Source organism: Eschrichtius robustus, chromosome 11, assembly GCF_028021215.1.
Source record: "Eschrichtius robustus isolate mEscRob2 chromosome 11, mEscRob2.pri, whole genome shotgun sequence".
Taxonomy (NCBI): domain Eukaryota; kingdom Metazoa; phylum Chordata; class Mammalia; order Artiodactyla; family Eschrichtiidae; genus Eschrichtius; species Eschrichtius robustus.
In genome coordinates, this window is record NC_090834.1 from 102,038,445 (window position 1) to 102,322,657 (window position 284,213).

Below are 284,213 nucleotides of genomic sequence, written 5' to 3' on the forward strand. Positions count from 1 at the left end.
GGCGCTGTTGGATCTGTTCTCTTGCTTTGGGGTTTGGTAGACCCTTCAATCCTTTACTGGGTTTAATACTTAGTAAGTGCCTACTATATGTTAGATTTGGGAGACAGTTGGGGTGTTGAGAGCCCCAAGACGGACTTAAGGGGCCTGCCTTATTTTACCATCAATCCATTACAAACTGCAGGCCTACTGTGTGCCCCCAAACACAGCCCGGAGTCTCCACCCCTGTGCAAGAGCAGAGGGCCTTTCCCCCAGCACGAAGCTGAGGCCACTGTGGAGCAGCCCCAGAGCACGGAGCAGCAACTGGGGAAGAACCTTCTAGTAACGATGAGACTCTTTGGGAGGACTGAGCCCATCTTCCTCACCCCCATCCCCAGTCCAGAGGAGGAAGGAAATCAGAAAATATCTTGAGTACGTATTTTGAGTTCTGAGCTCACTACCTCGCTTACTTTTTTTTTTTTTTAAATAAATTTATTTATCTGGGCTGCGTTGGGTCTTCGTTGCTGTGCACGGGCTTTCTCTAGTTGCGGCGAGTGGGGGCTACTCTTCGTTGTGGTGTGTGGGCTTCTCATTGCGGTGGCTTCTCTTGTTGCAGAGCACGGGCTGTAGGCGCGCGGGCTTCAGTAGTTGTGGCTCGCGGGCTCTAGGCACGCGGGCTCAGTAGTTGTGGCGCACGGGCTTAGTTGCTCCGCGGCATGTGGGATCTTCCCGGACCAGGACTCGAACCCGTGTCCCCGACATTGGCAGGCAGCTTCTTAACCACTGCGCCACCAGGGAAGTCCCCTCACTTACTTTTTATCTAAGTGTGTTGGAACCAAGCAACTTCTCTGCTCAGATGTGGGATGTACTGTATTTGCAGACCGATTAATTCTGTTTAATTCAATTCAGGAAACTTTAACTGGGCTTCGGCTGCTGCTGCTGCTGCTGCTTCTGCTTCTTTTGGGCCCACGGCGGCTTGTGGGATCTTAGTTCCCCGACCAGGAATCAAACCCCGGGCCCACAGCAGTGAAAGCACCAAGTCCTAACCACTGGACCACCAGGCAAGTCCCAAACTGGGCATCTTCTATATGCCAGAAATGAATAGGACACTGTCCACAATCCCTTAACATAGGTAGCAATGAAGGAACTGAGGCGTTTGAACCCACCTCTGGTCAGTCATCTAGTTAATAAGCGTTTACTACAGAGTGCCAGGCACTGACCACAACGAGAAAGTGGGGTCCCTGCGCTTGAGAAGCTCTCTGACTATTGGGACAGAGAGAAAGAATGCAGCCCCTACATTTTTAATGCAGAGTGGTCAGCATTAAGCTATAGACAATCAACTGATGCTGTGGGAGCGGGAAGGAGGGTCACTGGATCCAGCCTCAGAGAGGGGCAGAGGTTTCCCAGAAGAGGTAAAGATCCAAGTGACTTGCAAGCACGATGAGTTAGCTAGAGTAGAATGTGGGATGAGGGCTGTTCCCGGAAGAGGGAACAGCATGAGCAAAGGTGCCTGGCTGTGAATATGGAAACTCAAAGTGGCTCCAAAATGTGGAGCAAAGTCTGTTCTCCACTCTGTGGTTCGCCTTCCTTTCTCTCACAGAAGCCCTGAGTCCCCAGAGTGAATTCAGAATCATGGACTTAGCCCAGCCTCCCCATCCTGGGGTGGATCCCAAACCCTCACCCAGCTGGGAGGCCCACAGGTGTGGCCTTCACATTCTCACGCAAGGCAGACCTTTGTGTGTCAGAATGAGCCCTATCAGACCTGGATTCTAGTTCCATACCTGCCCCCTAGTGCAGCATGGCCTTTGGTGGGCTGTGGAAACTTCCACCTGCTTCCCAGGACCACTGTGAGGCTAAGCTCACAGCATCGGAGGAACTTTGAAAACTGTAAGTCTGATGCTGAAATCTCAGCCTTTGTACACCGGTGCCAAATCGAATCTCAGAGTTTTGGGTGAAGTTAAAAGGAAGAGCTATATTGCTTTGCCAGGCAAAGGGGAACACAGCAGGCTCATGCCCGTCAAAATTGTGTGTCCCAACCTGGGAGGATTTGATGCGGGGATTTATAGCAATAGTTCAAGGGCGGGGTCTCTGACAAGGTTGGGGTGTGTGCAGGATGTGCACTCCCTTAATCTCAGCTCAGGTGGGCAGTCTCCTAATCCTGACGAGCTTCTCTGCTCCCTTTAATCTGGCCTCAGGTGGTTTCTTGGCTTCTCCTCCCTTAATTAGCAAGTGTTAGAATCTGCCCTTTGGAACTCAGGGAAGGTCATGGAGGCTGGAGTCTTGCGTACAAGAAGTGGGGGACAAAAAGACCTCTGCGGCTGGGAGCCCCACTGGGCCCCGCTCAGTTTCAAGCTCAAGATATAAATAGTCAGGATGGAATCCCAGCTCCACTATCGTTGGCTGAATAACCTTGGGTAAATTACTTCCCCTCTCTGTGTCTCCAATGCCTCATCTGTAAAATGGGGCTAGTAATAGTGGATGTGAGGAGTCATGTGCTTATATTTGGACAATAAGTGACAGTTATAACAGTAAAAATATTGTAATAACAATAATAATCAGTATTCAAATGATGTCCGGTACGTGCCCAGGAGTGAATGTGCTGGGTTGGAGGAACAGAGATGCCTGAGTTCGCTCCCTTAGAGCAATGGCAACACTATCTTCCTGAGTAGGAGAACTCTTTACTTCTCTCTGATCTAGTCAGCATTTATTCATTTATTCCACAAAAATTTTCAAGCGCCTGCTTCTGCAAGGCCCTCTGTTGAGCTCTCTGCGGGACACAGGGAAGGGTGAGGCCAGCCCTTTGTCTTTACCATCGAGTAGAAGGGACATATGTCTGTATAGACAACAAAAGTTGGAGGAGAAAGGCCTCTAAGTCACTTATATATGGAATCTAAACAAACAAACAAACAAACAACCAAGCTCATAGATACAGAGAACAGATTGCTTGCCAGAGGCAAGGGGAGGTGACGTGGGAGGAATAGGTGAAGGGGATCAAAAGGTACCAACTTCCAGTTATAAATAAGTCCTGGGGATGTAAAGTACAGCATGGTGACTATAGTTAATAATACGGCATTTTATATTTGAAAGTTGCTTAGAGAGTGCATCTTAAAAGTTCTCATCACAAGAAAGATAATTGGTAACTTGCCTTACTGATTGTGGTGATCATTTCCCAGTACATACAAACAGTGAGTCATTATGTTGTAGAGCTAAAACTAATATAATATGTCAATTATAGCTCAATAAAAATTTTTTTAATAAAGAAGATATACCCCCAAAAAACTCTAGGTTTGACTTATTGTCTGTTTACTGTAAGAATAAAATGAGATTAGGGAATTCCCTGGCGGGCCAGTGGTTAGGACTTGGCACTTTCACTGCTGAGGGCCTGGGTTCGATCCCTGGCCGGGGAGCTAAGATCCTGTAAACCGAGAGGTGTGGCGAAAAAAAAAAAAAAAAAAAAGAACAAAATGAGATTGTATACATGAGGGGCACCTTGTAGGTACCAAAGCACTTTACCTGTTTATAATGCAGAGTTCTGGGCCAAAGGTTCAAGTTGTTCAGAAGGGGCCAGGACCCTTCAGAGCATCTTTGAGGGGAAGATTGGGTTAGAAAGGAGCAGTTTTTGTCCTCCAGGCCTTCTCCCTGGGCTTGTTTCTGTCTGGGACAGGGAGGGTTAATCTCAGAATCACCCTAGCCCTCCCTTGTCTCCATACAGCCCAGAGAAGTTCTCAAGGAACCAAAGGCAGAAAGGAATTTCCTGCTTCTTTTGACTGAGGAAGGACTCCCTCTTCCGGTCCCCCTCACACATCTCCTTCTCCTGGGTAACTCTCACACACACGCACAGACACGCACACATGCAAACCTCTCTTGATAGGCTGCACCCCCCGTGAGTGAAGGCGAGCCCGGCCCTTGTGGGTGAGGTGGAGGGCGTGGAGCAGAGGTAGCCATGGAGACGAGGAGGCCCAGGAGAGGAGCTACGGGGGGTTTCTTCCCCCAGGAGCAGGAAGATGGCCTGCTGAGTCTAGGAACCCGCTTCCTCAGCCCGGCTCAGCCACTCACGCACTTGCTAGTGAGGCCGAAAGCTCAGCCTCTGTGCACCGGTGCTGAATCAAATCTCAGAGACAGAGTTTTGGGTGAAGTAGAAAAGAATAGCTTTATTGCTTTGCCAGGCAAAGGGGGACCCAGCAGGCTTGTGCCTCTCAGAATTGTGTGTTTCCACCTGGGAGGATTTAATGAGGAGCTTTATAGCAATAGTCCCAGGGTGGGGTGGCTGACTAGACTAGGGTGTGGGCAGGTCCGGTACTCCTTTCATCTCAGCTCAGGTGGTCAGTCTCGTCATCTTGATGAGCTTCTCTGGTCCCTTGAATCTTGCCTCAGGTGGTTTCTTGGCTTCTCCTCCCTCGATTAGCAGGTGTTAGTATCTGCCCTTTGGAACTCAGGGAAGGTCATGGAGGCTGGAGTCTTGCTTACAAACAAGAAACAGGGGACAGAAAGGCTTCCGTGCCCAGAAGCCCCACAGGGTCTTGCTCGGTTTCGCTAGTTGGGAGACTTTGGACAAGAGAGGTAACAATAATAACAATGGTGGCAATATAACTACTGTGTATTGAATGTGCCAGGCTGTATTGGTCTGCTTGGGCTGCCATAACAAAATACCACAGGCTGGATGATTTAAACAACAGAAATTTTTTTCTCACAGTTTTGGAGACTAGAAGCCCAAGATCAAGGTCCCAGCCTACTTGGTGTCTGGTGAGAGCTCTCTTCCTGGCTTGCAGATGGCCACCTTCTTGCTATGTCCTCATATGGCCTTTCTTTGGTTCTTGTACTCAAGGAGAGCTAGAGAACATTAGCTCTTTGTAAATTTATTTATTTATTTATTTATTTATTTATTTTTTGGCTGTATTGGGTCTTCATTGTTGTGTGCAGGCTTCTCATCGCGGTGGCTTCTCTTTGTTGCGGAACACGGGCTCTGGGCTCGCAGGCTTCAGTAGTTGTGATAGGTGGGCTCAATAGTTGTGACTCACGGGCTCTAGAGTGCAGGCATTGTAGCACATGGGTTTGGTTGGTCCTTGGCTCTTGGGATCTTCCCGGACCAGGGCTCGAACCCGTGTGCCCTGCATTGGGAGCAGATTCTTAACCAATGCACCACCAGGGAAGTCCCAGAACATTAGCTCTTTTGTGTCTCTTCTTATAAAGACACTAACCCTGTTGAATCAGGGCCCCACCCTTATGATCTCATTTAATCTTAATTACTTCCTTAGAGGCTGCATCTCCAAATACAGCCACATGTGGGGTGAGGGCTCCAACATATGAATTTTAGGGGAACATAAACATTCAGTCCATAACACAGGCATTGTACTAAGTGCTTGGTATGCGTTATTATAATTGATCTGTCCCATCATTCTCACTTAATTTTCCCTCTAACGGTATAAAATAAGATTTTTTTATTGTCTCCTTTTTTTTTTTTTTTTTTTTTTTGGCTGCACTGCACCCCTTATGGGATCTTACTTCCCCAATGAGGGATCGAACCCAGGCCCCTGGCAGTGGAAGCATGGAGTCCTAACCACTGGACCACCAGGGAATTCCCAATTGTCTCCATTTTATAGGTAAGAAAACTGAGGCTAGCTCATCGGCCCAATGTCACACATCTGTCCAGTGTCTAAGCTGGAACTTAAACACAGACTGCTGACTTCTCGCTTCTTAACCACTATGTCTACCTGGGCCTCAGTTTCTCATGTTAAAGATGGTGATGAAAATTTCTGTCCTGTCTGCTTCATTAGGTTATACTCAAAGGAATTTGATTCCTGGAAAGGGATGTGTACTTGTAAGTTGTCTTTCTTAACAGGGAACAGCCTCTAGAATGTGGCTGCCCCAGGACCTTCAAATTAGCCTCAGGTCCCCTTAAACCCAGAACTGGAAGGGAGTTTTGAGATTGTCTAGGGTTGTCTAACCACTCCACTCTCTGCAACGTCACACAGTGTGGATGAGAAAACAGGGGCCCAGACAGGGGAAATGGCTTACCCAAGCCATGGATCAGAACCCAGATATCCCTATGCGTGGTCTAGTGAGTTCTTTGCAGCCTTCCTCTAATTGTCTCAGCCTCAGCCTCAGTCCCTGACTTTTTCTGAATTGAACCTTTTGATGGGAGCAAAGGGGTCACACTTCACTGTTGGTTTGCCATCAGGGACAACTGGTATTTAGGAAGCATTCCCTGGTCCAGACCAGAATATGGTGAGTTCCATGCTCATGGCCACATGACTCTGGTCAATGCAATTTATAGCCTCCATACCTTGGTTTTCCCATTCATTTTCTTAAGATTAGCAAATGGAAGTGGCAACTGGTGGCTCAGAAACAAGGTCGATTTTGCAGGTATTGTTTGTTTGGCTTGTGCCAGTTTTTAACCATAATGCAACATTTTAAAAATGAGAGATATAAGCACCAAACTAGGAAACTTATTTGCAATGTATTCCAAACAAAGTATTAATTCCCCTAATATATAAAGAGCACCCACAAATAAAGAAAAATAAAAACAACTCTAGTAGAAAACAGATGAAAGATATGAAAAGATAATTCAATGAAAATCATGTAGAAATTATTCTTAAACATGTGGAAAGACCAGCAACTATGCTCACAATAGGAGAAATACATATGTACAATACTAAGTTACCATTTTTCACCTATCAGATTGATGAAAAATAAAAAAGATGGATAATACACATCTTTGGGAGAGTCTGGAAAAACAGGCACTCTCATATATTGCTAGTTGAAATGTAAATTTGTACATCTCTCTGATGAGAAAATTGTCAGTAACTATCAAAATCATAAATGTACATTTCTTTAATCAATCAGTTCTACTTCTAGGATTTTTGCCTATAGATGATATATTTATCAATGTGTGAAATAATATAAATAGAGGTTTACTTATGAGAGCAAAACTTTGGAAACAATCTATGATTATCAAGAGGGGTCTGATTAAGTTAATTATGGTACATACATGCAAAGAAATATTAGGCTGTAAGCAAGAATGAGGAAGCAGGGGCTTCCCTAGTAGTGCAGTGGTTAAGAATCTGCCTGCCAATGCAGGGGAAACGGGTTCGAGCCCTGGTCCGGGAAGATCCCACAGGCCGTGGAGCAACTAAGCCTGTGCGTCACAACTCCTGATCCTGTGCTCTAGAGCCTGCGAGCCACAACTACTGAAGCCCTCGTGCCTAGAGCCCGTGCTCTGCAACAAGAGAAGCCACGACAATGAGAAGCCCGCGCACCACAACGAAGAGTAGCCCCCGCTCACCACAACTAGAGAAAACCCGCGCACAGCAACAAAGACCCAATACAGTCAAAAATAAAAACAAATAAATTAATTAATTTTAAAAAAAAGAATGAGGAAGCTGCTTATGTATTGATAGAGAAGACTCTTAAAGATAAATTTTAAGGAAAAAAGCAAAATATAGTACAAAGTGAAAAGTATGTTATGATCTGTATAAGTAAAGGAAAAATAATATTTGCCTCTGCATGCCTGCAACATCTCTGGAAGGTTACAAGATATTCTGATTTTCTCTGGGGAAGGGAACTAGGTGACTGGGTATGGGAGGGGGAGGAAATCCTTTCATTGTAAACCCTACTGCCTTTTAAATTTTTGAACAATGTGAATGAACTACCTCTTCAAAAATAAATAACATTTAAATTTTGAAATATTCTCTCTTTAGGAAACCACAAACAAAATGAAAAGACAACCTACAGAATGGGAGAAAACATTTGCAAATGATGCAGCCAACAAGGGCTTAATTTCCAAAATATACAAACAGCTCATACAACTCAACAACAAAAAAACAAATAACCCAATCGAAAAATGGGAAGAAGACCTTAATAGACATTGCTCCAAAGAAGAAATACAGATGGCCAATAGACACATGAAAAGATGCTCAAAATTGCTAATTTTTAGAGAAATGCAAATCAAAACTACAATGAGGTACCACCTCACACCGGTCAGAATGGCCATCATCAAAAAGTCTACAAATGACAAATGCTAAAGAGGGTGTGGAAGAAAGGGGACCCTCCTACATTGTGGGTGGGACTGTAAACTGGTGCAGCCACTATGGAAAACAGTATGGAGATTCCTTAAAGAAAACTAAAAATAGAATTACCATATGATCCAGCAATCCCACTCCTGGGCATATATCCAGACAAAACTCTAATTCAAAAAGGTACATGCACCCCTATGTTCATAGCAGCACTATTCACAATAGTCAAGACATGGAAACAACCTAAATGTCCATCAAAAGATGAATGGACAAAGAAGATATGGTACATATATACAATGGAATAGTACTCAGCCATAAAAAAGAATGAACTAATGCCATTTGCAGCAACATAGATGCAACTAGAGATTATCACACTAAGTGAAGTAAACCAGAAAGAGAAAGACAAATACCATATGATATCACTTATATGGGGAACATAAAATATGACACAAATGACCCTATCTATGAAACAGAAACAGAATCACAGACATAGAGATCAGACTTGTGGTTGCCAAAGGGGAGGGGGTTGGGGAGGGATGGAGTGGGAGTTTGGGATTAGCAGATGTAAGCTATTATATACAGAATGGATAAAAAACAAAGTCCTACTGTATAGCACAGAGAACTATATTCAATATCCCTATGATAAATCATAATGGAAAAGAATAATTTAAAAAAAGAATATATATATGTATATAACCGAATCACTTTGCTGTACAGCAGAAATTAACACAACATTGTAAATCAACTATTCTTCAATTAAAAAAATACTAATTAAGAAAATAATAAAAAAATTAAAAATATTCTCTCTTTAAAAAGGAAATATTTTTACATTAAAGTTTTTATTTCTGACTTCTCTTGGAAAAGGAGGCTGTTGGCAATATGTAGGCCCACACCTGCTCATGGCAATGGTTGGCTGGAGCTGAGTAGGGGCTGCCCCTTTAGAGCAGGAAAACTTGCCCTCATTTACCGCAGTTCTCACCACTCCCCGTTGCTCCTGGCTGGGCCAGTTTCACTTGCTTTTTTAGCTGCCCAGCCCTGTAGGAGACCCCTGCTCTGGAGTCTCTTTGAATTTGCTACCTTCCTATTTTGCAGACCCTCTCCTTTCCTTTCTTCCCCAGGGTCAGAGACATAGATGTGTACCTGTCTGGGAGGTGTGACAGTGCCTGGTCCCTCCTCAGGACCCCTCCAGGCACTTCTTAGGGGAGAATTGTCATCTTCCACCCTTGGGAGAGCCGGGACCTTCCTTTCTGACAGTTCTGTCATTGACAGGGAGTCTCAGAGACCATCTGAAAAAAGAGTCAGGAAATACATTAATACATGAAAAAAAAACGAAAACAAAAACAAAAAAACCTTTTCAGGACTTCCCTGGTGGTGCAGTGGTTAAGAATCCGTCTGCCAATGCAGGGGACACAGGTTCGATCCCTGGTCCGGGAAGATCCCACGTGCCACAGAGCAGCTAAGCCCGTGTGCCACAACTACTGAGCCTGCGCTCTAGAGTCCACAAGCCACAACTACTGAGCCTGTGTGCCACAACTACTGAAGCCCGCACGCCTAGAGCCATGCTCTGCAACAAGAGAAGACACCACAATGAGAAGCCCGCGCACCGCAATGAAGAGTAGCCCCCGCTCGCTGCAACTAGAGAAAGCCCGAGCGCAGCAACGAAGACCCAACACAGCCAAAAATAAATAAATTAAAAAAAAAAAACCAAACCTTTTCAGACACCATAGACAGTATGACATCCTAGCTGTTTGCTTAAAGACTACAGTGTATACATTTATGTTTGCAAGTATACATTATGTTTGCAGGTTTGCATTTATGTTTGCAGAGACTCACCTGAAAGGATACTTAAGAACTTGATAGAATAGTTATCATTTTGGGAGGGAAAAAAAGTTTATCTACAAACAGCATACCCTTTTCAGACTGCCTGCCTTTCGTTGTCTTTGAAATTCTGTACTTTGTAGTAACTGATGCAAAATAATTCTTAGGGACATGCGAATTTTTTCTGTCCAGTAGAGGTTTAATTGACTTTCTCCCACCCCATGGAAAAATCAGTTTTGCCTTTATTTGCATGTTCATTTCAATACTCTTGATCTATAAATGTGTCTGTTTTCAGATTCTCTTTGAGTTTAGCATCTGCCTGTTTCCCTTGTTGATTAATGAGTAGAATGAAATCTTTAACATGTGTCCATTTTATATCTGTATGAAAGTCATGATTTTATCTTTTTCTGGAAATTATCTTTAAGCAGTTATAGACTAACCTGGAAGGATGCAACTGATGTGTGGTTTATCAGTCCGTGGAGAGAAACTGAGTGTCTTGGGGTGGGGTGGGGAGACAATTTCAATTATTTTGTATTTTAAAAATTTCCTACTATGTGAATAACTGTCCATTCAAAACTATAAACAAATACAATATGTTTTTTAAAGACAATTGAAAAGAGGGAAACAAGAATAGGAGGTATAACCTAGGAATTAAGAATATGGGATTTAGGGTCAATCGGACCTGGATTTAAAGCTCTGACATTTTCTCAATGACTTTGGGCAAGTTACTTAACCTCTCTACGCTTTAGTTTATCTGTAAAATAAAGGTAATAATACCTTGTTCCCAATGTGTCTGTGAACATTAAGTGAGATTTGAATATGAAAATTTTTAGGCAAGGACCTGACATATGGTAAGCATTCCTAACAAACCTGGACCACAATAATATGATGGTCGACATCATCATCATCATCACCATCATCATCAAAGCCAGTGTCTCGCATGTACAGGATGAACCCACTGAAGGGATGTCAAGCAATTTTAGGTGGTACTAAATAACAATAAATCATAAGCTGAGAAAGCATTTCCCTTTTCAACTTCTTTTGATCCTTCTTGATTTCTCCAGGACAAAGTATCAGTTTGGTGCTAATCAGTGTTTAATACCTAACACATGTTAATTTCCATTTTTAACAAGGAATGAGGAGGCACAGAAGGAAGGAAGTACAGAGACTTCAGCAGGCAGAATCTGCTAGAATTTAGGAACGTCATTTGTTTTCATTGCATTTCTCTTATAGGTACATTCATTCCATAGCTGCATTCTGACTTTCATGGAACCTAGGCACTTTTGCCTTGGTGAGCCCCTTCCTGCATTAAAAAAAAATTAAAAATTACATTTCAAGACTTTATTGGTATAAATAAGAATATAATCTAGACTGGTTTCGTTATTGCATTTATTTTTTCTTCTGATTTTAAAATAAATTAAAATTAAAGCATTTTCATAGGCCCCTAAAAGTACTCTGGGCTCAAGGCCCTGTGTCTGGTTGGCCCTGATTCATTCTATTTATGGTGAGGGCTACCGATTTTCCATTTACAGAGGAGAATTCAAGTTTCCTTTTTATATAAGTGTATTCAAGTAAACAAAATGAGTCCATTAGTCGGCTCAGGCTGCCATAAAAATACCCTAGACTAGGTGGCTTAAACAATAGAATTTCATTTTCTCACAGTTCTGGAGGCTGGAAGTCCGAGATCAGGGTGCCAGCACAGAAGAATGTTCAGGGAGGTCCCTCTTCTCTGTGTCTTCACATGGAGGAAGTGTAGGTGTTGCGGGAAGGGGGACCCCTTCCAGGGTCCAAGAGTGGGTTCTTGTCTAACACTCGAAAGTGAATTGTCCGAGGAGACACATGTGCTGACAAAGCAGGAGACTTTATTGAGAAGGGCAACCTGGGTGGGGTCCAGGAGGGTAAGGGAACCCAGGAGGGCTGCTCTGCCATGTGGCTCACAGTCTCGGGTTTTATGGGAATGGGCTTAGTTTCCAGGTTGTCTCTGGCCTATGACTCTGGCTCAGGGTCCGTCCTGGTGGCGCACGCATCGTTCAGCCAAGATGGATTCCAGCGAGAAGCCTTCTGGAGGTTGGTAGGACACATAGACTGCAGTCTCCTCTCTCCTTTTGACCTTTCCCGAATTCTTCTGGTTGGTGGTAGCTTGTTAGTTCAGCCTTCCTTACCAGGACCTCCTGTTTAAGATAACTCATGCAAGTGGCTACTACCTTGCCTGACCAGGGCAGGCAGTTTCAGTCAGTGTTTGCCCTAACATATGTGTGTGTCTATTCCTCTTCTTAGAAGGCCACCGTCCTATTGGATTAGGACCCCATCCTTATGACCTCACTGAACTTTAATTACCTCCTAAAGACTATCTCCAGATAAAATCACATTGGGGGTTAGGGCTTCCACATAGGAATTTGGAGGAGGTCTGGGAGACACAATTCAGTCCACAGCAAATATGAAAGTACATACTAGTACAGCGGTGCGAGAATATGGCAAAAATAAAAGTCCACTGTTTTAGGGGCTTCCCTGGCGGCGCAGTGGTTAAGAATCCGCCTTCCAATGCAAGGGACATGGGTTCGACCCCTGGCCCGGGAAGATCCCACATGCTGCAGTGTAACTAAGCCCATGCGCCACAACTACTGAGCCTGCGCTCTAGAGCCCGCGAGCCACAACTACTGAGACCGCATGCCACAACTACTGAAGCCCGCGTGCATAGAGCCCGTGCTCCCAACAAGAGAAGCCACTGCAATGAGAAGCCCGCGCACCGCAACGAAGAGTAGCCCCCGCTCGTCATAACCAGAGAAAGCTCGTGCACAGCAGCAAAGACCCAACGCAGCCAAAAATAAAAATAAATAATAAAACAAGTAAATTTATTAAAAAAAAAAAAAAAAAGTCCACTGTTTTACAGATGAGGAGACTGAGGTCTGGGAATATAAAGCCTTGTGGAGCCAGGGCTGGAACTCCTAAGACTTGTCCACCCTTCAGGACAATTTGTGACGAGGCACTTCCCAGGAATAGGATGATCCCTTCCGCACTGGCTTAAATGGTCTGCACAGGGATGCAGGACTCACCCCACAGCCTGCTCTTGCCAAGCCCTGGGGCCTGGGGAGTCCACTGTCCAGAGGACCCTACCAGGAAATTACGTCAGAAATGGGTTTTGTTGGGACTTCCCTCGTGGCGCAGTGGATAAGACTCCGCGCTCCCAATGCAGGGGGCCTGGATTCGATCCCTGGTCAGGGAACTAGGTCGCACGTGCATGCCGCAACTAAGAGGTTGCATGCCACAACTAAGGAGCCCACCTGCCGCAACTAAGACCCGGCGCAACCAAATAAATAAATAAATAAGTATTTTTTAAAAAAAGAAATAGGTTTTGTTTCCATCAGAGCACTGCTTTAAAAACCATTCAGAGAGGCCAACACAGGACAAAGTCCCTTTAAATCCAGGCGGCGGCACCTTGTTAAAAAAACAGTAAAAAAGAAATGAAGGAGCTTTGAAGAAGAGTAAACCAGCATTCTGACCAGGGGGCTCTTCAAAGGCCTGAAACCCGACTCTGGTCACCCAGGTAGCCACTTCCTGATCAGAGCACACTTCCTGAGGCGGAAAGAAGGGCCCTGGCTACCCCATCCCCCCAGGGCTTTGTTCCCTCTTCCTTTTCCATTTTAGCCTAAAGGAGAAGAGGCTGAGGGGAAAGTCCAGAGACCTAGCAGGAGAGCCAGAATCCACCAATGGATCCAGCTTTCCGGGTCAGCTCTCTGGATGGCAAATTAGAATGGTGTTGCGGATGAAAGGGTAGTCTTTGAAAATGCAGACAGGACAAGAGTTCTTTGAGGCGGGAGCTTTTGCCACTTGTCTGAGCTGCACCGTGGCCGGAAGCATGGCCCAGAAAGGCCCTAGGGAGCTTCTGACTAAATGAAAAGGCAGTGGGGTTTGGATCCCCAGCGAATACCCTGGGATGAGGTGAAGCAATGATAGAATACGGTTAGGATGGATGGAAAGCATCAATCTAGCCCTATTTGTAATATTAAAGAAAATTTTACCAAAAGATCATTTTATTGTAGCACACAGGTAAATGAAGGCAATTAATGCTAATGTTTAAATTTCTATGTATTTAGTAAGGTATGAAAATGAGAGTAACTTGGGGCTAGCAGTCACAAGGAAAGCATGACTGATATATATTGGGGTGAGGGTGGGATCAAGAGCGTTGCCTCTGCAGCCTTGAATTGTTAATGTGCCCCTGGTGCAGCTGTTTCTCTGGAATTTGGGAGAGGGCTTGCTCTCCTCCGCTCCACCCCCACCTCCATGTAATATCTTTGTGTCTCTCCTCTCTTAGCCTTACCACTTCTTTAGAGGAGGTAATGGGCATCACCAGCCTCCTGGTCGCAGCTGCCAAAGGTGCCTACTTGGGTGGGTGTGCAGGAGGAAATAACTGCTAGAAGGCATGGTAGGACAATATCATCTGTGGCCTTTTTTTTTTTTTTTTTAAATATTTATTTATTTATTTGGTTGCACCAGGTCTTAGTTGTGTCACATGGGCTCCTTAGTTGCGGCATGCATGTGGGATCTAGTTCCCTGACCGGGGATCGAGCCCGGGCCCCCTGCATTGGGAGCGCAGAGTCTTATCCACTGCGCCACCAAGGAAGTCCCTCATCTGTGTCCTTGATGGCCCGTGTCAAAAGAGTCATCCAATCAGTCAACAAATATCTGTTGAGTTTCTGCTGTGTGCCGGGTGGCGGGCTGAAAGGAAGTTGCATGGACCAGAAATGGAATCTGAGCCTGTCACAAGGCAGGCAAGAGCTGTGATTGCAAACCATGAGGATGGGCCACATTAGCCCCCAGCCACAGCAGAAGCCAGCAGTTGATACCAGTGTGCCATTGGTGTGCTTCTTTTATTACCCGTTCTTCCTGTTTGTGGGTAGTTTTCGTCCTTTAACTCACTGAGATGAAGGATGGAAAGGGATCAGAAAGATGGAATTGTTAGGGGCCAACGGGTGGAATCCCCTTGATGATTGAAAAAAAAAAAATGCTTAATGTGAGTTAAGTTTTATTTGGGGTAAAATGAGGGCTATAGGGAATTCCCTGGCAGTCCAGTGGTTAGGACTCTGAGCTTCCAACCCGATCTGGTTCAATGCCTAGTTGGGGAACTAAGATCCACAAGCCACGCAGTGCAGCCAAAAAAAAAAAAAAAAATGAGGACTATAGCCCGGGAGCTAGCATTTCAGATAGCTCTGAGAAACTGCTCCAAAGAGGTAGAAGGTGTTGACTGAAAAAAATGCACAACCTAAAAGCTGAGAGTTATGTTTTATTTGGTGGACATTCTGAGGACTTCAAGCCCAGGAGACAGGACTCTCAGATCACCCTGAGGGACTGCTCTGAAGAGGCGAGGGGGTGAGGGAAGGATGCGTAGGAGTTTTTGCAACAAAAACCAGGTAGTCAGAACATCAAAAGATTACTGTTAATTAAAGAAAATCAGATATCTCAAGTTAAGGAATTTAGTGCTTTTCTTTGTAAGGGAAGATGCAAAATCTGGGCTCACTGAAATCATTCCTTTGGTGTGCACCTCGGCTATCTGGGGCCAGTGTCCTGTGTTTTCTCATCCTGAGTCTCCTCAGGGTGTACTGTTAGGGGGTGGCTGCATTAGCAGGCATTGTTTCCATCCTGAGTTCCCTCAGGGCTCACCATCCGGGGGCGGCTGTAATGTGATAGCTTGATGGCTGCAACATCCTTTGTTTACTGATATGGCAGGCAATATTTTGTTTTTATTCAAAGAGGGAAGGTCAGTGTTATATATGATTTTAGTGAAGGGGGCGCGTACAGTCAAGACACATGTTGGCAGAGGCTGGCTGCTAGTCATGAGGCGCAGGTGTCACATTTAATGATCTCAGTGCTTCTCTAGACATGAGGAGATGCAAGAATTGGGCTCATAAAATCTTCTCCTGAAAACATCTAACTTGCTGAAAGCCTGCTCTGCCAGTTGTTCCCAGAGCAGTGTGCCTCGTTCCTGATCTCCACCCTGAACTCCCTTCAGGGTGTGTTGAAGGTCAGCAGCTGCAGAGGCTAGTGACTTCATCCTTGAACAGGCAGGTGGCGAGTACCAATTTTTAGTTAGCACCGTCTCACTGGGTGAAGAACATTTATACTAGACTCGTTCACCCATCTCCTATCCCAGTCACACACACGGTTGTCACTGATCATTACACACAATCATTTGAGATTCTTCTAGATAATCATTTGAATATCTTCTAGATGGTGAGCACAGTTTGATGTATCAGGAATGGAATGGTGAACAAGACAGGTGGGGTCCCTGCCTTCAGGTGGTTCACAGTCTAGAGCGGAAGACAAATAACAATCAAGGGAACAACGAGCAAACAAAATGATAGCCCTCTTGTGATAAATGTAACGAGGAAAGCCAAAGGGCACTATGGCAGAGAGTAACAGTGAAGGTGGTCAGAAAGCCTGCTCTGAGAAGGAATATTTAAAGGCTCAAACCCACCTGAAGGATGAACCAGCCACGCAGAAAGTTGGTGAAAGAAAAGTCCTGGCACAGGAAGAGCAAGGAGAGAGGCAGGAAAGAGTATGCATATTCTAGAAACTGTCAGAAGGCTGGGGGCCAGGTGGAATAAGGGGGGTGTTGAGTAACACAAGAGGAGATTGGACAGGGAGATGGAGGTAAGCTGGGACCAGTCTCATAGGCCAGAGAGGCTAGAGAATTTAGACTTTATTAGAAGTGTTGAGAGAAAGCCTTTTAAATGGCTTCCCATCAGAATGGTCTCCCATGGAAAATCAACTCATATTCTTTACAGTTCTGGCTGTGGCATGCAGAAGCACGGAAGAGGCAGAGTGGAAGCATGGAAACCAGTTAGGAAGCTATTCAGTGGTCCAGGTAAGGTATGACTGTGGCTAGACTGGGGGTCATGCCTCAGAGAAGGAGACGAGTGGATTCAGGATACATTCTGGAGATGTTACTGAAAGGCTTGCTTAATGGGCTAGATATAAGGAAAGATCAATCTTCCCTAGACCCCCTGGTGAGAGGTTAATCAGTCTTCTACCACCTTTTAGTCTCACACACAGAACCTGACGTGGAGGTAGAGGGTTCAAATTAGGATCTAAGATTTTTTTTTTTAATATTTATTTGTTTATTTGGCTGTGCCAGGTCTTAGTTGCAGTGTGCGGGATCTAGTTCCCTGACCAGGGATCGAACCTGGGCCCCCTGCGTTGGGAGCACGGTGTCTGAATCACTGGACCACGAGGGAAGTCCCTAAGATTTTTTTTTAACTTTTTATTTTACATTGGAGTACAGTTGATTAACAATGTTGTGATAGTTTCGGGTATACAGCAAAGATGTATCTATTCTTTTTCAAATTCTTTTCGCATTTAGATTGTTACATAATATTGAGCAGAGTTCCCTGTGCTATACAGTAAGTCCTTGTTGGTTAGGATCTAAGATTGAAGACCCAAACCCAACCAAATTCAATGTAACTGGAGCTGTAAAGTAGATACAAAATCTAAGACTGCTAGTCAGTGATAAAACTAGGCCTTGCTACATAAACAGAAGAAAGGGGAAACTAGACACAAAAAAGATTTTTAGTGATATTGATCGAACTAAAATATAAACTATGTCTAATAACATAAAATGTATCAAGCATCTAGGAAAAACATGAACAAAAATAGGTGGGATACATCTACAGAAAAAACTAAACAACCGTACTGAGAGATATTAAAGAAGACCCAAATAACTGGAAAACTATAATATATTCATTAATTGGAAGAGTTGTCAATTCTCCTCCCAAATAATCTATAGATGTAAATTAATACCAGTCAAAAATCCCAACAGGTATTTTGTTTTTTTTGTGGAACATGATGAACTGATTCTAAATACATATAGAAATGCAGGGATCAAGAAAAACAATGACACTCTTTTTTTTTTTAATTTATTAATTTATTTTATTTATTTATTTTTGGCTGCATTGGGTCTTCGTTGCTGCATGCAGGCTTTCTCTAGTTGTGGTGAGCGGGGGTTACTCTTCGTTGAGGTGCGTGGGCTTCTCATTGCGGTGGCTTTTCTTGTTGAGGAGCATGGGCTCTAGGCACGCGGGCTACCGTAGCTGTGGCTTGTGGGCTCTAGAGCACAGCCTCAGGAGTTGTGGCGCATTAGTTGCTCCGCGGCATGTGGGAACTTCCCGGACCAGGGCTTGAACCCGTGTCCCCTGCATTGGCAGGTGGATTCTTAACCACTGCGCCACCAGGGAAGCCCTGCAATGATACTCTTGAAGGAGAAAAAAGTGGGGGAACTTGGTCTACCAGATACCAAAATTTATAAGTGATGTTGTCACAATTTGAGATCCACACAGGAGAACGAGCAAGTTGTACCCCTACTTCACATCATACCAAAAAAATCAATCCCAGGGCTTCCCTGGTGGCGCAGTGGTTGAGAATCTGCCTGCCAACGCAGGGGACACGGGTTTGAGCCCTGGTCTGGGAAGATCCCAGATGCCACAGAGCAACTAGGCCCGTGAGCCACAATTGCTGAGCCTGCGCGTCTGGAGCCTGTGCTCCGCCAAAAGAGAGGCCGCGACGGTGAGAGGCCCGCACACCGCAATGAAGAGTGGCCCCCACTTGCCGCAACTAGAGAAAGCCCTCGCACAGAAACGAAGACCCAACACAGCCATAGATGGATAAATAAATAAATAAATAATTGTTTTAAAAAAAAATGCATGGTCTCATTAGTGATCAAGGAAATAAAAATGAAGACCATAATGTGCAGCCGCTGTTGAAAACAGTATGGAGGTTCCTCAGAAAACTAAAAATAGAATTACCATGTGATCCAGCAATCCCACTCCTGGGCATATATCCAGATAAAACTATAATTCAAAAAAATACGTACACCCCTATGTTCATTGCAGCACTATTCACAATAGCCAAGACATGGAAGCAACCTAAATGTCCATTGACAAAGGAATGGACAAAGAAGATGTGGTATGTATATACAATGGAATACTACTCAGCCATAAAAAAGAATGAAATAATGCCATTTGCAGCAACATGGATGCAACTAGAGAGTATCATACTAAGTGAAATAAGTCAAAAAGAGAAAGACAAATACCATATGCTGCCACTTATATGTGAAATCTAAAATATGACACAAATGAACCTATCAATGAAACAAACAGAATCACGGACATAGAGAACAGACTAGTGGTTGCCAAGGGGGAGGGGGTTTGGGGATGGAATGGAGTGGGAGGTTGGGGTCAGCAGATGTAAGCTATTATATATAGGATGGATAAACAACAAGGTCCTACTGTATAACACAGAGAACTATATTCAATATCCTATGATAAACCATAATGGAAAAGAATATTAAAAAAAGAATGTATTAAAAAAAAAAAAAAAGAATGTATATATATATGTATAACTGAATCACTTTGCTGTACAGCATTGTAAATCAACTTTATTTCAATTAAAAAAATTGAAAAAAATTAAGACTATAATGAGATATTAATAGATTGACTAAAAGTTTAAATTATGGCTATACCAGGTGTTGGTGAGAATTTGATGGAATACTAGCTTTTTGTTTTGTTTTATTCTTTTTATTTTTTTTTTAAATTTTTGTTTTATTTTATTTTACTTTATTTATTTATTTTTGGCTGCGTTGGGTCTTCATCGCTGCGTGAGGGCTTTTTTCTAGTTGCGGCGAGCGGGGGCCACTCCTCACTGCGGTGCGCGGTTCTCTCATTGCGGTGGCTTCTCTTGTTGCAGAGCACAGGCTCTAGGCGCGTGGGCTTCAGTAGTTGTGGCATGCAGGCTCAGTAGCTGTGGCTCACGGGCTCTAGAGCACAGGCTCAGTAGTTGTGGCGCACGGGCCTAGTCGCTCCGTGGCATGTGGGATCCTCCCGGACCAAGACTCGAACCCGTGTCCCCTGCATTGGCAGGCAGACTCCCAACCACTGTGCCACCAGAGAAGCCCTAGCTTTTTGTTTTAAATGCCTCCCATTCCACTAGTGAGGGAGGGATTCCTGCTCTATAGTTAGGGGGATCACTAAACACACAACACTTGACACTTGGACAGATAAGATCAACAGCAGCTTACTGGTCACATATACTCACATCCTGAGGGATGAGGACATCCCATGCCATACAGGGCCACACAGAGCCTGCACTTAGGAACAGAGCAAACAACCAGGGGCTGTGGGAAGCAGGCGTTGCAGTATCAGGAAGATGGAGTGCCCTCTGGCTCCCATGGGAAGATATGATTGATTTGTTTGAATAATTCTACAGGCTGACAGGAAACCGAAACCCAGTACTCAGAGGTAATCAGGAACTGTGCCTGGTCCCCTGGATAAGGAGGGTTGTTTGGCTAGGGGACCTTTTCCAATGGAGCAGCGTGAGGAGGCGGACTTGCAGTTAGGCCATTAAAGGCCCTCTCTGTTTTGCCAGCTGTCAAGGCCGTGCGTAATAAGCCTTAATTTTAGGTCTGTATAAGTCAGGGTTATCCAGAGAAACAGAACCAACAGGATGTGTGTGTATGCGTATACTACATACATATACATATATAAATCAGTGGGCTTTGAGTAAAGCAGATTGCCCTCTATAATGTGGGTGGACCTCATCTAATCAGTTGTAGGCCTTAGTAGAACAAAGACTGGCTTCCTCTCTCTCTCTCTCTCTCTCTCCATATATATAAATATATATATATATAATATTCTCTATATATGTATGTATTCTAGATGTTGATTGATAGATAGATTAGATAGATAGATAGATAGATAGGGAGAGAGAGAGAGAGAAATTTATTTTAAGAAATTGGTTCACATGATTGTGGAGCCTTGGTGAGTCCCAAATCTGATGGGCTAGGCTGATGGGCTGGACTCAGGGAAGAACCGCAGTTAGAGCCCACAGGCTGTCTGCTGGAAGAATTTCTCCTTGTTTAGGGGTGGTCAGTCTATGTTCAGTTAAGACCTTCAACTGATGGGATGAGGCCCATCCACATTATGGGGGTGATCTGCTTTACTCAAAGTCCACTGACTTAAATGCTAATCTTTTCTGAAAAAAAGACAACCTCAACAGAAACATCCAAACATCCAGAATAATGTTTGACCAAATACCTGGGCACAATGGCCCAGCCAATCTGATACATAAAATTAACCATCACAAGGTCTAACACAACAGTTTTATAAACTGCTATGAAAGTTTAAATTGGTAAAATCACTTTGGATGTGGTAGAAAAACTGAAGGCGCTCACATCTTTTAACTCAGCAACGTCAGCCCTAGAGAAACAGGCCACATGCACAGGTATATTCATACATGCATTATACAGAAGAGCCTGAAACTAGAAACAAGTGTTCATCAATACTAGAAAAGATAAAATTGTGGTATATTAACATAAAGGAATTCTATAGAATACTGAAAATGAACAAACCACAGCTGCATGCACTGATACGGACAAATCGTAAAAGCGTAATGTTGAGTGAGAGGAGCCAGATGCTTAAGAATACACACTGCATGATTTCATTTATATAAACTTCCAAAATGGACAAAACTAATGATATTGTTTAGGAACGGTGACATAGGTGGCAAATGTATAAAGAAAGGTAAGGAAGTGATTACTATAACATTCAGACCATGGTTTCCTATAAGGAAACGGAATTGTGATTGAGAGGTGAACAGGGGATGCTTATGGCTTGACAATAATAATCTATTTTTTGAACAGGGTGGTGGTTACATGGATGTGAACTTTATAATATTTTGTTAAATTGTACATTTATTTTATGTAATTTTCTTTATGAATTACTCTTTATAGTTGTTTTTTTTTTTTTTTTAATGTTACAAAGACACTGGGCAGCCTTTGCAGATTCCTTGTGCATTATGTGTCTCATCAGAAAATGAAATTAAAAGTCTAGGTGGGCCTACAAGGATGATTTGCTCAAGAACGAACACCCGCCTTGATGTAAAATTCCATTCATGAACGCGCAATTTATGACCACTCTAATGGGAAACAAAAATGATTCCTTTTTCTGGAATTTATGAGAAATTAGTCATCACCACTCAAAAACTGCTACCTTTTCAAGCACATTTTATGTACTTTTCACCTGTGTTACTTAATCCTCAGAATGGCCCTGTAGGGGAGACAGCACAACCCCCATATTAGATTCTGAAACTATGACTCCTCAGAGACATTAAGTTCCCCCCTGACAGTTAATAAGTAGAAAAACAGGATTTGACTCCAAGTCAGTGTGACTCAGAGGCATATGTCCTTCCCCCTTTCTGCACTGCATCTAATCACACACGACCCTGGGTGGGGGGGAAATGTGCAGCCCTTCTTCCAGATGAAAAAAACTATCATTTGTGGCAGGTAAATAGTTGGATGATGAAAGATACTTACATGGTTTGTAGGGCAAGGGTAATTACATATTAGAGGGTGGAGCATAGAAAAGCCCTCAGTTGGGTAGGTGACCATGTGGGCTGCATGTCCAAATAGGGCAGTGTTAGGATGTTGGCTTCCTGTCCCCTTGTCAGGCACGGATGAATGAGGGATGGGGCAGGCGAGCTGGCTTTCCTGGGACTGGGGCAGGCACTTTTATCCTCAGGAGCAGTGCAGGGAAGCAGAAGCAGCAGGTCAAAACAAGAAATCATAATCTGAGGACTTCCCTGGCGGTGGCAGTCCAGTGGTTAAGGCTCGGCACTTCCAATGCAGAGGATGCAGGTTGGATCCCTGGTCAGGGAACTAAAATCCCACATGCTGCAAAAGAGAAGGGAAGAAAAGAAGAAAAGAAAGAAAGAAAGAAAAGAAAGAAAGAAAGGAAGGAAGAAAGAAAGGAAGGAAGGAAGGAAGGAAGGAAGAAAGAAAGAAAGAAAGAAAGAAAGAAAGAAAGAAAGAAAGAAAGAAAGAAAGAAAGAAAGAAAGAAAGAAAGAAAGAAAGAAAGAAAGAAATCATAATATGAAAGGAACCAAATTCACAGCTGAGTAAATCGTCCAAACCTGGGTTTTCTATCCAAAAAGGTGGCAACAGAGAGCTAGAGCCAAAAGTTACAGGCAGGATTGTGGCAGAGAAGCCAGGTAAGCTGCTGAGTAAGAGAGTAAAAGTGGGCAGGAAAGAGGGAGCCTTCTGGAACCAGAATGCAATTAGGGGCCTGGGAATCAACCCAAATGCCTCTCAGTGTGAGATCAAAGACATAGTTTGTGATACATCCACACAGTGGAATACTAGGCAGCTGTAAGGACGAATGAGGTACAGCTGCCTGCAACGACATGGAACCATGTCCGTGCCACTCAAGTGAGAAAAGAAATTATGGAAGAGTAATAATTACGTGTGCAGGAGAGGTGGATATAACTTCATAAATAGAGAGGAGGGTCTTGAAGAATACACTTGCAACTGTTACCAGCAGCTGTGTCTGGAATAACTCTTCATTTTATAAATGTCTGGATTGTTTGAAAATTTTTACAAAGTACACATGTGACATCGTAGTGATAACTTTGAAAGCATGATATAAAATTTCCTTAGAAAGAAGTAAACGAGGAACTTCCCTGGTGATCCAGTGAATGAGACTCCTTGCTCCCAATGCAGGGGGTCCGGGTTCGATCCCTGGTAGGAGAACTAGAATCCCGCACGCATGCCGCAACTAAAGATCCTGCATGCCTCAACTAAGACCTGGCGCAGCTAAAATAAATAAACAAATATTTTAAAAAGAAAGGAAGGAAGAAAGAAAGGAGCCCATTTAGAACACCCATTAGGAGTCATCATCTGTTTCTGTTCTACCCAGAAAAGCTTTGTATTCTTTGGTCTTACAGGGCCTTCAAATAGGTTGTGAGTCTGGGGTTTGGGTGTTTGTTTCTCAATAATTATTTGGATCTAATCCAGGTCTTTGTCTCTCACTCCCCACTACCTCCTACCAGTAGACTGACAGGAAGATGAAAATCGAGGGTTATTTTATTTTATTTTATTGTGATAACACTTAACATGAGGTCTATCCTCTTAAATTTTAAGTGTACATTGGTGTGGGCTATAGGTACAATGTTGTACAGAAGGTCTCTAGAGCTTGTTCATCTTACTTAACCAAAGCTTTTTTTTTTTTTTTTTTTTAAATATTTATTTATTTATTTATTTGGTTGCACCGGGTCTTAGTTGCGGCATGCATGTGGGATCTAGTCCCCTGGCCAGGGATCGAACCCAGGCCCCCTGCACTGGGAGCATGGAGTCTTAACCACTGTGCCACCAGGGAAGTTCCTAACCAAAGCTTTATGTATATTGATCAATAATTCCCTACCCCCATCCCCGACCCACCCTTAGTAACGACCATTCCGATCTTTGATGTTATGTTATGTGTGTGTGTGTGTGTGCGTGTGTGTGTGTGTGTGTGGAGTCGACTAGGTGGTGTGTTGCTGTGTGAAATGGTTGGCTCATGTCACACACATCCTAGGTAAAGTTGTGCACCTGGTCTACCTGGCAGGGCTAACACAGAAGAGGTGTTTCCACTTCACTCTCATCTCTCCCAGACAAAAAATATTTGCATCTTTTCCTTTTTGGCAGGTCAACATCTGACGTTACAGATTCTGGGCCCTGATCTATAGTAAATAAGAAATCAAAGAAAATTTTATTCTCCTCGAATGGTATTCCTCAGCCAGGGTTCTGAAGAGCGGATTGAGCCCTATTGCCCAAGACATTCTTTGTACGTAATCATTCAACCTCTCTCTGAGTCTATAGTGGTACTAGTTGTGTGCTATCTGTGAGAGAAATGAGGAAATAATCACCCCAATGATTCTCCGTCTTCTGAGAATCTGGTGACCCTAATTCTTCTGCCCGATTTCCAAGTTGGGGCAATTTTTTTCAGAGGAGAAACTACAGGTGTACAGATTTTGAGAAAGCGTTCACCCACAGCAATTTGTACCTTCTGTATCTGAGGACTTACCCAAGAGGAAAAAGCTGATAAAACTCTCTGAGTACAGAAAGAGCTTTAGCGAGAATTTGAACTCATCCACCACCAGGAACCCCGCAGCAGGGAAAAGTCATGTACACATATGACACGGAGAAAGAGCTTCCTGTGGGCTTATCCCTCCTCACCCATTGGAAGGGAAGGTTCTAATGGCAGAGAAACCCAGGACCTGCCCCCACTGGTGGGGCAAGGACTGAATTCACAACCCTAAGCTGATTGACTATCGGATCGCCCACACTAAGGAGAAATTGTGCAAACACCCTGATTAAGTCAACCTCAGGCCATTCACTTTGGGGAAGGGCTTCAGCTTCGCTCCAGTTTCATCAGGCAGGACAGTATCCACGAAGCAGAGACACCCTCTAAATGTCCAGAAGAGATGGCTGCGGCCAGAGAGCTGAGATGTCTAAAGGAGATCGGGAAGACCTCTCCACTGGTGCTCGTGCACCCTGAGACTCTGGCCCACAGAGCACCACAGTCTTGCAGCTGGACACAGGGTGTTCACTCTGCTGCTGGCTTTAGGCTAGCTCCTGGCACGTGCCAGTAATTCATAGGGGTTAATACAGGATTTCGGGCTCAGAGAGACATGGTCCACATCCTGGCTCTGTCACTTACTAGTTGTGTGATGTTGGATGAATCAAATAATTTCTGCTGAGTCTCATATTTTAAAAATTTGATTTCAGGTGGGATTAATATTAGCACCCACTTCACTGGTGTCATGAGAATTAATGAAAGGATGAATGAGGTTGATTGCCATCATCTTCATTTTGTTTGGCTGACCCACAAGTTCGAAGGCCCCAACTTGGGCCCTGGGGATGGAGAAGCGGCATTGTGTGCGCAGCTGTTTCAACCATGGCACTGATGTGAAGGAACTTCCCCATGACTTTGGAGGTTCCCCAGTGGTTGCAGGGAATGAAGTAGCTGCAAAGCTGGTGTCTTTGTGAGTCTTTTCCAAAGACACCCCTCCCCCCCCCCAAGGAGCCACACAAATATTCTCTCTCGTTTCTGTCCTTGGTCAACCCCTTAGAGTAGCAGTTCTGGCGCTAGCAGCCAACTTTCCAGAATGTGCCAAACAGGACAGGCCCAGCAGTGAGGTGATCATAGAACATCGGAGCTGTATCAGGTCGTCAGAGACCACCTTGTTTTGCAGAGGTAGTGTTGCCAGATTTAGCAAATAAGATACAGAATGTCCAGTTAAATCTGAATTTCAGATAAAAGACCAAAAACTACTTTGTTTAGTATAAGTAGGCCTCCATATTGCGGGGGGCACATTTCCAAATAAACTTTTTTTCGTTTACCTGAAATTCAAATTTAACTGGGCTTCCTGTATTTTATCTGGCAACCATGAGAGGGGAGCTAGGTGCTGAGAGGGAAAGCAACTTGCTAGGGTCACACAGCAAGCCAGGTCTCACAGCCAGGGCTGTTGGCTCCCAGGCCACTCTCTCCCACCCTCAACACATATAGCTCAGCTTTGTGTTTTTTACTTAAGGTGAATGCTCGCCGGACTGGGGCTTCAGATTCCTTGTCTGTTACAGAATGGAAGAACCACTAACTCCGGGTTTCCAAGAGGAGAAGCAGAACACCCATGGAGGAGAGCGGGGGTGAGGTTAGGACCTCAGGAGGTCCAGTCCAGGCTTATTTTCAAGTGAGGGCTCTCCAAGTGAGCCAGCCATTTAAGTGTTGTAAGGCTCTTAACTATCAAATGGGCACAATCGGGCCTATTTCCAAAGGGTTACTCTGAGGGTCCACTGAGATGAGCAATTCCGGGAAAGCTGGTTGCTTGCGAACTGTGGAGCACATTCTGTGTCTGTGCTGTTTCTATCATGACCCATAAAGATGCAGGAGGAGGCTTGGTTGTGTACAGCTGAGAGCTGCACCCAAGCTGCCCCACCCCCGGCTCCCAAGGGGCTTTGGGCTAAATTCCCGGCCTGGCTTACGAATCAGTATCCGTCCCATCCTGATTTACGGGAAATCACACCAGCGATCAATCAGCCTTAATTTGTAACTGGGCAATGTCCTGGGCCAGCCAATAGCTAAGACCGAACACCCGCCCCCCCCCCCCCCCCGCCCCGCACTCCCCCCCCACGCCCCGACGCTGTGGGACTACCCACTTAGTCTGCCCTGAAGCTGCCCAGTGACCAGGAGTTTGGAGCAGGTTTGGTGCTGGGGAGGGGGGTGTTGGGAGAAGGAGGTCTCCTCATCCTCGTCTCCTTCTTTTCCTCCCCAGTGCCCCGCCCCCCCCACCCCTTTATCTCTGCAGTCTCTGTTTGCTCGCTTCCTCTTAAGACCTTTGCCTCCCCCTCCTTCCCCTCCATCTCCTCCCCCAGGGCTGTCGTGCCCAGCCCCCTCTGGACCTCCCCTCCTACCAGGGCCCCTGGCCTCATTGTTTAGCTAAAGCAGGACCCTCTGGATGGAACAGATGGACGGAGACCCGGGCCTGGGGGGAAAGGAAGGGCCAGCCGGTGCCGGGAAAGGGAAGCGGTTTGGGGAAAACAAAACAGGGGGAGGAGCCAGGGAGAAGGTGGCCCCGGCACGGAGGAGGGAGGGGGCGGAATTCGCAGAGAGGGGTTAGGGCCGCGAATGGAATGGGGGCGGGCCCCGGGGTGGGGTGGGGCGGCGGGGGGAGGCCCCCTAGGCCCGAGGCTCGGAGCTGGCATCGACGACGGTGGCTGGCTCTGCAGGTCTGGGCTGACGTCGCCGCCCAGATGGCCTCCAGGCTGACCCCGCTGACCCTCCTGCTGCTGCTGCTGGCTGGGGTGAGTGACCCCTTCGGGAGGTGGGGGAGTGGAGGTGGGGGGTGCTGAGGATTAACCCTTCAGGCTCCGGAGAATGAGGAGAGCTCCTCTTGGGCTCAGCAAGTGTGATCCTAGCGCCGGAGTTCGTACAGAGCATGGGAAGAGCGGGGATTCAGACCCACGCAGGGTCTAATCCTGACTCGCTACGGTACCAACTGCGGTGGCCTTGAGCCAGTCACTTCTCCGAGGCTACCTGTCCTGATTTACGAAGTGGAGAATAAAGCAGAAGGATCAAAGAGGGCAAGGAGATGGGCAGCATTTTGCGATATTAAAAGCAAGGGGTTGTTGAGGAAAGCTGAGTTGCGGGATGGAGGTTGGGCTGGCGAGACCTAGGCTCTCCCCCGTGGTCTGGGAGGTCAGGGATAAGGGGATGAGCCCAGGACAAAGGTGGGTGCTTAACTTTGGCGTGTGCATTCAATGTACGTGTGTGAAGTTGACACTGGCAGTGCCCTTTGAGATGTATCAGATGATGTGGTAGTGATCAAGGATCTGGAATCAGAGACCGAAGTTTGACTCCTAGTTTTTCCTTCCGCTTCCCTTGAGACCCTGGGCTAGTTACTTAATTTGTCTCAGCATCAGTTTCTTTTATCAGTGAAATGGGATAATACACGCTTTCTCTGAAGGAATTACTGGTGGTGGCCCCAGGGCAGGCCCCTCTGCCACCAGGCTTTCCCGGGAATAATTCTCTGGTAGCCCACCTTCTCTTCCTGCTTTGAGTGTTTGAAGGGGACTGTACCTCATAATAAAAGAAAGAAAGAAAGTCTCTTGAACCACAGGATAGAGCCTCCTCAAATCTGATTGGTGTCAGCCCGGTGGATCCAGAGAGCTTACAAGGAGGGGAAAGTGAAGGAGATATCCCAAAAGGAGATATTCCCAACAATGTATCCATTCAAGACACGGAGGGCTCTTCCACCCTGCTGAAAACCAACTTGACCATCGTAACAGTCAATACCATCCAGCCCTTCAACCAGTCCACCACTCAACCCATCCAGCCAACTACCCAGGCCACTGCTAAGCCCTTCTGCCCAGCGTCTGTCACTTCCTGCTCTGACTTGGAGAGTCATTCAGCAGAGGCCGTGCTGGGGGAGGCTTTGACAGATTTCTCCCTGAATCTCTACCACACTTTCTCAGTAATAAAGAAGGAGGAGACCAACATTGTCTTTTCCCCGTTCAGCATCGCCAGTCTCCTCACTCAAGTCCTGCTCGGTAAGAACCTGACTGAGTTCTCTCCAGGTTATGTGTTAGATGTTCCCATGAGGGGGGTGCGTATCCAGATACATACACAGCTATCTATGCCTCTGGAGGGAAGCTGTAAAAATGGGCTACACTGGGGGTGAGGGAGGGGAATCTTTTTATTCTGGAACTTTCATTTATTCTTTCATTTAACAATGATGTAATAGACACTATTGCTTATAAAATCCTATGGACTATACAAGAACATATAAAATAAGGTCCCAGCCACCAACCATGGTTCAAGGTAAGGCCATAAGGAAGATCAATGATAAGAGAGAGATGTAGAGTAGAATCATGATAATGCTGCTTCTTAGCTGTGTGACCTTGGGCAGATCACTTAACTCCTCTGAGCCTGAGTCCTTCTGTGTAAAATGGAAATGGTTGTAGTGACCTAAAAAAAATTAAGCAGATAGCCCAGTGCCTGATGTGGTAAGAGGTCAAAAAATGTTAATTCCTCTGCTTTCCTGAGAGACCACAATCAAGTCCCCTGGGGTAATTACCCTAGGAATGGCACCAACAAAGTGCTCCAGCAGTGGAAACAGCTGTCACTCCAAGGGGGAATTCCAGGAAGGCTACTAGAGACAATACAGTGAGCACATAAGAACCTTTCTTCTGTAGTCCCAGAATCCTAACATCCCTAGCCTGTACCCACTGGATGCCAGTAGCACCCCACCCCCCAGTTATGACAACCAAAATGTCTCCACATGTGGCCAAATGTCCCCTGGGAGGCACATTTCAACTGATTGGTTTCAGTTAATTTTTTTATTGCCCAAAAGATACGGCTTGAATCTTTTCTCCATCCTCCACTTATTAACTCTGTGATCTTAAAATGAGTAGATTACTTACTCTCTTAAACCTCAGTTTCCTCATCTGTGTGACGGGGATAGGAACTGTCCTTACGTAAAAGGGTTATGGTGAAGATTCAATGAGATAATATGGGAGAAGCACTTATGATGCCTGGAATGAAGTAAGTGCTCGATACATTTTATCTATTACTGCACAGAAGATGTGTACTATAAGTATTCAGTAATGAAAAATGGAAAGGGCACTGAACATGCATCCTCTTTTATGATTTCCTGATGTCTCTTCTTAACCATGATCTAGTGTCCCTGCCTATAGGGCGAACCTTTGTAAACCTGAACCAACTAAATAATAGGTCATGTGGAACAGGCAGCGATTGGACCAGGCTTTGGATGATGAGTGGTATTAAAATTAGGTAGGAAAACAGAGGAAGAAAGTATTCAAAACCCTAGAAAATCCTGTGATTATTCATAATTCCCCCACCCTTCTCTTTCTGACATGTATTATCTTCCAAAACACTTCTGGCTCTGATGATATGGGATTCCCCCCATTGCAGCCTGGTCCCCAACGGTGGTTTCCCACTCCTCCTGCAGTTGCCCCTCATCTCTGCTGTTTGTTGTAGGGGCTAGAGGAGAAACCAAGGAAAGCCTGGAGCGACTCCTCTCTTACCCCAAAGACTTTACCTGTGTCCACCAGGCCCTGAAGGCCTTCACGTCCAAAGGCTTTACCACAGTCTCTCAAATCTTCCACAGCCCAGGTGAGTTCCCCGGGGAAGGATGGCAGGTGCTGAGCTGGGTCCTCAGGATTTTGATGGAGACCCAGCACTGGGGAAAGAGAGGACAGAGGGAATGTTAGAACTAGAACAGGGGGACGGAATGCAGAGCAGGTTGGGGCCTCAGAAATATCAGGTGGCTCCTGGGAGCTGGATAGGTCCCCTGGTGAGACCTTGGGCAAGTCATCTGCATTCATCAACTCCATCTAAAGTAAGAATAGCCTTCTGCATTCAGTAATAGAGAGGGCTGGAGAGCTTTGGACATAAAATAGACAAAAAATGCCTGTCAATCTGGAGGTTCCCTGGTGGTCCAGTGGTTAAGACTCTGGTCTTTCACTGCTGTGGGCCTGGGTTCAATCCCTGGTTGGGGAACTAAAATCCTGCAAGCTGCAAGGCTGGAAAGAAAAGTTTGTTAATCTGGGTCAGGGGGTCTTGGGACTCCTATTCTTTGTACTTTCATGTTATGTGACTTTGTTGTCATTTATGTATATTACATTATTAGGTAGGTAATCAGAGCAATGAGCTTCTAAAATGACCTAACGCAGTTCTTTCAAATTTTGCTCCCCAGAGCCCTAAGGTCTGCAGAGCTGCTGCAGGAGTCCTGGTGGGAGTGGGGAGTTAGGGAGGCTGAGTGGGAAGTGAGGTGTCACTTCCTGTGAGAGGGAGATGAAGCCAGGTGGGCTTTGAACTCCCACCAGCCTCAACCAGAGCCCTTTTGTATTGTGGGCTTCAGATATGACTATATTTGAAACCTCAGTTCTGCTGAGCTTAAAAATTACAGATTTAGTGTGATTTTCCTCTTTGAATACGGAAAAAAATTTCCCTGTCTTTTATTTTTTTTACTATAAAAGCAATACTCATTCACTGTAGAAAACTGAGAAAATATTGGAATTCCCTGGTGGTCCAGTGGTTAGGACTCTGTGCTTCCACTGCAGGGGGCATGGGTTCGATCCCTGGTCGGGGAACTAAGTTCCTGCATGCCACTCGGCATGGCCAGAAAAAACAAAAAACAAAACGAAAAAAACAAAACAAAAAACTGAGAACATATAGGAAAGAAAAAAGAAAGATAGAAAGAAAACTCACCTATCACACCATTATCTAAAAAAAAAACCAAAAACCCTCTTTTTAGAGATGGGAAAAATATGGCTTAGAGGGATTCAAGAAATGTTGCATTTACTTATTTGCTATAAATCAGATTTATCCTCTGTCTTGCTAGGTTGGTGGAAAATACAGCTGCATTCAATATTATCTATTTAGTCCAGGAAAAATTTCTCTTTCAAACACTTTTTTTCTTTATTGGACCTGGGCTTTGGAGAGCAAAACCCAGGAAGTCTTGTCACACACCTTCCAGGGAGGCTGAAAAGCAGAGTCTGTTCCCTGTTGAATTAAGGGAAGAAAAGAGGGAAAATACAGGCAAATGGAAGTTAAGATCTCAAAGAGTTACCTTGCCAAGCCGTGGTCCCATGGCAAATAGAGGCAGTTAAAGCCTAGGATGAGTTCTGCTCTTAGCTCAGGATTTGCCTTCTCTGGGTCTCACTGAGCACATCTGTAAGAGGGGTGGGCTGGACCCCTGCTCCGACATACTATGTTCATTGGAGCAGGAAGAGTGATGGGAAACAAGCTCCCTCTCCAAGCCTGCTCTTGGAAGGGGAGAGAGTGTTCCAGGATCTCATGCCTCCCTCTCTCAACCTGCTTCCGCTGCCAGACCTGGCTATAAGGGACACCTTTGCGAATGCCTCTCAGAGCCTGTATGGCAACAGCCCCAAAGCCCTGGCAAATGACGGTAAAGGCAACTTGGAGTTCATCAACGCCTGGGTAGCCAAGAAGACCAACCACAAGATCAGACAACTGCTAGACAGCCTGCCCAGCGACTCCCGCCTTGTCCTCCTCAACGCTATCTACCTGAGTGGTAAGGGGGCCCTGGACCAGGATGTCTTCCCGTCCTGAGTTCCTCCTTCTCCTCCTGGCTTAAAACCCACTCAACCCCAAGTTCCAAGACTGGATCCCATGGTACCTGCCCCACCCCTTGCTAACAGAACCTTTTAACTCCACTTCATCCTCTCCCCACGCGCATTAGAGTAACCCTTCCCCCACTCTTCCCTCTAGCCAAGTGGAAGACAACATTTAACCACAGCAGAACAAATATGAAGGCCTTTTACAGCGGATCCTCTGTGATAAAAGTGCCCATGATGACTAGCAAGAAGTACCCTGTGGCCCATTTCACAGACCCGACTTTGAAGGCCAAGGTAAGTTCTTGGCCCTTCGCACTCCTGTTTCAGAGCCTCTTGCATATCCTGACTTCTTTCCTGCTGTGGCTCCATCGGTGTGGGGCATAGCCTTACCCTTAATTCATCATTTCTACTGCTTCTGACTCTATTTCCACCCTATCTTTTCTCCTTCTCCCCCTCTCCAGCCTTGGCCGAGGCAGGCATTATATATTTGAGGTTGGAAAGCAGGATTCTAAAATTTCTTCATGCATCTCTACTGCATTGAATGCAAAAAGTGAGTCGTGTTCCTATTCTGTGCCTCTGTTTCTCTTTCCAGTCAACCCACCAGTAGGCCCTGCTGGCTTAGTAAGTCCTCTGGGTGTGTACCTGTGTACAGCATGCATCTGTATGTGTACACATGTCTAGGTATATCCATGCGTTCATGTATGTGGTAAGTGCATGTGTGTGCATGTGTTAAATGGCTTAAGTTCCTTAGCAGAAATTGAACAGTATGATTTCAGTGGATGAGGAGGGAGGGAAGAGAGAACATGGAGCCCAGAAGATTCTAGTTGGTAAACTCTCTCGTGCCCAATGACTTCTGCCTTGTTAGGGCAGCAAGACACAGAACTATGAGGCAGAAAACAATGGGAGATACCCAGTGACTTGGTACCAGGCTGAGAAATATAGGATCTGTTCTGGAACATGCCAGGCTTGTTTCCACCTGGGGAGCTTTCCCCAGCTTTTCCCTCTGCCTGGACCCTCTTCACTCAGATTTTCACATAACTTGTTGCTTCTGCTCATCTGGTATCAGCTAAAAGGCCACCTTGGTGGAGAGACCTTCCCCCTCCTTAAAGTAGCCTCCTCCTCACCCTGTAACATCATCCTGTTTTATTATATCCATGATACTTATCACTATCTGAATTATGTTGTTTACTTGCTTATTTGATTGCAGTATTATCTATCTCCCTGAGATACCGTCTCTTTCCTTGGGATCAGAGACCTTATCTCTTTTTTTTCCTACTATATCTGAGGGCCTAGAACAATACCACCTATAATAAGTGCTCATTATGTCTGCTGAATAAATGAATGAATTCAATGGAAGATGCTAAAGGGAGCAACTCCCTTAGTATGAATGGCTAGGAAGACGTCACAGAGGTGGTTACTTTTGACCACTCTTAACCATTCATGCACTTTTCTACCCTTCCGTCCATCCGTCCCTATCCAATGGCTTTGAACATTCCCAACTATTTAACAGAACCAGAATACATGCATAAGGCAGAGAAGAGTGAATATATATGGCCGATTCAGGGCATCACTCTAACTCAGAGTATATGGGGGAGAATATCAACGTGAGGGTTTTGTTTTGTTTTGTTTTTAAATTAATTAATTAATTAATTTATTTTTGGCCGTGTTGGGTCTTCGTCTCTGTGCGAGGGCTTTCTCTAGTTGCGGCGAGCGGGGGCCACTCTTCATCGCGGTGTGCGGGCCTCTCACTATCGCGGCCTCTCCCGTTGCGGAGCACAGGCTCCAGACGCGCAGGCTCAGTAATTGTGTCTCACGGGCCTAGTTGCTCCGCAGCATGTGGGATCTTCCCAGACCAGGGCTCGAACCCGTGTCCCCTGCATTGGCAGGCAGATTCTCAACCACTGCACCACCAGGGAAGCCCCAATGTGAGGGTTTTTTAATGGCAAAGAAGGAATTTTATGCAAAAAAACCCCAGTCTTTACAGTTTCGTGGGTTTTAAACAAATACTTGATTTAATATATTCATGTTATAAATTCAAAATCAGAGTTTTACTTAAGCCTTTAAATTTTTAGCTGAATTTGCTACATTATTAATCATATATTTATATAAAACACTAACTTTCATTTGTTCTTTCATTAAGCCATTTTGGACAGATTAAACTCCTTTAAACCATTTGTTTCATGTACCAATATGGTTAATTAATATTCCCCTAAGCATTTTGAGCTTATGTATATACTTTATAAATACTTCATACATTTGATATACTTGATTTTCTTTTTTAGCATGTCAGATACCTGACAGAACAGAATTACAGCCCTGCTTGGCCACATCTTGCTAGCACTAAAGCCCACTTGTGAATTGAAAATTCAATCTGAAGAGTAAATCAACTTTCAGTCAACATCTCAACATCATTCTCAAACCAGATGAAATTATCCCACACCTTTTTGTTCAAAAGCCTAGAACTAGCATGTCTGATTCTCTTAAAAATTATAAACGCTATTTTAAATAACAAACACAGATTGCTCTGAACTTATCACCTGGTGTTAATACTACAGAGTTGGCTTGTTTTGTTATTCCCATACTTCATTCTAAATTTTCCTGGGATTTAAAGAGTACTTACCCAATGAAGGGGGTTAGGTTTACCAACTCAGGTATGCTCAGGTTGTTGGCTTGAAAATTCAAGACCACAGTGTGGTAATTTTTTGGTCACAGAGGCAAGGTCTGTACACGGGACATGAAGGGTGTGTACTGCCAGATGGGTGTACCCTATCTAGAGCCTCTGTCAACAGGGATCCCCATGTCCATGCTCTTCAGATGATAAATCAGTGTACAACCTGCTTCTTCTGGACCATTTTTTCAAGTCCAACAATTGATTGTTTTCAGTTAATTTCTTCATTGCCCAATTGAATTCTGCATTCTAGATTATTCTTGTCCATCTCTCAACCTCAACCATAATGCCATGTCAGTAATAGTCTCTTATCTCCTATTAGTTTCTCAGTCCTGGCACTATTGACATTTTGGGTTCGACGATTCTTCGTTATAAGATGCTGTCCCTGACACTGTAGGATTTAGCAGCGTCCCTGGCTTCTACCCACTAGATGCCAGTAGCACTGTGAGCTCCTGTTTCTGCCAGCTCCAAACATTGCCAGATGTCCACTGGGGGCAAATTTGCCCTGAGTTGAGAACACCCCTGTATTGGACTTGTGGGTCCTGCATTTCTCTCATACTTTTATCTGGCCACCAGTTGTAAGTCCTTCTAGTGACAACCTAGCTGAAAAGGTAGGCTAGGATCAGCTTGTACACAGTCTTGAATGCCAGACCAAGAGTTTATACTTAATCTCGTAGGCAGTGAAAAGCCATCAGAAGTCTTTAAAAGGACGAACCTGATGACTGTGGTGGTGCATTATGTACGTTATATACTTTCTGCACAACATGCTTGAAAGGAACTGGGCTCAGAGAGATCAGATTGCTTGCCTGTAGTGCACAGTTAATCAGCAGTAGAGTCAGGACGTGATCCTCAGCCTGTGTGATCAGAACTTGTTCTCATTCCTCTGCCTCTCACCAGCACAGGGTTAGACCAGCACTGTTCACCCAGCTGGCATCCTCATCTCATGGCAAAGCCTGGGAGCCTAGCTCTGGCTGCTGCTTGTTGAAATAGTACAGACTGTAGCGGCGGACTGAAGACCAGCCTCGGGACACAGAGGGTAGGAGCCGGGAGAGAGCTGGGGTAGGAAGACTGACAATGTGCATGTCTTACTCTCCAGGTGGCCCGTCTGCAGCTGTCCCACAACCTGAGCTTTGTGATCCTGGTGCCCCAGACCTTGAAACACCGTCTCGAAGACTTGGAGCAGGCTCTTAGCCCCCCTGTCTTCAAGGCCGTCATGAGGAAGCTGGAGTCGGCCAAGTTCCATCCTACTCACCTGATGATGCCTCGCATCAAAGTAAAGGGCAACCAGGACATGCTGGGTAAGCGCTGGCAGGACTGATCCTAGGCCATCAGAGGAGAAGAGGTTGTGATGGTGGGCTGGGGGTGGAGGGCGGGCCTTGAAATTCCGTTAACCCTCTCATCCGTAATCTCAGGTTGCCCCTCAGTCCTCTGATTATCCCACTGGATCGTGGAGGAAGCTGAGATTCAGAAAGTTTGCATGACTTACTCAAGGTCCCTTAAGCTGGTTAGAAGTGAGCCGGAACCCCAATATAGGCCTACAGCCCTCCCAACTGTTTCCACTGCGGTCCCTTGTGACATAGACACTGGGAACAGGTCACCGAGGTGGGAGTGGATGCTTCTCCCTCAGAGACATGTCATAAAACTCAGCCACCCCACGGCATATGCAAGAAGCTCTCTACTAAAAGGGTCTGGAGGCTTCTGAGTTTAGGGAGGTCAACAGATAACTCCGTTTCCTAACCTTAGACCTCACTTCCTGATCTTTGATGTCATGTCCAAATATATCACTTCATTTTCTGTTATAGAACTTGACTTCCTAATAGATGATCTTGTTTCCTAGTATATGACATCACACCCTTGTATGTGACCTCATTTGAGAACATATGTCCTCTTTCCGATACATTACCTCACTTCCAAGGTCCTTGTTGATAAGGAAGCAATGGCATCACTTTTCAGGGTTTTGGGGGGTTGGGGGCAAGGCTTCTCACCACTTGAGAGAAAGTGGTGGTTGGAGTGAAGATGGGCCCACTGTTAGAGGATCCCATGAACTGGACCGGAAGGCACATTATAATGTGATTATAATTTGATAGACAAGGAGGAGGAGGAGAAAGAGGGTATTGGAACTTGGGACAAACCCAGAAAATTCAGGACAAACGTCTCCAACAGCTGAGGGTTTTGTGCTGTTTTTTTTTTTTTTAATTGCAGTATTTAAAAAAATATTTTAAATTATTATTTTTTAATTTAACTTTTAAAATTTTTATACAATTTTATTTTTTATTTTTTGGCTGCGTTGCGTCTTCGTTGCTGCACACAGGCTTTCTTTGGTTGCAGCGAGTGGGGGGCTACTCTTCATTGCGGTGTGCGGGCTTCTCATTGCAGTGGCTCCTCTTGTTGCGGAGCATGGGCTCTAGACGCGCGGACTCAGTAGTTGCGGCACGTGGGCCCTAGCGTGCGTGGGCTTCAGTAGTTGTGGCGTGTGGTCTCAGTAGTTGTGGCGCACGGGCTTAGTTGCTCTGCAGCATGTGGGATCTTCCCGGACCAGGGCTCAAACCCATGTCCCCTGCATTGGCAGGTGGATTCTTAACCACTGCGCCACCAAGGAAGTCCCTTTTATACAATTTTTAAAGGTTACTTTCCATTTACAGTCACTACGAAACATTGGCTATATTCCCCGTGTTGTACAATCGTGCTGGTCTCTGACTCATTGTTTTTCTCTGGTTATGCCCTAGAATTCTTTGACTTTACCTACGACATCAACCTGTGCGGGCTGACAGAGGACCCGGATCTGCAGCTTTCTGCGATGCAGCACCAGTCCATACTGGAGCTGACGGAGAGCGGGGTGGAGGCGGCTGCAGCCTCGGCTGTCTCTGTGGCCCGCAGTTTGCTGGTCTTTGAAGTGCAGCAGCCCTTCCTCTTTGTGCTCTGGGACCAGCAGCACAAGTTCCCGGTCTTCATGGGGCGGATATATGACCCCAGCACCTGAGACATGCAGGAGGCCAACCAGGGCAAGCCCGACCCCTCTGGCCTCAGCTCTTCTAGTTGCAGCCCTGCTGCTGCCTGCCTGGACTTGTCCCCAGCTGCCTCCCATCTCAGGTCTGCCCTCCACCTGAAGGGCTCCCGTGGGCTCTGGTGGGGGGACCTGCTTCTATCATCCCTTCCCTGTGACTCTCCAAAGCACTTTTCGCAGCTTTCTCTGGTACAGATATAGCAGACTCTACAAATAAAACCTGGCAGTCCATGACTTCCTCTCTCATTTGCCTTTCAATTTTAGAGGACTAGGGCTTCCGAGGCCCCTATATCGGCTAGCTATTGCTGTAACAAGTCACTCCAAACTTAGTGGCTTAAAATAGCAACCATTTATTATTTCACATAAGTCTGGGGGTTAGGGCTGAGTGGTCTTGCTGATCTGGGATGGACCTGGCTGACCTTCCCTGGGCTCGCTCATACATCTGTAATAGTTGGTGGGTTGGTTGGGGATGACTGATCTACGATGGCCTCAGCTGGAACACCTTGGCTGTCCTCTGCATGCCTCCGGCATCCTTCCAGCAGTGCTAGCCTGCAGTGGCAGAGTTCCAAGTGAGGAGTCAAAGATAGGCAGTCTTTCTCACACCCTGCACCTCTGCTTGCATCACATTTACCATTGTCCCATCAGCCAAAGCAAGCCACATGGCCAGACCCAGAGTTAGAGTGGAAAGGCACTGCAAAGTGGCAGGGCAGAGTCATTAACTGGGGGCTTTTCACACAATCCATTTATCACAGCCCCTATCTTGCTTATTTGTTTGCAACAACTGTGACAACAGTAATAACAGTAGCTAACATTGTTGGGAACTTAAACACAGGCTGTCTGCTAAGAGCTTTGCAGACATTTAATCCTCACAACAACTTTATATGGTAAACTCTAAACTCGGAAAGGCTGTCTTGCTCAAAGTCCTGCAGTTAGATGGCAGAACTGGGATTTGAAAGTACATCCTTATGACTCTGAAGTCTAAGCTCATACCCACTCTCTTCTATGTCTCTGCCCTTCTGTCTTCAAGTCCTGCCTTTTCTTCATATTTTATTTGTTCAACCAACTGACTGAGTACCTAGCATGTGTCTGGCATTATGCTAAGCACAGAGGATATAAAGATGACTTAAACCTAATGCCTGCCTTTAAAACCTATCGCTTGGCACTTCCTTGGTGGTCCAGTGGGTAAGACTCCATGCTCCCAATGCAGGGGGCCCAGGTTTGATCCCTGGTCGGGGAACTAGATCCCACATGCATGCTGCAACTAAGAGCCCACATGCTGCAACTAAGTAAGAGCCCGCCTGCTGCAACTAAAGAACCCACATGCCGCAACGAAGATCCCGTGTGCTGCAACTAAGACCTGACAACAGGCAAAATAAATAAATTTAAAAAGATAAAAAGCAAAACCTATAGCTTGATGGGGGAGACAGGAGGATAGATTTTTAACACAGAGCATTTTTTTTAGTCTCTGAAGATATTTCTTAATAAGTTTTCCTGGGGGACTTCCCCGGTGGTCCAGTGGTTAAGACTCCGTGCTTCCACTGCGGGGGCTGTGGGTTCGATCCCTGGTCAGGGAACTAAGATCCCACATGCCACGCAGCGTGGCTAAAAAAAAAGAAAAGCTTTCCTCATTTCCAGCTTCTACTCCGAGACTCACTGATGCTCCAGCTCTTAGCCCTTCTATTTCCCTCTTTCCTGTCTTCTTCCTTCTCATACTGTCCTTTTGTCTCAATCTCCTGTCTCTATTCCTTTCTTTGCCTCCGTTTCCCTCCCCCCCCCCCCCACCGCCCCGGCCACTGTGTCTCTCTCCTCTCCCATCCTTCCTCTCTCCTTGTTACAATGTTGTCAACCCAAACATGCTGACTGATTTCTGGCTTTAGCCCTTCAGCTGCAGGTCTGGTTGTCCTTGCCCCCTGCCCCTTACCCCCCGCTTGCCCCCTCACCTCCCAGCTCTCTCACACACTCAGACATTCAGGTTCCCAAGCACAAACAGCCCAGAGGTATGACTACTTTCCCAGGACGACACATGGGGATTCAGCCGTCAGTCCACAGACATTTATCAGGTATCTGATTTAATTTTCTAATAGTGTCTCAATTTAGGTCAAAGTCGCCCTGCCTGAAATGTTTCTATGCGGGGAGTGTCTTCCTTAAGGCCATCAGAGCCATTAGGATATATGCTTACATCACTGCAGCTCTCACCATAGGGACTTCTATAGAATCTGGCTTCTCTGTACCCCTCTCACGTACCCTGGTGATAAGGAGAAGCAGGCATGGGAGGGCAGTGCAGTAACTGACCTAGCTGGATACTGCAGCCACACTTGCAGCTCTCTGCCCTTTGGGCTGGTTTCCTTCTCTATGGCCTGGGAGGGGTGCCAAGATCAGGGCTGAAGTGCAGGATCAGTGGTGACCCAAGCTTCCCTTTATTTTTTTTTTTTTGGCCATGCCGCACAGCATGTGGGATCTTACTTCCCCGACCGGGGATCGAACCTGTGCCCCTGCGTTGGAAGCGCAGAGTCTTAACCACTGGACAGCCAGGGAAGTCAAGACCCAAGCTTCCTGTGTGCTCTTTCTAGTTTGTGCATGTTCTGGTTGAGGTCAGGGGTTTCTGAGAGGGGAAGAAAGAAGACATGGAGGAGGCTCATGGCTTATCCCCTGCCCTGTCGTTCGTCTACTCCTGCTTGCTTCCCGATCTTCAGACTGTGCTTCAGGACCTGGCTCCCCGTGTGGACTGTTTCTGGGGCAAAACCTTAGAATGGCAGGTCCCCAGCCAGAGGCCTTCCCTGCAGCTCAGTCTCCCAGCCAAGGCTGAGAGCCAAATAAGAATCACCCAAACTTGATTTGTAGTTTGGTGGACACGGAGAGACCGCTCACATCAGGCTTGATTTGCAGAGTGATCTCTGTATGTCCTTCCCTTCTCAGTCAGTTTCTCAGGCTGCTGGAGAGATGCCAAATTCCTGTCTGGGGGGCTGGACTTACACTGAGCCCTATGTGAGGAACTGTTGAAAGCAGTCACCTCTCAAATTTAGGAAGATTCCCCCCTCCTTGGGGGAGATCCTGATGTGATAAAGATGGTGCTCAGTGCCAACCCCAAATTTGAAGGAGAATGTGATCCTGACCCATGGGCATAGAGCTTTAAAAATTTTTTAACCCTCCCGACCATGCTGAGAGCCAGGTATTATTCCTGTTTGTGAGATAAGGAAGCGGAAACTCAGAAAGATTAAGTAACTATCCGATATCACGCATCTATAAATTGATCCCACATTGTCTGAATTCGAATGTACGAGGTGGCTTATTGGGCCAGGTTTATTTCCTTTCTACTCAAACTAGACTATAAATCAGATCTGGGACTTCCCTGGTGGTGCAGTGGTTAAGAATCCGCCTGCCAACACAGGAGACACGGGTTTGAGCCCTGGTCCTGGAAGATCCCATATGCCGCGGAGCAACTAAGCCCATGCGCCACAACTACTGAGCCTGCGCTCTAGAGCCCGTGAGCCACAACTACTAAGCCCGCATGCCACAACTACTGAAGCCCACGTGCCTAGAGCCCGTGCTCCCCAACAAGAGAAGCCACTGCAATGAGAAGCCCACGCACCACAACAAAGAGTAGCCCCTGCTCGCTGTAACTAGAGAAAGCCCGCGTGCAGCAACGAAGACACAATGCGGCCAAAAATAAATAAGTAAAATAAATAAATTTTAAAAAAAAAGAAAAAAAAGAATCGCCTGCCAATGCACAAGACACTGGTTTGATCCCTGGTCCGGGAAGATCCCACATGCCATGGAGCAACTAAGCCCGTGCGCCACAACTACTGAAGCCCACGCGCCCTAGAGCCTGCATTCCGCAACTACTGAGCCCGCGCCTAGAGCCCATGCTCTGCAACAACAGAAGCCACCGCGATGAGAAGCCCGCGCACCGCAACCAAGAGTAGCCCCCGCTCGCCACAACTAGAGAAAGCCCGCATGCAGCAACGAAGACCCAATGCAGCCAAAAATAAATAAAATTAAAAATGATAATAATACATCAGATCTGTGTTTTTTATGCCCTGCACCATGTGCCCCACCACGCCTATCAAAGTGCCTTACGTTAAAAAAAAAAAAAAAAAATCTATTGAGTGAATGAATGATTGAATGAATGAATCACCACATCCAGGTAGGAGGAAAGAGGAGATTCGTTTACATCTGGAAAGAGTAGAAGGTCTGAGAGTGAAGGGAATTTAAATATTTTCTGTTCTGAGGCTTCTCTTGTAAGAGGGCACGTGTCCCTTTTAGGGGGTTAGTTTGTTTAAAACGATAAACATTTATTTAGCTCATGAGTCACTGAGTCTGTGAGGGCCTGGCAGGTTTAGGGTGGCCTTGATTACGTGTCTGCTGCAGTCAGCTGGGGGGGTTAGCTGGAAGGTCTGATGAGGTTTGGCTTTGGGTTTGTACAGGCTCTTCCATATGGCTGGGACCTTGGCTGAAATGAATCAGCTCACCGGCTCTGCTCCATTTGGTCTCTCATTTTCCAGGAGGCTAGTCTGGTCTTATTCAAATGGAGGTTGCAGGGGTCTAAGAAAGTGGGCAGAAAGACACAAGGCCTCTTGAGTCTGAAGCTAGGAAGTAATATAACATCACTTCTGCCTCATTCTATTGACCAAAACAAATCATCAGGCCAGCTTAGATTCAAAGCGTCAGGGAAATGTGTCCACTTTTTTTTTTTTTTTTTGGCTGTACTGTGCAGCTTGCAGGATTTTAGTTCCCTGACCAGGGATTGAACCCAGGCCCTCAGCAGTGAAAGCACAGAGTCCTAACCACTGGACCGCCAGGGAATTCCAGAAACGTGTCCACTTTTAAAGAAAAGACCTGCAGAGTCATTTTGCAAAAGGCATGCCTATAAGGTAGCATGAATAACTGTGGCCATTTTTCTAATCTACCATAGTGGTCTTATGTATATGTAGAGAAAGTCAGCAACTCTCCCCAACAGCTTGCTACTCTGAGATTTTCCTTAAAGAATCAAGAACTTTTTGTCTGTATCATTATAATATTAGAAACAACTTATTACATGAAATGTCATGTTGCCTGCATGTAATTTTACCCTTCCTTTTCTGCTATCTCTGTGACTGGCATACTTAACAACCCCCAGCTCCTCCAGCTCCTCCACCCACAGGTGTCACTTATGAGGAAGACAGAGGGCCATACACTCATAAACACACACATCTAAGACGCCCACCTCCTCGTCCTGCCCTGCAGTCCCACTCTGGGATAGGCAAAGTTCCAGTCATCTGCTTCCCATCCCCAATGACACAATCCTCTACTGGTGGATTTAGTTGAGGGTGTTCAGAGAAAGAATCTTGAAGTGTGATTAGGGTTGCATTGCAGTTAGTCCTTGCTGCCACATGGTGTCACTGTTGAAACTTTGTCCTGTGTAGCCTCTTGGACACATAATCTGTTCCAGATTCTTTCTTTCTTTCTTCTTTCTTCCTTCCTTCCTTCCTTCCTTCCTTCCTTCCTTCCTTCCTTCCTTCCTTCCTTCCTTCCTTCCTTCCTTCCTTCCTTCCTTCCTTCCTTCCTTCCTTCCTTTCTGTGTTGGGTCTTCGTTTCCGTGCTAGGGCTTTCTCTAGTTGCGGCGAGCAGGGACCACTCTTCATCGCGGTGCGCGGGCCTCTCACTGTCGCGGCCTCTCTTGTTGCGGAGCACAGGCTCCAGATGCGCAGGCTCAGTAGTTGTGGCTCACGGGCCCAGTTGCTCCGCGGCACGTGGGATCCTCCCAGACCAGGGCTCGAACCCGTGTCCCCCGCATTGGCAGGCAGACTCTCAACCACTGCGCCACCAGGGAAGCCCCTGTTCCAGATTCTTAAACAGCTGCTGCAGAGATTTAAACTTTGATTCCAGAGTTAACAGTTTACACTCATTCAGCCACTGTTTTCAAAAGTTCAATAGCTTTAGGTTCTACCTGGATTCCAGAAGACTTCCTGACCTGAGCCACATGCTGTGTCAGAATCCACCTGGTCCCTAAAAACCCTTAGGGCTGGGATTAAGAATAACTGTAAAAACTACCTAATATGCATACGCATTTACCAAGCTGAGAAATTTTCATGGGTTTCATAATTTCATTTAAGAGGAGATCACACCTTATGAAAAAGATATGTTACCAAAGATGCTGGATAATTCAAGACTCACATAATTTGACACTATATTTCCCAGAAGAGTAATTGTAAAAAGTAGGGAAAGGAATCTTCAACTACTGTAGAATATTTTTGCCTTTGTGCTATTTTTTATTTACTAAACCCCAAAAGTCTCACGTTTCACAGAGTAGGCACTCCTAAACTAACTTCTTGGCATGTTATGACAGTTACTTGGGCTTTTTCATAATGTTTTATCATATCTAAATTCCATTACAAAGTTATTAATTTTGGAGAGTGTTTTTTGGCACTCATGCCACCACTTAATGAACTCTAAGATAACATCATTCTAGGATACAGAAAATATTTTAAATGATAATGTTGAATAATAGCACATTAGTCATTAAGGTCACTATCAGAAGTTATGACGCACGTAAACAGTTTGATTCACGATAGAAATACTGATGGTGGTTATTCACTTTCGCCAGCCCAAGTGATGCTATCATGGGGTAATAGTTGTAAACAGCCTACAAACCACTTGACACACCAATTTTGAAATCATGCAAACTTGATGACTTTTTTTTTTAATTTAGAGGGATTTGCAGTTTTTCAAATCTGCATAATTCAAATTTACATAATATATGATAGCACCATGCCAGTATTATCCCCTTTTTGTCAATGGACAATGAAGCCTTAGAGAGCAATTAATCTACTCCTTCAAGGTCTCATAGCTGATGAATAGTGGAGTTGGGAGTAGACCCTAGTGCTTAGCAACCTAGATTCCATTTTTCTCAAGGAAATTTTACTTTAGAGACCTTACTGTTATCCTCTGTCCTAAGCCTTGGTTGAAATTATACTCACTCATTCCCCAAATCTCTCCACAATCTGGACTCTTAAGAAGAAATGTTGGGGAAATGTGAATTCCGCTTACCCCAGAAAAACCCTTAAGCAAATTAGGACACCTCTTCCATCCTGACCTGCTTTGGCTACCAGGGACCTCAGGAAGGGGCATGGTCATATCTGTTATTTCCTCCCTCAGGACATGGGCTGCCTACCAGTCAAGTGACTTCTTCAAATTGAAAGTCCCCTTCAAGTGACCCCAACAAAAATCTAGCATTTTATGTATTCCTCTCATTGCATATTTAACCATGTCTTGACTAGCAACTTAGCACACATGCACACTCATATGGGTATGTGTAAGTACACACAAACATACATATGTGCACATGCATGCATACACTGATACCAGAGTCACAAATATACACATATACTTGCATTCACACCCATGTAGAAAAGCACACGCACACCAGCCGCTGGAAGTCTGTGCCAGAGTTTCAGGGCAAAGTTTACACCCAGCCCCAGCCCCGAGCCCTGAGGAGGGCCTCCCAAGCAGGAGGAGCAGGGAACACTCCCCCAAGGGAAGAATCTCAGAGCCAGTCGGCACTAATTACAAGCCATGGAATACGCTCGCTCATCCATCATCCCCGAGTGACAGTCTGGCCGCCCAGCCCCCTCCCCCATTCCATTCCATTTCTCCTTGAGTGACCGGGGAGATTGGCTCTACAGAGTTAAGGGCACACTCTGGCTCAGCTGTTGGCCTTCTGTTCTTCCCTCTCCACACTCCAAGGGCTCTTGTGAAGCTCCCCACTCCTCTCCCTCGCTTAAGCCCCTTTCAGTCGGGCTTTTATCATGTGCCCCACCCTGGGCTTCATTTTCAGTATTTCATTGAAACTTAGCAATAATCCTGTGACTTGGTATTGTTTTGCCAGATTTGCAAATGAAGGAAAGCAGCCTCTCAGAAATGATTTGCTCAGGGTCACCCAGCTGGGAAGGCTAGCAATGTTATTCAAACCAGATTCTGCTATTTGCACAGGATCCCAATGCATCTCCTACCCCACCCCACCTCCATGTGGGTGACTCCCTAGTTCACCGTCTCAGGTTTGAAGAGCCTGCTTAATGCTGAGCGTTTCCTCTTGGAAACCACACTAGCACTTCTTCCTTGTCTTCTGTCCTAAATCAACTAAAGAGCTAGAGTCTGAAGGAGTCCCACAGTGGGAGACCAAATACCAGTCCCACGGGGCCAAGGGTCAGGGGCTGAGCAGAAAATGCATGGCAGTAGCCAGGTGGGTGAGATGGGAGAGCAAGGTTCTGGAGGATGGCCTCACTGTGGACGCAAGGTACCTGACTGGTGGCCAGCTCCAGGGTACAGCGTCAGAGCCCAACTCCCCTTCTGCTGCCACAGCCAGACTGTCAGCCCTGTATCTCCAACCCCTGCTCATCTAGCTGTGCTTCATGGGGACGGGGTGTCCTGGAGGTGCCTCGGGGCCCCTTCAGAGGGTGAGGCCAGGGCAGTGTGGGCCTCATTAGAAAAATCTGCTCCCCTGATGAAATAGTTTTGAAAACCTCCTGGAAGGCAGTGACTATGTCTTTTTGTCATTATCCTCAGCTTCAAGCATGGAGCCTGGCACCTACCGAGTTGGCACTCAGTACATATTGGCTAAATCAAAACAAAAGAAAAAAAATGCCTTTCTGAATCCTGTCCACTTATTTAAATGCTGTCATTCTTCTAAGTCCCGTGCAGACCACATCCTCCCCTCCCCCCAGTAGTGTTCTCTGCTTTTCCCAGCCTATGTCACCATGTTCATGAGTGTTTGCCTTCTCACTCCAGCTACTCGGAAGCTCCTTGGGAAGCTGATTCAGTCCATGCTTCTCTGATACCATCTATGCCTATAAATGCGTAACAAATGCTTTTGATTCAAAGTGTGCAACATCCATATTTGGGTAAAGATTTTCTTTTATAATGATGACATTGATGTTATTCTTATTTTCTGTGTCTCCTAAGGAAACCACTGGAGGAAGGAATACCAAGGCACAGCTGCTCATAGTTACTATCAGCTAGGGTTTTGCCTGATAAGTTACTTCTCAATGAGAGAACCACACATTTGTGTTAGGTGGTCTTTCTTCCTTACTGCTGCTCGAGGCCTTTGATCCTTGGGGTCAAGATTTAGGATTCATGGGTGGATGGCTTCAGTCAGAACTGGACAATGGTTCTGCACCTTTCCTGGAAGTAAACATCTGGAGTCTAGAATTTTAGTGGCTCTAGGATTCAACAATGTGACAGCCCTGCAGCTCCTCTTATCTATGCAAATGGGCCGTCTAAAGAGAATCTGTACTCTGTAAATGTCCTGGGGCACCTTTTCCCTTTCCCTCTAATTGATATGCAGTATCTATAAAACTCCCAGATTCATCCACCTTGTTTCCACCTAAGATGTTTAACCTAACAATTATTTACACACAGCAAAAGAAAAAAACAAACAAACCATGAAACTGCCCACCAAAGGGTAATGAAAGAAAGGAGAGAACTAGTCTCTGATACTAACTAGTTTCTAATAAGAAGCACCATTCTTGCAGCATTAGCCACAATAGCTCAGAGATGGAAGCAACCTAAACATCCACTGGATGAAGAATATGTGGATCGGACTTCCCTGGTGGCGCAGTGGATAAGAATCCGCCTGCCAATGCAGGGGACGTGGGTTCGAGCCCTGGTCCAGAAAGATCCCACATGCCACAGAACAACTAAGCCCATGCACCACAACTACTGAGCCCGTGCGCCTAGAGTCCGTGCTCTGCAACGAGAGAAGCCACCGCAATGAGAAGCCCGCACACCACAACGAAGAGTAGCCCCCGCTCACCACAACTAGAGAAAGCCCGTGCGCAGCAACGAAGACCCAAACGCAGCCAAAAAAAAAAAAAAAAGAATATGTGGATAAAGAAAATATGGCATATCCATACAACGGAATATGATTCAGTTTAAAAAAAGGAAGGAAATTCTGCCATATGCTACAACATGGATGAACCTTGAGGACATTATGCTAAGTGAAATAAGCCAGTCACAAAAGACAAATGATGTACAAGTCTACTGATGTGAGGCATCTAAAGTAGTGGAACTCTTAGAGAGTAGAATGGTGGTTGCCAAGGGCTGGAGGGAGAGGGAGCAGGGGCCTTGCTGTTCAACAGGTGCAGTGTTTCAGTTTTGCAGGATGAAAAGGTCTTAGAAATCTGTTGCACGACAATGTGCATATAGTTAACACTATTGTGCTGTACACTACAAATGGTTAAAAAGGTAAATTGTACAGGTTTTTTTACCACAATTTTTTTAAAAAGCACCATTCATGGGCAACAAGTCTGTCCCAGGGATTTCCCAGGAAATCCCACCATAACTTTACACAATGGGCATTGTTTTCTTCGCTTCAGAAAGGGAAGAAAGGAGAGGTCCAGAGACATACTTGAACCTGTGGCCATCTGTCTCCAGCAGCCATGCTTTCTAACCACTGGGCAGACCCCTCCACTCTCACGTGGGACTGGGCTGGTGACCACCGCACCATAGATGAGAGCCGTGAGTGGGGTTGTGAGTAGAGAGAGGTTTCTCTGGTTTTGTAAGACTTTCCAGGTCAAACCACCTCCCCCACCGTGTTAACAGTCTCCCTCAATAGGTTCCCCACTTCTTCCTTTGTAATAGAACACCTGAGTTTTAGCTGGTTACCTGGTCACGTGAAATAAAGACTTCCTCCCCTGAAATTAGCTGTGGCCATGTGACTAAGTTCTGGCTAATGGGATGTAAGGAGAAGAATCATAGGTAACTTCTGGAAAGTCTCTTTATTTATTATTATTATTAGTAGTAGTAGTAGTATTTAAAATTTATTTTTGGCCATGCCGTGCGGCATATGAGATCTTAGTTCCCTGACCAGGGATTGAACCCGTGCCCCCTGCAGTGGAAGCTTGGCGTTTCAACCACTGGATGGGCCACCAGGGAAGTCCCTGGAAAGTCTCTTTAAAAGAGGGGCACACCCACACATTCATTGTAGGAAATTTATAAAATGTGGGCAAAAAAATGATAATGGTCCAAAAATAAATATTCTTAATAATTTAATGTAAAAAAAAAAAAAAAGAGGGACACACCCTTCTTCAGTCCTTCTTCCTGCCCTCTATTGGCTGGAACAAAACATGATGGCTGGCGCTTGAGCGGCCATAATGGGTCATGAGATAGAAACTAATATTAACTGATAAGCCCAACCATAGCACGTTGATACCATCGTGTGAGGCCCTTGCACACAACGAGGGCATCTGACTTATCGATGCTGCATATGTTACATATGAGAGAAATCTGAAGTCATCCCATTGATCCTGACAGGTCTAGTAGGACCTAGATCCTTCAGTGCTTATGGTTGGATGAAATCACAAGATCCATGTGCCCACAAAGAAATTATAGAGGTTCTGAAGACAAACATTTGTAAGTTAGAAGCCGAGATCATTGACTTCTCCCATTTTTCCATTCATTCATTCATTCAACAAGTATAATTTGAGTGCTCACTATGTGCTAGACACTGTTGTAGCCCTGGAAATATAGTGTCAAACAAGACCGACAGAGTCCTTGCCCCCCGAGATCATGCACTTTTATGGACTGATAATATCTTCCTTCTACTTCTCACCGTGTGGTATGAAATGTCCCATGTATGTGGGAGGTGGGGGCGGCGTGACTGGAACGCGGGAGGAGTTTTGAAATGTGGCCAAAGGGGAGCAATTTTCTCTCACCCCAGATTTCCTGAGAAAGTCCACTTTGGAGCCACAGAGGAGACATTCCTATGTCTTGTTCTGGCTTGTGCTGAGGGTGGGGATTGAGTCAGAGCTACAATATGAGATCAATAAACTCACGTAAGAATCCACCACCCGAACCAGTTCTTTAAGGTTCTCCAGGGTTGGGACTCCCTGGTGGCGCAGTGGTTAAGAATCTGCCTGCCAATGCAGGGGACACGGGTTCGAGCCCTGGTCTGGGAAGATCCCACATGCCACGGAGCAACTAAGCCCGTACTCCACAACTACTGAGCCTGCGTGCCACAACTACTGAAGCCCGCGCACCTAGAGCCCGTGCTCCGCAACAAGAGAAGCCACCGCAATGAGAAGCCCGCGCACCACAACAAAGAGTGGTCCCCGCTCGCCGCAACTAGAGAAAGCCCGCGCGCAGCAACAAAGACCCGATGCAGCCAAAAAATAAAAATAAAATAAAAATTAAATTAAATTAAAAAAAAAAAAAAAGTCTCTCCAGGGTCCCAAAGGGCTCCAGCTACCAAAAATGATTCCTGGCATTAGTACTGGCAAATGTGGTAAGAAGTTCACCAGTGGGGTGGTTTTCTAAACCAAAATCATGGCACAAGATCTGAGAAGTTCCCATCCCTGTGGGGTCCACTAAAACTGAAAACTTTTGAAATCAGAACTCTCCCCAAATATAGATTTGGAGCCTATGGCATTGTATCATACTAGCTAGGCCCATCACCCTAAAATCCTTTTGCTGCTAGAAATTAATAATTCTTAAATTAATAGTTTGCAACACTATTCACAATAGTCAAGATGTGGAAACAACTTAACTGTCCATCGACAATGAATGGATAAAGAAAATGTGGTAAAGGCGTACATGGAATATTATTCAGCCTTAAAAGAGAAGAATATTCTGCAATATGTGAAAACATGGGTGAACCTCGAAGATATTATGCTAAATGAAATAAGCCCGTCACAGAAAGACAAGTACTGCATGATTCCACTTACATGAGCTTTCCAAAATAGTCAAACTCTTAGAATCAAAGAATGGAACGGTGATTGGCAAGGGCTGGAGGGAGAGAGAAATGGAAAATTCCTAATCAACCAGCATAAAGTTTCAATTAGCAAGATGAATAAATCCTAGAGATCTGCTGTACACCATTGTACCTATTGTCAATAATACTGTATTGTACCCTTAAAAATCTGTTAAGAGGGTAGATCTCATGTTAAGTGTTTGTTAAGTATTCTCACCAAAATAAGATAAATTAAAAAAAAACAAAAAAAACTAACAGTGAACTAACAATTGATCCTGCACTAATCTAGGCATTCTGATTGTTGCTCCTGAGAAACTTTCATTCCATCTGGGGAGATATAACAGGGAAAAATAGAAAAGCAAAATCTCTGCTCTAAGGGAGGCTCTTGGCCTGGTGGGGAATCAGACAAACTAACCATAACTGCACGAGACAGAAGGTGCAGCTAGAAAGGCAGGTAGGGTTAAGTTTGGAAGGCATTGAATGCCGTGCGAAGAAGTTTGGAATGTAGTCTTTGTATGAAGGTCTCACCTGAGTTGATGAGAGGCTATGTCGTCACGAGAGAGGCTATGTCGTCACGATATTTAGGAAACAGACTCCAGAGGGTTCACACGATCCTCTTGAAATGTACACCAAAACACAAAATACAGATTTTTCCAGAAAGAGTTACCTTGCCCATAGATTTCATCAGCCTTTTAAAGAAGGGTCCAGGGCTTCCTTGGTGGCGCAGTGGTTGAGAATCTGCCTGCCAATGCAGGGGACACGGGTTCGAGCCCCGGTCTGGGAAGATCCCACATGCCACGGAGCAACTAGGCCCGTGAGCCACAACTACTGAGCCTGAGCGTCTGGAGCCTGTGCTCCGCAACAAGAGAGGCCGCGACAGCGAGAGGCCCGCGCACCGCGACGAAGAGTGGTCCCTGCTCGCCGCAACTAGAGAAAGCCCTCGCACAGAAACGAAGACCCAACACAGCCAAATAAATAAATAAATAAAATTTATAAAAAAGGGTCCAGAGACTTCCCTGGCGGTTCAGTAGTTAAGACTCTGTGTTTCCCCTGCAAGGGGCACAGGTTTGATCCCTGGTCGGGGAACTAGGATCCTGCAATTCTGCGCAATGAGGCCAAAAAAATTTTTTTAATAAAAAAAAATAAAAAAAGGGTCCATAACCCAATAAAGGTTAGAAAGCATTGTCTAGGCACTAGGGAGACATCACAGTTTGGGGCAGGTGATCTGAAGTCTGTGTTGTAGACTCACACTCTGATGGAGTGGAGATTGGAAAGAAAGTTTTTCAGAAGATGATCCAAAACCCCAAGGTGGATATTAAGTTGACAGGGTAATGGAGAAAATAGGACATGTCTGAGAGGTAGAATGCACAGGATTTAGGGCAATTCTGGATGAAGGTGGCATAGGGAAAGGAAGGTAAAGATTAGAATTCTGATTGGAATTCTAAGGAGAAAGATGTCAAAGAAATTATGACTGACTTCCAAATGACACAATTTCTTTTAGTCTGCCTTAGAGACAGAAGGAATATTTTCACAAAACCAGTCCGGAGTGCCTTCCAAAGGACAAGGTCACCAGGCAGTTTGCCAGAATTTCACTTTGTCTATGGTATGTTTTGATATGAGAGTCAGATACAGTATTCGCATCCTCTAAATCATGTGATTCACATCCAGAAATTCTGTAAGATTCTAATGACTTGGAGGAAAACCTAGTTACTTGTTTAGCTGTATAGTTAAGACTGTATTTCATTGGGTCACCTTAGAGCCTCCCCCATCTTTGCGAAGGAAAAAGGTATCTCCTACGGTTCTATAGAGCCCATGTTGCATGGGTTATTCCAACCTCCACAGCAAGTAAGGAAGGGCAAAAATGACTTCAAGGTTTTCACCCTAAGCAATTGTGTCATGCTTTTAACTGCAAAACAGAATCAAGGAAGAGAAGCAGTTTTGTGGGGAAGATGAAGGTAAGATAATTAAATTGGGTTTGGGCAAACTGAATCCGAGGTATTTCTGAGACATTTTATCCATTAGGAACCTTTTGGTTGTGGGTGGCAGAATCCATCTGAAACCAATGTAAGTAGAAGGAATGTCTGGGCTTACATAACTGAAAACTCGAGAGGTTCTGCTGTAGGCATGGCTGTATCAGGTTCTCAAATGATGTTATCAGGCATCTGTCTCTCCCCGTCTCTTGCCTTCTTGTTCCTTATTATGTTTCCAGTTTAGGCAGATTCTCCTCCACAAGGCAGTGGTTATGACCAACAGCAGTTTCAAGCTTATCCTCTTCTGCCAGCAAAACAATGCCAGCAATTCCACTCTCTCCAAAGTTCTGGCAAACATCTCAGGTCTAATTCTTTTTTTTTTTTTTTTTTTAACGCATGCACGTTGGGTTTTTTTAAAATTAATTAATTAATTTGGCTATGTTGGGTCTTTGTGTTGCTGCACACGGGTTTTCTCTAGTTGCAGCAAGCGGGGGCTACTCTTCATTGTGGTGCGCGGGCTTCTCATTGCGGTGGCTTCTCTTGTTGCGGAGCATGGGCTCTAGGCATGCGGGCTTCAGTAGTTGTCGCATGTGGGCTCAGTAGTTGTGGCTTGCGGGCTCTAGAGAGCAGGCTCAGTAGTTGTGGTGCACGAGCTTAGTTGCTCCGTGGCATGTGGGATCTTCCCGGACCAGGGCTCGAACCTGTGTCCCCTGCATTGGCAGGCAGATTCTTAACCACTGAGCCACCAGGGAAGCCCCTCAGGTCTAATTCTGATTGACTTTGATTAGATACCCATCCTTGAATCAATTATTGTTGTTTAATTGGCTAAATCTTCTGTGGTTGACAGCCTCAATTATGTCCCCCAGTGATCCTGCTTCCTAGATTCATACCCTTGTTTTATCTTCTCCTCTTGAGTAACTTACTTCTAACCAACAGAATATGGCAATGTTGAGGGGTTGTCACTTCTGTGATTAGGTTACAAAAGACTTTGACTTCCATCTTGCTAGCTGACTCTCTCTTTCTGGCTTTGTTGATGCAAGCTGCCATGTTGGAGACACCCACATTGCAAGGAACTGAGGGTGGCCAACAGCCACCATGGAACAGAGACCCTCAGTCCAACAGCCCTTGAGGAACTGAATCCTGCCAACAACTCTGAAAGTTAACGTGGAAGTAACTCCTTCCCCTTTGAGCCTTCAGATGAGACCCCAGCCCTGGGTGATACTTTGACTGCAGCCTCATGTGAGACCATGGTCGGAGGACCCAACCAAACTCTGCCCAGATACCTGACCCACAGAAACTGTGAGAAAATAAATGTGTGTTGTCTTAAGCCACTAAATTTTGGACTAATTTGTTATACAGCCACAGACCTAATACACGTGGGTTGTGGGACTGCCCCTGAAGGGACAGGTGAGGTCAGCCTCGTGTGAACCATGTGGAATGAAAGTAGAGAACAGCTGTCTCCCCGAAGGAAAGCTAAGGTGTAGTTACTAGAAGCAGGATGGAATTCAGGCAGGCAAAAGCACCTGATACCTGCCTCATATATCTACTTGGGAATGTAAGGAAGCAGCTGCAACCATGCCTGGAGATATATTGGGTTGGCCAAAAAGTTTGTTTGGGTTTTTTCATGTTATGGGAAAACCCGAACAAACTTTCTAGCCAACCCCAATAGACTTGGCAGTGATTCATGCACAGGTGATTGTTGAAACTGTAAAAATGGATGAAATTGCCCTCAAAGAGAGAAGGGCCAAGGGCAGATCTCTTAGGAAGAGCAACAATTAAGGGGTAGATGGAAGAAGAGGCAAAGGTGAGTAGGTGAGGGGCAGAGGTATAGGATGATGTGCTTGATATTGAACAAATTCAGCTTGTCTGGTCAGTAAGACAAGCATCTGAGGAGCTGCAGTATTCTGTTAGAAATCTGGGCTTTCAGTTCAGAAGTTGTACATTGGGAAGTCATCCACATAAATGAAAGTGTTAAAATCAGGTATGTGGATGATTTTGTCCAGTGAGAAGGCTTGAGGGGAGAAGAGGTCATGGACAAATCCTTGCAGAATGTGTATTTAAGCAGCAGGGGAGGGAAGAAGACCCATGGGAAGGGACTTGAGAAGGAATAGTTGGAGACATAAGAGGCAATTCAAGACTGGTCTAGCCTCCCAGAAACCATGAGCATTTCAAGACTGATACAGTCAAGAGAGGCAGAAGCTAAAGAGAGGTTGTGTGTGATGAGAACTGAGAAAAGAGTGATGGGCCAGGGATGCAGAGGTTCGTGGTGGTCCTAGTGGGAAACAGTCCAGGGGAAAGTAGGGGCCAAAGCCAGACTGCATAGGTTTAAGAGTGGGTGGGACATGAAGGGGAGACGTGGCAAACTGACCAGCGTTGTGAGAAGTTTCACGGTGGCTTATGGGAAGATTTGAGCATATGTGTAGGCTGAGGGGGAAAGTTTGGGCTGCGCCTTTCCACTCCCATCTCAGGGTAATTTCAGTTGACTTCCTTGAGTTCTGTTACAGCTTTCTGAGATGACAGGGTCCAAAACTGTCCACAAACCTTTTCTGTAAAGAGCCAGCTAGTAAATATACGAAGCTTTGCCAGCCGTAGGGTCTCTGTGGTGACCACTCAACTCTGCCGTTGTAGTGTGAAAGCAGCCATAGGCAATGTGTAACCAAGTGAGCAGGGCTGTGTTCCAGTGGACCTTATTCACCAAAAAAAAAAGAAAAGCCACACACACCAAAAACAAACAAAAAAACCCCAACAGGCAAAAGGCAGGATTTCGTCTGTGGGCTATAGTTTGCTGACCTTTGCTCTAGGCTCATGGAAGGGGATTGGAGATGCAATAAATGGGGCAACTGCTGAAGCAAGGATAGCATCAAGACCTCAGGGAAATGGGTTTGCCTCAGAAAGAAGGTTCTTGTGTCTATTTGGACACCTGTTGCTCTCTGACTTCCTCTTTATGTGTCTGCCTTGTAACCCTCAACTATGAGCACCTTGGGGCTAGGAATGTTTCCCAGCAATGATTCCAGAGGCTTCCACACAGGAAGCCCTCAGACACATAAGCAGTTGAGAGGAGACACAAAGGCGCCTTATTGTGGAAGAAGGGGAAAGGAGAGAGACACATATGGACAGGCCTGTGTCTCCTCAGTGAGTTAGCAGCCATGAAGCCAAGTTCCCTCCACTGATGTTTAAGCAGAGAGGTAACATGTCTCTAATGTTTCAGATTGAGTCCTTCCAAGAGGCAGAGGACTGGGGTAGAAGGTCTTGCTGTCTCACAAGTGGTATACTGGAATCTGGGGAGGACTCTGGAGATTAGGGAGGAAGGCAAAGGGCCACCTCCAGAATGATCCTGGACATACTGTGGGATGGCGAGGAAGAAAGGGTACTGCAAAGCCCAGGAGCATTCTGGAAGTCCCGAGGGGGGAAGGGGGAGAGAAGAGTGTAAGAGGGGCTGGAGCTAAATAGCTCCTGGGTACTTTTTTTTTTTTTTTTGGCCACACTGCGCATCATCTTAGTTCCCTGACCAGGGATCGAACCTGCGCACCCTGCTCTGGAAGCGCAGCGTCTTAACCACTGGACCACCAGGGAAGTCCCCTGGTCTCCATTTTAAACTCCTGAGATGGGATGGGGCTGTACAGAGGTTTAAAAGGTGATAAGTGAAAAAGGAAGCCTTCTTTATGCAGCTCACACCTGGGCACAGGGAATCCAGAGACTGGAGACTGAGCTGAGAGGGACCAAAGAGAGTCCATCCCCTCGTGGGGAACCAGAGTCCACTCTGCCTTGGGAAGAGTGTTTGTGGAACACAAATGGGGGCCTTCAGACTAAGGTAGAAGCTGCAGAAAGCTGAGGGTGGAGGCACTGGGGTAGCTTGATGAATAGGTAGGAGGCATCTCTTGGCAGGGGAAAAGGGTAAGGGCATCTTCAAGAAAAATGATGTCATTGGAGCTGAGCCGAGGCTAGAGGGAAGTGTTCAAGACCTCCACAACCTTTCTCAGCCTGACTTTCCATCCTTGCTATTCTCCTTCCTATATCCTAGGTTCCTATTGAATTTATAACCCATTCTAAGCACATCCCACCATCTCCCCACCTTCCAGCCTTTGTGTTGTTTCCTCTCCTTGTCATTTCCTGGTCTTCCTTCCTCCCATCTTCTTGTCTTTAAATCCTTTCTGGTCTTCAAATCTTAGATGCTACTTCCTCCAGGAAGCCTTCTTAGATTCCATTCCCAACTGGGAGCAATCCTTCCCTCCTCCGAACTCGTTATCTGTCTGTCACCAGAGAAGTCATTTAGCAATTTTCACCTGTAATAAAGAAGTGCTGAGGACAGAAGCCATTCTCCAGGCAGCTCTGTGTCTTCCCCTTACCCACAGCACATTACCCAGGCAGACGCCCTCCACAAGTGGGGACTGGACAAGGATCTGTACAAGGTGCTACAGTCCCTTTCACCAGCTCCTGGGGCTGTTCTGTCTGCTGGGCTAGGGCCCTGTACGCACCAAGCCTGTAACTACCAGAATCCTGGACGCCCTGCACCCCTCCTCCTACAGAAGCCCCAGCTGCTTGCTAATTCTGCTTCCTGCTTAACCTAAGGATAAACTCAGGTTCACTCTTCTGTCTCTCGGCTGGCTTTCTCTCCTCATGGTGGGGGATGCCACAATGGGGTCTCTTACACACATTGATTTAGGAAACAGGCTCTGAGCTACCTATGTTCTTACAACCCAGGAGCTCTGGGTATTCACGTGCTGGTTGGACAGCGTGTCTGCCTCTCCCATGGAGCTGGCTATCCCTTGCTATCAGCCATATTGGCTGATTTCAACCCCAGTTCACTTTTGACCTGGGCCAGAGAAGTGCATTTAGTGAATTAACTTAATGGTGTATGCGTGGTGGGCGTATAAGAGCCCCAAAGAGATGCACTAAGTTTATTGTGTTAAATTGCTGTGTGCCCTTGGGCAAGTGACATCCCCCACCCTAACTCCTGTCAATATCTTGCCTTCTATCTTTGAAAAAACAAGAAGGTTGGGCAAACTTGCAAATCCTGCTAGCCCTAATCTTCCATGTGTCGTGAGTGTGTGTATCTCAGCTCCCGCAGAGCAGATCGACAATCATAAGAAAAGGGTTCCTGACAAAGGTGACAGGGATTCGAACCTCATTTCCTAGGCATTGATGCCCTTGGTGATTTGCAATTTGGACCTGGGAGATTTTGCACCTGAAGACAAAGAGAAAGGATTTTTTTTTTTTTTTTTTCCCAGCAAGATTCCTAGAATGTTGTTCACCAGCAGGACCACTGGCGTTCTGGACCTGCACTGTCCTATATGGTAGCCACTGGCTACATGTGGCTATTTAAAAGTGATTAAAATTAAATAAAATTAGAAAGCCATTTCCTCAGTCATAGTAGCCACATTTCCAATGCTCAGTAGCCATATGTGGCTAGTGGCTACCATATTGGATGATGCAGTATAGAGCATTTCCATCTTCACACAGAAACTCCTATAGGAAGTTCTGGATCAAACTTTTGTAAATCAGGAAACTGAGGCCCAGAGAGGAGACATGACCTGGCGAAGCATGTTATGGCAGATCTGGGCCTAGAACAAAAGTACCCCATTCCCAGGCCGGACTCATTGCCCTACTCCCTGCTGCCTCCTTCCTCTATGCCCCTCTGGGCTCCCAGCTCAGAGCCCCTCGGGGGTCCAGCACAGGACCAGGCGGCTGGGTTGGTTGGTCCCAGGGGATGTTTGTGACTGAGCAGAGCTCCAGATGCTGCACATTCCTGGTAGGGTCAGACCTGCCCTGCGGCAATCAGGGAATTAGCCTCTCAGAAGAGCCTCAGATATTCTTTCCGGAGCTGCCCTCTTCCTGCCCGGCCCAGGAGGCCGGTTGGTTCGGGAGCGCTCTCGGATCGCCTTGGGTGAAGCTGAAAGGCAGTGTGGATTCCCCGTTGGAGAGGTACTTCTGCTCAAGGAAGGTTCGGAGACAGGCAGGAAATTGCACCTCTTGCATCTTCTAAGGTCTCCAGGTCCAGCACAAGGGGCATCTGGGAACAGGGTTTCTGCCGGTCCAACCTCGGGGCCGCATTTGGCGGGAACCGGATCTGCCCTCACCTGCAGCCCTGTGGCGGGTGTGACGTTAAGAGCAGGGAGACCGGCGTCCGGGGGTGGAGGTGTGGGGGGCCGAGAGGCCAGGGGAGGGGGCGCCCGGGAGCGCCCTGACCTCGCCGGCTGCTGGGAGGCGGAGGGGATGGGGGTTGGGGGAGAAGAGGGGAGCCTGGCAGCCAATGAGAGGGAGGATCTCGTTTCAAAAGGGTTAACCCACAGCCAATGGGAGCCTGGGGGAGCGGATCCTCCTCACTCCATTCAAGAATCCCAAGTATTCAAGATGGACGGCAGGGAGTGTGGAAGGAGAAAGGGGGCGAGGGGGGAAGAGCGAGATCGGCAGAGGACAGGGCGCGGCGGCCGGTTGTTCCCCGGACCTACCTTGGCCCCGGCCGGCGGGCGGAGGGGCGGCCGCCGGGGATCCGAGCCCGGCCCGGGAGAGGAGCCGGCGGGGTGCGAGAGGGCGTGAGAGAGGGGGAGCGAGGCCAGGGAGGGAAGCCAAGAGGGAGGGAAGGGCAGAGAAAGAGCCCGGGAAGAAGGAGGTGGCAGGCAGAGGAACGTAAGGAAGCGCGATGTGTAGGTATCTGAGCGCCCTGAGGGGTAACGCCCCCGGTTTTCGGTTTTATTCTCTCGGCGAGGGGCGGGGGGTGGTCTGGGCTCGTCCCCTCGTCTTCTTTCCCCCTCTCCATCCTCCTCCCCTCTTGGGCATCTCTTCCGTTTTTTCCTTTCGCAGCGCCCGTAGCTGGCGAGCAGCGGGCACGCCGTGCTGGGGCGGCTTCTCCCGGTCCTTCTCCAGCGGGAGGTGGTGCGCAGGGGAGGGCGGCTGCTGCCGGGCTGGGGCCGGGCCGTCTGGGGCCGGGCGTGCCGGGGACTTGGCGGGTGTGCTCAGAGGGGAGCGCCGTGGCTGAAGGGCTGGAGCCGGGCGGGGAGTTGTGCATCTTGAGAAGTTGTGCATGAGCCAAGGGGCTGTGTGTGCGTGTGAGGCCCGTTCTTGGGCTGAGAGTTGTGGGGTTTTAAGGGGTGTGTTCTGTGGAGCAGCCGTGGGCTCACACTCCGGGGCTTGCTGTTTGGGTAAGTGTGTAGTAAGGGCTGAGTTGTGCAGCGAGTGTGGCTGGGAGTTTGCGTGTGCGCGCGTGTGTGGTCCAGCCTCTAGGTGTGTGTGTCCTGGGGGACGGAGGTGGGGGGGGGGGCACCGTTGGGCGTTGAGGGCGAGCGCACCCCCATCCCCCCACCTCCCCCTGCCCCTTTCAGCCCATTCACGGAACGGGGCTTTCAGGACCCTCCTGGTCCCCTCCTCCTCCAGTCGCCATGGCTGCGGGGCGGGGGTGGGAGGAGACAGTTGGGGCCAGCCCCTGCCCCCGCTGCTCCAGCTAACCCTCCACCTGCCCTTTCTCTCCCTTCCGCAGGCTGGGCCCCATCCCCTGCGGCTCTGGGGAGCAGGGGCCGGAAGATGGTGGCCAATGAGGAGGGGGAGTGGAGAGAACTTGAGCCGGGGCCTCCCCTCCCCCATTTCCTCCTCGGTCTCCACACCCGCCTCTGGAAGGAGCTGGGGGATGGCTCCTGGGCCCACGCTGGGGGACGGGCCCTGCTGGCTGGTGAATCGCAGGGCCCGCTCTGCAGTGAGTTGGGTGTGAGAGCCGAAGGGACCTTGGTCCCAGCCCCCTCTCCCTTCTCTCCCCCCGGGAGAGATCTGGGAACTCCTTGGTGAGGAATCTTCCCCTCACCTCCAGGAACTTGCTGGGCAGTCCTGCCTTTGCCCCTCTGCCCCCTGTTGGCATGATCCAGTTCGCTGCTGGGACTGCTTCGCTCAACCCAAGAGCAGAGGCCTGGCGACTGGCCCTAGTGGGGCCTGGGTCCCCGTCCGTTAGAACGTTTTGCAGATCACAGGAACAAACTCTGCCTAGGAAGGCGGGAGAGAGGCTCTCTTGCTTCCTGAGGGGGTGGGAGGGGGCCGGAGGGGAAGCCCAGAGGAAGAGCTCCCAACTGGGAGTCTGTCCGCCATTCCTCCGGCCGGCTGTGGAAGGCGGAGGTTATCTCCTGGAGGCCTTCCCTGATCGCTGCACCGGGGAGTTACCCCGCAGCCCCTGACCCTCTGGGCTGCACACAGTTCACCGGGTCTGAACTGGAGCTGAGCTTCCGGGGCCACAGCTCTAGCCAGGAATGTGCCACCCTAGAGCTCTGCCTGGCTCTGAACCTTTGGCTGGTGTCAGGATTGTTTATCCAGGGTTTAAGCCCGTTAGACCAGGCAGGATGGGGAAGTTCTGGGTGAGCTGAGGGCTCCCTAACTGGAGTCCCTGGATAAATGAGAAACAACTCGGATTCGGATCCCACTGCCAATGAAAGCCTATCTCTAATGGTGAGGGAATCAACCGCACCATTTCGTTTAATGCTGAACCCATAAAGTGGATTTAATGACCTCCAAGAGGAGATGCAGAGGTGGGACTTTGCCCGCAGCTTCCACCTCCAGAAGCACCTCCCCTCCTGTGCAGCCTGGGGACCCTGTGCCTTTTCTCCACCATCCCTCTGGTCCTGAAGGTTCATCTGAGGCTGTCCCCTTGAGGCCTAGAACTTCCCTTTATCTAAACTAAAAAGGAGAGCGAGCTTTGGCGTAGGGAGGAAGAGAGGGTTCTCTGGTCCTGGTCTGCCAGCTCCTCTCTGGAGGGAAGCTGCCGGAGATACAAATCCAGATAAACACAGCTTCATGTCACCCCCAAATTTGGGGGGTTTCTACCGGTCATTTCCTGTGAAGATTGAGTGCCAAGCTGCCTCCTTGGACCCTGTTCCCCCAGCCCCAAAACCTCAGGGAAAGGGTGGTCTCGATGCTAGGAAGGGTGTGAGGAAGAAGGCCAAAGGACGAGTGGAGGGAAAATAGAGGATCTACGCCGAGGACGGAAGAGAAGGGAGGAAAGCTGTACTGAAGATGAGAAGGGGCAGAGGGAGGCCAGGAGAGCTGAGTGGCCCGGGGACTGGGAGAAGGGGCGAGGAGGCAGGGCCGGCATGCCTCTGCTGCGGGCCGGAGCTCTTTTCACATTGTGCTACTGTCTGCGCCTATCACTAGCAGTGCAATGTTAAAAGGGCATTGGCCGCGTAGTGCTACCCAGCGCCAGCTGCCTCCTCAGCGTTGAGACTTCCTCACCCAGAATCCTCCCTATGAGCAGTCCTACGAAGAGCTCACATTTATGGAAGTGCTTCCACGTGCTAGACACTAAATACATTATGGTGGACCTCTAATGACTTTGGCAAGTAACACCCCCATTTTACAGATGAAAAAACTGAGAGTCAGAAAGGTTTAAGCAGAGCTGCCGAAGTTTTAACAGCTCTTAAGTTGCAGAGCCTAGATCTAATCCTGTCCTAAGTCTGACAGCTCACCAGTCTCTTTGGAGAGGGTTGAGTAGATTCTCAACTGAGAGATTGCCGGAGCTGAGGGGTAGAGGGTTTTGATGCCACCTGCTGGTTGTATGAGAGTATCTTCCAAAGGTTCAAGCCTTTAAGGATACAAGTAGTGGCTTGTTGGCTTAGAAGGAGGAGTTCCCAGACTCAGTTTGGGGTTGGAGGGTGGGTGGATAAGATTGGGAGAGTCACTGTTAGGACCAGAATAGACCTCCATGAGGAAAAGGCGATGCCCAGGAAAGGAAAAAGGGCTAACCTGAAAGGACTGCTCCTTGGGGACAGGGACTCGTGTGCCCCTGGCCTTCCACACCTGCAGCTCCTTCCCTGGCTCTTGGGCAGAAAAAGGAGACCTCATCTCCACCTGCAGTTCCCAGCATGACCCCGCTTAGTCACAGGGTATTTGACAGTGGTGCTTCTCCAGGGCACACCTATCTGGGCATCCAAGACTCGGACAGCACTGCCCATGGCCTGATCTTGAAGATTAGATAGGGTCCCTTGAACCCAACTCGCAGAATGATTCTTCCAGGAGAGACTACAAAGAACTTGAGGGCAATGACTGCCAGTTACTTCCCTGTTTCCCACAGTGTCTAGTTGGCTTAATAAGTAAATTGAGAGAGGGGCAGATTTGGGGAGCTTTAAGAAGGTGGCTAGTTTGTGCCTGATACTCAGAGATTTTCAAGGACAAGCCTTTCCTGAACTTTGGTGCAGGAAGCGGGACTGAGAGGGACAGGGTTTCTGGGTCGCTTGCTGGAACCTGAGAGAAGGCTTTAGGCATCACCAGGCATGTGGGAACTGAATGATGGGACCGACCCCCATCAGGCCTCTCAGATGGGGGTGCTGGGCATCATTCCTTCATGGCTTGATTTGCCTTCTTCTAGCACCTGTGTCTTCCAGGTCTCTTCTGCCCTTCTGCCCAGACAGCCTCTCCATGCTGACGTTGACAACAGTATTTGAGACGGTACAGTTAGCTTCGTGTTCCTTTGTTTTCATTCTTAGTATTTCGATTTGAGCCTCTTCTCTGGGCACAAAACAGCCATTTGGTGATGTGACTCCACTTATTAAGAAACAAGAAAATTTCAGTGTTTCCTCAATGCCCTTGAGATGAAATTCCTAAGTGTATTATGGCCTCTGCCTATCTTTCCTGTGCTATCTCATCTCACCCACTTGCATCTGTGCTCCAGCTTTGGAAACTTTTATTTCATCTAAACTTGAGCCACTTAACACACAGTTCTCTCGGCCTGAGACATCCCCCTCCCCCCAATCTTCCTCTCTGCCCACCTAACTTCTTTTTTTTTTTTTTTTTAACTGTAAATTTATTTATTTATTTATTTTTGGCTGCGTTGGGTCTTCCTGGCTGCGCTCAGGCTGTCTCCAGTTGCGGCGAGCAGGGGCTACTCTTCGCTGCAGTGCGCGGGCTTCTCGTTGTGGAGCACGGGCTCTAGGTGCGCGGGCTTCAGTGGTTGTGGCACGTGGGCTCAGTAGCTGTGGCGCACGGGCTTAGCTGCTCCGTGGCATGTGGGATCTTCCTGCACCAGGGCTTGAACCCGTGTCCCCTGCATTGGCAGGTGGATTCTTAACCACTGCGCCACCAGGGAAGCCCTGCCCACCCAACTTCTCATCCTTCAAGTGCCGTCATAGTCATCACTTCTGCAAACCCTTCCTTGACTCCTTAAGTCTAGGCTAAGCCTCTCCTACAAGCTCCCGAGCTTGCTCCCCCAGCCCCGCTCAGAGCCGCTGTCACCTACTGGAATTGCCTCGTTCTTGTTTGTCCTCGCGCTAGACCGAAAGGTCCATGAAGTCAGGCCGTGGCTGCCTTGTTCTCCACTGCATCCCCAGTGCTGAACAAGGCCTGGCAAGTAGGAGGTGCTCTTACAAATAGCTGCAGTATCAATAAATGAATCTGTAAATAACAAGCTAGCTTACAAAAACAATGATTTTTATGATGCGTCCAATCCTCCCTGCAGATGTCGGTGACCTCACAAAAATAAGATTTCACATCACTGCCAAAAATTGCACTTGCGTCACGTGGTTGCATTGATGCTGCAGTTCTGAGCTATTTTGTTCCACTTTGTATCAGCTGCCAAGGCAGCACCTTGGCTGATCGATTTTCCTTTTAGCTTTAAGTGTGGCCATGAGCTGACCAAAACATTCCAGAACCGGGCTGAAAGGCAATGGGACCCAAGAAAACCCTTGTTCTGGAATAAACCTCTTCCAGGTGCCCAAACCAGGCAAAAGCAGATTCACTGTCAAGGGCTCCAAAAGACAGGAGCTGTTTTGGATGCTCCAGCTGGAAGACCACTCACAAAAGCCATCTCTTAACAAGCAAAACCTCACCTGAATCTCCATCCCCTGGTATCTTGCCATTGATGAAGCAACTGCTGCCCCCTAGTGGTGTGAAGGGACAGGCCTGGGATGGGGGGTGTATGTGACTGGTATGGTACTTGCATGAGGAAGAAAAGTCAGAGGACCGAGTGCCTCACAGTTGCTTTCCCCTTTTTATTAAAAATAGACCCAAACACTTTATGTATCATACAAAAGTTTCGTCCGCTGGTGGCAGCCACGAGGAAGCCTGGCCCCGTAGCACTGATTTCCCGCCTTCCCCCCAAGGGACTGGGTCCCAGGGAGCAGTGGCTGGGCCTCGGAGAGCGCCCACAAAGACTGCTTGCTCTGGAATGTGCCAGCTGGGGGTGAGGCTGTTCCAGGGCAACTCTCTCTACCGCGCCCAAAGGTCAGATGCTCGAAAGTGCCTCTTTAGTGCCAAGGTAAACAAGTGGAGTGAAATGGAAACCCCTGTGATTCTTTTATTAGTACCCAGGGCCTGGGATTTGGGATTTCCACCCCCAACGAATCCTTGCTTCTACAAACAGGGGTGGGAAACTTCACCCTTAGAGACTCCGGTATCTCCCGGTGTCTGAGGCCAAAATTTCACTCCATCTCGAGCCTTTTCCCATCTGCTATTCTGTGGCCTAGGATCTACCAGTCCCATGACTCAGAGTTGGTCCTCTGTTCATTCACAGAGGTGGAGCAAACACTGATTCTTCCCGTGGTCCTCTCTGCCTGAGTCTACGCCCCGCCATCCCCTCAATTTTCAGGACCTTGGGGCTAGAAGGCCCCACAGCCAGCCCTTTCCCCCAGTCTGTCTCCCTGGCTGCTGCCCACTCCTGAGCCTTCAGCACCCCTGGGGTACCCCAGACCCCTGTTCCAAAGGGGCCTGGGAGTGATGAGGTGGAGGCGGGGGAGGGGTTGGTGGGAGCCGGGATTCCCCCCAGGGGTGGGGCAGTACTCATGCTGGTATGGACGCTTGGCAGGGCCCGGGGACAGGGGTAGGGAGGGTGGGGCATGCGGAGGAAGGGCACAGCCTGCCGGAGCCCCTCAGTCCCAGCCGTTGTCCTTCACCATGTGTGACATTTCAATGATGTACTTCCCTTCCTTGTACTTCTGGCTCGTCTCAAAAGCTTGTTCCTGATGGAGGGGAAGCAGTGAACGCAGGACAGAGCAGTTCCCTTCCAGGCACTCCTGCCGCCACCTGTGTTACCCCTGACCCCAACCCGTCTACCCCCGACCCAGTCCAACCCACTACTAGCTCCCTCTCCCCTCTGGATCATGCAAAGACCTAACATGTGGGCACTGGGGCTTGGAGGGCCATGGAGACTCCGCTAGAGAGGGTGGCCCTCTCCCCCCGGTACTCACATATTTCCAGCCGAGGGTGGTTTTGCAGCTCTCGCAGAAAATATCAGCTACCGAGTGGAGCCCCGTGAGCAGGAGACGCTGTTCAGCGGGCCCACAGCCCACGTTGACCCTGTTTCAGGAAACAGGAGGGACCCAGGACCCAGTGGCGTCGCTCTGTCAGTCTAGACCCCAAACAAACAGCCCAAAGGACCTTCCATCTGGAGAGAGCTTAATCCTCCAAATGGAAGCCCCTGCCTTCAGCAATCCACCCTTTTCTGTCTAGTGCCTGGCCCTTTTTCTTCCGGTGCTGGGATTGCAGTTCTGCCCAGACTCCCCACAGAAGAACTGTAGACTGAATTTCTGAACCGCTTTGCAAAAGGAGAGGCAAAGGCAGCAGCTGCAAAACCACCTTCAGATGGCTCACCCTGTTTCTCCCAGGGGGAAATGATTCACAACACATGCACAAGGAGAGAGGTAGACTCACACGGAGTTAAACAGGTAGGCTCGGCCGTGGCTCCCTTGGAAGGACTGTGGAGACATAGGAGCGACAGTGACTACTGGGTAGCCCTTGACCCCAGGGTTACCCTTGCCCTGAGTCCCCCCCGGGACGCGGAGGAGGGAGGCTGGGCTTCGTTGCCTCACCCCTAGGTGATGTTTGGACTACCCTGGGAGGAGAGTGGAGGGGAGTGGCAGGCCCCCACTTGGCGTACCTTGGAAATAAGCTCATCGTGTTTGGCCAGGTGTGCACGGCAGTGGACGCAGCTGTAGGTGCGGTGGCAGCGGGGCAGGTAGCTGCGGAAAGTCTTGGTGGGGAGGCAGGCAGGGGCCGGGCCAGGGTCGCAGCTGGGCATGACGGGCTGGAGGACGATGCCCTGGCGGGCGGGAGGGGCTGGTGCCGTGCAGCTCCCACACAGACGGTCGCAGGTGAAGCAGCGGAGCAGGTTGGCTAGAGCCGTGTTTCAGGGCAGGAGAGATGTGGGGGGGCTGCCCGGCCAGGGCCCCCCCAGACGTGGACCAGATAGAAATGGAAGTCACCTGGGAAGAGGGGAAGGTGCATCAGGAGAGCCGAGACCGCTTGAGGAGCCCCTCCTGCGGGCATGGAGAAGATGGGGCTCCGCTCACCTCCACCCTTATTCCCCCCCCCCCCCCATCACCAGCAACCCTCCTTAGCGTCCAGTCGCGCTGTGTCTCCCTGTCCCCTGGATGACAGTCTGCTCTGGCAAGCCTGGCAGCGGATCCAGGCCTCTAGCCCAGGAGGTGGTGTCTCTCCCTCCTGGGGCGGGAGCTGCCTCCACCATTTTCCACCGAGAGCAGCCCGCTGGCACCAGCGCTGCCATGGGAGCAACGTCATTTGCAAGTGCTCTTTCCTTGATTTTCAGTTCTTTTGTGAGGATCTGCGTCCCACATGCTCTGGTAGGCTCTGCGTCTCTGGAGCTCAAAGCCTTTGCAAAGTTGGGGGAGTCTGGCAGTTCTTCTTTCTCATGGCCTCCGTTTGCAAGATAATTGGTCCATCACACGTTTCGTGGGGGAGGGAGGGGCGTGATGAGAAAGGGAAGGCGGGCCGGCAGGCAGGTGCACACACTGTGCTCCAGCCCTCTTCTGGGGCTGGAGTCCTGCATTCTGGGAACTAGAACTTGATGGATGTCTCAGCCGGTACCAAGGACCTCAGACTTGGCTGCTGCAGTCTTGCACCTTGGTCCACGCGTTCTGGCCCGGAAGCAACTCTGGGCTTGTCTCCTCAGCCTCTGAGGCCCTCGGTCTCTCTTTCCTGCCCTCTGGAATTGCTGCCTTAGCCCTCGGTTAAGGACTTGGGCACCCAGCCTAGGAGAGAAACTCTCTTTCCTTCGGGCGCATCTGACAGCTGGAACCAGTGGGAAATGGGGACTGTGTCTGGGACGCCAGCGCTCCTGGGCTGTGTCTGTAGGGTGGGAGCAGCGTCTAAGATGGGCAGCAAAAGTGGAGGCTCTTATTTTCAAAACCTGTGCTTTGGGGCCCAAGGCAGAGGATGTTTCTCTTCACCTTCTCCCAAGGGCAGGACAAACAGCAGTGACTCTGTGGGTGACATGAGATAAAATAATTGCTGGGTCCTGATTAAGAATTTTGAGGAAGAGGCCCAGACTCCAGCCCCAGAGTGGCTGAGGGTGCTGGATAAGGAGGGAGGTGTACCCTGTTGGCTCTGATAAGCGAGCTGCTGTCTTCTCCCTCCTTCACGGGGCCTTCAGGCCCGTTGTGGACGGTTTAGCCCAAGTCTGGCTCCGAGATGCCCGTTGGGTGCTCTGGCAATGCTGGGCCACTAGTCAGAGCAGAGGTGTTGTGACTCTGGGCTGCCAGGGCGATGGGCTCTCATCCTGTCCTCTGCGGTGGCCCCCAGCACCCCAGCTGTTCCAGTGTTTCCTGGGGCCACCAGGCACTCTCTCTACAAACCCCCCTGGCAGAGACCATCTTCAGATTCAGGTCTTCTCCCCCCGCTGGGGCGCAGGAAGACACCTTGGGCTGTGTTGAGGGTGACGTTGGGCTCTGGCTGCAGGAAACAGGCCCTCCTCACCAGCAGAGCACTCTTCAGCCTCCACTTCACAGGTCTGCCTTCAACTTTGCCTGCAGGTTCCCCTCTGACGCGCTCCATCTAACACACCTTCGAGGGGCCTGGGGAGGGGGCCGGGTCCTAGCTCTCAGACTCCTTCCCCAGCCTCCAGCACGCCTCCCTCCCTCTCTCTCCCGCTGCTTCCCCATCCAGCCCAGGAGAGGCTGCAAGGAAGGCCGGAGAGTCACTCACGGGAGGGGGAGGAGGGGAGGAGGGGTCACTTCTTTCCCCATCTCAGATTACCGGGAGAAGCAAGTTGAACAAATGACTGGGGAAAAAACAAAGGCAAGCTGAGTGCTGGGGAGAGGACGCTCCCCCAAGTGAAATGGGGCTGGACCGTGGGAGGTGGGGGAGGGCTGGGGGGAGGGGGGTGCTGAGCAACCAGCGCTGACGGCAGAGGCGCCGAGGCGGAGGCTCCAGGAAACAGGTGCGAATCCCGTGCCTCTTGGGTGGGGGGGGGAAAGGGAGGGGGACACCTGCTCACAAAGGATTTTCTCATCTGCTCTGAGGCTTCGGCCCCCTCCGGGCTGGCATTCCTTAGTAGGGTAAGGTCCAAATAATTAGCAGCGCAGCCGGCTCCCAGGGCGGGCTTTGGGGGTCTGCACCAGCCGCAAAACAATAAACAGCGATGCCTGATGCTGCAGCCAGAGTTGCCGGGAAATAAGTGCGGGAACCGTCAGAGCTTGGAGAGGGATGAAGGAGCTGAGAGAGGAGCGGAGGCAGCGGGGAGGGGGAAGGGAGGACAAAGGGTGGATGAATAATGCTTTTGCAAAGGGGAGAAAGCAACACGCAGCAGGAGGAGGAAATTTGCAAAGGGAAAAAGATTCATTTGGAGAAGGGCTGCCCCCTCACCTTGAGGTCGGCTCCAGAGATCTCCGTCTATCTCTCTCTCTCTCTCTCTCTCTCTCAATCTCTCTGCTCACTCTTCTCTCTTCTCCTTCCGCTCCTTCAATTGGGAAGGGGGTGGGGGCGGGGGGAGGGTAGTTAGGGGCTCAAGACTGGGGCTGCAAAGCTGGCCAGCTGCTAGGGGGCCAGAGGTTGTCTCTCGTCTGTACCTCGGGCTGTGGGTGAATGTAGCTGTATGTTGTGGAACTGCATCATAACACTGTGAGTCATCCATCCCCCCACCCCCCTCACCTCCCACGTCAGAGCAGGGCTGGGAGACACAGGAGGAGGGTTGGGAGGAAGGGAGCGGGCAGGCATTGAGGGATGGGGCTGGGGGAGTGATGCAGAGGGATGGGAGCAGAGGGGCGGGACGGGAGGGGCGGGTGCAAGAGGAGAGGCTGGTTGCTGAGGAGGAAGGCAGTGTGGCCAAGGAGACGGCAAGAACCTGGGGGAAGGACAGGGCTGGGCAAGGATGGAGTACAGTACGGGTGGCAGGACTGGAGGAAAGGAGGTGGCTAGGCGGGTGACAGTGAGAGATGGATGCAGAGTCAGGAGCGTGCACACACATTCAAGATGATACATTTCCCATTTCAGCTCTGGTAGCAGCCTTGACGCAGGGAAAAGAAAGACATAGTAATTGTCACATATGGCATAGAGTGCCCCCAAGCTTGTACCAGGCACTTCCAAGCCTCAAAGCCTCCAGCTGAATACCCCCGAAGGAGTCATAGACCAAATATGACATCTCACATGCAGGAACCTCTTATCACCTACCTCCAAATTACTTGTGCTTCGTGAACGGAGACACCCACGTTACATAAGATTCTCTACTGGGCTATAAACTTTCTGAGGCAGGTCCTCTGGGAAACTCCTCTCTGCATCCCAGGACTGCGACGCCTAGCGCAGAACTTTGCATACAGAAGATGCTCACAAAACAGCCATTGAGTTGCATCTTCAGATGTTGTCCAAGTGTCTGGCTTTGGTCTCACAGAGACCTGAGTTGGAATCCCGACTCTGCCAATACACTTACCAGACACCACTGGGTGAGTTACCAATAAACATCGTGCCCCTGTTTTGCTCTTCTGCTAAATGAAGCTAATAATGTTTACCCCATGGAGATGTGAAGTAAGGTGAGACAACATGTAAACACCTAAAAAATGCCTGGCACGTGATAGGCACTTAGTAAACCGTAGTTACTGTCGTTTCAAAACAGTATTCTCAACTTAACACCCCTAAACCCAGAGCAGATTTACTATTAAATTCTGCTAGCTCGAGAGACACATGCCAAATTTATGTCTGATGAAGAATTTAACATCTTTCTTGCTATTTTTGTATCGGTTTCCAGTTATACTTCAGTTGACCCAGAATATTTCTCATGGAGTGTTACCCTGTGCAAGCTGCTAAAGTAGGTGATCACAGAGCATAACCCTCTAAGATAAAAACTCCGATTTCTAACCAAGGCTAACATCCAGAAAACGAAGTACTTTTCACAAGCAAGGAGGGGGAAAAGTTAAGGTAGGGAAATAAGCTTAATGGGAGGCAGTGCTAGCTGGGTATGAAAAAGTGAAAGGAATTCTGAATATTTAATCAGGGAAGATTCTGGGGTTTAAGGTAAATTCTGAAAACACAGTGTGGGTATCTTGAGGGATGTTACCAGAGGTTTGGAATTGAGAGGTAGAACTGAGTAAAGAAAGAGGGACATATTCTTGCCTGGGCAACAGATGAGAAGGGAAATGTAAGTGGAGGAGGCATTTGTTGAGGAAAACAGTGGGAAGTGGGAAAAGGAAGGTGAGTAGTTTTTTAGGGCAACGTTTGAAAGTGTGGAAGCAAAAAAGGATGCCAGTTAATTTAAATGAACTCAGGAAGAAAATTATCAAGGATTTAGCTGGAGAGGAGAATGAACAAGACACGTGAGGACAGTATTATTTGGGGGTGGGGTGGAGATGACAGGAGTGCTTGGTGAAAGACTGAAAGTGAGGAAAGAGAGTGTAGGGAAGCACAGATGCTTTCAGTGTTCTGCCCTGACTCTTTCTGTGTTTAAGAAGCAAAATGGAGAGCAGTCCAAAGGAGGGGGAGGGGTTTCTTCTCCCTAAAGTCAGCTTGAGATGGCTATACAATACCCAAATTAAGATGACCTTCAGATAACTGGGAGAAATTGCCTTAGGGGAGAGGCAAAGAAACAAATCTGGGAGACAGACTGCATGGAAACAGGAGAGGATGAGCTCACTAAGGGAGAGAATTTTGCAAATGGAAGACTAGAACTAAATTTTTGAAGAATGGTGAAAGATTAGGGGATAGCTGGTAGTTCCCTGGAGAACTAATAGAGGTGTGGTGAATGAATTAAATAATTAAAGCAGATCACCAAAGAAAGCACTGTGAGAAGTGAGAGACTTCCCTGGTGGTCCAGTGGGTAGGGCTCTGTGCTCCCAAGTGCAGGGGGCCCTGGTTTGGTCCATGGTCGGGGAACTAGATCCTGCACGCATGCCCCAGCTAAGAGCCCGCATGTCTCAACGAAGATCCCGCGTGCTGCAACTGAGACCCGGTGCAGCCAAAATAATTAAATAAATAGAAGTGAGAAGTGAGGAAGGCACTCTTAGGAAGTGAATGGTAAAATGGGGCCAGCCGGAAAAAGGCAACCCAGAAAATCTTCCCAGGCTTTTCTACCCAGATTAACCCTGTGAGCTGGACTGAAAAAAGTACTCATCTCTAAAGCAGGGATGACAATTACAGTGTGTACTTCACAGGATTCTTGTGAGGATTAAATGGATTTATACCTGTAATGCCCATAGAACACTGTGTGGCATCTGGCACTATGCATTTGCTATTATTATAACGACACTCAAACTCCAAAATCTTGGGTTTGAGTACTAGCTTGGGCAAGTCGCTTCACCTACCTTAGTCTCCTACCTCACCTGAAACTGAAGATGATAAAGCTGACTTTACAGGTGGCTGTGAAAGAGAATACCTGAAAGGGCTTTGAAAAATGTAAACTACAAATAGATGGCATCGTTATAGCTTCCCCTCCTCAACTTACAATAACTTAAGAGCTAACATCAGATGCTTTCTATGTTACAGGCATTGGGCTTAGTACTTTACATACATCATCCTATGCAATCTTCAAAACAACTTGAAGAGGTTGGGTACTGTTATCGCTAGTTCACAGTCAAAAAACTGGGTCTCAGAGAGTTTAAGTCTGTGATTTGCCCAAAGTCACACAGCAAGCAAGTGGCATACATAGCAAAGAATACAAGATTCCAAAGTCCAAGCGCATCAGAAGCGTATAGACGTGGCCCAACCTGTTGCCTGTGGGGTTAAATGACCGACCTTGTATAACTGTCAGGGATTTAGGGCGGGAAACAGAGTCCCCAACAAAACTCCCCACCCAATAGGAGAGAGGTTGCTGGGTAACGATTGACTTGCAGAGTAACTGGAAAAAATTCTTGGACTTCTATTCGTTTATTTAAAAAAAAATTTTTTTTAATGCTCTCTAGGGGGCAAACATTGTGTCGGGTCGGGGATGACCGTCCAGGTTAGTCTCTGATAAGCTGTTTTCCTCCACTTTCCCTACCCCTTGGTTTCTTCGTATCCAAATGGTGTTCTGCTAATTTCCCCGTTTCCAGGCGATCGGGGGACCTAGACTAGTGAGTCCCCTTCCCTTCCCGCCGCCCTACCCCTTCCCGGACGGCAGGTGAGCGGGAGTACTGTGGCGAGAGGCCCCAGCCGCCGCGTCTCAGCGACCGTTGGCCCCCTCTGCTGGTCCCCGCCCCGCGCGGGGGCGTAACCGCCACTCCTCCTACTCCGCCCGCCCCCGGGCTTTGCGAACAATGACGGCCGCCGCCCCGCCCACCTTTGATGTCACAATCAAAAACAATCCTTTAACTACAAGTCCCAGAAAGCCGAGCGGCTGCGTGAACGCGATCGCTCGCGGCTGTTCTGGCACTACTACATATCCCAGGGGGCATCGCGCGGCCGCGGCTTCTCCACTGCGCAAGTGCGGAAACGCCTGAATTTCCGGCGTGGGTCTAGGCGAGCGTGGCGAGCCGTTGGGCTTAGGTCCTAGTTAGTGAGGGCTTTTTGGTTTACAAGTTTGGGCTCGTGGCTGTACAGGTAAGGTAATAAGCTCAGGAACGCAACCGTCGCTTCCTTGGAGCCTGGGCAGATTTCGGTGCCTGGGGAGGCTGGGACAGATGCTGGACCTAGAGCTGCGATCCCGGGATCGGAGATAATTCTTCGCTGTTCCTCGGCGTTTTCTAGTTTATGTAGTGATTTCCCCCCCCCCCCCCAGCAATCTCTGTTAATCCCCAGAACAACACTTTGTGTGAGGAAGTGTAAGTTCCTCCAGTTGACAACTGAGGAAAAGGTACAGAGAAGTTAAGTGATTTGTCTAAAGACACTACTAGTGGTTGCTGAGCTGTTTTCTTATTGCTGTTTTGAGTCCGAACCCGGTATTCTCTGCTTTGCATCCGGATTGCTGGCTCCCTTTCTTGTTGACTAAGAGGGTTAGGGATTGGGCATCTATTGCCTTTTTTTTTTTTTTTAATAAATTTATTTATTTATTTATTATTTATTTATTTTTGGCTGTGTTGGGTCTTCGTTTCTGTGCGAGGGCTTTCTCCAGTTGTGGCGAGTGGGGGCCACTCTTCATCACGGTGCGCGGGCCTCTCACTGTCGCGGCCTCTCCCGTTGCGGAGCACAGGCTCCAGACGCGCAGGCTCAGTAGTTGTGGCACACGGGCTTAGTTGCTCCGCGGCATGTGGGATCTTCCCAGACCAGGGCTCGAACCCGTGTCCCCCGCACTGGCAGGCGGACTCTCAACCACTGCGCCACCAGGGAAGCCCTCTATTGCCTTTTTAAGTCTGGAGTATCCCAGTAGGGCGATGAAGGTGATGTAATCAAGTCTTCGTTCAATCTGTAGATACCGTTTTCTTCTTACTCCGAGTCATGTATTCACTGGGTGCTTTTATAGAGGTGCCTTTGGGTTGTCAAGCTGTATTCTAGGTACTAGAGTTACAGCAGCAAACAAAAATACCCCCCCCCTTACGTTCTAGTGAGGGTAGACAGACAATAAACAAATATATAGTGAGACAGATGGTGATCAGAGGTAAGAAGAAGTATGAAGCAAGGTAAGGAGAAACGTCCACTGGCGGATTTTGAAGTGAGTCCTGACTTCTGTTTATATCTGATATTTGTGTTCTAGGCACAGCAGCCCCACAGAAAAGATGGGAGAGGAGGCCAATGATGACAAGAAGCCAACTACTAAATTTGAACTAGAGCGAGAAACAGAACTTCGCTTTGAGGTGGAGGCCTCTCAGTCAGTTCAGTTGGAGCTGCTCGCTGGCATGGCAGAAATCTTTGGCACAGAGCTGACCCGAAACAAGAAATTCACCTTTGATGCTGGTGCCAAGGTGGCTGTTTTCACTTGGCATGGCTGTGCTCTACAGCTCAGTGGCCGCACCGAGGTGGCGTATGTCTCCAAGGACACCCCTATGTTGCTTTATCTCAACACTCATACAGCCTTGGAGCAGATGCGGAGGCAGGCGGAGAAGGAAGAAGAGCGAGGGCCCCGGGTGATGGTAGTGGGCCCCACTGATGTGGGCAAGTCCACAGTGTGCCGTCTCCTGCTCAATTACGCAGTGCGTTTGGGCCGCCGGCCCACTTACGTGGAGTTGGATGTGGGCCAGGGCTCTGTGTCCATCCCTGGTACCATGGGGGCCCTCTACATTGAGCGGCCAGCAGATGTTGAAGAGGGATTCTCTATCCAGGCCCCTCTGGTGTATCATTTTGGCTCCACCACTCCTGGCACCAATATCAAGCTTTATAATAAGGTCAGAGCCAGGGCCAAGGTGGGGTGGAGGGAAGGGCTGCTGTCAGGGTTGGAAGCTGTGCAGAAGTTTGCCAGTTAAAATTCTTTGCTCCCTCTCAGCTGGTATTATTTGCCACATGATTTTGGAAAAGACAGTTTCAAAAATAAGTCAACCTCAGATTGTTAAACGTTTCTATGGACCTATTCTTAAGTGATTTATTAAATTTCTACTTAGGACATGAAACACAAGAGGCAGAAGAAGCAACATAAAATAAAAATTAAATCCACGTTATGGGGTCACAACCACAGCAATTAAGAATGTCCGTTTTTTTATATCTGATTCCACTTATTCTAAAGAAGGGTAAAAGAGCTGTGGATTGGTTTGTTTTTCTGGGTTTTTTTTCCCCTCACCTCGATCCTTTCTTCTGCAGATTACATCTCGTTTAGCAGATGTGTTCAACCAAAGGTGTGAAGTGAACCGAAGGGCCTCTGTGAGTGGCTGTGTCATTAACACCTGTGGCTGGGTCAAGGGCTCTGGTTACCAGGCGCTGGTGCATGCAGCCTCAGCCTTCGAGGTGGATGTAGTTGTGGTTCTGGATCAAGAACGACTGTACAATGAACTGAAACGGGACCTACCTCACTTTGTACGCACTGTGCTGCTCCCTAAATCCGGGGGTGTGGTTGAGCGCTCCAAGGACTTCCGGCGGGAATGTAGGGATGAGCGTATCCGTGAGTATTTCTATGGATTCCGGGGCTGTTTCTATCCCCATGCCTTCAATGTCAAATTTTCAGATGTGAAAATCTACAAAGTTGGGGCACCCACCATCCCAGACTCCTGTCTGCCTTTGGGCATGTCTCAGGAGGACAATCAGCTCAAGCTAGTCCCCGTCACCCCTGGCCGAGATATGGTGCACCACCTCCTGAGTGTCAGCACTGCTGAGGGCACAGAGGAGAACCTTTCTGAGACAAGTGTGGCTGGCTTCATCGTGGTGACCAGTGTGGACCTAGAGCATCAGGTGTTCACTGTTCTCTCTCCAGCCCCCCGCCCACTGCCTAAGAACTTCCTTCTCATCATGGATATCCGGTTCATGGATCTTAAGTAGAGATGAGCAGGAAGCCTTGCTGCCTGGGGCGTAGAGATCTTCTGGCCATCACCTAAGGCACATGGGCTGAGGTATGAGGATCTCTTGAGGCCAGGCTGACCAGTATATGGTGGACTACTCGGAAGCGTATATTCTACCTCTTAAAACAGGTGGTGGTAACCTAACTCTTCTGATCTTGAACCAGAAGGAGAACCATGAGAATATAATTGGTTTCTTAGATCAGCTGAATTGCCACTTTGAATGATCTGAGTTCCAGAGAAGTCCCAGTTTTTTCACTCTGCTACTATGTGGACTAATTTATTACTGCTTTTTATATTCTGTATATAGTACTTGTTATCTTGTTTGTCCAGGATGAGAGAGCGAATTCAAAGGACTCCTTCCAATAAAGTTCATACTTGGGAAACAAAAAAAAACCAAACTATTTTAATAAACATTTTTGCCATATCACAGAAGTTGGTGTAATTTTTAAAATTTTTGTTTTTCCCCTAAGGATTATAGAAACATTATTGGAATGATTTATTGCTGAATGCCTAGAGGAGAGGAAAGCCAAGAGCCCACCTGTGAGCTAAGCAGGTGAACTTTTATGATGGGTCCCCTTTCCTTTGCACTTAGGTAAATAGATGCTAAATCTGTTGTTTAATTGGAACCAGACCGTAAGTCAAAATGTAAATTGAGCTTTCAGGTGGTAAGCTGGGAGAGCCCATTCTCTTTGATCTCTTGCAAATGATTGTCATACCTGGTTTGGACTTGCATTATTGAATAAGCATCGTGATGCCTTTCGTCCATTCATTCTTTTTTTTTTTTTTTGTCCATTCATTCTTTCCACACATTTTCATCATGCACCTACTATGTGACAGGTACCATTCTAGATGGGGGCGGGGAACAAGATAGACAAAGTCTTACAGAGCTTACACTAAACATAAAAAGGTAAGTGCTGTGCAGAGACTTAAGATTGGGTGATAGGAGAGAGTGGCTGGGAGGCTTTTTAGATTGGGTGGTCAGGAAAGGCCTCTTCTGAGCACACATTTTGAGTTAGGACCTGAATGGCTGTGTGAAATCGGGGCAAAATCTTCCTGGTGGAGGAAACAGTGCAAAACCCTAAGAAAGGAAAAAAAAAAACTTAATGTTTTGGATGAAGGGAGAGGCCAATGTGGTTGGAGTGTAGTGAATCGGGGAGAGCGGTAAATGTTGAGGCTGGGGTTGGGGGGAGGGAGGCAGCAAAGACCAGATAATGTAGGGCTTTTATAATCCAAGAGTAGTGGGAAATGATGGGAGAGGGGTAATGTCTTAGTCCCTTCGGGCCGCTGTAAAAAAATACCACAAACTGGGTAGCTTATAAACGTCAGAAATTTTTCACATTTTTGGAGGCTGGAATGGCCAAAATCAAGGCACCAAGCATGGTCACGTTCTCCTAAGGGCTGTCTTCCAAGTTGCAGATTGCCTGTCTCAACTGTGTCCTCACATAGTGAAAGGGGCAGGAAGCTCTCTGGAGCCTCTTTTATAAAGGCACTAATCCCATTCACGAAGGCTCTACATTCATGACAAGCATCTTTCAAAGATTCCATCCGCTAATACCATCATCTTTGGGGATTTCAGCATAAGAATTGGGATGGGGGGGCACAAAAATTCAGACCATAGCAGGTGGTTAAACAGACGAATGACATGATTTATCAATAATTTACATTGAAAAGATCGCTGCTGTGTGGAAAATGGGTTATAGAGGCGAGAGAAGAAGCAAGGACACGAGTTAGGAGACTTGTGGTAGCTTCAATGTGAGAATGGATTAGAAGAGGGCAGCAGAGGTAGAGTTGGTGAGTAGATTGCCTTGGGATATTTTGGAGGTAAAATTGATAGGACTTGCTGATGGGAGAGGTGAGGAAAAGCAAGTGGAATCAAAGATGATTCCTACATTTTTTTTTTTAATAAATTTATTTATTATTTATTTATTTTTGGCTGTGTTGGGTCTTCATTTCTGCGCCTGGGCTTTCTCTAGTTGCGGTGAGTGGGGGCTACTCTTCGTTGCGGTGCGTGGGCTTCTCACTGGGGTGGCTTCTCTTGTTGTGGAGCACGGGCTCTAGGCGTGCGGGCTTCAGTAGTTGTGGCTCACGGGCTCAAGAGCGCAGGCTCAGTTGTTGTGGCGCACAGGCTTAGTTGCTCCGCGGCATGTGGGATCCTCCCGGACCAGGGCTCGAACCCATGTCCCCTGCATTGGCAGGCGGATTCTTAACCACTGTGCCACCAGGGAAGTCCCTGATTCCTACATTTTTTACTTGAGCAACTAGATCCGATCTGAGATTGGGGAAACTCTGGGAGAGGGGATAAGGAAACAGCAGGAGTTCTACTTCGGCAGCGTTAAGTTTGAACTATTAGTCATCCATAGGGGATGCCACATAGACAGTTGGAAACATGAGTCTGGAGGGTTGGGGAGAGTTAGGATTGAAGGTTCGTGGGAGCTTTTGGCCTACAGAGGGCATTTAAAGCAATGGCATTGGATGAAGTCACTTAGGGACTGTGTAAATGGAAATCAGAAGGAGGCAGAATAATGGACTTTCAGGGCATTCCAAACATAACAGGTAAATTATAATGGGAGCTAGCAAAGGAGACTTGACTATTGATCTGGAAGCATGGATGTCGGTGTTGACCTTGAAGGGTGTTGTCTTGGAATGGTGGGGATGAAATCCTGTTGAAACATATTGAGATAGATAAACAGAAGTGAAGATGACAGCTATAGAGAACTCTCAAGAAGCTTTGCTTAGAAAGGAAGTGGGGGTGGGGTTATGGAGTCAAGGGAGGGTTTGTTGTTAGGTTTTTAGATAGGATGCCTCAGCGTATCAACAGATTCTAGAGGGAGAGAATTTAATGATGGGTATGGGTGTGTTCTTTACATGGGTGTGTTTTTCATTTTTCAAATAAAATGTCAAAAAATTCAGAAGAAAATGAAGGGTGTGGGATCCAGAGCACAAGAGGGGAAACTGTGCCTTAACACAAGCAAAGATATTTCAGAAGGACAGGAGGGAAGGCAGCAGTATTTAAACATAAAAAGGTCTTTGGTGGTTTTGGTTCTGAATGGGCATTCTTCTTTGCACCTAAATCCAAGCGTAGCATTTTGTTCTTGTCTGCCTGTAAATACAGTGAGTTGAACTAAAAAAAAAAAAAAAAAATGACCCTGTAGTTTGCCACCTATAGACATGAGGAAATGCAAGTGGAGAGGATTTGAAGAAGTATAGATAAACTACACTAGAAAAAAAAAAAACTATAAGGTATTACTTGACATATATAGCAAAGTAATTTATTTGAAGTTCGGTGGTCTGGATATCTCATTGTTTTAATCTAGATCAGCGGTCCCCAACCTTTTTGGCACCAGGGACCGGTTCCGTGGAAGACAATTTTTCCACAGAACGGAGGGAGGGGGTGGGGTGGGGCGGGCTATTTAGGCGGTGATGCTAGCGATGACGAGCGGCAGATGAAGCTTTGCTCGCTTGCCTGCCGCTCTCCCCTCCTGCTGTGCGGCCCGGTTCCTAACGGGGTTGGGGACCCCTGGTCTGGTTTTTACCGTGCAGTACTTTTCAGAAGTGGCTGTCAGTTTAAACCTTATGTTCTATTAAACATCCTTTCCAGGAAATATCTTGCACGATCCTAAGGAAAACTGGATAAGAAAATGGAATCTCTCTCTAAACCTTGGGATAGTGATTAAGCCACCATTAGTGCTCACCTATCTAAGAGCGTGGCATACAGTAATCCAGTATCCTAGCGGAGTTTGGTATATGTGGTTGGTTGGCGGAATGTAGGATACTCGTTCCTATTTAGCACTGTCTAGCCAAGAGACAAAACAATTTACAGGTTCTTAGACTGTTGAAAGCGGGAAGAGAAAGATCCCTAATCTGTGAAGTTGGGGAAATGAAGTCTTAAAATCCAAGAAAAATATACAGTAGGAAAATGACATTTGATTTCTTCCTAAGGAAACAACCTGATTTACAAATAGAAAATCCTCTATAAATAAAACAAATATTGTATCTCCAATACCTTACCTTTACCCTCTATAAGGTCTAAAGTTTTTAAATTTTTCATTTTTTAAATGAATACTGTCATTAAAAGAGAACTCTCCAGTGTGATGCAATAAATGGCAGATTGAAGCCCTTAGCAAGAATGAACTAGAACCTGTTATATATGCCATGTCAGAGAAGGAACTAGACTAGACCTCAGAAAACAGAAGGTAGACTTTCTCCTTTCCCTTCCTGCTTAGCGCTAACTTATCAGGGCACAGTTAAACCATCAACATTTGACACCAAAGCCGAGGACAGACCACAGGATTTAGAATCACACTTTACAAGTGAGACACCTTGGCTTCAGAGAAGTGGCTGGTGGAACACTTTTTTGAAAGACTATTATGTAATAGCCAGAGCAGCTTTCAAAAGAGAAATGGCCTTGAGCGAAATGAAAGAACACTGGGCCTTGCTCTTGGGTTCGCAGCTATGTTGGGCTAATTAGGGCAAAATGTGGCGCTGTGATCTACGTAGACCTGGCCAGCAGCTCGCCAGGGACTGGAGCTTCTAGAGAAACTTTTCCTTCCTGTCTGTATTCCCGGATCGGGAGAGGTTAGGCTTGGGGACGTCCAGCCTTTGTGTTGCGGTGAAACACTAAGGGAATTAAGCGGAGCCAACAGCCGGCTCTCACTCCAGGGGGCTGCCACCGCCTCAGCGCGCATTCCCTGCGCCTCCTTCCACGGTTGGCCCTACGGCTCCAAGGCTCGCGGCCGCTCTCCTTCCCATTCCTCCCGTGCCTTAGGCAGGAGCTTCGGCCCCCAACTGACTCTTCCACTCCCTGCGGCCCCTCCCTGCGGAAGCCACAGCCCAGACATTTCCATTATCCTGGGATTCTGCTGGTACCAGGGAACTCGTCGGACTGAGAACTGCTCCATAAGGATGGTTTTAAATACAGTTTTCGCCATCCAAAAAGGGGGGGAGGGATTGGGGGAGGGCTATTTAGTGGCCAAACCGTTGGCCAATGCATGAAGGGGCTGAAGCAGGAAGACGCCGGGGCCAGTGGATAATTGGTTACGCCAGAAGCCTGTCTAGACTGTACCATACTTATTGGAGGGGGGGTTGGCGAATTCGGAAGGGTAGCTGCTTGTTCTTGAGTACTTTCAGTAAACACATATAATTATTTTTTACTTCTGAGGATTTCTGCATCGATTCAGGAGGGGTAGAAAGCAGGAGGCAGGAAAAAGGAATATTCGCTCGGCCATTTCCCCAGTTCCAACTCCTGCGCAGTACGCCCACCCTCGTCTCCCGGTTGCCTGCGGAGCCAGACGGCCCTGCGCGCGCGTTCTCGTTTTCTTGCGTGGTACGCCGCTGTGCTCCTGCAGCCAATCAGGCCGCGAGGTCGCCGCGGTCGCCGGGGTGCGCGCGCACGCCCTAGAGCGGCGTTGGGGTGGGGGCTATGGGTGAATGGGGGAGTGAGCGGGGGCGGGCGCGGCGGCGCGAGCCGCATGAATGAGAGAAACGTGCCCCGCGCGAGATGTCGCGCGCGCCCGGGACAGGGAGCCAATGAGAACGCTGGGAGGGCTCGAGACCCGGCACTGAGGGCAGCGGCCGCGCGCCGGCTCGAAGACGAGCGACGCCGGGCGGGAGCGCGCGGAGCGGGGCGGGCGTGGAGCGTGCGGGGGCCGCGCGCTGCCTCTCAGAGGCCGGACGGCGCTGCTGAGAGGTGGCGGCGACTACGACGGCAGCGGTAACGGGAACCGCGCCGGGGGTGAGTGCCGGGGACACGGGTCCTTGCGGAACCGGAAGTGCCGGGCCAGGAAGGTGGGAGGGGAGAGTGACCTCTAGGGAAGGGGGACCAAGGAGGGGGAGGTGGCTTGAGGCCCCATTCCTCCCCCGGGCCGGGTCATCCAACTGCGGAGGGACCCTTGGGCCCCGGAAACGGACGACGAGTAGAGGCCGGGGATCCACGGCTGCCGGGGCTCAGAACGGGTTAGTGTCGGGCCGCCGGATCCTAGCTCGGGACCCCGGTCCCTCCGCTCCCGGCGCCCAGCCGCCGCCCCTTCCGCCCCCGGCCCTGCACCCCGAGGCTCTGCCGCCTCCCGCAGCCTGCTCCCGCAGCCCCAGTGGGCCCTGCTGCCGCGGATTCCGTCTTCTCTGTCTCGGCCAGCCCTGCCCCATACGGTGTTTCTCAGTGCCCCGGCTCCGGGCTGGGGACTGGGTGCTGTTCCCTCCCTGCGTTTCAGGTCCCCTCGCCCCATTCTTCTGATACTTATTTTGGCTCAAGCCTCATGCTGTTACCTGTTCTTTCGCATCCGTCCTCTTCCTCCCCTACCCCCACCAGCCGGGAACTCCACGCTTTTAGTACTTCGTACTTTTTACAAGTGGGAACTCGAATATATTTGCCATTTTTTTACCTATAGGAATCTGTTATGGGACAGGGCAGAAAGTGTTTTTACCCACTTGGCCGCATGAAAACATTGAAATGAGAAGTAAGAAAGTGACAACGTTATGAAAGGTGTAGGATCACTTATACGTTATACTCTAGACCATTTTTCTGCCTTGGATTTTTCATTTACTGGTTAATGCCATCTTGTCTAGGTTGACCTTATATTCGCATCTTTATCCTTTTATCCCAGTATCCCTTTGTACTATATTAAATCTCTTCAGAGTATTCATTATCACCCGTTCTTTAAATACTTACAAGATTTATATTGCCATGTACTTCGGTACCTTGGTATAAGATGATAATACCCATATTAAGCTTCTGTTTGACTCTTCAGCCAGTATCTTGACATGTGGATTATTCCATGAAACGTTGATAACTGTGTTCAGATTTACTGTATTATACTATTATACCACTTTATTTCAACAAACAATACTTTTGCTTTCAGTCATGCTGCCATGTCCATTTATCCCTTTAAGGAGGTACTTGTATTGAACCTTTGTTAAAGCTTGAAACCACATATTCTGTAGTTTGTTTTATATATACATAGTCCTATTCCATAGATTAAGCCTGAAATGTGTCATACACATTCTTGTACACCTTTCTCCTACTGGTATGGATCCCGACTGCTGGCTCTGATGAACCCCACTCACCCTGCAGTCTCATCCCTACTACCCACAGTACATCCTTCTGCTAAGCCTTGGTGCATCTTTATTATACCCAATACATTCTTAGGTTTTGTCTTGTCACTTCTAATGCATATCCCCTAAACATCTGAGACACTGATATCTTTTGTTTCCCAGTATTGTACTCCCTAGATGCCGTGGCCTTTTATGACTCTGAATTACTTTAGCAGTATTAGCCCATGTGACTTTTCTCCTGTCAGAAAATATAATCTGAAATCATATATGGTGTTTAAATGATATTCTACCCTAGATAAAATATAAGCAGTGCAATTTTCCATCTTCTCTAATCTTTGGGGTTTTGAGGGGCAAGTTTACTTTAATAGTGTTGTCTGTAAAGCAAGAATTTGCTTCGCATTGTTAACAAAGTTACTTAAGCCTAAATTCAGAAAGTTGGGCTTTGATTCCTGTAGGAATCAATCTATTCTAATAATGCTGTTTGGCTCTCTAAAACCCTTTTTTTTTTTTTTTTTTTTTGAGAGAGAGAGAATGAATGAATCTTGAAGGAAGGCACCTTAGCCTTTCATGCCACAGAAAAGAGAGGAAGTGCTAAATTCCAGGGTACATTCATATTTCACTATTCAAAACTTCTGGTATTTTAACTTCAGCCTTTGGAATTAAGGAAGCTATTACTCCTCTTAGGTGGAAAAAAACCTTAAGTAAAATTTTTGGTCTGCAGATTCCAAGCTGTCATCACTGAGCAGGTAGTGTAGTGGATGAGAAAGAGGTAGAAAGGGTTTGTGTCGGCAAAGGGGCCTGTGAACTCTTGGGTTCTGAACCTGACTGCTCAAGTCATTCAGTGGAATGGCCTCAGGCGTTCTCTAGCCTTCAATTTTACCGAGTAGGATAAGGAACTGTGTCACCAGATAATGAGTTAAATGCTTTGCGATCACTGGATGAAAAGCATCCTATAAAATCCAAAGTGCTAATGTTATTTTGCTACTACCATCAACAGAAATAATTGTTATTTTTAATCATATCAGGGAAGGTGGGGCTCAGTTGACTTCCTAATAGGCCAATGTAGAAATAGAGAACTGTTGAATTGGGAAGAAAAAGACCAGCCCTCCCCTTGTTCACTCAGTTTCTCATAGGGGGCATCTCACCTTTCAGTGCAGGGACATTTCTCATCCAGGTCCTTTCATCAGTTATTTCAGAAGACCAAAAATTCAGCTTTTGCCTCTTTAAGGTTATAACTAAAAAGTATAGAAGGGTAAGAGTGAGAGAGACATACACAGAAAGGAAATGAGACTGTCCTAATTTTGTCCTACTTTTTTCTTTTTTCATTGTAGCAATAAATATTCTCTTTGTTCAAAGACAAGTCTCTTTTCTAGGACTGCCCTTCACTGCTGTGCCTTTGTTTGTTTTTAGATTTTGATATTCTTGGTATTTGTTACTGCCTATATGTGTCAGGTGAGATGGGCCCCATCTGTGTCAAGAGCTAGTTCTTTGATGACCTTAGGCCAGCTGAAGCCATGTTTTTCTCTTTTCAATATGAAGAGGACTTAGAAGAGTGAAGAATTCTGAACCCATTGTCCTCCCAATTCACAGTCCTTTCCCACATACACATAGTGAAGTAGAAAACCATCTTTCTTTCAAAAGGCACTTTTTAACAGAGTAGCTTGTGGGGTTTTAGCCTTGCTGGTCTTAAGAAATGCCATGAAAAAATTTCTCTGATAAAGATATTTGTTTTTCTCCAGGTGAGGCACTGTAACACAGCTGAACTCTGCATCCAGAAAGCCCAAGATTGAAGAAGAAAGATCAGAGACATTGACTGACCTGGAAACAGGGACCTCTTTGGAACTTTGCTTTCATCCGCAGTGGCTTTTAAAAGTATCATCGAGTGGAATTGATTTCTTCATCTTATTTTGCTTATTGGGAAGAACATGGCTTCAGGGATTTTATGTTTCCCTTTAGTTTTGCATGAACTCCATAGGAAAAGGAGCCCTTAAAGGGTTTGGGAATAACAAGAGACTGAAGACAGGCAAGCTTGCGTGTGCTCTCTCTCTCTCTCTCTCTCTCTGTTTTCCCTCCCGCTTCAAAGAAAAGGATTTACAACTCAACCTTGTAACAGCTGCTGCCCAGCTTTAACCATCAAGAGAAAGTAAATAAAATTAAACCACCATTGCCAGACTACAAGCCCTGAAGTCAAGGTGTGGGAGTGGTGGCATTGAGAAAACTGCCTGAAAGGGACAAAGACTGCAGTAAAAACGGCTTCTCCTTAAAGCTGGAAGGGGCACCAGTTTCCTTCTTGGATTGGAATAGAAACACCTCCTTTAGGTGCCGCTCACATTTTGTGGAAGTGTGGTAGTCGTGGAGGTTCTGTAGTATCTCCTCCGAAGAATTTTTCCTTGCTTGGAGTGTTCCGTCCTACCCTGATATCCTCCCCTTCTTTCCTTTTGAAGACTCTCCTCCCTCTATGAGCTGTTCCTTGATCTGTCTGACTGCCCATGTTCTCTACCTGCAGCCATTTTCATGTGTGCAGCCTACTGTTTGTCTCCAGTTTTTAAACTGTACAAGTTGTGGTTCTTAATCTCTCCTTCTGCCTTGTTCTGGGGAGGTGGTTATTCATCATTTGGAATCACCTTTCCCCCTCCCATGTGCTTTCCTTCATTTGAGATCTTTTGACCTTTGGTTTTATTTGGGAGGGGGAAGGGTGATAATTCTAAATTTTCTGCTTCCCTGGTTTCCTTCTGTACTCTTTTGGCCGTTGTCTCCCTCATCCCATTTTCTTGTCTGTTCTGCCGCTGTGTGGGCCTGGGCTATGCGGCAGGGCAGATCTTCCATCAGAGCTCCAACATGCCCGCGGAGTCTGGAAAGAGATTCAAACCCAGCAAGTATGTTCCAGTCTCGGCAGCCGCCATCTTCTTAGTGGGAGCTACGACCCTCTTCTTTGCCTTTACGTGAGTTTTCTCCCAGTGGTGCTATGGGCGGGGGTGGGGGAGCTCCATGGGAGGCGAGGGGGTATTTTTCCTCTTGAGTTTGGCTACTTACTTGCAAAGGCAAGGGACTGGGAGAGTTTGAGGTCTGATAGAGGTAAATCCAGATCCCAGAGATGTGGCAAGAAGCGTAAGAACAGGCCTACCCTCTCGACCTTGTTAGGAATTTTACTCTGCTGACTCCTCTACTTTCCCCTGCCTCCCTTCCTTTGAAATCACAGATGTCTTCATATTTCCCTACCCAGTTTCATCGTTAGATGATTCTGCACTAGGAAGGAAATGGGAGGGAATCACCAGAGAGTCTTGAAGCAGCCTAAGCAGTCAGTTCTGTGAGAGAAGTGGACTAGATGAAAGGTTTTTCAAAAAGTAGTGGCTTTTCCCCAGGATATCTGAAGCTTAGATTTGAGACTGTGGGAACTGGGAGTACTAGAGAATTTCAGAATTGATTTCCAAGGTATACCAATGAGATGGTTTTGGCTCGTAGTGTTACTCAGATGGTTTTCTCTGTATTCTTAAGAGCCGAAGGCTGGAGAAGTGAAGGCCACTGGGAAAGGGCAAGTTTTATTTAGGAAGAGAGTTCTAGAAGGCTTCCTTTACGTTAGTTCCTGCTGAAGGGAATGACAGTCATTTCTCCCATTCCCTGGTCCTATTAGGAAAAACAGTTGGTGTCGAAAGATTTCCCACTTAGGATATTCAGCCTTTGTTCATCTGCTTGTTACTGGAGGAGACGTGAGTGATTTACATCTTTTTCCTTTTCCCTGGTATTTCAGCTGTCGACTATCTGGCAAGCGTCTTTGCCGTTACCTGTTTATAAATTAACAAGTACCAGGCTTCTGAGCCTTAAACTGTTGAGTCATTGAGTTAGTGTTCCAGTTGTAGCTCTTGGAACAATCAGAGCAGGCTAGATTTTCTGGGGAGTTCACTTTGCTGTGATTCAGGCTCAGACCTAATGGTGGGTGCTGTTTAGAGCCAGTGTGAGGTTGCCGGCAAGAGGAAGAGAATGAATTGACGTGGTAGGGAATAGAAGCAGTTTGGAGTCACTGAAGGATGAATGAGCAGGAGTTGCTGTGGTACAGGCAGAAATTAACTCTGAGATAGGAGGGAAGGGGCACCCGCCACCTCCACCCAAACAGAGCTTCTGATGCCAGAAGGAATTCTAAAAACTATGGGTCGTTTGGCCAAAAGAGTAATAACGCAAAAGTAAAGTAAATATGATGTTTTCCTATTTAGTTTTTAAACAAGGCAAGAATGAATCTATTATCTAAGGTATGGGCATCATCCTGCTTCCCACCTCTTCCTCTAAAGAGTAGAAGTCATAGATCCTTTGGCCCCCAGCTCTTCAGCCTGAGCATACCTGTTGAAACCCTCAAGGATTCCACTCCTACCCTTAAGGAGGAGTGAGTCTTCAGTGTCAGACTTGTTTTGGTTTCTGCTCTTATGACCACTAAGTGGAATCAGCATTTTAACCAAGGGACATTTACATGGGATCTTAGTATCTTTGTAGCTGTTGTGGTGCTGTGTCAGGAGGGATAAGTACAACACCAATTTGACACCCTTAGACCTGCTTAATTGGGGAGGGTCTGTTTTCCTTTAAGAGGCAAAGCCTTCGGGAAGTTAGGAAATTTGGGGAACTGGCTAAGTGGTTTTTCTTTCAACCCATCTGTTCTTGAGTTTGGACAAGCAGAAACCTTGTTCTTAATTTGCTAATCTGGAACCACTGAAGTGTTTGGCTGGTTATACCAGTTTTGCCACAAAGAGTTGTCCTGACATAGACATTTTCTCAACTGATAGTTGAAGCTATTTAACCTACTTCCCCATTGCCTGATGCTAGAAGAGTATGGGGCCCTCCTTATTCCATGGTCTCTCAGCCCTAGGACAAAGAATTTTGGAGGACAGTATTGACTCTTACTTGGAATTACTGCCTCTAACCCAAAGGTAGAAGAGCCTTAAGTCTTAGCTAGAGTTCTCCCTGGCAGTTTCCTCAGGACACGTTTCTGGGCTGTCTTTTCCTCCCTGGGCTTTCCCCTGTCCACTCTGGGGAGACATAAATACCCTGTTTATCTTACCTAGCTCTTGGTACCTCTGAAATTCTCATCTCTTCCTCGCCATCTGACCATATCAGTTCCTCTGCAAGTATACACCTGGGCTGAGGTACCACAGTTCTCCAGAGCTGTTCTGTCCCTTTTGATGTTCAGTTCTCTGTTTAAAACCATACACCACCTAAAAAAGAATGACTGGTTTCAAATAGAGACAAGAGGAAGGCTCTTTTTGAACCAGCTCCTATTTGGGGCCTTAAATCTGTAGCTACTTTGTCATCCTCCTGTTCTCTTCACTAGGCTACAACTGTCTGTTCTTACATCAGTATAAACCCCAGGTGAGAATTACTTTGGGACCTATAGGGCTGGGAGTAGGAGGAGGAGCCCTTTCAGTTGGCAGACATAATTAGTGGAGGCATGTGGGCTTCCACTAATTAGAAACAATTTACCCTCCGTGTTTCTTTGTCAAGTAGGGAAGGCTACGAGCAGAAATTATCAGTTGGGTTTCGCCATCAAAAAAATGGTGATCCTCCTCTGCCCCAGAGAAACTCGAATAGAACAGCTGAGGTCTCCCCCTCTGACCCCGTCCCTCTCATTTATAGGATTTGTCCAGTACTAAAACTAGGCAGGAGTTATTGGGGAACCTGTGTTAATTCTTCTCTCTTTTCACTATTTGGGAAGGAGAGAGTGTCTGCTAAAGTAACTCTCCTGGTCCCCATTAGGTAATAGACACTGCATTTAAGATAACGGGCCTGGACCCTCATCTGGCTTAGTTTAGTCTCCTTTTGTGATTGGCAGGGGGGGCAGTGCCAGGTGAGAGGAATAAGCAGTTTGGGGCAAGCTGATTTTGGTAAAGTCTGTTAACCTTTGTGGACCTCTTTCTTCTGTGTGTAATGAGGAAGTTGACCTAGAGCAGTTGATTTAAGCAATATGACCTTTTTTTTTTTTCCAAATGAGATCTTCTGGGGAACCCCAGTATTTAAAATGTCAGAGTAGGGCTGCTCTGGTTCAAGTGAGGCTGGTGCATAGAGGCCCAGACACTGGGTATCTCCTCTTTGCCTTCCTGGGGACCCCTGAGACCTTCTTAGGGCTCCTGGCAATACCATTTGAAATAAATCGCAGAATTGTATCCCCTAAAGTCTCCTTGAGCTGTGAGTTAAGTCAGCTAGCTTCCCATATATCTGTTTCTAAAACTGATGAGGTGGGGACTTCCCTGGCGGTCCAGTGGTTAAGACTTTGCCTTCCAAGGCAGGGGGTGCGGGTTCGATCCCTGTTTGGGGAGCTAAGATCCCACATGCCTCGCGACCAAAAAACTAAAACATAAAACAGAAGCAATATTGTAACAAATTCAATAAAGACTTTAAAAATGGTCCACATCGAAAAAAAAAATCTTAAAATAAAATTGATGGGGAGGACATGGGGGTGAAGTCTCCGCTGCAAGTGATCCTCTGTGGGAAGGATAAGTCAGGGTTGTCCAGAAATCCATGATGGTCTTTCCAGTGTCCCATCCATGAAAGAGCTTTCTCCTTTACAGTTTCTGCCTCTATCCCCTCTCAAGCATTTCATCCACAGAGTTGGGCAACCTCAGTGGCTCTCCCTTCTGGCCCTTTTTTTTCATGACTGCAGAGGTGCTAGCACCTGATTTGAGTGGGAGCAGCCTCATGATTTGGGGCATTAATTGAGCAGTGTTTTGTTCTTTTCTTTCCCACGTTGTATTCTCACCCAGGAATAAGTGCCCAAGTCCTATATCTTGTACTCAGCTGCTTGAAAGTCTGGTAAGAACAGGACAAATCAAGTCTTTTACGAGAAATTTATCCACTAGAAGGGGAGAGATTGTTTTCCTGTGGAATCTTGAGGATCCCCAGGGGCAAGAAGTGGGATATTCATTCTAGCCTTGCCTCATCACCAAAGAACACTAGTCACACATGTTCATACACATAGTCAAAGTATGTGCTAGGCATGGGAGGAATGCATAGACCTGTTCTTTAGGAGCGAAGTGCCTCTGTTGTTAAATATTCTTGAATCTAGTAGTTCAGAGGAGAGGAAGTGGAGTTAGCGATGAAGGTGGAGCTGGAATGATAATTGATGATGATGGAGATAGTTAATAATGTGGTTTTTTTTGTTTCTTCTATCCCATGAATGCTCAGTATTAAACCAGCTGGTTTAAAAAGAATTCTAGGCTCATTTCAGACATTGTCTCCTCCATTCTCGTACCTGTATTAAGTAGCTGACCTAACAAGCTTGGAGAGTTTCCTGTGAATTACCTAAGGCTACAATAGCAAAGCATTGATCAAGACAGGGTTAAAATCCAAAGCTTCTTGACTCCTACTTTATTTTTCTTACCAGGAACTTATCCATTTTTTATAATGGGCAGAGTTAGAGAGGGCTAGGAAACAGATGTGCAGGAGTGTGGGTATTGAAACCCACTCTCCCAATTTTATTTGGCCTTGAAAACAGGAGTGCTAAAGGGACAGGCAGAAGAACCTGTTCTCCCTGGGATGGTGTAGGTTTGGGAGTCTCGTCGGTGAGTCAGCCAGCCTTCTGGGCTACAGCCACGCCCTCTGCTTTGGAGCTCTGTGATTATTCCCATAGGCTAAGGACGAGCCCCAGCAGCTCCTCAGCTCCGCCCGCGTCTCCGTCCATCAAAGGCCACAGATTCAGATGGGCCACTTGGGGTGGTCACTTAGGAATCTGGCAAAGTACTGTAGCAACGGCAAGCCTCTCCTGAAGCCAAGCAGAATGTGGGATACGGCGGGAGCAGGCTTTGATCTCACAGGCCTCTCCTTGGTGGGATGTTCCCTCAGAGTGCTCAGGTTGGAAGCAATGGTCTTTGACTTGAATCTAGGAGCGCCTGTTGCCTGTGAAGTTGAGTTATTTGCATTATTTCCAGATACTGCCACTGTGAGGGTAGGCTTTATTTTGGCAACAGATACTGGAACTTGATTCTAGAGTTACACACTTCAGCGGGGATGGGTTGATATCAAGAAGGTTGTAGGGGTAAAGTTCATTATCCAGGGGCAGGTCATTGGCAGGTTGTCCAAGAAATGGAGTGATTTGCTTTGTTTGGAAATGCAGAAACTGGAGAAAGAATGGGGTCAGAAAGATTGACATCTGGGCCTGCAAGGGGGCTGATGTCTCATTCTCATTCACCTTAGTTTCCCTCAGAGATGGAGGCACCCTTATTTTTTCAGAAGCTCAAGAGGCCACGTAGCCAATTCTAGGAATGAGACATTTAAATCACGGACACCTCAGTGTTCTAAGGATTTCATTTCTTTTTCCCTTCTAATTATCTTCCCAGGCTGTAGGAGTCAAGTGAGTCACCCTTTCTCCTCGTCCCTGGGTGGAAATTGAAGTGACAGCTAAGTACTAGGGAGGCGCTCTGACCTGGATGACTGGGTTTCAGTTTCTCTCCCTCCCTCGCAAGGAGGCTTTGGGTGGGGCTGTGTAAAGGCTCTTGCCTTCTTGCTTGTATTCCACCCCAAACCCTGCCAAGGTACGGGGACATCTTTTTTGAATGAAAGAACCCCCAGAGGAAGAGGCTTCCATAGGAGACTTTGGTAGAATAAAACTAGAGCTGTGACTGAAGGTCTGTTTTTTCCTTGAAATCACTCCCTGTGCTCTAGCTTCATTATTTTGTCTCCCAATTATGTACTGACCCATAAAGAGAAGCAGAGTTAATTGATAATTACTATCTAAAAAGCCTGGCACATCATAAATATTTACTTAAATTTTTTTTTTTTAATGAACGGCTAAATGGAATTTGAATAAATAGATGGTGCTGGTAAAGACTTGTGAGATGCTTTGTGACAATCAGTTTTACCTTTTATCATTAGTTTATTTTTCATTGAGGAGCTCAGTTCTTTTGAATTGTCCTGAATCACTATTCAGGGCTGTGCTTTTTATTTTTTAAAATTTATTTATTTTTGGCTGCACTGTGTCTTCGTGGCTGCGTGTGGGCTTTTTCTAGTTGCGGCGAGCGGGGGCTACTCTTCGCTGCAGTGCGCGGGCTTCTCATTGTGGTGGCCTCTCCCGCTACGGAGCACAGGCTCTGGGCGCGTGGGCTCTAGAGAACAGGCTCAGTAGTTGTGGCGCACGGGCTTAGTTGCTCCGCGGCATGTGGGATCTTCCCGGACCAGGGCTCGAACCCGTGCGTGTCTCCTGAATTGGCAGGTGGATTCTTAAGCACTGCGCCACCAGGGAAGCCCTGTGCTTTTTATTTTGATGGAGACAGATCACCTCTCAACAGAATCCAGGACTGCTGTGGATTAATTCTCCGGAGTCATTTGCTGTCTTGTTCTCCTGGCCCCTTCTTCCTTTCCTTCAGGGAACTCTTCCTTTCCTTCCGCTGGTCTAGATAAAGGGAACAAGGACAGATGCTGGCCTAATTCTGGAGATTAAGTTCTCAGCCACAAAGCAGATTAGGGTATTTAGCCACTGTCTTGTTATGGGACGTTCTTCCTGAGCTGAGACAGGAGAGAGGGTGTTTGATACCACTGACCAAGCAAGCAGCACATCAGATGTTCTTTTGACACTTCCAGCTCCCAGGAACCATCTTCAGAGAAAGGGAGAGCTCTTGCAGCATTCCTGAGACATATATCCTGACAGAAACTGAGCTTAATCCTGGACTAGGTCACTATTTTGTCAAGGAAAAGTTACCTAAAGCGTATCTCTTGATTTGAACCCTGTGGAATATTGGATATGTGTGGCCAGTTTCTTCTTCCTGCAGGATTTGGGGCTGCTTTGGTCTGATATCTTCCCTTTTTTTTCCTCCTCCACTCTTCTGCTTCATTTATTCATCTTGGGGTCTAGTCCTGTGTCTTGGTTTCCTTCCTTACCTGTGGGTGGTTTCCTTTTCTTTACCTGGAGAACTAGCCTCTAGTTGAATAAAATTCTCCGGAATATCTGATGTATAATGTATCTGGAGAGACTTTAGGCAGTTGAGAGTAGTTCAGAGCCAGCTGGGAGGAGGGAAGAGAAGCCAGAGAGGCAGGTGGTGTCCCATGCTTTGGGTGAATGTGCAGGTCAGTGGGGCATGGCTGGGGTCCAGAAGCCTCAGGCTGTTTCAGAGAAGGGAATGCAGCTGGTGTCAGTTACATACTTAGTCCCTAGCTCTTGTGCCTGGTTAAAAGGAGGTAAGGACAGAGTCCAAAACATGTGGAAAGATCCACGAGGTAAGAATGAATTTGAGGAACACAGACTTTAGTGCAAAGGGTTATGAGTCTTGTACCTTGATCAAAAATGAGTATTTATTTATTTATTTTGGGCTGCGCTGGGTCTTTGTAGCTGCATGCGGGCTTCCTCTAGTTGCGGCGAGCGGGGTCTACTCTTCATTGTGGTGCACGGGCTTCTCATTGCGGTGGCTTCTCTAGTTGCGGAGCACAGGCTCTAGGCACGCGGGCTTCAGTAGTTGTGGCGCATGGGCTTAGTTGCTCCACGGCATATGGGATCTTCCTGAACGAGGGATCGAACCTGTGTGTCCCCTGCATTGGCAGGCGGATTTTTAACCACTGGACCACCAGGGAAGTCCTAAAATGAGTATTTCTGTGGGAAACTAGACCCACTTGTTGGGAAGGATAAAGATAATTTGAGACTTCAAAGGTGAACCACACAAGATTTATATATAGGTATGGGGACTGAATCTTTTTTTTTTTTTTAATATTTATTTATTTGGTTGCACTGGGTCTTTAGTTGCAGCTCGCTGGCTCCCTAGTTGTGGCATGCGAACTCTCAGTTGTGGCATGCATGTGGGATCTAGTTTCCTGACCAGGGATTGAACCCGGGCCCCCTGCATTGGGAGCATGGAGTCTTAACCACTGCACCACCAGGGAAGTCCCTGAATCTTTATAGATTTTTTTATATGGTTGGTGTCCAAAGTGTTAGAGGCAGCCCCTCATTTTCTTTATTATCTGTGCAGCTGTCCAGGACTAAGCCTCTACGTGTCACCTGCAGTGCCCGTCTACAATGCGATTGTTTTTCTCTTTGTGCTGGCCAACTTCAGCATGGCCACCTTCATGGACCCAGGGATTTTCCCTCGAGGTAAGATCTCCCTCCTCTCTCTTGGAAATATCTTACTGCCTTTGAAAAAGAATGATTTTTGGACATTCATACATTTGGTCTGGGGCCTTAGGAGTCTTGGGTTTGGGGATACTTTTATAGTCTAATGATGAAAAGCAAGTCAGGATCTTAGGAATATATGTCATAACTTCTAGGCATCTGATCCACTTTGGCCCAACTCTTTGATTTTCAGTTACTCATTCAGCAGAAATTTATTTCGAGCACATGGGTTGGGCATTGTTGCTAGTTTTGATACTATCTAAGATGAATTAGAGAGTGACAGTGTGATAACAAACTGTAATGGAAGCATGAAAAAGGTTCTCTGAGACCTTAGAAAAAGGGGCACTTATATCTGCCCAGAAAAATTGGGGAAATGCTGCTGAAGATAGGTAGGAAGGACTTTATCGAGTAGAGGATGGAAGGGAAAGGCATTCTAGGAAGAGGAAGCAGCATATACAGAATTGTAGCTGTGAAATGCAGAGTTCAGTGGGTGGAAGTTAGAATGCATGGTGGGGCCAGAAGGGGCAAGAGATAAACCAGAGCCAAGTGTAAAAGACTTTATGTGCTAAATTAGGTAGATTATAATTCTTCCTTCGGACAGCAAGACGTCTTTAATTGGGGGAATCACAGGATCACATTTCCTTTTACAATAATAATTCTTATAAGAATGTACAGATACCTTTTGGGAGGCTATTGCAATAATGCAGACCAGATGAGAACTTGAATTCAAAGCTGGATTTACAGATTTTTCATTAGTAGACCCAGCAGAATTTTTCATTACTAATTGCTTACTAGGGGAGAGTGAGAGGGTGAAGGAGTTGTCTAGGGTAGTTCCAAGGTTCCTCACCTGAAAGATAGGTTGTATGCTGGTTCTTTATAAACCAAGACCCAAGTTATAGGACTGTTGAGTGGGTTTGGAGGGAAGACAGAGCATCTTAGACACGTTGAATTTGAGATACTTAATGGATCATTCAGGTAGTTACCCGTGGGCAGTTGAGTAGTCAGACTCACGGCAGAGTCCTCAGCCATGTAGTATTTGAAGCAACAGGCGTTAAGATTTTCTAGAGAAAGTAGAATGAGATTAGGAAAGAACGAAAGTCAGCCTGACCAGTATTGACATTTTAATAATGAGGAGAAGGAGGAGCCACTGAAGAGGGATTGAGCAAGAAAAGTTAGTAGGAGGATAAACCGGACAAAGTGGGAACCAAGGAAAGTTCATGAAGTAGCTGATTGTTGGCAATATCAGAAATTAGGTCCAATAGTATGGAAACTCAAAGTTGCCCATTGTTTTAGTGACTAAGAAATTAGTGATCTTAACAAGAATAGTTTGCGACATCCCTGGTGTTCCAGTGGTTAAGACTGCGCTTCCACTGCAGGGGGCATGGGTTCATCCCTGGTTGAGAACTAATAAGATCCCACGTGCTGCGTGGTGCGGCCAAAAAAATCAAAACAAAACAAAAAAACACACACACAAGACTAGTTGTTTTTTGTTTTTGTTTTCATTGTTGTTTTTTTGGCCACATGGCTTGCAGGATCTTAGTCCCCGACCAGGGATTGAACCCAGGCCCCAGCAGTGAAAGCACTGAGTCCTAACCAGCGGACTGCCAGGGAATTCCCAACAAGAATGGTTTTAATAGTGTGTTTATGTATGTATGTGGGAGAGAGACAGTTAAATTACCAAAACTATAACGGTTTGGAAGGCAGTGAATAGGAAATGAGGAAGCAGGGTCAATGAGTATTAAGATTATTCTTTCAGGAAGTTGAGCAGAGAAGGAAGAAGATGGAATATCTTAGGGCAGAGGGAGGAGTTTTGTTTGTTTGTTTAATGATACAGAAGACTTTAGCATGTTGATAGCATGAGGAGGTGGAACCAGAAAAGAGACAAGCAGAAGGTGATGAAAGAGTAATTGAAGAGTGACCATCTGGAAGGAGATGCTTTCCTCTGCGTGCTGGAAGGGTTATGCTTACAGATGTAGGCTGTTTCTGGAATAGGAGGTGAGAGTGAGGACCAACCAGCGTTACTGGGATAAGAGATAGAGAATTGATGATGGTTGTTACTGATGACATCTCATTTTTCTGTCAAATGTGAAGTTACCTTGTAAGAGTGAGGCAGGTGGGATTGGGATAGTAACTTCAGTGAGATGAGGTTTTTCTGAAATTCATTGTGCTCACAAAGCCTGTGTCACTGTGCGTGGTGACTTTTGTTTCAAAGCTTAGATTAACAAAAGGCGCTTTGAGTCCCTAAAGCCAAGGAAGATGCTATTTTAATGAGCGTTTAATGTTCATTTATCAAATATTTATTGATTATGATATGGTCATTTGGAATGATTATTATGATGGTCAAATAGCTCGGTCTTGAAGGGAAGATAGAGAAGACATTTACATAAATACACTGTGGTAACTTTAAAGAGTAATCAAAGAACTGTAGTACTTTAAGAAGAGAAAGAGCTCACTTCTGATACATGATAGTGTGGAAGAATCAGATATTTCAATATAAGTAGCATTTGAATTTTTTTCCTTTAAAAAACTTTTTTAAAAAAAGATTTTAATAAGTAGTGAATATTCATTATATAGAAAGTATAAAAAAGGTAAATATCACCTATAATTTCCCAGCCCAGAGATGACTACTGTTATATTGTGGTATATTTCCTTCCAATCAATATTGTGAAGATTTATACATACAATATTATTTATATATACCATAAATCGGTAGCACATATGTGTGTCTGTTTTTATTTCTGTTTTCAAAATGGGATCTTTTTGTTTGTACAGTTCTTTACCTTGTACTTTTTCACTTACATTGTTAGCATTTCCCTAAGTCAGTACATTTGAAAACTTTTAATTCCTATACCATGACTTACTTAATTTTTCCTTCTCATGGGTATTTTTTTTAGATTAATAATAAAAAATGAAAATTGCACACTATATAGATGAGAAGGCAAATTATGTCCTTTAAGCTTTGAAGTGGGGTGGTGAGTTTCTGATAGCTGAAAATTGAAAGGGCATTCAGGTAAAGAGAATGTCTGCAGCCAAGAAACAGTACTGTAATGTATATAGGGAACTAGGGGAAGATCTTTTGGGCAAGGGTGTCTGTGTGTGGAAAAAAGGTTGATGTTAGTTCGTTACTTCCTCTTTCGGATTGTTGTAGTTCAGTCGTGTACTTGTAGATACTGAACTATTATGCAAACTCATTATAGATGTACTTTGATATATAAAGTGTCTGTTTCTTTTGAAATATAATATGTAAACCAAGAATATCAGCATATCCATATCAGAGCCACCTCTGAGTCATATTCTTAAACCTCATTTCCCAGTGTAGAATAAATTGCTTCCTCATCTGCGTTTCCATAGTGTTGTATATAGAGCTGATCTCACCGTATTAGAGTTACTAGTTCCTAGTCTTTCTCACCATTAGACTGTGAATTCCTCGAAGGCAGAGGCCATATTTTAAATATCACTGCATCCCTAGTGCCTAGTACAGTTCTAGCATAGTCATTTTTTCATTAACTTTTACTCTCTACAGCTGAAGAGGATGAAGACAAGGAAGATGACTTCAGAGCTCCCCTTTACAAAACAGTGGAGATCAAGGGCATCCAGGTGCGCATGAAATGGTGTGCCACCTGCCGCTTCTACCGTCCTCCTCGATGTTCCCACTGCAGCGTCTGTGACAACTGTGTGGAGGTAAGAACTCTGGGTGGGGTAAGCTGAACCTAAGTTACCTTCTTCCTACCCACAGAATAAGAATTGAATCCAGTGGATTCTTGGCCATGGATGAAAATATAGCCCTGACTACCTGGGCTGTGTTCTAGCTCTGGCACAAAGTGTTAGCAACGAGGTACACATGAGAGGTAGAGCATAAATACTCTGTTACAGGAGGGAGCCCAGGTGGGTAGGCATAGGCTTTCCCAGCACCATTAGTCATAGCTCCAGCCTTCCATCCCTTGGCTCATCTTTTCGGTTATTTGACCTGCTTAGTGTTCTCCACTCCTTCCACTTCATCATGCTGTTGCATTCAAATTTTACAATTATATTGCTTTCTTCTGCATTCCTTGTCTTTTATTTTTAACCCTTTTTTCAGTGCATTTTTACTTAACTGTAAGCAGTTGCCTGCCAGATTTTTCTTCCAAGCCTCTTTTTTCATGAATCTTAATGTTTCTGCAAAGCCTCTGACATTTGTACCTCTCAGAGTTCCTTGGTCACATAGGATAAACTTTGAGAGGTGGCCTTGGCCTTCGATCAGCCTCTGGAACGTCTTCCTTATAGATTGATAGAGCAAGATAAACTGCATGAACTGTTTTTAAATTTTGTAACTAAATGGTGAACATGATGACAGATTATTAAAAGAAACACGTAAGTTCTGCTGTTTGTTCTGCTTGACAGAAATGATCTAGTGCCATGGTCCAAGGATGCCGCTCAGTCTGTCTCATTTTGCTCCTAGGAATTTGATCATCACTGCCCCTGGGTGAACAACTGTATTGGTCGCCGGAACTACCGTTATTTCTTCCTCTTCCTCCTTTCCCTGACAGCCCACATTATGGGCGTGTTTGGCTTTGGCCTCCTTTATGTCCTCTACCACATGGAGGAACTCTCAGGGGTCCGCACGGCTGTCACGTATCCTTCAAGGCCTGTGGGTTGCGGGACTGGGAGGGGGAAGAATGGAGAAAGTTGAGTCCGGTGGCAGTGAGGGTCAGAGGGAAGGCGGCTACAGCATGGGCTGGGGAAGGCGAGACCACGTTGCTCTGCTCTCCTTGATTGTCTGGCTTCAGAATGGCAGTGATGTGTGTGGCTGGCTTATTCTTCATCCCAGTAGCTGGCCTCACGGGATTTCACGTGGTGCTGGTGGCTAGGGGACGCACAACCAATGAACAGGTATGGGGAGAAGTGACGGGAGATCCCTGGAGAGCAGGGCGTGTGTCTCTTGGCCCTCTAGTTAGTGTATGCTTTTTATGATGAGGTGTCCAAGTTCCTCACGTAAGCATGAGGACGGGCCACTTCTTAGTTAACAAACATTTATAGAATGTCTGCTGTATACTGGTCGATTTAGGCTCTGAGCTAATAGAAACAGTGAAAGACCTGGGCCAGCCCTCAAGAAGCTTACAGTCCTGCTTAAAGGAAAACAATTATTTTTGTGCCCGTAACAATAGCTAACCTTACTTGCTTATTCTTACGTATGTTATCTTAGTTTTCAATATTTAGAGAGCTATTTATCCCCATTTTACATAAGGAAACTGATGTTTAGGGTCAGATAGCTACCATGAAGTGGACCCAGAATTTGAACTGATGACCCTGACTCTGGAGTTCCCATTCTTAGTCGTCACAAGTATAAGCTTCCTTATGGTAGGACTGTATTTTACTCATTTTTATATCTCCCAGATAGTGGGTGCACAATAATTTGTCATTGATTTGTGTTTTGGCTTTTGGAGGTCAAGGTCCCATTTTTTGACTGACCTGGTCCTTTTTCCCTCCCTCTAGGTTACGGGTAAATTCCGGGGAGGTGTGAACCCCTTCACTAATGGCTGCTGTAACAATGTCAGCCGTGTACTCTGCAGTTCCCCAGCACCCAGGTACACCTACCCCTTTGCTCTAGTGTTCACCCTTGGTTAAAACTTTTGTCTTCTTTGGGTTTATTCTGGCTGCCTTTTAGGGAGGGTTCTCTTAGAATGGGAAGCGCCTACAAGGGAGAGGCACTTTAATGGACCCTGTGAGTTCAGTTGTATTCTTTAGATATTATGTTACTCTCTTTGGAGAACTGAGGATGAGATTTACTCCAGAGTACCTTGAGCTAGGTGTATCTGCCCATAGGCCTGGTCTTGCTGTTGTTCTTGTTCTTCATAGAATCAAAGAAATCAGTTCAATGCTGATCTTTTCCCTGGCCTGGTAGGACTGTTTCTTGTATTTGTAAAACTGCTCTGCACAAGGTAGGCAACCATTAGATATTTTGGAACGAACGAATGAATGAATGAATGAAAGCCCTCTCACTCTTGACACTCAGGTATTTGGGGAGACCAAAGAAAGAGAAGACAGTTGTAATCAGACCACCCTTCCTTCGGCCAGAAGTGTCAGATGGGCAGATAACTGTGAAGATCATGGACAATGGCATCCAGGGAGAGCTGAGGAGAACTAAGGTGAGGAATTTAGGGAAGTAAAGCTAGGTAACTTGGGGAATCTCACCCATGGCAAAGAGATGGAAACTTGCTTTGTTTACATCTCTCTTATAGTATTTATCACTTTCTGATTTGTGTTAAAGTTACTTAAACACATATCTTCTTTTTCCCATTAGATTGTAAGTTCATTGACAGTAGAAATTTAGTCCATTCATTTGCATGTCTTCATAGGACTTAACATAGCAGCTTATAGATGGTAGGAGCTCAACAAGTAGTTGGTGGAAATAAGTAAGTGACAGAATGAAACCCTTGTTGAAAGCTTTTCTTTCTCCAAAACCGTCCCCAAACTGATCTGTGTCCTGTCTTCCGATTCCAGTTCAGAAGTATGTGATGACTCCCCAGTGCCCCTCTTACACCAGTTTCATACTTTGAGTTGCCCTAACGCTCAGTTCTCCAAATCTGATTTTCCCTCATTTATCCAGTCTAAAGGAAGCTTGGAGATAACAGAAAGCCAGTCTGCAGATGCTGAACCTCCACCCCCTCCTAAGCCGGACCTGAGCCGTTACGCGGGGCTACGGACACACCTCAGCCTGGCTACTAATGAGGGTAAGGGCAGAAGCAGGAGTGAGAATGTTATTTGTTAGCTGTGGAGATGACACAGGCAAGGGCTGGGAGATGATGCTTATGTTGTGACTGAGAAAACCCAGCAAGTGGTACTTGAACCACTTCTTTGGACAGCCGGGAGAAAGGGGATGACAGTTAGCTATTGGCAGTGAGTTGGACATCTCTGTGTGTCTGTGTGTACTGTCAGCATCCGGACAGACCAGAGAACATTCTGGGATCTGTTTGGTACAGTCACTCACTCTGTGTTCTGGGTTGGTATGAGTCTGTAGTCTTGATTTCAGCAAAATCATTATGTTCCTTTGCTTGGTATATCTTTTCCTACCTTGTTCTCCCCCTGTACTTTAACGAACTCTAGCCAGGTTAAGAGAACAGCTTGTAAAGTGGTGCCCCCTGGGCCTTTTTTCCTGCAGAGAGCAGCCTCTTGGGCAAGGACAGCCCCCCCACCCCTACCATGTACAAGTACCGGCCGGGCTACAGTAGCAGCAGTACATCAGCCGCCATGCCTCATTCTTCCAGCGCCAAGGTACTGAGTGCTCTCTAAGAAGTAGGGTTGTCATGTATGCCAACATGTTCTGGGAAAAAGAAGATTGGGAGAAGGGAAGGAAGAAGCAGAGGGAAGAGAAGAAAACCAAAGGCATTTTACTAATTGTTGGCTTAGTAATAGCGTTGACAGTTTGTCCTTCATCCAAGAGAGGTCACGGTAACATAATAGATAAAAGCATTGATTACAGCGTCAGATCTGAGTTCAAAACCCAGTTGTGCCATCACAGAGAGGTTAATCCTTAACCTCTCTAAGCCCCATTTCCTGCATCTTAATATGAGATACTATTTGTTCCTACTTACAGATTTACTTTAGGGGTTAAACAGGATAATGCATGTGAAAATTCTAAGCATATTGCTGGCACATAACAAATACTGTTTTTGACTGCCTCCTTGGGCTCTGGGGCCTAGTGTCCCAAGAGGGGACAAGAGGAGGAGCACTAAGAACCTGCTTTGCTTTTCTCCCTCAGTTGAGTCGTGGGGACAGCCTGAAGGAGCAAACCTCAATTGCGGAGAGCAGCCATCATCCCAGCTACCGTTCAGAGCCGAGCCTGGAGCCAGAGAGCTTCCGTTCTCCCACCTTTGGCAAAAGCTTTCACTTTGATCCACTGTCCAGTGGCTCTCGCTCCTCCAGCCTCAAGTCAGCCCAGGGCACAGGCTTTGAGCTGGGCCAGCTGCAGTCCATCCGTTCAGAGGGCACAACCTCCACCTCCTATAAGAGCTTGGCCAACCAGACACGTAATGGAAGCCTATCTTACGACAGTCTGCTCACTCCTTCAGACAGCCCTGATTTTGAGTCCGTGCAGGCAGGGCCTGAGCCAGACCCACCTTTAGGCTACACCTCTCCCTTCCTGTCAGCCCGGCTGGCCCAGCAACGGGAAGCCGAGAGGCACCCACGTTTGGTGCCAACCGGCCCAACGCACCGAGAGCCCTCACCAGTCCGGTACGACAATCTGTCGCGCCACATTGTGGCCTCCCTCCAGGAACGAGAGAAGCTGCTACGCCAGTCACCCCCACTCCCAAGCCGCGAGGAAGAACCAGGCTTGGGGGACTCAGGCATCCAGTCAACACCAGGCTCAGGCCATGCCCCTCGTACTAGTTCCTCCTCAGATGATTCGAAGAGATCACCCTTGGGCAAGACTCCACTGGGACGCCCAGCTGCCCCCCGTTTTGGCAAGCCAGATGGGCTAAGGGGCCGGGGACTAGGGTCCCCTGAACCAGGCCCAACTGCCCCCTACGTGGGCCGATCTATGTCTTACAGCAGCCAAAAAGCCCCATCTGGTGTCTCTGAGACAGAGGAAGTGGCCTTGCAGCCATTACTGACACCCAAGTAAGTATTAGTCCATCCTGGCCCCCAATGGACTTAAAAGTAGCGTACTGCCCTGCAGAAGGTATCAGGGCTTCACTTGTACATTTTAGTGCAAGTGGACCCAGGGTTATCCTGCTTGTAAGATAGCCCTTCATTTTCACTTTTACTCCAGCTGCCTTCATGGGCTATTCCTGTTAAGAGACTGAGGATTAATACTTTTTTCTTAGTTCTGTCTTCCTAAAATGTAATTTATTTGCCTGAGAGTGAAAGGAATAAGTAGAGGAGAGAGGGAATCAGGATGCTTGTAAGCAGGGCAGTAAAATAAAAGGGAATCTTTGTATAAGAAAGTATATGTGTAGAAAGCACATTTTTTTCTCTTAACTTTTTAAACTACCTCCCTTTTCGGTGTTGTGTGTCCCACTTCTGACACCTGTCTCTTCTTTTCTTCCCAGAGATGAAGTACAGCTCAAGACCGCCTACAGCAAAACCAACGGGCAGCCCAAGAATATAGGCTCAGCCTCCCCTGGCCCAGGCCAGCCACCTCTCAGTAGCCCCACAAGGGGAGGAGTCAAGAAGGTGTCAGGGGTGGGTGGCACCACCTATGAGATTTCGGTGTGAGCCTTGGGCAGCTCCCCTCCCCCACACCTCTGCGCCTACACCAAAGGGCCCCAGGTGGCCACCTTCCTTTCCTCAAGGGGCTCCCCTCCCCTGCATGGACATTTTTTAAACAACCGATTCCAAGAGGATGAGGACATTTTATAAAATGCAGTGGGGTTGGGGAGTTGGAGAGTTGGGGCCCTGAGACTGGGGTAGCAACCCCCTTCACCTTTTAAGACCTTTCCCTTCCTTAACCCCTGGACCAGACTCAGTGGACATTTGTGCAATTGCTCGCCCTGGAGGGAACCAGATCATTTTTAAACCAGAAATAATTTTTTTTATTATTGTTACGGATTCTATTTTTTTCCTCTTCTGCGTTACCAGGTGTGTGTGTACATATATATACATATATATATATATATATATATATATATATATATATATATATAAAATAAATATCAAAGAAATTATATATCTATCCTGGGATGGGAAAATGAGGGAGGGATACGTATAAGGAGGGGGATTTTACTCTTCCTGTTCCTCAGACCAGCAGGAAAAGACGGGAGACATCGATTGAAGTCTTCCTTTTCCCCGTGGTTCCCTCTCTTTGTCCCACTTACCATCTAAGGAAATAGCACCCCCTGTTGTTGGTGCTAAGTGACCAGGAAAGAAACCCAGGGAGAGGCGCGTCTGGGTGGGGTTTTGGTCGGAGGAGGGAAGGACCTGGAGAGGAGAGTTAGTTTTCTAGGCTCACTGGCACTTAGTTTCCCCAGGGAAGGGGTCAAAGCCCCATGACTTTGGTGGTGGTGGTGGGGAGATCAGGAAAAGAGCTTGGCTGAGCTCCAGAAACAATATTGGATAATCCCCCCTTCTTGGGGGAGAGGGATTATTGTGGGCTTCTTCAACTGGCCCCTCAAAGCCTTCCCCCAACTCACACGGTTGACATTACTTTTAAATTCAAGGCCGGGAGAGAAGAATCCAAAAAGCAATATTTCTCATCACATGCCAAAAACGGGATAGAGAGAAGGAGTGGCAGGCCTCGGCCCCTCCAGTTGTCCCCTGGGGATGACCCCTCAGCCCACCTCAGTATGGTGCTGGGTAGAGGGGATACCTGGGTTCTAACCTTTAAATAGGGGAGACCCCAGCCTCTAAACAGAAGCCCTTTTATTTTTTACTCTGATTAGCCATTTTAAACCAACAAGGAATAAAAAGAAATCCTGATCTAACCAGCTCCCCCTGACTTGCGTTATTTTGTGTGGTTAAGGCAGGGTGAATGATCTCTGATGGGAAGTCAGTTACAAGGAAAACCTCATAAGCATCTCTGGTCCTGGTCCATCTTTAAGCAGGACTATAGTGAAAATAACCACTTAAAACAAGAGGTCCTGTTTTTATTTCAGTGATTTAAATGTTTCAGAAAAAGGTCTTTTGTAACCACCAAAACTTGTCATTTCAAAGCTTAGAGAGCTCTTGACTCTTGCCACAGTTGTTCCTTAATACAGAATTTTGTCTCTGGAAAATAAAGCTCATTTTGGAGGTAGTCAAAGGTGAGCCGGTGGATGATCACAGTATGAAGGCCTGTTAAAGGCAGACAGACTAGAGGGATATATGGGTGGCAGTCTGACATCTCATATGTCTCTTCCGTTTGTCAAAAGCAAAAGGCTGTGCCCTAATTTTAAAAAGGCACCCTCAGATACTAAATCTCAGAAAACTGGCCAGAACCCTTTATTTTCACTGTCCATAACTTAAGTATATAAACTCTTGCTCTGAAATCCTAGTTAAAATGAGCTGAATGAGTGGTTTTCCACCTGCTGATCTAGGTGAACAATCTTGGCTCACTGCAACAGATTTTAACTGTTCTGTGTCAAACTGAGCTTAAAGTCAGATTACATTAGCTTGTTTTCTCATGGATGTTTCTGGTTATCTGGCCTGCTGCAAAGACTGAAGGGATTTATTTTACATTTTGCTAGTTTAGGCTATCTTTTTTTTTTGCTGTCTTAGAAGCTTAGAAATGTTTTCACATCGGGCAAATAATTTCATTGTCTTAAGGAATGAGGCAGGTCAAAAGTTCTTACTATAAAGAGAAGCATTTACCTTTGCTTGCCAGAGGTTTATTTCAAAAAATGATAGGCTTGACCAAGAAGCAACCTTGCTGAATTATGTTGGTGACTGTGGGTGCTTTTTCCGTTGGCTACTCTGTTTCAACACAAAATTGACCCAGAACACAGCTGAGACCTAAGTGAATCTGCTCCTTGAGACAGAGCCTGAAGATCATCCAGGTTACTGGTTCTCAGCATTATAGGCAGAGTGTTATGTGCCTGCTGTGGAAAGGTATTAGCAAGCTCTGCCTCACCTTTGGACCATGTTCCCCTATCTCATTTTGGTTGTTTCCCTGCCTGCTGATGAGATAATGTAATACAAGACCCAGATCCCCTCAGATCTTAGCATGCCTTGGCTTAAACCCTGACTCTCCTAGAAAGGCACTTACCTCTTAACAGGCAGCCACACTTCAGCCAGTTTGATAAATGCAATTTTAAGAAAATTAAAAATCCTAAAAAATCAGATAAAGTCCTAAATCAGACAAATGGCACAAAAGAGATGAAAGCTTCCTGGGAGAGGAAGAGATGTCCATGAGAAAGCAAACTGGGCTGAGGCTTACAAAAGCATAGCCCTTCTCTCTTCCAATGGGTTCATCTTAACTGAGCACAGCAGGAGCTGGCTTCTGTCCCAGCTGCAGGGGATGCTCCCAAGGCAGTGACCAAGAGCCTGGAAGGCAGCTTTTGTCAGCGGGTTCCGTACAGCAGAAAGGTCCTCCTGGCAGAGTCCCCTGGTCCTGCTAGCGGAGGCTGCTGCTGCTGCTGGCCTGAGAGCTGCCCACGCCTGGGTGGTCGGGGCTGTGTCGGTTCTGGGGAAGAAAAGCGAGCAAGAGTAAGAGAGCCAGACTCCACCCAGGAGGAGTGAGACGGGAAAACTCACCGGGCTGCAGACACCGGCCGCTCCCATACCTTCTTTTTCTTCTTCTCTTTCTTCTTCCGTTTCCGTTCAGGATCCTCTTCTTTTTTCTTTTTCTTCTTCTTGTGATCTGAATCAGATGGTGTTTCTGTAGGAGAGATGAGGAGCCTATTACCTGTCGAGCTCAAAATTCTCCACTGCCGTAAGTCTGAAGACTAGAGGAAAACCCCTAGTCGAGGGCAACTGCTTTTCTTCAAATGACCAGAAAGGATTTGGAGGCACTGCTTAAGCTCCTGTCCCAAGTTCCTACTTGCCCAGGAGACCCACATTATGTCAGTTTCTTCTTTAAGGAGAATCTGGGAGTCCAGGGCTCATAAGGAATTTGACTGGGTTTTTAACTGAGGAAGGTCAAAACGGATTCAGAATGTCCGATTTTCTGGCTTTGAAGAGAACCACTTCTTACCTGGGGGGACCGGATCCTGGGTACGGCTCTGTTTGTGCTTCTGCTTATTCTTCTTCTTGGGAGGCTGAATATGCATCAGACGACACTGCTCTGGCAACTGAAGGAACCAAAGGAAGGTCCAGGTGAGTAGAGGGAGGAAATCCCCTGCTCCCATCATCTGTTCTGCTCAGTAAGTTATGAAGGAACAGAGGTAGACAGAAAAACCACCTCCATGCCTTTCAGGCCTCCCCATGAGGGGACTCACCGGGCCTGTGTGGAGGCGGAAGCCAGCCAGCATGGTCCCTGTGATAGGATTAAAAGAGCCACCAAGAATAGGGGGCTTCTCAATGAGGGAGCGGAGGCTGCTGTTGTCATGGGAACCAGGCAGATCAATCATCCCTGGCAGGTCAGGCAGGAAGTTACTTAGCTTCTCCTTCACTTTCTTCCCACAGAATTTATTATAGGCATGTTCCAGGTTGTAGTGTGTGATCAGATTAGTGCTGCCTGTCAGCTCTGTGCTGCCTAGAAGATACAGGGAGAATAATAATAAGAAAAATTAGTCCCAAGAGGAGAGAATTTTTTTTTTACGTCATTGACCCAGAAGGGAAAGTAAATGAATCTTTTAAGTGAGAATTACCAAAAAAAAATAATAATAATAAAAAAAAGTTATTTTTAAAGTAAGAAATAGCAAAAGTAGGGCTTCCCTGGTGGCACAGTGGTTAAGAATCCGCCTGCCAATGAGCAGGGGGGGGACACGGGGTCGATCCCTGGTCCAGGAAGATCCCACATGCTGCGGAGCAACTAAGCCCGTGCACCACAACTACTGAGCCTGCACGCCACAACTACTGAAGCCCACGCGCCTAGAGCTCGTGCTCCGCGACAAGCCACTGCAATGAGAAGCCCGCGCACCGCAACGAAGAGTAGCCCCGCTCACCACAACTAGAGAAAAGCCCACGTGCAGCAACGAAGACCCAACGCAGCCAAAAATAAATAAATAAATAACTTTATTTAAAAAGAAATAGCAAAAGTAAATAACATACAATAAACACTAAAAATATAATACTATAGAATGGTAGGTTGGAATGAGAAGCAGAAAAAATAGGCAAAAATCCAAATAAGGCAGCAGTGGAAACTGCTTTAACCCAATAAAGGATACACTCGGACTAACCAGTGTAATAACTTACATGATGCTTATACTCTGTGCTAAGCACTGTGCACTGTTCTGTGTTTCATAAATGTACTAATGAGAAATTATACTTTTGGCCATGACCAGAATAATATAACCTCACAGCTCAGCTACAGTCAAACTTAGGGTCAAATATGACCCAGTGGCTTGAGTGTCTTGCTTCCTTTTTTTTTTTTTTTTTTTTTTAAATAGCAAGAAACACTAATCACCTCTACAGAGAAAAACGGGAGATTTTTCTAGCTACTGCTGCATAACTTTTGTTACCACCATCTTTAGTCTTCCTAATAATACCAAATATGATAGCTTTGCCTAGAAGAAAGAAATGTTTGATTAGAAGCTGGGCAACTAGACTTCTAATCCTAGCCGTCCTCTATGCCTCAGTTTCCGCTTATCTATGGAATGGGGTAAAAGCTACCTTAATTACACAATTTTTTTTAAGGTTCAAATGAAAACATATTGAAAAGTATAAAGTATTATATAAATGGAAGGCATTATTAGTATAAACATTTCACGGCTGGCTTTTTTGAAAGAATACAAACTTATGAGTAATTTAACTAGGGTCCAGTGGCGAGGGCAGAACTATCTAGCCTACAATTTCATGTATAGTTATGATGAACACTCAGGGTACAAATGACAAAAGTGACTTGTTTATAATCATTCACTTGATAAAACTCAGGTTCTGAGCTATGAGCCCACTGAGGGCAGAGAAAATGCCTCGTTCATTCATGTACCACTGGTGCTCAGCACACATTAAATGAACAATGTATTTTTCCTCCCCACCTTCAGGCCTTACGTTATTCTTTTCCTTTGTCTTCTCAAGCCAAATATCTCAGAAGAGTGGTCCACGGTAATGGCAGGAGACTCAGTGCCCCGGTACTTCTCATAACTCAGCACTGCTTCCTGCCATTAAGAGTATCCTGATTTTTTTCCTCTCTGTCAGCTCTCCTTCCAGATGATTATTCTCAAGGCTCAGGTGAAAAGGCACTCTGTGCTTTTTTGTAAATTCTTTAACTTAAGAGTCCATCCAACTTTGTTTTGCCCATCAGTTCTATGAAGATGACTTATAAATCTCTCTTCTTCAGTTTCCTCTCCTGAAAACTAATCTTCCATTTCCAACATTGTCTTAGTTAATTCACTGCAGATTTAATTTTTTTTAACTCCAAATCTTCCCCACCTCACTCATGGTTCCTTTATTCTAGTACATGGCACCCACATTCTCCAGATATCTTTAGAAGCAGTACTCAGTTCAAAAATCTCAATGGTTTCCTATTCCCTCAGGAAAAAGCTCAAATTCCTTTGACTGTCACTCACGGTTAAACACATCTTACTGTAACTTAGCTTCAGGGCCTGACCAACTGCTACTCCCCTATGTAAAATTTCTGATCCATCCAAACAGGTATCCATCATCTCCTGAAAAAAATACCCCTCATATTGTTTCCTTTTAGAAAAACTGACCTAATTATAGGAAAATTCTTCCTAATTTTCCTCACCAGTATGAATTCTTCAAAGTCCAGCTAAAGTGACAACTTATTCTTGCTGTCATGTTGAACGACAAGAAACACATTTTGAAAACCATTACGCAGTTCTTAGTAGTTGTATGTGAGGCATGACCAGAAAATAATGACGTTGATCCTGACAAGAAATAACAGTCACTACTTTATCTTTAAACGACATACTTTTCATTCTTAAGTAAAATTAGCTGCTTAAAAGCAAGGACCAGGGGGCTTCCCTGGTGGCGCAGTGGTTGAGAATCTGCCTGCCAATGCAGGGGACAAGGGTTCGAGCCCTGGTCTGGGAAGATCCCACATGCCGCGGAGCAGCTGGGCCCGCGAGCCACAACTACTGAGCCTGCGCGTCTGGAGCCTGTGCTCCGCAACAAGAGAGGCCGCGATAGTGAGTGGCCCCCGCTTGCGGCAACTGGAGAAAGCCCTCGCACAGAAATGAAGACCCAACGCAGCCAGAAAAAAAAAAAAGCAAGGACCAGGCTTACTGATCTCTCTCCCCTTCTCATCACATGTTCCCTTTTTACGCACCCAGTATTTGCCCAGAACGGATAGTCAATAATATCTATCAAGTGATTGATGTAAATAGGTACAATCAGAACAGGTTAAGGTTAAAGAAACGGCTGGTAGACATCAACCATTAATTAACTAAAGTCAAGTCAACCTCGCTATGCTTCAGTGTTTTTTTTTTTAAGATTTAAAAAATATTTATTTATTTATTTATTTGGCTGTGTCGGGTCTTAGTTGCGGCAGGCGGGATCTTCGTTGCGGTGCGCGGGCCTCAGGAATTGCGGCGCATGGGCTTAGCTGCCCTGCAGCATGTGGGATCTTAGTTTCCCGACCAGGGATTGAACCTGCATCCCCTGCATTGGAAGGCGGATTCTTAACCACTGGACCAGCAGGTAAGTCCTTGCTTCAGTTTTTTCAACTATAAAATGCAGATAACAATACCTATCTCAAGGGACTATTTAAGTATTAAATACTATAATATAAATAACTGCACTGTGAACCTTAAAGTCTGTAACAATATTATTATTTCCCTCAGCTCTTGATGTAGCAGTAGGACTTGGGATGAACTGAAAGGCATCCTGGAGACTTAACACGTCCAGAATGACTCTTGAGGACCTCCCTGGTGGCGCAGTGGTTAAGAAGCCGCCTGCCAATGCAGGAGACACGGGTTCGATCCCTGGTCTGGGAAGATCCCACATGCCGCGGAGCAACTAAGCCCGTGCGCCACAACTACTGAGCCTGAGCTCTAAAGCCCGCGAGCTACAACTACTGAGCCCGCGTGCCACAACTACTGAAGCCCGCGCGCCTAGAGCCCGTGCTCCGCAACAAGAGAAACCACCGCAATGAGAAGCCCGCGCACCTCAATGAAGAGTAGCCCTCGCTCGCCGCAACTAGAGAAAGCCCGCGCGCAGCAACGAAGACCCAACGGAGCCAAAAATAAATAAGTAAAATAAATACATTAAATAAATAAATTAAAAAAAAATTCTAATCACTTCCAACAGATGAGGAAACGCCGAGGCCCAGAGAAGGAAGGAAGGCAACACGCCCCAAACCAACAGGAAGTTTGAGGCAGATTTGAAACTAAGTTCGCAAGGATATTAAATCAGAACTCTCAAGCTGCAAACTCAAACTCTGGATAATTTTTAGGGAGCCATAAACCACTGTCAGGGACAGGGGCACGATAGAGCGTGAAAGGTGGTCACGGATATCTACTCTTCTCATTCCCAATCCATCCCAAGAATTCATGCAATCCCTTTGCTTGTGAATCCTCAGAGTCTCAGAGTCCTCTCCGATATACAGCTCTGGAATCCCCGCACGCGTTACCTACTTTACCCCTAACCTCCGCCAGCCGGCTGAGAGCCACGCCCATCCCCTCCTCGCTATGATCTGACTGGCTGGCTTTAGCCAGGCCTCGTACTCACCTGGCAGTTCCCGCATTAGGTAGAAGGGGCCACAACCTGCCGCTGATTTGTCAGCGCCGGAAGGGGCCGAGGCCGCGGTTGGGGGCGCGGCCGGGCCGGGCCCTCCACCCGGAGGAGGAGGCGGTGGGGGTGGAGGTTTTCCAGCTCCGAAGCCGAGGGCGGTTGGGGGCGGCGGTGGGTCAGCCTGAGCCCCGAACAGCGCCGTGAAATTCTCCATCGTCCCCTCTACCCCGGCGCTGTCCCGGTGTCTGGCGTTAATGATTTTCATTGGTCAATCTTTTCCCGGGCTACCGCCCCCTTCCTTCAGGAGCCTCTTACCATTGGATTGCCTCGGGCCCTGCCTACCCTCTTCCGGTAACTACTTCCGGCGCCTTCTGAGAACGTTCCGGAAGTATTACCTACCTTTATTAAATTCTCCTCCGATACCTCCGTTCGCCACAGTCGTATATTCAATAATATGACACGTAGAAAAAGCGACAGCTAGGTTAGCCAATAAAGTATCAAATCCCTTTCTCAGTTTTTAACCTGCCGTAGAGGCCAATCAGAGATCTAATTCCGGGTCCAGAGGCGGTGCATCCGACACTGGGCCCAATGGCAGCCTCAATGGTGGGAGAGGCGGGACCAGACCTACGGACGCCGAAGAGCGGTCGGCGTCCTTAGGGCCGGAAAGATGGCGGTCCTGGCACCTTTAATTGCTCTAGTGTATTCAGTGCCGCGACTTTCACGATGGCTGGCCCGACCTTACTACCTTCTGTCAGCCCTGCTCTCTGCTGCCTTTCTACTCGTGAGGAAGCTGCCCCCTGTCTGCCACAGTCTCCCTACGCAACGCGAAGACGGTAACCCGTGTGACTTTGACTGGGTGAGCGACCCCCGCCTTAGGACCCCGCGACCTTGATTGTCCCTGCCCCTGCCCCTGTGACTGCCTCCGGGAGCCCCGAGGTTTACCTTTTTGAGAACATCTGAGGTTCCGAGTCTCTAGCGGACTTAACAGACTATTAGGAGTGTAGGGCGTGGATCGTCATCGAGCCTAAACCTCTTGTTTGGGATGGGAAAACATCCGGTTAGCCTGCACAACAGCCTAAGTCTTCTGCCTTTTGAGTCCAAGCTCCTTTCCGTCTCAAAATTCATACTCGGCAACAGACCTACCCAAACTAGGCAAGTACATTGTTTTCCAGTGCTGCTCATTATGTAAAGCCTTTTGAGGAACCAGTGAGTTAAACAAGGCAAGTAGTATTCTCGTTTTATTGATGAAGAAGTTGATCTAGGTGTGGTTAGGCGACTTGTCCAAGGTCACACAACTAGTGAGTGACTAGGACTTGAAACGACTCTTCGGCCATGGTACCAGCACGCTCTGTCAGCCATTGCTTAATTCAGTTAACAATTACTGAGTGAGGACTGTTAATGCTAGGCATTGTGCTGCATCCTGGGGATGTAAAAATGAATAAAATTGTTAGGGCTATTGAAATGGAATTGTAAAAAATACATTGCAAAGAAATCTATCTCAAGCCTCTTGCAGTATTCCCTGAGCTGGAGTGGAGGGACCACTCAGAAAAATAAGTTGAACCTCTCTGACCTCTGCTGTATACCCGCATCTGTGTTCTGAGAAAGGAGGATCACCTGAGTTTTTGTCCTTTTTTCAAGGCCCCAAAATGAGTCTTGACCTTTAACAGAACCCACTTCCTTACTTTTATTCTCCATCCCTTGTTTACTTTTTCATACTTCCTCTGTCCTTTCCCATTGGTATTAGGTAGCTCAAATGTAGCCATGCTACTTCAAAAGATCCTATTTTTATCTATACCACTTTAACCAAAATGAGATTCAAACATATAAGTGGATAGTAATAAAGATTTTAATAAAAGGAGGGACCTTTTATACAATTAATTTCTCTGTATACTCTTGTCTTAATTACGTGCAAAATACTGTGAGGTTTTATATTTTCATATTACTCTGTTATGTTTTTTGTTTTTAAACTATGTAGGGTTTATAGCCAGTGTTTGTTTTCCTGGAAAATCTGTGTTTTGCTGATTTACCCTGGTGATTTGGAAGTTAGAATATAAGGTAAATAATGTTAGCAATAACAGGTAAACTTCAAAATTTCAGTGGCTTAACAGAATAAAAGTTTATTTCTATTTTATTAAATAAAAAGAAAGAATCAAGTATTTTGCTTTTCCTTTACATACTGTCAGAGTAACCAAATAATTGATATAGAAAAATTTGAGCTTACAGAAGGAGTGATAGCATTTAAAAGTCATGTAGCATTCTCTAATGAAATAATAAATCTAGACAATGATCATCTAAAGCCATCAGATGAAAGGTTGCTATGTCCTCTGAAGTGATTCAGTAGGGAGTACCTAGTACCTCCTATGATGTATTTTTGGCAAAAGATTTGGATTTCATTGTATTCACATCTCTAGATTTCATTACCATTTTACAAGAAATATGGGAAATAGAGGATCATCATCGTCAGAACACATACCATGAGTATGCAAGCAGCCAAATCCAAGAAAGTCAGAAGGTTGACAGTGCAAATGACCCAAGGTCTTCAACAGATAAATAGCCTGGGGTAAAAAGGAAGAGCAGGTATCCTTTAGAAATTAAAGAAGACCAAAGAAACACATTGGCCAAATGCAATTTGCGGTTCTTGCTCGCTTGTTCCTGACTTGAACAAACAACTGTACAAAGTTGTACAAAATCTAATACTTTGTTCTTTGAATTTGAATGAGGGCCAGGTATTAGATAACAATAAGTAATTATTGTTAATTTTGTTAGGTATGATAATGGTATTTTGGTTTGTTTTAAAAAAGAAGTTCTTGGGACTCACCTGGTGGCGCAGTGGTTAAGAATCCACGAGCCAATGCAGGGGACACGGGTTCAATCCCTGGTCCGGGAAGATCCCACATGCCGCGGAGCAGCTAAGCCCGTGCACCACAACTACTGAGCCCACACGCCACAACTGCTGAAGCCCGCATGCCACAACTACTGAAGCCCGCGCGCCTAGAGCCTGTGCTCCGCAACAAGAGAAGCCACCGCAATGAGAAGCCCACGCACCGCAACGAAGAGTGGCCCCCACTTGCTGCAACTAGAGGAAGCGCGTGTGCAGCAACGAAGACCCAATGCAGCCAAAAATAAATAAATAAATGAATAAAAATTAAAAAAAAAAAAAGTTCTTATCCGTCAGCAGTACATACTGAAGTATTTACAGGTGAAATGATATAGTTGGAATTTGCTTTAAGTTTCTCCAGCAAAAGAAATGGGTAGCATAGATGAAATTGAACCATATTGGCAAAATATTACTATTGAAGCTGAGTAATAGGGGTTTATTAAGGTATTGTAGGGGTCAGAAAAGAATTTTCCCTTTACCCTTCTGAGGTCTTGCCTGAGACCCCTCTAATAAAAGACAGATTAAAGACAATTAAAATACAAACAGAAGTTTATTAGCATGTATAACTTGTATACACGGGAGATACCCAGGGAAAAATCAGTAACTCAAAGAGGTGGCTTCCAGCTTATATGGCATCTTCAACAAAGAACAATAAGTTTGTGGAGAAATGACGGGATGAAGGAAGGAGTTTTAGGCTTGCAAGAGCAGAAAACTGTGGAAAGGTAAACTAATGGTAGATAAAGGCTAGTTTGTTATGTAGATTCCCCTGGTGCTGTCTCCAGGCTGATAGGGTCTAAAGTTATCTCCCCTGATTAGTTTTGTTCTTGGTAGAGGTTGGAGGGACACCTTTGAGAATTTATGTCCTACCTTTTGACAAATAGGTAGAGGGCACTGAGCCTTTCTTTAGTCTACTTCTGAATTGCCTTTAGACTCAAAATAATCCTTATGTCAAAGTGGCATATTTTGGGGTAGCGTATTTTGCTACCCTCAGTATCCTCTCTGCTTTTGTGTATGTTTGAAAATGTCCTTAATAAAAAGTTTGAAAACAATGAATAAACAAGTGAACAACCAGGGGGGCTCAGGTTTATATAGTTATTCTGGAACCCTGTCTCATGCTGTCTTCAACTGATGGCCTTAAGATCATCCCAGCATCATCAAGCCAGCAGATGAAGAAAGAAAGGTGGACTGCAAGGGCATACATACCCTTTCTTAACCCCCTGGGCACAGAAGTGGCACATCACTTCCATTCACATTCCATTTAGAAGTACTAGTCACACATTTCTCCCTAGATGCAAGGAGAGAGTCTACCTGCAGTATGCCCAGGAGAAAAAGGAAATAAGGTTTGGAGTATACATGGCCAGGCTTTACCACAGACCCATTCTCTGTCTTTAGAGTATATTCCTTTTAGTCCTATCTCTGGTCTCCTGATTGGCCATACTTCCCTTTTTAAATTCATCTTTCCATAATTATAAGTGCCAATTCTAATCCAGCTTCATTCTTGAAAACTCTTCCTAATTTCTACTCGGATGTAATATTTAGTAAGGTCTGTCACATTCCCTACCCCCCACTTCACATGTCCATTTCTAAATCCAGTCAGTTGCTTTTTGTTGGAGATTGAGGCTAAAAACCTAAGTCCCTGATTGCTAGCTGTAAATCGCAGTTAATTGGTTCTGTCTGAAGTAAAGATTTGGATCCCTGTATTATAAACAGAAAGGTATGGAAAGCCTCAGACCCTCCCCCTATACTTTCTCTCACAAAGTCCTTGTTATTCTTCATTGCAGTCTTTACTCTTTGAAATTATGTCATGTTTAGTGTCTGTCTCACTCATTCACACGGAGCTTACATTCTAGAAGGTGAGAAAGAACAGTAAGCCAAGGGTACTGAAAAGGATCTTTGAGAGCTTTGAAAGGCCTCCTTCAGCTCTCAAATTATATTAAAGGTGCATGGATTATCACTATGAATATTAGGTGGAGAGGAATGATTTAACTTACATGAAAACAAACAAATGGAATAACCATATGTTGTATTAATGGAATATTACTGAGAAAGTTTACCTGGAAAAGTTTTATTTTACCAGGGTCACACTGAGTTGATTGTAATATCTACAGTTTTATACTATATACTTCATATAACTCTTTCATACTCATTTACTCCTCACAACACCATTTTGAAATATTCAGTCAAAGAAACCAAAGCTCAGAGGTTAAGTGCTTTGCTGAAGGGCACCAGCCAGTTTGTGGCAGGGATAGAGCTGGAATCTAGACCTTCTGACTGGTGTTTTCCCCACTACACCTTTGCTGACTCCAGTTATTTCTCTATTGTTACCATTCCCAGTTTGGATCTCTGTTGGTTTTTATTACATACTTGGCTCCCTTGCTCACCCAAATCATTTCTGTTCATGGCATTCCTGTCACTCTGATTCTGTTCCAGAGAGAAGTAGAGATCCTGATGTTCCTTAGTGCCATTGTAATGATGAAGAACCGCAGATCCAGTAAGTGTAGCCTGCTTCTCTGTCTCTCAAGATTAGGACTAGTGACCTCTGAGGTGCTTTCATCCATGTTATGAGAGGGGCGTTATTTGGTGAACTTGTCCCTCATTCCGTGCCAAGGCTGAATTTGATCTTGGACTTTTATCCTCTTCCCCCTCTCCCATTTCAAAGTACTCCAGGAAGAGGGGCAAATAATAGGTCATAGGAGCATGCAGCCCAGCCTGACCTGTGACATCTCTGTGTTTCAGTCACCGTGGAGCAACATATAGGCAACATCTTCATGTTTAGTAAAGTGGCCAATGCAATTCTTTTCTTCCGCCTGGATATTCGCATGGGCCTGCTTTATCTCACACTCTGCATAGGTAAGGAGACTGCAAGACTTGGTTGTGGGAACCAAATTCCATCCCCAAACCAGGTTCTCCATACCCTTCTGCCATATCTTATACCTAATTAATTATGTGTGAGCCTCAGATGATGAGAATCTACAGAGATTTTAAGAGGAAGGGAATGTGTCTATGTATGTCCACAAAATGCACTCTTTGGTGCTTGAAATCTTTGAGTTGCTTTGAAAGTAAATCCCCTGCCCAAGGCCTTATATGTTTCCTGTGACAACTTTTTTCTGTGTTTAGTGTTCCTGATGACATGCAAACCCCCATTGTATATGGGCCCTGAGTACATCAAGTACTTCAATGATAAAACCATGGATGTGAGTACTCTTTCTCCCTCTGTTTCTTGGGTCCCTTGTGGGTGATTTTGTAGTTGTGCTCTCTCCTCACTAGGAGGAACAGCAGTGCTTCAGAATGCAAGTCAAGGGCACTCGTTCACTGTGGGATCTAGAGGAGAGGTGTAGGGAAGCCAGGATGAGGAATTAGGTGCTAAGGTCTGAATCTTTCCAGGAGCCTGTGTAAACCGGTTCACTGTTTGTTCTGTGTGTGACAGGAAGAGCTGGAGCAGGACAAGAGGGTCACTTGGATCGTGGAGTTCTTTGCCAATTGGTCTAATGACTGCCAGTCATTTGCTCCTATCTACGCCGATCTCTCCCTCAAGTGAGTAGGACAACGGGAGGGATGACAGAAATTATACCTTCCCTCTCATTGTTTTTGGCCTTGATTTTTGCATATTGCAACCAAAGGCACTCCCACCCCCACCCCCAAATATCTGTACTTCTACTTCATTGATTCATTCTATCTTCTTTCACCATGTTAAATAATATATTCTTCTCAGGTACAACTGTACAGGGCTAAATTTTGGGAAGGTGGACGTTGGACGCTACACTGATGTTAGTACACGGTATGTAAGGGCCTGGGCAGGGGATCATTCAGAGTGGTATATACACAGATGCATTTACAGAGTACCTTCTGGGCCCTGTAGGTACAAAGTGAGCATGTCACCCCTCACCAAGCAGCTCCCTACCCTGATCCTATTCCAAGGTGGAAAGGAGGTCATGCGGCGGCCACAGATCGACAAAAAAGGACGAGCTGTCTCTTGGACTTTCTCTGAGGTATATGAAAGAGTGGGCAAGTTTTGGAGGAGGGTGTGGAACAGTAGGTAGGTTTTAGAGCCCAACCTGGGTTTAATTTCCTAGTTCTGCTACTTGCCCATAAGCTTTGAGAGTGTGGACTAGTTATTAGACCTCATTCATGAATTCACTTAGCAGATTTATACTGTTTCTACCATGTGCCAGACATGCTAGTACTGGGCAAATATTATTAGTTAAGATTTAGTCTCAATGGCTCTTGTACCTATAGTCTTTTTTCCTTGGCAGTACATTGGAGACGGTAGCACTTGGCTCACAGGTTTTGTTTTGCAGGTTACATTAAATAATGTAACCATAATTCTTGGCACAGCGACCGGCACATAATACGTAAATATTAGTTGACTTTTCCAGGTACCCAAAAAAGGACAGCTGGGTTAGAGTAGATTCCTGTCCTTTGCTTCCTCCTTTCCTAGACTGTGTCTAAATACAACTGACCCTTGAACAAATGGGTTAGAACTGTGTGGGTCCGCTTATGTGGACATTTTTCAATAGTAACTACAGCACTACACGATCCATGAGGTTGGTTGAATCCGCCGCACGTGTGGAACCACGGATTCAGAGGAACTGTGGATACGGAAGGCTGACTATAAGTTATAGGTGGATATTTGACTGCAAGAAGGGTTGGCGCCCCTAACCCCACACCTTTGTTTAAGAGTCAACTGTACTTAACTTCCCAGACATGACACCCCCTTCCAACCTGAACCCTGATGTGTGCACCTCTTTTGCGCAGGAGAATGTGATCCGAGAATTCAACTTGAATGAGCTATATCAACGGGCCAAGAAGCTATCAAAGGTTGGAGATAATATCCCCGAGGAGCACCCTGTGGCCCCGGTGCCCACTGCAGTGCCAGATGAGGAGAGCAAGAAGGACAAATAGGATCCCTGCCTTCAGTACTTCGTCTCCTGTCAATCCCAGGCACACCTCTGAGGCCCTACCCTTTCTGTAGCCACAAGTGTTGCCTGAGGCCTTGGCCGTTTTTTTATGTTTTCCCTGTGTGGCTCTGCCTAGGAGGGGCAGGAGATGGCTTCTGATTTTTAAGAGGCATCCAGGGAAATGACAGGTATCCTCCAGGAAGGCCTCTACTGCTGTGGTCTGCTATTTCACTGGAAGGAGGGAAAGATCTTATATGGTGGAGGGGGAAATGCTTTCCTTCCAACCTTCGGCCAGTGTGTCGACTGCTGTGTGCTGCCCACACATCTCCATCACACTCTGGTTTCATTATTCCTCATAATGGATCTACACAGCCTGCTTAGATTAGATTAAACCCTAACATAACAGGCCAAGATGCAGAGTTAGTGCTAAGATTTTTCCCTCAAGACGCTTGCTGCTTTAAGCCATTTTGGCTTGGTCTGTGGCCTGTATTTAAAAAGTATAAGCCTGTCACTGGTCCCAAGGAGAAATCTTTAACCACAGAGTTTTCTCATTGAAGATAGTATTGAATAATCTCCCTATTTTATGGAGATTGGGAGGAAGGGGAATAGAAGTTTGAGACTGCCTTTGTGTGGTGGGCCCTGGAGGAGAAAGCCCCTGGGCAGGGTCTCACTTACCCTCCTACATCCTCCCCACACCCAGTTGATGGTTTTCCATAATAAAGAGACTGGGATTTACTTTTGATTGCGCCTTTGTGTGTTATTCACGTATTAGAAAAGCGAGGCAACTGCAGAGGAATTGTCCATCTTAATTGCAAAGGGCATACTGATCAGTTTCACCAAAATGCTGTACATCGGTCCTCACGATTGCGGAGAGCTGGCGAAGGTTTAGATTCCCTAACCCTAGAGTTAATTTGTCTTGGTTTGGGATCGGTCCGCGGGTCCCCGGAAGGCGGTTTTGGGTAGGGATCGTGATGCACACCATTTAGCTGGTCTCGCGGTTACAGAAAAGCCTGTGTGAAGCCGGGCTCGTTGTCAGAGCTGCCCGCCCCCGCAAGCACTGGTGGTTCGGTCTGGAGCCTACCTCCGCCGTCTCTGCGTGCAGAGTGGCTCTGCCCGAAGGCCCCGCCCCCAGGCCACGTGTGCGCCCAGCGCCACGCTTTCTGCAGTTTAAGAGAGGTTTTGGTTGGAGAGCTGAGTGGGTTGCGGTTTGGATCTCGGAGCTTGGCTGGCCTCCTCGGTGGCCGCATCTCCACCCTATTCCCGCCCCAGGTCGGCTGGGTTCCCAGCCGGGCTCCAGGCGCCATGGCTTCCCGCGGGAGGAAGCGGAAGGCCGAGGCGGCGCTGGCCGCAGCGGCCGAGAAGCGGGAGAAGCCGGCTAGCAGCCAGAAGGGAGTGGAGGAGGCGAGCGTCGTTATCGAGCATTGGTGAGGGGGTCTGGGGAGTAATGGGGGGCGGGCAAGGGCGCCGCAGACCAAGGGTCCCAGTCTCTGACCTCCCTCATCTCTCCTTAGCATGAGCTGACGCGTCTACGGGCGCAACGCCGCGGCCCTGAGCCAGGCGCTGCGCCTGGAGGCCCCGGAGCTTCCAGTGAAGGTGAACCCTACCAAGCCCCGGAGGGGCAGCTTCGAGGTGACACTGCTGCGACCCGACGGCAGCAGTGAGTGAGGGCCCGGGGCGGGGCGTTGGGGGGCATGGGTCCGAGGCGAGGAAGCGCGGGTCTCAAACCGCCGCCACCTGATGATTTCGTGGACTTTTCCCAGGTGCGGAGCTCTGGACTGGGATTAAGAAGGGGCCCCCACGCAAACTCAAGTTCCCTGAGCCTCAAGAGGTGGTGAACGAGCTGAAGAAGTACCTTTCGTAGGGAGGTTTGGGCAGAAGTCCTCACGCTGAGGTTGGAAATGGGAAATGGGGGAGAGTGGACTGATCTTGGTGTGGCTTTTGGCGAAGCAGCCCTTACTGTTAAACCCCTTATTTCACACAAGACCTACATTTTCACAACTCTTTTCTGCTCTCAGGATTTCCTCTAGTGGGAATACCTCTTCCCCTTACTGGTGGGAAAAACTGAAGTCCGCAAAAAATGATTTCTATCCTGTGTGCCCTTTGCTAACTCCATGTTTCATTTCATTGTCTTTGAGCTAAGTCGTGGAATACCGATGGTAATGTAAATGATTATAAAAATGCAAATTGTGTCCTTAGAGGATGCAGTTAATTGTTGCCCTTGGGGTGTAGACCAGTTTTATATATTTGTTTAAAAAAACTCATTTTCCTGTAAATCCCACTGGTTCCCTTATTTATTGGTAAGTTATGATTCTCCCCTTTCCTGATCAAATCTTTGTGTAACTTCAGGTATGCCTACTCCTGTCCTCTTGTGTTTTTTGTTACTGGTATGTTGTTTCTGTTACCACCCCGTGTAATAACCCTGCATTGTAGTACTCACTCCTGGTCACAGGATTTGACCTTGTCTTTATCCCTAGTGCTTCATAGAGTGCTTTGGCATGTTGTCAGGCACTTGATACGTTGAGTGAGATGTGGGGGGAGGATGCAGTCCTTGAGCTCTCCTGGGTTTGTGGGTTCAAGGGAGGAGGGCAGGCTATATGATTGCCTGGAGCCCTTCTCTAACTTTTTTCCCACTTTCATTTTCACAGCCTCTGTCCCTGGTGATGTTGGAGCATTTATGACGGGACATGGCCAAACTTCAGTCATGTGCCTGAAGCTGTGGTTTCTTCTCCTCCAGAAACGGTGGTTCAGTTGTGAGGCAATCCTCTAGTAAGGCACTGAAGAGTTCTTGGATTGGTTTAATAAAAATTTTAAAGTATTTGAGTTTGATATAAACTATGAGTGATGAAGTAAAACTTAATCTTAAGGTAAGGGATGCCCTAAACCAGCCTTATGGGATTGGTCCCCCTTGTGTTTTTCATAGCCTAAGGTCACCAATTAACCTGGAACTCCTATGGCCCCTGTTAGAGCATGTGAAATACTTGTAAAAACTATGGGGAAAAACAAAATAATTTCTTTTTAAAAAAGCAACTGTATCTTTTTCAACTCAATTCTCCGAAGTGATGATGGAAGTACATCTTCCTGGCCCCTGTGGAGGTTCTGGCTAGACTAACCATACTGGCAGTGACTAAGCCACGCACATCAGGTACTAGACAATACCCTGTCACTCCCACCCACTTAGTGTTCCAGCCCAGCATTGCTTCACACCTCCTCCTGGAACATTTTCTCTCCCACAGAACCCCCACCACAGAGGCTGGTCTTTCTCAGCTCTTCCTCAATCAGTTATTAGATGCCTCTTGACCTGGGAGACCTGGCTTTGGCTGTTACCTATGACCCACTAGAGTTGTGACACACAGTTTATTGTTTCACTTGTCACTAACTGCAAAATAGATTATAAAGAGGTAAGGTGGTTCAAGTTCATAATTTTCTACTCATGGAACGATTTTTGCCTGCCTCCAAAAGCCTGGGGAGGGAAGGAGAGCTGGGGGTATATCTGCCTCTTGTGCTAAGAGGACAGGGCATGTGCTAGCCCGTCCGTGTACCTTCTGTTAGCCAACATTTCCCACCCGCCCACTCCCTCTAACCTGCCCTCCCCACTCCACTACGTTAGTATGTCCACCTCTGTTTCTGACTCTGAGGAAGGGTCGGGCCACACGGAGGGAATACTCATGGGCACAATCCCCTCTGACATCGAGTCCACCACATCAATCTCTTCCTCTTCAGGGCTAGCAGGAAGTGGATCCAACAACTCAGAGTTGCCAAATCCCTCCTTGCTTGCCTCTGGAGCAGGGTATAATACTTCATCCGTAGTTAGGGACACTTCCAGCCCAGTCTCCACCCAGCTTGAACAGGGAGGTGAGAGGTCCCCATAGGACCTTTGGGGAGGGTTAAGGGAGTTGAGGTGGAGAAGTTTGTCTCTCTGACCATCCAGTGGCTGGGAGCTGGGAATTTCCAGGTCTGCAGTCCAGGAGCCTCCCACTGAAAGCACCTCCCCTTCACTCACCTCAGAGGCCATGACAAGGGGGCTGCGGGGTTCAATTGGCTCTCTGTTCTCAGAGGGCATGACAAGGGGGCTAAAAGGCTCAATTGGCCCTTTGTTCTCACCAGCAGGTTCCTTTTCCAATCCTGTGATTTCCCTGGGCCAGAGCTCCACATCTGGCAAACACCATTCTTCCCCTTCAATCCAGTTCTTTCCTGTTTCTGTCAGGTGATAACTAGGGGTCCTGCAGCCCTCAGCCCGGGGACTCTCCAGAGACCCTATGGGTGGCTCGATGTCTGAGCCACAGAGCATGAAGTCCAGGATTTCCTCCAGCTCACTGGCGGCAGCAGCACTCGTGATTCGGTACTCCTCAGCCTCACACGGCTGCCCGAGCAGGGCTGTGTCAAATGCATAGGGCTCTCTGCAGTCAATATCCAATCCCGGTGCCTCCCCTATCAGCTCTGGACTGGACCCGAACTCGGAATTCACCACTGGGTTGTATGGGGAGTGGCCAGCAGAGAGGAGAATGCCTTGTAGCCTAGAGCACGTGGGGAAGTCCTCACACAGGTCTGTGCTAGCAGATGACACTTCCTGCTCGTTACCTGAGGACGGCTGAGTCCCTGGAGGCTCTTCCGAGTCTTCAGGTTCTGGGATCTGAGGGCTGTCTTGAGAGCTTTTGAGGGGAGGCTCTTGAACTACCTCCCAGCAGGTCCCGTTGACAATCTTGCGAAGTTTCACTCTGCCAACCTGCCCCTCCTCTGCAGAGTCGGAGTTAGACGCCCTGACTTCAGGGCTCCGCTTCTTGTTCCCACCCGACTTTCCAAGACCAGATTGGCTCGGGGTACTATGTAGAGGACTAGTTCGCCCTGTTTTCTGTTCGTCTTCCGGTGCTTCTTTATTTATACTCTTCTGCCGCCAAAGACGCCGGCCAGGGGCTGGGGGTACTGAGCTGGGTCCACTTAAAAGGCTGGCAGGCTCGGATGTACAGACGTCAGGAGACAGCTTTGCGCGGCTCAGCCTGATCTTTCTGGGCAATATTCGCTCGTCCACAGAGGGGTACAAGCTGGGTGGGGAAAGTGCTGTAGGACCAAGGGCAGGGTAACTTTTGTTCTCTTTAGGTCCCTGACTGTGGCTTGACGGTGAAGAGCTTTTCTCCTGTGGAGTTGGGCAGGCTCTGGCCTTCCTCTTGAGCAGAAGAGTGCCAGACAAGTTCTCTGTGTTCTGTCGGTTGTTCTTCTCCTGGGCCCCCTCCTCCTTCCCCGAGGACTTCAGTCTCACTGCCCCAAGAGGACAGGGAGTCTGGGTAACAGGCAGTGGAGTTCGAGGGCGGCGAATGGATGCCACCACCCTGGCAGAGATGGCAGCAGCACTTGGAGGTTGTAGGCACTCCCTGTTCAGTCTTCGACCCTGAGGGGCCTTCACCAACTTCCCACCCTCTAGCTGAAGGGATTCTAGCTCAGATACACGGAGCTGACGGGCAGCAGAAAGCACATCCTGGGCTTCTTCTCGAGATACTTCCATCTCTGAGGTATATAGGAAGTCCACCAGCTTCCTAAGTGTCCTGATCTTCAGGCCCCCCAGCTCGAGCACCACCTTCCGACCCTGAGCTGGCCTCTCCCGCTCCAGGCGCTCTGTGAAGAAGGGGCTGCAGGCCGAAAGGATGCAGCAATGGGCTGGGACTGCCTCGCCTGGAGGGAAACCCAAACACTTTGTTATCTGTCTCATGCCGACTGGCATGTTCATGGGTTAAGCACAGACATGACTACCTAAATGTGCTGCCTCTTCTCTCAATTTCCCTCCACAGAAGTTCAAGTAGAAGGATAAATTTATTTCTTCTGCCTGCCTGGAACATTCTGCCATTACCTAGCTAACTCAGTTTTTATCTATTTTAGGCTTTCAGAAAGCCTTCCCCCACCCTACCCCCTGTCTGGGTTAGGTGCTGTGTAGCTATCATAGCATTCAGCCATCTGCGCTGTAATTGTCCATCTCCTTCACTAAACTGTAAGCTCTGTGAGGACAGAGACCGTGTCTGTCTTGCTCACTGAAGTATAGCCAGTGCTTGACACAAAGTAGGGGATCAAATACCTGCTGAGTAAATGTTTTTGACTCACACAAGAGTTTAAAACTTTGTATAGAAGCTGCTTGTGGTCTAACAGAAAGATCATGAGCTCTGGATATGGATAATCAGGGCTCAGTTCTCTCCTGAGCTCTCTCCACTGCCTGGTATCCACTGTCCTGAACAACCTTCTCATTTTATGGGCACTTCATGGGCAATTTCCGTCTCTCCAATGGCTTCAGTTAGCAAAGGCTTGCTGAGGCTTCCCAGATTCTACATCTGCCCAGGTATCTTTTCTGAGATATTAAGCATGCCGTAGCCTGCATGACTACATGGAGGTCCCACAAGTACCTCCAACGCAACCTTTCTAGAAAGTGAACTCACCATTCCCCACACTCCAAAACGTCCCAGTTTTTACTTCAAAATAAGATAGCACATTCATCCAATTGCCCAGGCCTGAAAACCAGAAGTCATATTTGATTCTTTTCTCTTACCCACTGCATCTAGTCAAACATTAAGTTTTTTAAAAAAGCTAATACTTTTTGAGTCCTTATTATGTGCCAGGCATCTAAGGATTTTAGCAGCATTAATTCATTTAATCTTCGCTGCAACCTTGTGGGGTAGCTGTCATTACAGATAAGTAAACTGTGGCATAGTGAAGTAACATGCCCACAATTACAGTTAAGGAGCAGGGACAAGATTTGAACCCAGGGCTACAGTCTATGCTCTTAACTGCAGCAAGTTTTGTAAATTCTCTTGAATAGCTCATAAACTATATATTTCTTTCTATTCTCAGTGCCTTAGTTCAGGCCACCATTCCCTCTCTCCTGGATTCCAAAATAGCCTCCTATCTGGGCTCAGTAACAATCTAATAATTCTTCTCATTGCAGCCCGAGTGCTGTTCCTAAAGCAGTTAGGACCTTCTTGAAACCTTTAAATACATTTCCCAGCGTTCTTAGGATAAGACCAACTTCCTTGGTGTAACACTTCAGACCTGCTGACCTCTCTAGCCACACCTCTGATCAATACACCTATAGTCTGTGCTCTAGCCATAACGAACCACTCGCAAATCCCTGGTCACGTGTACATCTCTGTACATGCTGTTTTCTCTGCCTGGGAAAATCTTACCCCATTTCCTCCTACTTCTATTTGTCCTTCACAACTCACCTATGGGGTTATTTATTTATTTTTAACAGTTGATTTTTTTTTTTAAATTTATTTTTTGGCTGCATTGGGTCTTCGTTGCTGCGCGGGGGCTTTGCTCTAGTTGTGGCGAGCGGGGGCTACTCTTCATTGCGGTGCGCGGGCTTCCCATTGCGGTGGCTTCTCTTGTTGCGGAGTGCGGGCTCTAGGCGCGCCTGCTTCAGTAGTTGTGGCGTGCGGGCTCTAGAGCACAGGCTCAGTAGTTGTCGCGCACGGGCTTAGTTGCTCCACGGCATGTGGGATCTTCCTGGACCAGGGCTTGAACCCGTGTCCCTGACATTGGCAGGCAGAGTCTTAACCACTGCGCCACCGGGGAAGTCCCCTATGGGGTTATTTCCTCCAAGAAATTCTCCCTAACACCCATCCCCCAACCTACTCAAGTCTGTGAAGGATGCTCCTCTTTTGTGCTCCTGTATCAGCTTATACTTACCCCAATGTTATTTATTATACTGCCCAGTTACCTGGATGCACTGGTTATTGGAACGTCTCCCCTTTACACGGTTTCCTTACGAGGATGGACTTATCTTCATATACACTACATGCCATGCTAGTAAAGTATACTAGCATACACCAGGCAGTTGATACTTTTTATGTTTATTTTGAATTAAGGAATGCATCCCAACTCTGCACTTCCTAAGAGAACCAAGAGACAAGTCACTTAACTCTCTAGGCCTCAATTCGCTCATCTGTAGAGCTGGAACCATGTAACGTTCCGCATCTCACAAGGCTGTTATAAGAATCAAATGAGACACTAAACTGTGCTATATGTACTCTGCAAACTGTAGAGTGTTACACAATGTTGGCTGTCATAATCCCTTTTGATAAATGAAGAAAATGAACTGGAAAGAGGTGAAGTTACTTGCTCATTTGTTACTGTTAGTAACAAAACTAGGACTTAAACTCGGACTCCTAGTCTTAGGCCTTTTACACTATACCAGGCTCTACCCCAAGCTGATTTAACATTTCAGGTGTAAAGGGAAGGGGTGGAAATAAGCTATATGTTTTTAGGTTTAACAACAAAACAATAAAAGCCATCAATTTGAAGACAAGAAAAAAGGAAAATATGTAATAGTATCATCTAATAGTTACATTGTGCCTAGTACATTAAAAGTACTGTTCTAAGTGCTTTACGTATGTTAACTCAATGTTCACAACCATCCCACTACGGTGTATCCACGTTTTACCGAATTTCTATGCTTACAAAACTTTGTAATTAGTTTCATTTTTTAAGCGAAGGAGCATAATCTCACTTTCACTCTTGAAAAATATACCTGTCCTAGAAAGAGCCAAGCTCTTTACCAAATAGCTTACAGTACTCAAAGGCGATAATTACACACTTTCCTGGTCTTTTCCTGCACTGCTTGGCCCTGAAGTCATTTTATCTTAGTCTATGGTGAGTTTTCAACTGAGTCCCTGCTGGTCTCTTACCTTCTGCCTGCAGAAGGACATCACAGAACACACCACTCTGTTGCTGGTGATGAAGCTGCAGAAAAGCTAGCCGGAGGAACCGGGGATTCCTGTACAGGATTTTGGGACTGGCAGAAGAGCACATGTTGGTCTCTTAACAAACCTAGGTTTTCATGGATCAGATTCCTGTGGGTGAAATAATACCTTTCAGAAGCACGATTATGCCTAATTTTTTTTTTTTTATGTCTTTGAAATGACAGGGAAATTTTGAAAGTGGGAGACAAAAGCATGAGTTGAGGAACCGTAAGCCCAGGAACTGTGCCAAGGGTATCTTAAGAAAGAATATCCTAGTGGTTACAGGTGGGAGCTCAGAAACAGCCTAGATTTGAATCTCAGCTCTGTTATTTATTAGCTTAGATGTATAATTTCAGGCAAATGACCTAACTTCTCTGAGTCTTACTTTTCTCATCTAGGAAATGGGAATTATAACAGTACTGTACTTACCTCGTAAGGCTGTTTTAGAGATTTAATGAGTCAATTTTACCAAATTGCTTAGTACTGTGAGTGTCTGGCACGAAACTAGCACTCCAAAAACGGAGTTGTTCTTATCCTTAAACCTTCCTCATTCACATTTGCCAGAAACCCAACTCCTATACTGCTCACTACTCATATTCTTCCTGAGCACCGTTTCATGGGTATACTTCCCCAAGTTAACACATTTTAACAAACACCACGGAGTATTAAATGACCTCTAGGAACTCGTACACACCTTCTTTTCCCTGAGCTCACTCTATCACACTAACCAGCAGAGGGTGCACAGTAAAGAAAAGAAGCTGCTGGACTTGGTGGGAAGGTCTCTCACAGCAGTAAGAATATTGCCACCGTGGGTTCAGATGTTCTTGACTGAAGTGAGCCTGATTCCACCTGGAAATTGGCAAAGAATCTGGCCTTTCGGTTTGTCAATCTGGTCAGTTCTCTGGCTAACAATAAAGCAAGGATAATTAAGCGTTCTACCCCTCCCAACACAAGCTGGGTATTCTGACTTCAGGCTCACTACGTTTCCAGCTTTTTTGCACTGAGATTCCCCACACTCACTGCACAGCCGGTGCTCCTTCTCTGGCACGCAGTTTTCTGTCAGATGGCACTGAAGCTCCGAACAGTTCACGTCAAACTATCAGGAAAGAAAAGAGTGGAAAGGTAAATTAAGAAACTGTAGGCTCAATTCCATCCCAGCCAGAGAGATGGGGATGGAGGATGGCAGCTGTTGCAAGGGCCCAGAGGTAGGCCCTGGGGAAGCTTCCCAATCCACCAGCCCTGGGCCTTGTCCCCAGACCCAACCTGGAAGAGCTCTGCGGCAGGAGGTGCTCCTGCTGTCCTCTCCGTGCTTGGGTCCTCGGTCCAGCCTGCCTTGCTTCCTCCCAAGGTCCAGGCTGGCGCGGGACGGGGCTGGGGGTGGGGGTGGGGTTTAGCAAAGCTGCACAACGTCCTGAGGGTTCTCCCCGTCCAGAACCAAGGGAATCGGGGTTGGCGGGGGAAAGCAGGGCTTCAGGGAAGGCCCTGCAAAGCTGGGCGCCTCGGCCCAACTCCTTTGAAGACAGAGCTCTCGGCGCAAAGGTTTCTGGGAATGGAGCGTGGGGATCGCGGAGGCCCTAATTCAAGGCTCACCCAACACCGTCACCTCCGGCCGCACGGGCTTTGCAGCCACTCCCTGGTGCCCTCGTCCTGCCGCAGGCCCGGGGATCCTTATGCACTGGGAAGTGGTGACAGCGAGGGCCTGAGGCCACGCGGCCGGTGCCACACACCTCGCGCCACGTTTCCGCTCACCGCACGTCGCGGCCCCGACGTCCTTCCTCCTCCCCCAGCTCGCGGGCTTACGTCTGCCCGAATACGTTATCCCCATTGGCAGAGGCTCCTCAAAGAGCCAATCACAGGACGAAGAGCGCTTTGGGCGGGAGGCTAAGTCTCGAGGGACTTGGAGGCTGCGGGAAGGCGGCAGGGCTGCGAGAGGAAGGGGGAAGGGCCCGCTCGGAAGGAATTCTTCTGGAAGCCGGCCTCGTCCTCTGTACCCGATGAAAACACACGGAAAAGAGGCTCAGGACTCCCAACGGGGCAGGCTCCAAGGTGGTAGAAGGGCACCTGCGGCTTCCCTTTGAGGAGGCTGCGAATGGCCTCGGCCCCACGAAGAGCACCCCAGGCGTAATGGAGGAGAAGGCCTCTGGATGGCTCCAGTCGCACCTTGTCCCCCATGTCTCTCACTAGATGTCTCCTAAGGCCAGGAATGTTCTGGAACAAGGTCCTCGGGCTAGTTTCTGAATTCAAGTTTTTCACAGATTCCACTCCAGCCCCACATCTCGGAGACCTCGTGACCCAGGGGGTGGCAGAACTTTCCGTCTGGAGGGGGGGGGGGGGTCACCGGTGTTGATTTCCTTCGCACACTTCCCGACTGGAAACAGCTGTTCTCAGGGATGATATCAAAAATTAAAAGATCTCGAGATTAAACATTTAGAGAGAATGCCAAGCCACTTTAGAAATCTGGACAGCTTCTCTCTGCCCTGTGCGCGTTAGGACGCGGGTCCCGGCTTCGGGTCGCTGCCAGGTGATATCCAGCGCTGGACGGCGCCGGCTGAATCCAACACCACTGGGGACAAAGTGTGGTGAATTCGCCCGGAGCAGCCCCCGCGGAGGCCAACTGGAGGCAGGAAGGACGATGTCTAAGAGAAGGGGAACCTGCCCACGGACAAAACGTGGAGGGGTGAGTAGTACAGGGTGCTCAAGTGTATCTTTACTGATATTTTGCACCTTTTCAAAAAGGATTTGAGGTGGTTGATTGAAATATGGGGGGTGGGGGTGGATATCCAAGTCAGGTAATATTTTCCCTAGTTTGAGCCTCCTGCTTTTAAGACGAAGAAAGAAACAAGGAACAGAAGACATTTTTGGTTGCCGTCATATTTTGAAGAGGTAGCAGTTCGTGAAAGGACATAAAACTTAGCAGAAGGACAGGTTTTAGATGTTGTCAGCGCGCACACACACACACACACACACACACACACACACAAAGCGAGCAAGCAAGGAAAAAAAGGCAGGACAATACTTGTTCGCGCCTCTGTTACTGTGGAATCAAGACTAGATTATGCAGGTGCAATACCACTATAGGTGATTCTTCGGGGTTGTAAAGAAAATATAAGTATTACATCCCCTCATGAATATATTGTTATCAGGATTAGATTAATTTTCAAGAGGTAGCGAGGACTCACTTCTTGGTTTTATGTTTTTGTTTTTTTTTTTTAATACAATTTTAGTTAAATCTTGTGTTAGTAGATTTTCTAAAGGGAATGATAAATGGCCATCCTACGCAGGGCTTCAAAAATGACAAACTTTGGATGGTAATGTGTTGTCATCAGAGGGTAGAAAGGAGTAAAAATGTTTTGTTTTCCTTTGTATGGATAGCCAGTTTTTTTTTGGAGTTGGATTTTTAAAAATTTCTTCTCTTTGGCATTTATAGTTTTAGTCTGTTTTAGAAGTAGAGCCATCACAGCACAGTGCTCTGCCCTACATAATAATTTTAACACTTCTTTTTTAAGTATAATTTTATTTCACGGCTCTTCCCTAATCTTTCACCATTTTATGGTATCTTTTCTTTGTGTGTACGTGGCGATGGTTGTTGGCGGAGCAGTTAAACTTTGAGAGTTGTAAGAGTGAGCACTGACTGTAGTCTTCCATGCATAAAAAACAAAACAAAACCAAACCAAAAAGCAAAAAAGGAAAGAAAAAAAAGCCCCAAACAAAAACAACCCTGTATCTCTGAACACATCCTCAATCCATTGACTTCTCTCCATTTTTACTGCTACCACTGTAGTCAACTCCATATCACTGCAACTTGACCTTCAAACTAATTTCCTTGCTTTCGCTCCTGCCCCTACTTTTTAAAATTATTACTATTTTTTTAAATTTTTATTTATTTTTGGCTGTGTCGGGTCTTCGTTGCTGCGCACGGGCTTCTCATTGCGGTGGCTCCTCTTGTTGCAGAGCACTGGCTCTCGGTGTGTGGGCTTCAGTAGTTGTGGCTCGTGGGCTCAGTAGTTGTGGCTCGCGGGCTCAGTAGTTGTGGCTCACGGGCTCTAGAGCGCAGGCTCAGTAGTTGTGGCGCATGGGTTTAGTTGCTCTGGGGCATGTGGGATCTTCCCGGACCAGGGCTTGAACCCGTGTCCCCTCCATTGGCAGGCGGACTCTTAACCACTGTACCACCAGCGAAGTCCTCTTGCCCCTACTTTAATCCATTTGGCACATAAGCAGCCAGATCTTTTCAAAATGTGGACTGGATTACGTCACTCTGCTGTTTAAAATCCCCAGAGGCTTTCTTCCACCTAAGAATAAAATCAAAACTCCTTTCTCTAACCTATAGAACCCTTCACATTCTGATTCCCACCTATCCCTCCCTCCTCATTTCCAACATGCTCTGCTGGATCCAGTATGTTTCAGCCCCACACTTTAGGGCTTTGGCATTAGTAGTTGCCATTGCTTATATTTTCCCATGGTTGGCTGCTTCTTACCATTCAGATTTCAACTTAAATGTCACCTGTCCAGAGAGACTGTCCCTGACATCCGGTCTAGAACAAGCCCCAAGTCATTCTCATCAGTCTGTTTTGATCTCTGCATAATGTTCCATCTGACGTCTTATCTGTTAATCTTCTGCAACCGCATCCACCCCCCCCCCCCCCACCCCAACTAGAATGTAAACTTGAGAGCAGGAAACTTGTCTATTTCATTATCCTTGACGTCTGGAAGAGTGGGATGGTGCTCAAAATAACCCGGAAGGAACTAGTCTTTTTTCTGTTCACTGAGTATAAACAGTTTTTCCCTCAGTGAGTATTAATCCTTGTGATTCTTTATTTGGAGATGGCTGTTTGAGATAAATTTAAAATTTAACAACTTTTTCACCACTGAGTTAACTTTTTTGACTTGTATATAATTTTATTTTGAATGTTATCTACAAATGCATTAATGTTAAATGGCTTGTCCAGGATTATATAACTAGTAAGCCAACAGACTTCATTCATTTATTCATCTGTTGCTAAATATGAGATACAAGGCTGAGCTCTGGGGATACACCATAAACTAGAAAGACATTTTTTATGCCTTCATGGAGCTTATCTTCTGGTGGGGGAGACAGGAAAACACACACACACACATACATACACATGAAAAAAGGAAGGCAAAATACTTACAAGTTAGTGGTGGTGTGAAGGACACAAGACTAGTCCATCTCTAGAAAATCATAGCATATTCTAGATAATGGCTCTGACCTAGGAACCAGTGAATCAACAAACATATGTGTTGATTGTTTTCCTTTGACAATCATCTTTGGCTTTTTTTTTTTTTCATCTTTGGCTTTTAAACTTGCTATATAAGACTAGGAATAGATGGAAAGTAGAGGTAGAAGATGTGATAAGGTAACAGGAAAAGATGCTTAGATAATGAGACTTAAAGGCTGTTTGTTCCTCTGTCAAATGTATTCATTTCCTATTCTATTATAGTTTGTTTAAACCCCATCAGACAAGTGCTGTGATGTCTGTTACCTCTTCCAGCACTTCTGAGAGAAGTCCTTTTTGGCCACATTAGACCAAATATGAGGGTATATGAGACCATAGACCAAATACGAGGGGGTGGGTAACGATCAGATAAACCTGATTAGAAGGACACTTTCATCCTGAGGAGGAGCGGAATTCCAGTTTAGAAAGATAAGGAAAGGTCAGATTATGCTTAATAAGTGTTACTTTAATGTATTGGATGAGTAAATATGGCATCTTGAAAACGGACGAGGACAGACAGTGTAAGGTAATGGAAAGAGCATGGGCCTTGGAGTCAGACTGATGAGGGGCTTACTCCTTAGCCAGATGAGCTCAGGTTAGTTTCTTAACCTTGCTGAGCCTTGATTTTCTCGTCTCTAAACGGTGGTGATACTATCTCCATGGTGGTGTCTTAGAAGTTAGGGACAGTGAGTGCAAAGTGCCCTCACGTGATAGATGCTTCATTTATTGGTTGCTATTATTGGGCAATGGTGAATCACTGAAAGTTTTTCAGTAGGGTAGATATTGGTAATAATAACTCGTTCTTATTGAGTTTGTACTATATGCCATGCATTATTTTAAGAACCTTATGTGTATTTTAATTCTCACAACAGTCCTGTGAAAGAGATATAGCTATTATCTCCATTTTATAGTTAAGAAACTGAGTCACAGAGAGATTATATAACTTTTACAAGGTCACAAAGTATGTAGTACATTTACTTGATTGAGTATACTTACAGCAGAGAAAGGTTTGAAGCCAGTCAGTCTGACTGCAGAACCTATGCTCTTAACTATTTTAGATTATGAAAACTTTATGAAGATTCATTTGGTAGCAGTTTACAGGATAGATTTTTCAGTAAGAAAGAAAATTTTCAATTTATCAGTATGATTTTCACATAGCTAATCCCCGAATGACCATAAAATACTAGTCTTTGTCAAGCATGTAAAAAAAAAATTTCAATCTCTGTCCTTCATGGACTAATAGTCTAAGAACATATTAAAGATAACTTTTAATTCAGAAAAAGAATACTTGCTATAATCCTTTATTCAGGTCAAGCATAAACAGAATGTATGAACTAGACAGTCTTAAGCTCAAAGTTAACAAATAAATTGAATTTTCTAGGTATGAGATTTTCTTTTCCTTACACATGCTCTCGTCTCCTCCAAATATATTATTTATTGGATATCATTTACTCTCCCCCTCAAACCCACATTATTTTGATTTGGGGACAAATGGGAAGACAGTGATTTTCCTCAACAGCCTAGTGGATTCAGCTTCCTTCTAGTTGAAAGTATAGACACTGAAAATTGTTAACAAGTCCAAGCATTAGGTTTTCTAATTAACTCTAATGCATTTAAACCAAAACAATAAAATTGAGAGTTTACCTCAGATATCCCCTACCGTCCCAATCAACACATTGTAGTCCTGTTTCTAGCATTTCACGCTCCTTCCCTTCCTGTCTTCCTTTGGGGAAATGCTTTGGGGTAGAAAGCAACAAACCAAATAGCAGCAGGCAAATAAAATCAGCTCTTTTTTGCTTCCCCACCCGGAAAGGAAGGAGGGAGCAAGAACCCCACCATCAAAGAGAACCGAGGTTCTTAGGCATGTCATTCTAAAAACCCCTTATTCCTTCAGCCCCCTTCCCCGACCCCTCCCAGCTCTGCAGTAATTCCTCAGAGATTATATAGGTCTCCACTTTAAATATAAATATATATATAAAACTTCCCCCTGTCTCTTTTTCTCCTCCTCTTGCTGTCCGCCCCGTTTTTTTTTTTTTTTTTTTTAATTTCCTATAATAAAGTTTCCTATTGGATAAAATCAGCTCCCTGATTTATGCCCGGCTCCTATTGGAAGTTCTCAGGGGCTGACATCACTTAGGAAAGCGAGGGGGTAGGGCTGCCAGATCAGTTTGTCACCACCCAGGCTCCCTAGCCTTTGGCTGGGTGCAACTTCCATTTTAGGTGTTGGATCTGAGAGAAAAAAAAAGAGGGAGAGAGAGAAAGAAGAGCAGGAAAGATCCTGAAAGGAGGAAGAGGTGGCGAAAAATCGACTACCTTGCTGGATTTGTCTTTCTCAGAACATTGACGAAGCCTTGGTTTTCTTTCTTAAAGGACTGGTTTTTAGAAGTCCACATTTGAGGTGTGTGCCTTTTTAAAAAATATGTGTATAGACGGGTAAAGGAGGATAAGCCAAGTTGAATTTTTATCTTACGGTAACCGAGGGAATTTAAAAACGAGAGAGTCTGTTATGCTGACGGGTAACTTTGAAGCAGTTAATTTTTCTTTCTACTTATTTCGGGGAGTTTTGGTATTTTATCATATTTAAAGCAAAGTAAAATGTTCAAGACCCAGAAACAAACTTCTGGTCTCTCTAATATAGGGAGATGAATAGATTCAGGAGGGTGAGAGCAATTCCATAAATGTACATAAATGTTCTTTGATTTTATGTATTTTTTTCTAGGTTAGGCTAACAAACTTCTGTTTTCAGAGCCCAAACCAAAAGTTGGTTTTTTTGGCATGTTGCGTGTGGGTTGGGAAAGGAATTTGTCCGGGTCGGAAGCTAGTTATACAGATGGTTCTTCATATGTTTCAAAACTTTTCTTTCTCCTTTTTATCATTAGATTTGTGGAAGTGGAAAGTTGCAGGGAACTTTGCAGCTTAAATGGTGATATTTTTTCCCATAGAGAGTTTGAACGGCCCAGATCGGTTTCAGCCCTGCTGTTGCTGGGTGGATCCTTCTTTTACTTTTCCAGGTGTGGTGGGTAGGAGCCTCATTCTCCTTCTAGACTTAGCCTCCCTGCTTTGCCTTATAAAAGAAAATAAATGGATCCATGGTAACTGAATTGCCATCCCCTTCCTTCTAAAACTACCTTTGCTAGCAAAGATTTGTGGAGGTATTGTATGTTCAGTCTGCATATACGATAACGTTTGGTTTATGTGCTTAAAGGAATAAGGAAATTCTAATCATGCTTTTTAGTTCACCTGAGTAAAGTGGCACATGTGAAAATATTTTCAGCTTTGTGCTCTCTGAAAGGGCCTTGGATTAAAATAAGGTTAGGCTAAGGGTAAAACACTTACACAAACTTTAGTGTTTAGGATGCATTTGAGAAAGCACAAGGGGAATTCTTATTTTTAAACCAAACAAAGTTATTTTTTGGAGGTGAGGTATTTATTTGGTTAATTTGCCGTGAAATCAGGAGCCTTGAAGATCTGAAGGCCCATGACTGTGCTTTCATATCTTATATTTAATTTTAAGATTTGTTTTTGTTTTGCAAACACATTCTTGTAAAAATACTGATGCTAGATAACCATATAACCAACTCATCAGTGGCTGAAAACTGGATGTTCTCTTCCTTCTCCCTTTGAAAATGTGAATCATTTGAAAATTATAACTGCAATAGATACTGCCCTAATTGTAACAAGATGGGCCTTAATATGTAAGCTGCTCATTAGCTTTAAACTGGTACGTATCTATAATAATCCTCTGATTTTGTACCCCCCACCCCTTAATTCTTTTTAGACTAGAACACTTCCTTGAATTTCTTTTCCAGACATGAGTATTTCTTGAAAGCTGATTTCATTCTTGTGACGTTGTGGCTTCAGAGGAAATGGAACTTTGTTCCTTCTTTTAATATAATTTATGCAAGGGCTACAGTAAGATTTTAATGTCTGGATCTCCTAATTATAGCAAGTGCAGTTAAAAAGAAAGAAAAAGGACAATGTGTACAGTTTGTTGGGCTGTAGTTCTTATTTCATTAACAAATTTTCAAATGCTCTTTCTGCCTTGACCCCAGCCTAGGGGTTTCTTGGTGGATCTTTGGAGGATTGGTCATGTTGCTACCAGAGTGTCAGTTTCCCACTCAACCTTTAGGGGGAGGGATGAGGGAATCTGAAGAAGGAGTACAAAGGCAGTTTGAAAATAGGTTCTGGATGACTGAGTGGTGGTGGTTTGGGTCCAGCTTTAAATGCTGGGCTTTGTGTAGCTGCTGTGAACATCCTAGTTAACTGGCGTCCAGGACTATTTCACGAACTGAGGCATTGTTTTGACTGGTGTGTACTATTAGAGCCTTTTGGATGATAAGATGGAAGATTTGTCTTTTACCTCACCTCTCCTAGTTCTTCCAGGAAATATAATAAGGGGTGTGAATAAGTAAATCTTTTATTTTTTGTTTTGCTCCCCATTTTGGTTTGTGGGTAAAAAAAGACAAGTAAGTAAGAGTTGTGCAGATTTTTCTTTCCTTGTCTGACTCCTGTATGCTGTTGGTTTCTTTGTTATGTGACTAAGGTATGCTATGTTCCAGGTGGGGGCCTCCTTTGGGTGCTTAGAGTCCGAGTGCCTTTCTTAGGGTTCCAGTTATGGAGAGTTAGAGGGGTTAGAACATGTTCTTTCAGCTAGGATAAAAATGGGGAGTATTGGAAATCTTAAAAAAAAAAAAAAAAAGCTCCAAGTAATTGCAATTCAGCCTTGGGTTTATGAGGTAGTTGCTCTCTAAGGATGAGTGAGAGCGGATGGATGCAAATAAATTAAGCATAGATCACTCTTCAATTGGAATAGCAAAATGATTAGCTCTGTAATAATTTATTGCTTTCTATTTTGGCACCTGGTGGTCCCCTGTTACTAACTGCCCACCCTCCCTCCCCCACCCCCTCCTTGTTTTTTTACTGAGTGCTAAGCATTTTGCATAAACTATTGTATTTACTTAATTTCCTACAACAACTTTTTGTTTGTTTGTTTTTTGGTTTATTTTTTGTTTTTTAAGGAATTTGAGCCTCAGAGAAGCTGAGGTTTGCTGAAAATTTCAGGGCTTGTAAGTGACCAAGGCCAGGATTAAACCCTGGTCTGACTAACTACAAAGTTAGTGGACTTAACCACTAAAACACTGCCATTCTCCACAGAGAATAGAAACGAGCCAGAACTAAAATGAGCCCTTGCTAGAGGCAGGAGTGTTTCATCTTGCCTGAAGGTCAGTGCTCATTTAGATTTCCAACCCCCTCCGTGTTAGAGTAATGTACGTAAAAAAATCCATTTTCCATAAAGCCTGTGGGGAGGTGGGGAGCTAGATATGTTAGAATGGATATTATTTCAATCTTTAGAACAGGAGTCTTCCCATATGCACACCATTCCCCTCCTCTTCTTTCTTAAACTTGCTGGAAATGTCTCAAACTTAATTTGATTGTCAGTGAAATTTCTTCTTCCAGAGAATTTTCTGGCATGTGATTTGGAATGATACTGCCAACTTGCAGGGAGAGGTTTGTAGCAGGTAGTTCAAATAATGTTTATCACACTGTATTAAAATGGTCTATTTATTTTTTGAATTTTTGAATTTTATTTAATTTATTTTTTATACAGCATGTTCTTATTAGTTATCTATTTTATACGTATTAGTGTGTATATTGTCAATCTCAATTTCCCAGTTCATCCCACCCCCCTCCCCCCCCTTTCCTCCTTTGGTGTCCATACATTTGTTCTCTACATCTGTGTCTCTATTAAATTATCTATTTATTTTTGTCTTTGCCTCTGTACTGACCTGCTTGAGTGTAGGTACTGTCTTACCTCTGTATCCTCTTAGCACCTATCTTAGTGTCTGGGATATATTGAGGTGCTCAGTAAGCTTTGGTTAAATAGGCACTATGGGAATCAGTGAGGGACTTTTGTGGGGAAGGCTGAAAGGAAGTTGAAATAGGAAGCAATTCAACAAAGATTAATAAAATTGCAATGTAATTTTGAAACTTTAGTCTGTAGTTTCAACCTTTTACACATCTCCCACCTGCCATTTTTAAATAAAGTTTCTGGAAATAATTGAAGATTTAAAATTTTAATTTCTCTTTAGTCCTGTTTTCTTTCTGGGCAGACGGTACAAATAATAGTGTAAAAAGTAAGGGTCCGGGACTTCCCTGGTGGCACAGTGGTTAAGAATCCGCCTGCCAATGCAGGGGACACGGGTTCGAGCCCTCATCCAGGAAGATCCCACGTGCCGCGGAGCAACTAAGCCCGTGCGCCACAACTACTGAGCCTGTGCTCTAGAGCCCGCAAATCACAACTACTGAGCCCGTGTGTCACAACTACTGAAGCCCGCGCGCCTAGAGCCTGTGCTCCACAACAAGAGATGCCACCGCAGTGAGAAGCCCAAGCACCCCAACAGAGTAGCCCCTGCTCGCCGCAACTAGAGAAAGCCCGCGTGCAACAACGAAGACCTAGCGCAGCCAAAAATAAATCAATAAATAAATTTTTAAAAAAAGAAAAAAGTAAGGGTCCTAGTCAGTTCATTTCATACTATAGGCAGCTGTTAACTTCAACCACTGAAACCTTAAATGCAGCCATTTTCTTGGGGAGAGGAACTCGTTACCCAGAACATATTAGGGCCGCAGCAGGGAAATATTGCTTTCAGCCATGTTGGAAGTGAATGGTTTTTATACTTGTTAATAAAAACAAAAAGCTTGGGGACATAGTTTTGAACATTAGTGCTTCAAAGAAAGTGTGTTTGGGCATCATTGTACTTTTTTCACTGCTTTCACTGTGAAACTTCAGGAGATTTTGTTCACAAAGTGGGAATTTTGTGAGTTTAAGAACCCAAATTAATTTTCATGGGAAATTTGGAATAATAGTAACAGGAAATTTGCCTAAAGGAACAAGCCATAGGTTATCAGTATGTGATTTCATGTTCTCTTCCCTTGCAAAAGGGGTTAAATGCTTTGAGAAGCTGAAATAGGGATTGCTCTGCCTAAATGCAGCTGCCTCGAAGGTTTGCAATAGAGGGCATTGATATAGCCTGGCAGGGAGATTGTGAAGGCAGGGAAGAAAAACTGTTCTGGTTAGAACTAACAAGTGGGATATAAGGGTATGGATTAATTTGTATTTAGTTATATTGTATAATGTATTTTTGGAAGTAATTTTTTCCCACTAAGTCTACTTGGAATTGCATGTTATTGATTATTAAATATTAAGTATTGAGAACAGGGCCCACATTTACTATTCTGGTTCAGGGACAGTGTTCCCCATTTTTTTTTTTTTTTTTTAATGTGGGATCTTCCCAGACCAGGGCTCGAACCCATGTCCCCTGCATTAGCCGGTGGATTCTTAACCACTGCGCCACCAGGGAAGCCCGACAGTGTTCCCCATGTTTAAGGCCATTTCCTCTCCAGTGAGTCCTTAAGCCTTTCTGGAGTGGTGTGGGCAATTTATTTTATTTTATTTTATTTTATTTTTTTATTTTTTTTATTTTTTAAGTATTTATTTATTTATTTATGGCTGTGTTGGGTGGGTCTTCGTTTCTGTGCGAGGGCCTTCTCTAGTTGTGGCAAGTGGGGGCCACTCCTCATCGCGGTGCGCGGGCCTCTCACTATCGTGGCCTCTCTTGTTGCGAAGCACAGGCTCCAGACGCGCAGGCTTAGTAATTGTGGCTCACGGGCCCAGTTGCTCCGCGGCATGTGGGATCTTCCCAGACCAGGGCTCGAACCCGTGTCCCCTGCATTGGCAGGCAGATTCTCAACCACTGCGCCACCAGGGAAGCCCTTCTTTTATTTTTAAAAAATTTATTTATTTAATTTTGGCTGCGTTGGGTCTTCGTTGCTGTGCGCAGGCTTTCTCTAGTTGAGGCGAGCGGGGTCTACTCTTTATTGCAGTGCGTGGGCTTCTCATTGCGGTGGCTTCTCTTGTTACGGAGCATGGGCTCTAGGCGCCCGGGCTTCAGTAGTTGTGGCACGTGGGCTCAGTAGTTGTCGTTCGCGGGCTGTAGAACACAGGCTCAGTAGTTGTGGCGCATGGGCTTAGTTGCTCCGTGGCATGTGGAATCTTCCTGGACAAGGACTCGAACCCGTTTCCCCTGCATTGGCAGGCGGATTCTTAAACCACTGCACCACAACCACTGCACCACCAGGGAAGTCCCGGTGTGGGCAATTTAAATCAGGCGTGTAGTGGGAACATTATAAGGATCCAGAGTTTTCTTAAAGCCTTCTTTGATGGCTAACAGATAATTTGGGCATCACTTTCACAAAACTTGTGCCGTTGTGTGATGATAAAAGAAACTTTAACTTTTTATTTTGAAAACATTTCAAGCTTACAGAAAAGTTGGAAGAGTAGCACAATAACTCCTATATACCCTTCATTCACCTTGACACCAATTGTTAAAATTTTGCCACAAATGCTTAATTATTCTGTATTTTTTGATCAATATGCTGACTAAACAGGGAATTTCCAATCTCAGTGTTCCATAAATTTAGAGAGGCAAGGCAGCTTTGCATGGTTAAGAGCATGGATGCCAGAGCCAGACTGCCTGGGTTCAAATCTTCTACCACTTAACTAGCCAAAATTGGGAAAATTGTTTAATTGCTCTATGCCTTGATCTCCTTGTTTGTAAAATAAGGACAATAATATTAGCCATCTCATAGGATTGTTGTGATGATGAAGTGACTTAATACGTGCAAAATTCATAGGATGTTGCCCAGCTCATGGGAACACCTTGTGTTTGCTATTAGAATGGATACTTTAAGTGAACTCAAACATCATTTGTCTGTTGGACTAAGTTCCCTCTAAGGTGTCTTAAAACCTGAGACTCTATGGTGGATATAGATGCTTATATTACAGAATAAATGGGCATCCTGGATGGATAGGCTAACCATTTTTCTTTAATGGGGAAATAAGTGCCTTTAGCAATAGGCAGGTTTGGGGAGTTAACATGGGCAGGTTTGTCCAAAATATGGGTGCTAGGGGAATGGGGTAACCCTTAATAAAGTAAAGTAAGGTGTGAGTGAGGGAAGAGAAGCTGGTGGCAAAGCTTGAATCTCTTGCAGTAATTTCTTAGGAGACTTGGATACTTCAGGGGAAAAAACAGCAATACAAGTTTCTCCCACCTTTTTGTATCTACAAGAGACAGAACTCTAGCACCCAAGGATAAACTTCCTTTAATTTTGGCAGAGAGTGGGTTGAAAAAGCTCTGTTTGGGTTTATTATTCTTGACTTTGAACCAGATTCTTTTCCTTGCCGTCTCACTTGTCCAACCAGGATTTTGTAGGATAACGTTAGTTTTGAATGTACAGGAAACAGTTACATAGCAATGAAGGCAGTTTTTTTTTTTTACTATGTCTTTTCTTGAAATAAACCTCCCTTTTTTATGTTCAGGAAACATCATTTTCTATTTTCAACCTTTATTTAAACTGAGACTTGTAGAAATTTTGAGTTCATCAGTGCTTCCTATGAGAAGTGTGCCTCTAAGAAAAAGGTCTGCTCTTCTATGTGGAAAAGCTAAACTGTGGCCTGTGGGAAATACATATGTGTTAGATGCAGCCTTGCCTGGAAACTTGGTTTCTTCCAGCCTAAGATTTTCCTTCTTTTTTTCCTTCCCTCATACTAAATAACCCATGAAACTAGTGTTCTGAATAGTATTTAAACTTAATTTCTATTGGCACTCCGTAGCTTCCTATCGTAACTCCTTCACCCAGCTCTTCATAATTTTTTTAAACCCCCATTTCCCTCTACTGATTCTCCTACATTTTCTTCTTTTCGTTTGCTTTCCCCTTTCTATTTGGTGTCTCCCTTTGTCTTTTTGCCTCCCTTGTCTTTTTTTTCCCCTTAGATTGGTGGTCTTCACGGGCATCACTTTGCCTCACTAACACGTAATATGGAAGAAATTTCTTTTTTTTTTAGATTTATTTATTCATTTATTTATTTTTGGCTGCGTTGGGTGTTTGTTGCTGAGCGCAGGCTTTCTCTAGTTGTGGCGAGTGGGGGCTTCTCTTCGTTGCGGTGCATGGGCTTCTCATTGCGGTGGCTTCTCTTGTTGTGGAGCATGGGCTCTAGGCGTGTGGGCTTCAGTAGTTGTGGCACATGGGCTGAGTAGTTGTGGCTCGTGGGCTCTAGAGCGCAGGCTCAGTAGTTGTGGCGCACGGGCTTAGTTGCTCCATGGCATGTGGGATCTTCCCGGACCAGGGCTCGAACCCGTGTCTCCTGCATTGGCAGGCGGATTCTTAACCACTGTGCCACCAGGGAAGTCCTGGAAGAAATTTCTAGTTCTTAAAATAGAATAAATTGTACTTCATGTGGTGAAGGTACAAGTATTAGGACACTGCTTTTGGTTTATTTCAGTTAGGTCTAGATTAGGATTAATTGTTATGATTCAAGAAGATTGATTTCTTCTAGTAATTAAGATTAGGTTTTATTTTTTCGATTTTCAAATCTCATCCACATTTACTAGTTAATTACTCATTTTGGTTCAGTTGACAGTAGAGCAAAAGATACTTACTTTTCCCAAAGTAAATTGTCAATTTTGTGTGTGCTTCCCATGTTCTATATTGGAATGCAGTCTCATAATGAGAGGTCTCTGTGGAGTGAAAAGATTTTTGTTTTAGGGAGCTTATATTTGAAAAACCAAAATATATTCCGGTGGTTGAGGATATAAGACATTGTTATAGAAACTAAGTCAACTTCTCAGTACTTTTATCAAGGCACCTACAGTTCCCATTTCATTGCAAGTGAAGTAAATCTCATTGAAATAAAGTAGCTGGTGTATATTCAGTACACTTTTAAAAACAGAGTGGTCTATTTTAAAGGAGAAATTGGTGCCAATCTGATTTCTTTCCACTGTTTCTTTGTTGGAATGGGGGAAGTTCTGTAACCTCTCTGTTGCTCTCTTCTCTGTTGACTACTTTGTAAACCAGGGCAGAATTGGCCATTTGAATGTCTGCCCCGCTGAAGGTCAGCCAAATCTGCAGGTAAGGCTACTGGAGACCCCAACTGATGGGCCTAAGGTCACAATTAGAAAAAATGTATAGGAAGAAAAATGAAATAATACTGATTTATTTTTCTAAAATTTAACTTTTTGTTTTCATTACAAAAGTAAAACATCTTCATTCATTCATTCAAAAGAAATTTGAGAGCCTGCTGTACACCAAATAGACCTCACAGAGCTTACATTCTAGTTGGAAGAGATAGATATTAAGTAAGCAAGTAAATATATAGTAAGTGAGAGTGTGATAACACTATTGAGGAAAAAATAAATCAGAATATGTAGGGTGGTGAATAAGAAGTGCAAGGGTGGGAGTGAGGTTGTTTAATACAGAGTGGTCAGGGAGGGCCTCACTTACAAGGTATGTTTGAAAGAGACTTAAAAGAAATTAGAGAGTGAAGTCACATAGATATGGGTACAAAGTGCAAAGGCCCTGAGGCTGGTTGTTACCAGCAAGCAAGAGAGATGGGGGCAGTAGACGTGTTCAGAGAGGTCCAATGGGTGTGTGTTGGAGATAAGGGGAGACACAGTATAGGACCTCCTCCTGCACTATACGGTACAAAGAAAAGTCTCCTCACTTCAGACCCCAGAGACAACAGCTGTTAACAGTGTTTTGTGTAGCCTTTGTAAGGAGTTGAGGGAACACCTGGCCCAGCCTCCATCTTTGTCCCATTGCAGAAGTTGCATGTGAGTATAGTCAGAACATAATTTGCAAAGTAGCAGAATTTGCATAGGTTGATGACCCTTGTCTTGGAGAATGATAAAAGTAAGGCAACTACTTAGAATGAGCTTGTATGTGTTTGGGACGTGAGATCAAAATTTTCTTCCCTAGAGAAATCTATTTCTCCACCTTCTTTTTTTTTTTTTCTCCTCCACCTTCTTATCTACAGATTCAAATTTCTATGAATAGTAGAAGTGACAGCCTTCTTTTTGAGTAGATTGAGTTTCCTTTTGAGTACATTTGTTGATTTGGTTTATGACCAAATATTATGCCTACCCCGCTTATCTGCTGCTTTTCATTTTGCTCATTAGACTAAAAAGCTCCTGCTTCCCCGCAGCCCTAATCATTGGGATTAAATGGCTTCAGGTACCATTTTATAGGTCACCATATCCATATTTCTGTCTTGCACATCAGGGGACATGATCAATCCTGATAACTAACTGTCTCTTTTTCCTTTCTATATGTGTGTTTAAGCAGTAATGGTTGTTAAAGCATACTGCCGAACCACTTGGCCTGGTTGGCTTTGGTGGGATTGAAGAAGAAGCACCAGCTGTTTAGTTAGTGATTGATGTTCTGTGGCAACCCCATAATGGAAAGTAAAAGGATATTTGATTACCAGAGTAGCTGTGTCTTGAATCACCCATTCTTACTTTCCCTCTCAAGATTTCTGGTTTAGCTAGCCTGTCCTTCAGTGAAAGAATTTCTCTGTCTCTCTCTGTTTGGAGTGTAGCCCTAGAACTTGACCTGGTTATCCTCTATTCTTCTCTTTAATTATAACTATCTAGTTGTCATTCTGTTACTTAATATCATCCTTGGGCGATGACCTCAATCAGGAAACATTTTTCCCCCTTCCATCCTCTTCTCCTTTGGTCAGGTAACTGTATATCGTCTTGCAGGAAATACTCTAGGCAATCAGGTTCCCCCAAATTTTGAAGTTGCTTTAAATAACTGCTTGATGTGTATTACTTCAGCATTTGTAGATGTTTGCAGTTGTCTTGAAAGTATGTCTTTCAATGCCATCCTTCTTTCCTAAGTCTTCAGTGACATGCTTCTTTGTGGAAATATTTCTCTTTATGCCTCTTCTAAAAACATCTTGCTACTCACTTGCCCTTACTCAAACCAGAAGTTAAAGTGACTTGGATAAGTGTCAGAGGTAACACTTGAATCCAGAGTTTCTGGTTACTTCTATTGTCAGCTGGGCTAAAATTATCTAGGGTCTTGAATGCTAGATTTAGGACTTCGGACTTCTTCGGGGATGGAATGTGGAACAGTCTTTGAAAATGTGGCACAACTCTTTGTTCCTTGGAGGAAAGTTAAACTGAGTCATTTAGAAAATAACTGGGTTTACAAGTTGGTACTCACATTGTCTTCACAACAGTTGCAGGTTACATGGTGGCACAGAACATTTTAGATTATTAATAACTCGTATTACTCTTAAATATGTACACATGTGACACAACATGCATGCAGTATGAAATTATTTCTTATATTGGCAACTAGATGAACGTTGAATCCTAGAATTGTGTATAGTTTCATTTTTATAAAAATATTTAATAAGATTTGATTGGATTTTCATATTTTTAAATAAAAATTCCAGCTCTGTATGTTAAATTAAAAAAAAAAAAAAGTTGGGTTGTCCTATCTGCAGTGTAAATAGGGATGTCCACCACTGTAGCAACTCAGGGTTCCAAAGTGAGACAGTTCTTTCTTTCAGGTTCTGAGTCTAGAATATAGCATTTAGGATTGTGTCATTCTGGCCATTTATATATTTAAATCCATGCTTTCAAATCCAGACTGAATAATGAGCTGTCTGCTGAATAGTAAAGCAGGTCCAAAAAAATGTATTTTATAACTAATGCCCTTTTTGGGAGAGGAATGTGGTGGTCAGAAGGTTGCCTGGGATAGGTCGGTACGGTGGTTCCCAATAGCTGACTCTCAGAATCACTTTGAGGGCTTTTTGCAAGCATGAATTCTGAGGCATTCCCTCCAGAAATTGAGGTATGAGGGATGGGGAGGTAGATTTGGGAGATTGTATTTTTAAAAAAGCGTCCCAGGTGATTCTGATCACTTAGGCTTGAGGACCACAAAATCTGAACATTTGAGTTAAGCTACATATCTATATGATTTCTCAGATGGGTGGTTATTTACTTAGTATAAGAAGTAGAGAAGAATAGTTCATGGTAGTAGACATGGTAAGAAGGTTGCTAATTTGAAGTTTTCTACCTCTGTATCCCATATTGTTTTGGAATTACAGATGTCACCGCCTGATTTGGGGATTCTGCCAGCACTTAGTATGGAATTGAGGACTTGCCTCTTAGGGGGAAGGGAAACTTTTAGACCATATCTCCATTTCCCCTCTCCATTTTGAAATTGTGGAACAAATTCAGGAGAGGATGTTAACATTGAAACTCAGCTGGACAATTTGTTTAAAACTCGACAGGAAGGGCCAATGTTACTTCCTGTCTGAAAAGGAAGTGCTGGCTTCCTTCCCTTCCTCCTTGGCTAATGCTTGTCAACTTAGAATATGGGTGGGGGAGGGGCTGATCGCGTTACTACTTCAGCTGGCTGTCCGTTCCATGGGAAATAGGGTTATCATCAATGTTCAGTAGCAGAAGCATTTGCTCCCTTCTTTCCTTGCTTGAAACATGGTGATGGGTGCTGTGTGGGCTCCTGTCTACTTGCCCTTATGTGATAGCCCTGTGCTAGGTTTGGCTGTTGCAGTCCAGGAAGGCTTCCAATCTCCCAGACGTTATTTTACATTCAACCTTATACCTCCCCTGTATTCCCTGACATTTGAAAATAGATCAAGGAGTTGTAGGGAAGAAACTGAAATCCATTTGACACTGAGGGGTGGGTTGTGGAAAGGAGAACATAATTGGGCAGAGGGGAGTGGATGACAAAAGTTTCTTATTTTAAATTGAGCCAAGAAAGCATTCCTTCTAAGTGGGGCCAGTTGGCACTCTTCCTGCTATTTTAGTTCTGGCTTCTCCTTCCTACTGGCCAATTGTATTACGTGTTTGATGTGAGTTTGAACTGTGGTCTCTGGGGTTGGGGGGAGGGAGAGTGGTGGAAACAGCTGGTGCCTTCATCAAGCTATCTCAATTATGCTGCTTTTCAGGGTGTTTAGGGGGAGGGTGGTAGAGGAATTGGATGTGTGTTAGCGGAGTCCTAGCAACTCTCAGTAGTGGGATTGGATTCTTGGGCACTCTTAATGCTATGTGGGATGTCGGCTAGTTGGAATGTAGCAAAACCTTTTCCCAATCACATTCTTTTCTCTGCCTCCCCTCCCTACAGTTCTTTCAGCTTTGGCCCTGACTTGGAGAGAAAGGGGTATGTGGGAAGTTATATAGCAAAACAGATTCATACTTTTCCAACCATTGAGTATTCAGCTTAAGTCTTGGGCCCTTCCATTGACTTTCTCCTTACCCATTTGTTATTCCCTTGGTTGGGTTTTCTAAATGTCTGCAAACAGCCAGAGATACAAGTAGACCAGGACTTTTTTTTTTTTTAATTTTTTAATTTAATTTAATTTATTTATTTATGGCTGTGTTGGGTCTTCGTTTCTGTGCGAGGGCTTTCTCTAATTGCGGCAAGTGGGGGCCCCTCTTCATCGCGGTGCGCGGGCCTCTCACTATCGCGGCCTCTGTTGTTGCGGAGCACAGGCTCCAGACGCACAGGCTCAGTAATTGTGGCTCACGGGCTTAGTTGCTCCACGGCATGTGGGATCTTCCCGGACCAGGACTCGAACCCGTGTCCCCTGCATTGGCAGGCAGATTCTCAACCACTGCGCCACCAGGGAAGCCCCTAGACCAGGACTTTTGATGAAGTTGTGCTGAATTGCGATCAGTTGGCTATACTGGTCTCCTTCCCTCCTTTCCATTGTGGGGTTTCTATATTTCTGAGTCAGCATGCAGTTTCTGTCTCACCTACTCAATTTGAGGCAGAGAACCTGCTAAGCATCCTTTTGGAGTAGCAGTAGCAGCACTGATACGGGTGTGTCCAGTTCTGTCTGGGGTGTGTCTTTTATAACCCTCTTTTTTTTTTTTAAGTATCTCAGAAAACTCTTCTACTCTACTATTTTTATCTGCTTTTTATATAACCATCTCACACAGTAGTACTTAATTGACTGATTTATTTGGCCTGGGCTATGAATAAGGGAGAATTGGATAAGAATACCAACAATTGTAACTAATTTTTAAAATTATTCTTGAGTGAAAAAGGGAGTTAGTCCGATTTAGTGCTAGGTAAGAGATCTGTAACTTTTTTGTGTGTGTACTTCAGTGATAGAGTTTGCAGTGGCTAGGCCCTGCTGTTAAGTTCTGTTCTAAAACGTAGTGTTGCTAAATATTCTTTTTTCTATCCAGTCCTAGAATGGCTGACTATTGTGTATATACCTGCCCCATTTCCTTCCATCTGGTTATATCATAGCCAGATATGGACTAATTCCTTCTAATTGTGCTGTTTTAGACTTATCTCCTTTTGCATCAGCATGTACTATCCGAATCAGGCTTCTGCACAGAGTACTTCTAGCAGATCCAAGAAGAAGGGGAAAGGAGTGTAGGAGAAAGGGAGGAGAAAAGATGAGAAATGATAGTGTATTACTAGTTAGTTGCCTGGAATGTCCCTCTGGTTTGAGACCTCTGTGCTGAGCCTTATACTACGCTTTATGCAAGAATTGAGCCCTGGGGGCAAAGGGTGTTGTTTTGGATTTCAAGAATCTTTGGCTAAATAGAGCTTGATCTATCTGCATCTTTGCTTCTGAAGTTTAGAGCTAGCGTCCAGTGGGCTTGTTTAAGATAACAGAAAAATGTATCATTTATCCCATTCTTGGTGTCAGCTGTGGACCCTTACCAGGAAGGGAGGCTTTCTCTTCTGGTGAGGTTCCAAATCTACAGCCCCTGATCCACTCCAGGGGGAGCAGTGAGCAGGAAAAGCTGTTTTTGTTGTGTTGATTTTTTTGCTGCAAGCACTACTGTGCAATTCCTAGTGGGCCTCCTTTCATTCCCTAGGGAAGTAGAGAACTTTTCTCCTAGCATCTGCTGATACCTATTCTGCCTCTTTGTAGGGTGGAGGAGTCTGCTGCCTTTGTTTGTTGTATTTGGGGCCTCTTAAAAAATCAGCTTTATGTTTGTGGGGAAAAGAGTTTGAAAGACTTTGAAAACAGTAGAAATGGGTGATAGAGAAGTTGACAGAGGATGTGTCCTAAAGTAGTTTTTCCAGGTGGGAATATTCCATTGACTGAATTCAGGTTGGTTATCAGATTGCCATGATGAAGCTTTCTATGAGATGTATCACACGTAGCTGAGCTGAGTATAATACCAGTTTTAAGATCCACAGCCTCCAAAGTGAAGAAACTAGCTAAGTAGGAATCTTGAAAATCCCCTCAGCCCCTCTGAACCCTTAGATCTTCACACAGTATCTTTCTGCTGATTCTTAAAGGCCTGAGCTTTGTCCTATGTAGTGTTGGCTTGGGGCAGGGAGGAGGGTTGTTTTCCCTGAACATGATAAGGAATTGAGCAGGGCAAAGTGGGAGCTCTGGCTGGTGATTGGTAGACAGGATGCCCTGGAATGCAGTTGGCTTGAAGCCCAGAATCCAGCACTTTGTATTTGTTTGTTTCTGGGAGACTGTGGTCTGGTGCTACTGTGACAGGAAGTGAGAAAGCTGGGAGTGGGGGAATGGAGAGGGGCGATGTCTTTGTGGTTCTCCTGTGAAATCTCTTTGTCCCTGGAGAGCAGCCCTGCTACAGGGCTCTACTGAGAAGAGAGCAGCCTTTGTGTGTCTAATGGGTCTCAGAGCATCTAGCTGCTCCGAGGGATTAGGGAGTGTGAATTCTGACTGTGGCCTTTTGCGTTTTAGCACTTGAGTTATATAAATGGCTTCGATCTCTTAGTATTGGGGATCTCACTGACTTTTATGTGTGCTACTATTATTTATATATCTCTAGGATTTAATTAAGAAAGGAATTTTAGAAGGAGATAGATGTTTATTTATATTATGTTTATTCACTGTGTATATTGCAGATACCTTGTTGAGTCTGAAAGGGATAGAGAGAAACAGGCAATGCCGGGGCCCTACATTTTAGGTCTCATCCTTCCAGTTGACATCTTACTATGTACAGAGCTGGAGAAACCTACCCATTTTTTATTTTAGTATTGAGAGGTACTGGCAATTCTCTGTTTGCGCTTAACTAGGGAATGGTTGGTAGTTTCCTAGGATTTTTTTTTCCCCTCTGTCTAGACTGAAGTAGCACCTGTAGCACTCTCTGTCCCCGCCCCCCACCCCCTCCCGCCGCCTTTTCCTCTTGTTTTGTGTTTTCCCTGCCCTCCATTCCAGCTGTGAAACAGGCATCTCTTCTCACTTTGTGGATTGGGTGGCTGAGTCCTCAGCTTCTTGCCAGGCTGGCTAGTCCCTGAGCACACACACAAGCCGGCCTTTGATTACCCAGGAGGACAGCTGCCCTAGAGGCAGATTGCTAACATACCGCTAGAACAATCCCTTCCCTCTGTTCTGATGCTGGCTAGCACAGTCTTCCCTGCTTCTAGTTCCTTCTGTTTGCCACCCCACCTCTGATCTGATCTGATCTTTGCTTTTGGTTTAGTGAGATGTCACGTTAAAAATGAGAGTAGGGATATTTGTGATTAGATTTCTTTCTTGAGCTGTGATTAGAGAATGTGGCAAGTAGCCAGATTTCTATAGCGGGCCTTTCAGTGGAAAAGTAGGTGATTGTGTACCAAGTAATACTATTACTTTTGCTCCTCTCACCTTTTCTCCTGAGTTCTTTTTCCTTTTAAAATGGGAAATCTAAGGTATTTCTCAATTCTGGCCATTCTTCTCCAGAATTGAGTGAGGTCTTGCTCTTTAAAATGAAGCAATACCCAAAGGTCTAGGTGCTTCCACCTCATCCTTTCTCACTACCCTCCCCTCCTCCCCCCAAAGTTTACTTTTGGTCACCTTCTCTATTTGAGTTAGAATAACTTTTAACCACAGGAAGCATGGAAAGTTCATACTCATTTCACTCTATCAAGGAGAAGGAACACGGACTTGGAGTAGAAGAGATGCGTTTCTAGCCCTTACTAGTTATATGATGACCTTGGGCAGGATAGTGAATACTTTTTTTAAAAAATTAATTTAATTAATTTATTTTTGGCTGCATTGGGTCTTTGTTGCTGCACACGGGCTTTCTCTAGTTGCGGCACGCGGGCTTCTCATTGCAGTGGCTTCTATTGTTGCAGAGCACTGGCTCTAGGCACAGGGGCTTCATTAGTTGTGGCACGCAGGCTCAGTAGTTGTGGCTTGTGGGCTCTAGAGCGCAGGCTCAATAGTTGTGGTGCATGGGCTTCGTTGCTCCGCGGCATGTGGGATCTTCCCGGACCAGGGCCTGAATCTGTGTCCCCTGCATTGGCAGGCGGATTCTTAACCACTGCGCCACCAGGGAAGCCAGTACTTCTGATGCACAGTTTACTCATCTATAAAAGGGGCCAACATTGCCTCAAAGGTTGTTGGGAAGAGTATCTGTGATAATTTATAGGGGGAGGTCAGTAATTAATGACTCACAACTTTTCTCCCCCTGTAAGGTCAGATTTTCTTCTTTTAGATAGGGAGAAACATTTCCTTCAGCTATCTGCCCTGAGCTGAAATAGGACCTTCATATTTCCTATGATTTCTTCATCGACTCACACCTTCTCTCTCTGGCTTGTCTCAAAAGGGAGGCATACTCTAAACCTAATGGAAGGGGTGTCTTGTTGCTCTTTTCAGGGCTCAGGGCTTTCTTAGGAAGCTGGACTGTAAATATGATTCAGTTGCATGCTTTCAGCTTTTCCAAGTCATCTTCAAATGATGGGCAGAGAGATGGTGGGAATGCCAGAGATAGAAAGTTAGGAGGTTTGATGAGAAGCTGCCACTTTAAAAAAGAACTGGGAGCTCAAACAGTGGGGTGGCCTCTCGTAAACCTTAAGGTTAAGCTTTTTTTCCATGAATTTTTTTTCCTCTAGCCTAGGGTAGGGAAGAGTGTAAGGTGTCCTAGTTAATTTTAGGATTTCTCTTTTATGACACAGGAGTTAAACAATACTGTTCCATTTTGACTAGACTTTTTCTAATTTCCCATTGTATACCTGACCTCCTCTCTTTTCCCCTCCTTTTGTAGAATGGAGAAAGGCATTTGGCCTCTCCCCTTCCTCCAGTCTGACACCTCCCTCTGTTTTTTGCCCCTCCTTCTTATCTTTGTTTCCTTATTGGCCTCTCCCTAAAGCTCTGCTTTCTCCTTATAAGGCTGTGTGAGGTGCCTTTGGCCGGGTTGCAACAGGGATACAGGTAAGTAACTTGATGTGTCTCAGACTCTCAGGATTGAGAGAAAATTCAGTGTTATCTGTCCCAGTGGAAGGCCTTGGAGAGGCACGTGGGTGGTGGGGGAGGAGAAGGAGGTGGCCTGGCCTGAGAGATCAGAAGGACTTGTTAGACCAGTCCTGTGTGTGTGTCATACACGCTCCAGAGAGAAGCAAGTTTTGTTTCTTTCCATACCCTTTCAGTCCTGGGCCCCCTCACGAGCCGAGAGCCACACCCTTCCTTTGCTTCAAAGCCAGTCTAACATTTAGACATTTTAGTATCTTATGGTTTGGGGGGTTCCCAGAATACTTGGGAGGGGAAAAGAGAGCAAGAAGAATGTTCCATCTGGTTTCTGAATTTAGGGTCAAGATGGTGGAGGTGATTTTTTTTTTTTTTTTTTTTTCCTTTTAAAGTCACAGTAAAAACTTTAAATCCTGACAGGTAACTAGAATGTTTAAGGTGTCCTAGTGACCTGTAGAGATTGCTAGCTCAGCTGCCTTTTAACAAGGAGTATTTCTTTAAAAAAAGATAACCAACACAAACCTTTCATATATTTATTTTCCCTGAAACTCCAGTGAGATAGAATGATCACTCTTTCCTAAGAGGAGGGTGATTTGCCAGAGACTCCCTTAATTCATCAGATTTGTGTTGGACACAGTGAGACCTAGTCCTTACTTGTAAAACTGAGACTCCTTCATTCAGCCTTTTGAGTGCTCTTAAGTGGAGAAGCTGAGCCTAGCATAAAGCAGATCCCCAGGGAAGCACAGAAACTGCTAAACACCTAAGACAATGCCATTTCTGGAATGTCAGTTTTGTAATTCTGAGAAGTGCCCAGCTGACATGAGATTGTGAAGCGAGCAGAGTCCTTTCTCCATCTTATTTCAAGTCACTTTCAGAGACTTGGGGTTAGTGTGGGAGTGAGTCTTTCCAGCAGGGAGAAATATGAGAATTGTTCTGACTGAGCTTTGAATTGTTCTAAGCTTTGGATGGTGGAACATCAAGTGGTGGGTGGAGTACTAAGACTTTGGACTTTGGTATAAGCACTCTGTGATAAGAAGCCATAGAAAAACTATTGACAAAATATGTTCCTTTTGATTTAAAAATAAGGTGCCAATTTTCTCTGTTTGTGGTTGAACAGCATTAATTGCTTTGAACTTGGGGCAAATGCCAGTTAAGGCAAATAAATGCCTTTTAGGTGTTTGGAAGACCTACCTTTTTTGGTTTGAATGTTATGTAATACAGTTCTGTAGTGTTACAGGTGCTATATTTTATTGATTGGTATTCTTCAATAGAAGGCTCAGTGTGCTTTTTAAAAAAGCAGTTTGAAATCCCTAGGGTGATGTAGAAGAGGAATTTTGCTTATCATTGCATTTAGAGGGAAGGGATAACTTTATGACATTGGTTTTGATTTCATAATGAAGAAATAGGAAGAAGGGAAGAGGGCTGCATTTGGACCTGGCTCTACAGAAGATAACAGTTCTTTCCTAAGAACCCAAAGACTATTTTACGGGGTTTAGAGTTCTCCATCTGAAGACAAATAATTTTTCTGCTTTCCGCAGAGGCTTATATGCCTGATTCTGGTCATCTCTTTGGATATACTTACCTGAAGTGCATGGAGGTGGGAGAGAGGTTCAGAGTTACCCAGCCTATAGTTTTACATATATTAGCCCATTAAAGCTAAACTCTGAAAAGTAATAAAAAGTAAAGCTTACAGGGGTTATTTATAACTTCTCCAAGGTCTCACAATTTGTTTTTGGCAGAGCCAGGACTTGAACTCCGGGTCTTTTGACCCCTGGCCTGGAGTTTAATTTTTTTTTTTTTTTCCCTTTAAGAGTGTGAAGGATTCCTGTAGTTTACAGAGCTACAGTAAGTGGGAGAGGGGAACATGTGGAGACGTGTGGTTTATTCAAAAGCCCTAACAACACGACCAAAACTCTAGTCTCTTGTGTTAACTATTTGTAATAGTATTGTATTGGTAGCAGTAGCTTTCTGTGCGTCAAGACATTTTCTAAGTACTTTCCATGGATTGTCTTGTTTAATCCTCACAACCACCCTATGTATTTTATTTTTCCCATTTTACAGAAAAGAAACCTGAGGATTAGAGAGATTTGCCCAAAGTCATATAGCTAAGAAGCAATGGAGCTGGGATTTGAACGCAGTCAGTGTGATTCCAAAGTTTATGTTCTTAACCTCTAAAAATTATAATTTCAAATTATATTTCTATGGCCAATTTACAGTAGAACAAGTCATTGTGGGGATTGTGCTATTGGCAAGTGACTTTCTTCTTTTCCCCTTTTACCTGGTTGGCATTGTCAAACTGTTTGGTCTTTCTGGGTATTTGATTTAATTCAACTTCTTCTGGTTCAGAATTCTTACAGAAGAGATTGAATATTTACTGTTGTCATTGCTTGAATGTGGGAGCTTTGTTGTAGACTCGTAGGTCTGTAGGACCTATGGCTTGTTAAGAGTAAAACCAGGGCTTCCCTGGTGGCACAGTGGTTAAGAATCCACCTGCCAATGCAGGGGACACAGGTTCGATCCCTGGTCCGGGAAGATCCCACATGCCGTGGAGCAACTAAGCCCCTGTGCCACAACTACTGAGCCTGCACTCTAGAGCCTGTGAGCCACAGCTACCGAGCCCTCGTGCCACAACTACTGAAGCCCGCACGCCGCAACTACTGAAGCCTGTACGCCGCAACTACTGAAGCCCATGCGCCTAGAGCCCACGCTCTGCAACAGGAGAAGCCACCGCAACGAGAAGCCTGCGCACCGCAGCAAAGAGTAGCCCCTGCTCATCGCAACTAGAGAAAGCCTGCGCATAGCAACGAAGACCCAAACGCAGCCAAAAATAAAAAATAAATAAAATAAACTTATTTTAATAAAAAAAGAGTAAAACCAGTTACTCTGAGAAAATCTAGTGTTAGGGGAATTGCAAGGTTCACTTGTTCACTTCGCTCCTCTCCCCCACTTCGGCAATTCCTTGATCATCATTTTTAATTTTTTTTATTTTTTGGCTGTGCAGCTCGGCTTGCGGGATCTTAGTTCCCTGACCAGGGATTGAACTCGGGACCATGACAGTGAAAGCCCCAAGTCCTAACCACTGGACCACCAGGGAATTCCCAGTGAACTTTTTTTAAGTGAGAACAAGTGTATCCATTGAAAATAATAAGTGGCCAACCTGTAAAGATGTTGGCCTGTAGTCTTAAGGCTTTCCTGATTCTAACTGCCAAAATCAATTAATAGTTTGCAGATTCTGGTCTATAGTATGATTTTCTTATGATGTGTATGTTTGGCATGGAGAAGACTCAAGTCTCTGAGTTGTGAGGTGGTGTACTATATATCTTGCCTAACTGCTTCGTTCTCTTCCCCCACATATGCTTGCTTTTTCCTCCCATTTATTTCTTTTCTCCCACTTATTTCTTATTTGTAGACATTACGGATAACCCTTTAACCTAAAGATAAATGGAAACTTTTTCTTTTCCCTTTTTCCTGTGATGTTTGGGTAGAAAGCTCTTAAGAGTTGTAAGAGAGAGGTGCTGGACTGTCCATTTTATATTGGACTTAAGTTCAAAATTTGCCATTAACTGAGACCTTGGGTAATTTCTACACCTATAGCCTGTTTTCTCATTTGCAGTAAACTTCCATAGAGTTGCTGTAAGGATTGCCAGGATAATAAATGTAAAACATTCAGTAATTGCTAGTTCTTTTCACCCTCCCTTTCTCCTTAGTAATAAACTGCTAAGGCCTCAAATAGGGAATCGAGAGCTCATTATAGCAGATGTGTAATTCTGTGATAAATGCCAGGCACTTAGAAAAGCACCCTGTGTCCCAGGAACACTGGTCTAGGTGGGACCTCCCTCCTAGTAAATAGTGTTGGAGTAGGGAAACCAGCTCATCCACTCCTTAGAACCCAGTTATGCACTTGATCCAGTTAATTTTGTCTACTAGTTCACAAAATAGTTTTGGGCTGAGGCATTACTATTAAGTAATGTAATTGGAAGATAGAAACTAACTCTTGAAACAACTTAATACCTCACATTTGTATAGCATTGAATTCTCAGCCGATCCTCACAGCAACTCTGAGTTAGACGGGGCTGGTGGTATTGGCATCTTACAGATGAGAATGTGGCGGTGACTTACTGCCGTTGTTGGCTAGTGGCAGAGCCAGGACTGGGACCTGTCTTCTGAGTCCAGTTCTGTCCTACAGAGCTCTGCTTCTGCCCTCTTTAAGGCAGAAAATTTCCCCCATGCTGTTAGGCCTAGGAATCTGATCTTCTTTTTCTTAACTTTTCTGCCTTCTTCTCCAAATTAGAGCCAGGTGGTCAGCTTTTAAAGCCACGAAGATGGGAGAAGCTGATGTTTTTCCAGATATTGCTTCCCGACCTAGAGCCCTAGGTAGAGGCCCTGCTACCCTTCCTAACTCCCTGTATGGTATTAGCTAAAGCTGTGGGGGCAGAAAGTGGCAATTTTATGGAAGGGTGACAGTTTCTCTGTGCAACAGGGAGTGTTGGCACTGTATGCCTGATAGTAGTGGTAGTTTGGTCTTTTATTAACAAAGAAGATTACAGGGCGGAGACTGCCAGAGTGCTAACTACAGTTCGGACAGACCCTGTTGAAACCCAGAACTGGAAGAATCTCCCCAGCTCAGGGTCCTCTTGGTGTGGAAGGTTCATAGGTCATTGTACATAGCAGATGAGGGCAAGTGCAAATGAAGTAATAGAGATGAAAAGGGAGCAACATTAAGAAAAAAATAAGGCTACTTATTAAAGACCTTTGAGTGGCCTGTTGGAATGTAGGGTGGGAATTGAGAAAGTGACAATGGGCTTTGGACCTAAAGGAAGAACAGGAGTTGATAAGTGACTGCAGGAGCCCAGAGCCTGGGTAGGAGGACTTTGGAAAAAAGACTGCCACATTCTTGGATTTAGATCCACTGGAAGGAGTCTTGGTGATGGAGAATTAATTAAGGAGTTTATTGGGCACCTATTTATCAATTCCTCTGGGTACGCTTGCTTGCTGAATACTGCACATACTCTAAAGCAAACAGGCCCAAGCGATTGTGCTTGGTAGGGCTCTGGGGAGCGTGGGAAAGGGAACTGAAGCAAAAGGCTTAGCCTAGGCTAGTCCCCACATGTCTTCCCCACGACGACTATTGCATTGGTTTCTCAATATCTTTGTGGGCATGCTGGGACTGGGCTTTGAGGTTTCTGCCTTAGGGGTGGGAAGGAGGGGGAAGGGCATTCCAACAGCAATTTTTTTTTTCCTTCCCAATTTGGTTGCTGGGAACAGGGGGTAAGTGAATTTATATCCATATTATGACCTGCTCCTGGTTCTCTACAGAAATACATGTAGAGGAACTCTGACATGACAGTGGAATCCAGGTTTTAATGAAAACTACAACCAAGGTCCAAGTATTTGAAAACAGAGCAAAGTCCAAAGGGCATTTGTCACATTAAGCAATTCCAAGTCATATTTTAAATTACTCCCTTCCATTCCCAGATTGTTTTTTCCCCAACACCTGCCCTTTTTTTTTTTTTTTTTAATGTATTAGGTATATTTTATTTTCCTCTCATTCCTATTTTTCCTCCAAATATTTCTACAGCTCTCTTCTTCCTGCTTCCTCCTTGCTGTGGTGGCTGGGATGCTTCTCCCATGATATTTTGAATCTAGACTGGGCTGTTCTCTGTTAAACCAATCAATTACGACCTTCTCTTAACAGGTGTGTATGTAAATATGTTTATTAAGAATAAAAAAAAAATTAAGTGCCTTTTTTCTGGAGGGGTTGAGGAGAGGGTGGGGAATAGGGGAGAGGGTTTATTCTAAAACCTGCCTTTCAACATGGTATATCTTGGACTGACCAGAAAGTCTCTTATAGCCAAGTTATAAGAGAGAAACCCTACTAAGTCCAACAGTATGACTACAATGCCCCTTCACTTACTAGCCAACTTGCAGTTTATGTAATAGGGTATGGGGAACTCTTCGCTTCTGAATATCATTTATTGTGGAAGTGGTACACGTAAACCCTCTAGATACTTGGATATTTACCCTTAGTTGGAATATGTAAAGAGGTAAAAATGTAGCCTGTTCAGAGCTTTCTGCAGGATTAACAGAGATGTAGGAAGTTCCAGCTATTTATTGAAGGTTAGAATACGAACTACTTCAAGGGTTAACTTTGTAACTTAATATAATGCTCCTTTTCCTACTCCACAAAGAGATGTGAAGGTCACTGAGAATATTGCCTTTTTGCACATAGACTTTTTTATTCTGTTGCTTTCTTGCCTCTGTTAGCCAAGGCACACATTCTGCCCTCAATATTGTAGTATAGTTTTTAAAAGTAGAAAAGTCCCTTTATAAATGTATTCAATTTGAGGGCCTTAGTTTTCCTGCCTTTGATGGTGGGAATTCTTTTTACTGCATCCATTTCTTATCGGCATTTTAATTTAGCATATTCATTTAGTATATTTTGCCACCACTCCAGCAATTTCAGTGTTCAGATTTGGGAGAGGTTAAGTAAGATCTGTACTGCCCCCTTATCTCAGAGGTGGCTTGCCCCTCCAGGACAGTGTGTGCTTGTCTATACTGTGGAGTTACATCTTTCATTGAGTTGATGCCAGCAAATTTTTCCAGGGGAGAATAACCTAATTTTAAACTCATGTCATGACTACAGCCCTTAGGCACATTCTCTCTTGGATCTAGTTGCACTTTTCCTTTCAATAGTTACTTCTGGTGGGGTGTTAAAGAGGGTAATGGGCAAAGGATCCTGCTTGAACAGACACACTGGTGGTGGGTCCAGGCTTGGTGGTGGCTCTCTTTCTGCGCTGCAGTAAAACCACGAGAGGGCATCTTTGGCTCTGGGATTAATAATTCATCTGTCTTCTCTGACCTGTGACCTTTTCTCTCCTCTCTCTTACCTTTTCCCGGTAGTGTGAAGTGAGGGGGGCCTTCTCCCTCCTTCCTCCTCCCCCTGTGATCCACCTTCCCTTTTTACCCTGCCCTGCGGCGGCTCTGCCCCTTACCTTCATGGACGACTCAGAGGTGGAGTCGACCGCCAGCATCTTGGCCTCTGTGAAGGAACAAGAGGCCCAGTTTGAGAAGCTGACCCGGGCGCTGGAGGAGGAACGGCGCCACGTCTCGGCGCAACTGGAACGCGTCCGGGTCTCACCACAAGATGCCAACCCGCTCATGGCCAACGGCACCCTCACCCGCCGGCATCAGGTAACCCCTCTCTCCATCAGACCTGCAGGTAGGACTTTGGCATGGTCATAGAGAGACTATGATCCTTCTTGGGAAACTACTCTCCTCGTGGTTATGGGCTGTCCAGTGCCCATGCCTCATGATAACCTTTACAGGGGTGATAAATACTGATTAAGAGATAGGGAATATTGCTGCTGTGCTGAGTTGGGTGGACTTATCTCTAGAAGCATCCATCTGACTTCTTGTTTGCTGGAGTGGGGTTTCTGGGTTGGGATGCAGTTCTAGTAATGGCAGATCATATAATTTGAAGCTGTACTCAGGTTACTTGTTTTTTTTTCTTGTGTGCCCCCCACCCCCCCATATCAGAAATTCAGGAAATTAAATGCCTGCTTAGTGGTTGGGGAAGTTGGGCATCTTGTATTCTCCCTCAGAGAACAGTTTGCTCAGAAGGTGTGGCAATGTTCATCAGTTGTGTATGCCTGCTCCATACTCTTTTTGTTGGCTGTGCAAATCATTTCTTGGAGGAAGGGGTCACTGTTAATTCTTTTGGTTAGAGTTGGAGAGGGAGCATCGTGCTGCTGTTTAACCCAGATAACCACAGGAGCCAGTGGTCTCTGGGTTGGCTGACTCTGATGTGACTTGGGAGAGTTGGTGTTAGAAATGAGAAGTATCTTGTGTTTCCTATGGTTTCTGTAGTCTGACTTCGCTGTGATGTAATCTGTCTGAGGTTTTGTGTGTGTGTGTGTGTGTGTGTGTGTGTGTGTGTGTGTGTAGTAGGCATTGCCTGATAGACTTCATTTTAAGAGATCTCTGATGGGAACTAAGAACAGTGCTCATGCTCCAGTAAGTCCTTTCATTGATTACTTACTTATTTTTTAAGATGGAGAAGGTCCCTCATGCTAAGGAGCATGTTGAGTGAGAGGATATAATTCCAATTGGGGATGATCAGGAATTTGGAAGCAGTGTGTTTGCAGTGTTCCTAGGATTTTTATAGGAACAAGAATAGAGGGTTAGGGTTGAGGGAGGGGTATGTATGGAAAAGGAGAGCAGGACTGCTCAGCCTTGGTGGTGGTGGGGAATTCCAGGACTTAGTACATGGATTCTCTCTCTCTCTCTTTCTCTTTTATTTTTATCTTCTGCTCAGCAATGAAACCACACCCTTCCTTCTTCCTGAAAGTAATGTTTAACTTCCTTTCCCTACAGCACTACACTCCCTATGTAATGGGAGTCGGGTGGGGGAAGAGTCTCCCAAGGTGGCTGAATCTCACTGTATTCTTTTTGAAGGGGAGTAGTCAAATGTATTTTTACGTAGTATAATGTTATTAGATTATTTCCTGCTGTTTAAGACAGAGCAACTTAAGAATGACATTTTTTAACGTGTTCTGTGGCTCTAATAATTGGTGATGAAGATACTGAGACATCTGCTTGAGGGGAGTTGAGATACTTGTTTTCTTTCTACTTGGAAAGAGAAACTCATATTTCTTGCCTCTTTCTTTAAAAAGTTTCCTGGTATGGGAGTTTCCAGTGGTTGTAGAGCATGAAGATGCATGAAACAATAAAGAAGGCTTTTGGAAACCCCCCAACCTAGGCTTTCCAAGTTTCCTTATGTTCTTATGGCTTTCCAAAAAGATTTCGTGGGGAACTTATCTGAGTCTCTGCTATTTATTCAGAAAATAGGTTTTGCGTACCTATTATGTGCCAGGCACTGATCAAGGCACTAGGGAGACAGTGAACAAAACTGACCAAAAACAAAACACACAATAAACCTCTGCCCTCATAGAGCTTACGTTCCTATGTTCCAGAGACCCAGTCTGCCAGAGTTCTAGGCCCGGTTCCAATTTTGAGGTGTTAAGTCTAAGGAGTGATGTGCTTCTTTTATCTGTACTGACAGAAGGACTCCAGGCCACAAATGTCTTCTTGAAAGGCCTTTTCCTGTTTGGAAAAAAAATCATTTGTGTTTGATAGAGCAAAAGAAGGCCACAAAATGAATTGTCTTCTTGTGGGCTATGTTTCAGAACGGCCGGTTTGTGGGCGATGTTGACCTTGAGCGACAGAAATTTTCAGATCTAAAACTCAACGGACCCCAGGTAATTCTTTTGGCTCAAGGTCTGGGTTGCTTATTCATATCTTTCTTACTTCCTCAGCTTAAGAGCATATTGGTGTCTTCTAAAGTGCCTGGCACATTGTAAGCTCCCGTTAGTTTCTTTCATTTAGGAAAATTAAAAAATGGAGTTTCAAAGTATAAATGTAGGTTTTTTTTTTTTTAATTGTACTCACATAATTTTTCTTTTTTTTTTTTAACAGAAAAGAAAAAGGCGTGGAAAAATGCTGAACATTAGGAATTTTTTTTTTTTAGTTACTTCTGAGATACACATTTTAAAGTAATAACTAGAATTATGACTTATAACATTATACCAGAACATATAAGATTTTTAGAAATTTCACGTAATATCTGAAACATTTATATTAACATATTTCCATACAAATAACCCAATGAAAGTTTAGTATTAGTTGTTTTGTTTGTTTTTTTATACTGCAGGTTCTTATTAGTCATCAATTTTATACACTATAAATGTAGTTTTATTTTTGAATTAATTGTAATGACATTGATCCAGTATTTGATCTCTCAATTACTGCATCCCTTTTCTAGAATGGGCATGGTTCTACTTTGCAGAAAACCATGCCTAAAATCTGGCTGATCTTGAGCCTTAGGCATATCTGAAGAATAGCATAGAGCTATTCAGAAGATAGCTCTTATTGGGATTTTCTGGTTCATCTTAAAAGTTCTTATTGGGTGAACTTTTTTTTCTTTTTTTGAAGGATCCCTCAGATGTAGATGTAGTTGCAGTTTAACACAGTTCATATTCACTTAGATGACTAGAACTGGGAAGTTATATCTGCTGTCTCTGTCACTTGGGTGTTGATGTAGCGACAGTTAACTCAGTTCCTGTTTGTTAAATGACTAGAACTGGGAAATTATGTCTTCTGCCCTTTTGTACAAATTCAAAAGTGGGGACAGGCACCCCACTAAAAATCCTGGGGCCCATAGAAGATGCAGTGTCTTTAGGGAGACAGTGCCTGTGATTGGGATGGATTGTTAGTATATATGGCTTAATAATAGCTCTTTCTTTTTTCTCTTTTCCATGTAGGATCACAGTCACCTTTTGTATAGCACCATCCCCAGGATGCAGGAGCCAGGGCAGATTGTGGAGACCTACACGGAGGAGGACCCTGAGGGAGCCATGTCTGTTGTCTCTGTGGAGACCTCGGATGATGGAACCACTCGGCGCACAGAGACCACAGTAAGCTAAGACTTGTATAAGGTCTGGGATGATGGAGGAGTTCTTCCTATGGTCTTTATTAAGGGGAGGGGCTAAGCACTTAATTAGGGTGGATGAGGAGCCACTGATCTGTGGTAAAGGCATAAAGAAAGTGATCTCTGGGTAGACAGAGAAGATAGAAGAGATATGGGAAAATCTAATGGAATGAGGAAGAGAGTCTGCAGTAGCTTCCCTTAGAGGCATAGTTAACTGCCAGCGCAATTTTCCTGCCTGGAGAATTCCTGTAAGATGGAGAGAAAGGTAGATGGTAGATTGCATGGCATTTCTAGGTAAAGCGAGCCGGGGGTAGAGGTTTGTTTCTTTTCTTAGAGTGGTCTAGAATTTAAGCTTAATTTGTTCACTTCATTAATTTTTCTTTTCTCTCTCTTTACTTGAAGGTCAAGAAAGTGGTGAAGACGGTGACAACACGGACGGTCCAGCCAGTCTCTGTGGGACCAGACGGGCTGCCTGCAGATGCCTCATCAGTTTCGAACAGCTATATCCAGACTCTGGGTCGTGACTTCCGCAAGAATGGCAATGGGGGACCTGGCCCCTATGTGGGGCAAGCAGGCACTGCTACCCTTCCCAGGAACTTCCACTACCCTCCTGATGGATATAGCCGCCACTATGAAGATGGTTATCCAAGTAGCAGTGACAACTATGGCAGTCTGTCCCGGGTGACCCGCATTGAGGAGCGGTATAGGCCCAGCATGGAAGGTTACCGGGCACCCAGTAGACAGGACGTCTATGGGCCGCAGCCCCAGGTTCGGGTAGGTGGGAGCAGCGTGGATCTGCATCGTTTCCATCCAGAGCCTTATGGGCTTGAGGATGACCAGCGTAGCATGGGCTACGATGACGTGGATTACGGCATGATGTCTGATTACGGCACTGGCCGTCGGACTGGGACACCCTCTGACCCTCGGCGACGCCTCAGGTAGGCAAGAAAAAGGGAAGAAAAGGGTCTTTCAAAGACAGCCAGAAGGGGTAGCTCTTCCTTCTCCGTCTAAGTGCTTTTTGGGATCAGAGGTAGTTGTGGCCCCCTCCTCTGCCTGTTTCTGTGGAAGACCACCCTTTTCTTCCCTTTTCTGACTTTACTAAGTATTGATGTGCTTTTTTGTCTCTTTTTCGTTGTAGAAATCATATATTCTAATTATAGAAAACAACTTGTGATGGTTATTGGTCTGTGTTCTGAAGAGCGGCCTTTGTTTCTGTGCCAAGAGTTTCTATATTTTCTGCCTAAGATTTGACCCCCTTTTGGAGCCTGGTGTCTGAGGCTATGGAATATTTGTTCTTGTGAATTTCTTCAGCTTCTGGTTTGGTGTTAAGAACAAGGTTGAGGGTTTTAGGCCAGAATAGATAGTTAAGGGTATATATAAGAACCTTCGCTGTGATGGTTTTAATCTCAAGTAAAAACAAACCTTGATCTCACAAAAACCCTGACACTTTGTGCTTAGGTTCTTACATTTGATTGTAAAGTGAAATGGGGGTGGCTTCCTTAGAGGGTGGTACATTATTGACACTCTGAAAGGTCACTAATTCTGACTTTACTGTTTATCCCTGGGGATTCTTTGGTGATGTGAAAAAGGGTAGTAATTGACGTTTGGACTGGTAGATGGTTTGCCTTGAAAAAATGCTTTAGAACTCGAGTTGGCAAACCTTTTCTGTAAAGGACCAAATAGAACTAATTTAGACTTTGCAAACAGTATATCATTTTTGTTGTATGTCGTTGTTCTTCTTTTTACAACCTTTTAAAAATATAAAAACCATTCTTAGTTTTGGGACTGTACAAAAAACAGGTTTGGCCCATGGGCTGCCAATCCTGCTTTAGAATAAATCAGAGACAGTGTTTTCCAGGCAAAGAGAAATGATAAGAATCAAGGGAGAAGATTTATGGATATCTTAATGGTAAGGATATCCTAACAGCTGTTGCTGAATTTCTGTATGAGGTCATGACTTTCTAAAACAAATGCCTTGGTGCTCATTTTACTCATATTAGGTAGCTTTGGTGAACAGTAGACTGGGCTGGGCCCAGGGGTAGAGGCCTCATTATCTAAGCCTGAGTCACTCACCTTTCAGGTATCTTTTGGACAGCAAATCCAACTCCCATGTGACTCATTTTTTATTCCTGGGGTGGAGGTGAGGGGGCACACCGGGCCTTAGTTGGTGCAACTTGGAGCAGTGGTAGATAACAGCAATCACCAAAGGAGTCTGCCTAGGGTGTTGGCTTCTTCTCTTTGTTGACAAGTCTGCTTTTTCTGACTTCCTCATTACTAGAGGGATTGGATCTAGGTGGGTGCTGGTGGCCAGGTCATTCTCTGTTGTCCCTTGCTGTGGCAATTGACATAAAGAAAGAGGGTTTGGGCTTGCTTCTTGGGTTTATTCCAGGGTGATACTGGACTTGGAAACCTGCTTGACTAGCAAGAACATTTGCTGCTTCCTGTTCTGGGGCTAGGAGAGTAATACAAGGTCAAACGAAAACAGTAAGGCAGAATGATTTGTAGAAAAAGCACTGAACCAGAAGACCTTGGTTCTAGTTGTGCCTTTGCCACTAGCTATGTAGCCTTAAGCAAGTCATTTAATCTTTCTGGGCACAGCTTTGTTATTTGTAAGACAAAGGAAAGAATGTCATGATCCACTTGTAAAAATATCTTGAGTGACCAAAATCTTCTGTTATGGTAATTGTTTTGTAATTGCTTGTATTAAAATAATAATAAAAGTAAAAACATCATCACTACAAAACTAGATAAGCACACCATCCATTGATAAAGAACTACTGTTATTAACATTTTGATGCTTTTCCTTTGAGTCCTTTTTCTTATACATGTAAACACACTCTGACTTTATTTTTTTCCCTACTGAAATGGAATCTTACTTAATGTGCTGTTTAGTTGCCTACTTTTAAAACTCAGCTATATAACCTGTTTATTTTGTTTCACTGATATTAAAAAATAGTGATTTTTTTACTAACTGCTTTGTCCATTTAAGTCATTTTTGAGTGGTTGATGTTGACAGCTATGAGGCAGGCCCTCTGCTCAGGCTAACCTTGAGGGTTTGGTGACAGTGGGAGTGGTTTTGCGGAACAAACGGCTGGCTTATTTGGAGAGTTCCACGCAATGGATTCTCCTCTCTCCTGTGGGAGCCACAGAGTGAGATGAGCTCACAGATAATGGGTCTCTTCCTTCCTGGTGGTTATGAATAAATAACAGTGTGACAGACTCACCCTCTAGTGGTTGTTGGTAGTACTGAAATAGGAAGCAATATCTCTGGTTAGATGTTTTTCTTTACCTTCAATTGCTCTGTCTATTCCTTTTCATAGTGACTGGGTATCCCAAATGTGATGGTGGTCAGTAGTGTCTATTTTGACAGAATTGGAAGTATTGTCTTTAGAAATTGGAGACTAGAAATTATGTCTCAAACACATCTGTTGAGTAGCAGAGATGGCCTTGGGATGAACTAGTGCAAACTAATGTTCAAGCTTATACCTCATCAATACCAAAGCCAAGTCCTCACATGAGGTATTGAGACATCCTTTACTGCTTTTACTCTATCATCTCTTTTTTAATAATTTCCAAAATAGGGTAAGGAGAGACTTAAATGTGAAATGTGTTTAAGGGTCTTATTCCACCAGCTCTTTACTGTGTGTAAATGCCTTATTTTCCCTTTAGCCTAAGGCCTTATGAGAGCTGTTCTCAGATATTGTTCGCTAATTTCTGTGGTACCAAGTCAGTTGGTTTCATTAACTCTGCTGTCTGAAGGTTTATTTCAATCTCTATTCGGAGAAGTTTAATAGGTGTCAGGTATCATTCAAACACTAAGCAGTCAGGATTTGGTTCTTTTTTGTGATTAACTATCCGAATGCTTGTTGCTCCTCCAAGCTAGTAAACGTCACAGAAAAAAATGGCAGTTTTAATCTAATTGCAGATGCCTTTAAGATTATTGTCTTATCTCATTTAAGAAAAATTGATCAGTATATTTTTTATGCAAAGGAGAGATAAGATCTAGTGTACTAGAGCTGGGGTTACTCATTCCTTGAAGATGAGGGGTAATGGGAGCCCTCCAAGAAACCAGGCTTAACAACTTAATGTATTCCTTTTTTCTTTTTGGTTCTTCCAACACTGCAGGAGCTATGAAGACATGATTGGTGAGGAGGTGCCATCAGACCAGTACTATTGGGCTCCTTTGGCCCAACACGAACGGGGAAGTTTAGCAAGCTTGGATAGCCTGCGCAAGGGAGGGCCTCCACCCCCGAATTGGAGACAGCCAGAGCTGCCAGAGGTGATAGCCATGCTAGGATTCCGTTTGGATGCTGTCAAGTCCAATGCAGCGGCATACCTGCAACACTTGTGCTACCGCAATGACAAGGTGAAGACTGACGTTCGGAAGCTCAAGGGCATCCCAGCACTGGTGGGGTTGTTAGACCACCCCAAAAAGGAAGTGCACCTTGGAGCCTGTGGAGCTCTCAAGAATCTCTCTTTTGGGCGCGACCAGGATAACAAGATTGCTATAAAAAACTGTGATGGTGTTCCTGCTCTTGTGCGATTACTCCGAAAGGCTCGTGATATGGACCTCACCGAAGTGATTACTGGTGAGTTCTAAGGGAAACTGCTAGGTTAGGGTCACTGTTACCCCTTAGACATATTGAGAGCTTAGAAGGATTTCTAGTCCTTTGACTTTTGATTAAAGGCTGTGGCCTTTGGGTCAAATCCATCTCACAGATTTGGATCATGCAAGGTTTTCCAGATTTTAAAGCATTGTTTGCTAATGTTTTAAATGCAGAAGATTTCATTTAAAATTCCAGATTCTTGCCTTCTATTTTAAACGTGCGGGAACTGGTAACAATGGATCTATTTTGCTACCTGGCAGTAGTTGGTCTGAGCTGATTGGGGCATGTGCTCTCCAGTTCGCAATAATTTCCAACATGTTATCTCAGACCAACTGCCAGCACCTAGGAAGTTGTCTCCCCAAAATTGAAGCTGAGTGTCAGCTGGCACTTAACCCATATTCTTGTAATTTCTTTTAAATATCTGCTTGTCCTGACTCACCTGCCTGGCATGTATAGGCGTTTATGCTTGTGGTCCTTGCTTTAGAAGAGTGGTTTTTCAGATTGTGGGTCATACTCCATTAGTGTGTATTGAACACAACTTTGTGGATCACAATCAGCATTCCAAGAGAAAGAAAGAAAAAAGAGAAGTAGCATAGATCATGAGTTCTCAGTTGGGGGTGATCTTGCCCCCCAGAGGACATTTGCAATGTCTGGCGGTGTTTCTGGTTGTCATAACTAGGGGAGGTTGGGAGGGAGTGCTATTAGCATCAAATGAGTAAACGCTGGACATACACTAAACATTTAATGTTGGGCAGGACAGCTCCCCACAGCAAAGAATTATCTGGCCCAAAATGTCAGTGGTGCTGGGATTGAGAAGTGGGTGTAGATAGCCTAGAGGGTATGGCTTATAATAAGTATTGTTTTATGAAATCTTACTTCATGCTATGTATGTTTGTACTGAGCCATAATGTACAATATATTTCTTATTGTGGGTCACAGACTAAAGCTTGAATATCATTACAAGGTATATGGTCATTGGGGAAGACTGAGAAATGTTGGAATAGGGGATTCTCTTTGGCATTCTTCAAGCATACTGTCTTGGGTGCTGGAGAGCTGTCTGATGAGTTGTCTCTGCCAGGAACCCTGTGGAATCTCTCATCCCATGACTCAATCAAAATGGAGATTGTGGACCATGCACTGCATGCCTTGACAGATGAAGTGATCATTCCGCATTCTGGTTGGGAGCGGGAACCTAATGAAGATTGTAAGCCGCGCCATATTGAGTGGGAGTCTGTGCTCACCAACACAGCTGGCTGCCTTAGGTAACATAAGGGTTCTGAGAGTATGAAGATTGAATTTTTGAAGACTAACTTAAATTGCTTTTAAAAAAAGTTGAAATTCCTTAGCCTGTCATTCAGCCTCCATTCCTGTTTGAATTGCATACTATGACTTCAACCTGTTTTTCTACCTTTGTCACTACTCCCTTGCATACCATATATGCCTTGTGTGGGGAACGGCAAGTAAACCGCATATCTTCCTCACTTCTATGCCTCTTTGACTTCGTTCATATAATTTGGTAAACATTTGTTCAATACCTACTGCACGTAAGGCAGTCGTCTAGTCCTAGGCTTGTGTGTACCTGTGTTCTTGCCTTCAATTATTTGTATTTCAAGTCAGGCTGCGATAAATGCAACAAATGGAGTACAAACTACTAGAAGGATAGAGTGAGGAAGAGCTCTTCCTCTGTCTGCAATGCCTTTCTCTGCTTATTTATCTTTTGAAGCTAAACTCAAGTGCTTTTATTTCATGTAAGTTTTCCTGATTTCTTTTTCTAATACCCTGTAAATGTGCAATATATTCTTTCTCTCTTTGAAATATACCCCTATGTGCTCTGCCCCTGTTCTTCATTTGTACTTCCATACAAGAAGAATCTATTCTGTCTTAAATTATTGTTGTTGGTATACTTTATTTATACACCCCCCTCCCTGGCCTGGTTGTAAATGTCCTGAAAGCAGGAACTGTTTTATTCAACTTTCTCTCAACTCCAGTGCCTTCCTTATAACAGGTACTCGTTATTTGCTACAGTGAAAAGAAAAGATATTAAGGAGGCTTGTAGATGTTAAGGATATTAAGAGAGGGTTTCTGGATTTTAGTCACCTTGAAGCCTCTCCTTTTTCCCTCAGGAATGTCAGCTCGGAGAGGAGTGAAGCTCGCCGGAAACTTCGGGAATGTGATGGTTTGGTGGATGCTCTCATTTTCATTGTTCAGGCTGAGATTGGACAGAAAGATTCAGACAGCAAGGTAGGTTAATGGGTGAGAATTCCATTCACAACAACCATCAGGTACCCATAGTGCAGACCTATCATCTCAGGCTTTCAAATAACATTAGATACCTATACCAGCCCCTACTCCTTAAAGTGGGTGTTCACCATAGACGAAAACTGTTTTCTTTAGAATTTCCTTCACCTATATATTTTAAAGCTGTTTAGCCATACTTCCATTTTTTTCTAATTAGGAAAAAAGAGTGAGCCTGAGTTTTGTGTTAACACACCAAATGGTAGCAGAAACCTTCTGTTAGCCTGAGGCTACAAGAATTTTGAGAAGCGTGGGCACTTGAGGTATTGTGAGAGATGATGAATTGGGCTGTGCTTTTGAGGATCAATATTTTAACACGTGAATCATGGAAGCCTGTACTTGCTAGAAAATCACTATAGTCATTCTCTTCTCTCATTGAACCTTGTATTTTGTGATCCCAAGCTTGTGGAGAACTGTGTTTGCCTCCTTCGGAACTTGTCGTATCAAGTTCACCGAGAAATCCCACAAGCAGAACGTTACCAAGAGGCACCTCCCAATGTTGCCAACAATACTGGGCCACATGCTGCCAGTTGCTTTGGGGCCAAGAAGGGCAAAGGTGAGTCTTGGTTCCTTGTTCCTTGCTCTTTAATGTAGGATGGGGAGAGGAAGGAACACTTTTAGCTTTAGGTACAAAATACTTGCTGAGCAGTACAGGAATCAGCCTAGTCAGGGATGTCTTTTTGCTCTGCTGCTGCTTCCCCTGTGTCGTGTGCTTCATGGTGGTGACGGTGGTGGTGGTGGTGGTGGTTGTGGTGGTGGTGGTATTATTATCAGTAATTGGGCAGTGAAGGCCGAGAACTCAACTAATCTGGGGCCTTCTCCCCCATTCCTCCTTTGTGTTTCCTGTGTTTTTCTTTTCCTCTCCGCTTTCCTGCTTATTTTCCCGTGATCCTGTTGACATCTCTCTGCCGCATTGTTCTTCCTTCATTTCTCTCCTGTACTTTCCACCTTGGGTGATGCACTGGAAGATGAGTGGTTCTCCAGAGGTGAGTGGAATCTTTTAAGGCGCTTACCTACTTCTAATTTGCATGTTTTGGTTTTAGCTTCCCTGGTATTTCTTTGCCTAACCCTTCCCTGTGGATGCATGTAGGAAAATTCAGTTGAGGATGGCCACTGAAACAAGTTTAGCTCTTCTGAGCTAATGGCTCATGGCATGCTATTTCTGGACAGCAGTCCCAGTTATCGGAACTCAGGACAGCAGCAACAGTAGTGGTTATCCTTATCTTACTCATATGCTGCCTGTTTTCTGTTCTTGTATCTGGGACAAGCTGGGGATCCTGGTTTTTTGTTTGTTTGTCTGTTTTCTTGTTTTACGCCCCTCTTCATGCATCTCTGATCCAAAGATTTTGACTGAAGAATAAAAAAATATACTGGGTGGACTCTTCCCTTTCTTAAACTTTTTACCCCTTCCCCCTTTTTTTAATTTCCAAAGGGAAAAAACCCACAGAGGATCCAACAAATGATACAGTGGATTTCCCTAAAAGAACTAGTCCTGCTCGAGGTAAGTTATCTTTTTCTTCTCAGGCTCCATAGTCCACAGATAGGTGTTTGGCAGCCTAACAGGCTATACAGTACGTTCACTGTTCTGTCTTCTCTGACTTAAGGATTTGAAGTGATGACAAAAGTATTTGGAAACTAATAACAGTAACTTTCAAAGGACTTCTTGTTATGGCAACTATTCAGATTACTTGAGGATAAGGACCTGATGGTAGTCTAGACCAGAAACTTAAGTACCCTAAGTAGTAGCCACTAGTTCTTGGGACTCAAACTTTACTTGTTATAAGAAGTCTCTTTATCACAGTTTGGATCTTTATATTCATCAATATGGTGAGTCCAAAATTCACAGCTCTCCGTGGATATAAAAATTCAGATGTTATTAAATCTGTGAGAGCCCCTTTCACTTAATCATAGTTCAGGTGGGCAGAATGACTCAATTAAGTTAGAAATAATTCATTTGAGATGAGGAATCTTTAACTCTGAGTGCTATCGATGAGTAAGTGAATCCCTTGAGTGCCAAGCAAGGTCAAAGTAAACTGTGGGAGAGGAGAGGCTAGGGAGGAGGGAGAGACAGGAGTTGCATATGAGTTGATATCTGTTTTGTTCTTGCCATAGTTGATTTATTCTTAAGGCTACATTCTTAAGGCTACATCTGACTGCATCAGATGTAGTAGTCAGATCTCTTGAGTTTGCTGTTGGGTGGGTGGGAGGGTTTAGAGAGTCTACTGGTATAGGAGCATAAACCCATTAATCCAGAGTACTAACACTGGACTTCAGCCAGCCAGAGCCTGGTTTGTAGGTACTGATAAGCATCCTCTGCTTTCTTGTCCTTTCTCGTGCAGGCTATGAACTTTTATTTCAGCCAGAGGTGGTTCGGATATACATCTCACTCCTCAAGGAGAGCAAGAATCCTGCCATCCTAGAAGCCTCAGCTGGGGCCATCCAGAACTTGTGTGCTGGGCGCTGGACGGTGAGTACCTTTTACAAAATGGATTTGGAGATGGGAGGACTTACCTAACTAGTTTGCTACCATTTGTAACCTGTTTACTTCTTTCCATGTGCTACTTGTAGTATGGTCGATATATCCGCTCAGCTCTGCGTCAAGAGAAGGCTCTTTCTGCCATTGCTGACCTCCTGACCAATGAACATGAGCGGGTCGTGAAAGCTGCCTCTGGAGCACTGAGAAATCTGGCTGTGGATGCTCGCAACAAAGAATTAATTGGTGAGGAGCTGGATGTTAGCCGTTACCTTAGCATCTAGTACAGCACCTTTAATCCAGCAGGTGCTAAATAATTTATTTGTTGAAAGGGCTGAGGAAGAATCCTAGTCCTCCATAGTTTGTGAATCTAGGGGTTGGAGAAGGTTATAGTTTAATGGTTCTTGGAAAGACAAGAGGTGCTGACTCTTCAAAAATAGAATAATAATATCTATTTATTGAGCATGTACTTTGTTACTAGGGATTGTTAAGCATGTCTGTATATTCTCATTTAAATGTCACCACTTTACAAGAGTCCTTTTTTTAAAATTTTTAAAAAATTTTTTATTAGAATAAGTAAACTGAGGGTCAGGGAAGTTAAGTAATTTGTCCAGAGTTAATATAGCTCATAAGTGACAGAGCCCAGTTTTTGTTTTTTTTAAATTCACAATGACTGTTCTATTAAGCTATAATAGTAGTATAATATTCAGTAGTATAGTATTCAGTGTACTATTTTCATTAGACTATCTGAATGGACTGTGTAGCATATTTGATATGAAGTATTCAGATTGTTTTAATGTGACTGAAAGAATAAATAAAAGAACAGGAAGGACAATACATCCATGGCTATTCCAGGTCCTTTGCTCTTTTGAAATGATAATCCTACAGGAGAATGAAGTTGATTCATACGGATAGTATCTATACTTGATATGATCAGTGCGACTAAGTGTAGTGTTACGCTCCTCAGAACCTGACTCAGCTTGTTCTCCCTGCACACATTGCTCCTGTCTTACCGCTATAGGTAAACATGCTATTCCTAACTTGGTAAAGAATCTGCCAGGAGGGCAACAGAGCTCTTCCCAGAATTTCTCTGAGGACACTGTCGTCTCTGTTTTGAATACCATCAATGAAGTTATTGCCGAGAACTTGGAGGCTGCCAAAAAGCTTCGAGAGACACAGGGTATTGAGAAGCTGGTTTTGATCAACAAATCAGGGTGAGATTAACACTTAAAATTACAACTGGAAAAATTTGAATATGAGAGAGGGGTTGCTGGGAAGGGGCTTTCCCCTTTTGCTCTTTAAGGTTATTTTCCCTTATTTACATGGAAAGTATGAAGAGGTATTGCTCTTTTTTCTGTCTTAATGTTGATCCATAAATTGATAAGACTTTTACATCAAACATTTTTTTGTGTCACCGTTTGAGTTAAAATATGGGACTTGGTGAATACTTGATCTTGCCTGTTTTGGGATTTATATTCTTACGTTACATTATGTTAGAGAGTACAAGTTCTCAGCTTCTTCCCTCGTCCTACATCCAAATTCCATCTGGTGTTAACTTTCTCAAAAGGAACCGCTCAGAAAAAGAAGTTCGAGCAGCAGCGCTTGTATTACAGACAATCTGGGGATATAAGGAACTGCGGAAGCCACTGGAAAAAGAAGGATGGAAGAAGTCAGACTTTCAGGTAGAATAACTCTTGGGACCACGACTTTCACCTTTTTTCCCCCTTGGTCTCAGGTAATGCTTTTGTCTTTGTTTCTTCTATTTCACTGTCACACTGAGTCTACTTTTTTCTTTTTTTTCTTTTGGCGGCATGTGGGATGGTTCCCCAACCAGGGATTGAACGTGGGCCTCTGCAGTGAAAACGCTGAATCCTAACCACTAGGCCACCAGAGAACTTCCCCTGAGTCTACTTTTGCCCCAAGTCTCTGTGTGTAAAGAAATCATTTATTAACTTTTCCCCCAAAATGGTGCCTATAGTTCATTTGCTGCTGAAATAGCTCTGGTCTTCCTCTGTGTCATAGCATAGTGTAAATAAATACCAGTGGTAATGAAGGATGATGGCCTTTTTGACTTTTCTCCAAATCTGCCTTAGCCCTTTGAAGGAGTTTGCCATTTTCTGAGACTGTCATTTTCTGAGACTGTATCTCCTTGATAGCGTGAGTGTTTGATACCTTTGTAATCTGTTCAGAACACAAATAGAAGCCTAATATCCTAGTTCTGTTTCACTATACAGGTGTTTATTTAACCCTTACGAGTTACCTTTTGGTAAGAATTGTATTTGAGAATAAGGACCTAAAAGTCTGAGCCCATTAAGGAATAAGATAAGGGTGAATTCAGTACTCTGTGACATTATTGTGTTTTATGTTTGCCTCCAGGTGAATCTAAACAATGCTTCTCGAAGCCAGAGCAGTCATTCATATGATGATAGCACTCTCCCTCTCATTGACCGGAACCAGAAATCAGGTACAGTAACTGGGGGACATACCCCTCTGCTTTTATTCCACTTCTGCTATTCTTCTGCTATTCTTTCGTTAGATGGCTTACCATCTAATGAAATAGGATATATATTTATTTCTGAATGAGCTTGTCTTTTGGTGGAGGAAGAGTAGTCCTTCACCTCAGGATTATAACCCAGAAGCTGGTAGACCTGAGCATTAGAAAATAAGACAGGCAGTTAGCCTGCGTGTGATTCCCCCATCTTTGCTTGTGGACTTCAAATGACCAGGGAGTGAACCCTACTCTGTTTTCTCTATTTAAGATATAGTTGGCACATAACATTGTATAAATTTAAGATGTACAACATAATGATTTGACATATGTATATAGATAGTGCCTGACTTAATGATGGTTTGGCTTATGATTTTTTGACTTTGTGGTATTGCAAAAGTGATATGCATTCAGGAGAAACTGTATTTCACATTCTGAGTTTTGCTTTTTTCCCTGGCTAGTGATACATGGTGGGACAGTGTCTCACACTGGGCAGCAGTGGCATCGGCTGCAGCTCCCAGTTAGCCGTGCAGTCATGAGGGTGGACAGCCGATACACTTACAACCGTTCTGTTTTTCGCTTTTAGTACAGTATTCAATAAATTATATTATGAGATATTCAACACTTTATTATAAAGTAGGCGTTGTGTTAGATGATTTTGTCCAGCTGTAGGCTGATGTAAGTATTGTGAGCACGTTTAAGGTAGGCTGGGCTAAGCTATGATTGGTGGGTTAGGTGTATTAAAATGCATTTTCAACTTATATTTTCAACTTATGATAGATTTATCAGGATGTAACCCCATTGTAAGTCCGAGGAAGATCTGTATATTGCAAAATGATTATTTTTCCCCTTTAAATTTTCATATAATACCAAGTAGTATGTGTTTACTGTTGAAAAATTAGAAAATACAGACAAACCAGAAAAATGACAACAAAAAAAGTCACTTATTTCTGTTATCCAGAGATAACCACTGCTATCCTGTATCTTTTAAACACTGCCATGTGATCAAATACATTTTTCTTCAAAAGACAAATCATATATTAAGTGCTCATTATAACCCTTATTATCTTAATGACTCTTGGGTTTTGCCTCAGTCCGGGTCCTTGGGTCCTTAAAGTGTAGTCTGAGGATCACCAAATCTGTTGACATTTGTGCTGATGGTGCAAAAGCAGCGGTGGTGCTTTATTGCTGGGGGCTGAGTGTAAACCAGGGCGATGACGCCAAACCAAACTAGTTGTTGTAGTCTTCATTGCCATGTACTTGCAGTTATAAGAAGGGCCAGTTTCGGGAGGGTAGGGGGAAAAGGAGGAGCCAATTTCACTTAAGAATGTACTTGATGGAACTGTAACAATATTAATTTTATTGTTTCTGCTCTTGAGTACACAGCTTTTTAATATCCTGTGTTGGTGATACAGGGAGTACTCATAAAGCACCCTGTAGCATACCAAAGCATGATGGTTATCTTGAGGAAATGCACTTGTGCTATTGTTGGAGTTACTAGGTACACTAACCACTTTTTTTTTTTTTTGGAACACTATTTTTACTTAAAAAAACAGCAGACATTTTCTTGAAAATGAACGCAGTGAGCTCGTCAGTTTGAGGAAAAATAACTGACAGTACTTGCCTGAATTTTCAAGTGAAAATTTTAATTTTGGAAGACTTGTATCTGTCACTGTGAGCCTGGTAACATCCCAATAGTTAATATACTTTTTTTTTTTTTTTTTTTTAATTTATTTATTTATGGCTGTGTTGGGTCTTCGTTTCTGTGCGAGGGCTTCCTCTAGTTGTGGCAAGTGGGGGCCACTCTTCATCGCGGTGCGCGGGCCTCTCACTACCGCGGCCTCTCTTGTTGCGGAGCACAGGCTCCAGACGCGCAGGCTCAGTAATTGTGGCTCACGGGCCCAGCTGCTCTGCGGCATGTGGGATCTTCCCAGACCAGGGCTCGAACCCGTGTCCCCTGCATTAGCAGGCAGATTCTCAACCACTGCGCCACCAAGGAAGCCCCGTTAATATACTTTTAAATGAAATCAGTGGCGATGTTAATGAATGTGATTTTTTTGATATTATATCATGAAATGTGTTAACATTTAGAAAATCGGCGTAACTCTGTGAACCAGTATTTTCCAAGTGACCAGTGCATGATTTTCAAAATCATGCATGAGTAACTGATCCATTCAAAGTGTAAGACAGACCAATAGATATTAATTTAACAGACTGTGAAGAGAGCATTAGTTTGGATTCAGATTCCTTATTGCGCTAACCTTAAAGAAACTCTACTTGTCGAGTATTAGTATACTATCAAAGAATATCCACAATTATCTGAAAAGACCAATAAAGATCTCCTCCCTTTTCCAACTTCTTATCTGTGTGATGCTGGATTTTCTTTATATAATTCATCCAAAATAACATCACAACAGATTGAATACAGAGGCAGATATGGGAATCTAAGCTATCTTCTCTTTAAAGATGTGCAAAAATGTAAAACAATGCTTTTTTTAAAAAAATTAAAAGTATTATTTATGTTAACGGAATAAGTTTATTGTTTTTTTTTTGAAGTTTAAATAAAAATACTTTTAAGTTCTTTATTGTTAGTTGAGCCACCTCCCCACTTTCCCTTTAGATGAAGAACCATTTCCATGGTTATAAACACTCATTTTTTTTTTTCAGAGCAAGGTAAGAGTGTCCGAACCATCCTAGGATTTAATAATAGCCCATACCAAGCTTTTGTCTTTTTTTTTTTTTTTTTTTAAATGACCACGGTTAAAGATTTGATGAAAGTTCATAATAATGCAGTTGACAAGAAAATTAGTTATTTCTGAGATATACATTTTAAAGTAATAACTAGGATTATTACTTATAACATTATACCAGAACATATAAGATTTTTAGAAATTTCATGTAATGTCTGAAACATTTATATTAACATATTTCCATACATATTTCCATACAAATACAAATATAAGATTTTTAGAAATTTCATGTAATGTCTGAAACATTTATATTAACATATTTCCATACATATTTCCATACAAATACAAATATAAGATTTTTAGAAATTTCATGTAATGTCTGAAACATTTATATTAACATATTTCCATACAAATAACCCAATGAAAGTTTAGTATTAGTTGTTTTGTTTGTTTTTTTATACTGCAGGTTCTTATCAGGCATCCATTTTATACACATCAGTGTATACATGTCAATCCCAATCGCCCAATTCAGCACACCACCATCCCCACCTCACCGCAGTTTTCCCCCCTTGGTGTCCATATGTCCATTCTCTACATCTGTGTCTCAACTTCTGCCCTGCAAACTGGCTCATCTGTACCATTTTTCTAGGTTCCACATACATGCATTAATATACGATATTTGTTTTTCTCTTTCTGACTTACTTCACTCTGTATGACAGTCTCTAGATCCATCCACGTCTCAACAAATGACTCAGTTTCGTTCCTTTTTATGGCTGAGTAATATTCCATTGTATATATGTACCACAACTTCTTTATCCATTCGTCTGCTGATGGGCATTTAGGTTGCTTCCATGACCTGGCTATTGTAAATAGTGCTGCAATGAACATTCGGGTGCATGTGTCTTTTTGAATTACGGTTTTCTCTGGGTATATGCCCAGTAGTGGGATTGCTGGGTCATATGGTAATTCTATTTTTAGTTTTTTAAGGAACCTCCATATTGTTCTCCATAGTGGCTGTATCAATTTACATTCCCACCAACAGTGCAAGAGGGTTCCCTTTTCTCCACACCCTCTCCAGCATTTGTTGTTTGTAGATTTTCTGATGATGCCCATTCTAACAGGAGTGAGGTGATACCTCATTGTAGTTTTGATTTGCATTTCTCTAATAATTAGTGATGTTGAGCATCTTTTCATGTGCTTCGTGGCCGTCTGTATGTCTTCTTTGGAGAACTGTCTATTTAGGTCTTCTGCCCATTTTTGGATTGGGGTGTTTGTTTCTTTGATATTGAGCTGAATGAGCTGTTTATATATTTTGGAGATTAATCCTTTGTCCGTTGATTCCTTTGCAAATATTTTCTCCCATTCTGAGGGTTGTCTTTTCGTCTTGTTTATGGTTTCCTTTGCTGTGCAAAAGCTTTGAAGTTTCATTAGGTCCCACTTATTTATTTTTGTTTTTATTTCCATTACTCTAGGAGGTGGATCAAAAAAGATCTTGCTGTGATTTATGTCAAAGAGTGTTCTTCCTATGTTTTCCTCTAAGAGTTTTATAGTGTCCAGTCTTATATTTAGGTCTCTAATCCATTTTGAGTTTATTTTTGTGTATGGTGTTAGGGAGTATTCTAATTTCATTCTTTTACATGTAGCTGTCCAGTTTTCCCAGCACCACTTATTGAAGAGACTGTCTTTTCTCCATTGTATATCTTTGCCTCCTTTGTCATAGATTAGTTGACCATAGGTGCGTGGGTTAATCTCTGGGCTTTCTATCTTGTTCCATTGATCGATGTTTCTGTTTTTGTGCCAGTACCATATTGTCTTGATTACTGTAGCTTTGTAGTATAGTCTGAAGTCAGGGAGTCTGATTCCTCCAGCTCCATTTTTTTGCCTCAAGACTGCTTTGGCTATACGGGGTCTTTTGTGTCTCCATACAAATTTTAAGATGATTTGTTCTAGCTCCGTAAAAAATGCCATTGGTAATTTGATAGGGATTGCATTGAATCTGTAGATTGCTTTGGGTAGTATACTCATTTTCACAATGTTGATTCTTCCAATCCAAGAACATGGTATATCTCTCCATCTGTTGGTATCATCTTTAATTTCTTTCATCAGTGTCTTATAGTTTTCTGCATACAGGTCTTTTGTCTCCCTAGGTAGGTTTATTCCTAGGTATTTTATTCTTTTGGTTGCAATGGTAAATGGGAGTGTTTCCATAATTTCTCTTTCAGATTTTTCATCATTAGTGTATAGGAATGCAAGAGATTTCTGTGCATTAATTTTGTATCCTGCAACTTTACCATATTCATTAATTAGCTCTAGCAGTTTTCTGGTGGCAGTTTTAGGATTCTCTATGTATAGTATCATGTCATCCGCAAACAGTGACAGTTTTACTTCTTCTTTTCCAATTTGTATTCCTTTTATTTCTTTTTCTTCTCTGATTGCCGTGGCTAGGACTTCCAGAACTATGTTGAATAATACTGGTGAGAGTGGACATCCTTGTCTCGTTCCTGATCTTAGAGGAAATGCTTTCAGTTTTTCACCATTGAGAATGATGTTTGCTGTGGGTTTGTCATATATGGCCTTTATTATGTTGAGGTAGGTTCCCTCTATGCCCACTTTCTGGAGAGTTTTTATCAGAAATGGGTGTTGAATTTTGTCAAAAGCTTTTTCTGCATCTGTTGAGATGATCATATGGTTTTTCTTCTTCAATTTGTTAATATGGTGTATCACATTGATTGATTTGCGTATATTGAAGAATCCTTGCATCCCTGGGATAAATCCCACTTGATCGTGGTGTATGATCCTTTTAATGTGTTGTTGGATTCTGTTTGCTAGTATTTTGTTGAGGATTTTTGCATCTATATTCATCAGTGATATTGGTCTGTAATTTTCTTTTTTTGTAGTGTCTTTGTCTGGTTTTGGTATCAGGGTGATGGTGGCCTCATAGAATGAGTTTGGGGAGTGTTCCTTCCTCTGCAATTTTTTGGAAGAGTTTGAGAAGGATGGGTGTTAGCTCTTCTCTAAATGTTTGATAGAATTCACCTGTGAAGCCATCTGGTCCTGGACTTTTGTTTGTTGGAAGATTTTTAATGACAGTTTCAAATTCATTACTTGTGATTGGTCTGTTCATATTTTCTGTTTCTTCCTGGTTCAGTCTTGGAAGGTTATACCTTTCTAAGAATTTGTCCATTTCTTCCAGGTTGTCCATTTTATTGGCATAAAGTTGCTTGTAGTAGTCTCTTAGGATGCTTTGTATTTCTGCGGTGTCTGTTGTAACTTCTCCTTTTTCATTTCTGATTTTATTGATTTGAGTCCTCTCCCTCTTTTTCTTGATGAGTCTGGCTAATGGCTTATCAATTTTGTTTATCTTCTGAAAGAACCAACTTTTAGTTTTATTGATCTTTGCTATTGTTTTCTTTGTTTCTATTTCATTTATTTCTGCTCTGATCTTTATGATTTCTTTCCTTCTGCTAACTTTGGGTTTTGTTTGTTCTTCTTTCTCTAGTTTCTTTAGGTGTAAGGTTAGATTGTTTACTTGAGATTTTTCTTGTTTCTTTAGGTAGGCTTGTATAGCTATAAACTTCCCTCTTAGAACCGCTTTTGCTGCATCCCATAGGTTTTGGGTCGTCGTGTTTTCGTTGTCATTTGTCTCTAGGTATTTTTTTATTTCCTCTTTGATTTCTTCAGTGATCTCTTGGTTATTTAGTAACGTATTGTTTAGCCTCCATGTGTTTGTCTTTTTTACGTTTTTCTCCCTGTAATTCATTTCTAATCTCATCGCGTTGTGGTCAGAAAAGATGCTTGATATGATTTCAATTTTCTTAAATTTACTGAGGCTTGATTTGTGACCCAAGATGTGATCTATCCTGGAGAATGTTCCGTGCGCACTTGAGAAGAACGTGTAATCTGCTGTTTTTGGATGGAATGTCCTATATATATCAATTAAATCTATCTGGTCTATTGTGTCATTTAAAGCTTCTGTTTCCTTATTTATTTTCATTTTGGATGATCTGTCCATTGGTGTAAGTGAAGTATTAAAGTCCCCCACTATTATTGTGTTACTGTCGATTTCCTCTTTTATAGCTGTTAGCAGTTGCCTTATGTATTGAGGTGCTCCTATGTTGGGTGCATATATATTTATAATTGTTATATCTTCTCCTTGGATTGATCCCTGGATCATTATGTAGTGTCCTTCCTTGTCTCTTGTAACATTCTTTATTTTAAAGTCTATTTTATCTGATATGAGTATAGCTACTCCAGCTTTCTTTTGATTTCCATTTGCATGGAATATCTTTTTCCATCCCCTCACTTTCAGTCTGTATGTGTCCCTAGGTCTAAAGTGGGTCTCTTGTAGACAGCATATATATGGGTCTTGTTTTTGTATCCATTCAGCCAGTCTATGTCTTTTGGTTGGGGCATTTAATCCATTCACGTTTAAGGTAATTATCGATATGTATGTTCCTATGACCATTTTCTTAATTGTTTTGGGTTTGTTTTTGTAGGTCCTTTTCTTCTCTTGTGTTTCCCACTTAGAGAAGTTCCTTTAGCATTTGTTGTAGAGCTGGTTTGGTGGTGCTGAATTCTCTTAGCTTTTGCTTGTCTCTAAAGCTTTTGATTTCTCCATCAAATCTAAATGAGATCCTTGCCGGGTAGAGTAATCTTGGTTGTAGGTTCTTCCCTTTCATCACTTTAAGTATATCATGCCACTCCCTTCTGGCTTGCAGAGTTTCTGCTGAGAAATCAGCTGTTAACTTTATGGGAGTTCCCTTGTATGTTATTTGTCGTTTTTCCCTTGCTGCTTTCAATAATTTTTCTTTGTCTTTAATTTTTGCCACTTTGATTACTATGTGTCTCGGCGTGTTTCTCCTTGGGTTTATTCTGTATGGGACTCTCTGCGCTTCCTGGACTTGGGTGGCTATTTCCTTTCCCATGTTAGGGAAGTTTTTGACTATAATCTCTTCAAATATTTTCTCTGGTCCTTTCTCTCTCTCTTCTCCTTCTGGGACCCCTATAATGCGAATGTTGTTGCGTTTAATGTTGTCCCAGAGGTCTCTTAGGCTGTCTTCATTTCTTTTCATTCTTTTTTCTTTAGTCTGTTCCGCAGCAGTGAATTCCACCATTCTGTCTTCCAGGTCACTTATCCGTTCTTCTGCCTCAGTTATTCTGCTATTGATTCCTTCTAGTGTAGTTTTCATTTCAGTTATTGTATTGGTCATCTCTGTTTGTTTGTTCTTTAATTCTTCTAGGTCTTTGTTAATCATTTCTTGCGTCTTCTCAATCTTTGCCTCCATTCTTATTCCGAGGTCCTGGATCATCTTCACTATCATTATTCTGAATTCTTTTTCTGGAAGGTTGCCTATCTCCACTTCATTTAGTTGTTTTTCTGGGGTTTTTTCTTGTTCCTTCATCTGGTACATAGCCCTCTGCCTTTTCATCTTCTCTATCTTTCTGTAACTGTGGTTTTTGGTCCACAGGCTGCAGGATTGTAGTTTTTCTTCAAGCTTTTGTCTTTATGTATATGTACACACAGTCACAAGCCGTGCAGTCAATAGCTTTCACCTGTCCACCTCTTTCAGCCTCTGCCTCAATTGCAAGGAGTTGCTTTGCCTCTGGTCGGCCCTTCCCAGGGCAGCCCACCCCTGGGGACTTCTTTTATTGTGGCTCTTTTCCTGTCCCTATGAAAAGTTTGCAAGCTTCTCGAAAACAGGAACTTGGATTTATTCATTACTCATATCTTTATATCCCTAGCAGAGATTCAGTGTAGCAGGGGTTCAAAGCTTCCGAATATAGATCTATTGTTTTTTTTAAATGAAATAAATATTTAAAATAAATGTTAAATGAAATAAATATTTAAAAGCACTGTAGCTATTAATACATGTAATCTACACCAGTGAACATTCTTTGGATCCTCATAACTTCTAAGAATATAAAGGGGCCCTGAGACCAAATAATTTGAAACCTGCTGGCTTAGAGTGAATCGTTTCTTACGTTAGAGTCTGTAGGAAAGGGATCTCTTTGAGTCCCATGAGGGCTTTGTCTAGAGCCTAGCACTTCTGGTGGGTGCTTAGTAAAAATTTGATGGGAGGGAGGGGGAAGGGAGGACAGACTAGAAAGCAATTTTTATGAGTTTAGATTTTGAAGAGTTGGTTTTTGACCTGGATAACTTTCTGACTCCCTGTAGATAAGAAACCTGATCGGGAAGAAATTCAGATGAGCAGTATGGGCTCAAACACAAAATCATTAGGTAGGTGATGAATTCCTGCCTAAGGATATGGAGTAATCCGTATTATTATGTGGGATGAGGAGAACCATCTGGCTCTGCAGCTCTTTCCAGCACCCGCACCATTTACCTTCCTGGAAGAACACTGGCTGGACATCCCATTTGGAAGGATTCAAGGAAATGCAGTAAAACCTGATCTATCTACCTTTTCCCGCATTCCCAAATGCTCAGAGGTTAAAAAAAAAATCTTCATATGCCTCCCCCGTTAATACAGAGTCAAGTGTGTGTCCCTAAACTGTTGCCCACAGCCTTTCACAGTCTGACGCCAGGTTCGCTCTGTCTTACTCTCCGTATCCTCTGTTTGAGCCCACCTAGTCTACTTGCTATCCTGTCTCTTCAGTCTATACTTTTTTATTTTGCTCTAGTAATACCTCCTATTGGAATGTCCTTCCCAATTGCTTTGTAAATGTTCTTCATCCCCAAAGGCTTGGCTGAAGTCCTGTCTACTTTGTTAGGTCCTTCCTGACTATGGCAGCTCACCTCACTAACTTCTCCTAATTCCAGTACCCTTCATAGATCTCTTTAGTTTAGCTTTATTATCATATATGATATATATTGCCTTCCCAGTTAGATGTAAGTTTTTTTTATGTCAAGGACCACCTGACCTTAATGCCTTTGGTAAAGCTCAAATGCTTCACCAAAGAGGTGCCTAAATCACATTTATCTGCTTAATACATATTTTACACTAGAGGGGAACGTCATGTCTCTGTACTTCTTTTTTTTTTTTTTTTTTAAACTAGATAACAACTATTCCACACTGAATGAGAGAGGAGACCACAATAGAACACTGGATCGATCTGGGGATCTAGGCGAAATGGAGCCATTGAAGGGAACGCCCCTGATGGTAAATTCTCTTTATATACTATTGTCCTTCTAAGGCTAGTTCTGTTTTGAAGCCTGCATGTTCTGTGAAATAGGAAAAAAGTACGTACTGAAAGACAGCACCTTTTCTTGTAGGGGTTTTCAGGGAAAAAGTAGGAGTTCTGATTCATGTTGGGATTTCTTGTGCCATTATTCTGTGATGGTTGAGATGGGAGAAAGAAGGCTAGAAATGTGTTGCTTATGTGACTAATGCCAACTGATCTATTCTCACATTACTCTCTTTCTGTTCCTGCCTTTTTTTGAATATCTTGCCCTTCACTTACTATTACCTTGTTTTGTTTGAGTTTACAAATTTGGGGATTTTCCCTAGATCTGGCATGCATTCATGAGGTTCCTATTTTCTTACTCTCATACTAACACATTGCATGTGTTCACAGCAGGACGAGGGGCAGGAATCTCTGGAGGAAGAGGTGGATGTGTTGGTTTTGGATGATGAGGGGGACCAAATGTCTTACCGCCCCCATGGTATGTCCTTCAGCCACCCCCAAGATCATCCTTGAGGAAGGAGGTCTCTGTGTGCCAGCAGTTTGCCAATCATGCTGATCTGATCCGTCTCAGCCACACGGGGCGTGGGGGTGCTGCTTCTGTGATTGTTACCTCTTAAGAGGCTGGGACGTGCCACTGGTGATCTGATTCTCCATTATGTGCTACTTTCTTCCCTTCAGATTTGCTCAACTCTCTTTTGGTTCTCCTTATTCCCAACCCTATTAACATCTCTTTCTCTTTTTTCCCTACAGCAGAAGATTTAGCACCACTCTCTCCGCTACATCTGGGCTTATAATATATGTACTTTTATTTTTTGGTGGTGAAATGGACTGATGATTTTTCCCTTTCTTCGCTGGACTGTTGTGCCCACTGCCACACTGCCTCCTGCCCTCGTAGCCCTAAGTGGCTGCCTTCTTTCCATCAACTCCCTAACTTCTTCCAGTGAAGCTTAATTGTCCCTCCTCCCCCCTCCAGATCCCCTGCAATTACTCCCAAGAAGCCTGACTCAGTTATATGCATATCTTGAGAAACTGCTGCAGATTAGCTCTTTTTGCCAGCTCTCCCTGGAACTCTTGACCAATCTGTGGAGGGAGGGAGAGAGTGGGAATCCTCACTGGAAGCCATGGGAAGAATTGGAAGTTATATGCTATATATGCAGTGTCCAGCAATCTGATAAACCGATGATTCTTAAGCAAGATTTTTTTTCTCTTGGTGGGGAAGGGACCTTTACATTTTTGGAGAATGGAGGGCGTGAGCTCTTCCTTCATTCCTAATGACTATTTTTGAAGCAAAGAAGGCCGGCAACATTGGCACATACCACTTGGCAAGGGCCCTTGAGAAAGTGAAGGTTTCCTAGAGCTGAGATTAAGAAACCTTGCCCTCCTCATCTCCAGGGCAGGGACCATCAAGGACCTACAGACTCCATCTCTTCTCCACGCCTCATGCCAGCCCTGGGCTGCAGCTGCTGCCCCTTACTGAGGCTGTCCTTAACCCTCCTCTCCCATCCTGTGATAATGTCTGCTGACTTGGCCTGGCCATTTGCAAGAGGCTGTAGAAGGAGGAGAATATGTCAAGGAAGACTTTTTGGGTGAGAAGGAGCAGAAAGATGTCTTCTGGGGAGGAGAAGAGCCTCTAGGAGGAGCTCGTAGGAATGTACATGAATCGTTTAGTCTGAAACTGGCAGGAAGCTACAGAGCTGGCTTCCCCCTGCCCTTATTTCTCCTTTTTCTCACCCTTATAGCCCCATCCTCCCCTGCTTCCTCCCTGGATTGGCTGGCTGACTAAAGGACTTGATGTACATACTCCTGCCCCCTTTACCCTTAAAAAGGTGGGGTTCGCCCCTGGCTTTGCCTCTTCTTTGTGCCTTTGGCCTGGGGTGCATCTCCTCCTTCCCTTCCATGTGCCTTTCTTTGCCTCTGCAGTCTCATTTCTCATGATTTTGCAAATTATATTTTGTTGCTTTCTTACCTACTTCTTGGCCCTAAATAGCAGAAAGAAGAGGAGAGGTGACCTAGAGAACCTCAGTCTCTCCACTGGGAATTGGAATAGCCTCTAATAATAGCCATAGAAGGTTTTTCTCAACTGTGTATGTTGGGATTTTGCAAAAATCCTGTTCTGATGAACCTCCAAATTAGATTGGTGGGAGGAGTGAGTGGTGTGGCTCTTACTCCTTAGTTGCCCAGAATGATTGTCATCTCTGAAGGGGTTATAGGGAAGTCGTGTCCATATCCCCCTCCCCGACCCCCCACCAACCCCATACCTCCTCCTTTCAGTTTAGTGTATATTAGCAGGTTGGGCTAGAGGAATCAGCTGCTATGCGGTTGATTTTTTTTTTTTTTTTTTTTTTTAATCCTTTCCCTTACTTGCCTTTTACTCCTCCCCTTAATCTAAAAGCTCTGTTTAATGCAACTGGAAATCTTTATCCTCCTCTCTCCCCCTTCCTTTATATATTGAGGCTTTGGGGTAGGAGAAAAGTGCACAACCCACCACCCCCCTTCCCCTCTGCATTAAAATTCCTTATTCCTTTTCCCCTTCACATTTCGTCCCACTCCTTTTCTGGCAAAAAGGAGCCTTTTCCTCTCTGTGACCCTAAAAGCATACTGCACAGGGGAAATCGCCCCCATCCAGATGTGGCTCCACTCTTGGTTTCTCTTGTCTTCTTCTGCTCTTTTCCTGGTGCTGTTTTTGTCGGTGGGGTGTGGGTAATAGAACAGCCATGGGCTTTTGGGGACCTTTAACTGTTTGTTTTTTCCTTTTCATTTATAAAAACACTAAACGTTCAATTTCAGAGAACCAAAAATCCCACCTTCCCACCGAACACTACTAAGGGGCATGTCTTCTGCTCCATACCTTTTCTGTTTTTCTTTCTCTCTTGTTAATGCTTTTAAAAACAAATGAGTTTTTTTATATAAATAAAGTTTTTAAAGTGTGTATGTGGGGGGTCTGTGTCATTTCTTCACTTTAAGCTGTATCTCTTCTCTCCTTTTCATCTTGGTTACTTCCTTATGTATCAATGTCCTTTTTCTCTGCAGAGCAACTAGAAGGGGATTGTACCAGGACTGATTTATTTTGAGCTCAATCCCAACTCTTAACAAGGAACATTCTTTTTAATTATATATGAAACATTTTTCCTCTGAAGATTCTTAAAAATTAAATGTGGCTAAGTAGAGCACGGGAAGCTTATTGCTAACTTAGAGATAGGAAACTGAAGTATAAAGAATAAGTCACTGGGATTCTTTTGCAACATTTGACAAAACTAACGTTGAATAAAGCTCATTGCAATACATGACCCTCTTGAACATTTATGGGTAGAAGATTAGAAACTACCAGCTCCAGCTATCATCCTAATAAGTATGAAAATGTAGAATTAAAAGGCTCACTAGGCCGTAATGTTGCTTCTCAGGCTGTCTGCAATCTTTTAGTAAGATGTTAAGGGGCAGGCCTATAGCTAGCTTCCTCTGTGTCCTCCCAAGTAATATGTGGGTGGGTAGCAAATACTCATTGGATTACCAGGGGTTGTCTTTACTGTAGAGGCCAAGGATTAAGACCTACAGAAAGGGGCTTATTTCTCTGGGGCCCATATTTCGTGTTACATTATTAAGACTCGAGAATTTATGTAAAATGCTTTCTGTATGCCCAATCTTTAGATTAAAAATATATAGCTGCTTCTGGTGATGCTCATGTCTCAATTTTGTTGAACTAGGTCTTGGGTATGAAAACTTTCTTGGGCTTGTAAGACCAAGAAATCTAAGCACTGTAGCTGATAACCTTTTAGAGCTTGATCTGTGTCTGACAGTTGTAGTTTTAGAAGGATGAAGCACAGAGCCAAAAAGCTGTTAGAGTTTGCTTTACAAAGAGGTTTGGTAGACCTGCTTGAGACTTTTTTTTTTTTTTTTAATGTAGAAAAACCTGGCTACTGGTGAATAGCCTTTATTTCTGTTTATTTCTGTCATATTCTTTATTATGCACGGGCATTGAGCTTCATAGAAACCTTACTCTTCTCTCTGGATTGGTCCATTTGTTTTATCTCATTCAATAAATATTTCCCCAGCATCTTCCATATGCCAGGCATTGTTGTGTATGTTAGGTTTAGATTAGAGAATGAAACAGATGGACCCTTTCTCATATGCAATCCATGAGAATTCTATGCAGCTGAGATCTGTGGTCTTTTAAAAACATTTTTCTGCCCTTAACTAAAACAAGGTGTTAAAAAGAATGATCTGTAAAGTCCCTGTATCTCGTTTCTTGACACTGATTTAGTAATGCTTTTGAAGGCCCTTGGTATCTCTTAGTACCAACTTTAGGAATCCTGTGTATTTTGTCAAGATTTGCCCATTTGTTCCCTGATCCTTTAGAGCCTGAGTTTTTTGGGTTTTTTTCCTGGAGGCGGTTATAGATTATGCTCAACCACTCTTCTGCCTCAGTGAGCCTTTTTTGTGAACATGTTTGTGCAATAGCTGCAATGAGTCTTGCTGTGACGTACTTTCTGACAGCTCAGAGCTATGACCTCACTTGGTCACTTGTTCTTTCTTGCTGAACTAATGCACTTTGTTACAGACTAGAAGTATCTCACCCAGGAAGAACTAAGGACCAGTTATTCTAGATCGTTATTTTTCATTTTGTCTATATCTGAAGTACAGGATAGTAAAGGTTTATCTTGGTATTTTCATAGATAGAGTTACAGACCAACTACACGCAGCCTTATAGATCTGAGCAAGTACACAGGAATTACCTGGGAAGCTTGTTAAAAATGCAGATTTCCGTGCTAAGTTTCCAAAAATTGCTTAAATACGTGGGACTCAGGAATTTGAAATCTTACGTAACCTAGGTTATTCAAATGCCTGTGGTGAGTTAATTGCAACTTGAGACACTAAAGACTTGCTTAAGAATTCAGCCTCAAACAAGAATCCAGGATGACTGGCTTCAACTCCGCTGGCAGTGATACTAGTTTCATGGTGGGTGTGGTGACAGCCACAATAAAGGAGTGTTCATATAGGAAACAGTGTTTATCTCAAAGGAATGAATGATTACTGTAGAGTCTGAGATGATAGTGACAGGCTGATACGTAGCATGTAGGTTGGAGAAACTTCTTTTGTAAATCATGTCATCTAATGCCCAAGCTGATGAGACGTGAACTTAGCCCTTGATATGGGGCCCTCTAGGGCAATAGAGAATTCCCTAGAGCCGATGGCTCTAACTGAAGTGTCACTTCTGGCTACAAAGGATACCTCAGCTGGGAGGCAAGTGGCCCCATTGGCCAAAGCCAAGGAGGTGTGTCGAAATTTAAATCACTCCTGAGGGACAGCCTATACCAAGAAAGCACGCTGCCTGCGCGTGCCCACACACACGACATTGTAGGAGCTAATTTATTTTTTTTATTGTGGGATCTCAGTTCCCCACCCAGGGATTGAAGCTGGGCCATGGCAGTGAAAGCCCGGAATCCTAACCACTAGGCCACCAGGGAACTCCGCAAATTTCTTTTTCATGTAAATTTATGACTTTTTTTTTTTTTTTTTTGACCTTGGTGCGCAGCATGTGGGATCTTAATTCCCTGACCAGGGAGCGAACCCTCGCACTCTGCAGTGAAAGCAGGGAGTCTTAACCACTGGACTGCCAGGGAAGTCCCAACCTATGACCTCTTGACTTTGCTGTTGTCTATATCACTTAAAGCGTTAGTTCTTCAGCTGATCCACCCAGAATTTAGGGGCAGACGTGGATGGAGAGGAAGCTGGAGGAAATGAGGTAGGGAAAGCATAAGTGAAAATAGTCATTTTGGTCTGTCTGTATTATATCCTGACAATATTTTTTCCCTTTTTATGTAGTATGAAATGTAGCCATGGATGGATTGAGTCAAGAGCATTATACCTGTTAGTGTAATTGTAGGAGCCATAAATATTATTGTAAGCATGTGGCAACTAGCTATTTTGTTTTATTTTTAGCTGAGGAGAAAGTGCTATGCTTCTCACTGTATACATTTCTATCTTTATTGTTGAAAAGGACAGGTTCTTCCACTTTTATTTAGGATACAGAAGGGATTACTATCTTGCCGTCTTTGCCCAGGTATTTGTAGTGCTAATGGACAAATAGTCTGAATGCCATAAGGCATTTGTGCCTGAGGAAGAGAAAAAAATATGAGATATTCACGGTAATGTGCCAAGCACTTACACTGCTCTTGTCTTCAATTCTTTTTTGCTCCATCCTTAAGGCAAAGTTAGCATTGGGCTTTTGCAAACTTTGCACTCTGGGCCTTTTTACAACCCAGTCTGTTAGAATCAAGGGTGGGGGGAGTGTAGTGTGTGTAGTTGGAACTAATTCAGACTTCTGTTTTTTGGCATTGTGGTGGATTGGATACTCTGAAAAGTACTTTCAGCAGAAACAAGATGCTGGGTAAAATGTATTTATTTAAAAAATAGTTACAAACATATTGCTGAACAAGCACAAAAGTAAGGCATCCATAGATCATCAAAAATGAAGTGAAAACTGGAATTGTAGGAAGTAAGCAACTGCTAGAGCTAGCTTTTACTCAGCTTTTGCCAAACTCAGCAGGCTTTCAGCATCTATTTTAGTGACTATGCAGGGTATGGGAAACAAAATGAAGGTGACTCCAAGCAAAGCCAGGATACCCTCAGTGTAAAGGTGAACAAGAAATAAACTCTATGGAAGAGGGCAGCAAGGAATTTTTTGTCTCAACCTTGATATTACCCCAAAACTGGGCTCACCTCTTGGTGGGTGTCAAGCCAAAGACACAGCCAAGCCAAAGATCAGGAGAAAGAAAGATTTATTACTTGCAACAAGTAAGGAGAACACCAGGGATCTTTGCCAAAGCAGTGTCTCTCCGGATCAGCAAAATGGGGGAAGTTTTAAGCTGAGGCTACATGCATATTCATGAAGGAGCTTGGGCTGAGGAGAATTCACCATAGAATTGGGGCTAAGGTTGACAGAGTCCAAGCTGTAGTTGATTGAAGCCAGAAAAGGTCAACATCATCATCTTTAAGTTCCAGTTGATCTGGTGGTTGAGTGCCCAAGGGGGTGTTTAAATTCTGAAAAACAGCTCAAGAAAGTGCTTCAGACTAATCTTTACCGTTAAAACAGAACTGGGAGTCTCTACAACTCATTTATTAGCCTTGCTATTGTTACTTCTCTTGCCTAGTAACAATTTGTTCTTTTGTTCCCTTAAGATCATTATTACTGAGACCTGTTCAAGGGCAGGCATTGTGGCCAGGCTTAGATCATAAAATGGCTTAGACCTAAAACGGCTTCTCTTATGTCAGAAAGCTATATCTGGTTCTTTTCTGGGCCCCCTACTCTATCTGCTTACAGTTGGTCATGCCTTCAGGTGATTTCCAGAAGCAAATGCAATCCCTTGAAGGCCTCAATTCCTATATATAAACTCCCAAAGCAAACCCTGCTTAAAAATTATAAGATGCACAAAGAAATAAGATGCCACAAATGGAAAAGGGGCCAAAAAGTCACAGAAGCTGATCCTTAAATACTTCAGATGATAGCATTGTCACACAGACTAATGAAATAACTTTTTGACTAATGAGCTAATACAAGTTGGAAGCTAAGAGGTGACAAAAAACAACCCAGCAGATTTTTTTTTTTGGGAAAAAAAAAGCCTTTCTGAATTAGAAATGAAAAATACAAATTTGAAATAAAAACTCAGATTAAATTGATTGGAGAAATTGAAGGGGTTCTAGTGAATTGGAAGATCTCAAGAAATTATACAGAATGCAGTCCAAAGAGAATGAAAGGAAGAATGGAAAATGGCAAAGATGTTGAGAAGCAGACAATAGAGGACAAGAGAATGAGAAGATCTAATGTACTAAGTTATCTGGAACTCCAGGAGGAGAGGATGGGAAGAGACATTATCCAAGGAGGTAACCACCGATAAATTTTCAGATTTGATGAAAGGCACTAAACCTCAGATTTAGGAATCCCAATGAGTTTGCCAAGCAAGATAAAAAGCAACTCATATCTAGAGACACTGAGGTAAAATGCTCTCTATCTTGAGCAGCTAGAGATAAAATGCAGACAAACATTAGAAAACAGCCTAGATGGATGACCTGTCAGCATCAACAATGAAAGCCAGAAAACAGTGGAATTCTTTCGCTGCATCCCGTTAACAAAAGAAGTTATCGTGGAAATTGACACTTGGTAAAAGTTTTTTAAGAAAGAGGGCTAATTAGAAACATTTTCAGCCAAAAGCAGAGTTTGCCGCAGGTAAGTCAGGATTCCTGAGGCAGAAGGAAAATGGTCTTAAATGGAAAATCTGATGCAAGAAGGAACACTGAACAAAGATACTGGTAAATAATGTTGGTAAGAGTAGGTAAGCGTTAAGTGTAAAGACTGTAATTTGTGGGAGGGAAATATGAGCTAGAATTAAAATACTAGACGACAATAGCATGTAACTTGGGGTGACTAGAACACTAATTTTCATGTTCTTATATTCAGGAGGAAAATGAATGTATTGATTAGCTTAGGACTTTTGTGAAACTGTACATATTAGCTAGAATAACCACTAGAGAACAGAGCATATCACCTTCAAACAAGTAGAGAGGGAAGAAGGCAAGAGGAGGATGGGGGGATCAGATCTGGTACTACCTCTGACAGAACAATCTAAGCTCCCAGGGTACCAGTTATAGGAAGTGGTGAGGAGCCTACCTGTATATCACAGTACTGGGACATAGTGTGTGCAGAAAAAGAACAGTGAGTGAAGTGTAGGAGGGGGCAGAGGGAACAGGTCCAAGATAGTTTCCATTAAAGCAAAGTTAAAATTTAAATAAAAATTATTTGCTGGGTTGTGTGTGAATTGGTCAGCCTGACTTAAAGATAGGAGGTTAGGACAGAATATTTTCATATCTTGCCCACTGAATTGCTGACTCCTGGAGTCCTTCAGGATATGGAACCTTAGTTTTACATCAGAGGAAGAAGAGTTAAATGAAAATTGAATCCATGCCCTCTATGTTTCCAGACCCCAGACCCCAGACCAAGATCCAAATAAACACTATAGGAAGATGAGAAAAAAATCCAAACATGAAACATCAAAGCAAACCCTACTCTCTTTGCTGCTAGTTACTTCTCTTTGCACTAGGAAACCATGCACCTTTTTTTTTTTTTTTTTTTTTAATTTTTAATTTATTTTACTTTTGGCTGTGTTGGGTCTTTGTTGCTGCACGCGGGCTTTCCTCTGGCTGCAGCGAGCGAGGGCTACTCTTCGTTGCGGTGCGCAGGCTTCTCATGCGGTGGCTTCTCTTGTTGTGGAGTGTGGGCTCTAGGTGCGTGGGCTTCAGTAGTTGTGGCACGCGGGCTCTAGAGCGCAGGCTCAGTAGTTGTGGTGCACGGGCTTCGTTGCTTCGCGGCATGTGGGATCTTCCCGGACCAGGGCTCGAACCCATGTCCCCTGCCTTGGCAGGCGGATTCTTAACCACTGCGCCACCAGGGAAGCCCCATGCAGCTTCTTAAAAACAAAACAAACAAACAAACAAAAACTGCTCCCAAGCCAGAGAGTTCTCTAGTTTCATGCCCCTAGGGACATCACCAACATTCTAGGAAAAAAATTCTCTCCTCCTTTTAGTACTCTTTTTCAGGACCTCCTTTCCCTTCTTAAATACTGATGCACCACCAGGGTTCAAATCTAGCCTGCTTCTGACTTTTTACTCATGGAATTCCTATGAAGGACCCGGGTTCAACCTGATTCTCACCATGTCTTCTCTGTATTTTTGAAAAGTCAGGCCCCAGGCTCTCTTCTCAGTCTGGTTAAAGTCTGATGGTGGACACTTGGTAACTCAGCTCTACTCCATCTTGTAAAGTGTCTTGAATTCTGGTAACTCTTCTTCTAGTGATGGTTACCTCATTGCGAGTTGCTTTGTAACTTGTATTTTACATAATGTCACTTAAGTGATACTGACTTTTCTAAAGTGAAATCCTACACATATTTGTTCAATAAATACTTTATACAGGTGCTAGGACCAAAGGCCATTTCTGTTTTTGAGCCCCAGGGAGAGAGGCATTAAATTTATGAGTCAATGAGATAAGCGTTATTATAATGATATGTTTCTAGCATTAGAAGAAGGGTGAAGTCTGCTTGGAGTGAGGGCAAGACTTCACTGAGAGGTAATATTTTGGTTGGTTTGAAAGGATAGCTAGCATTTCATCAATTGGAGAAGATGTGTCATGCAGGACAGATGGCGTAATGTGAAAAATATTGAGGTGTGGGTATCCTCATAGGTGAGGGGAAGTTTATTTTATAAAAACATTTCATCTAATAAATGGAGTGATTGAAATATCACCATTTTGCCATCCTTAATAAATAGGTCTTAGGCACTGAGCATCAACAGCTGCTAACATCACAAAAGGAGACAATCAGATGCCACCTACAAAGTGGTTTTTCAAAAAAAAAAAAAATCAAACCTGAGTCTGATCAAACCTCTATATCCAATTACTATTTTATAGGAAATACAGAGAATGTGGAAAATGTTAAAGTACACTATGGGGATGCAGTTAGCAAAATAGGACAAGAATTACAAAACAAATGACCTAATTTTTAAAATAAATTAATTGCAAGAAAAAAGATGGAAGGATACTTATAGACTGAAAGATATCAGTCAATCTCTACAGATTAAAAGACATCAACCAATCACAATGCATGAGTCTTATTTGGTTCCTGATATAAACATAACATTTTATGAGAAAATTGGAAATTTGAACACTGGATACTTGATTTTACTGAGGGATTATTATATTTTAGATGTGACACTGGTATTGTTGGTTATAATTAATTCCTTGTCAGACTGAGCAATGTGATGAAATTCTAGTGGATGGAATGTTATAAGGAAGTTTGCTTCTAAGTAGTGTGGGGTAAGAGAGGTTAGAGAGGTATAAATGAAACAAGATTGGCTGTGAGCTAATAATCATTAAAGCTGGGTTATGGGTATATGGAGGTTTATTATTATATTTGATTTGATTTTTATGTATATTTGGAATTCCCCATAGTCAAAAGTTTTGAAAAATGGTGAAAAACAATTTGGGAGCTAATTGTTCCAGGTATGGGACTAGGAAGGGGGGTGGTGGCAGCAACTATAATGCTTGGGTTATAAGTACTTTTACTGCCGTAAGCAGGCCAGTGGGATTCAAACCACCAAGGACACCTAGAGCTCCGTGGTGTTGCCTCCAGAGCAGCCACAAGGATGGGAGAGGGGTGCTGAACAGAGGGGACAGCTACTGTGTAGCTCGCCTACACATTTTAATAAGAACAGCTTGGCTTCTAACTTTTATTAAACTGGACTTCTCAGTGATATTTCATTTAAAAACAGGATTCTGAAGCTTTAAAATTTTTCACTAACTATTAGGGGAACAACTGAATATTTTAAAGACTATCCCTTGAGCTGTTGTCCAGAAGACTGGAGGCAGGGAAATCAGCTAAGAGACCGTTGTGATATCACAAACGAATGAGAAGTTTGTTTTGAGGAGAATGTAGCTAATGAACATTTGGTCTAGGAGGTAAACCTTTTATGAAAATGTTTGGTTTTTTTTTTTTTTGGCTGCGTTGTGTCTTCGTTGCTGTGCGCGGGCTTTCTCTAGTTGCAGCGAGCGGGGGCTACTCTTCGTTGTGGTGCGCGGGCTTCTCAATGCGGTGGCTTCTCTTGTTGCAGAGCATGGGCTGTAGGGTGCACGGGCTTCAGTAGTTGTGGCACGTGGGCTCAGTAGTTGTGGCTCACGGCCTCTAGAGCGCAGGCTCAGTAGTTGTGGCACACGGGCTTAGTTGCTCCGCAGCATGTGGGATCTTCCCGGACCAGGGCTCCAACCTGTGTCCCCTGCATTGGCAGGCAGATTCTTAAACACTGCGCCACAAGGGAAGTCCCTATGATAATATTTGTAATAGTTGTTTCCCAGTCCACAAAGGACAACAAAGAGGGTGTGGAAATATGCTCACTCTTCTAACAAACTCAGTCTCTCTGAGCACTTACTAGAGTACGGGCTGGAAGCCAGCTCCCTCTCCTACCCCATTCTTAGCAGAACAGCAGGAGAACTCGTCCTCCTTGCTGCAGTCTCAGCATCTTTGATCACAGTCTCTACTCTTGTCCTCCTGTGCACCATGACTGATCGTATAGGGAGGTAGGGAATGGTGACCACTTCTATCATCACTGTCCCATCTCAACTACAGCTGCCTCAGGTATGCCCCACCACATCTACCTAACAGTACTCTAGATTCTTATAGCAGCTGAACTCCAGATTGTAAAACCCAACAGTTAACCACCATTTCTTCCCTTATCTCCACAACCTTGGAGTCTATCTGCCTAGGAAAATCCACTGACCTTCGCTCCTATTACTGTCCCCTGGAGCTGATGTCTCCCTGACCCCTGTGCCTTTAAGCCACGCATCCATCCACCAAGTTCCTGTGGCTAATAAAAATAAGCTATTAACATTCCAGACTTACAGGTGAAAATGATTTAGGTACCTCCTCAGGGTTCTCCACCTTACTGGCTTTCACTTCACTCTGCCTTGGTTCTGCTTGGTTTCTCAGAAGTTGTAGGTTTTTGTTCTTTGAAAACCTTGCCCCTGCCCCCCTGACTCGTTGCTTGAGTGAAGCTTCTCTAGTTCTCTTTGTGCTCATCAAGACCGTTCTTAGCCGTCTTGAATTATGGAACTCCTTGAGAATCTGATGATAGTAATGGACTTTCTCCAGAAAAGCACACACACACAGTATTTTGCCTATAATTTCAAAGTCTCTAGATTTTTAAAGCTGTGCTCAATGCATCAGGAAGCCTTTTGGTGGTGATGGTGGGATTGCTTGATAAAAGCGCAATGTTCTTTGGCTCTACCCCAGACCTATTAAATCAGAATTTCTGGCGGTAGAGCCTCGGAATCAACAATGTAAACAATCTCCCTGGTTGATTTATAAGTACACTAAAATTTAAGAAAGGGTGCTATAAAGACTCAGTTTATCTTCGCAGTCTATCTCATCTTCCCCTCCCAGCCACTTAACTATGGTTCAAACTCTGGAGTCCTGGTCCTCTAGGGCTATAGTGAAGCCCCCTGTTGGAGAAACTCTAGAGTCTGACAATGGGGTTAGGTCTCTTTCATTTCCAGGCATAGTTCTAAATTTAGAGAGCCAAGTCATGTCTAAGAGAGCCACATTTCCCCCCTTCCTTTGATCCATCCTGCATCCATTCTTTATGTATTCACTTTCCCCAATCCAGAGTGGAAACTCCCTTCTACTGGAGACACAGATTCCCACCCAAAGCAAGATGTCCTGTGCTTCTGCATGTTTGCCTCATCTCATGTGTATTAGTCCTGTGGATAGCCAGTGGTTCAGAGTTAGAGGGCCTTGTAATTGGGATAGAAGGATACAGTAAACAGGTTTGTGGGGTTAAATCTAAATGCTAACAGGTCCAGGTACATCCTTGAGGTTCCAAACTGATGACAGAGTAGAGAAGGTCACTGAGTAACTTCCTTTTAATTGATTCTTTTTACTGGCTATAAGCATTTTTTTAAATGTAATAACTGAAAACAACTTAGCAAGTACAGAAGTACAGTTTTTTTGTTTGTTTTTTTTAAAGCAGAAGATAAGTCAATTATAATCCTGGGTCCTGTCATCCAGAGGCAACTACTGGTAACATTTTGGCATCCTTCCATCTAGTATTTTCCTATTAAAAAAAAAACATAATAGAGCTTATACAATACAAACAACATAGTTACCTGCTTCTCTTTTCTAACATTGGTTTATAACATTTCCCAGTTAATTCTTCAAGACCATAATTTTTTTTTCATGGCTGCATGATATTTAATCAAATGGATATAACATTATTTATTTAACTTTTGCTCAGTTGTCGGATACTTAGGTATACTACTTATGTATGGTATTATAAATATGCTGTAATAAACATCTTTGTGCATAAATCTTTGTCATCTGAATTATTTCCTTAGAAGAGGTCAAAAGTTAAGAACATGTTTTTTTTGAGAACATTTTTGAGGCTCTTGATATACTGTACCGAACTATTTTCAAGAAAGGTTAGCTCAATGGGAATGTCTTACCACATGTAGAAGTTGCACTACATAACAAAAGTACTTCAAAGGGTTTGCACACAAGCAAGATATTACAATGAAGTGTGGGTAAATAGGATTGAGAGGAGAGGGTCAATGGAAGCGACTCCTTTTCTCCCCTGAGGAGGAGGAGGTCTGTTTTGTTAATACTAGAGCAAAATCCTGTACCACATCCTCTCAGAGACTTCGGGCTTGAGTAAATATTATGACAGAGTTTTGGACTATGAACCCCAACCCAGTTTGCCATTGGTATTCTAAACTCTCAGGAGATTTGCCTCCTTTGTTCTTGTTCTTTCTGCTGTGGCTACTGTTATTTCCCCTTTGGCGCCTCTGCTAAGACTACTGCTGTCTTTTTCCTGTGCTGTTCCTGCCTTGAAATTGGAACAAAACTTTCTTCCTTTGATAAGTAGAAGTCCTTGTGGGCCAGCTCTGGATCCTCAGCTCTAGTGACCACCCGCCACCCTCCCACCCCTGCTCAAGAGTGGCTTTACCCACTCTTTCAATTTCTTATAGTTCCCTCCATTCAAGAACTTGAAACATGTTCCCCAGAGACTGGGCTGGGGAAGCATCTCATGCAAATAGAGCTCCAGTGTTCTGTCTTATCCTAGATTTCCTGAGGTTCACTTGCACACTGGGTCCCCCTTCCCCAGTTAATAAATGAACACATCTCTGAAATTTTCTAACGTTAAGCCATTTGAAAAATGGGAAGATTAGATTTAGATTATCTTCTGACATAGGTGAAAAACACTTGGGTACTAGTCCTATTTCTTCCTTTAACCAGTTGCATGACCACAGGGTAGTCTATGTACTCTCTGGGCCCCAATTTCCTCATCTATAAAATGAGTCATTTGGGTATTGTCATATTTAGGTTTCTGTCAACTCTGATAGTCTATGATCTGAAAGGAAATAGAGTTGTTTTTTTAAAGTTCACTGCAGAAACAAGAGACACAGAAAGCTAAGAATAAAGATAAACTTATTGGGTGATGAGTAGATCATTTGTAATTCAAAATGTTATATGGGTTAGCATAGAAATAGGTCCTTCTACATAAGACTATGATAAAGCATCACAAATCAAAGAGGGAAGAAAAGTCAGTAGATGGTGTTGGGATGATGGAGTTAACAAGTAGGAAAAGAAAAATCTAAGAAGATTTTATTCCTCCCATACCACATACTACATTTATTTAGATTTTAAAAGTTATATTTAAAAGGGGGAGAAAAACAAGTGAATATTAGATTTTAGGGAGAAGAGCTTGCAAACTCTTTGAAAAAAGTTATATTTTTTTGGTGCAGTTACAAAAAAATTGAGTGGAAAGTACAGAGAGTTTCCATATATCCCCTTACTTAGTGTCTCCCTAACCACCCCCGAACCAGTTCCCCTGTTATTGATATGGTGTATCTGTGAGCCAACATTGGTTGATACATTGTTATTAATTGACGTCCATAGTTTACATTAGGGATCACCCTTTGTGTGAGTTTCTCTTTCTGTGGGTTTTGAAAAATGTGTAATGTTTCCACCATTACAGTGTCATACAGAATGGTTTCACTACTTTAAAAATCTTCTGTCTTCCTCTAATTAATCCCTTCCTCCTTCCTAACCCCTGTTTTTTTTTTTTTTTTTAATGTCTCCATAATTTTGCCTCTTTCAGAATGTTTATAGTTGGAATCATACATTAATGTAACTTTTTCAGATTGTCTTATTTCGCTTAGCAATATGCATTTAAGGTTCCTTCATGTCTTTTAATGGCTTGATAGCTTTTTTAAAAATATTACTGAATAAGATTTTATTTTTTTTGTTTTGTTTTGTTTTGTTTTTAATTTTATTTATTTTTTTATACAGCAGCTTCTTATTAGTCATCAATTTTATACACATCCATGTCAATCCCAATCGCCCAATTCATCACAACACCACCCCCACCCCTCCGCCGCTTTCCTCCCTTGGTGTCCATACGTTTGTTCTCTACATCTGTGTCTCAACTTCCACCCTGAAAACCAGTTCATCTGCACCATTTTTCTAGGTTCCACACATATGCATTAATATACGATATTTGTGGGCTTCCCTGGTGGCGCAGTGGTTGAGAATCTGCCTGCCAGTGCAGGGGACACGGGTTCGAGCCCTGGTCTGGGAGGGTCCCACATGCCGCGGAGCGGCTGGGCCCGTGAGCCACAATTGCTGAGCCTGCGCGTCTGGAGCCTGTGCTCCGCAACAAGAGAGGCTGCGATAGTGAGAGGCCCGCGCACCGCGATGAAGAGTGGCCCCCGCTTGCTGCAACTAGGAAAAGCCCTCGCACAGAAACGAAGACCCAACACAGCCATAAATAAATAAATAAATAAATAAATAAAATATATACGATATTTGTTTTTCTCTTTCTGACTTACTTCACTCTGTATGACAGTCTCTAGATCCATCAACATCTCAACAAATGACCGAATTTCATTCCTTTTTATGGCTGAGTAATATTCCATTGTATATATGTACCACATCTTCTTTATCCATTTGTCTGTCTATGGGCATTTAGGTTGCTTCCATGACCTGGCTATTGTAAATAGTGCTGCAATGAACATTGGGGTGCATGTGTCTTTTTGAATTATGGTTTTCTCTGGTATATGCCCAGTAGTGGGATTGCTGGATCATATGGTAATTCTATTTTTAGTTTTTTAAGGAACCTCCATACTGTTCTCCATAGTGGCTGTATCAATTTACATTCCCACCAACAGTGTAAGAGGGTTCCCTTTTCTCCACACCCTCTCCAGCATTTGTTGTTTGTAGATTTTCTGATGAAGCCCATTCTAACTGGTGTGAGGTGATACCTCATTGTAGTTTTGATTTGCATTTCTCTAATATTTAGTGATGTTGAGCAGATTTTCATGTGCTTCTTGGCCATCTGTATGTCTTCTTTGGATAAATGTCTATTTAGGTCTTCTGGCCATTTTTGGATTGGGTTGTTTGTTTTTTTTTAATATTGAGCTGCATGAGCTGTTTATATATTTTGGAGATTAATCCTTTGTCCATTGATTCGTTTGCAAATATTTTCTTCCATTCTCAGGGTTGTCTTTTCATCTTGTTTATGGTTTCCTTTGCTGTGCAAAAGATTTTGTTTCATTAGGTCCCATTTGTTTATTTTTGCTTTTATTTCCATTACTCTAGGAGGTGGGTCAAAAAAGATCTTGCTGTGATTTATGTCAAAGAGTGTTCTTCCTATGTTTTCCTCTAAGAGTTTTATAATGTCTGGTCTTACATTTGGGTCTCTAATCCCTTTTGAGTTTATTTTTGTGTATGGTGTTAGGGAGTGTTCTAATTTCATTCTTTTACATTTAGCTGTCCAGTTTTCACAGCACCACTTATTGAAGGGACTGTCTTTTCTCCATTGTATATCCTTGCCTCGTTTGTCATAGATTAGTTGACCATAGGTGCGTGGGTTTATCTCTGGGCTTTCTATCTTGTTCCATTTATCTATGTTTCTGTTTTTCTGCCAGTACCATATTGTCTTGATTACTGTAGCTTTGTAGTATAGTCTGAAGTCAGGGAGTCTGATTCCTCCAGCTCCATTTTTTTTTCCTCAAGACTACTTTGGTTATTCGGGGTCTTTTGTGTCTTCATGCAAATTTTAGATTTTTTTCTTCTAGTTCTGTAAAAAATGCCATTGGTAATTTGATAGGGATTGCATTGAATCTGTAGATTGCTTTGGGTAGTATAGTCATTTTCACAGTGTTGATTCTTCCAATCCAAGAACATGGTATATCTCTCCATCTGTTTGTATCATCTTTAATTTCTTTCATCAGTGTCTTATAGTTTTCTGCATACAGGTCTTTTTTTCTCGCTAGGTAGGTTTATTCCTAGGTATTTTATTCTTTTTGTTGCAATGGTAAATGGGAGTGTTTCCTTAATTTCTTTTTCAGATTTTTCATCATTAGTGTATAGGAATGCAAGAGATTTCTGTGCATTAATTTTGTATCCTGAAACTTTACCAAATTCATTGATGAGCTCTAGTAGTTTTCTGGTGGCATCTTTAGGATTCTCTATGTATAGTATCATGTCATCCGCAAACAGTGACAGTTTTACTTCTTCTTTTCCAATTTGTATTCCTTTTATTTCTTTTTCTTCTCTGATTGCCATGGCTAGGACTTCCAAAACTATGTTGAATAATAGTCGTGAGGGTGGACATCCTTGTCTTGTTCCTGATCTTAGAGGAAATGCTTTCAATTTTTCACCATTGAGAATGATGTTTGCTGTGGCTTTGTTGTATATGGTCTTTATTAAGTTGAGGTAGGTTCCCTCTATGCCCACTTTCTGGAGAGTTTTTATCATAAATCGGTGTTGAATTTTGTCAAAAGCTTTTTCTGCATCTATTGAGATGATCATATGGCTTTTATTCTTCAATTTGTTAATATGGTGTATCACATTGATTGATTTGTGTATATTGAAGAATCCTTGCATCCCTGGGATAAATCCCACTTGATCATGGTGTATGATCCTTTTAATGTGTTGCTGGATTCTGTTTGCTATTATTTTGTTGAGGATTTTTGCATCTATATTCATCAGTGATATTGGTCTGTAATTTTCTTTTTCTGCAGTATCTTTGTCTGGTTTTGGTATCAGGGTGATGGTGGCCTCATAGAATGAGTTTGGGAGTGTGCCTTCCTCTGCAAGTTTTTGGAAGAGTTTGAGAAGGATGGGTGTTAGCTCTTCTCTAAACGTTTGATAGAATTCACCTGTGAAGCCATCTGGTCCTGGACTTTTGTTTGTTGGAAGATTTTTAATCACAGTTTCAATTTCATTACTTGTGATTGGTCTGTTTATATTATCTATTTCTTCCTGGTTCAGTCTTGGAAGGTTATACCTTTCTAAGAATGTGTCCATTTCTTCCAGGTTGTCCATTTTATTGACATAGAGTTGCTTGTAGTAGTCTCTTAGGATGCTTTGTATTTCTGCAGTGTCTGTTGTAACTTCTCCTTTTTCACTTCTAATTTTATTGATTTGAGTCCTCTCCCTCATTTTCTTGATGAATCTGGCTAATGGTTTATCAATTTTGTTTATTTTCTCAAAGAACCAGCTTTTAGTTTTATTGATATTTGCTACTGTTTTCTTTGTTTCTATTTTCATTTATTTCTGCTCTGATCTTTATGATTTCTTTCCTTCTGCTAACTTTGGGTTTTGTTTGTTCTTCTTTCTCTAGTTCCTTTAGGTGTAAGGTTGGATTGTTTATTTGAGATTTTTCTTGTTTCTTGAGGTAGGCTTGTATTGCTATAAGCTTCCCTCTTTGAACTATTTTTCCTGCATCCCACAGGTTTTGGATCGTCATGTTTTCATTGTCATTTGTCTCTAGGTATTTTCTGATTTCCTCTTTGATTTCTTCAGTGATTTCTTGGTTATTTAGTAACGTATTGTTTAGCCTCCATTTGTTTGTGTTTTTAACATTTTTTCCCCTGTAATTGATTTCTAATATCACAGTGCTGTGGTCAGAACAGATGCTTGATATGATTTCCATTTTCTTAAATTTACTGAGGCTTGATTTCTGCCCCAAGATGTGATCTATCCTGGAGAATGTTCTGTGTGCACTTGAGAAGAAAATATAATCTGCTGTTTTTGGATGGACTGTCCTAGAAATATCAATTAAATCTATCTGGTCTCTCGTGTCATTTAAAGCTTGTGTTTCCTTATTAATTTTCTGTCTGGATGATCTGTCCATTGATGTAAGTGAGGTGTTAAAGTCCCCCACTATTATTGTGTTACTGTCGACTCCCTCTTTCATAGCTGTTAGCAGGTGCCTTATGTTTTGAGGTGCTCCTATGTTGGGTGAATATATATTTATAATTGTTATATCTTCTTCTTGGATTGATCCCTTGATCATTATGTAGTGTCCTTCCTTGTCTCTTGTAACATTCTTTATTTTAAAGTCTATTTTATCTGATATGAGTATTGCTACTCCAGCTTTCTTTTGATTTCCATTTGCGTGGAATATCTTTTTCCATCCCCTCACTTTCAGTCTGTATGTTTCCCTAGGTCTGAAGTGGGTCTCTTGTAGACAGCATATATATGGGTCTTGTTTTTGTATCCATTCAGCAAGTCTGTGTCTTTTGGTTGGAGCATTTAATCCATTCACGTTTAAGGTAATTGTCGATATGTATGTTCCTATGACCATTTTCTTAATTGTTTTGGGTTTGTTTTTGTAGGTCCTTTTCTTCTCTTGTGCTTCCCACTTAGAGAAGTTCCTTTAGCATTTGTTGTAGAGCTGGTTTGGTGGTGCTGAATTCTCTTAGCTTTTTGTCTATAAAGCTTTTGAGTTCTCCATCGAATCTGAATGAGCTCCTTGCCGGGTAGAGTAATCTTAGTTGTAGGTTCTTCCATCACTTGAAATATGTCATGCCGCTCCCTTCTGGCTTGTAGACTTTCTGCTGAGAAATCAGCTGTTAACCTTATGAGAGTTCCCTTGTATGTTATTTGTCGTTTTTCCCTTGCTGCTTTCAATAATTTTTCTTTGTCTTTAATTTTTGCCAATTTGATTATTATGTGTCTCGGCATTTTTCTCCTTGGGTTTATCCTGTATGGGACTCTCTGCACTTCCTGGACTTGGGTGGCTATTCCTTTCCCATGTTAGGGAAGTTTTTAACTATAATCTCTTCAAATATTTTCTTGGGTCCTTTCTCTCTCTCTTCTCCTTCTGGGACCCCTATAATGTGAATGTTAGTGCGTTTAATGTTGTCCCAGAGGTCTCTTAGGCTGTCTTCATTTCTTCTCATTCTTTTTTCTTTATTCTGTTCCACAGCTGTGAATTCCACCATTCTGTCTTCCAGGTCACTTATCCGTTCTTCTGCCTCAGTTATTCTGTTATTGATTCCTTCTAGTGTAGTTTTCATTTCAGTTATTGTATTGTTCATCTCTGTTTGTTTGTTGTTTAATTCTTCTAGGTCTTTGTTAAACATTTCTTGCATCTTCTCGATCTTTGCCTCCATTCTTTTTCCGAGGTCCTGGATCATCTTCACTATCATTATTCTGAATTCTTTTTCTGGAAGGTTGCCTATCTCCACTTCATTTAGTTGTTTTTTCTGGGGTTTTATCTTGTTCCTTCATCTGGTATATACCCCTCTGCCTTTTCATCTTGTCTATCTTTCTGTGAATGTGGTTTTTGTTCCACAGGCTGCAGGACTGTAGTTCTTCTTGCTTCTGCTGTCTGCCCTCTGGTGGATGAGGCTATCTAAGAAGCTTGTGCAAGTTTCCTGATGGGAGGGACTGGTGGTGGGTAGGGCTGACTGTTGCTCTGGTGGCAGAGCTCAGTAAAACTTTAATCTGCTTGTCTGCTGATGGGTGGGGCTGGGGTCCCTCCCTGTTGGTTATGTGGCCTGAGGCAACGCAACACTGGAGCCTACCCAGGCTCTTTGGTGGGTCTAATGGTGGACTCTGGGAGGGCTCACGCCAAGGAGTACTTCCCAGAACTTCTGCGGTCAGTGTCCTTGTCCTCACGGTGAGACACAGCCACCTCCCGCCTCTGCAGGAGACCCTCCAACACTGGCAGGTAGGTCTGGTTCAGTCTCCTATGGGGTCACTGCTCCTTCCCCTGGGTCCCGATGCGCACACTACTTTGTGTGTGCCCTCGAAGATTGGTGTCTCGTTTCTCCCAGTCCTGTAGAAGTCCTGCAGTCAAATCCCGCTAGCCTTCAAATTCTGATTCTCTAGGAATTCCTCCTCCCATTGCCAGACCCCCAGGTTGGGAAGCCTGACATGGGGCTCAGAACCTTCACTCCAGTGGGTGGACTTCTGTGGTATAAGTGTTCTCCAGTTTGTGAGTCACCCACCCAGCAGTTATGGGATTTGATTTTGTTGTGATTGCACCCCTCCTACTGTCTCATTGTGGCTTCTCCTTTGTCTTTGGATGTGAGGTATCTTTTTTGGTGAGTTCCAGTGTCTTCCTGTTGATGACTGTTGAGCAGTTACTTGTGATTCCAGTGCTCTCACAAGAGGAAGTGAGAACACGTCCTTCTACTCTGCCATCTTGAAACAATCTCACCTGTGCTTTGTCAGAAAAAAATTGCTTAGAAGTGGACCAGCTGGGAATTCCCTGGCAGTCCAGTGGTTAGGACTCGGTGCTCTCACTGTCTTGGGCCTGAGTTAGATCCCTGGTCAGGGATCTAAAATCCCACAAGCCTTACGGTGCAGCCAAAAAATAAATAAGTAAAATATAGATTAAGAAGTGAAAAACAAAAGTGGACTGGCTCAGTTCAGACCCATGTTGTTTAAGGGTCAACTGTACTTTCACATTAGTCTCTAATAATTTTACACATTTAAAAAGTACAGATAGATTATAAGCCTTTTTAAAAAATTGAAATATGGTTGACATACAATATTATGTTAGTTTCCAGTGTACTACATAGTGATTTGACATTTGCATACATTATGAAATGGTCAGTGTGGTAAGTCTAGTAGCCATGTGTTCCCATGCAAAGTTAGTAAAATATTATTGCCCATATGCCTTATGCTGTATATTACAACCCTGTGGCTCATTTATTGTACAACTGGAGGTTCATACCTCTCAGTCCCCTTCACCTATTTTGCCCCACCCCATCCCCTTCCCCTCTGGCAACTACCCATTTGTTCTTTGTATCTATGCATCTGTTTTTATTTTCTTTTGTTTGTGTTGCTTTTTAGATTCCACATACACGTGACATCATGCAGTATTTTTCTTTCTCTGACTTATTTCACTTAGCATAATGCCCTCTAGATCCATCCATGTTGTTGAAAATGGCAAGGTTTTTTTTTTTTTTTTTTTTGGTGGCTGAGTAATATTTCACATCTTCTTTTTCCATTCTTCTATCCATGGACACTTAAGTTGCTTCCATATCTTGGCTACTGTAAATAATGCTGCAATGAATATTGGTGTGTATATAACTTTTCAAATTAGTTTTTTCTTTTCTTGGGAAAATATCCAGAAGTGAAATTGCTGGATCAAATGGCGGCTCTTTTTAATTTTTTGAGGAATCTTCAAACTGTTTTCCATACTGGCTGTACCAATTTACAATCCCACCAACAGTGCATGCGGGTTCCCTCTTCTCTACGTGCTCACCAACACTCACTAGTTGTTGTCCTTTTGATGATAGCCATTCTGACAAGTGTGAGGTGTTATCTCACGTCGTTTTGATTTTCATTCCCCTGATGATTAGTCATGTTGAGCAGCTTTTCATGTGTCTTTGGCCATCTGTATGTCTTCTTTGGAGAAATGTCTATTCAGGACCCCTGCCCATTTTAAAATCAGTTTTTTTTTTGATGTTGAGGTTTTTTTTGATTTTTTGTTTTTCTGGCCACACCTTGCAGCTTGTGGGATCTTAGTTCCCTGACCAGGGATCAAACCCGGGCCCTCAGAAGTGAAAGCACAGAGTCCTAACCATTGGACCACCAGGGAATTCCCTGATGTTGAGTTTTATGAGTTCTTTGTATATTTTGGATATTAACCTCTTATTGGATATATAATTTGCAAATATCTTCTCCCATTCAGTAGGCTGCCTTTTTGTTTTGATAGTTTTCTTTGCTGTGAAAAACTTTTTAGTTTGATGTAGTTCCATTTATTTATTTTCACTTTTGTTTCCCTTCCTGAGGAGACAGAACCAACCCCCACCCCCCCACCCCAAATTGCTAAGACCATTGTCAAAGAGTGTACTGACTATGTATTCTTCTAGGAGTTTTATGATTTCAGGTCTTACATTTAAGTCTTTAATCCATTTTGAGTTTACTTTTGTATATGGTTTATTTCTGGGCCCTCTATTCTGATCCATTGATCTATGTGTCTGCTTTTGTGCCAGTACAATACTGTTTAGATTACTATGGTTTTGTTGTACAGTTGAAATCAGAACACACGATACCTCCAGGTTTGTTCTTCTTTCTCAAGATTGCTTTGGCTATTCGGGGTCTTTTATGTTTCCATACAAATTTTAGAATTATTTGTTCTAGTTGCTTTCAAGTTTTAACAATTCCGAATAAAGCTGCTATAAACGTTCATGCAAGTTTTATGTAGACATAAGTTTTCAAGTCATTTGGGTAAATACCAAAGAGTGTGTTTATTGAAACGTATGGTAAGAGTATGTTTAGTTTTGTAAAAAACTGCCAAACTGCCTTCCAAAGTCTCTGTACCATTTTGCATTACCATCACAATGAGTGAGAGAGTTCCTATTGTTCCACATCCTCACCACCATTTGGTGTTATCAGTCTTTTGGAGTTTACTCATTCTAACAGCTGTGTAGTGGTATCTCATTGTTGTTTTAAGTTGTAATTCCTTAAATGCTTATCTTTTCATATCCTTATCTGCCACTTGTATAACTTCTTTGTAAGGTGTCTGATCAGATTTTTCGCCCATTGTTAAATTGGGCTGTTTGTTTTCTTATTGTTGAGGTTTAAGATTTCTTCATATAGTTTGGATAATAATCTTTCTTCAGATAAGTGTCTTGCAAATATTTTCTTTCAGTCTGTGGCCTGTCTTAATCTTTTTTTAACTTACAAACTTTTAAGTAATAGAATAAATTAAAAAAGGAAAACACATATTCGACTACACAGACATTTAAAATTTCTCTACATAAGTAACCAAGATAAAATGAGATACACGCAAAATGTGAAAAATGCAGCAAAGACGACAAATGGTTAATGTGTTTCTTATACAAAAAGTTCATACAATATATGGTCAGAAGACTTGAGCAAATTAACCATTAGAAAGGTTATAGAATTAATAAATATATGGAAAACTGTTTATTCAATAGATTTGGAAGGATTGAAATTATTCAGTGTTCTTCAGCTGCAATGAAATGAAATTAGAAATCAATAACTGAAAGAAATTTTGGAAATTAACAGATAGGTGGAATTAACACACTCAATAATCAGTGAGTCAAAGAAGAAATCACAAGAGAAAAGAGAAAAATTGAAGACACAATATAACAAAATTTATGGGCGACAGCTAGAACAGTAATCTGAGGGAAATTTATAGCTATCAGCACCTGTATTATAAAAGAAGAATGATCTCAAATCAATAACTTAACCTTCCACCTTATGATATTTGAGGAAAAAGAAGAGCAAACCAAAACTAAAGCAAGCAAAAGAAAGGAAATAATAAAGATTAAAGTGGAAATTAAACTCAGAATAGAAAAACTACAGAGAAAAATAAACAAACCAAAAGTTGGCTCCTTGAAAAGATCAACAAAATTGACAAACCTGTTAGCTAGACTGACCAAGAAAAAAGGAGAGAAGACTCATATTACTATAATCAAGAATAAGAGAGGGGACATTATTACTGACATAATATAAATAAATAGATGCAGAAAGAAACATGTGAGAAAAATCCAACACACTTTCTTTATAAAAACATTCAACAAATTAGGAATAGAAGGAAATTTCCTCAATCTGATAAAGGGTATCTAAGAAAAACTCATGGTTAATACAATACTTAATGGTGAAAGACTAAATGATTTTCCCCTAGAATAAGGAAAGAGAAAAGTATGTCTGCTCTCACAACTTTTAAAAGAGCTTTTTTTAAAAAAAATTAATTTATTTTATTTAATTTATTTTTGGCTGTGTTGGGTCTTTGTTGCTGTACACGGGCTTTCTCTAGTTGTGGCGAGCTGGGGCTACTCTTCATTGCTGTGCACAGGCTTCTCATTGCGGTGGCTTCTCTTGTTGCAGAGCATGGGCTCTAGGCATGCGGGCTTCGCTAGTTGTGGCTCGTGGGCTCTAGAGCACAGGCTCAGTAGTGTGGCACATGGGCTTAGTTGCTCTGTGGCATGTGGGATCTTCCTGGACCAGGGCTTGAACCCGTGTCCGCTGCATTTGTGGCAGATTCTTAACCACTGCACCACCAAGGAAGCCCCTGACCAATTGATTTTTGACAAGAGTACCAAGAGCATTTAATAGAGAGAGAACAGTCTCTTCAATAAATGGTGCTGAGACAAATGGATATCCACATCCAAAAGAATGAAGTTCGATCCCTACCTCACGCCATATACAAAATGGACCAAAAATGGATCAAAGATCCAAATGTAAGAGCTAAAACCTAAAAACTGTTAGAAGAAAACACAGAGGTAAAACTTCATGACCTTGGATTTGGTCATGGATTCTTAGATAAGACACCACAAGTATGCACAACAAAAGAAAAAATAAATTTCTTAGCTCAGGCTGCCATAACAAAAATATCATGGACTGGGTGGTTTCAACAATAGAAATTTATTTCTCACAGTTCTGGAGGCTGGAAGTCTGAGATCACAGTGCCAGCACAGAGAAAGAAAGAAAGAAAGAAAGAAAGAAAGAAAGAAAGAAAGAAAGAAAGAAAGAAAGAAAGAAAGGGAGAAAGAGAGAGAGAGAGAGAGAGGGAAGGAGGGAGGGAGGAAGGAGGGAAGGAAGGAAGGAAGAAAACTCTCTGGTGTTTCTTCTTACAAGCACATTAATCTCACCATGAGGGCCCTTCTCTCATGACCTCACCTAGATCTAATTATCTCCTAAAGACCCCATCTCCTAATACTATCATATTAAGGGTTAGGGCTTCAACATATAAATTTTCTGAGAGGCGGTAGGGGGTGACAAAAAAATCAGTCCATATCAATAGATAAATTAGACTTCATAAAAATTAAAAAAAGTGTCTTTTGATGCATCAAAAGACACTATCAAAAGAAGGAAAAGACAACTTATTGAATGGAAGAAATGCTTACAAATCATATTATCTGCTAAAGGACTTGTATCTAGAATATATAAAGAACACATAAACTCAATAATAAAAACAAAAATAACCCAATTAATAATGGGCACTCAGTCTAAATACACATTTTCTCCAAAAAAGATATACAAGTGGTCAATAAGCACATGAAAAGATGTTTGACATTTTTGGTCATCAGGAAAATGCAAATCAAAACTGCAGTGAGATATACCACTTCACATTCACTAAGATGTTTTTAATGATAAAAGATGGATATTAACAAGTATTAGTGAGGACAGGAGGAAACTGGAATCCTCATATACTGCTGGTGGGAATGTAAAATGATGCAGACACTTTGGAAAACATTCTGGTAGTTTCTCAAAAGATTAAACATAGAGCTTCTGTATAACCCAGGAATTCTATTCCTAGAGAATTGCAAATATGTGTTCACACAAAACTTGTACGTGAATGTTCCTAGCAGCATTATTCATAATAGTTAAAAGGTGGAAACAATCCAAATGTCTATTAACTGATGAATGGATAAATAAAATGTTGTAGATCCAATGGAATATTATTCAGCCATGAAAAGGAATGCGCATACTCCACTGCCCAATACTCCAAGAGGGGAGACGGGCTGGAAATTGAATGAATAATTGATCATGCCTACATGATGAAGCCGCCATAAAATTTCAATAATATGGGGTTTGGAGAGCTTCTGGGTTGGTAAACACATCTACATCCTGGGAGGGTAGTATACCCCAACTCTACGGGGATTGACGCTCCTGTACTTGGCACCCTGCTGGATTTTGCCTTATGTATCTCTTCCTTTGGCTGTTCATCTGTAACCTTTATCATACCTTTCATTTTATGATAAACTGATAAATGTTGGTAAGTGTTTCCCTGAGTTCTATGAGCTGTTCTAGCAAATAACTGAATCCAATAGTGAGGTGATGGTGGTCGTGGAACCTCCAATTTGCAGCCAAGTCAGACTGCAGTTGTGATAACCTAGGGACCTACTGCTTGGTTTGGTGTCTGAAGTGGGGAGCAGTCTTGTGGGACTGAACCCTTACCTGTGGGGTCTGTGCTAACTTTGGTTACTGTCAGATTGAACTGAATTGTAGAACACCTTGCTGGTATCACAGAGAATTGCTTGGTGTGGGGGGAAAACCCCAAACATCTGGTATCAGAAGTTTTGTGAGTGTGGTGGTAGTGTGAGGGTAAAGGAGAGGCAAAGGAATATGAGAGGTGTGGGTTTTTTCTTACTTGGATGAATTGTAGGGTATGGGAATTATATCTTGATAAAGTCGTTATAAGTAAAATTGTTTTCATTGTTTCCACTTAGAGATGTGAAGATAGGTAAGGGTGAGCAAAAATTTAATGAATCAAAATTCAGGTAATCATTAACTTTTGAACAAATGGCCCTTTCATATGTTATATAGCCACACCTCTAAACAACCTTCTTCTACCAAATTTGACTTTTCTATTTCAGTAGACAAATAACCATTTTATGTTACCTCAGAGTACTGCTGTCTGCCAGCTAATAGTTTCATTTTAGCAGTGTTGTCATCTAAATATGGCAATGTTTGTATAAATACTTGAACATTTTATTGTGTATTTGCCCTTCTTTATAAAAGTAGAGTGGAAAATGGAAAAATAAAATGATGATGTTAATGATTTTACAATTGAGACAAAGGAAGATATCATTTGGTACGCCAAAAACAGTAAATTTCATGCTTATTGAATTTAAGCAAGTCTGACGACTGTTTCAATAAGGAGAACAACAAAATTTAAAACACATGTACAAAAGGCTGTACATACATTTGCAAAGTTTGTTGCTAAAAGGTAAGTTGTAGTGGTGGAGCAAATGTGTGGATCTTTACAATTAGATGTAGTGGAATCTTATTTTGATACACGTGATTTTTAAAAAATAATTTTAAAAAAATCGCTGATCCTTCCCCCTTCACACTAGACCTCTTGGCAGACACATCTTGGTGTAGTGTTGGTGCAACATAGTGCAGATACCAAAAAAGTCAATCCCTGGCCTTTGAGGCTTAAAATCTGTTTTGGAAACTCAAGGCAGAGATAAAACTTTTGTGATTAAAAGGTTTTGAACTCCAAAAGCTAGAGTCATCAATAACCCAGGGCATAAACTCATGCCTTAAACCACAGGCATATAAGAATAGGTGCTCAGTCAGAGCCAGCTTTTTCCAGTGCCTTTCTTTTTCTCCAAGACCAAATAAAAATTCCCTAGACTTGTAAGGTGAAGAAAGAGCAGTAGTGAGCTTAGAGGCTGGTGAATCCGGAAGGAATCCTGTGAGCCAGTCTCCAGAGCTTCCGTACCTCTTGAGGTGTAGGAGCAATGGAAAGAAATGCCTGTATGGCAGGCCGGCCAGAGACCCGGCGTGGTGTGGGAGAGGGTGAATGCATCCGATCCCCTCTGAGAGGGTACAAGGAGTAGTGGAGAGTCTAGAGTGGCTTTCCTTTTGGACATAGAGTTATGACCATGACTTCATGGTCTGGCAATTGGAAACCAGGTGGGAATAGGATGTCACGGTAAATACCAGCATGGAGAGACAATGACAGAGGACCAGGCAATATCTCTATCTATCCCATCCTTACTCCTTGGTACTCTCAGCCCTGGGAAAGGGAAGGAGTGTGTGTATGGGTGGGTGTTGGGCAAAGGTCAGGGGGTCCTGTTAAACTGACTGTGATTGCCCAGAATTGACAGAGAGAATGTTTTTGCCATCTGGCAGAAGAGGAACTCAAAAGACCTTGCCAAGAAAAAAGTAAAGTCATACATTTCGTACAGGTGAGTTTGGAGCATTGGATAAGCACCTATTCTAGAGGAACTGAGAATCAGCATCAGCTAACACTTCACAGAGGGAAGTTCACAGTCCACAAAGCTGTGGACCATGATTTAGTTTGTTGCAGTCTTCTTTATGAAGGGAGAAAGACGATCAGTGTCACAGTTTCTCTTTACACATTTTTTCTTTAATTTTAATTTAATTTAATTTTTTAAAATTAATTTTATGGCTGCTTTGGGTCTTCATTGCTGCACACGGGCTTTCTCTAGTTGTGGCGAGTGGGGGCTACTCTTTGTTGCACAGGCTTCTCACTGTGGTGGCTTCTCTTGCTATGGAGCATGGGCTTCAGTAGTTGTGGCACATGGGCTCAGTAGTTGTGGCTCGTGGGCTCTAGAGCGCAGGCTCAGTAGTTGTAGTGCATGGGCTTAGTTGCTCTACGGCATGTGGGATCTTCCTGGACCAGGGATCGAACCCGTGACCCCTGCATTAGCAGGCGGATTCTTAACCACTGTGCCACCGGGGAAGTCCCTTCTCTTTACAAAATTTAAAAGAGCATTGATAAGTCATTTTCATAGTTACACGATTTCTAACTCCATCATTTGCATAATTACTATTAGCAGATCTTTGTATTCAACAATGAAATTAAATCTCCTTTCAAATAAACCAAATGAATAAGGATTTTTGAATTGCAAAGTTACAGCAGAAAATAAAATTTGAGGGAGTCCCCTGGTGGTCCAGTTGTTACAACCTGGCGCTTTAACTGACAGGGGTCTGGCTTCGATCCCTGGTTGGGGAACTAAGATCCTGCAAGCCTCAGCCCGGCCAAAAAAAAAAAAAAAAAGAAGAAAAATTAAATTTGATTGTTAGTATTTAAAGTATAATCTATTGTTAATAATTTAAATATTCACGTATACAGTGTATAACATTCAGGTACGAAATCAAATTAAGCGTTTATATCATATTTGAGACTTCATAATTTTATTAACTCTCTGAATTGTATCCCTTCTCTCCTTCCTTTCCTTCCAGACATATAAAGCATATAAGTACAAGGTTCAAATTTCAGGCGTTCCACTCTCCAAAACATTTTTCAGGAAAGTATTTCCAGGAGAGGCAGGGATTATCTGAATACAAAAATAACTTTCCTATCCCATCCCAGAATATCTAAATAAAAATGATCGAGTCACCAAAGTTTCCAAGAGTTTTCTATTTTTATCATGGCCTTTGGCTCATCCAGTTGCAGCATGAATTGGAAATGGATCAATTCCTTGGAGTCAGTTCATTTATTGCCTTGGGGCAAAGGCATGGAAGAGTGGAAATAGCATTGGATTTTGAGTCTAAATATCTGGGTTTGGTTTCAGTTCTTTGCCATCTTTGTGGTCTTCCTTTTTGTCTTTGTTTCTGTATGTATACTTAAAAATATTTTAAAACTTTATTCAAACTATATATTTAAAAATGTTATTAATTACAAAATACACACGCAAAAGTGTATAAAATCTACAGCATTTAAAGAATATTGCTAAAATAAACACCTAGGTATGCACTATCTACCTTAGAAATAGAACTTTACAAGTATCTTTAATGTGCTTATGAATCACCCGGGGATCATGTTAAAATGCAGATTCTGATTCAGTAGGTTTGGGGAAGAGCCTGAGATTCTGCATTTCTAACCAGCTCCCAGGTGACGCAGAAGGTGGTGGTCCACAAATTACATCTTGAATAGCATGACCTAAGAAGGCTCCTGTGTGCCTCTCCCTAATTTCACCCCCTTTTTTCTCCCCAACAAGAGGTAAGCGCTATCCCAAATTTTGTGTCAATCACCCCATGGTTTAAATTAAATAGCTTTACCATCTATAAATGCATTTCTAAATATTATAATTGTTTAATTTTGCCTGTTTAAAAAATTTTTTTTTAACATCTTTATTGGAGTATAATTGCTTTACAATGGTGTGCTAGTTTCTGCTTTATAACAAAGTGAATCAGCTATACATATACATATGTCCCCATATCTCCTCCCTCTTTTTTTTTTTTAAATTAATTAATTCATTTATTTTTGGCTGCGTTGGGTCTTCGTTGCTGCGCACTGGCTTTCTCTAGTTGCGGTGAGCGGGGGCTACTCTTCGTTGTGGTGCGCGGGCTTCTCGTTGTCGTGGCTTCTCTTGTTGCAGAGCACGGGCTCTAGGCCCACAGGCTTCAGTAGTTGTGGCACGTGGGCTCAGTAGTTGTGGCTTGCGGGCTCTAGAGCTCAGCCTCAGTAGTTGTGGCGCACGGGCTTAGTTGCTCTGCGGCATGTGGGATCTTCCCAGGCCAGGGCTCGAACCTGTGTCCCTTGCATTGGCAGGCAGATTCTTAACCACTGTGCCGGCAGGGAAGCCCTCTCCTCCCTTTTTTTTTATTGAATTTTTTTTATTTTTTTATACAGCAGGTTCTTATTTTTTATCCATTTTATACACATCAGTGTATACATGTCAATCCCAATCTCCCAATTCATCCCACCACCCCCCCAACCCCACCCCCACCACTTTTCCCCCTTGGTGTCCATACGTTTGTTCTCTACATCTGTGTCTCTATTTCTGCCCTGCAAACTGGTTCATCTGTTAACATTTTTCTAGGTTCCACATATATGCGTTAATATACGATATTTGTTTTTCTCTTTCTGGCTTACTTCACTCTGTATGACAGTCTCTAGACCCATCCACGTCTCTACAAATAACTCAATTTTGTTTCTTTTTATGGCTGAGTAATATTCCATTGCATATATGTGCCACATCTTCTTTATCCATTCATCTGTCAGTGGACACTTAGGTTGGTTCAATGTCCTGGCTATTGTAAATAGAGCTGCAATGAACATTGTGGTGCATGACTGTTTTTGAGTTATGGTTTTCTCAGGGTATATGCCCAGGAGTGGGATTGCTGGGTCGTATGGTAGTTTTTTTTTTTTCCTTTGGGTCAAAATTCCACTTTATATTAATATTTGTACTTCTTTAAAACAATCAGTTTTGAATGAGGATAAAGAGTAACATGTTTTCTTACATCTTTAACAACACTATATCATCTGTTGCATGTGGTTGCAAACAATAGAAAATTACATAATAATCTGAAGCAGAAAGAGAATATATTGGAATGATATTAGAAGATTGGAGGAACAGGCTTGAAAACTTGACAGGTACCAAGTGAGTTCTGGAGGGCTACGCAGAAGATAACCAGGGAAGGTCACACAACGTTAACAGTCGTATTGTGCTATCACTTGCTCAAGATTCAAAGTCCTACAAGATAATACCTGTTGGCCAGGCCTGTGTCTTAGCTTTACCATCTGATTTTACTGGTATGAAAAGAGAAAGGAGACATATCTCCTTCAGTTCACACAGTAGGATATAAGTACTGCCTTCAAGCAAAAGGTCTCCAAATCAATATGAGTACAACTAAGAAGCTTGCCTAGAAGGTGAACATCCCCAAGATAGCTAAATTATTTTACCACAAATCAAACCCCTCTATGACAGCTTTTAAAAAAACTGTCTTCCAATTATATTTGGAAAATTATGTATGATCCAGTCAATAACCAAATTTATATGCACATTCTGTTAAGAGGGTCATTGTAGGGAAATCTTGGGAATTGTAGATGAAGTGGTACCTCCCTTGGCTTTTGAGACTACCATCATAAAAGGAAAAAAAAAATGCTCTTCTCCGAGACAGAATACTGGTCTAAGTGGACCATTTTTTGACACGTAATGGTGTTTTTAAAGTTTCATTAATTATGTATTCCACAGGCGTCTATTAAGTTTTTATTTTTTTAACATCTTAATCGGAGTATAATTGCTTTACAATGGTGTGTTAGTTTCTGCTTTATAACAAAGTGAATCAGCTATACATATACATATATCCCCATATCTCCTCCCTCTTGCCTCTCCCTCCCACCCTCCATATCCCACTCCTCTAGGTGGTCACAAAGCACTGAACTGATCTCCCTGTGCTCCGCAGCTGCTTCCCACTAGCTACCTATTTTATATTTGGCTGTATATACAAGTCCATGCCACTCTCTCACTTCGTCCCAGCTTACCCCTCCCCCTCCCCATGTCCTCAAGTCCATTCTCTACATCTGTGTCTTTATTCCTCTCCTGCCCCTAGATTCTTCATAACCATTTTTTCGTTTTTTTAGATTCCATATATATGTGTTAGCATACGGTATTTGTTTTTCTCTTTCTGACTTACTTCACTCTGTATGACAGACTCTATCTAGGTCCATCCACCTCACTACAAATAACTCAATTTCGTTTCTTTTTATGGCTGAGTAATATGCCACTGTATATATGTGCCACATCTTCTTTGTCCATTCATCTGTTGATGGACACTTAGGTTGCTTCCATGTCCTGGCTATTGTAAATAGTGCTGCAATGAACATTGTAGTACATGACTCTTTTTGAATAATGGTTTTCTCGGGGTATATGCCCAGATTGCTGGGTCATATGGTAGTTCTATTTTTAGTTTTTTAAGGAACCTCCATACTGTTCTCCATAGTGGCTGTATCAATTTACATTCCCACCAACAGTGCAAAAGGGTTCCCTTTTCTCCGCACCCTCTTTAGCATTTATTGTTTGTAGATTTTCTGATGATGGCCATTCTGACTGGTGTAAGGTGATACCTCATTGTACTTTTGATTTGCATTTCTCTAATGATTAGTGATGTTGAGCATCCTTTCATGTGTTTGTTGGCAATCTGTATATCTTCTTTGCAGAAATGTCTATTTAGGTCTTCTGCCCATTTTTGGATTGGGTTGTTCGTGTTTTTGATATTGTGCTGCATGAGCTGCTTGTATGTTTTAGAGATTAATCCTTTGTCAGTTGCTTCATTTGCAAATATTTTCTCCCATTCTGAGGGTTGTCTTTTTGTCTTGTTTGTAGTTTCCCTTGTTGTGCAAAAGCTTTTAAGTTTCATTAGGTCCCATTTGTTTATTTTTGTTTTTATTTCCATTTCTCTAGGAGTTGGGTCAAAAAGCATCTTGCTATGATTTATGTCATAGAGTGTTCTGCTATGTTTTCCTCTAAGAGTTTTATAGTGTCTGGCCTTACATTTAGGTCTTTAATCCATTTTGAGTTTATTTTTGTGTATGGTGTTAGGAAGTGTTCTAATTTCATTCTTTTACATGTAGCTGTCCAGTTTTCCCGGCACCACTTATTGAAGTGGCTGTCTTTTCTCCATTGTATAGTCTTGCCTCCTTTATCAAAAATAAGGTGGCCATATGTGCATGGGTTTATCTCTTGGCTTTCTATCCTGTTCCATTGATGTATATTTCTGTTTTTGTGCCAATATCATACTGTCTTGATTACTGTAGGTTTGTAGTATAGTCTGAAGTCCAGGAGCCTGATTCCTCCAGCTCCATTTTTCTTTCTCAAGATTGCTTTGGCTATTTGGGGTCTTTTGTGTTTCCATACAAATTGTGAAATTTCTTGTTCTAGTTCTGTAAAAAATGCCATTGGTAGTTGGATAAGGATTGCATTGAATATGTAGATTGCTTTGGGTAGTGTAGTCATTTTCACAGTGTTGATTCTTCCAGTGCAAGAACATGGTATATCTCTCCATCTGTTTGTATCATCTTTAATTTCTTTCATCAGTGTCTTATAGTTTTCTGCATGCAGGTCTTTTGTCTACTTAGGTAGGTTTATTCCTAGGTATTTTATTCTTTTTGTTGCAAAGGTAAATGGGAGTGTTTCCTTAATTTCTCTTTCAGATTTTTCATCATTAGTGTATAGGAATGCAAGAGATCTCTGTGCATTAATTTTGTATCCTACTACTTCACCAAATTCATAGATTAGCTCTAGTAGTTTTCTGGTAGCATCTTTAGGATTCTCTATGTATAGTATCATGTCATCTGCAAAACAGTGACAGATTCACCTCTTCTTTTCCAGTTTGGATTCCTTTTATTTCTTTTTCTTCTCAGATTGCTGTGGCTAAAACTGCCAAAACTATGTTGAATAATGGTGGTGAGAGTGGACAGCCTTGTCTTGTTCCTGATCTTAGAAGAAATGCTTTCAGTTTTTCACCTTTGAGAACGATGTTGGCTGTGGGTTTGTCATATATGGCCTTTATTATGTTGAGGTAAGTTCCCTCTATGCCTACTTTCTGGCGGGTTTTTATCATAAATGGGTGTTGAACTTTGTCGAAAGCTTCTTCTGCATCTATTGAGATGATTATATGGTTTTTCTCCTTCAGTTTGTCAATATGGTTTATCACATTGATTGGTTTGTGTATATTGAAGAATCCTTGCATTCCTGGGATAAACCCCACTTGATCATGGTGTATGATCCTTTAAATGTGCTGTTGGATTCTGTTGGCTAGTATTTTGTTGAGGATTTTTGCATCTATGTTCATCAGTCATATTGACCTGTAGTTTTCTTTCTTTGTGACAGCTTTGTCTGGTTTTGGTATCAGGGTGATGGTGGTCTTATAGAATGAGTTTGGTTGTGTTCCTTCCTCTGCTATATTTTGGGAGAGTTTGAGAAGGATAGGTGTTAACTCTTCTCTAAATGTTTGATAGAATTCACCTGTGAAGCCATCTGGTCCTGGACTTTTGTTTGTTGGAAGATTTTTAATCAGAGTTTCCATTTCAGTGCTTGTGATTGGTCTGTTTATATTTTCTATTTCTTTCTGGTTCAGTCTTGGAAGGTTGTGCTTTCTAAGAATTTGTCCAGGGGCTTCCCTGGTGACGCAGTGGTTGAGAATCTGCCTGCCAATGCAGGGGACGCGGGTTCGAGCCCTGGTCTGGGATGATCCCACATGCCGTGGAGCAACTAGGCCCGTGAGCCACAATTACTGAGCCTGCGCGTCTGGAGCCTGTGCTCCGCAACAAGAGAGGCCACGATAATGAGAGGCCTGCGCACCGTGATGAAGAGTGGCCCCCACTTGCCGCAACTAGAGAAAGCCCTCACACAGAAACGAAGACCCAACACAGCCAAAAATAAATAAATAGATAAATAAACCCAAAGTTAAAAAAAAAAAAAAAAAATAAAAAGCATGTTTAAAAAAAAAAAAAATTTGTCCATTTCTTCCAGGTTGTCCATTTTATTGGCATATAGCTGCTTGTAGTAATCTCTCATGATCCTTTGTATTTCTGCAGTGTCAGTTGTTACTTTTCCTTTTTCATTTCTAATTCTATTGATTTGCGTCTTCTCCCTTTTTTTCTTGATGAGTCTGGCTAATGGTTTATCAATTTTGTTTATCTTCTCAAAGAACCAGCTTTTAGTTTTATTGATCTTTGCTCTTGTTTCCTGCATTTCTTTTTCATTTATTTCTGATCTGATCTTTATGATTTCTTTCCTTCTGTTAACTTTGGGGTTTTTTTGTTCTTCTTTCTCTAATTGCTTTAGGTGTAAGATTAAGTTGTTTATTTGAGATGTTTCTTGTTTCTTGAGGTAGAATTGTATTGCTATAAACTTCCCTCTTAGAACTGTTTTTGCTGCACCCCATAGGTTTTGGGTCATTGTGTTTTCATGGTCATTTATTTCTAGGTATTTTTTGATTTCCTCTTTGATTTCTTCAGTGATCTCTTGGTTATTAAGTAGTGTATTGTTTAGCCTCTATGTGTTTGTATTTTTTACAAATTTCTTCCTGTAATTGATATCTAGTCTCATAGCATTGTGGTCGGAAAAGATACTTGATATGATTTCCATTTTCTTAAATTTACCAAGGCTTGTCTTTTGACCCAAGATATGATCTATCCTGGAGAATATTCCATGAGCACTTGAGAAGAAAGTGTATTCTGTTGTTTTTGGATGGAATGTCCTATAAATATCAATTAAGTCCATCTTGTTTAATGTATCATTTAAAGCTTGTGTTTCCTTATTTATTTTCATTTTGGATGATCTGTCCATTGGTGAAAGTGGGGTGTTAAAGTCCTCTACTATGATTGTGTTACTGTTGACTTCCCGTTTTATGGCTGTTAGCATTTGCCTTATGTATTGAGGTGCTCCTATGTTGGGTGCATAAATATTTACAATTGTTATATCTTTTTCTTGGATTGATCCCTTGCATTATGTAGTGTCCTTCTTTGTCTCTTGTAATAGTCTTTATTTTAAAGTGTATTTTGTCTGATATGAGAATTGCTACTCCAGCTTTCTTTTGATTTCCTTTTGCATGGAATATCTTTTTCCATCCCCTCACTTTCAGTCTGTATGTGTCCCTAGGTCTGAAGTGGGTCTCTTGTAGACAGCATATATACGGGTCTTGTTTTTGTATCCATTCAGCCTGTCTATGTCTTTTGATTGGAGCATTTAATCCATTTACATTTAAGGTTATTATTGATATGTATGTTCCTACTACTATTTTCTTAATTGTTTTGGGTTTTGTTTTTGTAGGTCTTTTCCTTCTGTTGTGTTTCCTGCCTAGAGAAGTTCCTTTAGCATTTGTTTTAAAGGTGGTTTGGTGGTGCTGAATTCTCTTAGCTTTTGCTTGTCTGTAAAGTTTTTAATTTCTCCATCAAATCTGAAGGAGATCCTTGCTGGATATAGTAATCTTGGTTGTAGGCTTTTACCTTTCATCACTTTAAATATATCCTGTCACTTCCTTCTGGCTTGCAGAGTTTCTGCTGAAAAATCAGCTGTTAACCTTATGAGGATTCCCTTGTATGTTATTTGTTGCTTTTCCATTGATGCTTTTAATTTTTGATAGTTTGATTAATATGTGTCTTGGCATGTTTCTTCTTGGATTTATCCTGTATGGGACTCTCTGCTCTTCCTGGACTTGATTGACTATTTCCTTTCCCATATTAGGGAAGTTTTCAAATATAATCTCTTCAAATATTTTCTCAGTCCCTTTCTTTTTGTCTTCGTGTTCTGGGACCCCTATAATTAGAATGTTGGTGCTTTAATGTTGTCCCAGAGGTCTCTGAGACGATCCTCAATTCTTTTCATTCTTTTTTCTTTATTCTGCTCTGTGGTAGCTATTTCCACATTTTATCTTCCAGGTGACTTATCTGTTCTTCTGCCACAGTTATTCTGCTGTTGATTCCTCTAGAGAATTTTTTTTAAATAAATTTATTTATTTTGTTTATTTTTATTTTTGGTTGCATTGGGTCTTCGTTGTTGTGTGCGGGCTTTCTCTAGCTGCAGCGAGCAGGGACTACTCTTCGTTGCGGTGCCCAGGCTTCTCATTGCGGTTGCTTCTCTTGTTGCAGAGCATGGGCTCTAGGTGTGCAGGCTTCAGTAGTTGTGGCACGTGGCTTTAGTAGTTGTGGTGCATGGGCTCTAGAGTGCAGGCTCAGTAGTTGTAGCCCACAGGCTTAGTTTCTCCACGGCATGTGGGATCTTCCTGGACCAGGGCTTGAACCCATGTCCCATGCATTGGCAGGCGGATCTTAACCACTGTGCCACCAGGGAAGCCCCCTTCTAGAGAATTTTTAATTTCATTTATTGTGTTGTTCATCATTGTTTGTTTGCTCTTTATTTCTTCTAGGTCCTTGTTAAACGTTTCTTGCATTTTCCCCATTTTATTTCCAAGATTTTGGATCATCTATACTCTGAATTCTTTTTTGGGTAGACTGCCTATTTCCTCTCCATTTGTTTGGTCTGGTGGGTTTTTTCCTTGCTCCTTCATCTGCTGTGTGTTTCTCTGTCTTCTCATTTTGCTTAACTTACTGTGTTTGGGGTCTCCTTTTTGCAGGCTGCAGGTTCATAGTTCCCATTGTTTTTGGTGTCTGCCCCCAGTGGCTATGGTTGGTTCAATGGGTTGTGTAGGCTTCCTGGTGGAGGGGACTGGTGCCTGTGTTCTGGTGGATGAGGCTGGATCTTGTATTGGTGGTGGGCAGGACCGCGTCCAGTGGTGTGTTTTGGAATGTCTAACCTTATTACGATTTTAGGCAGCCTCTCTGCTAATGGCTGGGGCTGTGTTCCTGTCTTGCTAGTTGTTTGGCATAGGGTGTCCAGCACTGATGCTTGCTGGTTGTTGAGTGGAGCTGGGTCTTAATGTTGAGATGGAGATCTCTGGGAGAGCTTTTGCTGTTTGATATTACATGGAGCTGGGAGGTCTCTGGTGGACCAATGTCTTGAACTCAGCTCTCCCACCTCAGAGGCACAGGCCTGACACCCGGCCGGAGCACCAAGACCCTGTCAGCCACACGGCTTCAAGATATATTGTTGAAGTGATGTCAGCAACATGACAAGTATAGCAATTTCTAGCGCTTGTCCTCTCCCAGAAACATCAATTTGAACAAGTATCTGAGCCCAAAAATACCTTCATAAGAGGCAAGGATTCCAGGTAAGGTATTATAACACCTCAGTGTGAGCTGGCTCCTGCAACTGGGGTTCAGTGGCTCCAGAAACGAGAAGCTACTGACAGGCTCCCTCTAACCCAGGATCCTCACACATCCTAGCGTCAGCCAGCTTTTGTTACCAACCAAGGTCCTTGGACTCTGTAATCGATAGAAATTGATGATAGGCCAGATGAGAAATTCAGGCAAGGCTTTACTAGGACTCTTACTGTATCATGAGGGAGCGAAACCAAGTAGCAGGTGCCCTTGCTCACCCCCTGAGAGGGGCTGTTTAAAATTAAAACAAATTTTTTAATACAGTTTTAAAATTTACTTTCCATTTACAGTTTTTACAAAATATTGGCTATATTCCTTGTGTTGTACAATACATCTTTGAGCCTATTTTACACCCAATAGTTTGTACCTCTGACTCCCCCACCTTACAGTACCCCTTGCTCTCCTACCCCAACTGGGAGCCACTAGTTTGTTCTCTATATCTGTGAGTCTGCTACTTTTTTTTAATATTCACTATTTTGTAGTAGTTTTTAGATTCCACATATAAGTGATATCATACAGTATTTGTTTTTCTCTGTCTGACTTTCTTCACCTAGCATAAAGTCCTCCAAGTCCATCCATGTTGCTACAAGGTGCAAACTTTCCTTTTTTATGGCTGAGTAGTATTCCATTGTATATACATACCACCTCTTCTTTATCCATTCATCTGTGATGGTACAATTGTTTCCATACCTTGGCAATTGTAAATAATGCTGTTATGAATATTGGATGCATGTATCTTTTTGAATTAGTGTTTTTGTTTCTTTTGGATATACACCCAAGAGTGGAATTGCTTGATCATTACCTTACCTCTTTTTGAACTTTATACAAATGGAATAATTCTGTGTGCATTCTTCTGTTGCTTCCTTATTTCACTCAACCTTATGTTTTAGAGGCATGTTCATCTGGATGCATAGACCTGTAGTTCATTTATTTTTGCTACTGTTTAGTTTCTGAATTGTATAATATGCTCTATTTTATTCATCCGTTCCTACTGATGACAGATGCTTGTGTTGCTTCCACTTTTTTTGCTATGAGAAACAGTCCTGATATAAGCATTTCTGGTACATGTTTTATAATGAAAATGTGCAAGAATTTCTCTTGATTGTATGCCTACTCATAGATTTGCTGAATCATACTGTATATACACGTTCAACTTTTTAATTTGATGCCAAATTGTTCTCAAAAGTGGTCAGTCCAGTTTACACAGAGCCATCACAGATTCTGATTTTGTAGGTCTGGGGTGGGTCCCAGATTCTACAATTCTCAAAAGCTCTCAGGTGACGACAATGCCACTGGTCCAAGGAAAACAAGAATGTAGATGCCCACGCGTTCATTTACTGAGCATATTTATCAAGTGCCTATAATGTGTCAGGCATTGTTCTAGACAGTGAGGATACAAGAGTGAATGGGACAGGACACTAATTTGCCACTCCTCAGATTGAAAGTATAAATATTTGTTCAACATTTATATAGTTGAGGTGGATAGCAGCTGATAGTCAATTTAAAATTGTACAGTAGAGCCATATCATATGCACATTTAACTTGTACTATTTTGTTTTCTGACTTTCATGTTTTCAAAATGCATTCCTTTTTGTAGTTACTTATTCTCTCTTCAGGAAGGTAGATGTTTGTGCGTACCAGCTCTTGGGTGATACATTACAGGGTTTAAGCTTAGATGAGATCACTCTTAGTAAATACTACTGTGTTGTGCATTATTTAGTTTTAGAATTCAAGGGAACTATGACCTCCAGCTTCAGGCAACTGTCAACTAACAGGTCTCAGAGTTAGTTTTACTGCTTGTAGTGGCACCATGAACTTAGTCTGAGATTCAAAAAATACTCAACAGAGGTAGTTTAGCACAGGCAAAGGATGTTTAAAAATTTCCACCCAAAGAAACAGTCCACCTCAATTATGCAGAAAAGTGAGTTAAGCAGCACCTTATTTCAGATTTAATCTGGTGATGTTTTCGAACTCCATACAGATGATGGTGTAATTACCTGCCCAATTGGCCAGTGACAGAGGCAAAACTATGTGTTTATGAAATCTCATTTAGTTTTCCTATGTCTGGATTAAAAAGGAGGCTATTTTTCCCAGTCTCCTTTGCAGTTATGTTGAAACCAGATGAGTAGCTTCAGGCTAATGCTGTGGGGGTTGAAGGGATGTGAGGCAACCTCAGGCCAGGTAATTAAAAGCACTCTATAAGGGGCTTCCCTGGTAGCGCAGTGGTTAAGAGTCCACCTGCCAATGAAGGAGACATGGGTTCGAGCCCTGATCCGGGAAGATCCCACATGCCGTGGAGCAACTAAGCCCGTGTGCCACAACTACTGAGCCTGCGCTCTAGAGCCCGCGAGCCACAACTACTGAGCCCACGTGCCACAACTACTGAAGAGCCCGTGCTCCGCAACAAGAAAAGCCACCACAGTGAGAAGCCCGCGCACCGCAATGAAGACCAAATGCAGCCAAAAACAAATAAGTGAATAAATAAATAAGTGTTTACAAAATTAAAAAAAAAAAACACTCTACATGACCTTCCCCCAGCATTAAAGTCTTGGAGGGCACTCCAAGGTTGAGATAGTGGCATTGTCAGATGAAAGGGGTTCATATACTGATGGGTGGATGAAGTTGCCCTGGAGAGTCACCTGGTCTGTCTCAAGTTTAGCAAAGGTAAAAGCCTTTGTGGTGTTAACTTACTGACATTGTGGGGTTTATTTGTAGTGTAAGCTATCTGACCAATACGTGTTCTGACTATTAATCTAGGTAGGGCCTACCACACTGTGCTGTACCTAATTGCCTCATATATATTTTTACAGGTGAGTGAATTAGATTAATTTCTACCAAGTCTCCTCACCATAATGTTCCAGTCCTGACTTCAATTCCAGGCATGTACTAAAAGCTTGGTTTATTAGTTAAAGGAATGTGGAGAATCGGAGGAAGTTAGTAAGTATATACTTTCTGAAAGGAGACAAAAGTAAGAAATTTTCACGCTTAGCTTGCTGGACAGTGATTTTTAAATTATTCATTTTTAGAATAAAGTATCAAATTGCACATGCTCTTTACAAAAGTTTAGTAAAAAAAAAAAAAAAAGAATACATATTGATTTTCAAGACAAAAAAAAAAAGTTTAGTAAAATTTTTGAGAAAAATAGAAAAACATTTTCCCACTGTGCTACCTCTGTAATATAACCATCATTTACATTTTTGTGTGTTCTTCCCAGGTTTCTTGCCACTTGTTTTTATCACATTGTTACAATCACACTCTAGATGTTCTGACCTGCTGTTTTCCATGTTATTATGTAGTCTTCATAAGCATTACATTTAGTGGTTACATCATAATCCATTTAGGGGGTGGATTTTTTAATCCTTTTCCTTTTTGAACATTTAGGTTTCTTCTAACTTTTTGTTTTCAAAAATGATGCAGTGATAAGCCTGTTTGTATAGTAAGATTTTCTACATTTACAATAACATCCTTGAGATAGATCTGAGAAAAGCCTTTTTAATAATCCAAAAATCTCAGAGTGAGGCCGATGCAGGCCAGATTAAGACTTTGCCTTAGTTTAAGAGCATGCCTTCCAAGCCCAGCATTCAACCTTGAATTAGGTCATGTTCAGCTTTGTGTGATTCTCTAAAACACATATACATCATATTACATGTATATTTAAAGATGTCCAAGCCAAATTTTTTTTGAATGAGTCTCCTAAAGCACAGTATCTTATATAAGGCTGTAGCTGCCTAAATAACACACACACACACACACACACACACACACACACACAAGGTCATATTCAGCATTGGGTTTAGGCTGAGCTTCTTGCTCCTGCTTTCCAGTAAATGAGGTTTCTTGCCCTCCTCCCCAACTTTCCCTTTCTCCCTTCTTCCCTTGGTCCAGACAGACTGTGTTCCCGCCTAACATACTACTCTTATCCCAACTCCTAGAGGGCCATTTTATTCCTTCAGAGGGACATCTATCAATAACTCTCAACTGTGGTGACCTTGACCAACAGCCTTGCAGATGTATCCTGAGGTTCTCAGCTAGTGAAGTACCTCCAGATTTCCTTCATAAGCCTGCAAAGCCATCCCTCAGCACTGCTAGCCAGCCTTCCCTTACCCAACTGAATTCTCTTTCTGTGCACTGTTGTAACCTGGCAGTTGAATTTGACCCACACAGATATATTTAGAATTCTTTAGCAGGGCTTTGTCCATGTTTCCAAGCCTTTCTTTCCCTGACTGGGTTGTTTTGTTTCCCTATCACACTGTAACTTCTGGAAGCAGAGGCTGTTCTAAGTTTTTTTTTTTTTTTTTTTTGGCCACGCCATGTGGCATGTGGGATCTTAGCTCCCCGACCAGAAATCAAACCCGTGCCCTCTGCATTGGGAGCCTGGAGTCTTAACCACTGGACCACTAGGTAAGTCCCTGTTCTAAGTTTTGTATCAAGTGAATAGCAAATATTTGAACAATTACTGTTATCCAAAAGTATTTGACAATTGAGGTTGTTCAACAGTATTTAAACGACTTCTGTTCAAAATAGCATAAAGCATAGCCTTGGCTGTTTAGGATCTTGAAATGTTGTTGAGACAAACTCGCTCCCGTGACACAGGGGTGAAGTTGCGTGGTGCCCACTCTGCAGTGGGAACCATTCGAGTGACCTGTGAGGGCTTCAGAAAGAGGAGGGACGGGGATGGACATTGAAAAATGAGGAAGGTGGGGCTCGATGGAGGAGACGCACAACAGCCTGGAAGTGGGACTTAATCTCCTCGGTAAACATTTACTGGGCAAAATTGCATTGGAAAGAGTCAGGAGACCTGGTAGAGTTACTCAACCCCTTTGAGCTTCAGTTTCCTCAGTTTCTGTGAGGACTGGAAGACAACGTGTGTCAGTGTACTTAGCACACTTCTGGAAACAGGGTAGACACTTGATGCACATTAACTTTCTTCCCACCACAAGTTAGATTATGAACACATAGTGGGTGGGGAGCTGGAAGAGATTGCCTGGGACCCCTGAATGCAGTGGGGTCTCAGGAAATGCTGAAAGGCTGACAGAGTAGCGGATGGGGTGGGTGCAGATTTGGGGGGGCAGGAAGGAGAGGAGAACAGGCAAACTCAGCTCTCTGAATCAGCTCTGCTGGATGGAACTCAGTAGGATTTCTGATAGACAATTATCAACTTTAATGGTGAACCTCCACTGGGGACTCAAGATCCCCACCAGGCACGTGGCGTGATTCTGAGAGTCACTTTCGTTCCAGCCTGTGTCTTTCAGGTTCTCCTCCTAGAGCTGTTTCTGAGGTGGCCACACATCCAGATCCAATGACAAGGCACACAGCTCAGGCAAACAAGACAATGGCACTCAGGACTGAAGCTGTGGATGCATCCCGGTCCTGCCAGAGTCTATAAGGCTAGCTCCGTGCCCTCATGATCCCAGGTGCAGAGGCTCAGAGCTCTGGGAAGGTCCTTGAAACACACCCAGGTCCATATCCTCTCCTGGGGTCCTGGAAGCTTCAGGCCTCAGGGCAGAAGAGATTATACCCTGCAGATTTTGGTCACTCGCTTTGGTCTTGAGGCAGAGGGAGCTTAGGGTCTCCTTGAGGAGTTGGAGCTCATGGTTCCATGTTGCCAGCAGGAAGACTCAGCAGGAGCAGGTAAGAGCCCTTCTGTTTCCTCCCTGGATTCTGAAGTCTGGATGAAAAGAAGTCTTCTTGCCCCGTTGGGAGCTTGCAGGAACCTGGAGGACAGTTTACCCAGCTATTCTGACTAAAGGACCCAGGGGGCCTTTGCTGGATGCTGAGGACCTATTCTGGGCTCTTATACTGGTTGAAAAAGTTGGTGACATGAGCTCCATGGGGTGGGAGTCTAGGGCTAGATCAGGCTGGGGCTAAGTTCCTTTTCTTGTTGTCTCTGTGTCCCAGCCGTGGTGGAGCACAGAGGGGAGTTGGGGGCACAGGGGCAGGCATTCTGGGGCCTGACCCTCTCTAGGAAGCTCTCCTGGCTTCAGCCACCAGGGAATCGTCTGAGGAGGTGCTGCTGGCCTTGTTAATGGAATGGGTAGTTTATTTACATTAGCAATTAAAGGAATTATATTTTCAGAAATGAAGCTAACTTCTAAGCATAGGAAACGCCAATGGGCAAAAGGAGGAGCCAAGGGAATTGTTAACCAGGAGCAAAAACACACATTGATCATCTCCCAGTTGTGGCTTTTTCCCTCCTTTTTCCCTCTCTGACTGTGCTTTGGGGGTGGGGACACGGCTTCCTCCCTAACCATTGGTCAGCTGACACTGTTCCCTTGAGACTGTCCCTTGCTGGGCTCAGCTGAGGCTACTGGAACGGGGGTGGTTGTGGTTCTGGAATCGTGAAGAGAATTACAGAGCATCTAGCCCAGTGCGCTCTCAGCTGAGATGTGATGTTACAGCGGTGCTCTGAGTCAGGATGAGATTACCCAATGGAAAGAGCAAGAACATGCTTAGGGCACCAGCAAAGTCTAGGCATTAACATTAATAAAGGGGACATAGGGACTTCCCTGGTGGTGCAGTGGTTAAGAATCCACCTGCCAATGCAGGGGACACGGGTTTGATCCCTGGTCCGGGAAGATCCCACATGCTGAGGAGCACCTAAGCCTGTGTACCACAGCTACTGAGCCTGTGCTCTAGAGCCTGTGAGCCACAACTACTGAAGCCCGTGTGCCTAGAGCCCATGCTCTGCAACAAGAGAAGCCACCGAAATGAGAAGCCCATGCACCGCAACAAAGAGTAGCCCCCATTCACCGCAACTAGAGAAAGCCCATGCACAGCAATGAAGACCCAACGCAGCCAAAAATAAATAAATAAATGAAAAAAGAAAAAAAGGGACATATTTGGGCATTTAAAAAGAGTACCAGGAAATAGTAGGACATTGGGATTAAAAAAAAAAAATCATCTGCGTGGGTGCATGGGGAAAAATATAAAGGATATTTTGGAGAGTATTGACAAGATATGAACATGAAGGTTCATTAAATAATAGTACTATATAACTGTAAAATGTCCCCGTTCTGATAACTTTACTGGCTATGTAGGAGAGTGACCTATTCTTAGGAACTCTTCACTATTTAGTGATAAATGGTTTGGAAAAATTTTATATATATTGTTATATGAATATTTTATATATTTATTATGTACATATACATATAATTGGGCAAAATATAAACAACTGGTGACTATAAAAGCCACATAGAGTTCCTGTATTATTCTTGCAACTTTAAAAAGTATATTAAAATACATTATAAATATAAAATAACTTAAATTATATTAATAAAAGGTAAGAAGATCTGGGTGGGGGGAGTAGTGATGTTAGAGATGCTATGAACTGTTAATTGTTGAAGTTGAATGATAGGTAAATGGGTATTAATTTATCATACTCTCTGCTTTGTACATGTTTGAACCTTTTAAGAATATTTTTATTTTTTAAATTGAAATATATTTGACATATAACATTTTGTAAATTTAAGGTGTACGACGTTAATTTGATACATTTATATATTGTAATATGATTGCCATTGTAGTGATAATTAGCACTCTATCATGTCATGTAATTATCATTTCTTTTTAGTGGTTGGAATAATTAAGATCTAGTCTCTTAGCAAGGTTGATGGTTATAATACAGTATTGTTGTCTGTGTTCACTACACTGTGAATTAGTAGATCTCTAGGACTTAGTTACTATTTCATGCAAGTTTGTACCCTTAACACCTCTCCTATCCTCCCATTCTCCAGCCCCCCATAACCACCATTTTACTCTGTTTTTATGAATTTGACTTTTTTAGGTTCCACATATAAGTGATGTCACATGGTATTTGTCTCTCTCTGTCTGACTTATCTCATTTTCATAATGTCTTCAAGGTTCATCCATATTGTTGCAAATGGAAGGATGTCCTTCTTTCTCATGGCTGAAGAAGATTCCATTATATTTACCATATACCATATATATATGGTATATACTACACACACACACACACCATATCTTCTTTATGCATTCATCTGGTGATGGGCATTCAGGTTGTTTCTATACCTTGGTTATTGTGAATGATGCTGCAATAAACATGAGAGTGTTTTAAAAAACACTGAAGCATCACAGAAAAATCAAACTTTCTTGCAATTCTTTTCACTTAGTTTATAGTTCAAAATTCATAAGTAGAGTGGTATGCACCATAATTTTTCAGTATTTATCTTGGAGGAAACCAAAGTGATATTCAAAGAAAGGAAATTTCCTACCCAGGGTCATGCACCTAATTAGTTTTGGACTCAAAACTTCAACTCATGTCTCCTGGGTCCCAGTGTACAAATCTTTAGACAAGGCTTTCATCCTCCTAAATGGTGTATGGTCAATAATTTGGGATTCATGAGTGCATAGAACTTTTTATCTTGCCCCAAAAAGATGGTTTGGTACTTTACTGCTCTACTTTTTGGGAAAAAAGTTTTTTTAGTTGAAAATAGAGACAAATGTAATACCATATGTCTACCACTTTGAGTTAATAACTGTAAATGTTTTTGCTATATATACTTCAGATCTTTTTTTAATCAGAGAAATAACATTATTAATGGTCATTGAAATCCCCATGTGTTCTACCCCAGTCCCAAGCCCCTCCCTTCTTAGAGACAACCATTATCATAAATTTGGCTTGTATCTTTTAGTCTATGAAAGCATAATTTAAAAAAAACCCAAAAAACTGTGGGAAATTCCCTGGTGGTCCCGTGATTAGGACTTGGTGCTTTCACTGCTGTGGCCCAGGTTCAATCCCTGGTCAGGGAACTAAGATCCTGCAAGCTGCTCGGAGTGGTCAAAACAAACAAAAAACAAAACAAAAACAAACAAAAACCACAACAAAACAAACTGTGACTCATACATATATAAAAGAAACACACATCAAAGAATTTATCTAGGGACTTCCCTGGTGGTGCAGTGGTTAAGAATCCGCCTGCCAGTGCAGGGGACACGGGTTCGAGCCCTGGTCTGGGAGGGTCCCACATGCCGCGGAGCAACTAAGCCCGTGCGCCACAACTATGGAGCCTGCGCTCTAGAGCCTGCAAGCCACAACTACTGAGCCCATGTGCTGCAACTACTAAAGCCCATGCGCCTAGAGCCCGTGCTCCACAACAAGAGAAGCCACCACAATGAGAAGGCTGTGCATAGCAACGAAGACCCAATGTAGCCAAAAATAAATAAATTAATTAAAAAAAAAAAAAGACCCCAGAAGACTTCTCTGGTGGTCTAGTGGTTAAGACTCCATGCTCCCAATTCAGGGGGCTCGGGTTTGATCCCTGGTCAGGGAACTAGATCCCACACCCTGCAACAAAGAGTTCACATGCTGCAAGGAAGATCCTGCATGCCGCAGCTAAGACCAGGTGCAGCCAAATAAATAAATAAATATTAAGAACAAACAAACAAACAAAAAGACCCCAGAAAATAACAAGTGTTGGTGAGGATGTAGAGAACTTGGAACCCTGGTGCATTGCTGGTGGGGATGTAAAATGGTGCAGCAGCTGTGGAAAACAGTATGGTGCTTCCTCAAAAAGTTAAACATAGAATTACCATATGATTAATCAGATCATGTGGTAATTCCACGTCTAGCTATATACCTTAAAGATTTGAAAGTAGAGTGTGTTTATTTGCTAGGGCTGCCATAACAATACTACAGCCTGTGTTGCTTAACCAGCAGATTCTGGAGGCTTGGAATCCAAGAGCGAGGTGTGGTTTGGGTTGGTTTCTTCTGAGGTCTCTCCTTAGCTTGTAGATGACTGCCTTCTCTCTGTGTCCTCATGTTCTTTCCTCTGTGTGTTTCTGTATATTCATCTCCTCTTCTTATAAGGACATCAGCCATATTGGATTAGGGCCCACCCACACAATCTATCTTACCTTAATTACCCCCTTAAAGACCCTATCTCAAGATAGAGTAATAGTCTCAAATACTGGAGGTTAGAATTTCAACATGAGTTTTGAGGGGGACATAGTTCATTCCATAACACAGAGACTCAAGTAGATACTTATATACCAATGTTCCTAGCAGTCTTATTCACAATAAGTAAAAGGTGGAAACAACTCAAAAGTCCACCAACAGATGAATGAGTAAGCAAAATGCAGCCTATACATAGAGTAGAATATTATTCAGCCAGAAAAAAGGGTGAAATTCTGATACACACTACAATGTAAATGAACCTTGAAAGTTTTACCTTAAGTGAAATAAGCTAGAAACAAAAGGACAAATATTATATAATCCCACTTATGTGAGGTACCTAGAATAGGCAAATTTATAGATGTGGAAAGTAGGACAGAAGTTACCATGGGCTTGGAAAAGGAGGGAATGGGAGTTATCATTTCATAAATACAGAGTTTCTCCTTGGGATGATGAAAAAGTTCTGGAAATGGACAGTGGTGATGGTTGTACAACATTCTGAATGTACTTAATGCCACTGAATTGTACACTTAAACATTATTGCAATGGTAAATTTTATGTTACGTATATTTTACCATAAAAATAAAAAAAAACGAGATGGAAGGGTAATGGTATCTGACGTCCATGCTTGCTCTGAGAATTAAATGACATGTTACTTATGAAAGCACCTCCTAGGGCACATAGCAGATGCTCAGTCAAATGTAGCTGCTACTTGTTGCTTCCTCTTCTTCTCCCTCATTTCCTTTGTTATCTTCTCCACCTTCTTTTGACTTGTGTTAATTTCCAAGTTCAGGGTCTGTACGGACTGAATTGTGTGCCCCCCCCCCACCCCCAAATCATATATTGAAGCCTTAACCCTCGATGTGACTGTATTTGGAGATAGTGTTGTTAGGGAGATAAGGTTAAAATAAATCATAAGGGTAGGGCCCTAATCCGATAGGAATGGTGTTTTTATAGGAAGAGGAAGAGACACCAAATCTCTCTCTCTCTGCTTCTCTCTCTGTGCACGTGCAGACACAGTAGAGGCCATGTGAGGGCACGGCAAGAAGGTGGCTGTCTGCAAGTCAGGAAGAGAGGCCTCACCAGAAACCAACTCTGATGACACCTGGGTTTTACACATCTAGCCTCCAAAACTGTGAAAAAATAAACTGAGTGTTTAAGCCACTCCATCTGTGGAGTTTTGTTATGGCAGCCCTAGTAGACTAATACAGCACTGGAAGACATGGTTGTGTGGCCAACTTTTAACATGGGCATTGCTTTTCAATCTACTGTCATTTCTAATCCTACCAGGTGGTTGCCTTTCTCAGCTTGAGCTTTTTAACTCTGCCATCACTGGGTATTTAGAAAGTTCAAATTTATCTTTTGTTAGCTTGAAGAAAACATGATTAGAAGGAAAATCTGCTCTAAAAACAAATTACCTTGTTGGTTTCTGAGACAAACATGAGTTATGTTTGGGATGTCTGTGTAACTGCTCTCTCCCCACAGATGTTGATAACCAAGTGTTGACTGTAAATTATACAAGTACAGATAGAGAAATGGAGGTGCGTGTGTGGGTTGTTTAGATTGTTCAAACAGCATAAGCCCAAAGGAACCAATTTATGTGGAAGTGAGAGTAGGTGGGAAAGAGTGAGGTATAAAGAGTGTGACTTTTGCAATTAAACAGATTAAGACAACCTGGCTTCATCACTTTTACAAATTGTATAACCTTGAGTCAGTTACCCTGAGTTTTTCCCTTTGCAAAATAGGGGTAAAATACTTACCCCAAAGCGTGATGGTAAAGATTCACATGAGACAACGCTCGCAAAACATGGATAAACTCTAATCTCCTTCCTTCTCTATTTTGAAATAGAATCAATCAAGCAGATGTTTTCTTATAGACCTCTAGAATGTAAAATAGAGGAGAGGAAAGACCAACTATTTCCCAGGAAGTAAAGACAGAAGGAAGAGTAAGGACATGTCAGAGGATGGCAAACTTAGTGGAAAGTTTGAAGAGAACAGGGCTTAGTTCTTAGTAGGGGCTTAAAAACATAACCTACTGAATTAAATGGAATTATTAGATGAATATAGAGTTTACTTTTGAACAATGCAAGGGTTAGGGGTGCCTGCCCTCTACACAGCTGAAAATTCCAGTGTAGCTTTATAGTCAGTCTTCCATATCTGTGGTTCTTCATCCATGCATTCAACCAACTGCAGATCATGTAGTACAGTAATACGTATTTACTGAAAAAAAATCCGAGTATAAGTGGATCTGCACAATTCAAAGCCATGTTGTTCAAGGGTCAACTGTATTACATCTGCCCAGTTATAAGTAACAGAAAACTCAAGCAAGGACCTTAAGTGATAAGAATATTTATTCTTTATTTAATAATAAATTTGGTGGTAGACTTCTTTTAACCAATGAACAAATATCTTCCTCAGAAGCCAGCTAGCTAATTTCTCCTGAAAGCTCATTGGCCAGAAGTAGATCACATGTTCATCTCTAACCACAAAGGTGAGGGAAAGAGAGTGTCTGGCTTATGAAACCTCTATACTTTGAGGCAGGCAAGGGTGAAGTAGTAGGAATGGTTATTGGGTCTGTGACACTGGGCTTAGGTTGGCAGGAGAGCCAGGAATGACTACTTAATCCACTGTATTAATGGAGGGTCAAAAAGTGTGACCTGGATGGATTTGGTGTCTATATTTGAACTGTTTTCTCTATGAAGGAAAAATGGAAACTTCCTCTTATCCCACTTTGACTATCTTCTCTCTTTATTACACATTCAAATCCTTATTTATAAATGCCTACTGTTAACTCATTCATGCATGTGTGTAGGAATTCATTTATTAATTCATTTAATCGCTATCAGTCGAATACCTACCATTTACAAGAAACTGCATGTTGTTTCTTTGTCTTAGGTAAGTCCTTGTCTTCAATATCTAAAGGAAGCAGGAATAAGTACCTGGTAGGAGCTGAATACAAAGGACTCTAGGAACTCACCAAAGTAACATATGCAAACTAAAATAAAAATATAACTGTTAAGATAAATTTGTTAACTTGTGTTTCACCTAAAATTCTGTGGTCCACACTAATGTGGCCTTGGAAATCGCTTAAATCAGCCTTAAATCCTGGTTCTGATATTTATTAGTTGTATAGCCTTGTATAAATTACATAGTGTCTATGACTTCCAGGTTCCTCATCTGTAAAGAGAGGTTGAAAATCCCTGCTCACAAGGAATGCTGGGAGAACCAAATGAAATGCAGCACATAAAATGTGTAGATTGGTGTAGTGCCTGGCACAAAGTGTGCTTCTGGTTAATGATAACTTAATTGACTATGGATTGCAATTTAGATTCACTAATTTCCAAATATAATTTTGTCTGCCTGGAAACAAAGACAAAAAGGGTAACCTATTTGATTCCATTGTGGTGGACTAGATTTTCCTTGGGGTAGTAAATGCTGGCATCTCCAAGGAGGTGTCGGAAATCCATGAAGCAGCCAGCTGAAGATTGTTAAATGGCTGTGATTGGTAAATTGTGATTAGAATGAAGAAGAAAAAGGTGAATCTGAGGTAGAATTGGAATGAGATACCACATACAGACTCTGAGTGGCCAATAGGAAGAGCAAGCCTGGAGGGAGTGCTGTCCAGTCACAAGGGTGCTGAATGACCCAGGGCCGCACACAGCAAGTTGTGAGGAATTTTGTCTGAACGTGTCTCTGCTTACTAATGATCATCTCTCAGGCACGCCTCCTCTTCTCCACCTTTCTTACAGTCTGTCACTTCAACTTTCCTCCTCCATCTACCTTTCTCACTCAGACCTCCACATCTCACCCCATCTTCTCTTCTAGCCAGCTGATTGCCAACCTTCCTGCAAATAATGCTCACTGCTGCCAGCACATGCTTCATTCCTGGGATGGTGCTGAGTGTGGGAAGTAGCTGGAATGAGCCTTTGAGAGCTGATGACTACAAAACACTTTCTCTCTCAGTCATAAATAACCCCCAGTGTTAATGTGGCTGGATTTCAGCCTCAAGGACTGAAGATGTTGAGGATGACAGCTTTCAGAAACATGGTTATAGCTGCCTGTTATTCTGTGCTGAACCCTTCAGCTTCAATTCCCATGTGTCTCAGCGTGGGCTGCCCCTGTCCTCCATCCACTCAGGCCTTTACATGTAATGCCCTGCTCTAATTACTGTCTTCTTCTTGTTCTTCAAGCTTAAGATAGCCTTCTTTCTTCTACAGTTAAGATGCATCTATCCCATATTTAAATGTCCAATTTAAAATTCTCCTACTCCATGGTGAATATAGCCAATATTTTGTAATAACTGTAAATGGAAAGTAACTTTTTTTAAAAAAAATTATTTATTTATTTATTTATTTTTGGCTGTGTTGGGTCTTCGTTTCTGTGCGAGGGCTTCCTCTAGCTGCAGCAAGCTGGGGCCACTCTTCATCGCGATGCGCGGGCCTCTCATTATCGCGGCCTCTCTTGTTGCGGAGCACAGGCTCCAGACGCGCAGGCTCAGTAAATTGTGGCTCACGGGACTAGTTGCTCCGCGGCATGTGGGATCTTCCCAGACCAGGCCTCGAACCCGTGTCCCCTGCATTGGCAGGCAGATTCCCAACCACTGTGCCACCAGGGAAGCCCGGAAAGTAACTTTTAAAATTTATATAACAAATAAAAAATATTAAAAAAAAACCCCTCCTCCAGACCACCCAAATTGAAAGCTATATTCCTTTTTTCTGAAATCCTACAGCATTTTCACCATGGACGTGCACTTAGTCCTTGGTTACAAACTGCCTTAAGCTCATTTTGAAAATTACTAAACATGTGGCAGTTTTGCCTCTCCAGCCAAACTCTAGGCACCTTGGAGGGCAGGGACCAAGATGTTTGCAAGTTCTGTATTCTATATAGTTCCAAACACATAGGCAGGATCTGCAGTGGTCCTCAATAAATACTTATTGGTTGAATAATAGAAGAAAATGACTTGGGGGAAATGAAAGGAACAGAAAAGTGAACTGAAAATTGACTAATGGCATCTCAGGAAGGGCAGCAGGACCAGAGAATCTGATAGGTTGTTACTTTCCCCAAGAATTAAGCCCAAAAGGATCACTGGGTATTGGACATGGGAATAATTGATTAGATCTGGGGCAGAGCAGGCTACAACAGGATTTGCAGATACAGACTCAGGTGTTTCTGAGCTTAAAATTTGAGTTTCAGGGAATTCAATTCAATCTAATCTGACTAAATTGTCATAGAAATGTAGACTCACAGAGCTGGAAGGGACATCAGGGGTCACTCCAAAAGGCGTTGGCTGTTGTGTGATTCACCTTGTCGACATCCTCACCAGGTGGGCATTATACCTCTACTCTGACCCCTCTAGTACTGGGGACTTTGCTAGCCATAGAGACAATAAATTCAATGAAATGGAATTCGATCTGGCTCAGTTCAACAATTTAAAATATTTGAGAACTTAATATATACCTAGCATTGTGGCTAATGCTCGTGCTGGGAAGGAACAGATGACCTATGACTCTGCCTTTATGTGGATCCTAGGGAGTTGTGGGGAAGTTTTCTACAACCTTTTGTCAAGTTCACCTCTATTTTTCTATCTTCTCTTATACTTCCTTTTATGTTTAATTCTTTCCCACAACTTTCTTTTCCTATCCTCTCCTTTTCTTCCTCCTACCTATTCACCATGATTTAGCCTTTCAAGAAATGTTAAAATCCTGAGGTAGTTTCTTTGGAAATACTGAGGGCAAAGAAATTGATCACTCTCTGTTCTAAGAACATATATAACATGGAAGAAATTGGAAGATTATGTATCTAACTCTGTCATGTAAAAAAAGATGCTAAGGGTCAGATTGGAAAAATGTCTCACCTTAATCACTTGATGAAATAGGTAGTGAGGGTGAGTGAGATTAGTGGTCAGTAAATTTGCACGATAGGTCCCAGGAGAATATTCCCAATGACCAACATTCAACTATGTAAAATAAAAGGACTGTAACAATTTGAGCTGTCGTGGATGTCACATTTACATATCATTTGCATACACCCATGTCAACCCCCTGCAGTCTCTTCTCAGTTATTTCTCAAGTGAGACTCTATCATCGCTTCCCTTTTTTGTCATTTTTAGTTCTTCATTTCTCTATTCCTCTCCACCCACTCACAGTCTTTGGTCCAGATCCCCTGCAGCGTTCAAGGGGAAAAAGTATTCACAGAACATTAAAATTAAACTTCAGACAACTGTGTTGCTCTGACCATCTGGTCCCTTCTAAAACAGCCACTTCTCACAGACAGGGGCTCTTGGCCTCAATATTCCATCCAGTACCCAGAAATGGGGGATGCTCTGTAAGTGAGAGCAGGTTGGAGAGGATGATGGTTACAGGCAGAGCCACCCAGGGGTAGTTGGGACACATAGTCTGACAAGGATTTTAATGCAAGACTATATATTCCTTGAGGACAGGGACTTTCTTATTCATCACATTATCTCCAGGACTTAGTCCACCATCAGGTACAGAGTAGAGTATGTATATTTGTTGAATGCATGAATGCATGAAGTTATATAAAATGTTTTATACACTTACGTAAGGGTAGAAAAGCCAGGTATCAGTTACTTATCTACTGAATAAATCTCACCTACAGAAAATCATAACTTTTCATGCTTTTGGAATCTTCACAGCCATCCTCTCACTTGATCTCTGCCGCAGGTTTCCGGAGTAGGAATCTAAAAGGAAAGTGCCATGTGAAGTCCTACGTGTTATATAAGTGCGATTGATTGTTATTTTTGACATAATTAATGGATTAATCAATTTTTGGAACAAATATTCCCAGCCCTAGATTAGGTTCCTGGGAGGCAGAGTTACAAAATTTATCATTAAGAACTTATGAGAGGAGTGACACATAAATAACTTCTTAATAGACATTTAAGTGCATATACACACTACTGTATATAAAATAAATAACTTATAAGACCCTCTGTAAAGCATGGGGAACTCTATTCAATATTCTGTAATGACCTATATGGGAAAAGAATCTAAAAAAAGAGTGGATATATGTGTATGTATAACTGATTCACTTTGCTGTACAGCAGAAACTAACACAACATTGTAAATCAACTATACTGCAATAAAAAAATTAATAAAAATAAAAAAACAAAGATATTTAAGGGCAGACCTGAGGAATCCAATTTGAGTCAACTGAAGTCAAAGAGGAAAATTTATCGTAAGTTTACAGAGGTATCTCATGGAACTGGTGGTGGTTTTGAAGCATGTCCACAAATTCTCTGATAGTCCTCCTGTCAAGAGGTGGAGCTTACTTCCCCTCCCCTGGAGCATAGGCTGGACTTAGTGACTCACTCCTGATAAATGGAATGTGGAAGAAGTGTTGATGCGTGACTTCTGAGATGCGGTCATTGCATTAGTTTTCGGGCTGCTGTAACGAGGTAGCAGAAACTGGGTGACTTAAACAACAGAAATGTATCGTCTCACAGTCTGGAGGCTAGAAGTCTGAGATCAAGGTGTCAGCAGGGTTGTTTCCTTCTGAGGGCTGTGAGAGAGACTCTGTCCCAGGCCTCTTGCCTTGCCTCTGATGGTTTGCTGGCAATCTTTCGGTGTTCTCGCCATCTCTGCCTTCATTGTCACACAGCATTTTTCCATTAAAAAAAATTATTTATTTTTACTTATTTTTGGCTGCATTGGGTCTTCGTTGCTGCGTGTGGGCTTCCTCTAGTTGCAGCGAGTGGGGACTACTCTTTCTTGTGGTGCACAGGCTTCTCATTGCAGTGGCTTCTCTGGTTGTGGCGCATGGGCTCTAGAGCACAGGCTCAGTAGTTTCGGCTCATGGGCTCTAGAGCGCAGACTCAGTAGTTGTGGCGCATGGGCTTAGTTGCTCCGTGGCATGTGGGATCTTCCCGGACAGGAGATCGAACCCGTGTCCCCTGCATTGGCAGGTAGATTCTTAACCACTGCGCCACGAGGGAAATCCAGCATTTTCCCTTTCTGCATGTCTGTTTGTGTCCAAATTTCCCCATTTTATAAGGACATTAGTTGCATTGGAATAAGGCCCCACTTAATGTCCTCAATTTGATTAATTAATTAAAATTTTTATTTTATATTGAGGCATAGGTGATTAACAGTGTTGTGCTAGTTTCAGGTGTGCAGCAAAGTGATTCAGTTATACATATACATGTATCTATTTTTTTTCAAATTCTTTTCCCATTTAGGTTATTACAGAGTATTGTACAGAGTCCCCTGTGCTATGCAGTAGGTCCTTGCTGGTTAACTATTTTAAATACAGCAGTGTGTACATGTAATGATCTCATTTTTTTTTTTTTTTTTTTTGGCCACGAGGTGTGCAGAATCTTAGTTCCCCGACCAGGGATTGAACCCAGGCCCTCGGCAGTGAAGGCACAGAGTCCTAACCACTGGGCTGCCAGGGAATTCCTAGTAATGACCTCATTTTAATGTGATTACTTCTGTAAAGACGTTATCTCCAAGTAAGGTCACATTCTGAGGTATTGAGGGTTAGGACTTCAGCATATGAATTTTGGGAAGGGCACAATTCAAACCATAGCAGTCATAAAAAGCCTGTGGCTTCCTCCCTGCTCTCTCTCTTGCATCACTGACTCGGAAGGAATCTAGCTGCCATGTTGTGAGAACACTCAAGAAGAGCTATGGTAAGGTCCACTTGGCAGGGAACCAGGGCCTCCTGCTAACCACCAGGTGAATGAGCCCCAGTTGAGCTTTAAGATGACTGCAGCACTCACTGACATCTTTCCCCTCCAGCTTTATTGAGGTATAATCGACAATTAAAAATTGCGTATATTTAAGATGTATAACTTGATTATTTGTTGGTTTTTTTTGGCTGTACCACGCGGCTTGCAGGATCCTAGTTCCCCAACCAGGGATTGAACCTGGACCCTGTCAGTGAAAGCACCAAGTCCTAACCCCTGGGCCACCAAGGAATTACTGATGATTTGATATACTTATGCACTGTGAAATAACCACCACAATCAAGCTAATTAACATAATCATCACCTCACGTAGTTATCATATATATATATTTATAAATTATAGATATTAATTATATAATATTTATTTATTTATTAAATGAATTTATAAAATTTATTTATATATATATACATTTTTTTGGTGGTGAGAGCACTTAAGGTTTACCCTCTTAGCAAATTTCAGTATACAATACAGTATTGTTAACTCTAGCTGCAGTGTTGTGCATTGGATCTGCAGATATTATTCATCCTGCATACATGAAACTTTGTGCCCCTTGACCAATGTCTCCCACTTCCTGCCTCCCTAGCCCTTGGTAGAGCATTCTACTCTCTGCTGCTATGTGTTTGACTTTCTTAGATTCCACATATAAGTGAGACCATGCAGTATTTGTCTTTCTGGGTCTGGCTTATCTCACTTAGCTTCAGGTTCATACATGTTATTGCAAATGGCAGGATTTCCTTATTTTTTAAGGCTGAATAATATTCCATTGTGTGTGTGTGTGTGTGTGTGTGTGTGTGTGTACATATACATACACACTTATATCCATGTATATAACATTTTCTTTATCCATTCATTTGTTGACATTTAGGTAGTTTCCATATCTTGGCTATTGTGAATAATGCTGCAATAATCATGGATATCTCTTTGAGATCCTGACATTATTTCCTTTGGATATACATCCAGAAGTGGGATTGCTGGATCAGAAGGTATTTCTATTTTTAATTTTTTGAGGAACCGCCACACTGCTTTCCATATGGCTGAACCAATTTCCATTCCCACCAGGGGTGTACAAGGTTTCTGGCTGACATCTTGACTGCAGTCTCATGAGAAACCCTGAGCAGAAACATTTGGCTCGGCTGCTCTGGAATATTTGACCTGCAGAAACCGTGAGATAAGGAATGTTTGTTATTTTAAGCTACTAACTTTTGGGGTAATTTTCATTTCTGCGGTAGAAAACTAAAACAGACCCTACAGGAAGGGAAAAGGCAGGAACCAGTAGGCAGGAAAGTAGACACAACTCTTTGCCTCTGGCTACTCTGCCTACTAGCCTTCTCCAGTACTTCATCCATAGAGAGAAACGTGATAACCCCACGGCTTTTGTGTTTACATGTTACAGTTCCAGGGATACAGAAATCCCAATTCCAAATTTCCTTTTGTTTTTTTTGGCCTTGCAGCTTGCAGGATCCTAGTTCTCTGACCAGGGATCGAACCCAGGCCCACTGCAGCGAAAGTGCCGAGTCCTAACCACTGGAAGTCCCCAGATTCCAAATTTCTGAGTGAGAGAATGTGGGTCAGCTGTGGCAGAGGGTTAGCTGTAGGGACAAGTCCAAGTTTCATGGGGCTTAGAGATTTTATCTTTACAGGGGTGTCATTAAGAAAAAGAATACAAGATTACATACAAAAAATGATTCCTTGGAATGGATGAGAAAATAAATCACAACAAATTAAAAATGTTCTATAGCTGACACATACCAAAACATTACAGTATAAAACAATTGCATGGTATTTGTATTAGTTAAGTCCCATGGTTGAAAGAGGTTTCCATAGACTATCTCCTCTGCCCATTTCAAACCCACATGCATCTGAGTGCTGTAGGTCACATGAGTGTACTGACCTGAGTTCTGGCTCTGCACTTTCCTGCATGATTCTGGGAGAGTTGGTACAGCGGGTGATATCAGTGTTCCTAGAAGCCATTCTCCCCTGGGATGACTACCAATAACTGAACTAAATGCCAAACCATTTACAAATCATATAAATATATTCAATGAACCCAAGCATAGTATATTCTCACCTCAACTACCCCTTAGCTGGACTTCATAACGCCAGCAACCACTCTAAAGCTGCAGGAGGGTAGGAGGATGGAGGGAAATCAAGGTGGAAAGATACAGTGTTTTTTGTTTGTTTGTTTGTTTATTTATTTTTGGCTGCAGTGGGTCTTCGTTGCTGCTTGCGGGCTTTAGCTAGTTGCAGTGAGCGGGGGCTACTCTTCGTTCGTTGCGGTGCGCGGGCCTCTCATTGCGTTGGCCTCTCCCGTTGCGGAGCACGGGCTCAAGGTACGTGGGCCTCAGTAGTTGTAGCACGCGGGCTCAGTAGTTGTGGGTCCTAGAGCGCAGGCTCAGTAGTTGTGGCGCACGGGCCCAGTTGCCCCGCGGCATGTGGGATCTTCCCGGACCAGGGCTCGAACCCGTGTCTCCTGCATTGGCAGGCGGATTCTTAACCACTGCGCCACCAGGGAAGCCCAGATACGGTGGTTTTAACCAATTGTGGCTAAAATACCTTCCTTCTAAAACTTTACAAAAAACACCTGATGACGTGAACACATAGCTATGGCCTTCCCAGGGCCTTGGAAGAGTCCTGGTAGGTAAGGAGCCCTGAAGCCTTGGTTTGTCACCCTCCTGCAAAATTTGCCTCTGGGTAGCGTCTTGTAGAACAAAATGGAGGCTGGAGGCTTAACCCGGTGTTTCCTGAGAAAATGAAAATAATTCCATGAGGACGGATAATTATAATACACTGTGAGAAGAGATTGGGCAGACTAAGAGAGCGCCAATGTGAAAGTGGGGGATTGACTCACGCTTGCAGAGTCGATGTGAGGGAATGCTTGCTGTGGAAAATGACATTTGGGTGAGTGGGAGTGAGGGGGGTAGAAAGCCCCAGGCGGCCATGTAGCATATGTAAAGGGAGGAGGTGTAAGAGACCATGGCTGACTTGGGGGGCACAGCAGATATGTCAGGGATGTTGGCATGAAGGGTGTGAGGATGGGGTTGCCTGAGAAGCAGCCCAGGGAATCAACCCAGGTCAGATCATGAGAGGCCTTGCTGTGTATGCTTTTTGGACTCTTCGCTGAAGGAAATGGGAATCAATGAAGGGTTTTCAGCCCGAAATTTAGATGATCAGATTTGCATTAGTACATCAGCCTGGCATTTTCAGTCAGTATGGGAGGCTTAGCTGTGTTAAAAGAAAATTTTCCACAGGCAATTTAGTGATCTAGTAGGCTTTTATTCAGCGATTCATGAGTCAGACAGCCTCCAGTCTAGCCGATAGAAAGGAGCTCTGAAGAGCTGTACAAGGCGAGAGATTTTTACAGACCCACGTGAGCAGGAACAAGGAAGTGAAACTGGGCATTTGCTGATTGGGTAAAGCAGGGTTGCTTTCCTCATATGGAGAAAAGGGAAGTCTTGGATCCTGGTCAGGTAACTTGGGCTGAGCAGGTAAGCAGTGATGGGTTGACCTAGGGCTTCCTTTTCTGCCAGAGCAAAGAAATTTAGTTCAGTTTTTGTTTGCTGACATGGGGCTTAGCACGACTCCATCTTGGGTCTAATGCAGTTACTTTAACAGAGGAAACTGGAAGCTCTTTCTATCTCAAACATAGAAATGCAGAAAAAAAAAAACACCCTACTAACAAAATAATTCGAAAGATATGATTGAGCGCAAATCTAAGGAAAGGAAATCCCCAAGAGCCAGAAGTGGAGAGGCTCCTAAAAACCAGAAAAGTGAGTGGAACTTGAACAGTGGCCCCAAGGGGAAGAGGACTGGATAAGGGTCTTTACAGTTGGGGATGGGGCTTGAATGACCACGCAGGGAGGTGAGTCTGGAGCGCAGGCTGGGCACCGGTAGGATGCTGGAACTGACCTCAGGAGTCATAAATCTAGCTGTCCACCGAATCCTCTGTGGATAAAGGGTCAGGACACTGGAAAACTGTGCAGATAAGGGTTCATTCCTTCCTAAGCTTCAAACACGGAGACGTCTCAGAGACCCCCCTTCCCTCCCAGAGTGTGGGCTGTATTTGCCACCTACAACAAATTCATACATGCATTAATTGAGATCCTACTATGTGCCAGGTCTCATGTACTAGGAGTATAAAGATTAAACAAAGAAACAAACTTTAAAGCTGCTGAATGATTATCTGGGAACATATCCCGTGAAAAACAATTTGGAAACTTTTGGACTTTCTTCCCATTAGCTGGTCTTAGCCTCAGCATTTCCCCATCTTTTCCTATCCAAGCCCCTGCAAGATCTTTGTTTGAGCTGGGACGAGTGCATTTCAGGATGTACATCCTGGCAGAACAAGGACAGGGGAGGATCCCACCCATAGTGAGAGGTTATAAGTCTCCATCAGGGGCCCCAATCCTAGGTCTGGTACCTTAACGAGGAATGTGTCCATCAGGCTTGGGAATTTATCAATCGAACAGAGGCTCTAGGCTCAACAGAGCATGATCTCTGTCTACCAGGAAGCAGATGTGGGTGAAGGGTTGGTGAGCTGATCATGACACACAGGGCAGGGTCTGAGGGCCCCATGGGTCTGCAGTCTTGCATTAGGCAAGCAGTGAGCACATTGCGTACCAGGGGAAGAAGCAGGGTGTGTAAAGCCTGGGTGGAAGTACCTGACTGCTGGGAGGAAGCCTATGTGTCGGGTGGGGTTAGGCTAATATACACCCTGAGGATTTATGACTTCCTTCTGACATGGGGTGTGGTGTGGAATGTTTGAGGTCCAAGTCTCTGAAAAGGACCCAACAGACAACCTGCAGGCGGCTTTGTTTATGGGTCCAGGGGTGGGCATTGTTTTGGATGGGGCAGGGGCCCCTTGAAATGGGTATCTTGTTCTCTAAGTTACCAATATCTACTTGGAGATTAGATTGCCTCACTGTGTTCCTAAGATCTTGGCCTCTGGAAGCCCCCTGGTGCTGGGAGAAGGGCAGGGGTGAACCTCACCCTCTGTAAGAAGACTTGGTCCTGCCATGGCCAGGCTGGTAGCCACTAGCCAATGTGGTTATTGAGCTCTTGAAAGGTGGCTGGTCCCAACTGAGATGTGTCGTAAGAGAAAGATACACTTCAGATGTTGAAGACTTACTATGAAAAAAAGAATGGAATACAGCTCATTACTAATTTTAAAATATCGATTACATACATGCTGAAGTGACTATATTTTTGACATATTGGGTTAAGTAAAACATATTTTTGAAATTAATTTTACCTGTTTCTTTTAATTAAAAAAATGTAACTAACTACTAGAAAATTTAAATTACATATGTGGCCTGTATCTGTGGCTTGCATTAGGTTTCTGTTGGACCACGCTGCCTCAGTCCATCAGGACTTTTGGTTACCATAGGATGAGGACTCCTGGGTCCTGTCCTGGTTCTTCCTTCCCTCTTTAGGCTCAGGGAACTTGATTACTTCTCCGTGATCATTACTTACTCCTTTTCATCCACAACCCTGAAAGAAGCAGCCGTAAGTCCTTTGACGAGAAAAGGGGATAAGATTCAGGAATTGCTAGGAAGAGGCAGCCGTGGGAGAGGAGATATGGCAGACTGAGACCCCAGCCCATCCTTCTGTAGAAGGAAGGGAAGGAGAGGCAGGAAGCCCTCTAAGGCTAGTGGTCTAAACCAGGCTCGTTCCTTCCTACCCCCTGGGGACACTTGGAAACATCTGGAGACATCTTTGGTTGTCACACTGTGTGAGGTGGGGGTGCTACTGGCATCTTAGGGTAGAGGCCAGGGATGCTGAGAAACGTTCTACAACACACAGGACAACGGCCACAACAAAGAATTATCCAGCCCCAGGTGTTCATAGTGTCAAGGTCGAGAGACCCTGACCTGCCTAGGAAACGCCTTTGATATCCGTGGCCAAAGACAGGAAGGGAGGCTGTGGACACTGACACAATAGAAGGGCCTGCCCCACCCTCTCCCATTCCCTGGCTCTTTCTTCATCACCGGTGACTCATGGCCCTTGCCCTGCACTGAACCTGCCTGAACTCATCCTGGTGGAGAGAGAAGAAGCTCTCCTCAAGTGTGACTCACATGCCCCAAGTCTCAGGTGGAGACCTCTCCCTGCAGGAGATAAGCCCTCTGGGAGAGAGGGCTAGGGAAGGGATTGGTGCAGAGGGTACATGATTAGTTGCCACTCTTGTTCCCTTACCTTGTCGGTCCTTTTTTTTTTTTTTTTTTTTTCCTGTTTCCAACTCCCTCTGCAGCTGCCCTGAGCTTACAAGAAGCTCCTGGTCAGATCTGACTCTACAGAATTGTTGGGCAGATAGCTATCAGAGTTGTTGGGCTGAGAAGGAAGCTGATGGAAGCAGATAGGGTTTCCTCAGAGAGAATAAAAACTGTGAATTTGCCTCCGGATTTCTTGCAGAAGCCCAGGTCTCCAGGGTCCGCCGCTGGGAGCAGCCCTGCTGGTGTTGGGAGAGGTCCATTCTGTAACTCTCCCACCAGCTTTCATGGAGCCCTAATTCCAAACCCCAGCTCTGAAAGGCACACTCCCTGCCCTCAGGGAATTTACAGTCTAGCCGTGGATACAAAGCCTGCATACTTAAAATGATTTAAATGGCATGAAAGGGAACTCAGTGGTAACAGAGGCTTTAAAGGAGCAGAGAGTCAGGGGACAGAGTGATGACAGGGTTGCCCAGAACTATGGAAAGAACCTGTGCTCTGGACCCCACTGGCTTTAGCTGTATCCTGATGCTAAAATTTCCCAGCTACATGACCTTCTTCACGAAATGAAGGCACCAAATAAAATCTAGGTATAAATGAGATTCTGCTTTCTGCTCCCATTCTCCACACACAGCTGGGTAGAGCCTGTCCCAGGGAGCAGTGCTGGGGGTTTCCAGATTGCCCTCTCTGTGGGAAAGTGGCTCACATGTGCAGCTTGCTGATTTGGAGGTGAGGAGTATCAGCTCCTTACAGAAAGATGCAGCCTTGTAATTTGTAGCAGTTGTGCTGGGCTTAAGCTAGAGGCATCCTTTCCTCCCTGTTCTTGGGAGAAAGATTTCTGCCCGTTATTTGGCCTCATGTGTCCTTCCCACAGGAGCTATAATTTACTGAGCATCTATTATGTGTCAGACACTAAGTAGGTACTTTGCTGCATTCTCTTATTTAAGTCAAGCAATAAGCAATAATTGAATATCCTCTCTGTATTGAACACTGGGGCAGGGGCTGGGTGACTGGGACATAAGGTTAAAAAAAAAAAAAAAGACAAAATAGGGAACTCCCTGGCAGTCCAGTGTTTAGGACTCCGCGCTTTCACTGCCGAGGGCCCGGGTTCAATCCCCGGTCGGGGAACTAAGATCCCACAAGCCACAAGGCGTGGCCAAAAAAAAAAAAAAAAAAAATACAAAATTCTAATAGGGGAGAAAAACATGACATTTTCAGAGCCGTGTGTGAGTGTGCTGGTGTGGAGGTAAGTCATGAGCCTTGACTTGGTCTCCTGGCTGCTGATGAGGTAGGGTGCTAACTGGATGATTCCCCCCTGACTCAGGCACCTCACGTACACGCGGAGGCAGCTGGACGTCACAACCCCAACCCGAGCCAGGCACCACATGTGTACCCAGAAGACCACCTCCAACTACGCCAGATCTTTTCTAATTAGAAACCCAGGTGTAGGGGCTTCCCTGGTGGCGCAGTGGTTAAGAATCCGCTTGCCAATGCAAGGGACACGGGTTGGAGACCTGGTCTGGGAAGATCCCACGTGCTGCGGAGCAACTAAGCCTGTGCGCCACAACTACTGAGCCCGCGTGCCACAACTGCTGAAACCCATGCACCTAGAGCCCATCCTCTGCAACAAGAGAAGCCACCACAATGAGAAGCCTGCGCATCGCAATGAAGAGTAGCCCCTGCTCGCCACAACTAGAGAAAGCTCGCGTGCAGCCAAAAATAAAACAAACAAACAAACAAATAAATAAAAAATAAAAACCCAGGTGTCAGCAACCGTTCAGGAACACCCAGGGACTTTGCTTTCCTAACCTGGGAAAGGGACAGTTCATAGTCGTTCTGGCTTTGGAAAATGACCCCTTTTCTTCTCCCACATCGTCAGATCTGAAGTTTTCCTAGGCTGTGCTAGATTGGGCTTCCTGCTTGAAAGTAAATCTTCCTTTTTTTTTCCATTCAGCACTCAATCTTTGGTTTCTGGTAGTTTAAACATTTTTCTTTAACAAAGGCAAACCAGAGGACAGAGGAAGGAATGATAAATCCTGTGTGTAGGAGTCAGAGAAGTTCTGAGAAGAGGTTGCATTTAGGCTGGGACTGGAATGATAACAAAAAGATCTGTCAGGCTGACAAAACGATGAGGGAGCACATTCCAGGGGCTGGGAGGACGTGAGCAAAGGAAGAGGTGTGCAAATGTATGACCTATTCAGGCCAGGTCAGGTCACTGGTCAGGGCCGCAGGGTAGGTGCTTGGTGGGAACTGTGAGGTGCTCCCTGGAAAGTGAGGCTGGCACAAGCTTGTAAGATAATACTAAAGAGGTGAGAATTTTCCCCATGGCCAAGGGTTGCAAACTTAAATACCTACAAGGACCACTCAGACACCTTAAATGAATGAAAAATGTATTCTTCTACATGGACACACTTTTTTTGGGTGGGGGTGGTTAATCTTACACCTATAGGGACATTCTTCACATCCAAAAAATAGATATTATCTTCCTTCATTCAAGGAGTATTGACCGAGCTTCTTCCGTGCACCAGGCATTGTCCTAGGCACTGGCTACTTGTCTTGAAACATGTACATCTCTAAGCCCTTATTTTCTTTTCTTACTTTTGCTAGAGATGTGAATATAATACATTTTCTCTACTATTATGAAAAAACTCAGGACATGATAAAAAGGCAACAGACACTCCAAGAAGAGTGATGGGGAAGAATGGGGTGGGGAGAACTGGAGAATCTGTGTCCTGTTTAAAAGGGCATCTCTGACTCAGCACCAGATGATTATAACTATGCTGAGAATGAGACTGGTGGAGTGCTCCAATTCAATTTTTCTTCCCAGAGAAAGTGGCAATAGGGATTTAAAACTGTGATTGTATCAGAAAATTTTTTAAAATTAATTAATTAATATTTGGCTGCGCTGGGTCTTCGTTGCTGCGCGTGGGCTTTCTCTAGTTGCGGCGAGCGGGGGCTACTCTTCGTTGCGGTGCATGGGCTTCTCATTGTGGTGGCTTCTCTTGTTGTGGAGCACGGGCTCTAGGCGTGCGGGCTCAGTAGTTGCGGCTCGCGGGCTCTAGAGCTCAGGCTCAGTAGTTGTGGCACACGGGCTTAGTTGCTCCGTGGCATGTGGGATCTTCCCGGACCAGGGATCGAACCCGCGTCCCCTGCATTGGCAGGCGGATTCTTAATCACTGCACCACCAGGGAAGTCCTCAAAATTGTTTATGTTGGCTAAAAACTTTAAACTTACTATATGCTGCCCACACACAACCAGTTGGCTGGGCGCATTGGGGTCATGGGTGAACCATCAGTCCTCTGCCATCCTCTGCTCTAGGCAGTAGGCAGTCAGGGAATGAATACTGGATAGGCATCAAGAGTACTGGATGCCTATCCAGTGTTCGTTCTCCCTTTCTTTTTTTCTTTTTTTTAAAGGAATTCCTTTATTTTTTTAATTAATTAATTAATTAATTAATTAATTATTTTTGGCTGTGTTGGGTCTTCGTTTCTGTGCGAGGGCTTTCTCTAGTTGCGGCAAGTGGGGGCCACGCTTCATCGCGGTGCGCAGGCCTCTCACTATCGCGGCCTCTCTTGTTGCGGAGCACAAGCTCCAGACGCGCAGGCTCAGTAGTTGTGGCTCACGGGCCCAGTTGCTCTGCGGCATGTGGGATCTTCCCAGAACAGGGCTCGAACCCGTGTGCCCTTCATTGGCAGACAGATTCTCAATCACTGTGCCACCAGGGAAGCCCTCTCCCCTTCTTTTTTAAAAACAGGATCACAAGATTGTCAAGGTGGCCATGTGCCCAGCTAATAACCATATTTCCCAGCCTCCCTTGCTTAGTCAAGTCATATGACTCCTGTGTGACTAAGTTCTGGCCAATGAGAGGCCAATGGTTGTGCTTGGCTGTTATTGAAAAGGCTACAAAAAGGGGATAGACAGCTGGTAATGTCCCCCATTCCTCCAGCTTTCTTCTTCAAACAGTAAAGTGATGGCTAGAGCTTCGTTGTCACATTAGGCTAAGGGGCAGCCTTGAATATAGAAGCCATATTAGTGCTTGACAAAATACCAAAGACTGTGTAACTTAGACAACAGATACTAATTTTTTCCAGAGTTATGGAGGCCAGAAGTCCAAGATCAAGGTGTTGGAAGGTTTGGTTTCTTCAGAGGCCTCTTTCCTTGTTTTGAAGGTGACCACCTTCTTGCTGTGTCCTCACATGGTCTTTTCTCTGTGTGTGCACATCCCAGGTATCTCTTTGTGTGTCCAAATTTCCTCTTCTTATAAAGACATCAGTCCGATTGTATTAAGGGCCCTGTCTCCAAACACAGTTATGTTCTGAGGTACCAGGGGTTAAGGTTTCAACATATCAATTTTGGGGTGGGGAGATAATTCGGCCCATAACAGAAATTATGCATGAAAGATGCTGGGACAGAAAGATGCTGGCACCTGGATCTTCATGGAGGGTCCACATCAGTCTGAACAATTTCTAGCCTTTTTTTTTTTTTTTTTAAATACATTTATTTATTTATTTTTGGCTGCATTGGCTCTCTCTAGTTACAGCTAATGGTGGCTACTCTTCATTGCGGTGCATGGGCTTCTCATTGTGGTGGCTTCTCTTGTTGTGGAGCATGGGCTCTAGGCATGCAGGCTTCAGTAGTTGTGGCACGTGGGCTCAGTAGTTGTGGCTCCTGGGCTCTAGAGCTCAGGCTCAGTAGTTGTGGTGCACGGGCTTAGTTGCTCCGCGGCATGTGGGATCTTCCCGGACCAGGGCTCGTACCCATGCCCCCTGCATTGGCAGGAGGATTCTTAACCACTGCACCACCAGGGAAGCTCTCTTTCTTTTTTTTAATTGGGGTGTAGTTGTTTTACAATGTTGTGTTAGTTTCTACTGTACAGCGAAGTGGAGTGCCCTGTGCTAAACTGCAGGTTCTTATTAGTTATCTATTTTATACATATTAGTGTATATATGTCAATCCCAACCTCCCAATTCATCCCACACCCCCTGCCCTGCTTTCCCCGCTTGGTGTCCATACGTTTGTTCTCTATATCTTTGTTTCTGCCTTGCAAACCGATTCATCTGTACCATTTTTCTAGATTCCACATGTATGTGTTAATATACGAAATTTGTTTTTCTCTTTCTAACTTCACTCTGTATGACAGTCTCTAGGTCCATCCACATATCTACAAATGACCCAGTTTCATTCCTTTGTATGGCTGAGTAATATTCCATTGTATATATGTACCACATCTTCTTTATCCATTCATCTGTCGATGGACATTTAGGTTGCTACCATGACCTGGCTATTGTAAATAGTGCTGCAATGAACATTGGGGTGCATGTGTCTTTTTGAATTATGGTTTTCTCCGGGTATATGCCCAGTAGTGGGATTGCTGGGTCATATGGTAATTCTATTTTTAGTTTTTTAAGGAACCTCCATACTGTTCTCCATAGTGGCTGTATCAAATTACGTTCCTACCAACAGTGCAAGAAGGTTCCCTTTTCTCTACACCTTCTCCAGCATTTATTGTTTGTAGATTTTCTGATGATGCCCATTCTAACTGGTGTGAGGTGATACCTCATCGTAGTTTTGATTTGCATTTCTCTAATAATTAGTGATGTTGAGTAGCTTTTCATGTGCCTTGTGGCCATCTGTATGTCTTCTTTGGAGAAAAGTCTATTTAGGTCTTCTGCCCATTTTTTGATTGTGTTGTCTGTTTTTTTGATATTGAGCTGCATGAGCTGTTTGTATATTTTGGAGATGAATCCTTTGTCTGTCGATTAATTTGCAAATATTTTCTCCCATTCTGAGGGTTATCTTTTTGTCTTGTTTTTAGTTTCCTTTGCTGTGCAAAAGCTTTTAAGTTTCATTAGGTCCCATTTGTTTATTTTTGCTTTTATTTCCCTTACTCTAGGAGGTGGGTCAAGAAAGATCTTGCTGTGATTTATGTCAAAGGGTGTTCTTCCTATGTTTTCCTCTAAGAGCTTTACAGTGTTTGGTCTTACATTTAGGTCTTGAATCCATTTTGAGTTTATTTTTGTGTATGGTGTTAGGGAGTGTTCTAATTTCATTCTTTTACATGTAGCTGTCCAGTTTTCCCAGCACCACTTATTGAAGAGACTGTCTTTTCTCCATTGTATATCCTTGCCTCCTTTGTCATAGATTAGTTGACCATATGTGCGTGGGTTCATCTCTGGGTTTTCTATCTTGTTCCGTTGATCTATATTTCTGTTTTTGTGCCAATATCATTTTGTCCTGATTACTGTAGCTTTGTAGTATAGTCTGAAGTCAGGGAGCCTGATTCCTCCAGCTCCGTTTTTTTTTTTCTCAAGATTGCTTTGGCTCTTCGGGATCTTTTTTGTCTCCATAAAAATTTTAAGATTTTTTGTTCTGGTTCTGTGAAAAATGCCACAGGTAATTTGATAGGGATTGCACTGAATCTGTAGATTGCTTTGGGTAGTATAGTCATTTTCACAATATTGATTCTTCCAATCCAAGAACATGGTGTATCTCTCCATCTGTTTTTGTCATCTTTGATTTCTTTCATCAGTGTCTTATAGTTTTCTGAGTACAGGTCTTTTACCTCCTTAGGTAGGTTTATTCCTAGGTATTTTATTCTTTTTGTTGCAGTGGTGAATGGGATTGTTTCCTTACTGTCTTTTTCTGATCTTTCGTTGTTAGTGCATAGGAATGCAAGAGATTTCTGTGCATTAATTTTGTATCCTGAAACTTTACGAAATTCATTGATTAGCTCTAGTAGTTTTCTGGTGGCATCTTTAGGATTTCCTGTGTATAGTATCATGTCACCTGCAAACAGTGACAGTTTTACTTCTTCCTTTCTAATCTGTATTCCTTTTATATCTTTTTCTTCTCTGACTGCTGTGACTAGGACTTCCAAAACTATGTTGAATAATAGTGGTGAGAGTGGACATCCTTGTCTTGTTCCTGATCTTAGAGGAAATACTTCCAATTTTTCACCACTGAGAATGATGTTTGCTGTGGGTTTGTCGTATATGGCCTTTATTATGTTGAGGTAGGTTCCCTCTATGCCCACTTTCTGGAGAGTTTTTATCAGAAATGGGTGTTGAATTTTGTCAAAAGCTTTTTCTGCATCTATTGAGAAGATCATATGGTTTTTCTCCTTCAATTTGTTAATATGGTGCACCACATTGATTGATTTGCATATATTGAAGAATCCTTGCATCCCTGTGATAAATCCCACTTGATCATGGTGTATGATCCTTTTAATGTGTTTTTGGATTCTGTTTGCTAGTATTTTGTTGAGGATTTTTGCATCTATATTCACCAGTGATATTGGTCTGTAATTTTTTTTTTTTTATTGTATCTCTGTCTGGTTTTGGTATCAAGGTGATGGTGGCCTCAGAGGATGAGTTTGGGAGTGCTCCTTCCCCTGCAATTTTTTGGAAGAGTTTGAGAAGGGTGGGTGTTAGCTGTTCTCTAAATGTTTGATAGAATTCACCTGTGAAGCTATCTGGTCCTGGACTTTTGTTTGGTGGAAGATTTTTAATCACAGTTTCAATTTCATTACTTCTGATTGGTCTGTTCATATTTCCTATTTCTTCCTGGTTCAGTCTTGGAAGGTTATACCCTTCTAAGAATGTGTCCATTTCTTCCAGGTTGTCCATTTTATTGGCATAGAGTTGCTTGTAGTGGTCTCTTATGATGCTTTGTATTTCTGTGGTGTCTGTTGTAACTTCTCCTTTTTCATTTCTAATTTTATTGATTTGAGTCCTCTCCCTCTTTTTTCTTGATGAGTCTGGCTAAAGGTTTATCAGTTTTGTTTATCTTTTCAAGGAACCAGCTTTTAGTTTTATTTATCTTTGCTATTGTTTTTCTGGTTTCTATTTCATTTACTTCTGCTCTGATCTTTACGATTTCTTTCCTTCTACTAACTTTGGGTTTTGTTTCTTCTTCTTTCTCTAGTTCCTTTAGGTGTAAGGTTAGATTGTTTACTTGAGATTTTTCTTGTTTCTTGAGGTAGGATTTTATTGCTATAAACTTCCCTCTTAGAACTGCTTTTGCTGCATCCCAGAGGTTTTGGATCATCGTGTTTTCATTGTCATTTGTCTCTAGGTATTTTTTGATTTCCTCTTTGATTTCTTCATGATCTGTGTTCATCTCTGTTTGTTTGTTCTTTGATTCTTCTAGGTCTTTGTTAAACATTTCTTGCATCTTCTCGATCTTTGCCTCCATTCTTTTTCCGAGGTCCTGGATCGTCTTCACTATCGTTATTCTGAATTCTTTTCATGGAGGTTGCCTATCTCCACTTCATTTAGTTGTTTTTCTGGGGTTTTATCTTGTTCCTTCATCTGGGACATTATCCTCTGCCTTTTCATTTTGTCTATATTTCTGTGATTGTGGTTTTCATTCTGCAAGCTACAGGATTGTAGTTCTTCTTGCTTCTGCTGTCTGCCCTCTCCATATTCTTTTTCATTATTATAAGATATTGAACATAGTTCCCTGTGCTATACAGTAGGACCTTTTAGTTTATCTGATATGGTCTCACACTTAAAAAACATTGATGGACAAAAATTTGGTTTCATGGAGAGTTTTCCCCAGGGAAGAAAAGAACCCAATGGTCTGAATAACTGTTTGTGCCAGACCCCATGTAAGCCCATTTTATCTTCATGGGAACCTTATGATAACCAGTTGAGATGGCCGTTAGTGCCCCATTTCACTTGGGAAAACTGAGGGTCAGGGGTTGTATACCTTGACTTGACATCACACAGTTGCCTAAAGAGAGAATCACTCAGAGGCAGCATGACTCAGGTGTGCCAAAGTCCATATTCTGCCCATACCGCCTTATAATTCCATGATCTAGCCCCTCCTTATGGCATATGGAATTTTGGAAAAACTGTGCCCATTGTCTGCTTGTAAGATGCACTTATCAGAAAAAGGCAATGTAATATATTGGTTGAGAACATGGTCTCTGAGACTGCCTGGATTCAAATTCTGACTATGTTTCTTATTAGCTGTGTGACCTTGAGCCAGTTACTCAGCCTCTCTGTGCCTCAGATTCCTAAGGGATAATAATAGTATTTATTTCAACCTCTTGTTGTGAAGATTAAATGGATTGATATGTAAAAGGTATTTGAAATAGTGCTGGCACATAATTCCTTCTATCCAAGTGTTAATATTATTCATGTTTTATGTTGTCTCTACCATGTTATGGCTTAGGATAGAATGTTCCCCTCTCTGTTAGGAAGGCAGCATGTCAAGGCATCTCCTCTTTGGAGCAGGCTTCACATCTTTATTCCTCAGGCTGTAGATCAGAGGGTTCAGCATGGAGATGATCACTGTGTAGAAGACAGACACGACCTTGTTCTGTTCCATGGAACTGTGAGAGCTTGGCTGGGCATACGTGAAGGTGATGGTGCCATAGAAAAGGCAGATGACTGCGAGGTGGGAGGCACAGGTGGAGAGTGCTTTGCTCTGAGCCCTGAGGGAATGCATCCTGAAGATAGTCACCAGGATGTAGGCATAGGAGACCAGGATAACGGTGACGGTAAAGAGGATAATCAAGGCAGAAGATGAGAACACAATGGCCTCAGCCTTGGCAATGTCTGCGTAGGCAATTTGGAGCACAAGGGGGACGTCATAGACATAGTGGTTAATGATATTGAGACCACAGTAGAGCGGCTTGAAGATGTACCCAGTCAGTAAAGCTGAATTGGCAACAGAAGCCATATAGGTGGTTGCCACCAGTTGGACACACAGACTTTGTGACATGATGGTGTGGTGGAGGAGAGGGTGGTAGATGGCAGCAAATCGGTCATATGCCATAATGGCCAGGAGCAGACACTCAGCAGTACCGTGGAGAGTCATGAGGGCCATCTGGACCACACAGCCTGCAAAGGAGATGGACTGGCTTGAGGTGAGGAAGCTCTCCAGCAGCCTGGGGGTGTTTAACGTGCAGGAGGAGGAGTCTATGAAGGAGAGGATACGCAGCAAGAAGTACATGGGCGTGCGGAGCTGCGGGTCTGCGTGGATCAGGGTGATCATGGCCAGGTTGCCTGTGAGGGTGACTGAGTAGATGAACAGGAAGAGTGCAAAGAGGATGCCCTTGAGCCCCGCCTGCTCTGTGAGCCCCAGCAGGAGGAACCAGGTGACGCGGGTGCAGTTCTTCACTGTGGTGCCCCTGTCACTGCAGAGACACCAAGTAAGACATGCTTGTACCCTAGAGGCAGACCCTGGGGTCAGTGTCTGAAGCTCTTTTAATTCCCCCAGAATGGGCAGTGCTAGAGGAACTGGGGAGGGGACGCTGGCCTGAATTGATCACCTACTGTGAGTCATGTGCTAACTCATTTCCTAAACAGCTATTGAAACTTCATAATACTTTCTCATTTGAATATTATGCCCATTTAACTATTCACAATAGCCAAGATATGGAAACAACCTAAATGTCCATCGACAGAGGAATGGATAAAGAAGATGTGATACATATATCCAATGGAATGTTAGCCATAAAAAAGAATGAAATAATGCCATTTGCAGCAACATGGTTGGACCTAGAGATTGTCACACTAGGTGAAGTAAATCAGACAGAGACAGATAGATAATATAGCATATCACTTACATGTGGAATCTAAAATATGACAAATGAACTTATCTACGGAACAGAAACAGACTCACAGACATAGAGAACAGACTTATGGTTGTCGAGAGGGACGGGGCAGGGGGAGGGATGGATTGGGAGTTTGGGATTAGCAGATGCAAACTATGAATAATCAACAAGGTCCTACTGTATAGCACAGGGAACTATATTCAATATCCTGTGATAAACTATAATGGAAAAGAGTATGAAAAAGAATATATATATATACGTATAACTGAATCACTTTGCTATATAGCAGAAATTAGTGCAACATTGTAAATCAACTATACTTCAATAAAATAAATTGTAAAAATGTATAGAACATAAAAAAAACCATTATGTCCATTTATATTTAGTGAGGGGATCAATTTGCCCAAGGTAAGAGAGCTAGTACATAAAGAACGTGGGATTAGAACTCAGTCCAAGTAATAATCCTATGTCTATTATACAGTTATAATAATTTTCTATTCCCCAAATTTCCAGTTCCATGGAGAACTGCATCACTAGTGAGTGCTGGAGGCCGGTATGTCGGTCCAGAAAGGGAATACGTGAAAGTGTTAATTTGTAATTTATTTGGGGGCAAAGGCTCCAACAGTACTAGTCCCCAAGGCCAGGGACACGGAAATCAGGCCTAATGTCATCATTAATATAAGGTGACTCAGTAGAGCAGTGATTTCTCCCAGTGTTGTAGGTTGAATTGTATCTCTCAGGAAGATTTGTTGAAGTCCTAACCCCTGGTACCCGTGAATGTTACCTTATTTGTAAATAGGGTCTTTGCAGAAGTAATCAAGTTGAATCATATTCGATTAGGGTGAGCCCTCAATGCAATATGACTGGTGTTCTTATAAGAAAAGAAAATGGAGATACAGGAGATACGGGAGAATGCCATGTGAAGACACAGATATAGATGCAAGGTGGCCATGTGAAGACAGAAGCAGAGATTGGAGTGATGCTGCCAGAAGCCAAGGATATCTGGGGCTTCTGGAAGCCAGAAGAGACAAGGAAACATCCACCCCTTGAAGCTTCTGAGGGAGCACATCTCTGCCAACACCTTAATTTTGAACTTGCAGCCTCCAGAACTACGAGGGAGTATATTTTTCTTGTTTTAAGCCACACAATTTGTGGTACTTTGTTACAGCAGCCCTAGGACACTAATATACCCAGCTGGGGACACTCCTGGCTATTGATACAGGCCTCCTGAGCAGTTGTCAGGAGACTGGGTTTTCTTTTTTTCTTTTTTTTGGCCGTGCCACATGGCATGTGGGATCTAATTTCCCTGACCAGGGAGCAGTGGAAGTGCAGAGTCTTAACCACTGGACCGCCAGGGAAATCCCTGAGACTGGGCTTTCAGATCTCTCTGTATTACAGAGCTAATAATACAAGAGGAGAAAATTAAACGCAATAAATTAAAACAAAGTCGTTTATTATTTACCACTAACTAAGAAAAATATTTGTATGGGAGAATAGGCAGCTACATTAAATATGAAAACTCCAGTTCGACAAAACCATGACCAAAGAACCAAAGTCTTGTGTTTTAGCTATAAATAACTGAAGGCAGTAGGACATGCCAGATTTGTGGTATTGGGGTCCAGTGCAGGGCATGGTTCTGAAGGCAGAACTGGAGGTGAGCTCTTTCACCAGAGAGCACAGGTCAGAGTGTTCACACGCCTACATCCCTAACCTCCCCAGAGGGGCCCTCATGTTTATATAAGTTTTCTCAGCTGTTGTCATGTTCCCAAGAATTTGCCTCTAAGCATCCTCGCTTTTTGGGTTTTCAGATAACCAAGGCTGCTGTTCTGAGGGGAAGCCCTTGTATGGGATACTGGCCAGGGTCTGCTGTCATTGGTTGGACGTCATTGGTTGGACATCAGTTCTGATTGGTTGAGTGTAGGTTCTGATTGTTGGAGCATCTGTTCTGCTTGGTGCCCATGGCGTTCTGGTTGTTAAACGTTTGGAATTCTATATCGTCTGGATGAGGCTGAGAACAAAGGAGGAATAAGGCAGGGCCTCTTCAGAGTATCTCAGGATAGCTAGAAATAGGTGGTGTCTGGTCAAAGCTGGTAATATGGCTTTGTGCTATCAGTACCTATTGGCAACTCAGCCTCTTGAAATATAAGAAGTATGTACAGATTTTACCTATGGAGAACACCAGTGGGGATGCTTCTTCTCTGCTCATGATGTTTCCTTTCTTAAAGAGGGGTATCCATTGTGTAATACACCTGACCCCCTCTTCTCCTGGAGGAGGGATGCCTTTTGTGATCAATGGGTTTGGGTTAAGGCACTGAATGTGTGTAGTTCTGCTTTGCTCTCTTCTTTGCTCATTGGAAGCACAGGTTCTGCTCTGCTCTATTTCTCCGTAATGTAGACCTTAAAACTAGGTCATTGTCTGTCTAATTTTTAAGAAGACAATTTACAAGGATGAGTCATGTTCTGCAGTACCAAGTTGCATCAGTGATGCAGGTGGTATTTTGCTCTCTGTCTGCCTTGCTTCTACCTCGTCTCTCTTAATTGGTTCAGAATTAGCATAGAGAGGAGAGATGTTAGTTATTGTGGTCCTTAAAGACCTCAGCACAGAGAAAACCAGAAGGAAGCTGGCAGGGGTGCTTTGCTTGGCCTGTCTCTTCAATAATTCCATGACCTGGGCTCACTCATCTCTAGCACACTGATAGAGTTAAGGGGTGAGTTGGCTGAAACAATGGGTGTGATTGAACCCTGGAGGACCTGGATTGACAGTAATAAATTCCTCGATGAGAAAGCAGGACAGCCTCCTCCAGTTCCTCTGCTAAGATGTTGATGAGGGGCTGCCATGGCAATGAGATTGCATGAATGACAATGAAGTGTCCTGACATGAAAGAAAAGAGAAGGTTTATCAAGGTCAGAAGAGGGGCGGCTCATGAAGGTGGAGGTCATCTCAAGACGAGAAAGTCCCTGAGAGTTTCTGAAGATCTCCTGTTCCCATGGATACCTTACAGAGCCAAGGATGGGTTCCACTTCTCTCTCTGACACCTCTGCTCTTTCCTTGGGTACAGGAACTTGCCACTTTTGGCTATAACTTTAATTGCTTGATATTTGTGTGAAAAGTACAGTGATCAGTAGTTTGGAGTCTCAACTAATTTCATAAACAATTTTTTTTTTTTTTAAATTTTGGCCATGCTGCATGGCTTGTGGGATCTTAGTTCCCTGACCAGGGATTGAACCCGTGCCCGCAGCAGTGAAAGCGAGGAGTCCTAACCACTGGACCACCAGGGAATTCCCAATAAATTTCTTTTGATAGAAAGAGCTTTAGTGAATGGGTGAAGAAACGAGTTTTCAGACCCCCAGGGTTAGTCCAGGTACTATTTATTCCTTGCCTTTTAAAAATAAACATTTACTGGGAATTCCCTGGTGGTTCAGTGGTTAGAACGTCATGCATCCACTGCAGGGGGCGCAGGTTGGATCCCTGGTCGGGGAATTAAGACCCCGCATGCCACGGGGCGTGGCCAAAATAAATAAGTAAATACAATAAACATTTACTAACCAGTACTGGTCACTGTTAACCATGAGGAAATACTGCTCAGCTCCTGGAGGACTGGCCTTGAGAGCAGAGTCCTATAAGTGGAGAGCTGCTGGAGGAGTTTAAGCAGGATGGTGACATGGTCAGCCTAAGGTGTTAAAATGAATTCAAGGGAAGTTAGACAGGAGGCAGGGAGCTACATTAGGCAGCTGACCACAGTGGCCTTGGCTGGGATAGTGTTATTTATTGACTCACAAATAATCAAGTCCCATTATTAGGACTGGAGACACAATGGTGACCAATGTAGATGAGATCCTTGCTCAAAGACAGAGTGAAAAGATTAGGGAAATAGCTGGGAGATGGGTTTATCAGTACTTGCTCATTAATTGGATACGTGGGCTGAAGGGCAGTCAAGGATGACATCCAGGGTCCTCGTTTGGGTAATGGGGTGAACAATGGTGTCATTCACTCTAACAGGTAACAGGTTTGAGGAGGAATGTGGTAAGTTCCATTTTTGATAGCATTTGGGAGAGTCCAATACACAGGTCCAGGAGACAGGTTGCTCTACCATTTTGAAGCTTAGCAGAAAGTTCTGCATAGGAGATGGAAGCTTGAGAGTTGACGGACATATTCAGTCATTCAGAATATGTTTATTGTGCATCTACTGTGTGCTACGCACAGAGTGGGAAGTAAGGAGCCAATGGTAAGGAGTGAACAGACGTAGTGCCCACTCTTGTGGAATTTAGAAATAATCACACAAATTATTGAAAATTGCAACTGGAGCAATAACTCCAACATGGAGGTACTTAGTGCTATAAGCCTGAAACTTTGACCAGAAGACCAAGGATGTTTTTCCCCAGGAAGAGTTTTTCATAGGAGAGAAGAGTGGGGACAGCCTATGCAAAGGCCCTGAGGTCTGAGCAAGCCTAGAGAGGAATAAGAGCTGAATAAAGGGCCAGTGCTGGTAGAGGGCAAAGAGGGAGAGTGTGCAAGCTGAGGCCAGCAGGCAGGCAGTGCTTTGTAACATTTATTGAGTGCTTTCTGTGTATCAAGCACTATTCTAAACACCATTAATTTCATTTAATCCTCTCAACAACCTTATGAGATGTACTACTGAAATCTCTATTTTACATATGAGGAAACCAAGGCACAAAGAAGTTAAGGGACTTGCCCAAAGGCTCAGCTATAAGTGGCAGAACTGGGGTTTGAATTCAGGTGGTCAGGTTTAGAGCCTACACTGTTATTATCTAGTACCCGAGACTATGTTAAGGATTTTTTTTTTTTTTCTGGGATGCCATAAAAAAATTTTAACCAGGGAGATGATATGGCCATATTTGCTTTTTTTTTTTTTTTTTTTAAATAAATTTATTTATTTATTTATGGCTGCTCTGGGTCTTCGTTGCTGCACGCGGGCTTTCTCTAGTTGCGGCGAGTGGGGGCTACTCTTCATTGCGGTACACGGACTTCTCATTGCGGTGGCTTCTCTTGTTGCGGAGCACGGGCTCTAGGCACACGGGCTTCAGTAGTTCTGGCATGCGGGCTCAGTAGTTGTGGCTCGCAGGCTCTAGAACGCAGGCTCAGTAGTTGTGAGCAACACGGGCTTAGTTGCTCCGTGGCATGTGGGATCTTCCCGGACCAGGGCTCGAACCCGTGTCCCCTGCATTGGCAGGCAGATTCTTAAGCACTGAGCCACCAGGGAAGCCCGCCATATTTGCTTTTTGATAAGATCACTCTAAATTCAGTTGTGGGGAAATGATTGGAGGAGGGCCAATAGATGGGGGAGATTTGTTGGGAGGATGTTGAAATCATCCAGGGGGGATTCATAGCTTAAACTAGAGGGGTGGAGGATAGTGGAGACAGACAGAGGTAAATGGATTCAAGTGATGTTTGGCTGTAAATATGTCAGGATTTGGTGATGGGCTGAAGATGCCAGTGTGAGGAGGAGAGTAGTGTCAGGGAGAACTCCAAGGTCTCTGGTGTACAAAGTAAAGCTCGTAGTTGAAGCTAACAGAGGATAGAATGTGAGCAGTAAAAGCCAAGAGGCCCCTGGGACTTCCCTGGCGGTCCAGTGGTAAAGAATCTGCCTTACAATGCAGGGGACGCAGGTTCCATCCCTGGTCAGGGAACTAAGATCCCACATGCCGCAGGGCAACTAAGCCGGCGCGCCACACCTACTGAGCTTGCGTGCCTCAACTAGAGAGCCCGCGCGCCGCAAACTACAGAGCCCACGCGCTCTGGAACCCTTGCGCCACAACTAGAGAGAAGCCTGCCCGCCGCAAGGGAAGATCCCCACATGCCTCAACATAGATCCCACGTGCAGCAACTAAGACATGATGCAGCCAAATATTAAAAAAAAAAAAAGGGCTTCCCTGGTGGCGCAGTGGTTGAGAATCTGCCTGCCAATGCAGGGGACACGGGTTCGAGCCCTGGTCTGGGAAGATCCCACATGCCGCGGAGCAACTGGGCCCGTGAGCCACAATTACTGAGCCTGCGCGTCTGGAGCCTGTGCTCCGCAACAAGAGAGGCCGCGATAATGAGAGGCCCGCGCACCGCGATGAAGAGTGGTCCCCACTTGCCGCAACTAGAGAAAGCCCTCGCACAGAAACGAAGACCCAACACGGCCATAAATAAATAAAAAAAAAAAAAAAGAAAGAAATACAACCAAATTAATTTTAAAAAAAAGCCAAGAGGTTCCTGGGTCCAACCCTAAGGAAATTAATTTCAACCTTACTGTGCACTGCTTCTGAGCTCCAATTTTTTCCCAGTCACCTCAGTGCAGGGGCTGATCAGATCTGAATGGTGTGAGCATGGTGCATGAGGAAGGGAGGATAAAGGAATCTAAGCCCCTACTGGTATTAGGATTCCACCTCTCAGCCCACTTACATGTGGTTGAGCAGAGACCATCCATCCATGAGCCTTGTTTTTGCAGACCTCTTGGGGTGTTCCTCTCCCCTTTTCATTAATTGCCTCTGACCGGCTTTCTCAAGGGAACTTCTCAACCAGTTGTAACAAAGCTGGGAAGACTCCCGTCTTAAGTTTCATCTAGTTTTTTTCATCATGACCGCTAGAGTTAAGAAATGTGCCAGTGGGAATTTGTGACTGGTCCTCCCAGGAGCAGTCCTAGAACAGCAGGTTGTCTCCAAGTTATGCTGGAGAGGTCTTGGGGAGGGTTGTCTGGGAACCCCTGAGGAGCAGGGATTCGCCATCAAATGCCAGGACAGATGCTCTTCATTTACAGTGTCCATCCCTGGTGGGCCTGTCTTCAGGTTACTGAGACTCAGAAGGCCGAGATGTGCACAGGGACACAAGTCCACATAATCCCCAGGTCTCACAAGAAGTGACTGAAAGTGATAATGACATCAACATATGTGCCCTCTTTGATGGTCTAGATGTGACTTCCCCAATTGTTATTTCCTTTGATCCTCAGAATGTCCCTGGGAAACAAGCATGTATATTTGCTATAAATATACAATAATGGGATTATATCATATTTGCTTTATTCACTTAACAATATTGAAAATACATCTCTCCACCTAAAAAAAAAACATAATTCTTCCCACCTACAAAATAGCTCTATTGTCTTTGTAAAAATAACACATGCTAGTTGTAAAGAATTTAAACAACACAGAAAAGAACCAAGAAGAGAGCAGAACATCATCTAAAATCCTGCCACCACAGAAAATGGACATTAGTGAGTGTTCGTGTTATAAATTTCTCAATGCAATCATGACCATGATTTCCCATAAACAGAATCAAACAGAGTTATACTACACAAGATATTCTGTCATTTACTTTCTCACTCATGCCATGGGCATTTCCCTGTATCAATCAATAAGTAATAGTCTATATAATTGTATTTAATCACTGCATGTTTTTTATTGTGTATGTGTGGCATCATTTACTTGTCCCCCTGGGTTGACAATAAGGTATTTCCAACTTTTCACTGTTATCAATAACTTTGACAGACACCCTCAGGTATGGGCCCTGGAGGGCCAAGTCCAGTGAGAACAGGGTGTGGAAAGACTGCTTTTCCCAGGCCAGGAAGGAAGACACTGGCTCACTCCTTGGGGACTCTGGCACCTTGGGTTTCCACAATCCCAGGGGAAATCACCTCATAAAGCAAGAGGCCTTGTTCAGCAAATGACTTGTTTGGGTAAAAGAAATTCAGTCCCTAGACTACACATCTGGGAGGGAGTCACGGCAGATGAGCGACTGGATTGCCCATGTTTCCTGCAGGTAAGAGGGGGTTTATTCACTTGGGAGAGACCTGCTGAATCTCGCCAGTAGAAGTGAAACAGTGCTGAGTCCTCTGACCTTTGCGCTGCACCCCAACCGGCACAAGGTGTCTGATGCATCTACCCCGCAAATGCCCCCTTCATGCCGCCAGTCCTCTACTCATGAATGCAATGTCTCCTTCATTGTGCTAGATTTCATTATGATGCTTAAGAGTCAGAGCTCCTCCCTGGAGCTCTCGGATAAGAATTCTTATCCATTCTCTTGCCTCACTTAGATTAAGCTTGGTCACATCACTAGGTGTGGCCCCATGAGTGTGAATGGAAGTGATTTGTGCCCTCTCTGAGCATAGAGGCCTTAGGAGCCAGCCTGTGGTCTCCCATATCCCCTCTCTTCCCTCTGCTATGGCACCAGCCATGTCCAGGATATAGGGGCTTCTCTTACATGAGCCTGAATCTTGGAATGAAAAGGAGTAGACTCACTACTGACTCATGATAGACGTGAACACGAGTGAGAGATATACTTTCTGCTGCTGTAAGCCAATGAGATTTGGGTATTGTCTGTTAATACAGCAGCCTCAGCTGCCTGATATCTTCTTCCAGGGAAAACTTCTTCTCTTGGCTGTGACCCCAGTTCTAGCTCATCTCTCCTAATTCAGATGGTCCATGCTTCTCGGGCCAGGATCCTTCCTGTTTCCTCTGAGAAGCCCTATCTTCACACTTGCTGAGCCAGCATCTAGCTAATTGACCTACGGCAATTTTTTAAAACTGTTTTGACTTTTAGTTAAAAACATTTTTTATTGAGATATAATTGACATCAACATTCTATGAGTTTTAGGTGTACAACATAATGATTTGATGTTTGCATATACTGAGAAATGATCACAATAAGTCTAGTTAACATCTGTCACCATATGTAGTTACATTTTTTTTCTTGTGGTGAGAATGTTTAAGATCTACTCTCTTAGCAACTTTCAAATATGCAAGACAGTATCATTAACTGTAGTCACCATGCTGTGCATTACGTCCCCATGACTCATTTATGACAATTCATTTTTTTAACGTGAGAAGGTTCTAGTTGTTAGTAGCAGGTTCTATACAACCCCATTCTTTCAAGCCTGATTGACAAGTGATATGAGCACTTCTTCAGCTGAAACTATTTCTCTATTAACTATCTCTGCTCACTTTGTGGGGTGAGATGGGAGAAACACACAGCATTATAGCCCAGGCTTAATGTCACTGGTGGGAGGAAGTGAGGTGACGTTCAGTTTCCATGGGAACAGAATAGCGTCTCATGGTAGTTTAAAAAAAAAATAAATTGAGCTTGAGCTTGGAGATCATCTATATCCACATAGTTTAACTATTGGGACTGAGAGCTGAGACTTCCTATTTGGCAACATGACTTAGCTAATTGTTCCCAGAAATTCAGGCCTAGGAAGATATGATTGTAAACCAATAAATAACTTCACTGTTTGCTTCATGAAGTTCCTGCAGGCCAATTTATCTGAACAAATAGTTTGCTTCTCTAGGCAAACCTCTCTCTTATTAAGACAATAGATCACTCACTTGGGTAAATAATTTTCTCAACAAACAGTAGTTTACTTACCAAGATTTGCTTTCAGGCCCTTCCCCCTTGTATCTGTCAATCCTAAACTATAATGTCACAGACTTTGTCCAGTCCTGATCTGCTCCTTGATGTGGCTGATCTACCTTAAACCACTTGAATCCAGACCCCCAAAATCTATAAATATTTTCCATTTATTTCCTCCTATTGAGAACTACTAAGATTCTGTATTCTCTCTTATTATAGTAAGTCTAATAAACTTAGCTTTGGTCGAGGAACAGGTTTTCTGGTGGTGTTTCAAAGAGTTATCAAATGACAATCCATTCTTTTTTTTTTTAAATTTATTTATTTATTATTTATGGCTGTGTTGGGTCTTTGTTTCTGTGCGAGGGCTTCCTTTAGTTGCGGCAAGTGGGGGGCCACGCTTCATCGCGGTGCGCGGGCCTCTCATTATCGCGGCCTCTCTCGTTGCGGAGCACAGGCTCCAGACGCGCAGGCTCAGTAGTTGTGGCTCACGGGCCCAGTTGCTCCGCGGCATATGGGATCTTCCCAGACCAGGGCTCGAACCCGTGTCCCCTGCATTGGCAGGCAGATTCTCAACCACTGCGCCACCAGGGAAGCCCGACAATCCATTCTTTACTCAGGGTGACTTGGGAGCATTTTGCTTCCTGTTTTGGCCACCTGATAATCGAGAAGAAAAACAGAGTTACATTACCTGTAAGGCAGGTTACCCCATCAGTATATGTTTTATCAATACATAGGTTCATTGGTACTGCCAAGTGGGTTCAGATTTCATGTGAATATCAGGACCGGAAGTGACCTTCCTTAGATCAATATGATCTAAATACTTCCTTTTGCACAAGGAAAAATTGAGGTCCTGGTTCAATAGACCCTTCTCTGATTTAGGGGAGAGATGCTACTTTAAGCAACGTCACTCCTTCTCCAAGCCCCCCATTTATGATTCAGTCGGTGAATCACTGCTTGTCTACTCTTGAAACCAGCCTGGACTTGCCTTGGAAGAAAAAGTGGCTTCATTATTTGTTGTGACTCACAAAGAAACTCTACACTAGCATTAAGATGGAACTCAGGAATGGGATGATGGAGAGGTAACTGGCTTAGGAAATTGGGGCTTTCTTTCGTGGCAAAAGGAGTGGGGCCAGAGCAGTGGCACCAAGGGCCCTTTCATCTCCTAATTTTTCCTGCCCCTTCTATCCCGTTTCTTTTTTCCTCTTCCAAGTGGCTCTTCAGGTGCTCTGTAGGAACTGAAAACTCCTGGTAGGAGTCAAGATTTTATGGGATTAATAGAAAAGCTGGGCCTTGGTGGGAAATAGGGAGAAGTTCTCTGGATTTTTTGGAAGCAGTAGAAAAGTAAACTTGTATAATTTTCTGCAAAAATCCAAGGGGTTTTAGACATTTGAGTAGAGCATAGGCTTTGGAATCAGCTGGACCTGGATCTGCCATTGAACTATATTTGACCCTAGATTTCTTGGACTCTCAGTTTTCTCATATGTGAAATAGGCATAACCTACTCATAGAATTGTTATGAGGGTTAAGTGAAATAGTGTGTATGTGGTGCCTCCCAGAATTCTTGGCACATAATATATGTTCAATAAATATTAGCTATTAATGATCATTATTGGGCAAATGCCTCCTTCAGGGAGCAGAGTGGTTCATAAAGTCCCGAGCCTTATAGAATAACAACAACTGGTATTCTTTTTATCTCCTGCCGTCTAAAAGCCGAAAATCCAAAGAGGAAGAGGTGAAATATATATACATACATATGCCTTAATTAATATGCCCTGATTAACTACCCAGCACTGTGCTAGGCTCAGTGGGGGATGAAATGAAATATGAGCTTTGGTTCCTGCTTCAGAGAGCCTGCAGTTTAGTTGGGGAAGCGAGATACACAGCCAGATAACAATGGTGAGCAGAGTTTGTAGGAATGTAACTCGGTGGGAATAATTCAGCACTGTCCCAGTGACAAATGTGCTTGTGTCTGTATGCTGTCCTGGGAGTGGAGAGCTCATGAAAAAAAGAGGCTGGCGAGGAAACAGGTGCTGGAACAGAGTACGCTTCACTGCAGCCTCTGAAGTGCTGTCTTTGGCCACTGTCTCTTATCAGGGGCAATAGAGATGTGGAGGAGAGGTCAAGGTCAGGTGCCAGAATAGGAGAGGATGGGTGTTTAAAAGAAGCTTAACTCCAAACAAATTTTGTACATAAGCAGGAGTCTGGAGGGATCTGAAATACCCCTTTCTGAGTCTGCCTCCTCACAAGTTAGGTTTGACTTCCAGTGGCCTTAAGGACAAGGAATCTGATATTTGTCTTGCCCCCAAGGGTACCACCTGTTGGTCTAACTTTGTGTCTGACCCTGATTTCACTCATGATGCTGCCTTTCTTATCTTGACCTGGGTTTTGAAATCTTATCCTTCTTCTCCTGGTATTTGGCTTTTGACTCATCCTTGGTTTAGAGTTACTCTGCTCTGCAAGATCTGATTACTTGTCTTGGCTCCGTCCTGCTACAGGACCGCAGGGTTTAGCCCATTGTCTTGAGACTTCGAGAGCTTGGCTGAGCATATATGAACACGATGGTGCCATTGAAGAGGGAGATGACAGTAAGATGAAAGTCACGGATGGAGGGAGCTTTGCTTTGGGCTTTCAGGGGCTGCATCCTTCTGACCATGACTAGGAAGACAGTGACAATGGAGAGGGTAAGCAGAACAATGGAAGAGGATGGCCTCAACCTTGGCAATGTCAGCACAGGTAAGTTGGAGGTTAGGCAGAGAGGCAGAGGTCACAGAAGTACTGATTAACGATGCTGGAGCCACAGAAGAGCAAAATGAAGATGACATTTTGCATGACCACATCAGTGATACCAGCAGCCAATGCCCTTTTAATGCCCAGAATGAATAATCCTAGAAGAAGTGGGGAAGCTGGTGTCGAGTGATCATCTACTATAAACCATGCTATATGCTAAGCCTTTTGCCATATAAATATTTAATCTTTACACAACTTTCTTGTTTACAAATTAAGCTAGATTGTACATGGCAAAACCAGATTCAGATACCAGTCCTGTCTGATTCCATGACTCACATAACTTCTGTTTCACCTTATGCTCTCATGAATCTACAATCTTCTGTCTCAGGATTTCTGGTTCATAGGGAAAGAGAAAGAAGGAAATTTGGGAGAGTGATTGGGTGGCTAAGGAGGTAGATTAATTACCCAATAGGTCTGGGTTGTATTTAGGAGCATGTGACTTCTCAGTGACAGCTGGGCCTGGGGAAGAGGAAATGAGGGGTGAGCATGGCAAGTGAGTTGGCTTTAACCACGGGTTGTGACGATCACACTGAGTGAAAACTCTGGCTTCCCCCAGGAGCTCCAATGTGGAGACTCAGTGCTGGGGCTGCCAGGGCAGCGACCCACATTTGGGCTGAATGTCTGAGCCCAACTCTTGTGACTGTGGAAGTCAGAAGCGGGAGAGGCATGAAGGCAACGATGTCAGATAGGAACCGCTAAGAAATTTTAAACATCCCATCCTGCCCGTAAGTTCTCAAGTCTGTCTCTGGTCTTCCTTCTTGCGTTGGTCTTCTGGGCACAGTTTGAGAGCCTGTCAGTTTTGCTCACATCACTTGTTTACTGACAACTTTGTAAATTGAGTGATTGGGTCATTTTTTATGAAGAATTGCAGTTTTGAGCTTCAAAGCGCATGTGAGTAGAACAGCAAACTGTCTGTTGGGTGCAATAGTAACACCCAAGGGAAGCCGCACTGTTCAGACCCTGAGGTCCTGAATCAGATACAGTGTTTATTGGGCATAGAGTTTTCTGGGTGATAATGACTCTGGAGGGCTGGCCTTGAAACTTCAGTCTCTCAAATTATCAAACATCATACATTATGAGCATCTTAGAGTAGAAGAATGGGGTCTGAGATTGACTGGTACCCCTCCATGGGGCAAATTCATCTTTACAGAGCTTACCCACACACTGCCTATGAGCCAGGCTTGCTTCCCATCTAACTCAGCTTCTTGGGACTGGCCAGTTTCTCTGAGGTCCCGGAGAGGGTAAGGATGAAACGGGGTCTATGACACTGGTGGGGGGTGTGGACAGCATTCAGGATCCTGTGGAGAAGGCAGGGTGGCTACACCCTAGCGGGATCCATGAATCTTCTGAAGGATATCTGCCCATCTCCCTCTCCTTGTAATACGAGTTGCCTCTGACCAGCTCCAGTTGGAGATGCCCTTAGACTGTCTTGGATTCTTTCTCCAAGGGAAGGCCCCTGTCTTATCTAATTTTGGCTCCTTCCATCCTGCCCCAAGTTGTCCCTGGAAGTGACGTCTGCAGAGACATCACACTTGGTGAGTGAAGTTATCAGCCGCTGGAGAGCTTGAGTTTTCCACTGAAGATCCCAGTGCCAGGGCCGACTCCCCACTTCATTACAATGTCCCTCCCCCAAAGACTTTTAAGGTTAGTTTAAATGAGTTTGAGACCCTTGAGAACAAGGTGAACATCCAGGAGATTCAAAGTGATTTATCCCCCTTTCCATCTGTAAACAGGAGATTTTAGGGATCATCTCTATTCTACATAGAACAGACCTGAGGCCCAGCAAGGCTGACCAATTTTTCTCAGGTGATGGAGCCAGTCATTGGTAACAGTAAACACTCATTCAACACTGACTGCTTGCTTGGACTGTGGCCCCTTGTAGCCCAGTGCTTTGGCTGCCTCTCTGGGACCACAGACTGGTCTTCCTTTTAGCATCTGTGGCTTGATCTGCCCCTACCTTTGGCTTCACTTCCACCCAATGGAAAGTTCTAGATCTTCAGGTACTGGCTGGGCTCTGGGTGCTCTAAAGATGTGTGAATAAAAATTTAATTCAAATGCTCTTGAGAGAGGTAACACTTTGACTTAATTTCCAACCAACATTCCAGTGACTCCTACTGGGTTCTATGCCAGATGGTTTTGGGTGAAGGGAGAGGGGAGGAGAGGGCTGCGCTCCATTTGGAGAGGGCAGTATGTGGGGGGCTGAAGGAATTGGATGCCTTGTCTCTCTGGGGAAACTTTGCCATGTCACCAGCTGCTCCTGCACTCACACCGCTGCCTTGTCTTCCCTCCATTCCTCTTAGGCTACTCACCTATCAATTTCTGGGGAACCTGTTCACTTCTTAGTCTGTGACTAGGTTGCCTAGGGCTGTTGGCAACATGTGCTCAGGAATTGGTGAAGTTAAGAAGCAGAGTCTGAGTTTACCAGGGCAGTGAAGGAGGGGCTGGCACCTCCCCTTCTCTGTTTCCTGGTCCTCTGCGTCTCCTTGGCCCTAAGGGAAATTATTATTTAAAGAAAACTTTCTCATTAAGCAAATGGCTTATTTTCATGAAAAGACTGCAGTTCCTAACTTCCTGAGTCTGAGATGGAGTGTTGCGGAGGTGGTAGGGGACCAGCTGGAGGCTGCTCTAGCCTTAGTATGTGTGATGGTTAATTTTATGTGTCAACTTGGCTGGACAAAAGGATGCACAGATAGCTGTAAAACATTTCTCCGTGTGTCTGTGAGGGGTTTCCAGAAGAGATTAGCATTTGAATTGGTAGACTGAATAAAGAAGATGACCCTCACCAATGTGCGTGGGCATCACCCAGTCGGTTGAGGGCCTGAATAAAACAAGAAGGCCAAGGAGGGGTGACTTTGCTGTTTTTATTTGAACTGGGACCTCCATCTTCTCCTGCTCTCAGATATTGCTGTTCTTGGTTCTGGGGCCTTCAGAATCTCACCACAACTTACATCAGTAGCCCCCTGGTTTTTAGGCTTTTGTTCAGACTGAATTACAGCACTGTCTTTCCTAGTTCTCCAGCTTGCAGATGGCAGATTGTGGATCTCAGCCTCCATAACTGCATGAGCCAATTCCTATAATAAATCTCCTCTTATATCTATCTATCCATATATATCCTGTTGGTTCTGCTTGTCTGGAGAAGCCTAGTACAGTATGTTAAGAAAAATGACCTCAAACCTGTACATAAAGCCGGGAGGTGATTCCAATATCATCACTAAGCATTGATCAACAGGTTCACCCATGGATTAATTAGTTTTCTAGGAAAAAGTTTCACTTTGACATCTGTGAAGTTACAGGTGAATGATTTATCTGACAGAGATGCAACTGCTTCTTTGTCTTCTTCACAGGCCTCAAGCCCAGCTGTATTGCCCTTAACCCAACCTGCCTATACTCCCCTTTTTTCTTCCCCATCAGGATCTAAGATGGTCAGGTTTTGTTTTTCCCTCTTCCTCATTTATATCATCCACATTCTTAATCCCATGCTTTTTCTCCCTCCCTGGCTGATTCATAAACTGAAGTAATTCAGTGGATTAAGGAACTCAGAGTTAGAGGTAACCAGGCAAAGCATAAAACACATTTACAGCCCATCTCCTGTTACCTAGGATTCCCAGGTTGTCAGGGATGTGGGGACACTACCACACATGGAACAGCATTCAAGCCAATTTTATTTGAATCCCCAAAAGATACTGAACTTCAGTTGACATCTGGGTTTCACAATAAATTCCACCTCCTTTTCCCCACTCTTAAATTAGTAAGACTGATTTCTGTTACAGTACAAGTAGGGTTTTGTCTAAAAACATAAAGGTAATTTGATTTTGATTGAAGAAAGTTGTATGGTCTTTCAGCCTTTAATTTTGTTTAATTGGCCATTAACATAGAAATAATAGTTCATTACTGCTTTAGAGCACATTTTGGGCCCCGGCTAATTGGAGCCTCCATTCTCTCCCACAAAGTCGAGTGACTACTATCTCCTTCCTATACTCAAACACCACATGGATTATTTCTCCAATATCATGTATTCAGAAGGGCAACATTCCCTGTAGAGCCTTGTAGGGGAGGCTTCTCCTGTTGAAATATGTCATTTTCACTGTTTGGCATTCAGTGATCCTTTCTATATTTGGGAACTCTCAAGACAGGAAGAATATAGAATCTAGCTCCCACTTCTGAAGTGAAAGGAGGTCCTATTTCCACCTCTCAGGGCTTTGTACAACAGAAATGTGGATGTAGGAGCTCAGTGGATGTAAGATATCCATGCTGGATGTAGTTAATATATCAAGAGATGTAGAATAGCTACGTTGCCAGACAGGTGAATGCTCCTGCTTAGGACTTGAGCTTCAGGGAATGATGGGAAGGTCAAGGATCAGTTAGAGATGATACACAGTTGGATGCTATAGAGGGAGGTGTGGTGGCTAGTGCAGGTGACTGTGTCCAGCCGCTGAGTTGTGTTGAAAGCTTGGGGCAGCAGTGCTAGCTGCAGCCATGGAGGATGCCCAAAGGTGATGCTTCCTGTGGTGCCATCCTGCACAGACTACTCTTGTGGCAGGCTCTTAGCTGTGCCTTGCCTCTCTTGGTTCTTGCCCTGGCTGGGTTCTCTAGGCTTCTCTTCTATCTTATGGGCTACCAGATACTTTTCTAACAAATTACTTTTCTGCTTAGGTTAAGAACCCTAACTTGTGCAGAGGCTTTGACATCTTTATTCTTTAGGCTGTAGACCAGTGGGTTCAGAATGGGGATCACAATGGTATAGAACACAGAGAGGATCTTGTTACAGGCTGAGGCAGTTTCAGGGTTGGGTTGGACACATACAAGGAACACAGACCCATAGTAAAGGGAGAGGGCAGTGAGGTGGGAGGCACAGGTGGAGAAGGCCTTGCGCTGGGCCTCCAAGGACCTCATCCGACAGATTGTGACCAGGATGTAGGCATACGAGACCAAGATGACTGAGATTGTGGGGACAGTGACCAAGGCAGAAAAGACGAGCAAGATGACATTGGCCATGGTTGTCTCTGAGGCAGGCCAGTTGGAGCATGGGGGGGATGTCACAGAAGTAGTGATCAATGATGTTGGGACCACAGTAGGGCAAGATGAAGGCATTCCCTGTCTGAACAGCTGAAATGAACACCCCAGCAGCATAGGTGACCACCACCAGCCGGACACACATACGCTTGGACATGATAGTGTGGTAGACGAGAGGGTGGCAGATGGCCACGAATTGGTCATAGGCCATCATGGCCAGAAGCAGACACTCCCCTGTGCCATGGAGGATCATGAGGGCCATCTGGACCACACAGCCCACGAAGGAGATGGACTGGTCAGTGGTGAGGAAGTTGATCAGCAGCCTGGGAGTGAACACGGAGGCGCTGCAGATGTCAAGGAAGGAAAGCACACTCAGGAGGAAGTACATGGGGGTGTGGAGGGTGGCGCTGGTGTGGATCACATCTATCGGGCCCAGGTTGCCCACGAGTCACAGAGTAGATCAGCAGGAAGATGGCAGAGAGGAGTTGAGTTGTTTTTGGTCTGCCCTGTTTGTGAGGCCCAGCAGGATGAATCCCTTCACTGTGGTGTGATTCTGACCCCAGGCCATTGAACTGGTGTGTTTCTCGCATGACAATGAAGAAGAGGAGGAGAAACAAGAATGGAGAAACAATACACTCTCATCAAAGAGGTAGCCTTTAACATCTACTACAAATGAAAAGTCACATCTATCTCTGAGTGGCAGATTGCTCTCCAAATCCCACAGCAATCCCATGATGTCATAATCATGCTTGTGTGCTAAGTGTTCCCTGTCTCTCTTAGGATAATGTCTAAATTCTTTAACCTGCCAGATGTTCTCTTTGAAACACCTCCATGCTACCCTGCTCTCAGTTTACCCTCTAGCAATTCTGAAAAACTTACTTCTACAAATATACAATGTTATTGCAAATGTCTATGTCTTCACAAATTCAACATTTTCTTCTTGGAGTGTCCTTGGGTCTCTCCAAATCCAGCTTAGAGGTCTGTTCCCTTCCTCTCTCCCCTGAATTTCACAGATACTCCTTTAGTTGAATTAATAGCACCATATTTTAACATAAAGCCCATCCAATATTACTCAGCCATAAAAAAGAATGAAATAATGCCTTTTGTAGCAACATGGATGGACCTAGGGATTATCATACCAAGTGAAGGAAGTCAGAGAAGGACAAATACCATATGATATCGCTTATATGTGGAATCTAAAATGAAAATGATACAAATGAACTTACTTACAAAACAGAAATAGAGTCATAGATGTAGAAAACAAACTTATGGTTACCGGGGGGAAAGGGAAAGGGAGGGATAAATTGCAAGATTGTGATTGACATATACACACTACTATATATAAAATAGATAACTAATAAGGACCTACTGTATAGCACAGGGAACTCTACTCAATACTCTGCAATGACCTATATGGGAAAAGAATCTGAAAAAGAGTGGAGATATATATATATACATATGTATAACTGATTCACTTTGCTGTACATCAGAAACTAACACAATATTGTAAATCAACTATACCCCAATAAAAATTTTAAAAAATGCCCATCCATCTTTCCTATTGCATTTTTTTACTCCTAATAGGAGGAGAGTTACTTAATATCTCAATAATTTGTGCCCTGATATCTATCACAGTGCCTCATGTCAATGAATGAATATAAATTAATTATCAATTAGATAAGAAAGTCTTCCCACTCAGGTAATGTCAACTCAATCCTTTCAGTTGTTTTGGCCAAAACCTTCTAGCTATTTTTGACCTTCCCCCCCACCACCCCTCATCGAATCCCTCAGCAAATCATTTTAGCTCTACCTTCAAAATGTATACTGACTTCTCACCCTTTTTTGAGAGGCACCATACTATCTTGCTTGGGTTATTGCAACTGGTCTTAGCTGGTGTCTTGTTTCTTTCTTATGAGGAGCAGCCACGGTGATTCTGTTAACACCTGAAAGTCAGAACCCTCACGATGGCCCTCAAAGCCCACTCTGCTAGGGTGGCCACTACTCTGATACTCTCTTTACCTCTCTGTCCTCTTCTCCTCCTCTTCCCACTCTCCCTAACCCTGCTCTAGCTACACGTCTCTCCTTACTCCTCTTAGGACATGCCAGGCATGATTCAGGACCTCTGTGCTAACCGGCCCCTACCCTCGCTTTGCTTCAGTTAGCTGCCACATGGCTCCTTCTCTCTACTCCTTTGAGCTGTGGCTCAAATGTCACCTGCTTGTGCAGCCCTCCCTAAGCACCCTATTTAAAGGAAACTCTCTCCTACTCCAGCACTCACTATTCCTCTTCTCGGTTTGATCTTTTTTTCCTCGTAGGACTGATTCTCTTCTAACATGCTATATACGCATGACTGATTAGTTTATGATCTCTGGAACAACTGGAACAACAACAAAAAGGGACATTAGTGGAAAAACTGATGAAATCTAAATAAAACCTATAGTTTAGTTAACAGTATTGCGCCAATTTTAATTTCTTATTTTCAATAGTTGTACTGTGGTCATGTAGAGAAAGATGGATGAAGGGTAGACAGGAACTCTCTGTACTATGTTTATATCTCCTCTGTAAGTCTAAATTCTTTTAAACTAAAATGTTGAAAAAAAAAGAATTAGGTAAGAGTAGAATTGAAAGATGATGCACTGGGTTGTGAAACTCAATACCACTGGAAGCTGGGGCCTGCGGTACCTTGTTATAGCAGCAGAACCTGACTACAGGAGCTGGTTAACATGAAGGATGCGCTGAACACTCGAGGGAGGAAGACCCATGTTCCCCTCTTCCAGTCTTGAAGTCTTAGCCCAAATCACTGACTCCACAACCCTCATCTTGAATCTTGGACGATCATTTGTAACTCCAGTTGCTGTGGGAGCCTCAGGATGAATCTTTTCAGATGGGTGTATGCTTTGCACCCTGCACTGATAATTGTGTGTAGGATCTATTTATAAGATGACAAGTTTATGTAACAATTATACTATTTAATATGAACTTGAATACATACTTGAATATATACATATTGCATCTGCATACTATTTAAGGTGCTTGAAACAATTAAGAGTATCTACTTAATTAGACTTGAAATATGGAGAATGATTAGCTAAACTGAATTAACTAAATCTATGTTTGATTAGACTCTGCTAAAATGCAGACCATTTGATTTATCAAAAATAAACATTTTGATTTAGTAATTTTCAGGAGTTGTTTAAATGTTTATGAAGGCACTTGAAAGGCTTGGAAATCAGGTACATTAAATTTGTGATTGTAGTTTAAAAAGTTTAAGAGCATTTAATTAATCATGTTTTATAAATAGTGTTTAAATGTTTAGGAGAATTTGCTCCTGTAGGGTTTTTTTTTGTGACTTTACTTTGAATTATTTAAGAGAATTTGATTGTAAAACAGCACTTAAGTTATTTGGGGGAATTTAATCTGTTAGATTTTTGGGCAAAGGAAGCATTAACCAAAGATCAAGTGTGATTGTTTTAAATTTTTTTAAAAAGTAATTAATTTATTTACCTTCGGCAGTGTTGGGTCTTTGTTGCTGAGCACAGGTTTTCTCTAGTTGCGGCAAGCGGGGCTATTTGTTGTGGTGTGGTTGCTTCTCATTGTGGTGGCTTCTCTTGTTGCGGAGCACGGGCTCTAGGCACACGGGCTTTGGTAGTTGTGGTGCGTGGGCTCAGTAGTTGTGGCTCGCGGGCTCTAGAGCACAGACTCAGTAGTTGTGGTGCACGGGCTTAGTTGCTCCACAGCATGTGGGATTTTCCCGGACCAGGGCTCGAACCCGTGTCCCCTGCATTGGCAGGAGAATTCTTAACCACTGCGCCATCAGGGAAGCCCCGATTGTTTTAAATTTTAACAAACATTACTAGATATATAATTAAATTTATTATATTTAGAAATTGCATTTAATGGCCTAAGAAAAACTAAGTTCCAAATTTACAACTCAATAGAAAAATACTTGAAAAATAAAGAGTGGAAAAAAAGTGAGAATCTCAGCATCCCAGTTCCGTAAGGCCAATTTCTCACCATAGGACAATGTAGATGCTCATTCAAGTTTATTATTATTATGATGTTAATCCACCAAGGAGTTTCAGGTATCAGCTTATTTTAGTCACACAATGTTTGGAGACTGTGTGACTCCAGTTGGTGGTCAACTTTTTAGACTTATCAACCAGTAAAGATCCCAAATCCACAAAAAATAAATTTACAGATTAAGATATAATCAATTAGGGCTTCCCTGGTGGCGCAGTGGTTGAGCGTCAGCTTGCCAATGCAGGGCACGCGGGTTCGAGCCCTGCTCTGGGAAGATCCCACATGCCGCGGAGCAACTAGATCCGTGAGCCACAACTACTGAGCCTGCGCGTCTGGAGCCTGTGCTCCGCAACAACAGAGGCCGCGATAGAGAGAGGCCCGCGCACCGCGATGAAGAGCGGCCCCCGCTTGCCGCAACTAGAGAAAGCCCTTGCATAGAAACGAAGACCCAACACAGCTAAAAATAAATAAATTAAAAAAAAAAAAGGTATAATCAATTAATAAACGGTTTTAGATAATCCTTTCCATGTACAAAAGATCTGGACATTAAAAAAAGTTGCCTGTAACACAGCATATTGTGGGAGCTGAAATACTTGTGGATTTGAATGTACTGATGGGGAGAAACAAGAAGGAGCCACAGGACTGAGAACCTAATTCTCTGAGGAGTGGTGTTCAGGGAGTTCTCCCGGGAGCTACTCGATGGGGCTATGGTTCCAGTTCCACACTTGGTGATGTGACACTGGCAAGTCACTTGGAGAAAGCTGGGTCCTATGTACTCATCTTCGAAGTGCAAAGGACAAGTCTTGGCTGGGCTTTTGGGATTCAGAGATGGTAAAAACAGAGGTGCTTTGAAAAGAATGAGGTGCTTATAATAATCCTGGGTGATGGTGGAGGGAGGAAGAAATATTATGATGGAGGAAACAAATATTTGTTGAGCCTCTGCTCTGTGCTGTTCTCCAGGCTAGGTGCTCCCCTCCATCCTGACCTCATCTGAGAGGTGAGTAACCTGCCTGAGGTCCCAAATGGATGAACTGATACTTGAAGCTGGATGACCATAGGGAGAGCAACTGGTATAATCCCCTCTTCATTGGGTAAGGAATCATAGCCTCAGGAAAGAAAGTAAATAACACAAGCTAGGGAAATTACTTAATGAGAATCAAGAGATATAGGGTAACCAGAGAAGAACAGTGACACCCAATAGTTCAGCCAGCCTAAATCAGATGTCTAAACCAGAAATAACTTGGGAGAACAGAACATGTCCTAAGTATAGTATGAGGTCCTTACAAGAAGACTTTTTAAAGGAAGTAATTGTTCTCCCACCTGAAGTTTCCGGTCACAGATTCTAGCTCAGCCATCCAATTATAGGAGGATCCTAGACTCTCACCATTCACCCAGCCTCCGAGGGTGATCCAGGTGTGCAGAATTTCTGCCACCTGCAGAGGACTCAGACTGTCAGTTCTTTTTTTTTTTTTTTTTTCTTTTTTTAATTTATTTTTGGCTGCATTGCGTCTTCGTTGTTGTGCTGCACGGGCTTTCTCGTTGCGGAGCACGGGCTCCAGGCACACGGGCTTCAGTAGTTGTGGTGCACAGGCTTATTGCTCCGCGGCATGTGGGATCCTCCCGGACCAGGGCTCGAACCTATGTTGCCTGCATTGGCAGGTGGATTCTTAACCACTGCGCTACCAGGGAAGTCCAGACTGTCAGTTCTTGACCTCAGTGGCAGGTCTCTTGGTTTCCACAAGGGAAATCAGGACCCCCAGAGCATTCAGACTCTGAGCACACACCTTTCGCGGTCTCCCCAGCAATGACACAAGGCAATGCTACTCTGATCCTTGTTCTGAGAACTAACTCAGCTGGGGACTCACCAAGAGGGTACATGAAAATGTTGAGTGAATCAATTTCATTGAATTTTTGGGTGGATGGAGGTACAGAAATAAGAACAAGGGGATTGTCTTTGAATTTTAGTTTTAGTTTTTGTTTTTGAATGGAAATGTGTTTCTATGGTACAAAATTCAGAAGGGACTACAGTGAAAATAAGTCCTCCCATCCTGCCCCTTCTGATTCCCGAGTCACTCACCTCTCTTCCTCAGAAGCTACCAGTTTCCTGTGTGTTTTTCTGTTGTTAGTCATTGCTTACATGAGCAATACGTGTACATATATACTCTCCTTTCTCTTTTAAAAGATACAGATGGTAGCAAACTATAAACATTGTTTTGCATCTTCTTTTTCTTTTTAAACAACATATTTTGGAGATCTTTCAATGTCAGTGATTAAATGCTGCCCATTTTTTCCCCCAAAAGATATTTTATGAATGTCTCTTTTAAGAAGTCTCCTAATGAGGGATATCTAAGTTACTGCTTCTCTTTTACAGTTACCAACAGCGCCTATCTTAAAGCAACTTTGGGTTAAAACAATTTGGAATCTAGAGCCAGGAAACCTCCAATAAAAATATTACTGTGCAGCCTCTGAC

At 43.8% G+C, this 284,213-nt stretch overlaps 10 protein-coding genes and 1 pseudogene across 16 annotated transcripts; 6 read left to right on the forward strand and 5 right to left on the reverse strand.

Annotated features, from left to right (window-relative positions):
* The first annotated feature begins 26,783 nt into the window (after nucleotides 1–26,783).
* SERPING1 (serpin family G member 1) lies at nucleotides 26,784–38,169 on the forward strand. The gene is made up of 8 exons (XM_068554894.1): nucleotides 26,784–26,865; nucleotides 27,392–27,466; nucleotides 28,282–28,711; nucleotides 30,162–30,296; nucleotides 32,017–32,220; nucleotides 32,418–32,557; nucleotides 36,028–36,229; nucleotides 37,658–38,169. Exons 2-8 carry the CDS (start codon nucleotides 27,416–27,418, stop codon nucleotides 37,909–37,911), a joined length of 1,416 nt encoding a protein of 471 aa, XP_068410995.1. The 5' UTR covers nucleotides 26,784–26,865; nucleotides 27,392–27,415; the 3' UTR covers nucleotides 37,912–38,169.
* Nucleotides 38,170–65,389: 27,220 nt separating this feature from the next.
* YPEL4 (yippee like 4) lies at nucleotides 65,390–66,639 on the reverse strand. The gene is made up of 4 exons (XM_068555960.1): nucleotides 66,464–66,639; nucleotides 66,238–66,281; nucleotides 65,775–65,883; nucleotides 65,390–65,546 (listed from the first exon to the last, which is right to left on the reverse strand). Exons 1-4 carry the CDS (start codon nucleotides 66,602–66,604, stop codon nucleotides 65,457–65,459), a joined length of 384 nt encoding a protein of 127 aa, XP_068412061.1. The 5' UTR covers nucleotides 66,605–66,639; the 3' UTR covers nucleotides 65,390–65,456.
* Nucleotides 66,640–73,222: 6,583 nt separating this feature from the next.
* CLP1 (cleavage factor polyribonucleotide kinase subunit 1) lies at nucleotides 73,223–76,557 on the forward strand. Its single transcript, XM_068555059.1, has 3 exons — nucleotides 73,223–73,323; nucleotides 74,414–75,041; nucleotides 75,451–76,557. Exons 2-3 carry the CDS (start codon nucleotides 74,436–74,438, stop codon nucleotides 76,120–76,122), a joined length of 1,278 nt encoding a protein of 425 aa, XP_068411160.1. The 5' UTR covers nucleotides 73,223–73,323; nucleotides 74,414–74,435; the 3' UTR covers nucleotides 76,123–76,557.
* Nucleotides 76,558–81,595: 5,038 nt separating this feature from the next.
* On the forward strand, nucleotides 81,596–104,660 carry ZDHHC5 (zinc finger DHHC-type palmitoyltransferase 5). 2 transcript variants are annotated; one of them, XM_068556703.1, is made up of 12 exons: nucleotides 81,596–81,873; nucleotides 84,929–86,131; nucleotides 94,118–94,239; nucleotides 97,781–97,938; nucleotides 98,696–98,868; nucleotides 99,024–99,126; nucleotides 99,730–99,821; nucleotides 100,250–100,382; nucleotides 100,844–100,967; nucleotides 101,396–101,508; nucleotides 101,996–102,855; nucleotides 103,287–104,660. In XM_068556703.1, the coding sequence occupies exons 2-12, from the start codon at nucleotides 86,028–86,030 to the stop codon at nucleotides 103,450–103,452; spliced, it is 2,148 nt and encodes a 715-aa protein (XP_068412804.1). In that variant the 5' UTR covers nucleotides 81,596–81,873; nucleotides 84,929–86,027; the 3' UTR covers nucleotides 103,453–104,660. The 2 variants fall into 2 exon arrangements, with proteins under 2 accessions (XP_068412804.1, XP_068412805.1); XM_068556704.1 differs by lacking the exon at nucleotides 81,596–81,873 and adding an exon at nucleotides 81,962–82,094.
* A 138-nt stretch (nucleotides 104,661–104,798) lies between these two features.
* Nucleotides 104,799–111,704, reverse strand: MED19 (mediator complex subunit 19). Its single transcript, XM_068556705.1, has 5 exons — nucleotides 111,442–111,704; nucleotides 107,088–107,344; nucleotides 106,844–106,940; nucleotides 106,434–106,528; nucleotides 104,799–106,333 (listed from the first exon to the last, which is right to left on the reverse strand). The coding sequence occupies exons 1-5, from the start codon at nucleotides 111,656–111,658 to the stop codon at nucleotides 106,265–106,267; spliced, it is 735 nt and encodes a 244-aa protein (XP_068412806.1). The 5' UTR covers nucleotides 111,659–111,704; the 3' UTR covers nucleotides 104,799–106,264.
* A 344-nt stretch (nucleotides 111,705–112,048) lies between these two features.
* TMX2 (thioredoxin related transmembrane protein 2) lies at nucleotides 112,049–119,962 on the forward strand. Of its 2 annotated transcripts, XM_068555366.1 has the most exons (8): nucleotides 112,051–112,300; nucleotides 116,753–116,813; nucleotides 117,059–117,172; nucleotides 117,440–117,516; nucleotides 117,750–117,856; nucleotides 118,035–118,100; nucleotides 118,182–118,311; nucleotides 119,078–119,962. In XM_068555366.1, the coding sequence occupies exons 1-8, from the start codon at nucleotides 112,112–112,114 to the stop codon at nucleotides 119,222–119,224; spliced, it is 891 nt and encodes a 296-aa protein (XP_068411467.1). In that variant the 5' UTR covers nucleotides 112,051–112,111; the 3' UTR covers nucleotides 119,225–119,962. The 2 variants fall into 2 exon arrangements, with proteins under 2 accessions (XP_068411468.1, XP_068411467.1); XM_068555367.1 differs by lacking the exon at nucleotides 117,059–117,172 and having other exon boundaries at nucleotides 112,049–112,300.
* A 397-nt stretch (nucleotides 119,963–120,359) lies between these two features.
* Nucleotides 120,360–122,035, forward strand: SELENOH (selenoprotein H). Of its 2 annotated transcripts, none has more exons than XM_068555075.1 (4): nucleotides 120,360–120,644; nucleotides 120,732–120,877; nucleotides 120,981–121,048; nucleotides 121,866–122,035. In XM_068555075.1, the coding sequence occupies exons 1-4, from the start codon at nucleotides 120,523–120,525 to the stop codon at nucleotides 121,896–121,898; spliced, it is 369 nt and encodes a 122-aa protein (XP_068411176.1). In that variant the 5' UTR covers nucleotides 120,360–120,522; the 3' UTR covers nucleotides 121,899–122,035. The 2 variants fall into 2 exon arrangements, with proteins under 2 accessions (XP_068411176.1, XP_068411175.1); XM_068555074.1 differs by having other exon boundaries at nucleotides 120,370–120,644; nucleotides 120,981–121,111.
* Nucleotides 122,036–122,818: 783 nt separating this feature from the next.
* On the reverse strand, nucleotides 122,819–128,007 carry BTBD18 (BTB domain containing 18). The gene is made up of 2 exons (XM_068556582.1): nucleotides 127,884–128,007; nucleotides 122,819–124,884 (listed from the first exon to the last, which is right to left on the reverse strand). The coding sequence occupies exons 1-2, from the start codon at nucleotides 128,005–128,007 to the stop codon at nucleotides 122,819–122,821; spliced, it is 2,190 nt and encodes a 729-aa protein (XP_068412683.1).
* A 7,350-nt stretch (nucleotides 128,008–135,357) lies between these two features.
* CTNND1 (catenin delta 1) lies at nucleotides 135,358–188,326 on the forward strand. 4 transcript variants are annotated; one of them, XM_068556460.1, is made up of 21 exons: nucleotides 135,358–135,569; nucleotides 158,794–158,910; nucleotides 160,116–160,406; nucleotides 162,401–162,472; nucleotides 163,535–163,687; nucleotides 164,104–164,639; nucleotides 167,827–168,290; nucleotides 169,387–169,570; nucleotides 170,432–170,549; nucleotides 171,006–171,159; nucleotides 171,572–171,589; nucleotides 172,036–172,104; nucleotides 172,943–173,070; nucleotides 173,172–173,322; nucleotides 174,098–174,290; nucleotides 174,644–174,758; nucleotides 175,453–175,540; nucleotides 184,430–184,492; nucleotides 185,269–185,372; nucleotides 185,788–185,875; nucleotides 186,148–188,326. In XM_068556460.1, exons 3-21 carry the CDS (start codon nucleotides 160,212–160,214, stop codon nucleotides 186,189–186,191), a joined length of 2,937 nt encoding a protein of 978 aa, XP_068412561.1. In that variant the 5' UTR covers nucleotides 135,358–135,569; nucleotides 158,794–158,910; nucleotides 160,116–160,211; the 3' UTR covers nucleotides 186,192–188,326. The 4 variants fall into 4 exon arrangements, with proteins under 4 accessions (XP_068412561.1, XP_068412565.1, XP_068412562.1 ...); XM_068556464.1 differs by lacking the exon at nucleotides 185,788–185,875; XM_068556461.1 differs by lacking the exon at nucleotides 171,572–171,589.
* Nucleotides 188,327–259,211: 70,885 nt separating this feature from the next.
* Nucleotides 259,212–264,523, reverse strand: LOC137772274 (olfactory receptor 5AP2-like). Its single transcript, XM_068556130.1, has 3 exons — nucleotides 264,476–264,523; nucleotides 264,125–264,195; nucleotides 259,212–260,157 (listed from the first exon to the last, which is right to left on the reverse strand). Exons 1-3 carry the CDS (start codon nucleotides 264,521–264,523, stop codon nucleotides 259,212–259,214), a joined length of 1,065 nt encoding a protein of 354 aa, XP_068412231.1.
* A 12,816-nt stretch (nucleotides 264,524–277,339) lies between these two features.
* LOC137772546 (olfactory receptor 5P56-like) lies at nucleotides 277,340–278,291 on the reverse strand (annotated as a pseudogene).
* Nucleotides 278,292–284,213: the final 5,922 nt, after the last annotated feature.

Excerpts from the sequence above, each read along its gene's own strand:
- LOC137772274 (XM_068556130.1), bottom strand. The coding sequence starts at position 264,523 with ATGTCATCCTTGACTGCCCTTCAGCCCACGTATCCAATTAATGAGCAA. Across the intron at positions 264,196-264,475 it reads CGTATCCAATTAATGAGCAA|GACTCTGCTCTCAAGGCCAG; the intron begins GTACTGATAAAC and ends CTCCACTTATAG. Across the intron at positions 260,158-264,124 it reads GTTAACAGTGACCAGTACTG|TGACAGGGGCACCACAGTGA; the intron begins GTTAGTAAATGT and ends GTGTCTCTGCAG.
- ZDHHC5 (XM_068556703.1), top strand. The coding sequence starts at position 86,028 with ATGCCCGCGGAGTCTGGAAAGAGATTCAAACCCAGCAAGTATGTTCCA. Across the intron at positions 98,869-99,023 it reads GGGGTCCGCACGGCTGTCAC|AATGGCAGTGATGTGTGTGG; the intron begins GTATCCTTCAAG and ends GTCTGGCTTCAG. Across the intron at positions 100,383-100,843 it reads GAGAGCTGAGGAGAACTAAG|TCTAAAGGAAGCTTGGAGAT; the intron begins GTGAGGAATTTA and ends TCATTTATCCAG.
- BTBD18 (XM_068556582.1), bottom strand. The coding sequence starts at position 128,007 with ATGTGCTCTTCTGCCAGTCCCAAAATCCTGTACAGGAATCCCCGGTTC. Across the intron at positions 124,885-127,883 it reads TGTCCTTCTGCAGGCAGAAG|GCGAGGCAGTCCCAGCCCAT; the intron begins GTAAGAGACCAG and ends GTTTCCCTCCAG.
- SERPING1 (XM_068554894.1), top strand. The coding sequence starts at position 27,416 with ATGGCCTCCAGGCTGACCCCGCTGACCCTCCTGCTGCTGCTGCTGGCT. Across the intron at positions 27,467-28,281 it reads TGCTGCTGCTGCTGGCTGGG|GATAGAGCCTCCTCAAATCT; the intron begins GTGAGTGACCCC and ends CTTGAACCACAG. Across the intron at positions 36,230-37,657 it reads GGGCAACCAGGACATGCTGG|AATTCTTTGACTTTACCTAC; the intron begins GTAAGCGCTGGC and ends GTTATGCCCTAG.
- CTNND1 (XM_068556460.1), top strand. The coding sequence starts at position 160,212 with ATGGACGACTCAGAGGTGGAGTCGACCGCCAGCATCTTGGCCTCTGTG. Across the intron at positions 160,407-162,400 it reads CCCTCACCCGCCGGCATCAG|AACGGCCGGTTTGTGGGCGA; the intron begins GTAACCCCTCTC and ends GCTATGTTTCAG. Across the intron at positions 184,493-185,268 it reads CTCAAACACAAAATCATTAG|ATAACAACTATTCCACACTG; the intron begins GTAGGTGATGAA and ends TTTTTAAACTAG.
- TMX2 (XM_068555366.1), top strand. The coding sequence starts at position 112,112 with ATGGCGGTCCTGGCACCTTTAATTGCTCTAGTGTATTCAGTGCCGCGA. Across the intron at positions 116,814-117,058 it reads GATGAAGAACCGCAGATCCA|TCACCGTGGAGCAACATATA; the intron begins GTAAGTGTAGCC and ends TCTGTGTTTCAG. Across the intron at positions 118,312-119,077 it reads TCTCTTGGACTTTCTCTGAG|GAGAATGTGATCCGAGAATT; the intron begins GTATATGAAAGA and ends TCTTTTGCGCAG.
- MED19 (XM_068556705.1), bottom strand. The coding sequence starts at position 111,658 with ATGGAGAATTTCACGGCGCTGTTCGGGGCTCAGGCTGACCCACCGCCG. Across the intron at positions 106,941-107,087 it reads TCCGCCTCCACACAGGCCCG|TTGCCAGAGCAGTGTCGTCT; the intron begins GTGAGTCCCCTC and ends TGGTTCCTTCAG. Across the intron at positions 106,334-106,433 it reads AAGAGAAGAAGAAAAAGAAG|AACCGACACAGCCCCGACCA; the intron begins GTATGGGAGCGG and ends TTTCTTCCCCAG.
- CLP1 (XM_068555059.1), top strand. The coding sequence starts at position 74,436 with ATGGGAGAGGAGGCCAATGATGACAAGAAGCCAACTACTAAATTTGAA. Across the intron at positions 75,042-75,450 it reads ATATCAAGCTTTATAATAAG|ATTACATCTCGTTTAGCAGA; the intron begins GTCAGAGCCAGG and ends TTTCTTCTGCAG.
- YPEL4 (XM_068555960.1), bottom strand. The coding sequence starts at position 66,604 with ATGCCCAGCTGCGACCCTGGCCCGGCCCCTGCCTGCCTCCCCACCAAG. Across the intron at positions 66,282-66,463 it reads ACGATGAGCTTATTTCCAAG|TCCTTCCAAGGGAGCCACGG; the intron begins GTACGCCAAGTG and ends ATGTCTCCACAG. Across the intron at positions 65,884-66,237 it reads GCCTACCTGTTTAACTCCGT|GGTCAACGTGGGCTGTGGGC; the intron begins GTGAGTCTACCT and ends TTCCTGAAACAG.